This window comes from Mauremys reevesii, linkage group 7, assembly GCF_016161935.1.
Source record: "Mauremys reevesii isolate NIE-2019 linkage group 7, ASM1616193v1, whole genome shotgun sequence".
Classification (NCBI taxonomy): Eukaryota; Metazoa; Chordata; order Testudines; family Geoemydidae; genus Mauremys; species Mauremys reevesii.
Genome location: NC_052629.1, coordinates 47,333,180 through 47,621,537, shown reverse-complemented (window position 1 = coordinate 47,621,537; position 288,358 = coordinate 47,333,180). Strand labels below are relative to the sequence as shown.

At 42.1% G+C, this 288,358-nt stretch overlaps 2 protein-coding genes and 1 non-coding gene across 15 annotated transcripts; 2 read left to right on the top strand and 1 right to left on the bottom strand.

Moving 5' to 3' along the window:
* Positions 1 to 71,564: 71,564 nt before the first annotated feature.
* TMEM26 (transmembrane protein 26) lies at positions 71,565 to 104,894 on the bottom strand. Its single transcript, XM_039482566.1, has 6 exons — positions 104,704 to 104,894; positions 94,272 to 94,350; positions 76,518 to 76,634; positions 75,771 to 75,991; positions 74,588 to 74,664; positions 71,565 to 72,169 (listed from the first exon to the last, which is right to left on the bottom strand). Exons 1-6 carry the CDS (start codon positions 104,892 to 104,894, stop codon positions 71,754 to 71,756), a joined length of 1,101 nt encoding a protein of 366 aa, XP_039338500.1. The 3' UTR covers positions 71,565 to 71,753.
* A 27,877-nt stretch (positions 104,895 to 132,771) lies between these two features.
* CABCOCO1 (ciliary associated calcium binding coiled-coil 1) lies at positions 132,772 to 277,127 on the top strand. Of its 13 annotated transcripts, XM_039482825.1 has the most exons (10): positions 132,772 to 133,029; positions 145,748 to 145,824; positions 177,321 to 177,395; positions 213,308 to 213,417; positions 218,084 to 218,253; positions 222,498 to 222,642; positions 228,634 to 228,706; positions 270,706 to 270,831; positions 271,269 to 271,409; positions 276,293 to 277,127. In XM_039482825.1, the coding sequence occupies exons 3-10, from the start codon at positions 177,393 to 177,395 to the stop codon at positions 276,365 to 276,367; spliced, it is 843 nt and encodes a 280-aa protein (XP_039338759.1). In that variant the 5' UTR covers positions 132,772 to 133,029; positions 145,748 to 145,824; positions 177,321 to 177,392; the 3' UTR covers positions 276,368 to 277,127. The 13 variants fall into 13 exon arrangements, with proteins under 13 accessions (XP_039338759.1, XP_039338761.1, XP_039338762.1 ...); XM_039482821.1 differs by lacking the exons at positions 132,772 to 133,029; positions 145,748 to 145,824 and adding an exon at positions 169,018 to 169,098; XM_039482822.1 differs by lacking the exons at positions 132,772 to 133,029; positions 145,748 to 145,824 and adding an exon at positions 169,027 to 169,098 and having other exon boundaries at positions 270,709 to 270,831.
* On the top strand, positions 188,012 to 188,176 carry LOC120369600. The gene has a single exon (XR_005583272.1). It is a non-coding gene; the product is annotated as a U1 spliceosomal RNA (small nuclear RNA).
* Positions 277,128 to 288,358: the final 11,231 nt, after the last annotated feature.

Below are 288,358 nucleotides of genomic sequence, written 5' to 3'. Positions count from 1 at the left end.
GAGGAGCTATGCCTGCTCAGCTCCACTAATTAGGTGGGTGGCCCTTCATTCTCTTATGTGCAGCCATCCAGGAGTTGCACCCTAGAGAGAACTATCCATGGATCACCTGAATGGAGCTTGTGGACCACAGTTTGAGAGCCTCTGAATTAAAGACCATGCTCGTTTAAAGTTGCCCAGTGCTCCTGTATAGTGTTGTTTGATAGCTGCCTGCTTTGTCCGCTGCTTACAGAAAGAGCAGCCCATTGGAGCTAGCTGGTGGGGGCTTGGAACCAGGGTGGGCCGACAGCCCCCCTATCAGCTCCCCTAAGTTCCCTGTGCAGCTGCCGCCCAGCAGGCTATCAGTTGCTGAGCAGTTCAGGTATCCCTCCCACCCACTGCCGTGCGCCGCTCCTGCCCTCTGCCTTGGAGCTGCTCCAGGAGCCTCCTGCTTGCTGTGCAGGTAGGGTGACCAGATGTCCTGATTTTATAGGGACAGCCTGATTTTTGGGTCTTTTTCATATATAGGATCCTATTCCCCCCACCCCCACCCCTTGTCCTGATTTTTCACACTTGCTTTCTGGTCACCCTATATGCAGGGCGGGAACGGGAAGAGGGATGCTGTTGTTAGGGTGTCCCCCTCCCCTGTTCCTGCCCCCCATCTCCACAGAGCAGGGCTGGGTCATGGCAGGGCTCAGAATGGAGGGAGCTTGCTGGCAGCAGCTGCTGTCTCAAAGTCTCTCTCTGCCATGCTGTCTTCCTCCCGCCCCTCTCCATTCCTGCTGCCTTGTAGAGTGTGAGGCTGCATTAACAACAGTGTGTTAACCCTTGAGGGCTCAGCTGAGTGCTAGTTCATCATTTAGCAGTAAGGCATTCCCTGGGAAATATCCCACCTTCTGACTCCACCACCTCAACCAAGCTTCACAATCATCATTGCTGTATACAGTATTAAAATGTTTAAAACTTATACTGTGTATATATATATATATATAAAATACAGTCTTTTGTCTGGCAAAAAAAATAATTCCCTGGAACCTAACCCCACATTTACATTAATTCTTATGGGGAAATTGGATTCGCTTAACATCGTTTCGCTTAACATCGTTTCACTTAAAGTAGCATTTTTCAGGAACATAACTACAACATTAAGCGAGGAGTTACTGTATATTTTTTTAAAATAATATAAAAATGTGAGGGCTCTGATGTGGGGCTGGTGATGAGGGGTTTGGGGTGTGGGAGGGGCTCAGGCAGAGGGCTGGGGATGAGGGGTTTGGGATGTGGGAGGGGCTCAGGGCTGGGGCAGAGGGTTGAGGTGCAGGGGGTGTGGGCCCTGGGGTGGGGCAGGGCTGCGGATAAAAAGTTTGGGTTACAGACAGGCTACCCCGGGGTAAGGGCCAGAGAGGAGGATTCCCCCCAGCCCTCTCCCCACAGGCAGCAGCAAGCTCTGGGGGAGAGCCCCCCTATTTCCCCCTTGTACCACACTCACCTCACACCACTGTCACTGCATGTGCTCCTAGGGCCCGTCTCAGGTACAGGAAGCCCCTTTGTCTCCCCTGCAGTGGGTGCTGGGGTCGGGGGGGGGCTTCCATCACATGTGCTCCTCTTCCTCCCCTGCTGCTGCCCCTCACTGTAGCCTCACTGGGGGTGGGGGATGGGGCTGCCCCTTGTCCAGTGTGGGGCAGGAGCGGTGACTGCAGGTGGGGGGGGATATGCTGGTGGAGGGTCCCATTGGAAAATGAAAGGGTCTGAGGGGTTAGGGCAGGCTCAGGGTCAGTGGATGGAGGGCACTAGGACCCTGAGGCAGCAGTTGATGCAGGGAGGCAGCATGAAGCTGCTCTGCTCCAGGAACCTGGGAAGGCGAGTGGGGGCAGCAAACAGGGGCTGGGGACACTCGGAGGAGGCATGTGGAGGTGGCAGGCGGGGCCAGGGGAGAGACCGGGCCCCAAACATTGGTGGAGCTGGGCCCCCGGGCCCTGAATATTGCTGGAGCCCAGGCACCATGAGCCCATTTAACTCACCGCCTATGGGACCACAGTGAGGGTCACAAGTTTGGATTGGGACACTCAACAGAGATCCTTGGATATCAACCACTGCTCTGTGGAGGAGTCAGTGGACCCCACCCAGAAACATGTGATGTGTAGGAAAAGAAAGTAGGCTCCACATCACAGAGTACACCCCTGTCCTCTCCGCTGAGCCTTCTTTCTCCTGGATTAGCAGCCACATGGAGTTGGTTACTTGCACTGCTGCTAGTCAGAACACCCTGGGTGTCAGTGAAATTGTCTAGAGTCTCATTAATTTCACTCTACATTTGCAAAGCTATGAGCAGCAGCAGAGACACTGGGATTGCAGATTTAGGAAGATAACACTGAATTAGTTTACCAGCTATTCATGTTTGGATGTTTATCTTTACAACTGTGTGGAAGCTAGACAAAAAATAGCTGAAATTCTGAAAGTAGTGGTTTCCTCCCTCATTGAGGTAAGCTTCCCGTTCTCCAAGTGGATTTTTCAAGTCTTGGTGATAGCGCTGTTTGTTCATATCATATTCCATTATAAAAACACCTGAAACGTGTATAAATCATCCTTTTAGTCTAAAATCTGTTCTACAAGCTAGCAGACTAATGCAGTTTTAAAAACGAAATTGGTGAAAATGGATTAAAAAGACATTAAAAATCAATAGCATGGTCTACTTCAATGTATGGGATACACAATATACTGTGGGAGTGTGTACAGTTCCATAATTTGATATTGGAATAGTGAACAATACACATCAGAAATGAACACAGAAATCTCACACAGTACAGCCTAGAAGCCAAATCCTTCAGCCCTTCATATGACAAGGACATTATGCACCATAGACCCAATCCTGTGAGATGTAGAGAACTCCCCAAATCTATTGAAGTCAATGGGTTCTCAGCACCTTGCATGTTAGGTCCTGTGTGAAGAGATACTTATATTGTCCCTCCAAAGTGTACTCAGAATACAGTACAGTCTCACATGGAAGTTGACACATACTGATGAGATGATAGACCCTTTATAGTCTATTCTATTTGACTATAGAAATGAGCAATTGTTCATATTTATATTTAATAAATCCCTTGACAAGCAGTAAAAAAGGCCTACTCGGTTTAGCTGAAGTTTGGCATACATATACTTCCAAAGGTTCAGTGACCTTTTCAGAGGTGTTCTGTCATTAAACTAAAGAATATAAAGGCTGTTCAATGCTGATTAAAAATTAAATCAGCTGATCATTATCCTCAGGTGGTCTTGTTCTAAGAGCTGTAATTCAGAGACTCAGACAAGTAGTCTTTTTAATGTAGATGAATCTAGTACTGGGAGGAGTTTATTAATCCCTGAATTTTCAACTTCAAATGCAAAGGTGCCTGAAAATGTAAATTTTCACTTGTTTGCAGGGAAACTAGAGTTTTCTCAAATTTACAAAGACTCCATATAGCATTTTGCGATCTACCTGCAAATAGCTGTGATATTTCACAGATAGGGCAGAAATTACCCTACTGGGTACCATCAAATTAGTTGTAATAAACTGAGAAAGTAACATTGGGACAAGTTGTTTTAGGTATTTGATTTGATTAGGCTGCTTTAGGGCTGGAGGGTTTGGATAAATTTTAGAACCAGCTATGGATTGAAAAAAATCAGTGAATCATGGATGCTAAAATAATCAGGGGACAGTGTAAACAATTTAAGGTAACAAAACTTGATGCAAAATTTTACAGGAACAAAACCAATGAATAAATACAAAAACAAATAAACAAAAACTGGGACTATAAAGACAGTTTTTAGTTTGTTTTTGTTTTGTGTTTGTTTTTGTTTTTTTCCCCTGAGAGACACCCTCCCCCCTTGGCAGAACACCATTTTGAGGGCAGGGTTATTTATGAAATAATTTGCACACACATTTAGTTACATATCACATCAATCAGAAAATATACACATTTTCATTATACTGTAAGTGCAATTAGACTAAAAAGTAGATTCACTTGCACAGCCAAATTTATTCATGATCAAATTCAGAAAAGCCTGGTTTATCTTCTTGTAATGGATACTGTATATAACATGTGCTGTTGTTTCACATGCTGTACATGTGTGCTGCCCAATTGTGGTAGCTACGCAGGACAAGCCACATATACTCTGGGACAGAGTTATGTCAAGAGAGGGCTGACTGGCCATTACAGAGGCCAGCAGGAACAGCCTGGGATTCTCTTCTCCTCAGGGAAGCCTTCTTGCTGCTCTTCCTCTTTTTTCTAGGCGGGCTGCAGTTCTCAGGCCCCTAGACCTCCTTCCAACCCTACAAGAAATATCCTCTGCTGACCAGGGCTGTCAACTCCCTGCAGCCAGTTTCCTTTCTTCTCTCTTATATTCCCTTCTCAATTGTCCCCTCCAACTGTGATCCCCACCTTCCAGGCTTGATGCTTCTGACAGGTATTGCATTGAAGAACTGTAGCCCCTTTGGACAGGCTAGACTATCAACCCTTCGCCTGTATGTCTGCCCAGTGTGGGTTCTGTACACCCCATCTCATGCCCTTTTGCAAGAAAAGGAGACAGAGCAGCAGCATGGAGCCCTCAGCCTTCATATGCAGGAAAAACAGACTTTACTGACAAGAAAGTCCCGCACTCTCTCTTGCCTGGCCTAATTGAAACCTTCTCAGTCTTGTGGAGGGGAGAGGGCTGGTATTTGTTCACCTTCCTGTGGAAGCCAGCAATTTTTCTCCTTGTCCTCACACAGGCCCAGGTGTGTGGTGGTTATGGGGCTTTTTCTGCTCCTTCCTGTAGAGGACAAGGAAAAAAGAGTTGCCATGCTCCAGGAATCTTTGCTCAGCATTGCCCTGCTTGTTCAAGGTGAGGATTGATGCTGACCCTGGCCATCAGCCCAAAGGGTGATTTGTTGGCAGAGAGTTAGAGGAGTTGATCAGCACTCCTAGCTTGTCTCTACTGTATGGGTGAAGCAAATATCCATTCGCTGAATAGCTTTTGGATTCATATTCAGAAATTCCTGGATAGCAACTAGGACCAGTATTCCTGCTATTCAGTAGATGCATTGTTAGATTTGCCCATTATTAGCAAGCATTCCTGATAAGCACCAGAGCTGAATTTAGCCCAGATGTTTGATGAAAAGTCTGCCAGGATGAGACTCATCCCTACATGGGTGCTGAAAAGCTTCCTGAATGCTATGCAATTAACCAACATTCACTATAAATTTGCTTAAGTCCAAATCTGTTCATTGTTGTGTCTGGAAAAAAAATATTGAGAAGTCTGTCTCTTTAGCAAGTTTATGATGAACAAGAAGGAACAAAATGTGAAGTTCCAAAGCCATGTTTTCACAAAGATGAATGTGTAATTTCTTGGTAATTTGTATGGTCACACTCAAGTGCACACACCTTGTGACTTTATAATTGTGTTTTTGAAATTGGGCACATGACACTAGGGAATGCATGTCAATATACATGTGTCAGAGGTAACAAACATTCGTCCTTAAACAGTCTGAAGGGTTTTAGGGTTTGGCTTTTGAAGTATTCAGACTGTAGCTCATGAAAGCATTTTTTTTTAAATTAAAAAAGTGCTTACTCCTGTTGTTTGCATAGGAGAAGAATAATTATTACATTTGAATGCGAAATTCAGCTCTTTTGAGCCAAGTTTAAAGTGATTTTCTGTCCCAGAATTAATACAGATCAGATTGCAACATTGTTAAATTTGTAGTTAGCACTGGCATATACACTAGCAGTTTGGCAAATGCCCTATAGCTGTACTTGATTATTTTAGACAAGTAGAACAAAGTTGTGTTCTAGGATAATCCCTCAAAAAATCTACTGGTGTTTCTATCTAGGGAAAGGTGTCTACTACTTTCTGAGGGAGAAGAGTGTATGACTGTGTACATGACTGGAATATTGATAGAATATAGCTTCCTCGGGATGGACAGGCAGGGAAAAAAGGGAGGAGGTGTTGCCTTATATATCAAAAATATATACACTTGGACTGAGGTTGAGATGGAAATAGGAGACAGACTTGTTGAAAGACTGGGTAAGGATAAAAGGGTCAAGAAAACAAGGGTGATGTCACAGTAAGGGGTCAACCACAGACCACCTAACCAGAAAAAGAGGTGGATGAGGCTTTTTATAAACAACTAACAAATTCATCAAATTCATGGTGATGGGGGATTTCAGCTACCCAGACATCTGTTGGGAAAATGACACCACACAGATTATCCAACAACTTCTTGGAATGTATTGGAGACAATATTTTATTTCAGAAGGTTGAGAAAGCTACTAGGGGAGAGGCTGTTCTAGATTTGATTTTGGCAAACAGGGAGGACTGGTTGAGAATTTGAAAGTAGAAGGCAGCTTGGGTGAAAGTGATCATGAAATGACAGAGTTCATGGTTCTAAGGAATGGTAGGAGGGAAAACAGCACAATAAAGGCAATGGATTTCAAGAAGGCAGACTTTAGCAACTCAGGGAGTTGGTAGGTAAGATCCCAGGGGAAGCTAGTCTAGAGAGAAAAACAGTTCAAGAGAGTTAGCAGTTTTTCAAAAAGACATTATTAAGGGAACAAGAGCAAACTATCCCACTGCGTAGGAAATATAGGAAGTATGGCAAGAGACCACCCTGGCTTAACCAGGAGATCTTCAATTATCTGAAACTCAAAAAAGAGTCCTACAAAAAGTAGGTCAAATTACAAAAGATGAATATAAACAAATAACACAAGTATGTAGGGACAAAATAAAGGTCAAGGTACAACACAAGATTAAACTAGCTAGAGACATAAAGGGTAACAAGAAAATAGTCTACAAATACATTAGAAGCAAGAAGAGGACCAAGGACAGGGTCGGCCTGTTACTCGATGAGGTGGGCAAATAAATTACAGAAAATGTGGAAATGGCAGAAGTGCTAAATGACTTTTGTTTCAGTTTTCACCAAAAAGTTTAGTAGCAATTGGACATCTAACTTAATGTTTAACCTCTGAAGATAGTACAAGAAGCAATGGGCTTAAATTACAGCAAGGGAGGTTTAGGTTGGACATTAGGAGAAACTTTCTAACTGTCAGGGTAGTTAAGCACTGGAATAAATTGCCTAGCTCTGTTTAGTGATCCATTAACAGGAACCCACCACCTGGACTCAGGCAGGTTAGGCACCGAGAGAAGTTTCATGATGTAATGAGTTAGGCACCTACCTTGCTTCACACAAAATGGCCAGAGGAGGAGATGGTACCCAGATTTTGAACGGTACCTGATCCAGTAGGTGGCCTCTGAAAATGTGACTTAGGTGGCTTGAACACATCTTTCCCTGGTTCATGAATCACTCTGGGGTGGAGGCAGGAGATAGACATCCAGACACCTACAGGGAAGTAGAAGTGTGAATGCCTAGAGGCAGGAACATAGACGCCAAGGGAACTCTTACCCTAAAAACTTAGGTGCCAAATGAGTTAAGCACCTATATGATTTGGTGGGAATGTTGTGGGTTGCAGTGGAGCCAAACCTGGGATTTCAGTGCCTAAACCCTTGGTTTAAGTGCCTTCATGGATCCCACCCTTAAACACTAGAGGAGTAGGAAAGATTCAGAGCAAAATGTGAAAACTTTACACTGAAATTTTCACATTCTGAATTTTCAAAAATGGTGCTGATTTTTTTTCTCTCTCTCTCTCACACACACGTACATTTGTAGTTTTTAAGTCAAAGAGGATAATTTTGGAGTAATAATTTCAAGATGTCATTTCACAGAGCACAAAGAAATAGCCTATATTTCCCTTCAAATTATCCATCTGTTCTTGAAAAGGATTCATCATTTTCAAGGGGGAAAACTTCCATAAAAGCATGAGTCCCCTCAGCAGCGAGCTGGCAGGGCATTGGGGTTTGAATAGATTCACAGAGTAGTGGGAATTAGACAATATTATCACAGGGACTTTGTTTTACACAGTTATGCTTTGTACATGTTCAATCATAAGTTAAAGGCATAAATAGAATGTGCTTCTCTTCTGTTCAGCTGCTTCAGTGCATTTCCACAGTTGGAGGGCACTGTTGTTCTTGTTACTATCTTAGAAGTTCCAGTGCAGTGGAAAAGATTAAAATAAACTGCAACAAAAAAGTTCCCTGATGTGATGCTGCAGCAAATGAGTGGTGCAGTCAATGTTGTAGTCAAGTCTGGCTTACAGTTGCAATTCTTCTGTCTATGCATTCTGGTAAGTGAAAGACATTTCTTTGCACTAGTTTTAATGTTGAGTCTCTCTTGCAACAGAAATATTTGCTTGATTCATCCTATTCTGTAGCACCATTTCTCAGGATACATTTTATACTTAAAGAATGCTCTCTAAATAAGTGTTCTGGAAGCAGGTTTTCTTTCTTTCTTTCTCCTGGCTGATCAAATGTTCAACAGCAACATTTCCTACTATATGAAAATTATTACACCTGCCTTTCAGGTGTAATTATCATGAGACTCAGGGCAGTTCTACACTAGAAGTGCTACATTGACGCAGCTGCAGCACATCTGGTGAAGATGCTCTATGCCAACAGGAGAGTGCTGTCCCATCAGCATAATTACTCCACCTCCACGAGAGGCGGAAGCTATGTTGGCGAGAGAGCGTCTCCTGCCAACATAGTGCCGTTGTGGACAGCACTTAGGTTGCTGTAACTTGCATCGCTCGGGGGGGGTGTGTGTGTCTTTTTGCACCCCTGAGTGATGTAAGTGAGATCAACATAAATGATAGTGTACCCCTGTCCTCAGAGTAATTAGATAACCCAGCTGCCTAAAAGAGAGAGCACTGAGGCCTGATCTTATCCAGGCCTTCCATTTTGCATAGCACTCCTCTATGTAAGAAGCATTTCCTGGCTCAAGAGCATTTTCTGATGTCCTAATAAGCCCAAGCAATTTACATGTATGGTGTGAAATGGAGTTCAAGATTTACGTGGAATGTGGGTATCCATTAACATTACACAGAGAGCAATGAGTTACAGCAGCATGCTTATAAGAACTGAGGGGTGGGGGGGGGAATGCTGCAGATATGTTCACAATCAGGTCTCAGGAGAGTAAAATCCTTTAGGCAGAATTTAAGCTTATTTTATTTATCAAGGAAAATGTATATCAGAAAGAGGATTCTAATTTTGCTTTCTTTCATTCATTGATATATGGGCCTGAAATCCTCCAGGGAGTGGCACAAACCCATACAACATCTCCATGTACTTGAATTTGTATTTGCAGTGCCAATTTAGCTGAAAGATGTGTGAAATCCCATATAGCCACTCATCTTTGTTAACTGCATGTCTGCTGAGGCCACAGAGTGTAAATTAATTTTTACTTTGGAAAAATATGTAATCTCACTCAGGTATCTCCAGATTGGGTTTTTTCAGATTGTTGAATAGGAGTAATAGATTCATTTTGCCGCCACTATGTCTTCCTTGTTTCTGGAGATTTGTCATCACAAACATGGAGGGTAGATCAAGAGTTTAGGATGGAAGCTGCTGCCAGCCCTTTATGCAACTTGTTGCAATACTCAGAAAGCTGCAGCAATGATCTCATGAAAGTGAGGATGCACATGCCTGAGCCCCCAAAGATCTTAAAAATGCTATTTGAAAGAGTTATTTCAAGTTATTTACATAGTCGCATACAGAGAAATATAATGATTTTTGGTGAGAAACTTTAAAGAAACCATAGTTTTTAAAAAATGGAATGAATTGTTAGGCCCTTGAAGTAAACATGAAGACAAGCACAGACACTGAAAACAAAGAAAGATAGATAAGCATGCATGGAGCAGAGAGCTGCAGGTTTCAGGGTATATATGGGCATCAGAATAAGATAGTGTTGAGCAAGCTGAATGCTGGCTTTTTGATATCGTCTCCCAGTTCTATAGAAGCCCTTCCAAAAGTGCTTTGAGACTATACTGCCTTACATGGCACATTGCCTTTGGGGCTGAGGAGGATGACGCTGTTCAGAGTTGCCCTCTTCACTAGCTCAGCCTCTTTGGTGCACCCATTGAGTACTTCTGCAGGGTCAGAGGGAATGGGACAGAAGGGAAAGATACAGTGGAGCTGGTGCTTCCTTCACTTATGTTTGATACTTTTTCCCATTGAACATGGGGTAACAGAGGTGAAAAAAGACCTACTGGATCATTTGTTCATCCTTGCTCTTTCTGCCAATGTAGGAATGTTCCCTCCAGTACTTTGAGTGTTTTGTCCAGTCTAGTTTTACATGACACAACCGGTGGGGCTTCTAATGTGGTTCTTGGGACAGAGATTGCAAACCAAAGCTATTTAAATGGTGCACCTATGAGATGTAAACATTCAGCTCACCAACCAATCAGCAATTTTTTACAGCGATTCATAATACAGAACCTGTAGTTGCTTCTGGAAACCCTTGGGAATAATTCACTCAGTAACTGACCTATTTGCTGTCTTCATGTTCACTACTCAGTCAGTGTCAGTGTAAATTTTCAATATTGCCAGGGAAGAAATCTATAAACCGTCCTGTTAATGCAGAAGAATGAATCACTAAACAATATTTTTTCATCCATCAATCTACTGGTATGCTCAGAAGATGTACTGCTGGTATCTTAGGCATTGTCAGGATGTTGTTTTCATGAGAAAATCATTCCTGTCACATGTCAAATTCAAAAATACAGCACGTCAGTATAAATGTGATGTGGAGCATTGTTATGAGAAATTCAGAAAAATCATACAGTCCTTAGTAATTCATCATTTCAAGACTCTAATCATTTTGTTGCTCAGTCTAAACAAACCAGGTAAAAACATAGCTAATTAGACAGACTTGAATATGGCTCAGAGGTGGTTTATAGTCTACAGAAGGAAGGTGATGTAGAGTACTTGAGCTTGGAAAAAATATTTTGTATTCTTCTCCTTTTATCTGCTAATTGTCTTTAAGTTAATTGTTCCACTCAGTTCTCAGAGGCACCCAGTCATTTGACAGAATGTGTTTTTAGAGTATTTCTTGCCTACATTCATATTCCCAGATCAGTTGCTACAGGAATTGGAGTTTAGTCCAGCATTTTGACAACAATTGATATTTAATGATCGAATAAGGACAAAATCCATTGGCTGGATTCTCAGATGGTGTAAACTGGCTCTACAATAAAGCTATGCTGATTTAGCCTAGCTGAAAATCTGACCCAATATTCAGTGAACATTTTCTTCTTTTAAAAATAGCATTAGAAATTATGGGTTCTGTCCTTCTTATATGTGCCCATCATTCTACCAAGGATGGGGATTGCATGCACACTGTGCTAAGAGAATGAATTCCTGCAAATTACTTTTGTTCATTATTGGGTCAGTAGCCTCTGGCCTTCTCTGCTAAGCAGGACTATTCTGACTTTATCAAATCAAATTTTGCAAAAAGTCATAAGACTGTAAGAATGGCCATACTGGCTCAGAAAAATGGTCCATCTAGCCCAGTATCCTGTCTTTCGACAGTGGCCAATCTCAGATGCTTCAAAGAAAATGAACAGAACAGCAGGGGTGGCTCTAGCCATTTCGCCACCCCAAGCACGGTGGCATGCCGCGGGGGGCGCTCTGCTGGTCGCCGGTCCCGCGGCTCTGGTGGACCTCCCACAGACGTGCCTGCGGAGGGTCCGCTGGCCCCGCAGCTCTGATGGACCTCCCGCAGGCGTGCCTGCGGATGCTCCACTGAAGCCGCGGGACCAGTGGACCCTCCGCAGGCACTCCTACAGGAGGTCCACCGGAGCTGCCTGCCGCCCTCCCAGCGACCGGCAGAGCGCCCCCCGTGGCATGCTGCCCCAAGCACGCGCTTGGCGTGCTGGGGCCTGGAGCCACCCCTGCAGAACAGCGCAATTTTTTGTGATCCATCCCCTGCCATCCAGTCCCAGCTTCTGGCAGTTGGAGGTGTAGGGACACCCAAAGCATGGAATTACATCCCTGATCATCTTGGCTAACAGCCATTGATGGACTATCCTCCATGAACTTATCTAGTTCTTTTTTTGAACCCCATTATACTTTTGGCTTTCACAAAATCCCTGGGTAAAAAGTTCCATAGGTTGACTGTACATTGTGTGAAGAAGTGCTTCCTCTTCTTGTTTTTAAACCTGCAGCTGATTAATTTCATTGAGTGACCCCTAGTTCTTGTGTTATGGGAAGGGGTAAATAGCACTTCCCTATTCACTTTCTCCACACCATTCAAGATTTTATGGACCTCTACCATATCTCCCCTTAGTTATCTCTATCTTTTTCTTTAATTGGTATTTTTAATCTCTTCTCATACGGAAGCTGATCCATAGCCCTAAGTCATAGCACAATCATGTTGAAGAGGGCAAAAACCTATATATTAAGGAACAAAATCTAAGTCACGTGGTTTGTTTAACACCACAAATAACATATTTGCTGTATAAATACAAACAGCAGGTATACTATGTTAGCAGATTAGAACACAGAAATTGCCATGCCAGAGTTCACCTTCATAAATTCAATATGATACTGCAAATGCCAAAAAATAATTTAACATTTTTGGGAACCTGATGACCTCTTTGGGGATTATAACCCTCCTTGAGATTTCTCTTTTTTGGCTCTCTGTCTCAACAAAGAGTTGTCACTGAGTTCCTGCTACCCTTTAGCATCCCAAGCAACCCTTTGTTCAGCTTTATAGATCTCCAAGGTTCTATCCCATCTACTCACTTAGAACCTCAAATGTCATCTGTATGGAATCAGTGACTCTTGTGTGACATGGTGGCTTTTCCTTGTACATGAATCTTCTGGGTTTTCCTCCAACCCCTTTAAGTCTTTAAGATTTCAGGTGATTGGAGCACGGCTCTCATGTTGCAATTCTCATTTGAAAATAATATTTTTTGCCATCACTTTCCCTCTTTTTAAAGGGGTATTTTATCTGATGAGACAAAGGAGTCAATGTTATCCTCCCTAGCTTGTTCTAGAAAGATTCTGAACCTTTGTCAATAACTTGACATGAGCTGTCACTAGGCCTCAGCCCAGCCCAGCTATAGTTAAAAAACTTGAGGTCAGCAGTCAATAGCTAAGAGGAATGGAAGGAAAGAGGATTCTACTGCTATTTGAAACACTGGAAACAGTATCCTCTATGGTACTTCTGGGTTTACTTCTGCTTGGAGCTGAAGGGGTTCTGGCTTGGCTATGGAAAAATTCCTGCTTAGCCTTCGGAGGAGATTATCATAATCTGGCATTTTACCCCAGCCACCTGATCTAGTGACACAATGATAACTGAGCTAACTAAACAATGGTGTTGACAAATTTTTTAGTGTTCCAAATTTCCTTAAGGAAAGCGTGGCCAATACAGCTTGGTGGAAAACAGTTTTCCTGTCCTATAAAATGTTTTGAAATTTAAAGAAAAAAAATCCACTCTACACTGAAATAAAACTGAGACCTTTTGACTTTTTTGTGAAATTCCAGAAAAAAGAAAGTTATTCGCTCCCACCTCCTAATAGCCTGGGATGTGGAAGACCCAGATTCAAATCCCTGTTCTGGAGGAGGGGCTTGAACCTGGACCTCCCACATTCCAGGAGAGAACCCCAGGTACTGGGTATTCTGGGGTGAGGACATTTTTTGTATGTGACCAGGGGTTTCATCCTGAACTTGAGAAACCTTCTTGACAAAAGTTTTGTCAAAACCAAGTCTTTCCCATGAAAATGTTTGGTTTTGATGAATTGGTATTTTCCAATTATAAAACATTTTGTTGAAAAATTCCTGTCCAGCCGTAGTGACCAACCTTTGTGCCAACCTTTTATTTTAAATCTCTGCCTAACAATTTGGCTCAATAAAACTTAAATTTCTAGGTATGTCCTAGGGCTGTGTTTGCCTTTTGGATAGTTCTCCCCTTCATTTCACTGCTCCTCACCTTCTGAAGAGTTGCACCAGCTGATGAACAAGGTTGATAAAGACAATGGAAACATCTGCATCTCCCTTTTCACCCCACATATGGAGTTTCTCTTTGAATAGGCACTATTCCATGGGTTCCCCACCCACCTCACAGCCCACTCTGGGAGGCCACTGTGCCAAGCATATAATTCTCCAATATGCTTTGAACATTCACCTCAGCACTTTTGGTAGAGCATTCTCCACGTATAAGAAATTACAATACAGAGGAGAGGAATATGAGGTTGGCAAAAACTTCTGGAAACACGAGAGCCCTGCTAATGTTATGGAATTTAAAAGTAATTTAGAAAGTAGTTGTACACATATTTTGAATTAAATGTTTTAGCTGAGATTTATTACACCAGGTTTGTAACCTTTTCTACCTCTATAATTAGAAAGACAGAGTGTTAATGTTCCAATATTAAAAACATCTGCACCTAAGTTGTAGGAAAATAGCATTAGTATTATAACTTGGCTGCAGTCTCTTGAAAATCTGTAGAAACGCTGACAGTTCTCTGTTCTCTCTAAAAATAAATCCTCAGTTAGACCTGGTAGTTCAGTCAAAGAATTGTCAAGATGTGGTTTCACAGTGGTTTCCATCCCATCACTGAAATGCTGTGTGGTTATGTTACATCTCAACTAAGAATTCTTTTTATATATATATATATTTAAATGTATTCTCCTTTCCTTGTCCACCTGGATTACTGTCCAGAGTTAGAGGCACCTCTGAAGAGCTAGTCATGTTTTTTTTTTTTCCTCACTGACTGCCAGCATAAAGCGATGGAGAGATGACAAACATTTTGGCCACATGGTTTTTCGTCTACCTAGAATTTGAACTGAAATGTTTTACAAATTATAAAACTGGGTCCCTATAAATGGGAAGAAGCAGAAATCATGTATGTAACCTTGTCTTCAGCATGGGCAAGGCTCCAAGTCCCGTAATGCTTCCCCATGCCCTCCACCCCGTGTAACACTAAATCCTGCCATCTGCTCCGCTCGGTCAAGCAATTAACACATTACACATTTATCTTCTCATTTTCCAGATAAATTATTTAAACTACTACTCTGTATGAAAGTTTAAACCATTAATGTATTGTTGACATTAATATTTAATGTTCTAAAGGGGGAAAATCAATATTTGTTCAGCATTTTCCTCTCTCAAAAGAAAGCAATGAACTACAGACTCTCATCTCTGATCTGCATGTAGCTCTGACAATAATGGGAGCTAGGTGCATATGTTGGTGGAAAAATGGACCCTGAAATTATATTACTTGCTCATGCTGACTACCTTAAGGGGGCTCAGCGGCCTCCGATTTCCCTTTACCAAAAGGAAAGGCTCGGATTGTTATGTCATTTATAGAAAATGTCATGGGTGAGCAGAAAAAGAACTGATCCAATGACAGCTGAAATCAATAGAAGTCATTCCTTTGGACCTAAAATACATCAGAAGTCATAGTTATTTTGCACTAAATTTCTGAGTGAAGAGTCCCATTTCTACCTCTCTGTTGCACTAGCAATATGTTCTCCAGGGACATTAGGAAATCAATTTAAAATAAAGTGTGGGTTTTATTTTCAGTCAATTTTTCCCACTGAGGAAGAGCCTTGGTTTTAAATAGAGATGGCCAAGTCAGAGACCTAACTGGGGACAGGAGGAGAACAAGGAAGTTATTTGAAGGAAACTGAAGAAATATGTGGGACTCATTGGGTTGGGAGTTATGGTGTGTTGTACTTATTTGCTGAAATAAAAGGAATATAAAATGTAAATAAGCAGGGTTGTCACAAGGACAGTTTTTGCAGATGTGAGTTTTACACACACTCATTCAGTTCCTTTAAGCTATAAACAAAAAATGGATTTTTAATAGCAAAGTGTGCTAGTTCAGACTTGGATATCCACAGTTAGGACCTTTTGTGCCCCACTTTTCAGTTTGCTAATCTCCCTCCATGTATGCCTCTCTTCTTTGGGTTCTTTTCATGGCTCTAGTTCTGCATCTGAGACCCTGTTCCTACAACATTAAAGGCTTCAGGGTTTGGGAAGCTAAGTTAAGTCAGTTGGGTAACCCTCCTTCTAGACCTTAGCACCAGTATGACTAGAGTTGCATTACACCACAAAATGAGCCATTTTAAGGCCTGGTCTACACTGCGCGGGGGTGGGGGGTGGGGAAGGGAGAATCGATCTAAGATACGCAACTTCAGCTACGAGAATAGCGTAGCTGAAGTTGACGTATCTTAGATCGACTTACCTTCCGTCCTCACAGCGCGGGATCAACAGCCGCAGCTCCCCCGTCGACTCCGCTTCCACCTCTCGCCCTGGTGGACTTCCGGAGTCGACGGGGAGCGCGTTCAGGGATTGATTTACCACGTCTAGACGAGACGCAATAAATCGATCCCTGATAGATCGATCGCAATCGCCGATCCGGCGGGTAGTGTGGACGTATCCTAAGAGTGTAAGCCCTGATTCTGCAAATGACTCTGCCCACACAAAGCCCACTGAAGTTAGCAGGGCTCCACCAATGTGGTATCAGTTGCAGGGTTGGGGTCTTAAATGATATTGGTTTTATCATATAGTGTCCTTCTGCTTAGGGACAATGATGTGTCCAATTTCCCACATGAAAAAAGTTTAGGTAACATATTTGAATGCTATACAAGTAGTATATGTTTTATATACTGTATTATGAGATATGAAGCTAAAGGAAAATGTACCCTTTATGTGTGTTAGATGTTATTTTATACTCAAGATCATGTGATATTTGAAATCTACCAGATTACCTGTCAAAAATCTGTATGTTGACTCTTGAGACACCATCACAAGCTTCATATTTGCTGTAAGCTATAAATGTATTACAGTCACACATACATAACTTCTCCTACTGTCTCATACACTAGCCACTTAAGAGAACATGTTTTTCATTGACTGATTTTATGATAGGTGAAAATAAGTATTTCTGAAAGGGTTAAACCCAAGATATCAATATTCATTCTTTATAAAGTGGTTGTATATTTTAGCCAAGTCTGCTATAGTGTTTCTCCCCTTATAAAACAATAATTTTAATTTACCTTCAACCATTCCTCCCACAAAAAACTCTATAGAAACTGAAAACAATGTAAGTGATGCTAACATAAATATTGTTTTTTTATTATTTTATCATTATTTCAATAACCCATGGAGCCATTATACCATTAGGTTGCTAAATATTGGAGTGTGATTTAAAGTACTGCATAATACTGAATAACAACAATGCATTTGCTCAAATATAAAGAATTGCAAACCTCAGGCTTTGGATGTGCATAATGGGACTTAAATAAGCAAAACAGCAAATGATGTAGGAAAAACTTGCTTAAATCATGATAGCAAATTAATCAGGTAACAGACTTTGATTCTTAATTGTTGTGACAGTCATGCTGACAGTGACTGCAGACAACTAGCTACAGTGGAAGCAGGACAGACTGCAGTTAACAGACTTCTATGCCATCTAGTGGCTGCTTTTATTTTTAATATGTTTGTTTCACATTAGGGACTTCCACTTTTCCAGTTTATTTGTACTCTCCACCCCCTATTCCCTAGACAGTTCTTCACTAAGGCTTTTGGGCATATGGATTTAAAACCTAGATTTTTTTTATTTTATTTATTTTTTTGGTTTGTTTTTTGTTTGTGGAGGGAGGGATTGCCTTAAATTGAAGAAGAAAGAAGAGAATGAAGTTTTTTACCCCGAGTGTGTATTCCAGATTGTAATTGGGTAGCCTACTCCTTTCAGAGCCAGTCTGTCCAATTAGCCCTGCCTGACACACCTGAGAGGACATGTGGGGGACCTTAATAAACTGGGGCATGACTCCTTATAAAAAGAGCAGCAGGAGTGGGGAAGTGGGGAGAAGGACTGCAGAGTTCTCCAGGCAGTGGAGAAGCCTGTGGCCTTAGAGCAGAGCTGCTGCTGCTGCTAGAGGAAACAGAGCCAGTAAGACCACCAGGAAGGGCTGGGATGAAGCTGTGGAAGATAACTTCTAAAGAAGCTGCTCAGCTGGCCTCAGCTCCCTGGGGACTGATTTGACCAGACACAAAGGCATTTCTTTTGGGACTTTCAAGTTTTGTGTGGGCTTTGAGGTAAGAGCCTTTAACCCGTTATTCAAGTGCTCCTTTCAGAATGCTTTATTAAATGGAGATATACAGAAGTTAGAATTTGGGCTCTCCATAAGAATGACCATACTGGTTCCTCTAACCCATTCTCCTGTTTTCTGATAGTAGCCAATACCAGGTGCTTCAGAGGGAATGAACAGAACAGGCAATCACCAAGTGATCGATCCATCCACTATCATCCACTCCCAGCTTCTGGCAGTCAGAGGTTAGGGACACCCAGAGCATGGGGTTACATCCCATGAACTCATCTAATTCTTTTTTTAACACAGTTATACTTTTGGTCTTCACATCATCCCCTGGCAACAAGTTCCACAGGTTGATTGCGCATTGTGAGAAGTAATTCCTTTGGTTTGTTTTAAACCTGCTATTTATTTTGTTGGGTAACCCCACGTTCTTGTGTTATGGATAGGAGTAAATAACTCTTCCTTATTCACTTCCTCCATACCAGTCACAGTTTTTATAGACCTCTCTTCTGCTTGGAGAGATCCTAAAGCAAATGGAGTTTTGCTATGAAAGCCCCAAATTATAAAGCCAGATGAAGATGTTATTTACACCAATGTAAATCTGGAATAATTTGATTGAAGGTAATGGAGCTATTCTGTATTTACACTGGTGTAATGAGACCAAAATGAGTATTTCTTCACCTTATTTAGTGGTGGATAGGGTCAGCGTGTTTAGCTATGAATTGATTCCTTTTGCCAAGACAGGTTTTTATCCAAGCCTGTACCCTTGATCCTTGGTGCACTTATTATGGTGAAAGAAACGATTCAGTTTCCTAAAGATTGGGACAAACAGAAAGCTCACATTTTAGAAACTAGCTGTGTACATTACTGGGTTTACAATGGTGCCAATGGCACCAGGCCCACATTCAGAAGGGGGCCTGGTGATTGGTCTGTGGCTCCACCCATGCTCTGCCCCAAGCCCCTCCCCCACTTGGCCTCTTCTCCCCTGCCGCTCCCTCCTTTCTGCTCTCTTCCCCCTTCTCTCCCCTGTGAGAGCAGCAGGTGGGGCCTCGGGGAAGAGGTTGAGTGGGGGTGGGGCCTTGGCTCAGAGCATGGTCGGGGCCTCGGAGGGAAGAGGCTGAGGGGAGGTGGAGCCTCAGGGCAGAGTATGGGCAGAGCAGGGACTGGGGCCAGGGTCTAGGTGCCGGGGCCCACAAAAGATTAATCCGGTCCTGTCTGTGTGGTTATCTTTCCTGCTTCTGATTAACTAATAGTTGTTTTTCCTGGTTCCCTCTTAGCCTTTGTTTTCCAACACTCTTCTACCTCATTTTTTCATTTTCAGTGCCTGTATCAGATCTGAGATGGATATCAGTGGCCTTTTATACATGCCACAGCGTGTCTTTGACTCAAGGGTTATGGAACTAAGTACTGTTAATGTTTAAGTGCACTTATGAAAGGACAACCTTATGGCCTAGTAGTGGTGCTATGGACTACTGTGTAGGAGTGAAGAGTTGAATGCACGGTCACAATCTCTTGCTATTATTGGAGTAGTGCAGTTTATGGACCACCCTTTGCTCATGGCTGTCTCTGAAGTCAAAATCTAGCCCCTGGGAGTTTAAATTTACAGTAGTAACATTCATCTGATGGAACTGTCCTCCAGGTAAAAAGATGAAACTAAAGGAACAAAGCGTGCCAGAAAGAACAACCCATGAAGCAACTCTGCTGGGAATAAGGATTATTGCTCCAGCCCTGCCTGTCAGCTGATTATTTTAAAGGAGCAAATGGCTCAAGGTGCTCCAAATGTAAGAGAATTCCCCAAGAGGGCAATACATGTGGTGGGTTTTTTTGTTGTTGTTTTTTTTTGTAAAGGTTTATTGTGGATAAAGGCTACTAAGTGTCCTTGCACAGCTGTGCATTAGACAGAGGCTACTCAAGACAATCTGCTGCCCTAGGCAGAAGTTCTGTGTTGCCCCCATAGGCCTAGGGTGGCAGATTTCACCTGGTCACCCCTCTGTCATGGCAGAAATCTGGTGCTCTAGGCTGCTGCCCCATTGGCCTATAGCCAGAGTGGCCTCCGGCAATAGAGTTACTCCAGCCTAAGAAAATATTTACTGAGTCAGCTGCAGAAGGAAAACAGAATTCTGTGGAAATAGGAAGATATTTCCACCCCTGTGAGGACCTCTGCACCTTCAGGCATAACAATCCAAATGTAGAGGAGGGATAACTTTTCAGGAGGCCAGCTCTGGGAGATGCTTTTTTGCTAAAGTTAGGGTTCTTCTACTTCTAACGAATAGATCACAGCAGGTGACTGCAGCAGGAGTCTCTGGGATATGACTCCCTTGGGGGGAAAGAGAAAGTTGCATGCATTCATTTAACTTTGCTAGTTTCAGTCAAGTATGCTCCAGAAATTTCCCTTCAGATGGATCAATCTTCATGGTAAGACATATCATCTGAAAGCAAAAACTTGAAAAATGCTCTTCTCATTTTTCATGTAGTACACACTGATTTATTAAAAGAGAAATGGTGTGCTTTAGTCATTTTTTCTCTTCTGGGAAGGAAGTTTATTCTGTAGAGTGTAAATCACAGCAAAGGATGTGTTAGTTAGTGCCTTTTGCTGAGAATATTACAAGATATTATCAGTTTCAGATCTACAACTAACCTCTGCCCCTACTTATTTTCTTATGAAAAACTACAGTACATGAATTCAGAGATTAATACTAGCCATCTGAGTTTGCAGAGTTTGTTTTCATTATGAGTTAATGCACTTACTCTGTGCACTTAATTGTGCAAAGTGCCAGGTCATGCACTTTTGGGACTAACAATAAGAATTTTTGCTATAAGCTGGGAATTTATCAGTTGGAAGTGGCAGAGGAGGAGAAAGACCTGTGTGTATTGGTTGATCACAGGATGACTATGTGATGCAGCCGTGAAAAGGGCTAATGCAGACCTAGGATGCATCAGACGAGGTATTTCCAGTAGAGACAGGGAAGTGTTAGTACCATTATACAAGACACTGGTGAGACCTCATCTGGAATAATGTGTGGAGTTCTGGTCTCCCACATTTAAGAAAGATGAACTCTACTGGAACAGCAGAGAAGGGCTACTAGGATGATACGAAGAATGGAAAACCTGCCTTATGAGAGGACACCCAAAGAGTTTGGCTTGTTTAGCCTAACCAAAAGAAGGCTGAGGGGAGATATGATTGCTCTCTACAAATACATCAGAGGGATAAAAACCAGGGAGGGAGAGGAGTTATTTAAGGTAAGCGCCAATGTAGACACAAGAACAAACAGATATAAACTGGCCATTAACAAGTTATGCTTGAAATTAGACAAAGGTTTCTAACCATCAGAGGAGTGAAGTTCTGAAACAGCCTTCCAATGGGAGTAGTGGAGGCAAAAAACCTAACTTATTTAAAGACGCAATTTGATAAGTTTATGGAGCGGATGGTATGATGAGACTGCTCACAATGGCATGTAGCCGATCTGCGACTGCTACCAGCAAATATCTTCAATGGCTGGTGATGGGACACTAGTTGGGGAGGGCTCCGAGTTACTACAGAGCATTCTTTCCCTGGTATCTGCCTAGTGGGTCTTGCCCACGAGCTCAGGGTTTAACTGATCGCCATATTTGGGGTTGGGAAGGAATTTTTGCCTGGGTCAGATTGGCAAAAACCCTCTGGTTTTTCACCTTCCTCTGCAGCATGGGGCACAGGTGACTTGCAGGTTTAAACTAGTGTAAATGGTGGGTTTTCTGAAACTTGAAATCTATAAATCATGATTTTGAGGATGTAACTCAGCCAGAGGGTAGAGGTCTATTACAGGAGTGGGTGGGAGGGGTTCTGTGGCCTGCAATGTGCAGGAGGTCAGTCTAGATGATCATAATGGTCCCTTCTGTCCTTAGTCTATGAGTCTATGCGTATTCTCCTGTATGCATATATGTATCCCATTTATCTGATTGGAAGAGATGGCTTACAATTTGTTTTGATAAATAAATGGGTGCTCAAATAAGAGGGGAGGCTTTCACAGAGGTGATACTTTTGGGGAACTTAATAATGGATGGTGGTATTAACGCTATCTTTTGGTTTAAGCAAAAAAAATCACGATTCTAGAAGCAGAGAGGAAGAATATATTTCTCTAGATAGAAGTGGCAATGAAGATACATATTGTGTGATCCAAAACTGCCAAACTATTCTTGACTTATTACTTCCTGGCAGTTTTGCTTTTCCAGATCTCATACTGTAGTTTAAGACCATGAAGGAGCGGAGAACACTGGACAACACAATTAGAACTAGAAGTACAACTTCTAGTGTTGTTTTGTATGTGTCAAATATATCAATCTATTAAAAATTAGAGAACAAGGATGGCTTGCTGCTGTTTCAAATTCGGCCATTCGTGTTAGTGTTGCTCTGTTATTAATTTATTTCCTGTCTGCAACATAAGTAAGCAATAACGCTTGACAGGGTGTGGGTTAGAATTTGATAAACACGTGACTCAAGAGCATTGCGATAAATACTGCCAAAGTCTGAAACTGGAAACACATCCTAGAGCACATAAACAAAGAATCCTGGAATATGTTGGAAAGATTTTACTCTTACTTTTAGACTTTTTTGTTTTTGCATGAAACACTGGAGTTTTAAAAATGTATTCCCTTATATTGTATCACCTGTTTATTTTTTCCATTCGGTTCAGCTTATTTGATTGGAACCATATTTTAGCTGATTTGGGACTGTGTAGGAGTCTAAAATGTATAGCAGCTTTCCAGGAAACTGGATTTCACTTCAGCTGTGCTGACCTATGACCCAATCCCATTAAAGCATATGGCAAAATTCTCATGGACTTTACTTGCATTTGGCTCTGAGCCACTTTGTACTTTTCTGCGGAAAAGACACAAAAGGGGGACAAAAGACCCAGGATTTCTATGTGGCTAATCTAAGGGTTTCTACCTATAAAGCATGAGAATCCATGAGGACCTTTATTCCAAACCCATTACTCACATATCTGCCACACTGCTCTCCAGCCCTTCCACTCTCTCCTGCTCTCATGGTAGCATGACTCTCTTGACAATCTTCTCCCTTTGCGAGCAGCAATAGCCACAAAGGGACAAATAGGGGTTGATGCCACGTAGCAGGAATGATTAATGACCCCACAACCAGGGGGTGGCCTATATCTTTCTCAATATCTAATTACTTATGACACCCATCCCACTATCATACTTGACCACCCGACAGACAATAATGGGTTTATCGTCCAACTCTGTTGAGGTAAGGAACTTTTATCCCCATTGTACAAATGGGGAGAAGAGACACGGGGTGACTTTTTCCAAGGTCACGCAGAAAGACTATAGTGAATCCAGGAATTGAACCCGGATCATCTGAGTCATACCCACAAAATCATTCTTTCTCTCTACAAGGGATAATCCACGTAAAAAGTTGACTAGAGCATGCTGGTTATTGAACATCTATTTTCATGTTTCTACCAAGGACTCTATTTTCCCACTCCGTTGACTTCAAGGTTTAGCTAAGTAAGTCTGTGGTAAGCCAGTGTCACGCACACTCCTACAGCCGGCTCTGTGGCAGCGGTATGCAGTCCAGCTAAGAAGGGTGGGAGAGTATGGTTCTGCCACAAAGCAGAGCATTTGAATGCAGAGTCCCTCCATCTTTTTTATTGTACTCATAAAAATGCTCAAATGAAGGTGTGATAAAGAAGAGTGGCTCTATTAAAAGAGAAATAAGATTGCAGTGTTGTTCAAAGCCTCTGCCTGAGATTCATGAGATGAACTGAAGGCAGGGGGGCTAAAATAAATGTGAAAATAGCTCTCATTCAGAGTTAGTTTAAAAAAAAAATCGATCCCGGGAAAAATACATGTATATATGAATAGATTGAAATGCTCAGGTCAAATTCAATACAGTACAGGTACTGAGGGCTAGATTGTGACTCTAAGCACAGCCCTGAGCAAGGGGTAGTGCATAAGTTGCAGCTTCCCAGGAGGCATTGGCGGATGTGATTGCAGAGCCATTGGCCATTATCTTTGAAAACTCGTGGTGATCGGGTGAGGTCCTGGATGACTGGAAAAAGGTTAATGTTGTGCCCATCTTTAAAAAAGGGAAGGAGGAGGATCTGGGGAACTACAGGCCAGTCAGCCTCACCTCAGTCCCTGGAAAAATCATGGAGCAGGTCCTCAAGGAATCAATTCTGAAGCACTTAGAGGAGAGCAAAGTGATCAGGAACAGTCAGCATGGATTCACCAAGGGTAAGTCATGCCTGACTAACCTAATTGTCTTCTATGAGGAGATAACTGGGTCTTTGGATGAGGGGAAAGCAGTGGATGTGCTATTTCTGGACTTTAGCAAAGCTTTTGATACGGTCTCCCACAGTATTCTTGCCAGCAAGTTAAAGAAGTATGGGCTGGATGAATGGACTATAAGGTGGATAGAAAGCTGGCTAGATCGTTGGGCTCAACGGGTAGTGATCAACGGCTCCATGTCTAGTTGGCAGCCGGTTTCAGGCAGAGTGCCCCGAGGGTCGGTCCTGGGGCCGGTTTTGTTCAATATCTTCATTAATGATCTGGAGGATGGCATGGACTGCACTCTCAGTAAGTTTGCAGATGACACTAAACTGGGAGGAGTGGTAGATACGCTGGAGGGTAGGGATAGGATACAGAGGGACCTAGGCAAATTAGAGGATTGGGCCAAAAGAAACCTGATGAGGTTCAACAAGGACAAATGCAGAGTCCTGCACTTAAGATGGAAGAATCCCATTCACTGTTATAGACTAGGGACCAAATGGCTAGGAAGCAGTTCTGCAGAAAAGGACCTAGGGGTTACAGTGGAGGAAAAGCTGGATATGAGTCAACAGTGTGCCCTTGTTGCCAAGAAGGCTAATGGCATTTTGGCCTGTATAAGTAGGGGCATTGCCAGCAGATTGAGGGACGTGATCATTCCCCTCTATTCGACATTGGTGAGGCCTCATCTGGAGTACTGTGTCCAGTTTTGGGCCCCACACTTCAAGAAGGATGTGGAAAAATTGGAAGGAGTCCAGCGGAGGGCAACAAAAATTATTAGGGGGCTGGAGCACGTGACCTATGAGGAGAGGCTGAGGGAACTGGGATTGTTCAGTCCACAGAAGAATAGGGGGGATTTGATAGCTGCTTTCAACTACCTGAAAGGGGGTTCCAAAGAGGATGGATCTAAATTGTTCTCAGTGGTAGCAGATGACAGAACAAGGAGTAATGGTCTCAAGTTGCAGTGGGGGAGGTTTAGGTTGGATATTAGGAAAAACTTTTTCACTAGGAGGGTGGTGAAACACTGGAATGGGTTACCTAGGGAGGTGGTGGAATCTCCTTCCTTAGAGGTTTTTAAGGTCAGGCTTGACAAAGTCCTGGCTGGGATGATTTAGTTGGGAATTGGTCCTGCTTTGAGCAGGGGATTGGACTAGATGACCACCTGAGGTCCCTTCCAACCCTGATATTCTATGATTCTATGATTATGACAAAAGACACACTTCTGTGTCACAGTTCCTCCCCTGCTTACCTTTGGTGGGAGTGGTGGTGGTGTGGTAATTTACTCCTGGCCTACACTATACTGTATAATAAACCCCACCACCACCTAAATCCACCCACATCTACTGGCTCAGCTACTCTGGCCAATGAGCAGGGCAGTGGAGCCACGACTCTACCCATTCTCCATTCAACATGTTCCACGAATGGAACAAGTGACTGAGTAGCCCTGCTTACTGAGGGCTGACCTGGCCCAAGGTCTAAGTAGGTCAAACAGGTGTGTAAGGGGGGTTCCTACATCCCTGTGTGAATATGTAGTCCAAGTCCTAGTCGAGTTAGAAGAATGCCACATTTGTTAACTTGGGAATGTATGTCAGGACACAGACAGGATACAGAGTTGAAGATCTCCACAAAAGTGATTGGATTTGAGTGGAAAACTATAAACCATGCTCCTCGTCACAGCCAAAAACGTTCAGTCACATCAACAAGATGACCAGTAAAGGAGAGATGCTGATGGCACTGGAGGGCACGTGTGCAAGAAAATACAACAATGTCCAATACTCATTAGCTTTTGAGATTAGTACAAATCTATATAAACTTAAATTGCAAAGGAAAAGAGGGGGAATTGTTGAATTATCCAAAATTAAAGGGCACAGTGAAAATAGACAAAACCCTCTTCGTTGCCCTCTCGATATAAGAATTTGATATTGAATCAATAAAGGGAAATAGTACTATCCTTAGTATCTAGTAAACTTGTTTAATTCAGTTCCAAGAGACATTACCAAGATGAATACTGTGGCTGGATCTTTAGGGGCTGAATAATTTTACAGCCAATAACATTTTTAATTCTTTAAGGTAAGATAACAAATCTCATACTTCAAGGCATAAGCTGGTAGGAAATGCCTCTACCCTTTGCCAGATAGGACTACACCCCTGGCTAGGTGCATTATATTTGGGCTTCAGGGTGCCTTCTGCTGAAAAATATTGGCCAAAGTCACCAGTCTAGATGGATAAATGATCGAATGCAGTTTGGCAATTCCTATGTCCCTGTAGATGTGGTATGTGGTTTTTGGTTTAATAGCTTAGCAGGAGCATAATTAAAAAGGTTATGGCTTTTGTTCTCTAATAGGAAATAGTAACAAGAGACAGAGGTAGGTTGTTTTAATTATAGGCATTTTAACATTTGAGAAATTTAGAGCACAGCCTCAATAATGGGCCAAGCTCAAAAGGTTCAGTTCAAATAATCCTACCAAAATTCAGCCATACTCAAACCTTTCTTGGTCTGTGAATCAGGTGGATAGCTTCATTTGGTTAGGCTTTGTCACAATTGCAGCCAGAGAGGTTTAGGTTGGACATTAGGAAAAGTCAATGTAGGTCAATGTAAACAAACTGTCTCGCGGCCCGCCAGCGGATTACCCTGATGGGCTGCAGGTTACCCACCACTGGTCTAGATAATACTTAGTCCTGCTATGAGTGCAGGGGACTGGACTAGATGACCTCTCAAAGTCCCTTCCAGTCCTATGATTCTCAATTCTGCACTGCCTGATATGTGGTGGTCTGAGCAGATGTGATAATAGTGGGGTTTTATTGAAGTGCTTTTTTACTTCTATTTCCTGCTGAAACCAGGAAATTAAGAAATGAGTTTTTAAAAAAAAATATATTTTTTTGTGAACTTCCAAAAAGTTTTTGTTCAGTTTGAGTCTTTAGCAATGAGTCATTTCTTATTTAATCCACAGCAGGATTCCAAACTTCTTCCTGTAACTTTCAGTTGGATGTGATATTCTTCTGTGTCTTCTGAGCCAAATGTATTGCTTCTGTAAGTGTTTGCAACTCCACTGATGTCAAAGCATCTATGCCTGTATAAGACCACAGAAGAATAAGGCTAATTTCCAGTATTGGTGACATTCCTGTTGGAGTATGTTTCAGATTGCTATATAGTCTTTAATCAAGTATTTTGTTCAGAAGTGAGAGGTGTAATTCTAAATTGGACCATTAGGAAGAGTGTTCCCTTCTGAGACATGGGATAGTGGTTGGAGTCCTGGAAGACTGATGTGGGAAGAAAAGGAGTGAGATTCATAAGCTAGTGAGGGGGTGGTTAGCCCTAGTTGTCTTCCATCATGCCTGTTTCCCTCCCCCCTTGATTGGGTAAACTCTCAGACAGTCAGAGGTCTAGGCAAAATGTGGTTGAGGGAAAATCAAAGTGGTGAAGAGCCCTAGCCAGGGAAGTTTAATAGGCACCAGGAGCAGCTGCTCTTTGTGACTATTTTAGTCATATTGCAATATTACTTTGTCCAGCTTCTCCAAAGAGCATTTCTGTACCTGTATATCCCTTCTGTTCAGAGTGCAACACTCACTTGCACTAGGCCCCTTGCCTTGAGGCCCTATCTTACATTCCTTGTGTAACTCACTGCTTATGTCTGTTGAAGTGAGTGTGCAAAGAGTTTTGGGTGTGCAAGGAACTCTGCACTGATGTGTAATATTGTTGGTGCAGAATGACAGCATCAGATGCATCCCAGTGGTAGCTGCCTTTTTGGTGAAAGCAGGTAGAAGATTTATTTTTAAAAAAATGACAGATCTGCTTGTGATTCAGTTTTCTGTGATTCACAGGATCATTATTAGTGAGAATTCATATTCTTCCCCTGCATTCCCCAAAATGATCTGATTCCCGAAAGCCTCTCAAAATGTAGTAGTATGCATGATTATACCCCTGAAAATTGATAGTGGAATTGTATTAGTTGCTATTAATTACTCTTTGGTTAAAAATGTCAGCCAATCAGCAAGCAAACAAAAATATGATTTAGGTGGCCAAAAATACAAATTAAATAGCAAATAGTCAAAATTAACTGTTCCTAAAGTGCCCAAGGTATGAAAATTATTCATCCAAACAATTGGTGAAAACTTACTTTTAAGAAGTTCAGAATTGGTTTGTGATCAATGTGGTAACTGAAAAGGAGGCTACATTCACAATAATGATATTAATAATTAACAGCTCAACCAGCATTGATTTCCATGATGGGTGAAGTATTATACTGAGACTTCTAATAATCTATACAGGACTTTAATATATGGAGATATACCTATCTCATAGAGCTGGAAGGAACCTTGAAAGGTCATTGAGTCCAGTCCCCTGCCTTCACTAGCAGAACTAAGTACTGTCCCTGACAGTTCCCCCCCCCATCCCCATCCCTAAATGGCCCACTCAAAGATTGAGCTCACAACCCTGTGTTTAGCAGGCCAATGCTCAAACCACTGAGCTATCCCTCCTCCCACCTTTGAGATGCTGCTAGGTGAAAGAGGGAATCTAATTTTGTTACTATTATAATTACATAGGACATTTCATGAGCTTTGCTTTTGCCAAGAATAATTCAGATTTGACACTATATTACAAGATTCCTGTACCGTAGATATTTTAGATGTAGGGTTTGCACAAAGGAGCTAAGAAAATAAACCAGGAAACCACAAGAGTGCTATGGCAAAACAGTCTTTCTCTCTGTAAAGTTACACATGATATGCCAACAGACCACGTCATTTATCATTGTTGCAAATGTCTGATCTTGAAGATCCAAATTGTTGAGATGGGTGTGCCCATAAAATCCCACATTTGCATACAAAAAAGGCACTTGAGTGTGTAGTTTTGTTAATTGTATGTGTAAGTGATTAGTTAGGGTCAACATTTCACAACCTCTGTTGCAAATGAACACTTGTACACACAGAATGGGGATGCTTGGGAGCACAGAGGCTGCATGTGTCTTGGGGTGGGAGCTGCAATTTTGGCTCAGAATAGAAATTAGTTTTAGAAAGTAGAATTCTTTATATCACATTCTTAAAGGGACGACAGTGTTTGAAATAATAAAATGACAATGCGAAGAGTACAGGGGAGAGCTGTCACAGCCTAATTGAAAGTTCATTATACTGCTTATACCATTATCCTAAAACTTTTTATCGTCTGGCTGTAAATGTGCAAATTAAAAACCCAGAGGTAATTTTGTATTTTATCTGGATGTAAAAAGATTGTGAAATTAGCATCTCTTTCATAGTTAAATAACTTTAACCTGTACAGTGACCTTTTAATATGCAAATAGCAGAGCGTTGTTGGATGGAATACATTTTGTTAATTGTAAAATGATAAGTCGAGAAAATCTGAAAAAACAGTAATTCACTTTGAAGGTTTATGTGATAAGGAAAAAGGAAATGTTTTATATTTATGTGCAGGCTCAGAAGAGTGATTGTCTACTGCTGTTCAAATCTGTGACTCTGCAGCTGTAATCAAAACCAGCAGGCGAATTTCTAACTTACATCACCAGAAGCAAACTTGGTGAATACATAATGCATACCCAGAAAGATACAGAATTTCAATAGGCTCTTGGGTAACAATTTTTTGTTCTCTGCTTTTAAAATGTTCTGAAAAGACTTAAATGCTGTAACCGAAAAATCGAATAATAATTGAACTTTCTTCTTGAGATCAAAATTATCATTTAGATTCACACTCTTTTTTCCTTTAAAGAGTGCATATTACTTTAGGCATGATGAAAGCATGCACCACCCGAGCTTTCCCATTAATTTTTTGTCAATGAACCTCATCCTGACCTGAAAACCACTGCTGTCCCAGGCCTAGCCTTCTCCTAAGACTGCGTATTTGGAATTGTGTGGTGGTTTTGTGATACCTAGAATGAGACAAATTCATTTTCCATTTTCTGCCTGTAGACTAACATAGGACTTAAATTCACATCTGCAGAAGTGAATGGCTGGTGCAATAATCCACTGTATCACTCTGTGTTTAGAGTTATCTCCCAAGTACAGGCCCAATCCTGCATTGAGTCAAGTCTGCATAAACTTTACTATTTACTTCAGTGGGAAAAGGCTCAAACCCTAAATTAGTAATGCAGTGTTACGGGGCTACCTCCACAAATAAAGGGCCTAAATATAATCTGAGGTTTCTAATGAGTTACATAATGTTGGCTACAAAGTTCCAGGTTTTGGTCTTCACTACTCAAGGGAGAGACACTTGAAAGTGGAAACTACTGGCTAATGTAGATGAAGTCTCTGCTTTCTTTCAGTTCTTGGCCCAAATGCAGATGAATAGTAAGCAAATTGCAGAGTTAAGATTCATGAGCAGGCATAGTAAACGTCCCTAGTAATTGAAACTATGGTGCTTTTCAGGTAGTCTGAGCCTTGCAGGATCACATTGTAGGAGCTGATTATGATGTCCAGTTTGCTCTGTATATTCAAGCTGCATCTGTACACATCTACTAATGTGGTTTTTTTTAGGCATCCATTTCTTTTCATACTTTCTGTATAAACAAAAGTAAATTATTGGCAAGTCCTTCATCATTTTCTTACCAGAGAATAATTGGTCTCCATAGAACTGTGATGTTAGATTTAAATTTGTGGTGCTGAGGATGCATTGTTCCTGCAATTCTTCTCTAGAGCTTCAGAACATAAAAATATTTTTTTCCTCATTGGGTCCTGTAAAACACAGCTTCTCCTAGCCATAGATCTTTCTGATTACTGCTTGCTCTAAGTTTTGACAGTAAGACAGTTTCAGCATTAAGATTCCAAAGGGCTGTGAGCATGTTATGTTTTGACTACTGCATATGGATATATTTAAAGGCTGCAAAACATGTTGTCAGCTAAAAACAAATCATATGAGCAAACTGTTATTTCTCTGGCTAAAGTGTTCATGGTCCTATAGAGAGGTATTGGCTGATTTCAAAGAGGAAAGTCCCTAAAGACGTATTTGGGGTAAATGTCTCAAAAGAGCAGGCAATGATGTAAATATTTATGGAGGCTGTTTTGCCAGAGTGACTGTTATAACATTCATATGCTACAAGCCTCAAACAGTAACCATTTACGTACTGGGTTGCTATGCTCTGAGAAGTGCAATAATCTACAGACAGTAGAGAAAATGGAATTCTAATAAGCAGACAAGTTATAGAAATTAGTTGAAGTCATCAAACATCTTTTCCTGCTCTGACTCAGGTGGAGTAACTCAGGGAGCAAGTAACTCAGGGAGCAACAGGAATTTAAGTATTACCACAAAACAACATAAACCAGGGCTCAGCTCTCTATTGACTATCTTCCCATATAGTTTAATAACTTCCCCTCCTATTATGGGACCCTTCCCCCAGAACCAGATTTCCTTTCCTTATCTGTTCTGATAAGAGGCTAGACTACAACAATTATAATGATGGACCTGAGATAAAATTAACTATGGGCCAGATTTTGCTGCCTTTACTCACAATGAGGACTGTCTTAAGCCCAGATCCTCCAAGGCGATTAGGCATCTCAATCATTTGGAGCGAGGTGCCTAAATGTCTTGGAAGCTCTGGACTTACTTGATAAATAGCCCCATTAAAATCAATGGGACTGCTCAGGGACTACGGTAGTACTCAGTGTGGCAGAATCTGGTCCTGTGATAGCAGGGCTTAAATGCTCAGAGATTATGTCCCAGAAATCCTTCCCCCCCCACCCGCCCCCCACCCAGCCCCATTTGGGGCTCCTGCAGGTTAGAAGATATTTACTCAATGTCTGCACCTGATGGCTCCAGTTGAATTCAAGCCCTACATAATAATATTGTTGTTAGCACTCTGGCCGGTCATTGGCTTTCTGCCCTAGGTTACTGTGGTAGTGAATCTATGGCAGAACAACAAGGTAATGAAATTTTTCTTTTTGAAGAGTTTAGGTTCAGATTTCATTGGAAGTATGAAGGGCACTTAAGCAGCCATAATAGACCCACATTCATCCTAATCAAGTAGGAGGAAACAGCATTTTCTAACAAAAACCAAAAACAGGTGTAGTCTTCTATGGGCAACATTTGTCTATTGCTCTTGTATATGGATGAGGAAAAACACAAGTACCCTCCCCAACTTTTGGCATACCCTGTGCCAGGGATAGAGGGGTCACTGCAGTCCATGTGCTGATAAGAGCGCGCTCCTGGGGTGCAAACAGTATTGCCTGACAGAGAGCGACAGTTCCAATTCATGACTTCACTGAATTTTGGAAAAGGAGCCTGTAGAAAGGATACTGAGCTTGGTGGGGAGGACAGGTAATATTTTGTCTGTGGCAGCTCTTTCTTTGCTATGTTGCTGAAGGCTTTATCAGGTATGTTCCTCTTTGCTCTGCTGTTCCATATTCTTAAACCATTTTGGCAAAATTCACCTGTCTGCATGACTTACTCCTTGAGCTGTTTTCTTTGGTGTTGCTGTAATTGGAATGCTCTTTACAGAGAAGAAATCCTACATATAATTAATTTCCATTTTCCAGAGACACAAAACGATCACAGCAGTGGACAACAGCTTCATGCTGGAGCAGCGTGACAAGGCAGGTGAGTAACACCTATCCTTATAAGCTTATGTCACATTAACAACAACCAGGGCCGTCCTTAGGCATAGGCAGAATAGGCAGCCGCCTAGGGCACCACTAGGTCTGGGGGCACCGCTCTGCCGGGAGCCCAGGCCAGACAGATGGGAAGCAGTGGAGCATGTAAAAACAGGCTGCTGGGTCCTAGAGAGAGCCGAATGCAGCACAGTCTGAGGGAGGGGATTGGCTGCTGGGGTCTCTGGGAAGGGGAGGGGGTTGGGGTTGGGGAAGGAGCTCACCTGTGAGTGTTACTCTTTCTCCCTGGCTGAAGTGAGGTGAGGCAGGCTCTGGAACCAGTATCCTTGTCCCCCATAACATCCATTCTTCTCCCCCCCTGCCCCATGGAGCACCCCCTCCTTTCTCCCTCCTCCCCAGGAGCATCCCTCTCTCTCTCCTCCCTCCCCCCCTCCGTCAGGGCTGGGTTGGGTGAGGTGGGGGGGTAGGTGGGGGGAGGAGGCTGGCTGCGTGCCTGCTGAGGAATGAAAGTGAAAGTAACTCACTTCCTCGGCAGTGAGCCAGAATTAGAATGTCACACAGGGCTGGGCTGGGGATAGCCATATAGCCAGATGTGTGAAAAATCAGGACAGGGGGTTGGGGTAGGGTGAGCATATATCCCTATTTTATAGGGACAGTCCCAATTTTGGGGTCTTTTTCTTATATAGGCTCCTTTTACTCCCCACCCCCTGTCCTGATTTTTCACACTTGCTGTCTGGTCACTCTAGGTGGGGGCAATTGGTGCCTATATAAGACAAAGCCCCAAATATCAGGACTGGCTGTTTAAAATGAGGACATCTGGATCTGGTCACCCTAGCTCCGGGCTGGCAGCGATTCATCTCATCCGGGGGGAGCTGCACAGGGCAGGATGAGCTGCTGTGGCTCCATGGGTGCCCCGTCCCTGAGATCAGATGCTGTGCTAACTTCACCATGGTCCGTTGGGCTGGTGAGCAGAACCCCAGGCATGGTCACGTGCCCATTGGCATGTGATCGGACCTGAGGGTTTGCTGCTGCTGTTGCCACTCTGCACCCCAAGAGGTGGATTTTGGGGTCTACTGAAGCTGTTGGACCAGCAGGCTGGGGGGTGAGCCAAGCATGAAAGCAGTGCTGTGTTGCCATTTAGATTGTCATTTAACAACTTTGTTTGCCAAAAATGCTTGTGTTGAGTCTGAACTCTTTATGAACTGAAACTTAACTCAGACTACATGTCTGTGTCTGAAACTTTTAATCAAAAGCTTTGACCTGCGAACTACTCATGACTCTTCCCCTCCCAATAAGTAGCCATAAGTAGCCACCTCCTCTTGTCTTCTCCAATTTACATTTTAACCTGTTTTATCCTGTAGAATCTTGATTGATTATGCATGACCATTATGATCTGTTAATCACTTTGTTTACTTCTGTGTATAAACATTGATGCTCACCCCTAATAAACTTGCCACACTTACTCCAAAGCTTGGCTCTTAAGCTAAGGATGGTGTGAGCCCGTTGATCAACGAATTGTTGTCTGGTCTCTGACAGATCTCTGAGCCCTATACCAACTCCGCACAAACTCGGGTGCTGGAGAGGTGAGTAGGACTTGCTTTTTACCTAACAATTTGGGGGCTCGTCCGGGATTCCTTCTGGTGCGGTGCCTCTGTCCAGTGGTCAGACCACTCGAGATTTCTCCCAGCCAATTCAATATTGACAGCAGGATAAACGCCAGTTGGAGGGCTCCTGTCAGACACCATGGGTCAAGGGACTAGCGTGCCTCTTGAGAGTCCGCTGGGGATTGTAAATAAGTTATGGAATGAAGGGAAACTCCCAGTACAGACAGGAATGTCTAGGAGGAAGTTGTACACACTGTGTGTAAGGAATTGGACTGGGTATACAGATGAGGTGGTTCAAACAGGCTGCCTTAAGAGGAGTAAGGAGCCAGATCGAAAAGACCATCCGGGACAGTTATGTTACTGGTTTTGTTGGGACACAGCAGCAGAGCTGTGGAAATCTTTAAAAATTATGGCAGTCAGGTATTCTTCCCCTCCATGTTATTTCGATGAAGGGTGTAAACCACGGCGTGTTTTAACTTGTCAGTTGGTCCCCACTGCACCTGCCCTATTCCTCCGCAAGGGGACTCTCCAGAGTGCAGAGGAATCTGCAGGACTCAGATTGGAATCTCTGCAGAGGATAAGGAGGAAATGGAGGCACACCTCGGAAGAAGTAATTACTAGGCAAAAGATCAAGCAGCTGCAGCAGGATGCATACTACTCTTATTTCGTTTTTGTGAATCAGTCACTGGTTGGGAGGTGAGTCAGTCACTTCAGTGTTGGACGTAGCTGATTTTGCATGGGAGAAAGAAAGGAAAGTAGTAAAAGAAAGAAAAAGGAAGAATATAAGTTGATGGCTTTCGCTTGTGGTATTTGAGGCAGAAGCCGTGGCTGTGGCAGGGATTTCAGGGTGCTCGGGAGAGGGTCCTGGCAACCCAGCCATCAGGAAATTGTTTTCAGTGCGGACAGCCCGGTCACTTTAAACGTGAATGCCCTGGGGACGCCCAGAGGGTCCGGTCGCATCTGCAGATACTTACACCAGGGATTAATACACCCCTGCACACCAGCCCAGCCGTTCCTCAGGTCTGGATCAACTACGGGCAACAGCAGCAGCTGCAGCAAACTCAGCCTTCTCAATGAGGCAAACAATGTGATGGTCTTTTTCCTTAATGTCTTTAGCCGGCTCTTTCCTCACTTTCTCCTCCCAGCAAAGAGCCTCATCTAACCCTTTCAGTCCAGGGACTGCCTGTCTGTTTCCTCATTGATACTGGAGCTACTTTCTCTCTTTTAAATCATGCCCCCTCTCCTGGCTATCCTCTGAGGTTAAAACTGCAACTGGGGTGGAAGGCAATCCACAGTCTCTGGGACTCACTTTGCCTCTAAATGTTATTTATGCTGATAAATGTTTTCTCACCGTTTTCTTTTTCCCAGCTTGTCCGATCCCTTTGATGGGCGGGATTTACTCTGTAAGCTTGAGGCTACTTTAACCTGCACTCCTGAAGGGGTAGGATTATTGGTGACAGTGTTAGGAGATTCGGCCCCAACTCCCCTCTCTCCCCTGACCTCACTGACTTGCCTTCAACCCTCTGGGGAATTTCTGACACTGATGTTGGCCTGCTCCTTTCAGCAGAGCCAGTAAGGATTCAAGTGAAGCCCTCCTTAGCCCCCGTCAGTCCCCAATACCCCTGTCGCTGGAAGCTCGGAAGGCATCCACCCCATTGTCGAGGGATTCATTGCACAAAAGCTAGTCCGCCCTCAGCGCACTCCCTGTAATACCCTATACTGCCTGTCAAAAGCCTCCTAAAAGGACGGAGACCCTATTCGTTGGCGCTTTGTACAGGATCTACGGGTTATTAATCAGTATGTGGTCCCTCTTCATGCAGTAGTTCCTGATCCAGCTACTATCATCAGCCAAATCCCTGGGATGCTGAATGGTTCACTGTTATTGACTTAAAATCAGCCTTTTTCAGCATTCCTGTGCACCCAGACTCTCAATATCTCTTTGGTTTCACCTGGGAGGGACAAAGTTATGTCTGGCAACGACTTCCTCAAGGCTACAGAGACAGCCCCACGATTTTCAGCCAATGCCTCCGCCCGACTTGGAAGGCTTCACCAGTCCGCAGGGATCCACGTTAGTCCTATCGTAGATGACATCCTACTAGGTAAATCGATGGTAAGGCACTTTTATTATACCTACACACCAGAGGCCACAAGGTAGACCCTAACAAGATTCAGTGGGTCTCACAGAAGGTTCGATATCTGGGCTTCCTGTTAACCCCAGAGGGGAGACAAATGGACCCAGTCCGCATAAAGACTATCCAAAACTGCCCTCTGCCAAACACCAAGAAACAACAGGTTTCTTAGGATTCCACCGACTCACTGCTATCCTTGCTCCTGACCCTTTGCAGTGGTCCCCAGACACAATCCAAGCCTTTCAGTTACTCAAGGACAGTGTGGCCTCCTCCATGTCTCTCCGCCCCCCCAATTACAGCAAACCCTTTCACCTTTTTGTCCACGAGAGCTAGTGGCGTCCTTACCCAGCTGAGCGGGCCCCACCATTTCCGCTTGCTTTTACTCCCAGCAGATCAACCCTGTCGCTCAGGGAACCCCATCCTGCACCCGGACTCTGGCAGCAGCTGCCCTGCTGATCACAAAGGCAAAGAGCCTGACCCTGGGTCATTTTACCACGGTCTGGACCTCTCATGCCTTGTCAGCCCTTCTGCGTGCCCATCGTCAGCAGCAGCTAAAGGCCGAACTCTTAGAAGACACTAACCTAATTTTTAAAAGGTGTGGGCCCCTTAATCCAGCTACCTTGCTTCCTGACCTGCCAGTCCTCCAGGATCAGCACGACTGTGTGGAAGTAGTTCATAGCATCTTACAGATAAGGAACAACCTGTTTGACGTGCCACTGGACAACCCTGATTGCATCCTCTTCTCCTTCTATGTTGATGGCAAGCGTTTCACGGTTATGCAGTCACCTCTGAATGGGACATTCAAGAGGCCGCCTCACTGCCAGGCAACTGGGGAGCCCAAGCCGAACTCTATGCCCTGGCCCGAGCCTGCCAGTTGGCCGCTGGTAAGACCGTTACCATTTTTACTGATAGCAAGTATGCTTTTACGCTGCTGAACTACAGTCGTGGGAGAGCCTCGGAGCCACTCTGGTCAAAGGGACCTGGCTTATGCCGGATGGCCGAGCCTGCCTCCTCGCTCCACATACCCCGTGGCAGTTCACTGGCACCATGATATGCCCTTGTGGACACCATCGCCGCTTGGTATGCTCCAGGCATTCAACCCTACTGCCTGTCAATAGTGAAAGCATGCAGCACATGTCAGCGTAATAAACCTGCTCCGCCTCTTAACAAAATTAAGGGTAAAAGACCTCCGCCTGCTGCTCCATTTCAACATCTTCAAATTGACTTTGCAAATATGCCAAAGGCTTTTGGGAAAAAGCATCTCCTTGTTTTGGTTTGCCCTCTGACTTCATGGGTCGAAGCTTTTCCTACTGCTAATTGTACTGCTGCCACAGTGGCGAAGATCCTCCTTAGAGACATTGTACCCGTTTGGCATCCCTCTCATACTTGAGTCAGATCGCGGACCCCACTGTCCTGGTAATGTCCTTGGCTGTTTAGAACAAGGACTGGGCATTTCACACTCCTTTCCTCCACCCTACCACCCCAGTCTAGCGGGAAAGTTGAGCGTATGAATAGGGAGCTTAAGCTTACATTGGCTAAATACTGTCAGGAAACAGGGTTAAAGTGGCCTCAGGTACTTCCCTTGGTCCTGTTTCACCTTCGCACTCGCCCAACCCGTGTTGGGATTATCCCCTTTGAACTGCTCTATGGACATGCTGATGTTTCACTATTGGGAGGATCATATGACCGTGCCAGTTTCTCTCCTACAGGCTCGCCTCCGTACCTTGGAAAGCCTCGCCAGGCTCGCCTTTGGAAAGCCTCGCAGTTTTCCCAGACCGTGCCACTAGAAGAACAGATCCACCGTTCCAACCAGGGGACTTCGTCTGGGCCAAAAGTTCGCCAGACTGCAGTGTTCCTGGAGGGAGCACCTGGATTTGGGAAAATGTCCCAGCTGTGCCAGTTAGCTTTGCAAAACCGAATGACTTTAGACATAATGTTAGCAGCCCAAGGAGGGACTTGCGCCCTCATAAATGAAGAATGCTGTGTTTTTGTAAACGACACCTACCCTGACACTTTTCAACGTACCAAACATCTAAGGGAAATGGCTAAGAACTACTCCTCTGGCCAGCCACCTTATGATTGGTGGGGAGCCTTATGGAATTGGCTGCCTGGATTTGGGTGGGTTAAAAAAAAAAACTCTTGGTGGGTATTGTTGGGGCCATAGTAATCCTTATAATACTGTGTTGCTGTATTCAGTGTGTTCCCTCCCTCATAAACTCATGTGGGTCAGTTTATTCTTTTCTACTTCAGCCAAAGGCCTTACTCTCTTCGAGTTGGCCCAGGCTGAAATTGCCAACAGCCCTTGGCTCCTTAAAATGGGGTGTAGCTGTTGGTAAATAGTTATCCCAATAGCTACAAATGGAGGAATGTTGAGTCTGAACTCTTTATGAACTGAAACTTAACTCAGACTACATGTCTGTGTCTGAAACTTTTAATCAAAAGCTTTGACCTACTACTCATGACTCTTCCTCCCAATAAGTAGCCATAAGTAGCCACCTCCTCTTGTCTTCTCCAATTTACATTTTAACCTGTTTTATCCTGTAGAATCTTGATTGATTATGCATGACCATTATGATCTGTTAATCACTTTGTTTACTTCTGTGTATAAACATTGATGCTCACCCCTAATAAACTTGCCACACTTACTCCAAAGCTTGGCTCTTAAGCTAAGGATGGTGTGAGCCCGTTGATCAACGAATTGTTGTCTGGTCTCTGACAGATCTCTGAGCCCTATACCAACTCCGCACAAACTCGGGTGCTGGAGAGGTGAGTAGGACTTGCTTTTTACCTAACACTTGCTAACAATCTTGAATCCAATTTCAATATATTTTTTTAATCAATATCTTAGCCAAAAACAGAAAATTAAGTTGTTGACAATTATTAGTGACAGGTTTGGTTTGAGGCAGAGAGTGGACCAGTTTTCATCAGAGAAACAAAAAATGTTGACTGACTTTCCTATAGCCTGTTACTCCTGATAAGAGCCCTCCAACAACTGTAATATGCTCATCTCCTTATTAGTGTTTAGAGCAGGGTTTGGCAAAGGTGGCAGGTGAGCTGATTTTTGATGGTACGCAGCGGCAGGCTGAGCGGCTCAGCCCATCACTGCTCTGGGGTTCCGACTGCTGCCCTATGCCAGCTGGGATACCGGCCACCGGCTCCACTCAGCACCCGCTGCTGGCCTGGGGACCCCCAAGGAACCCCAGGCTGGCAGCGGGCTGAGCAGGCCGGCTGAACCACTCAACCTGCTGTCAGCCTGGGGTTCCATTCATTCAGCCGGCAGCGGGCTGAGTGGGCTGGTGGCGGGCTGAGCAGGGCCGGTGGGGAGCTGAGTGGCTCAGTCTGCTGCCAGTCTGGGGTGCCGGCAGCACTCAGCCTGCTGCCCCTTGCCAGTCAGGAGCCCAGCCGCCGGCCCCACTCTGCCTCCTGCCAGCCTGGGTGAGCAGAACCCCAGGCTGGTAGCAGGCTGAGGGGGCTTGGTGGCCGGGATCCTGGCTGGCAGGAGTTGGTGGTCAGAACTCCAGACCACCAGTGGGCTGAGCAGGGCCTGGGATCCTTGTCTCAGGTTCCAGCTACCAGCCCCGCTCAGCCCGCTTGCCGGTCTGGGGTTCCATTTACTCAGCTGGCAGCGGGCTGAGCAGGACCAGTGGCCGGGACCCCAGATAATAACAATAGTTTATTTATATAATATAGACATAGAGAGAGACCTTCTACAAATGTTAAAATATATTACTGGCATGAGAAACCTTAAATTACAGTGAACTTGGCACACCACTTCTGAAAGGTTGCTGACTCCTGGTATAGACTGACCATATGTTGTACTAAGATTCTCCTGCTTTTTTTTTTATCCTGTGAGTCAGTATAGCTTTTGCCAGCCCAGAAGTTGGGCAGCCAATGTTTTACGTTTTCACAATGTTTTGTCCAACTTTCATAAAGTAAATACATAGTTAATATGAGTTAAAAAGGCCAGGGAGACTTCCTTGTGAAGAATCTGTACAGCAGATCATGCTAGAGCTGTGAAAATGTCAGTTTTTGATGGAACTTTAGAGGCAGCGATTTATCATGTATTTTATCATGTGAATGTGCTGCTATTGCCAATGTCTTTCCAAACAAAAATAAGGCACAATAGGACTTCTGTAACATTTCTGTGCTACCTTAATCTAGATGAGATGATTCTGTGCTGACTTCATTTTGGTCACTTTGTGCTTTACCTAGCAGTAAAACTAGGGTTATATTTTCCCACTGTTTGGAAACCCAGCTTATTAAACTGATTTTGCAGCCAAAAAAGCCAGAAAGATTGCTTTTAATTAAAAACAAATCTTTGTTTCAATAACTCTTCATATAAATTTCCAATAAAATTTTGACAAATTAAAAAAATTATATTATTTGCATCATTCTGTCAAATCAGAATTTTTTCTATAGTGCTACTTCTTTAGTGCTAGTGCATCAGCATTACAGTGTGCTTAATTAAGTTAAACTGGTTTTAATAACGTGAATGTGGCAAGTTTTCCAATACTGTATGCTTATATTTGTGTTGCTAAGAGCAGATCGGGCACAGGGGCACCAGTTTAATAATCTCGCCTAGGGCACCATAAATCCTAAGGACGGCCCTGACAACAACAGACCTATCCCTGAATGAAAGTCACTGACTACAGAATTTTTAAGTTAAACCATTCATATTTGGTTGCATTAGTAGATGTTTCTTGTATCATCATAATGCAGACACTTGTAGAGGAAAAAGTCAGCTGGGTTACAGCCAGAGCCTTTCCTAGGGAAGTATGAATAGTTCAGTTACCTGTAGCATCCTCTTGATGGTGGTCTCTTCCTCAAGAGCCAAAGTGGTGGGCCAGGAGCCAGGGTAATAAAGTACATTTAAAATAGATGAACACAGAGAGCCTCGTAGAGAAGACTGGGGACTTCCTGATGAGGGAAGCATTGATGACATGGCTGGCTGCACCCAAGGTTATCTCCTTGCTCTAAAATTGTTACTCCACCTTGATCACAGATGACTTTCACCCACTGAAAAGAGCAGGAAAGTGTGTTTATGGGGAATAAAGCCTAGAACTCAAAATAATCCAAACTAACTCCATTCCAGAAGGGAGCCCAACTGCCTCCCTACAGTACTAAAGTTTATTATTAAAGTGGGTTTGAAATTGTAACTTTTTGCTATTATTAGCTGTAAAAGCAAAGACGTGCTAAGAGTTCATGTGGTAGGCTGACAAGGAAACACATTACTTTTGGCCAGGAGGGGGTCTATTAAAAATAGGAAGGGAGTATTTATAGGAATATAATAGGAAAAAATCCTTACCAGCACCATATGTTTGAGATATAACATGAGAGATTTTCCTGCCAAGATATCGCATAACAATGGCAGGCTGCCACTACCTCCTCTCTCCCTCATAAACAATCCAGCAAGAAATCTTTGGATAAATCAGGCTGCAGCTTCATTATGAATGGATGCATTCCACTGGTGCTCATTTCGTATGCTGGGCCTCTCTGAAGAGCAAATCTTTCACTGTATTTTACCTGGTAGGCTATTGGCCTGCTGTATAAGCCCTGAGGATCTTCCACTTCCTTCAATTTGCAAGCTTCCTTGAAAAGACAACAACTGTGCTGCTGCTCCACCCAGCCCTCATTACTACCTCCCTTTTGACCATCTTTGGCAGGATCTCAGCTCTGGGCAAAACAGAACCCATCCTAATTTAGTCTCCTCCCTTTGTGATCTTCATCCGTAAAAAGGCATCTTGAAGATGCGTAAGACCACTTTCCTCAGACACCTGGTAAGATCCAGCACTGCATCACAGCTAAATCTAGAAATCACTATACCAGTGTAAAGGATTTTTGATGGGATCTGGTCTTCCTTTTTGGCCCTACAGCACATGATTAATACATAAAGGGCTAAATTATACCTTCCCCTGTGGGTATGCTGTAGTGAGGGGGGAGTGTGGGAACCTTCTTTCCTACTCAACCTTTACTCCACCCACAGAGGGAAGGGAAATAATCATTTTCTTGCTGCTGTGGAACACAGAGAAGGAAGCAGTGGCTGCTAGTACTGCTGGCACTGTCATAGGGACATGTCTAGGTTAGGGATGGGTGGTGTGAAAGTAGAATGAATTATATTACAAAAATAGATAGGATTAAAGAAATGCTGTCTGTACCTTTAAGGAAAATCGCTGGAATGCTGGAGTCCAGGTGTCAGGAATACAGACATTAACATAGAACAATTGCACCATTTAAGGGCAATTGGTGAAGCATTAGCCTTAGATCGATAGGAGTTAGTAAGGAAGTAGGATATGCATGCTATGCCCCAGGTGAATTTTGCTGTTTTTCTCTCTTTGTCCCTTTGTTTGATTCCCGCTCTTTTATCTGTATAAATAAGACTGTTTGGGTCTTGCATGGCCATTCACATTATCTGAGTGTTATTGGCAGAGCGCTGCGCTAATAAAAACAGAGTGGTCTGACAAATTGTGAGTCTTGATTCTAACTTTGACAGTGGCATGCCCATGCTATTGGGAGCACTGTTTACCATTGCTCAAAGCCTATCTCCTCCTTCCAGAGATAGGCACATGCTCAAGAGGCATTATGCCTTGTAAACCATTAATGCTCTTTCCTGTCGGCAGTGCTCCACTGTTCTGCCTCTATCCCTAAGAACCATCTGTATTGCCTGAGCCTCACATGAAGCATAACTGAGTCCCTAATCCATATATTTCTGTACACTGGACAACATCCTCAGCTGGTGTAATTGGGCCTGGCTCTATACTGAAACCAATGATGCTGTGCTCATTTACATCATCTGGGAATCTGTCACAATATGCTTTGGTTTGGTATAATTGATGTGTGTCATGCTTTGTGCCACAATCACTCTAACTTCATATGTTGTTATGTAGGGATATTAAAGAAGGTACTAACAGTGATTCCCCCAAGTGACAGTGACCCCCCCCCCCAGTTTCACCAAATACAAAAATCTTTTAGTTCTGTTAAAACTTATAAACTCCTGTCTGCAGGAAACATTAATTGTATCTGTCCTGTGAAAGATACTATATTACTATGTAAAACTTACAAACAAGGTAATTGACTTTGTTCTTGAAGTGGACACTATGTTACCACCCCTGCTGTGAGCCTTAAGCCGGTAATTAACTCTGCCTAAAATATGGAATGTATGTTAATGAATGCTTAATGCATGTGAATGGTTAGGGAGGTGCCAGCCTAGAAAGGATCCATAGGCTGAAGAACGTGTCAAGTGGATGACCAGACAACCCCCGGAGGGTAAACTGGGATCCACCCCAAACACCTGGAAGGAATGTGCCACTTTAGACAGTGTGGAGCCACCAGGAATGTGACAGCTCCCATAGACTAACATAGGAATTAATTCTTATAAAAATGGACTCTAAAAACTGAGGACTTTGAGTCCCTGGTTCTGCTGCCAACCTCCAGGAGCATCAGGTGCATCTGACACAGACTCGGCTCCATCCTCATGACCAAGATACCTGGCCAGTAACTTGGCATGAGCAACTTCTAGGCTGGTAATTATAACACCTATACAGAATCTGAATGAATGGTTGTGTGAATGAATGTGTGTGTGTGTGTGTGTGTATAAGGAATAAGTAGTGATAGGAATAAATAGTAAAACAACTTTGTTTGCTGGCATCTTTGCCTTATCCCTCTTACTAAGATCGCTGGTTTTTATTATATTGGTATAACACTTTCCTAAAGCAGTATGTTAAAAAAGACACTATGATATTCTGCAGGCTTTCGTTTGACTTCTTACTGAGTCAGATTTAAACATGGGGTAGCTCTACTGAATTTCATGGAATTACATCACCTATGGATTTGGCCCCTCATTTCCAGTGTCCTACACCTGCATCTCTCTAGGTAGATAAAGTACCCTGCAACTGGGTGTAGTTACTTTGCAAACCACTATCACAACTGTCTTAGGAAGTCTTTGACTTGCTTGTTGTTCTCCCTGCCCTTATCCACTCCTTTCTCTCTTGAATATTTCCATGCTTTCTAAGGGCTGGTCCACACTAAGAAGCGGGGTCGAACTAGGGTACGCAAATTCAGCTACGTGAATAGCGTAGCTGAATTCGAAGTACCCTAGTTCGAACTACTCACCCATCCAGACACCGCGGAATCGAAGTTCGCGGCTCCAAGGTTGACCTCGCCACTGCCGTTTGCAGTGGTGGAGTACCAGAGTCGACCGCGGCGCTTCCGGAGTTCGAACTATCGCGTCCAGATTAGACGCGATAGTTCGAACTCCGAGAAGTCGAACTCACCGCGTCGACCCGGCTGGTAAGTGTAGACTAGCCCTAAGAGATTATCTCAGACCAAACCAATATTTTTTTTAGTAGGGGGGGGAAGAAACCAAATATTTGAAAAATATTAAATGGTCCCTGTCACAGGCTTGCCTGAACCAGTGGGCATCTTGTGAAGTGAGCTCACCTAATTTTGAGTAGTCCAACTGATGTCTAATTTAGGATGGTCCACCTGGGCCTTATACAAAAGAAATAAATAAAAAAATCTCACTGCTGTTTGATAGAAGCAGCCAGCTCCTCTTTATCTGGCCTGCTGTGTCCTGATTGGCCTTTGCCTACTCCAGCCCTTCTAGCCTCTGAAGCATGAAGTTTTGCTGGTTCCACCAGCAGCTGACTCGGGGAAGTCTTTCTCGGTAACTGCTGAAGGTCCAAACACACTTCCCTTTTCATCTTAAAGGACTGCTCCTGGGGGCGGCTCATACCAAGGAAATGGGGTCTCTGTCAGGGAGCAGTGAATGCCTGGTACACTGCATCATAGTCCCATTTTGAATAACCCTAAATTATTCTCTGCTAAATTTTTGGCCTAAGCACATCATGCAATTGTAAACTTTGCTGAGCCTGTAGTATTGTTGGTATGAATTGGTCCTAATTTCCGCCCCTCCACCCCTACTTCTCTCACATTTCCTAACCCAGCTAGAACTGGGTTCAATCGTGGTAGTTCCTCATAAAGCACTCAGTTCTTTGCTAAGAAAGTAAAATTTTATACTTCACTTGTCTGTACCACATACTGAAACATTGCCTGTATTTTTGCACTTTTTGTGGGTGGACTATAATCTATAACGAAACACTTCCTAATACTTTAGTGTACACTTTGCAATACCATATGAAAGTTGCATTATATTGCATAAATTTTACATATTCATGAATTCCACCCTGCTGGGTTTTTTTTGTCTGATGCTCTGAATATTCTTATCATGATGCTCTGAAACTAAGTCCATTGTAAAAATCAAAATGAGGAGCAATTTCCATGGATTAGTTAGAGTTGGCGGACTGGTACTTTATGCCTTCTGAGCAAATAACATTTCAAGGTGCCTTAGGAAAAGATGTATGGATCATCCTGTGTTCTGATGACTCTCTGCCTTCCTAATGCTAAGCCTCAAGAAATTACAACAAGGAGTCCTTGTGGCACCTTAGACTAACAAATTTATTTGGGCATAAGCTTTCCACTTCATCAGATGCATGGAGTGGAAACTACAGGAGCAGGTATAAATACATGAAAAGATGGGAGTTGCCTTACCAAGTGTGAGGTCAGTCTAATGAAACAATTAAATTAACAGCAGGATACCAAGGGAGGAAAAATAACTTCTGTAGTGGTAATGAGAGTGGCCCATTTCAAACAGTTGATAAGAAGGTGTGAGTAACAGTAGGGGAAAATTAGTATGGGGGAAATTAGGTTTAGGTTTTGTAATGACCCAACCACTCCCAGTCTCTATTCAGGCCTAATTTGATGGTGTCCAGTTTGCAAATTAATTCCAGTTCTGCAGTTTCTCATTGAAGTCTGTTTTTGAAGTTTTTTTGTTGAAGAATTGCCACTTTTAAGTCTGTTATTGAGTGTCCAGGGAGATTGAAGTGTTCTCCTACTGGTTTTTGAATGTTACAATTCTTGATGTCTGATTTGTGTCCATTTATTCTTTTGCGTAGAGACTGTCCGGTTAGGCCAATGTATATGGCAGAGGGGCATTGCTGGCACATGATGGCATATATCACATTGGTGGATGTGCAGGTGAACGAGCCCCTGATGGTGTGGCTGATGTGGTTATGTCCTGTGATGGTGTTCCTTGAATAGATATGTGGACAGAGTTGGCACTGGGGTTTGTTGCAAGGTTTGTTACCTGGGTTGGAGTTTTTATTGTGTGGTGTGTAGTTGTTGGTAAGTATTTGTTTCAGGTTGGGGGGTTGTCTGTAAGTGAGGACTGGTCTGTCTCCCAAGGTCTGTGAGAGCGAGTGATAGGATCATTCTTCAGGATAGGTTGTAGATCCTTGATGATGCGCTGAAGAGGTTTTAGTTGGGGGCTGTAGGTGACGGCTAATGGTGTCTGGGAGTGGTGTCCCATCTTTTCATGTATTTGTACCTGCTCCTGTATTTTCCACTGCATCAATCTGATGAAGTGGGTTCTAGCCCATGAAAGCTTATTCCCAAATACATTTGTTAGTCTCTAAGGCCTGGTCTAAACTGGGGGGGCGGGGATCGATCTAAGATACGCAACTTCAGCTATGAGAATAGCGAATCTTAGATCGACTTACTTCGCATTCTCATGGCGCGGGATTGATGGCCGCCGCTCCCCCGTTGACTCTGCTTCCGTCTCTCACCCTGGTGGAGTTCCGGAGTCAACGGGGAGCACATTCAGGGATTGATTTATCGCATTTAGACAAGACGCGATACATAGATCCCCGATAGATCGATCACTACCCACCGATCTGGCGGGTAGTGTAGACATACCCTAAGGTGCCACAAGGACTCCTCGTTGTTTTTGCTGATACAGACTAACACGGCTACCACTCTGAAACCTCAAGAAATTGTTTGTGGATGTTCTAAGAAGATACTTTGTCTAATTGACAGTGCTATTCTGAGGACCCCCATTTCTCTTGTCCCAAGAATCTGAAGAAAAGATTACCAGAATGTCTTCAAGAGCAGGCCTATTAATGTACCTTAAACCTCAGTTAATCCCTCTAATTTGATTTTCAAAATTCTAGGCTTTGTAAGGTTTAGTTGTTTTCTCCCCTAAATGTCCACTGTCCTACTTCTCATAAAAGGAGTCTTTGAAGTGGACCTATCCCAGCTGTTCATCAGAAGGGAATTTCTACTTTCCTAAACAGTTCCTTTAAAACACAACTGTATCTGAGCTGAAAAAGGTCCTTCGGTTCCAGAATTCTGTTTAGAAACCTCACAGCTGTTTCATCCCTGAAACCACCAGAACCCTTCTGTGCTGAGAGGCATCAGCTTTCTAATCAAACTTCATTCATGCTATGTGTGTGTGTGTCTTGGAGCCTTGTATGTAATGAGAAATTGAACTGTCACTTGTGGAACTAGATTTCCCCATGTCCCTCAGCATTTATAGAACCAGGAGTTAGAGCTAGGAAAGAACTCAATCTCAAGTGCTGTCATTCCAGCACTTCTCATGATGAGCATTAAAGAAGCCAGCCTACCCATCTGTTACATTGATAAGATTGTAGCTGTTTGCCTAAGTGATGTTATGCAATTGCAACAACTCAATGTGGATGGATTAAACTCAGTCCACAGACATAGATGGTTCTTTATTAACCACAGGTATTTAAAAAAAATACAGATAACTCATGGAACCCCATAGTAGTAGTGGACAGGAGGATCCAAGATAGTGACACTGGATAGGAAGATCATTTTAAAACCAGGCTCAATCTAAAACTGAACTGTTTGTGGCCACCAAGATCAACCAGGCATATGGGCCAACAAACAGCAGCACAGCACGCCATCTTTTAACTACTTTCATTAAAAAATGTACCATCAATCTTCAATTACACTGGTGTTTGAGCTGATGTAAGGGGACCCCTAATGTATGCTGTGTTGCACATGTATTGTTCGTATCTAGCCTCTTTCTATTGTCATCCATGGTTGTAAACCCATGGTTGTTGACCATGTGTAAGAACAATTAAGGGCTTGATAAACTGATAAGAGGAGAGAAATTCAGTGAAAAAGGATAAATATCAAGTTGAAGCTTACACGAAAATAAACAAAACCTGATAAAAATCAGTTTTTAATATTGCAAAAAGAAAAATTTACCAGATCTAACGAAGTTTACTAACTTTTGGGAAAACAAGAAAGCAGGTGAAAAGGCTTATTCTCAGAGAGTTGAGAGGACCAAAATCTGATAGTAGCCAGACAAATCAAATGAGAGCATTGTCTGTATTATCTATGGAACTGTGTTTCCTGAATAGGCTTCAAACAGTTGCAGCAAATCTGGTTTATAACACAGATTTCTTGGCCTGTCTGGGTAGCGTTAAATCTCTATGTAAGATTCACTTTTTTGAAAATGGGACTTCTAAGTCACGTAGGGTATGTCTACACTGCAGCTGGACAGGTGCCTCCCAGATCAGATAGACACACACACACACTAATTTGGTGCAAACTAGCACGCTAAAAATAGCAGTTTGGATGTTGCTATGCCAGAAATAGCCCCGAATCCCAGGGTTCAGACCACAAAGTGAACAGCTAAGTTTAAACTGTTCCTATGCAAGCAGCAGGCTACCTGGGGAGGCTTCTCCCTCAGCCAGTCCCCCTGCTCCCTGCTACAAGCTAGAGAGGTGCCCCTGCAGCCCCTGCTGAGTGGGAGGGTTGGGGAAACATGGAGCCTACCCACGTCGGGCAGCCTGGCCGGAGGAGGGAGGACAAGGAGAAAAATGTGACGGTGAGTTTTCAGTTTTTCAGGTTTATTCCAATAGTAAAGTTTTATTACAGACAGTACTGGTAGTAGTAATAGAAGCTTTATTTTCTATATCTAAATCATGCAATGGGAGGGATCCATGAAGTATGTAGGAGAGGTGGGTTGCTTGTGTTTGGACTGTGAGGGTAAGAAATGTAACTTACTTCCACCCCTGGCCCCGCCCCTTCCATCGGAGGCCCCACCCCTTCTGGGGGGGGGGGCAGGGGCAGACTGGGATCCATACTGTATTTTACTTTCACCCCTGCCTGCCAGTGAGGCTCCTAGGAATCTGGCAGCCAGGTAGGGTGACCAGATGTCTTGATTTTATAGGGAAGGTCCCCATTTTTGGGTCATTTTCTTATATAGGCTCCTATTACCCCTGCCCCCTGTCCTGATTTTTCACACTTGCTGTCTGGTCGCCCTATAGCCGGGGGAGGGGAAGAGGTTCAGAAGAACCTCTCAAGATATAGTTAAGAGGCTGACCCTCTGCTTCCTGCAGGCTGGAGGATAGGGTGGAGGAGGGAGAGGAACAAGCCTCACCTGCTGCCAATGTGACTGTCTAGAGGAGCACTCTGCAGAGGGCACAATCTGACCTTTTAGTTAATAAAACATCTCTTTCACTTAACAAAAGTGTTAAAACTGTTCTGCCATCATGACTACTCTAGCAAAGCCTCTCTCATGTGCCCATGTCCGGTTTTGTGTAATACATAGTATTCTCTTTGCTGCTTCCCAAACTTGTAATCTGCCACAATGCTTATAATATTGTAGCTGTTTTACTAGTCCTTCAGCATGCCGTTATGTTGTGCAGTCTATATGGTTTTATAAAAATTTAATAATAAGTAAATATAATGTAACTGGAATATGCTTCATGCAAAAGGTCTCTTGTAAGGTATCATTACAAAGCTTATAATCTAATGAGTGTAATCATCCTATTTGTATAAATGTACCACTCTTGTATCTGAAACTAGAAATATGAAATATAACTCTGAGGGCCTATTATAATTATGTAAAGTGGGGGCCATTAATGGTGGTTTGGAATCTTGATGACTCCCATTAACTCGGACCATTGTCTGCAGATGGGTGTGTTTTACTTGTAAGTCTTCCTGTATACGTGTGCTGGCAAGTGGGCAATGAAGTCTTGCAGTGACATGTGATCGTGTCACCTGAAATGGAATCCATCTTTAAACTGGTGTCTTTCCATTGAGAAGGAGGAGGTGGGAACTCAGAGAGGGGCAAAGGATTCCCGCCTTATGCAAAAGATATATAAAGGGGTGGAAGAGAACAAAGGGAGTGAAGATCCATCATGAAGAATCCTCTAGCTACCACCTAAGCTGGGACAAGAGCTGTACCAGGGGAAAGAATTGTTCCCAGGCCTGGAAGGTGTCCAGTCTGAGAAAAAACTTACTGAAACATCTCTGAGTGTGAGATTATCTGTATTCAGTTTGACTAGACATAGATTTGCGTGTTTTATTTTATTTTGCTTGGTGACTTACTTTGTTCTGTCTGTTACTACTTGAAACCACTTAAATCCTACTTTCTGTATTTAATAAAATCACTTTTTACTTATTAATGAACTCAGAGTATGTATTAATACCTGAGGGAGCAAACAACTGTGCATATCTCTCTACCAGTGTTATAGAGGGCGAACAATTTATGAGTTTACCCTGCATAAGCTTTATACAGGGTAAAACGGATTTATTTGAGTTTAGACCCCATTGGGAGTTGGGCATCTGAGTGCTAAAGACAAGCACACTTCTGTGAGCTGTTTTCAGGTAAACCTGCAGCTTTGGGGCAAGTAATTCAGATCCTGGGTCTGTGTTGGAGCAGATGGGAGTGTCTGGCTCAGCAAGACAGGGTGCTGGAGTCCTAAGCTGGCAGGGAAAACAGGAGCAGAGGTAGTCTTGGCACATCAGGTGGCAGCTCTCAGGGGGTTTCTGTGATCCAACCCGTCGCAGCCGTGAAGGGGATTTTTGAAATCTGAAGGCAAAGAAATGCATCCCAAGAAATCACCACTGATGACAATAGTTGGCAAGGAGGCTGAAGTCTGTAATTAGAAGGATGTTGACTTCTACCTCCACAATAAGACATTGATGATGTCAGGAAGTGTAACCTACTAAAAATAGGGTTAAAACCCCATCGGAGTTGTATAACTCTCACAAGTCATTTCAGGTTTTGTATATAAAAGACAATATGATCATGGAGATACAGGGATGATTGACAAGCTACAGTGCTTTTCTTTAGAGTCAAACAGTTCTTTGGTACAAACAATATTTTTCATTTCAAAGGCAACTGTCAGTACCAATAGGCTCTGATGGTCCTATGTCTGCAGCACAATAAGTACATTGCCTTTCCAAAAAAATATTGCTTTTCATGTGATATAAACAAGCTGTGCAATTGAAAACCCATTCATGGAGTGTATTGATAGTCAAGCCCTTTAAACTGTAGGATGTTAGTGAACTTCAGTGTATTACTAAAAACATTTCCACAGAAAAGACCCCTTGAAAAAATGATATATACATTATCAGTTCTCATTGTATTTGCATTACAGGCCATAATTTCTGATTTCCATTCTCTTATTTTCAGTACTTTTATAGACATTCTTAACTTGCTTTTGTTAAAGGGACAACTCAGATTTTCTATTTGAAGGACTTATGGATAGAATCCCTGTCCAGGAGTAATATGCACTCCAAACCACACTTTGGTGCAAACTAAAATTTGATAATATATACACTCTTTTGGTTGAGTTAAACATCCCAGGCTGGAGTTTTGAAAGACCTCATGAATGCATGTATGTGGAACATAAAACACAAGAATGGCCATATTGGGTCCAACCAATGTTCCATCTAGCCCAGTATCCTGTCTTCCGACAGTGGCCAGTGCCAGATGCTTCAGAGGGAATGAACAAAACAGAGCAATTATCAAATGATCCATCCTCTGTTGTCCAGGCCCAGCTTCTAGCTGTCAGAGGTTTAGGCACATCCAGAGTATGGGGTTGCATCCCTGACCATCTTAGCTAATAGCTGTTGATGGACCTATTCTCCATGAAGTTATCTAATTCTTTTTTGAACCCAGTTTTACTTTTGACTTTCAAAACATCCTCTGGCAATGAGTTCCACAAATTGGCAGTGCATTGTGTAAAGAAATACTTTTATGTTTGTTTTAAACCTGCTGCCTATTAAATTCATTGGGTGACCCTGGCTCTTGTGTTATGTGAAGGGGTAAATAGCACTTCCTTACCATTTGCCATACCATTCATGATTTTATAGACCTCTCATATCCCCTTTGTCTCTTTTCTAAGATGAACAGTTTGTCTTCTTAATCTCTCCTCATATGAAAGATCTTCTATACTCTTAATCATTTTTGTTACCCTTCTCTGTACCTTTTCCAATACAAATATATATATTTAGATGGGGCAACAAAAACTGCCTGCAGTATTCAAAGTGTGGTTATATCATGGATTTATATAGTGTCACTATGATATTTTCTGTTTTATTATTTATTCCTTTCCTAATAGTTCCTAATTTTCAACTGCCACTGTATATGGAGTACATGTTTTTATTCACAATGACTCCAAGATCTTTCTTGAGTGGTAAGAGCTAATTTGGACCCCATCGCTTTGTATGCATTGTTGGGACTATGTTTTCCATTATTTTGCACTTAAAACATTGAATTTCATCTTGCCCAGTCACCCAGTTTTGTGAGATCTCTTTGTAACTCTTTGACGTCAGCTCTGGATTTAACTATTCTGAGTAATTTTATATTATCTGCAAACTTTGCCACTTCACTGTTTACCCCCTTTTCCAAATAATTTATAAATATTGCCTGCTGGAACATCGCCTACAGGAGCACTTCCCAGGTATGAGCTGGACCTGGGTTGCAGACACCTGCAGAGCTTCAAGAGAACAACAAAAGAGCCCTGTGGGGAAACAACAAGCAACAAGACTTTCCTGCTTAAAGATAGCCTATTCTCTCTCCCTAGCAAAACTGCTATGTGTTAGGTGAGACAGCCTGTGTGTGTTGCTAATGGCATCGAATTGGGGTAGCTTGCTTCTGGTTTTTGTTGATTTTGGAGGGGGCAGGTTGGAAAAGGTCAGACAGTGCAGGAATAAATAGGAAATACACTTCAACGTTTTATGAACAGTGATATAATATCCATTTAATACATCTACTTGCCCCTCATTCATGTCTCTGATCACAGAGATTGTTCTCACCTTCTTGGGATGGAAGCCACGTGGCTTCCAGCGTGGTGCATGGGCCTGATGATGTCCCAGTGTTGGTGCATATGAAGAACAAGCACCAGGAACGCATCAGCAGATCCACAGGAACTAGCATATGGTAACAAGCTGTAAAACTGGAGAATTGCAAACACAATTTGAAAACAACTTTCTCAGGGTTTCTCAGGTGTTATTAGAAACAGGACTAATGCTAATATATATAATTAAAATTGTTTGTCTCTTTAACTGTTAATCCTGTGCCATACTATGCTGCTCCTCAGAACTGTAGCACAGAATCTAGGAGAGAATAACTAGTTGGATGCACCAAGTGAAAAGTATGGCTACAACAAGTAGAGCAAGACGTATTAAGGCAGGCTATCTAATCTAAGGAATAAACCTTTAATAGAATGGTGTATTACCCTAGAAATTCCCCAAGAATAATCAACAATCCTATTTAAAAAAAAAAAGTTGAAGAAATTCTCAGTCCTCTCCCCTTGTTTCTCTTCACTATCAACAGGATTAAAGAATATTCCTAATTTCAGAGTCACCAGTACCAGATTTACCATGGCGCCAATGGCTCCATAGCTTCGGGCCCAATCTCAGATGAGGCCCCATAAAACTCACTTCCTCCCCTCTCGCAGAACTGCAGAAGCAGAGGCTCGGGAGCAGCAGGGATCCAGCATGGGAGCTGAGAACCCAAGGGGCCCTGGGAGCTGTAGTTCGTTGGTCAGCTCTCTGCCTATAGAGCCAGCCCTGGAGCAGGGAAGGAACTACATTTCCCAGCGTTCCTTTGGCAGCTATCAACTGGAAAGGGAGTGGGAGGGAGTGGGGAAGCTGAGCCCCCATACACTGGTGCTTGCTGTGAATGGAGAGCTGACTGCTAGAAGGGGGTGGCACTCTATGAAAGTCTATGACACTGGGAATGGGGAACAAGTATGCCCAAGGAGCAGAAGGCTTTGGCCCAGATATCACCCTCAGAAGACTTCCCTAGACTGGATTAGGGATGCTGGTGTGACCTCGCCTGGCAGCCCCCAAAGAAGGAATTGGGTGGACTAAATGGACAGTGCACCTCTCTATCTGAAGCCTAGCAGGGGAGGTATGTGGATCCCACCAGAAGTTAAAATGATAAGTAAGGGAGGGAAGGCTCTACTAGAGGACCTGGGCAGCTTTAGATACAGTACCAGGCACGTAGGAGGATTTCCATGTCTGAGCCATGGAAGCAGAAATTGTCTTTTTCTTTCCAGATTTATCTAATATTCAGAAAGAGAATCAAACACCTGCCTTCAAGATTTGAACACACAAAATTCAGGAGTGCTCGCATATGCTGATCCACTGTAACTTGCTGTAGAAAAAGTAGGATAAAATTGAGCAACAAATGCTGGAATCTCCCCAGTGCTAACAAGGACTGGAATGGGTATTTTCAACGGCCATTACCTTTTTTTTTTTTTTTTTTTTAGTTTTGTTTGTTTAAAAGGAAGACAATAATATTGCATTGGCAGATTCCCCATAGAAACGAAGAGTGACACGAAAGAATAACAAAGGCACCTCAACTTTTCCTCATTGATGTAGGACAGTCTTGTAATATGGATCCAGATATCCTCCAATCACACAAGCTGAAAATTGTTCCACTTTACTGCAGTTCTGAAACCATGCGGGAACCAGTCCTGTTTGTGTTCTGTGCACATCTGAAATTCCTACTGAATTCAGAAGTGCCTTGCTTTTGTGACCATACTACCTGATATTTTCAGCTCTTCTAAGCAAAGCAGGTTTACATTTAGTAATTGGGTGGGAAGTCTCTCAGAAAAAGTTAGGTGGTGTAGGAGGTGTTGTTGTTCACTAGGTAATGTGAGACCTTCCTGTTACAATAGTTAACCAGTGCAGCATAGAATGCACTTTGCTCCTAGAGTCTAGAATGGGGTCCTTTGCTTCTATACACAGCCCATTAAAGATTATGAAAAGACTCCCACTCACTTCAACAGGCTTTGGACAGAATTGGTTATACACAGGGTAACTCCACTGTCTTCACAGGGTCCTGGTTCTACAGTGGAGGGGGGGGGGCATGTGAGCTTGTTGCAGAGCTGCTGCTCTGGGATGGGAACCTCCTGGCACCCCAGCCTCCAAAATCATTCAGGCTGCACTTTCTGCACAGCTGTGTACTAGCTGAGGGGTGCGTGGGTATTAGTGGCTTCTGCTGCAGGTGATGGGCATCTCAGGTACTTAAAGCCATGGCCTAGAGGAGGGAAGCACTTAACTGCAGAGTCTGCAGCTGCTTAGGGCAAGCACTGAGGATTTAGAGTCCCTAGTGCTGCTGTTGCAAGGTTCAAGCATGCTCAGCCTTGGATTTGCCACCCCTCCCTTTGACTAGTAGCTGCAGCTATCTAAGGTTGGCCTCTGGCAATTGGTCCCATGGCTATAGCCAGAGAAGCTGCAAGTGGCTCCTTAACTGTGGGGGACCTAGAGCTAGAACAGATAATGAAACTGGAATTAACTCCAGGGAACAGAGGTCACCAGTAGGAAAGGAATGTCAAGGGAATCAGGGAAAGAGGAAGCAGGTCAGGCTTGCAGCGGGAGAATAGCCCCAGCTGGTTGGGGTGTCCAAAGTAGAACGGAAACAAGCATGGGGAGAGGTGGTGGTGATCAGGTAGTAGTCTAGCATGTAGATGGGAGCCAAGGGAGAAAGGCAGGTATCTTCAGATTCCCAAGGGCTAAGTCCTCACTTTGGGGAAATGGTGTTTGCAGGTGGCTTGCTCAAATGGCAGGATGGGTGCTGAGGGAGGGATCTGTTACAATTGATCAGGTATCTGCTGGCTTTGGAACTTTAAGCTGAGACTAGGACCACATATTGTGACTGGTGAAATAGGGTGGTACTGGAGACATGGCTATAGAAGGTCTGAATGAGGAAGGAGATAAATCTGTGGGGAGTTTCCCTGATCACTATAAAAATTCTGCTCACTGTGGACACTGGTAAACCCGCATGGATGTACAGCTCAATGAGGAAAAACTGGGGGCTGAGGGAGCTGTGTATGGCAATGCATATAGTCATATAGAAGTGTTTGATCAAAATGAAAAATGTCTCTGAGATTCAGTACTGGGTATGAATCAGTACTATGGCACCAATGGCACTGCCACACCACGCCCACACTTGGAGCCTACAATGACTAAATAGGGGCCCACAAATATGTTTGGCGCCAGGTCCCATAAAAAGTTAATCCTGCCCTGAGTCACAAATAATATTCAATGTCTCGTGGTGGTGGATAACTGTGCTGACCCTGCTAATGTCTGAGGACTTGCTCTGTGCCAATAGGGACCCCAATCCACCTCCTCAGACACCTCTATCGGCTGAGACTGAAGCCTTTTCCAAGCCTTGTTTTATGACCTTGGGTACCTCTGGACCAGTTTACCCTTTGTGTTTTTTTCCCCCTTCAGTGGTTGAGATTCACTTGTCTCTTGGGATATTCAGTCAGGACAGGGAGCCAAAATCAAGAGTTCAATCCAAATATGGCACCTTTACGCAAATTGTTAATTAAGAAAATAGAGAAAAGAACCAAAGAAAACCATTTAATCTGTATTCTTGTCTAATGGTGGACTCTGACAAGTAGTACAGGTTATGAGTTTGAATTGCAGTAGATTAGGTACTGGTGGCAGCAGACTTACATGTCAGAAGCTGGCCCTTTGGTGTGTGAATTCATAGGACTCCCACATACGGCCTATTTTCTTCTCTAGAAATAACATAGCCCATCACATTCCATTAGCTCAAAACAGGGTGTCAGTAGCCTCTTTTGCCAGTGAGTCTCTCTGTTTCTAGAGTTCTTAGCTGTGGAGTTTTGTTAGTATGTTTAGACATTTCTTCTTTCTTCAGTTGAAGCATAATACATAATTACTGTTTTATTTCCCACTCTCCAAAAGATTTTGTCTAAATCCATCATACTTCCCCAGTTCTATGAGCGTTTCAAGGAGTTCTTTTCAACTGAAATATAATTTTTGTTTTTGTTACCTTTTCAAAGGCTATCCCCACCCTCTATGAGTTTTTGGGGTTAGACCTTTGCTAGACACCTGATCCTTTAGTATTTCAATGAATTCTCCGTTCCATGAAGCCTACTTTTCTAGGAAATCTGCAGCTTCTTTACAACATGACTTTTTAGAACAGATCTCTAAAATAAAACATACAGTCATCTATAGCACCTAACAGCTGCAATCTGTTACATTGAATCATGTTAAGTAGTACCTTATTCTTGGAGACGTGATTGAGTGTAGTATCTTATTTCTCACAATTGATCAATTTGGGTAAGAGCATCAAAATCTGGGCCTAAATTAGGTGCATTGATTTGTTGCACCTCTCTCTAATCTAATAATAGCTGAACACTGCTTGAAGTGTAATTACTATTTTTCATGGATTTATATTTTAATAGACATGTGTTGAGGATTTCCTCCTTGGTATTCAATGTATACACATGTTGTGCATATATTTCATAAAGACTATTAATTAAGCAGTGATTTTAAGACAGAAAAATGTTTCCAGTAGAAGCACAATGATGATATAAGTCTAAGGTCCATGGTCTATCCTCATTCTGCATGAGGAATTGCCAGTAATCCCACCAGGAGTTACAGTACATACATAGATTATGGGCCAGGATCTAATCTCAACCATACTAGGGTAAATCCAAACTATCGGTAATTCCATTGGACTCAATCCTGGGTGCTGAAGAAAGTATTGATTTCCATTGACATCTGTGAAGTTAGTCCGAATTTACTCTGGCATAGCAGAAACCAGACTCTGGCCCAGTCAGCATAAATTTTGAACTGTATATTTAAAGCAAATTTTCATACAATTATACTTTGTATTTAAGTAAAACGGACCTCCAAAACTACCACTTGATGTATGTTAACATTGTGGATCTGACTTGTGAATTATTATAACCTGACATCTATTAGCCATTAAGAATTCTAAAAACAGTTCAGTCTGCTCTTTGTAACCACAACTAATTTCTGACCCAGTTTATTCTTTCACCTTTCCTCAAGCCTACGTACTATACCGTAATTCTGCAAAAAGCACAAAAATTTACATGACAGAGTGAGTGTATCTTTCTTCCTAAGACATTGTACTGCAGCACAACTGTCTTCTAATATAGAAATTGCCATAGTAACTACTCATTTCTTATTGATTAGATGGATAAAAATTCTCATAATACACAAGCACATTAACTTGCTGGCACATGGCTTCAGGCTACCCCTGTGGCAGCCTTTACTTATGCATTCTCCACTTTTGCAATATGTAAAAGATATTTTTTTAATGAATGATTATTCAGTGAATTAGACCAGGAAATCACCTTCTCTGCTGCTTACACCACAATGTATCCTAATTTTAAATTAAGTTCATTATGTGACACATAAGCAAAAGTCCTTACTTTCTTATAGTGGTTTGTTATTGGACCAGGGCAAATGGACTGCACGCATGAAATGAAATCTGTAGGAAGAGAGATTGTTGCTGGCTTTGTAACAAGGCCAGCTATTTTGCACTGTTGGCTTCTAATTAAAAACAAGAAGAATCTTCTGGTTTAGTGGTGATGGCAGGGGTCTTGACGATCCCTGGATGAAACTCCCTCCTGTGCCAGGTTTTATTGGATGTATATTCAGGTTTTGCATTTCTCTCTAGTACAGTGGAGCCTGGTGTTCCAAACATTGGGCACTCAAAAGGTTCCCTTGACTTCAGAGGCGATTTGCTGGGTGCTCAGCATTCCTAGGCCTGTGGTGACTTATAGTCAATGACAGCTTACTTGGTTCATGGATCAGCCTTCTATTGCTTGCTCTCTCATACAAGTCGGAGAGATACTCCAACAAGCCTTTCTCTAAGATAATTTGGGGAGACAAGTTTTCTGAGAGTTTTGCCAGGGAACGGAAGTTGTCTTTACACATAGGCAGAATGCTGTATAAAATTAAGTATAGCACATCTCTGGAACAAGGAGCATCCATTTATTCAAAACAGCACAGAATGGAAAAGCCTGATTTTAAAGCTATCCCATTGGCTTCAGTGGGGACAGGATTTCATCCATTGTTTCTACTATTTTATCATCATACTATCCTGGCCAAGTATTGCAGAACACTATTGGACACTCGTGTAGAAGACTGAAGATTTTGGTCTGAGTCAATTTCAGTCAGACTTGCCTTCCACCCTTTTGTCACCTTTCTTCACTCTGAACCCTATGGCTGAAAAACGAAGAGTTCTGTTTAGAAAGATACCATATGCTGGGCATTGTGCCATTCACTTGTTCTCTTATTTAACCTGCAGCCTTCCAGCCTCATTCTGAAAGCTCATCAATCTTAAAAGTTGAGCCTGGTCAGTAATTGGAAGGGGAGATCACCAGTGATAATGCAGGGTCCTGCAGGAAGTGATGTGGATAATTCGGAAGGCCATTCTCCTATAGAGAGAAGTGGCATATAACTTTGTCTCAGGACAGATGACTGAAGAAGTTTCTTTGGCAGCTGGAGATACCTAAACACTTAGCTGGAGGAAATGGGCACAGCTCTTCTCTAAGGCCTGGTCTACACTAGGAGTTTATGTCGAATTTAGCAGCGTTAATTCAATTTAACCATGCAACCGTCCACACCAGGAAGCTAATTAGTTCGACCTAGAGGGCTCTTTAGTTTGAATTCGGTACTCCACCCCGACGAGGTGAGTAGCGCTAAATTCGACATGGCTATGTCGAGTTAGCCTATGTGTGGACGGAAATCGACCTTAGTAGCTCCGGGAGCTATCCCACAGTGCACCACTGTGTTGACGCTCTGGACAGCAGTCCAAGCTCAGATGTTCTGATCAGCCATACAGGAAAAGCCCTGGGAAAATTTGAATTCCTTTTCCTGTCTGGCCATTTTGAATCTCAATTCCTGGTTGGACATCGGGGCGAGCTCAGCAGCACCGGCAGCGATGCAGAGCTCTCCAGCAGAGGAGTCCATGCAATCTCAGAGTAGAAAGAGGGCCCCAGCATGGACTGACCGGGAAGTCTTGGATCTGATCGCTGTGTGGGGCGATGAGTCTGTGCTTTCGGAGCTGCGCTCCAAAAAACGGAATGCAAAGACCTATGAGAAGGTCTCCAAAGCCATGGCACTCAGAGGATACAGCCGGGATGCAACGCAGTGCTGCGTGAAAATCAAGGACCTGAGACAAGGCTACCAAAAAATCAAAGCGGCAAACGGACGCTCCGGAGCCCAGCCCCAGACATGCCGCTTCTACGAGGCACTGCATGCCATTCTCGATGGGTCTGCCACCACTGCCCCACCAGTGACCGTGGACTCTGAGGATGGGATAGTGTCGACGGGCAGTTTCTCGGCGATGTTCGCGGATGGGGAAGATGAGGAAGGGTTTGTGGAGGACGAGGCTGGCAACAGCGCTTACAATACTGCTTTCCCCGACAGCCAGGATCTCTTCATCACCCTCACAGAGATCCCCTACCAACCCTCCCCGGCCGTTAACCCGGACTCTGAATCAGGGGAAGGATCAGTCGGTAAGTGCTATAAACATGTAAACATTTATTTTTAAAAAAACAGGAATAAAAACTATATGAAAAGAAGGTCAATACATATAGGGATAGAACAGAAATCCTCTTGGAAGAGTTCCACGAAGCTCTCGTAGAGGTACTCGAAAAGCCTCCGCAGGAGGTTCCTGGGGAGAGGTGCCTTATTGGGTGCTCCGTGGAAGCACATTCTTCCGTGCCAGGCCATCCTCAGGTACAGTGGGAGCATTGCCTCGACCAGCATGGCAGCATAGGGCCCTGGTCTGTGCAGGGATTCACGCAGCATGGGCTCTCTGTCTCTCCTAGTGACCCGCCTCAGGGTGATCTCGCTCGGCGACTGCTGCATCTAATTAGGGGAATTACTGTAATGTTACTATTGTGAATGCTTGACTTTTCCTTTGCATAACAGTGACCGTCGTTTAACAGCCATGTGGTGGAGGCTGCAGAGGGAAAGCATACAGGGATCTTTCCCGGGGACAGCCGCGAGGGGCTGGAACAGGGTCAGACTTTATGCTTTCCAGATTGCCTGCAGCAGGAGGGCACTGCTATCCATTAACTGTTAAGCAGCCTAAAGTTTACGGCTTACCAGGCCTGGCTGCTACACGGATTCTGCTGTCCTGCCCCGCTTGTCCGATCTCCAGTGCAAGACCCCAGGCAATTAAAGCGAATGCCGAAAATTTGAACTTGTCCTGAGAGCACATGAGATAGGTGCCCTGTATGGTCTTGTTCACAGAAACAGAGTAGACTGTGTTCAGTGTTCGCAAACATGTATCTTTGCAAGGAAATCACTTCCTTTTTCCCATCACACAGCTGCGACTCTTTCCCGAACTGCCCTGGCATCCCCCTCACAGAGGCTGGCGCAGATTAGGCGGCGAAAGAAAAAGACTCGGGACGAGATGTTCGCGGAACTGATGGCCTGCTCCAGAGCCGAGGCGGCCCAGCAGAGCCAGTGGAGGGAGACCCTCTCTCAGCAGCAGCGCTCACACAGCGAACGGGAGGACAGGTGGCGGCAGGAAGACCAGCAGGCGGCTCAAACGCTGCTTGGACTAATGAGGGAGCAAACGGACACGCTCCGGCGCCTTGTGGATGTTCTGCAGGACCGCAGGCAGGAGCAGAGAGCCCCCCTGAACTGTATCTGCAACCGCCCTCCCCCGCCACAAAGTCCTGTCCCCCCCCTCATCCAAAATCACAAGAAGGAGGGGTGCTAGGGGCCGTGAAAACTGTCACTCCACCCCAGCAGAGCGCTCATGTACCAAACAGCTCTCATTCCCTAAAGTATGAGAATTGCTTCCCTTCCTGGCTCACCCAATCCAAAATCCCAGTTTCATCCCCCAACTGTGTAGTTGAGTATTAAAAATAGTTTGCTGTTCATTACTGTTTCCGTCATGTTTCTTTGCAGAAGATTTTTTGTGAAGGGGAGATAGGGGTTTGTTAATTGCATAGGATGGCCACCATTACCAGGGTACAGACATGGGGGCAGGATCAACAGCAGGTCACACACAGAGTGCAGTCACTAGGCACCCGGGTCACTCTGGGAGGCATCTGCTGCCCCAGGTCAGTCTGGGAGGTGTATGCTGCCCCAGGGTCCGAGCGCCTGGCATCCACAAATGGCAAGGCAGGCTGCCCTTACCATGCCCTTCCACCCTAGCCATGAACCTCTCCGATGCCCTGAGCCCCAGCCAGAGCCATCATCCCCCTACACCTACTCACCCTTCCCACACACCCCTCACCCCTTCCTGCAAACCCACCCCTTCCTGCACACCCTCCTGTAACCGTCCTCCCCCCAGAGACCGCTGTAGGAGCAGGAGCCTGTCAGTCCTCGAGTGTAGAAGCGGTCTGTACATCACTGCACACCGTACCCACCACAGTCTGCGTCCCTGTTTGAACCCTTTAACGCGAATTCGTTAGTAAAGAAAACTTTGTTAATTAAAAATGTTCCAATAACTTTATTTTTAAACGTCTGTTGGAAGGGGGGAAACCTGGTGAACGGGGTATGTAACCGCTGAAAAAAGTCAATAGTAACTGAAACAGGGGCAGGTTCAGCTTCTCTGTAAAGAGACTGGACAGTCATAGGTTACCCTGCTCTCTGAGGAACCTAGCTTTCAAAGCCTCCCAGATGCACAGCGCTTCCCGCTGGGCTCTTCTAATCGCATGGGTGTCTGGCTGAGCGTAATCGGCAGCCAGGCGATTTGCCTCAACCTCCCATCCCGCCATAAAGGTCTCCCCCTTGCTCTCACAGAGATTGTGGAGCACACAGCAAGCTGCAATAACAATGGGGATATTGGTTTCGCTGAGATCCGAGCGAGTCAGTAAGCTCCTCCATCTCCCCTTGAGACATCCGAAAGCACTCTCACCACCAATCTGCACTTGCTCAGCCGGTAGTTGAAGAGCTCCTTGTCACTGTCCAGGGCGCCTGTATAGGGCTTCATGAGCCAGGGCATTAGTGGGTAGGCTGGGTCCCCGAGGATCACGGTAGGCATCTCCACATCCCCAACACTTACTTTGTGGTCCGGGAAGAAAGTACCTTCCTGCAGGCGTCTAAACAGACCAGAGTTCCTGAAAACACGCGCGTCATGAACCTTGCCCGGCCACCCGATGTAGATGTTGGTAAAATGTCCCCTATGGTCCACCAGTGCTTGCAGCACCATTGAAAAGTAGCCCTTTCGGTTAATATACTGGCTGGCCTGGTGGGCCGGTCCCAGGATAGGGATGTGAGTCCCATCTATAGCCCCACCGCAGTTTGGGAATCCCATCGCGGCGAAGCCATCTATGATGACCTGGACGTTTCCCAGGGTCACTACCTTTGAGAGCAGTAGGTCAACGATTGCGTGGGCTACTTGCATCACAGCAACCCCCATGGTAGATTTGCCCACGCCAAAGTGGTTTGCTACTGACCGGTAGCTGTCTGGCGTTGCAAGTTTCCAGAGGGCTATGGCCACTCGCTTCTGCACACTCAGGGCTGCTCGCATCCGGGTGTCCTGGCGCTTCAGGGCAGGGGCCAGCAAGTCACACAGTTCAAGGAAAGTGCCCTTACGCATCCTGAAGTTTTGCAGCCACTGTGATTCATCCCAGACCTGCAGCACTATGCGGTCCCACCAGTCAGTGCTTGTTTCCCGGGCCCAGAATCGCCGTTCCACAGCATGAACGTGACCCATTGCCACCATGATCTCTGCGGCGCGGGATCCCGTGCTTTGTGAGAGGTCTGTGCCACTCTGACACTTCATGTCCTCACCGCGCTGCCGGAGCCTCCTCGCCCGATTTCTCAGCAGCTGACTGTGGAAGAGGTGGACGATAAGGTGCGAGGAGTTGACAACGGCCATAAGTGCAGCGATGATCGCAGCGGGCTCCATGCTCGCAGTGCTGTGGCGTCCGCGCTGTCACTGACCAGAAAAGTGCGCAAACAGAATTCCCGCCAGCGCTTTCAGGGAGGGAGGGCGGGAGTGACGGTTGAATGACGACAGTTACCCAAAACCACCCTTGACACATTTTTCCCCCAGCAGGCATTGGGGGCTCTGCCCAGCATTCCAATGGGAAGCGGGGACTGCGGGAACTGTGGGATAGCTGCCCAGAATGCACCGCTTCCAATGTCGACGCTTGCCCCGTTAGTGTGGACTCACAAAGTCGAATTAGTGTCCTTAGTGTGGATACACAAATTCGACTTCATAAGGTCGAATCCACAAATTCGACCTAAGTTAAATCGAACTACTCTTGTAGTGTAGACATACCCTAAGATTGGCCTGGGTTTGGGAGCGTGCCTTGAGACTCTTCACTACAGGGGAGAATCAGAGTTAAGGACTAATGAAGAGGAGGCCATACAAAGTGTCTTTTTAACCTGCCCGCTTGTACACCAAGAGGCCAGAAGAGAGTCTAAGTGAGTGGATATAGTTTCTTAAAACAGATCCAATAGAAGAAAGAGAGAGAGAAGGGGGAGCTGAGCCAGAATGAAGAGACATAGCCAGTTTAGTGGAAGGGGCCCAGTGAGTTGAGAGAAAGAGATTGATGTGTGTATTCATTCTTTAGGCTTCTGCTCTGGGATTACTACAGCCTGCAAGTTAGACTGGCAACACAGTGTGCTGGTCCTAAACTATCAGCTCACTGGGGCCTGGGTCTGGTGGGAACCTGCCAGCAAGAATCTTTCTTATGTAAGCTCTAAAGTATAATTGCATTCATGGTACCAGCAGAGGGAGGATGTTTGGTTGCCTTAGTCATTAATCCCCCACTCCTTTAGATAGGTGTCTGTATCTGCTTTATCTATCACCGTTACACTGACAAGTTTTGTGTCTTTTTTTACACTACAGCTCCCCGTCATGGCTGCTTTTTTATGATCTTTACTTATTATGCGTGTAAGTTGGTTCTTCCTCACCAGATAGTAAACTTTTTTGATCTCATTTGCTTGCACTAAATTATTCTTGGGTGGCTGAATGTTGCACAGGTCTAGGAGGGAAAATTAAGTCAAGGAGTGTCTTTCCCCAGATTCTCCAAACAAGGCCATCTTTTTCCCTCTGAAGGAATTACCTAGTACAGCGTTAAGATGATGTTGTGCTGTTGTTTTGATATCTGTAAGGTACTTTGGGATCCGTCTGCATGAAGGACACTATAAATGTAAGTTATTATGAAATTGGACAACAGTCACAGGACATACAAGCCTGCAAAAATGGGAGAAAATGGTAGAACCAGAAAAGAAAATCTCTGTCTAACCCATAGCTTTTGTATGTACGTCGCCATCAACAAAGTTCTAAGTGAGGCAGAAATAAAAGCATTATTGATTCCTGTACTTTCCATTAAAAGTTGCCTTAAAAGCATGCAGCAGTGGCTTATAAAATAGCCCTAAGAGAGACATCATGCAGTGTATAAGAACACAAGGTGCTTTCTTGCAAGTTGTGTTCAAGAAAAAGGCCACTTGTGATTTTTTCCCAAAGCAGGAGATTTCCAAAGTGTTAAATTTCATGGAAGTTAATTATCCTAGTGCTGTTACAAATACCTTCTCGAGGCTGTAAGCAGGAGCCTTTCCCACCCTGGTGAAAAGCAGTCTGCATACTGTCTAGAGCCTACACTCATTCCCTTCTGGCTTTTGGCTTTATGACAGTAATTATAAAGTTCAGTCTAAACTTTCTCCCCAGGCTTGGCTTCTCCTAGGGGTCCTACAGCAGGATTTCTTAGTCCATATCTGCACTCCCCTCTGTCTTGCATTCTAGATCCCTTCTGCCAGAGGACCACTCCCACCTCCCTTATATTCATGGTGGAGTTTAATATGCCACTCATTAAATTACACTTCTGTAACTGTGAGTTAGGAAGATTCACTTAGCATCACCCAATGGATTCAACAGCACATGTGAACAGGCTGGGGCCACAGGAGCCCACTATCAGCCCGCTTCAGATTTTACAAGGTTGCATCATGAACTTCTATCCAAAAAAGAAAAAAGCTATCTGGCAAGAGAGAGGTTCCTTTTTGTAGCCACCTTTAATTTGTAATTTATGCATATATTGAAATCTGAGTCTGTCGAGGGTAAATGATGGTGCATTTCCTACCCACATGTGGAGAATGTTCTCTCAAAGCTTGTGACAGGTTCCCGGAATTGTCATACTGGACCACACTAGTGAGCCGTTCCATTCAATATACTGTCTCTGAGAGTGGCCAGTACCAGCTGCTTCCAAGGAAGGTGCAAGAAACCCCTTAGTGGACATTTATGAAGTAACCTACCCACAGGGGACGTTTTCTTCCTAACCCGTCAGCAAGAAGTTGGTTCATGCACTGAGGCACAAGGTTTAAATCTCGTTTACATTTATTGATGCCATGTAATGTAACCGTGAATGGTCTCATCCATATAAATGCCTAGTCCTTTTGCATTAATATCAGTAGCTGGCATCTTTCTCCTTTCATGGCATCAGCTCTTCATGAAAAGAGAAACTGATCCTGATATTTCTCTCCTTTCCCATCTCAGGTGACATTTAGATTTTTTTTAGATCCTCCCCTAACCTCTGTCGCTGAAAACACTCCTGCATCCTCCAGGACCAGTTTCTCTAGTTCTCCACTGCTTTTATGTCTGCCTGGACTCCAGCACTGTGTATGCATAGTGCAGCCACTGCTCCGACATGCCCCAGAACGTGTTGCTCACTGGAGGGAGACGTTAGAAAATGCAATATCAAGATTGCAGTTTGCAGAATCAGATCTGAATAAAATGGAATCATGAACTGGAGCAGCTGGTGGTAGGGAGTTAGGGACCTTCCTGGAGGAACTAGGGCCTGATTTACACAGCTGGAAAGGAAAGCTGAGAGACAGGAAGGAAGGCTTTTAAATGGCTTTCTCAGCTGAATTAATGTGAGCCTCAGGATTTGTTCAGATAAAATGGGCTGGTGAAGAAGCCATCCAGTCTGGATAATTCCCAACAAGCCTGCTTATCTCTATTGCCATATTTGAAGTCCGTCGGTCAGATTTGGCAAAACACCTTTTATCTGCTAGCCTCTGGTCAAGTCATTCATGGTGCTGAAAGGGTCGCTTTTTTTTTATGTCGTACTGTTATGTAAACAGTGCTATGTAAATGTTCAGGTGAGATAAAAATAAACGTGTAAATGATGGCACAAAACTCCAAATACAGTCCTGTGTGTGGGAAAAAATCTGTCCCCCAATCACCTTACTTTGTATGTGCAAAGGGAGAGCTGCCTTCTGGAAGGTAAACAGAGCAACTCTTTTTTCATAATGTTAACTGACCAAACTTTTGTAAATTTAAAGTAAAGACAAAGACACCAGAGATGCAATAATCTTAGTAATTAGTTATTTCAAAAGGGCAGAGAAACAATTCAGGGGGAGTTTGTTTTGTTTTCGGGGAAAAAGCTGATTAAGAGGAGGTCTTGTTAAACTAAGCAAATCCACACGGAAGTGATGAATTCCAGAGAATTTACCAAACATTTGAGCATTTAATTGTTTAGGGGGAGTTACTACATAGAGTAGATTTGCATACAGTTTGCATAGTGTTTAAGGTTCTCATCTTAACATATTTGTGACCTCTAGGCTTTTCTGTAACTGTTCTGGAGAGATCTGGAGTTTTCAACAGCAAGTTCATATGTCATAGTAAAATGGAATAAAAGCCGTATCTTTAATACATTACTGTGTGTGCATGCACACATGTACACACATTTGCTTACACAGATATCTTGCTTAATAAATATTAAAGGCCAAATTCTCTTCAGATACACTGATGTAAACCTGGAATAACGTCAGTGACTTCACTTAGGTGCTCAGATCCTACAATGATGAGGGTGGTATAAGACCCTACACAGAACAGAATTCACTATTATTGCACATGATTTACACGGATATGATTGAGATCAGAATCTGGCCTAAATAATTAATTTAGCATGAGTGGAAAAGAAAAGCAGCACAGGGAAGATATAATTAATGGAAATACATATGTCATTGGCTCTCACATAATAAACTGGCAGCTCTCACTGAGGTAACTGCATTTTATTTGCAAAGTACACTTGGGAATTTTCTTTAAAGTAATTACACATTTTATTCCATTTCCACCGATTTCCAGAGAACAGTACTTTACAAATACCAACAGAAACAAGTAGAACCAGGTTTCAATACACTCTACAATCATGACTTTTTAAAGGCTCAGGAGCTACAAGCTTATTTGAGCCAGTGTCAAAAGAAAGAGGAATAAATTTCAGCAAAGGAAGAAGTAGCAGTAAAGATTAGTATTGTGAATAACTAACAAAGGACAGCACTGGCAACAACTAGATAAATAATTGTAAATGGTTAGATACATATTCTAAGAGGCAATGTAATAAAATGCTGCTGACTCAGGAAAGAACAGTAGCTAGGGAGAATTTTCTGAACCCTTGCCATTTTAAAAGGCTCATTTTCCAAGTATGAGAGGATATCTGTAGCTTTTCCTGAATAGAAAACATTACACCTACTGTTCTTCAGATATGCCACAGAGACTGGCTTATCTTCAAGAAAATATAGTCTACCGCTTCCATGATGCAAAAATCTGTGCAAGGCTGCAGTACGATGCAGTATTTCTCCCCACCCAGCTGGCAGATGCAGAGAGAGATCAGCTGACTCATAAAGACTGCTGGAAAAACCTCTCATTTGTCTAATAAGAAATCTGCAGAGGGAAATAGAGGATTCTTGCAAATGAGATCTATTGCCATGGCCAAATACTCAGACTAATATAAATTTTAAATCTCTCTCTCTCTCTCTCTCCATGGTCCCTTATTGAATTGTACAAGCCAATGTAACTATTCTGCTGCTAACCATATTCAACCGCAAATGGGGAGATAGACAGTTCATCTTTTAAGTGCCTTGTTTGTCTTTTTAGACTTTTTTTTTGCCTTGCCGAGAGGAGAGGCAGCATTAGAGGACACATCTCTACTATAGCCCGAAGCCAGTGTGAGAAATGGACCTGTGAGTCAGGTAAAGTCAACAGGGTTGGGATCAGGCCATAAGAGAGTAGCTCGAAAGGCCCAAAGCCTTTTTAAGTCAATGTGAGTTTTGCCAGGACTTGAAAGGAGACAACTGATGAGCAGAAAGATTAATACTGCCATAGAATAATCCTGATATTAACTAGGCTCTGTGTCTGATGATGCCTGGAGGCCCTTGGATCTGCTACAGGCCAGTAGCCCAGTAGATAATTTGTTGCTAACTGAGACTTTAAGTAGATCATGAGTTAAAAACACAAGTCATGCTGTTTGTCATTGCACTAATGAATCTGGGATGATGCCATTGTAAAATTTGTACATTACAGATTAATTAACAAATACATTTAACATTGATATTTTAATTCCTGTGTATAACAATGAACTGGAAAAAAATTCAAAAGGAATGTGCACAGTCAAGTCTCAAGTCAAAAGGGCAAAATACAGTCTAAGCAACTGATTCTAAATTCACCTCAGTGCTGAAGATTTTAGAGAGAACAGCTGGTTAGCAGCAAAGCTCTAGCATTTTACCATTAAACCTGAATTAAAATCCCAGAGCAAGCTGCAGCCTAGTCTCCATATGTCAACATCATGACAACATTGCAATCAATGATTGGCACTTTCTATTGAAAAGAGGCCCAAGATTAAAAGAGCATGAGGTGCTGCAGGTTATTACTGAAGTGCACTGTCCTGAATGGAAAAATTCCTGCTTGCAGTATGCCTGGGCACGCTCTTCTTTGATAACCTAAAGTCCTGATCCAGCACTGAGCAAATATCATTGTAACATCAGGTCCTCATTGTCCATGAGCACTACAAACCTCACAAATATAAACAAAGATATGTTTTGCGTTTTTTTAAAACAAACACATTATTCAAATCTTTTTTTCCTTTAAAAAGAATTAAAATAATGTCAGCACTCATAAGCGACCCTATAATAATAAGCTAGTGTAAGCCTGCTATGAAGGGGAAAATTTTGGTTTTTTTCCCTAAAATTTTCATGTATTCCTAACTTCTATAAACAGATTAATCTTTCAGACCACAAAAGATTAAATGAGAAGATTTAACTGGGAATTTTTAGTTGAAAAAACTACATCTGTTGGGTCATGTTAAATTTCATAGGTTTTGTTAATATTTTTAAATTTAATTAACTTTTCAAAACATGGAAAGTTGTAAAAGCACCTGATATTTGTGTGCAAATATAGTTATTTAGCCAGGTTTTTGGAATCACTGCTCTAATTCTCAAATCACATTACCCCTGTGTAAATCAGGAATAAATCCAATCAAATCAGTGGAGTTATATTGGTGTAATATATGTTTAGGTGAGAAGTGACCTCATGTTATTAACCATCGAACTTCTGCAGAAGCCCCTGCACTGGTGAACATATTTTTTTTTTCAAGACTTTTTTTAAACAATGCTCAGTTACTCAATAGACCAGACAGCCTCTGAATTGGATACATCAGAATGTACTTTATAAAATGCAAACTGATAGCCAAAGTCCTTTTGCTTGTTTTATACAAACAATCCCATTGCTTTCAATGGGACTACATGCTTGAGTAATTAAAAAATTGCAATTAAAAAAAGACATTTCATGAATTAGCTCACTTTCAAACACTGAAATGGATAAAAACTTCAAAGTATTTTGTGACATTTTTTCATTATTTTGACCATCTCTAATTGTAACAGAAAAATAAGCACCTCTGCAGAAGTATGCTTCACTACAGTGAACTGTAAGGCCAGATTAAAAATGTTTTAGATGTGGTAACAGGCAAGCCCCCCAAAAACACTGAGAAAGGACTTTCATGGTTCTGTGTGCTACACCATGTCACAGGTGCTTTCACTGAATTAAGTCAATAGTGAGGTAACTTCTAAAACAGTTGTTCTTGCATTCACTGAAAGGACTGTGTTTTGATGTCTTAGTGACAGCAGAAACACATTATCTCCATTCACTTACACTCCTATGCAATTGCCATTGCTGAAGTAATTCTGTGATAGGCAAATGTATCATTCACCACACTGTTTTTACAGCCTGTCAACTGAAGCAAAGTTACAGGTTCCCCAATTTCAGGTAACTGTCCTGATATGTCTGTCCTTCTGCACAAATACATCTGAGCACATTCTTAACATAATGCCTCCAAAGACAGTAACCAAGTATGTTAATGCATCACATACAATTTCAAACCCTGTAGTTCTATAAACTACACCTACCTAATCCCATTGGATAAATATAATATGGATGTAGTAGGAACACCCCCCCCCCAAAATAAAGTCAATAGGATCAAAAAGTTCTCTTTTCTGTGACATCGCTTCAAAATCTTCTCCTGGTTTTTAGAACAAAATTTCATTTTGTGGTGGAAGGGAGATGAGTAAGAACCATGATAATATAAAAAGGCCAAACCCTTCCAAAAGGCCACAGGAAACAGACCGTGTTGTAGTGAATAAACAGCTGAGTTCACTGATATTCTGATGGGACTGGCGAATCCTCCAGAGGAATAGCAGCGCATTCTCTCATATCAGTATCCCAGTTGCTGGGTGGGAGAGTGGTATCATTAGGCTCACATGGGCAGCAGCTGACTCCTCCTATCCGGCTGCTTGGTAGATACTGCAGGGAAGCACGGAAGTCTAACGATAGCACTATTAAACGGTACAGTTGTAACATCACAACTAAGATATTCTTCGCTGTGAAAAACACCAGCATCTGATTGATTACTTTAAAATAGCTCATCAGTATCAAACGTAAAACAAGGAAAGGGCCATCTTGTATGAAAAGGCTGATTCCAATGTTCCACAGGTCTGCGCTGTGTCTGTACAGCAGTAAAGTGGGGACTCTCGTAGATGACACAGATAGTTTACAACCAATATGTTGCACTGTAAATAAAAGACATTCTGTGTTAATGTAGCACTCTGAAACCTAGACATAAAAGTCTGAAAGGGCAGCTCTGAGGTAGAGTGGATTATTAGTGCATTAAACTATCAACACTGCAGGTCAAGGTTCAGAATTAAGTATGTCCAGTGCTTGATTCAGCAAAGCATGGACTTCACTCTTAAGAATGTGCTTATAGTTAAGTATATACTTATGTGCCTTGCTGAATAGGGCCTGAAAACAGTTTGGTCTCATTCCGTACATGTTGGACATCACACACCCACCATACACATTTGGTATGACCAGTAGCCTCCTTTCAGTGATGGTACATGGCTCATATGGCAGGCCTTGCAGGTTAAGGTTGGGATATACTGGATGGGAGGTATGTACAGTGCTTAGAAACAGTATGAATGATTCTAGTCATTGCTATCTATTTCCGGTTTTATGGATACTAAATCACGTGGAAATATAACTTGTATGCATGAGTCTCCCTTAACCTGATGAAAATGTCCCACTAGCTAACTTAAAATGCTTACAGTGATATTGCACCTGCAAGGTAATATCTAGGGTTCATTCATGATAAATATGGTAGTCTAACATAAAAAATTTACAACAGAAATGAGGTTACTTTGTTTAGAATTCATAATTTTTAGATTTAATTGGTAAAAAGAAGATGTAGATACTTGGATATAATCACAAGTTGTTTTTTTTTATCACAAATAATGACACATTCAGTAGAAGAACTGTATTGTTTATCTCTTTGGATTTAAATAATTCGGTCAAGAATGGAAAGCAAACTTCTTAGAACAGTGGAGCATTTCATTTGAATTCATTAGAGAAACAAAAGTTTCTGCATGCTGTTGCTGAATTTTCTATGCACTTGTGCATCATCTTGAAATACCCTGCCTTGATGCAGCTGAATGTCATGTGCAGCACTGACAGCCCTTTGTTACAAAGCACAGTGGTGCATCAGTAAAAGTAAAATGTTTGTGTCTCATGCAAACAGCTGCACAGAGGTGTGATGGTTACAAATTTATCTTAAATAGAATTGTCACATATGGTAAATATTTTAAAGATCATACATATACTCTTTCCTTTAATTTTCAACTGTGAAATGTAGGGGGAAAAATAGAATAGCAATGACAAGGAAAAACGTGGCATACACCTTGCTTCATTTAAATTAATGCTATGATCCTTTAAGGGTATTTGAATGTTTTCTTGAACTAGAGTGGTATGTATTTTTGAAATAATACATTGTTAGCAGTCCATATATCTGCAAATCTTAATGTGACACATCTTAAAAGCTCCTGCATCAATTTGTAGCATTGAGCTGTTAAAATTAAACATTAAAACATGGAAATATTTCCTCAACCTTAATATTTAAAAAAGCCTAATATCCTTTGTAAGAAAATGCCTCAAGAAAAAGTCCCAGAAGAAAAAACTGATTGAGCCGTTTTGTTAATTTTATATGAAAACTTGTTGAAAATAATTCTTGCTTGAGCTGATTGTATACATGAGATGCAGCTGAACTGTACACTCCCAGAAAAGAGGGGTCAGAATAATAGATGGTGATATAGGGAGATGTTCATTATGCCTTCCTATACCAGAAAAGCCCTCTCTGCAAGAGGATAAAATCACCTTGAGGTAGATGTTTCTACTAGAATCATAGATTATTAGGGTTGGAAGGGACCTCAAGAGATTATCTAGTCTAACCCTCTGCTCAAAGCAGGACTAATCCCCAAATGGCCTCCACAAGGATTGAATTCATAACCCTGGGTTTAGCAGGCCAATGCTCAAACCACTGAGCTATTCCTCCCCCCTACCTTTGTTCCTTGGGATTCAAGCCAAGGATGAACAGCTTAATACTTTTACGGTCTCCAGAGAAGCTCTATGGACCAGAGCTACTGAGTGGGGGAGCATCTGGCTACACCCTTTTCTCAGCCAGCCATATCCACTTTATGGGCTAGGCTGGACTCATGTTAAGGAGAGACATCCCAACTCAGGGGCTCTTTGCCATCGTCTACCCCAGTGGGAGCCAGCCTACTTCCAGGAGTGGCTCTAGCCCCATGGTTTATAGTTAAGGGTCTGTCAATTTTTCCATTATAATGACACAATCACAGCAGGTACTCCTATTTGACACGTCAGCAGTAATTCCAGTTTGCCTAGAAACAAACTGTATATTAAAGAGATCACAGTTCAGCTTGAAATAAATCTTCCTTCAAAAGAAAGCATGCTTATTTTTCTATGCTGATGCTGAGCTTCCTTTGAATAACACATCATTGTCTCTGTGATGTGAATTGCTGTCCAAAAGCCCTCAGCATAGTCTTTGGCGGTGGTATTTATTTTCATTCACATAGTGCTGTAAGTGTGCACAGCCCCTGAGACATGCTCATCTCTGAAAAACGTGTTTTGCTGATACTAACCTGCAAGATCAAGTGGAAACTGCAACATACTCCAAGTCCATACACAAAGAATTGCATAAACAAGAGCATGGTTATGCCTAAAAACAAACAAAAAGTGAGTAACTAATGAAATGAACCCCAAACTATTTAGAACACTGTCACTTTTAAAAGGATGTGGAGCCCAACAGTACATCTAGTGGGCTCATGTGTCATTCCAGCAGAATTCTGGAGAAATCTGGGGCAGCACCTGGTGGGAATCCCTACAGTTGGTCTGCATTTTCCACCTGCTTGAGCTGTGTGATTTAAACCAAACCGCAGAGTTAATAGTGTCAAGAGTGATCAGAGTATGAAAATAAGTTCTGAGGTTCAACGAGGAGAAGATGCCCTACCCTACCCTGATTTCACACCTTTGTTGAGCTTGAACCATCTTTGTTATGTAGGGAGAGCCTTCCCTGCTGTTAAATAAGTTCTGTTACAGGTACAGCTTAGTTGAATAGTGAAAAAATAATAATGTATGGACATTTTCAGGGACAAAAGTGCCAAGTTCAGTTTCCCATTATTTGTAAAGTCACATTCTTTATGACAATTGGATAACTGAGTATTTCTGAAGACGTTTCTAAATCACGCTAATGATTATTAATCTGAAAATTCACATTGGAAGCAGATTACTCTCTCCTCTCTTATTTTAAAACCTTGTCACCCACTCAGGGAGCAGAAACCATATCAGGTAACTGAACATGCAACTTGGATAATGAAAAGCCACAGTAAACTGTTTGCAAACAACACACAGTCTGAAAAGCATCTGATGTACAAGACAATCAAGATTAGCTTGTGAACAAATCACTAACCAAAGGAGAGGCTCTCTTTGTAATAAATAGTTGGAGTAGCTCTAATTGTCTATATTTTAAACACCGTGTGTTAGTTACTCCATTTTCCTGGTTCTTTGAGTCCTTTCCTTTTGATGAATGTGACATGTTTCATTATGAATAACCTCCTATGAAGAGGATGGGGGCTACTTGTGACCTCCATGGAGGCGCAGAAAAGGATAAAAAGAAGACCTAGACAGTAGCCATCTCTTGATATCTCTGAATAATACAGTTGCAGCAACCCCAAATTCACACAGATTACAAAACTTGAAATGGAACAAGAAAGTCTTCAGTATAACCTTGGATACAAAAGATGTACTTCAGGAAATATTACTTACCTTACATTTTCTACTTCCAAGGTCTCGCTAGTGAATTCAAGTATGTCTGCTGCAGTTCCCACAAACATAAGTAGCAGCTGTGACAACTGATCACGGGTGATTTCACCACCAATGGGAAGAAGCCATCTCCCTATTATTAGTAGCAGCAGAAAAGTCTGGTGGAGTCCTAGTGTCCATACAGTCTCGCACACTGTGGAGAGCTGGGAGACAAAAACTCTAGCCTATTGCAAAGACCAAAACAACAAGAAAAATACTGTAACTATAGGAAAATGAGATGGTCTAGCTATAAAAACTTATCTCCACTGAATGCACCTTCAATTCAACTGCTAGTTCTTTCTTCAAGCAGAATTAAAGCAAACCATCTCATGCTGCTGGTGTGACTCACTAAATGGACTGCCAGACCAAGTTGATTTATCTCTTGATTTATCTCTTTTTCTCCCCTTCTCTCATTGTTCACTTACTGTTATACTTTGCTCCACTGTAACTCCAAAATTGTTGAACTGAATTTTGTCATTCTTGGGGGAGGAAAGAAATCCCTTCAGACTCAGACCAATCCTAGAAACAACATTTAGAGCACAAGCACCATCTACACCAATGGCTTTTTATAAATGATGATTTCCATCACACCACTTTGCAAAACTGTCCTGTGCAAGGGAGGTTCACCACATAGACCCAAATAGTGATGTCTTATCTCTGTGCCCCTATTTATCATAAGGTCTATGCACTGAGTAGAGAAAGGTATCCCACCGACTCAATTATGTGATGATCTGCTCCCTCATTTTTGGGAGTGCTCTCTTTTGATTGATTGAAGTCTTCTCTGTTGCTGATATTCTCCCATGTTTGTTCAGTTTCATTACTGCAAAACTACAATAAACAAAAACATCATACACTCAGAAAACATCATGGAGCTGGAGAAGAATTCTTGAATTTTCACCCAACTACTTCATCCTAGGCCTGGTCTACACTAGGGTGGGGGGGGGATTCGAACTAAGGTACGCAAGTTCAGCTACGCGAATAGCATAGCTGAACTCGAAGTACCTTAGTTCGAAGTACTTACCCGTCCTCACGGCGCGGGATCGAAGTCCGCGGCTCCCCCGTCGACTCCGCCACCGCCATTCGCGGTGGTGGAGTTCTGGAGTCGACGGGAGCGCATTCGGAGTTCGATATATCGCGTCTAGATGAGACGTGATATATTGAACTCCGAGAAGTCGATCGCTACTAGCCGACCCGGGCGGGTAGTATGGACGTACCCTTAGACAGACATCTCCTTCCTTCCCTTCCAACATTTAATCCTCCAATTTCCCATTCCCGTTGCCTTAGCCGTACTTGCATTATGCTCTGGCAGCAAACTGTAATATGCCACTTGCTCACCCCCTTTGTAGAACTTGAGCCTCATGTGCATGTTGTGGATGTCCACAATGGATGTCACTCCTGAAGCCCAACCTCCTGTGAGGGTGTGCTGTGAATTCCAAGCCCACTAGCTCTGAGAGAGCCGGTGGTTCTACCTATCATGTATTAAAATACTATGTAATGCCAACATTGTACTGCACTTAGTTTTACTTCTGAAGTTTGACTCTGACTTGCTGGATTAGTAAATGCAGTATGAGTTGTGATAAACTCAGGACAGACAGTTGCCAGAGGGGGGGGAGGTCCCCAGAGAGGAAAAAGGCCCTCCTCTCTATCAATCAACTGAACCACAGGTCAAGCAGGTTCAGCTGAGCTGCGTTACCCAGGTAGCAAATTAGAATCAGCTGAGGAGCTACCCTGAGGGGGGAGGGATCAGCTAGCACAACTTGGCTGCCTGGGACTGAGAACTTTTCTTCCTCCTGAGAGGAGGAGGGGGGGGAAGGAAGAGAGAGAGAAGCCTGGCTACCAGGAGTATTAAAGCAGCAAGCCTTCCCAGGCAGAGCGGCAGGACACTCCTCTACAAGACTAAAAAAAAATACTAATACTAACTGGAAGAGAAGACAGACGAGGACTCCCTGAGTCTAGGGGGACTGCATTATATACTAGCCAGTCTCAGCTAAAAACAGCAGGCTGGGGGAGAAGAGGCTGGGGGAGACTGAGACGGTGTGAGGGTGGTGATGTGGAGAGAGTGAGTGGTGAGAGCAAAGGGGGGCCGGGCAGGGCACCCAAAAAAAAAAAAAAAAAAAAAAAAAATGGAAGAAAAAAAAGGCACTGCGCAGGCTACCAGCACTACCAGGGTGCAGATGGCTGCAGGCCAGGCAGCAGCCCAGCAGGCAGCAGACAAAGAGCAGTTAGATGAGCCAAAGCGGCTGAGAGCCAAGCCAGGCCACCGAGGAGCCACCAGGAGGTTGCCAAACCACTAACCAGGCCACCCCCCCCACTCCCCCGCCACTGCCCCCCAGGACCAGCCGCCCCTTACAGAGCATGACAGTGGATGATGATGTGGTTATGTTTGAGAGTTTGGCATATCTGAGGCGTGGAGAGAGGGCCCAAGACCAGTGGGCCAGCCCAAGACCAGTGAGGCTGCCAGGGAGGCACTTTGTTTTGGCGAGCAGACAGAAGCGCGTACAGATATATGGCGCAAAGCTTGAAAGGCAAGGTAGGGCAGGCGGAGGAGCGGCAAGGCTATAGAGGTTCCACATAGCAGTAAGGAGAGCTTCCCAAAGTGGAGCCCCCGAGCCATCAAAGCCCCCCCCTGTCCCCCCTGCGTTTGACCTGATCCATCCCGCCGGCCCGAGTCCGGAGCCCCCGACCCGCCGCCGGGGAAGCCAGAGGAGGACACAGGGACATGTGAGTACAGGAGAGTGAGAATGATACCACGAATGGGTCATCCTCTGAGATGCCCTCCTCCTCTGAGATGATTGGCGCCCCACTGGGGAAGAGACACCACTGGGGAAGGAGGAGGCAAGGAAGGGGGAAGGAGGGAAGGAGGCAGGGAGCAAGGCTATGTGGAGGGGGGGAAGGGGCCAAAGGAAGGAGGAGAGCGAACAGAAAAGGAGGAAAGAAGAGGAGAGAAAGAGCAGGAGAGACCTGGGGACTGGGAGAGAGAGAGACTGGGGAGGGGACTGGAGGTAAAAAATTAAGGGGCTGCCCCTGCCCGAGGCCCCGATGCTATGGCATGTGGAGGGAGATATTATATAACTGCCCCATGCCCAAACCTAGAAGAGCCCATGATAAGCCTAGTGGGAAATCTAGAAGAGTCATGTGACCTGATGGATAAGCCTAGGTAGAGATAGTCCTGGTCTATATAGATATACTAGGCAAGAATAAAAGTAAGGTCTAAAAAGACCACAGTAGACTCCAGGAAGTGCAGTCCAGTCGGTCTCGGGAAAGCTGGCAAGGGGGTATGATCAACTATCCCGGGCGCAATTACGTACAGGGGATCCCAGTGTCCATGGGGGTGTAAATTACCATCCGACGAAAAAATAGGTAGAGGTCCTCAAGGAACCCAGCATAGGTGGTCCGGGGTGGTGGTCCCAGTCCTCCCAGTCCTCATGGGAGTAGAGTAGATAACACTCCAGAGAGCTTCCTGAGTGGGGTTCAACAGATGAGTGAAGTAGAGCTTCGCCCTGAATTTGCACAGCCTTATTTCAGCAATTCTTGGAACCAGGAGATTCAGAACGCCAGAGAAACTCAGGAGAAGGGAGAGAAGGGAGGAGGGGAAGAAAGGGGGAGAGAGAAGAGGAGGAAAGAGGAGCATGGCCCCCCAGAGAGGGGAGAGTTGGACCCCAACAGGGGAGGGGGCCAGACGAGGGACCAGCTGCCCCTAGAGTAGCCCCAGGACCTCCAGCCCTCCCTTGGGAGAAAGGAGAAGACCAAAGAGAGAATTTCAGGTTGAGATGGGTGAATTGAGGGAGGAATGACTGATCCAGAACAGTAAGGCAGAACATAGCCAAAAGATGGAGTAGTGTAATGGGGAGAGATGGAAGGGTCCAAGGAAGGGAGAGCGTATATGATCAAGAAGGTCTCAAGAGCAAGTCAGGTGTACCAAGTGTGAAAAAGAGCAAAGTCAAGCTAGTACACAGAAAACATCAGAGGAAACAGAGGGCTCTAGGGGATGGGAAACCCGAGCCAGGGCAGAAGGAGATTTATTCGAATTCTACAGAGGTTTTTATTCTTTGGAGGGTGCAGCGGTTGGAGAGGTACCTGGCCCCGGCCTCCAGGCCTGACCTTGGTACCCTCCCCCGACCGGGCCCCGCCCTTGCCGGGTACCTCTGCCCTACGCCATTATTCCCGACCTATGCCCGGCCATTGAGCTCCTAGCACTAGCCCAGATTACACCACCTATACAGCATACCCCAAAGATTCATTGAAAACTACGTCCAAGACCAGTTCCGAAGAATTTCCCTACCCATAGACCATGACATGGAAAGATTAATCCAAATTTTTCGAAGAATAAGGAATCCAGTGAGATCAGAATATAAGGAGAGGTTCAAGAAACCTCTAAAATCCAGATCTATCTAGGCTCTCAAAGACATGATACCTCACTAAGGACATGAAGTCATCCATGGAGAACATGACAATCCCGGCTGAGAGGACTGGGACAGAACATCACCAGACCGATGGGGGCTACGAAGGGCTGGATGGGGGGAAGGTGAACAGGGACTGACTAAAGACTGTGGATCCACTGGGAACCTGGGACAAGGAGCCAGGATTGTTGGGAGGGTTTGGTCATTTACAGAGACTTCAGATGACAAATAGATTCCTTGCATGTGTTGCAGATGAAAAGTTAGATAAATAAGTAACCTAGGAAAGTGGTGCAGGATGATGTGTGATGAAGAGGAGATAGCAGGATCACCCATGAGGAGAGCGAGGATGAGAGAGCACCCAAGGAATTCAAAACATAGTCTTCACACCAGCAGAGAGCACAATTCCAGAGAGACAATCGGGGCCATCAGGCAGCATACACCTGAGAAGATGGCAGGGAGAAGAGGCAAGGTGGCAGAGGGAAGAAGCAAGCGGCAAAGCTGAGGAGGAATGATAAACCGAGGCAGCTGGACGAAGGTCACGCCCCAGGGCCTATGAAACCTGAGTTCGAACAGACCTGTGGGAAGCAGGAAACCTGAGATGGGACCTCCCGAGAGCAACCCGAGAAACCTGCTAGTCACAAGTACTGAGCCCCCCTGGTCTGCAGATGCCCAGTCTTGAGGTGAAGCACTGACACGAACTGAATCTGACCAACAGGCGGGGTGACTGCCTGAGACAGATTGACCCACCCAGACATCAGAAGAGATCAAGGAGGAAGGATCCTAAACAGCCATGGGTGAAGGTGAATGTAAGCCATACCGATCAAGTCAGAAGTCAGGAAAATGTTCAAGTCGGAAATCAGGTCATTGAAGAGTCAAATAAGCCAGTCATCAAATGAAGTGGTCTCTGTAAATGAGTCAATTGCAGTATGGGGTATTAAAACTTTGTGAGGTGTCGGAATGACTCGCACTTATTGCCGGATTCCAAACCCCTTATCCGATGAGCTGTTTGACGATTTGGACTACCACCGGCCCTGTTTACCTGCTATTGACTCATTCCTAGGGTGGGGCAAAAATCTTGGCACTGGGGCTCCTGGGACCTTATCAACCTGGCACCTGCTTCCAGTTGATCTGGAGGCTAGACAGACTTTTCAACTCCAGAGGACATGGCTGCACCACTTTCTGACCCTCGATGAGCATGGAATTGATCACGTTGTTACGGCCATCCTGACTGGGAGGCAGATGGGAGACGGGCAGCATGACCAAACGGATCCTCCAAATGGGAAGGTGGCTAGCAGGCAGCCTACATCAAAAGAGGAAGGGGAGCTGTCCATGGAAGCCAAATACCTCAAAGGTAGAGAGGCAGAGCAAAATGCTGGCTGGATAGAAGAGAGGCAGGCGGGCCCGCCCCAAGGGAATTGGGGAGGTACACAGGGCTCCCCCCACATGTCCGGAAGAAACAGAACAGAAAATCCTGGGGCCCCTGGTGGGCTACAGGGGCATTCGCGCCCCACTGCCCCACCAACGCTAGCAGCGATAGTGATCTGGGGTGCTGGCGTTGCCTAGAGGCGGACGAAGCTCCAGAGCGCTCAGAGGAACCTGCAGATGCTGCTAGCGGTTGCTGCGGACCAGAGGTGCACAGTACAGAGCGCTGGAAGCCAGAGCTTAAACTGCACCCGGATGGATTGAGTGTGAAGGAGAGCGTTACTTTCGGGTAGGAAACGAAGCTGAAGGAAGAAGTGGCCACGCCGTCAGGAAAAAAGTGCCACTGAAACTGAATAGGACGGAGTTGTCTGAAAATGCAAGGCCGCTGGAGTCTACTATGGAGTTGTCAGTCCAACCTAAAACCTAGTTTACCCGAAGTCAGGCTTTGTCATGCAAGAATGAAGTGTGAAAAAACTCAACAAATCAAAATGACTGAGGTGACAGAGTTCAACTGGCCACAGGGTGCACTGTTGGCAGTGGGATTCAATAGTAAAACCCTGCATGTTGGCAGCCAACCCTGTAAAGTTGGCAGGGTTTGTACGATATGGCCCAGCCCAGGCCAGCAGTGGGATTGGGAGTGGGGTCCTAGAGCTTAAAGGCCCTCCTCCAGGCCCTCCTCCTTATCAAGGGAAGCAGCCACAGGTCAGGAGAGGCGCTCAGGTGAGACAAAGCCAGGAGGTTGAGCTGAGAAAGCGGGCCCCAGGTTGGGAGCTGTGGGGTTCAAAGAAAGAGGAGTGGCTGGAGAAAATTGGCTGAGGGCAGAGAAGACCCAGAGAGGAGGAGAGAGACACTCTCTGGAGAGAAGGGGAGAAGCAAGCCTCAGCAGGAGGAGGAAGGAAGGCAGCTTCCAGAGGGAGAAGAGAGCTGCACAAGACAATTAGAACAGAGGCAAGAAACCAGGAAAGAAACAGCAGACACTGAGACTAGGGAGAGGACCTAGACAGGAGAGGACAGACTGGGAGTTAAAGGAGCAGAGTGTAGGATCCAGACACTGCAGCAGAGTTCTAGTTGTACAATAAACATTTTTCGTTCAGAATCTATTCAACTGCCTTTTTATTGACATATTTTAATAAGCACATATTAGAAATAAGAGAAAAATGACAGGTAACCAATTACCGCCACAACCACTGATAGCTTTCCCCCACCCCTTGCCTGACCATTTTCTCTTTCTGCATCAGAAAACTCCAGTGCAATATCATTTAGAAAGGGAAGGGGTTTCAGTACAACTGTCATTTTCCCTTTAGGGTTATGAGTTCTGTGGCTTTCTCTGTGATTATCAGTAGTGACACCCTATTAGTTCATTTATTTCATAATTCACATAAGTTTGCAGGGACTGGTTAGGGAGCCCCTAAATTACTACCCAGTTTTGTAAAACAGAATATTGTAGATTTTCTATATTGTGTGTGTGGTTGAATTTTCTAGTAACTGCCAGTATATTTTAGCAAAATCAAATATGTCTGATATAGGATTTGTATGATCTTAGTGGGTTTGTGTGCTTAAGGTTATTGGTTCAGTTCTGCTCATTTGCACCACTTTACATCTGTAGTAATGTAATTGATGTCAGTGGTATTACTCCAGATTTACATCAGTGTAAACAGAATTTGGCCCCATTCTCCATAGTTTCATTGTGCAGAAGAGCATTCAAATACTGCGAAAATGACACCTTACAACCTAGTTCGATACAACATATGGTCACCTTCCATGCATGGGTACAAAACCCAGCGTTATCTTAGAGGGATAGACGATTTCTGGTGTCTGCAGTGGGTAGAAAAAAGACTTTTTACTGAATTAGGAATTTTTTATTTACCCCAAAATCATTGGGTATGTAGAAAAATATCTGTTCACTAATGGTGAAATTCTCCCATTGTTCAGGGGGCTAACACAGCATTCCCCATTTTGAAGACTTAAGTGGTGCATGGGTCTAGTGCTGGGGTGAATTTCACTCTGGAACTGGACTCAACACCAATGGCTGATATGGTAGGGAAACTTTTGTAGAGTTTTGATTTCACTTCATAAATACAATATGCTGCAGCTCTCTCTAATATGCCACCAATAGTTCCAAAAATATCCCATCAGGCTCCCTTTGATTAAAAGGTAAATCAGGGTAAAGGCTGACAGCTGCATTCTAATCTGAAGACAGGTGTGGCCTATGCTTTTTAGGGGGGAGGGGACTGTTTTCAAGGCAACTTTCTCTTATCCAGAGGACCTGTCTGTAATTATTCTGGTTGTTTCATTTCTCCTTCCATTAGATCTCTCAGAGGAAGAAAAGATAGACCATTTTTTCTGGCAAGAGGCTATTTATTTCTATCTTTCAAGGAAACTCCTGGTGTGATTGCTGAAATGTCAGGATTAATTAAGAAAGAAAGGCATGTGCTGCTGTGTATCCCCTTAGAGCAAGAAAGCACCTATTTGCACTTTTTGAGTACATACAGCTCTGAGAGAATGTAATGAAGACCAAAAACCATGAAGTTACTGAACTTCAGTAAACAAATCCTCTTTGCATGGATCTGTGGTGACTAAAGAAACTACTATGGTGCAGGGAGCAGATATTCAGTGACTCTTGCAGATTGGATATGATTTAAAAATCTGTCTTCCTAACAATCCCTAAGCATCTCATTTCATTCTACTCAAAAACAAAGCTAATTAGAAAATCAAACTCCTCAGTTATTGAAGACTTTCATCCCATCCTATTTCTGCCAGACAGGCCTGGATGATTGTTTTCTAGCATGCTCATCGCATCAGTGTAGGAGTTAAGAGTGGGATTCACAAAGGTATGAACAGTAGGCACCTAACTCCAATTGATTTTAATGGAAGTTAGGTTCCTAAGTAAGAATCCCACCCTAACTTTTTCTGCACCAGACTGTTTTCCAGGGAGTGCTAGGGAGCTATATGCTAGTAGAAAGGCAACAGCTTCCAACAAATACCTGTATTTGAGATTCTACTTTTCCCCTTTACTTAGAATGGAGCATAAGTGAAGCACCTCAGGTACCACTGTGCAGTAATTGTGGACAAATGCTGTAAACAGAGCCCCTTCCCCAATAACCTGGAAATTTAGCAAAAAGCTCTTAGGTTAGCTGTTTGGGTTATTTGTGTGGGGGTTGGGATGGGGGAGGTTTTTTTTCACAGGGAGAGATGGAAAAGAACCATGGAGGTTTTGTATCTTATGAGAAGGAAGGTAGACAGAGGTATTACTGTGGACATGAAAACAATGAGACATGAGGTTAAATGAGGAGACTGCAATTTTATTTAAAGCTATTGTCTAATTGGGTTAATGACCCCAAAATACCCGGGAGGGTTGTTTCAGTTCACATCTCAATAGGCACCACTGGCCCGGGTGGGACTATAAACCTGAGGATGAGTGTGAGGGCTATGCCCTCTCTACACCCTCAAGCTTACCAAGGAACACTGGCTAGAAACCAGAGTCACAACACACTTCCTCCCTCCCACTCGGGGTAGGAGCCATAAACTATGCAAGAGATAGAGGCAAACCCCACTATGCATGACTGTGCTCAGGGCCAATGCCCAGGCAACCCACTGCGTGACAGGGAGCTCAAATTAGACTATTTTTAATTTATCTATGGCACTAGAACTGCCGAAGTTGCACCAAGTGTAATGTAACCCCCCAGCCTAGACCTCTTGGATGCCAGGTGGAGGGTGAAAAACCCACCCAGCACTTTGCCAATTTTGCCATGTGGGAAAAATCCTTGCCAGACTCCAAAACTGATAATCATCCCCCAGCATCACCAGAGATCCAGCACGTAGATTAAGGGCAGGGCTGAAACAGGGAGCCCACAATGGCTGCCCCATCTGGACAGAAAGCTGTATCAATCCCTTCACCCTGCATCGTCACCAAATGGGAGCCAATCACAGAGCCATAGCACCACCCTGAATTGTAGTGGAATACTGAACTATAGTACACTGTTCAGCCGCTAGGTGGCACAATGTGTAACATATCTTCTTTAAGCTAACCTCAGCCATACCTGGCAGAACATTAAAGGACCTTATTCATAGATTCTAGGACTGGAAGGGACCTCAAGAGGTCATCGGGTACAGTCCCCTGCCCTCATGTCAGGACCAAATACTGTCTAGACCATCCCTGATAGACATTTATCTAACCTACTCTTAAATATCTCCAGAGATGGAGATTCCACAACCTCCCGAGGCAATTTATTCCAGTGTTTAACCACCCTGACAGTTAGGAACTTTTTCCTAATGTCCAACCTAAACCTCCCTTGCTGCAGTTTAAGCCCATTGCTTCTTGTTCTATCCTTAGAGGCTAAGGTGAACAAGTTTTCTCCCTCCTCATTATGACACCCTTTTAGATACCTTTAAACTGCTATCATGTCCCCTCTCAGTCTTCTCTTTTCCAAACCAAACAAACCCAATTATTTCAGCCTTCCTTCATAGGTCATGTTCTCAAGAACTTTAATCATTCTTGTTGCTCTTCTCTGGACCCTCTCCAATTTCTCCACATCTTTCTTGAAATGCGGTGCCCAGAACTGGACACAATACTCCAGTTGAGGCCTAACCAGCGCAGAGTAGAGCGGAAGAATGACTTCTCGTGTCTTGCTCACAACACATCTGTTAATGCATCCCAGAATCACGTTTGCTTTTTTTGCAACAGCATCACACTGTTGACTCATATTTAGCTTGTGGTCCACTATAACCCCTAGATCCCTTTCTGCCGTACTCCTTCCTAGACAGTCTCTTCCCATTCTGTATGTGTGAAACTGATTTTTCCTTCCTAAGTGGAGCACTTTGCATTTGTCTTTGTTAAACTTCATCCTGTTTACCTCAGACCATTTCTCCAATTTGTCCAGATCATTTTGAATTATGAGCCTGTCCTCCAAAGCAGTTGCAATCCCTCCCAGTTTGGTATCATCTGCAAACTTAATAAGCATACTTTCTATGCCAATATCTAAGCTGTTGATGAAGATATTGAACAGAGCTGGTTCCAAAACAGACCCCTGCGGAACCCCATTTGTTATACCTGTCCAGCAGGATTGGGAACCTTTAATAACTACTCTCTGAGTACGGTTATCCAGCCAGTTATTCACCTTATACCTTATAGTATACCTTACTATACTACCTTATAGTAGTCCCATCTAAATTGTATTTGCCTAGTATATTGATAAGAATATCATGTGAGACTGTATCAAATGCCTTACTAAAGTCTAGGTTTACTCAATCCACCACTTCTCCCTTATCCATAAAACTCGTTATCCTATCAAAGAAAGCTATCAGATTGGTTTGACACGATTTGTTCTTTACAAATCCATGCTGGCTATTCCCTATCACCTTACCACCTTCCAAGTGTTTGCAGATGATTTCCTTAATTACTTGCTCCATTATCTTCCCTGGCACAGAAGTTAAACTAACTGGTCTGTAGTTTCCTGGGTTGTTTTTATTTCCCTTTTCATAGATGGGCACTTTATTTGCCCTTTTCCAGTTTTCTGGAATCTCTCCCGTCTCCCATGATTTTCCAAAGATAATAGCTAGAGGCTCAGATATCTCCACTATTAGCTCCTTGCGTATTCTAGGATGCATTTCATCAGGCCAAGGTGACTTGCAGGCATCTAACTTTTCTAAGTGATTTTTAACTTGTTCTTTTTTTATTTTCTCTTCTAAACCTACCCCCTTCCCATTAGCATTCAGTATGTTAGGCATTCCTTCAGACTTCTCGGTGAAGACCGAAACAAAGTCATTAAGCATCTCTGCCATTTCCAAGTTTCCTGTTACTGTTTCTCCCTCCTCACTGAGCAGTGGGCCTACCCTGTCCTTGGTCTTCCTCTTGCTTCTTGTTTCCCTTTATTCCCGTAGCTAGTTTGAGCTCATTTTGCGCCTTTGCCTTTCTAATCTTGCCCCAGCACTCCTGTGTTGTTTGCCTATATTCATCCTTTGTAATCTGTCCTAGTTTCCATTTTTTATGAGACTCCTTTTTATTTTTTAGATCATGCAAGATCTCATGGTTAAGCCAAGCTGGTCTTTTGCCACATTTTCTGTCTTTCCTACCCAGCGGAATAGCTTGCTTTTGTACTGAACACATCTGGTGTGTAGCTCTGAGAAGGAAGCTCAGTTCATATCTGGTACAGGAGCCTGGGCTGCTATTAGCAGCCCAGCAACCTGCTATGTACATGACATGCAGCACAGTAGGTGGGACAGGCCCAGAACCCAGGCTCAGATGCAGAAAGAGTAAGGAAGTGACAGGAGGATAAGCAGCAGCAGCAGCCCCAACACAGTGAAGGAAAGTGGGGAGGAAAAGGAGAGGGAACATGTGGAACACTGCCTCAGCTATTCCCACTTGAGAGAGCTCCTCTCCCTCCCCCCCACCCAAGAAAGTATCTCAGCTGCTCCTGGCACCATCAAAGCTGCAGCCTGGTGAGCAAGGTGAGGACTGTCATATTGGGGTAGGGGTCTGGAAACAGAGAACATACATGCAAAAGCAACTTACTCTGTCAGTATCTGAGTTCCTCTTTCTGTTTCTAAAGCTATTTGTGTTTTAATGTGAGCTTTTCTCCCTCAGTGCTAGGCTTCTCCTTCTGAAGAATTCTGCCCTCACTTGCACTCCTTAGGGTGGGGACTATATCTTATTCTGGACTAGATGTGAGCAAATAGTGGACAACTATATTTGTTAACATGTTCATTTAGTTTGAGTCCTGATTTGATCCCATTACATTCATGTCTTGTTCTGGTTCAGTTCTCTGTGAATATTTATGAAACTGGTGTTTGTTCACATGAAAGTTTGGGGAAGAGCTGTTCATTTTACAAAGTACGTACGAGCGGAAATGGGAGCATTGGTGCCAGAGCTATTCGCCCAGCCCATCTATCCACTATATACATGCAGTTATTTAGTGGGAATATAACAAGAGAAAATTGAATGTAAAGCCTGGCAGGCAATGAATAAATCTAGCTTACATCTTTCTTTCTCTGTCAGGAAGGAACTCAAATTATTTTTAAATATTGGGTCTATATATGTAGCTACATGTAATTCTCTTTATTGTGCAAAAAAGGATAGGAAGACATTTTAAAAATCCTCAAACTTCCTGGGCTACCTTATTTCCTACTTTTTTTCTTCCTAAAATGAGATTCAACATCCCTATGATTTCTTCACATGTTGTTCCTACAGTCGAACCTCAGAGTTACGAACACCTCGGGAAAGGAGGTTGTTCGTAACTCTGAACAAAACATTATGGTAGTTCTTTCAAAAGTTTACAAGTGAACATTGAATTAATACAGCTTTGAAACTTTACTATGCAGAAGAAAAATGCTTCTTTCTCTTTATTATTTTAGTAGTTTACATTTAACACAGTACTGTCCTATATTTGCTGCTGCTTCTTTTTTTGGTCTCTGCTGCTGCCCGATTGTGTATTTCCAGTTCCAAATGAGGTCAGTGGTTCACTGGTCTGTTCGTAACTCTGAGATTCTACTGTATTTATAAACATTAAGTGATCCAATCAAGGAACAGAAACCATATCAGTTATAGGCCAAATTCTAGATTCTGATACTGCAAAGAGCAATTGCTACAGCTTGTGAAAACCCTATAGACTAATTCAGAAAATTCCATTTGGGATTACCAACAGTTTTCAAATGGAATTTAAGGACCAATTAATAAACTTTTCACAAAGAGCGACCAACTCTATTCTGGACCCACTGCTACAAGGGGCAAAGCACCCTCAATTGCCATTGACTTCTGTGGGAGTTGAGAGTTTTGAAAACTCCATGGGAGTGCTCAGCACGTCGCAGTATTGTGCCCTCTGAAGCAACGGGCACACCTATGGTGCTATACTGCAAAGAATGAAGTTGATGCTGGAGACCTTCGTAGTCTGCTGCTATGGAAATACATGTTATGCTGCCAATTCTGCACTATGACTTTCCTGCAGGATTAAATGTGAAGAGAAGCTGATCCATGACTAGGACCCTACCAAACTCATGGTACATTTTGGTCAATTTCATGGTCATAGGATTTTGAAAATCATAAATTTCATGATTTCAGATATTTAAATCTGAAATTTCACGATGTTGTAACTGTAGGGGTCCTGACCCAAAAGAGGGTTGTGGTGGTGGTGGTGGGGGGGGTCACAAGGTTATTGTGTGTGTGTTGGGGGGGGTCGTGGTATTGCCACCATTACTTCTGTGCTGCCTTCAGAGTTGGGTGCCTGGCCAGCAGCCACCACTCTCCAGCCGCCCAGCGGTGAAGGCAGTGCACTAGTGCAGAAGTAAGGATGGCAATACCATGACCGCCCTGCAATAATCATGCAACTCCCCCTGTCCTCCCGCCCTGCAAACCCTTATGGGTCAGGACCCCAATTTGAGAAATCCTGATCTCCCCTGCCCCTGTGAAATCGTATAGTACAGGGTAAAAGTACACAAAAGACCAGATTTCATGGTCCATGATGCATTTTTCATGGCCGTGAATTTGATAGGGCCCTACCCATGACATAAGGAGAGAACACCTGTTTAAATATAGTCTTTTGTCTCTAGCAAAAATGTCAGGGCAAGTGACGAAAAATAAACATTAATTTATTAGTAGGATGATATATTACGTTGGATCTAGCATGAAAATCATACTTAAAACGGACAGAGTAAAGCTGAGCAAACAATGGTTTTCTTAGTTTGGTGGCCAAACTGAAAAATCCAAAATAAAAAATTCATTTCAGGTTAACTCAAAATGGAACTTTTAATTTTTTTTTCTTGCTACAACAACAAAAACCCTGAATTACTTTTTTCTTTTGTTTAGATTTGGGATGTTTTTTCCCCTTCTTAAAGATAAATCTAGTTAAACTTCTACTGAAATATCACTTCAAAATGAAAAGTGAAAATGTTTCATATCAAACAGGCTAAAACAAAATGTTTTGACACTCTCTTCATTTTTTTCAGCTGAAACTATTTTCCATATTCTACCCAAATTTGCAAACAGTTTGTCAACCCAAAGCTGTGTTTTGCAATAAACAAACTATTCATCCACAAAACTTTGCCAGATGAAGTACAAAGCACCAGTTCTGTCTATGGGATGGATTCTGGTTTCTTCTTAAGCTGTTTAAGGTTGTTTAAAATAAATATTTGGTTGGCACAACTTGTGATTTCTTTTGTACTGAATGGAAATTTATCTTTAACTGGGCTGTTGCTCTAGTACATGTGAGCTCTCTGTGAGCCTGATTCAAAGCATTTAAGCATGTGCATAAAGTTAAGCATATACTTAAGTCATTCTCTATTCAGCACCACACTTAAACACATTCTCATGTGGCTTGCTCAATTGGGACCTTAAGCTTTAGGAAGAAAACAGGAATGTCTCAAATCTGTGTTTTTACAGATTATAATATTTGTCATTTTTCTACCTTGCTATTTAATTCACTGATTTTACTGACAGTAATTTTTTTTACTCAACACAGTTCAATCTGACTTTATACCATAACCCTCTGTTAAAAAAGTGCATCCCAACATGCTTTAAATCAGAGGTTCTCAAACTGTGGTCCACGAGCTCCATTCAGGTGGTCCACGGATAGTTCCCTCTATGGAGCGCGCCTGGGCGGCTGCACACAAGAGAATGAAGGGCCACCCACCTAATTAGTGGAGTCGCGCAGGTGTGGCTCCACTAATTAGGTGCTGGACCCTGGGGAAGATGCACATGTGCGGTGAGGTGGTGGCCTTGGGGGGCTAGAGGGTAGGTGGGAGGGGGTAGTAGGGTGAGAAGAGGGGGTGGGGGGAATTTGGGATGTGCAGGGCTGCAGCGGCCAGAGAAAGAGGCAACTTTCACCAGCTCCAGGGCTGGGGCTGCGGGTGAGAGACCCCCTCTCCTTCCCAGTCCCTGCTCTGTGGCTGCCACAGTGGGGGAGAGAGGGCACATCCATCGCATTAGAAAGGTAGGACTACTGATATTAAAATATGAGTTGTGGGCTTTTCTTTATAGAACAAAAAAAGTTTATTATTATTAAGGTTTTTTTTATATAGCACTTTTATCCAAAGCGCTTTACAATAGTTAGCTAACAGTACAAACAACATTTGGAAAGATCATTAAGTGTCTTCCGAGATCATCAGCAATTTTCAAGTGGTCTGTGAAAAAAAAATGTTTGAGAATCACTGCTTTAAATAATACAAGGCACTCTCAATATTTCACATTTCTGATAGATAGATAGATAGATAGATAGATACACACACACACACACACACACACATATATCAGAAATGTGAAATATTGAAAATGCCTTGTATTTTATTGTATGTGTGTGTGTATGTTATTACTTGTGCCCATTCCTGTGATATTTATGGAAGCAAAACTTCCATGCTCTTCATTGGTAGGGGAGTACACATTACATTATGACCTAAATAATTACTATGTGGGGTGGGAGGGCTAATGTTTACTTTTAGGGATTCAATCTGAGAGCAAAATCTTTAATAGTATTTATTGCCTCAGTTACCACAAAACCTTTTTATTGTGTTTTCAATAAATGTTCTGTAGTTGTTGCACAATTGCCTGGTCTTGATCCTGTTATTAAGAAAGGCACAAGATATTTTATTATAAAGAGTAGCACTTGTAACTGAGTGCTACATTTTGGCCTAATTATTAACAGGACTGATGGCCTTCCCTGACGTCTTGGTTCGAATCCATTAGGTCATATGTACTTTCAGAATCCTCTATCCCTCTCCAGGAATAAGCTAAACTATTTACTTGATATAGTACTGCTTTAATTCTGAGGAGCAGTATATCAATAAAATACAAAGTATGCCATGTTGTAACATCATTCTGGGAAATAATCTACTGCCTTTGACTATAAAATTAGCCTGTTTCTTAGCCCAGAGTTAATCATTACAAATGTTCTCAATATCCACTTTACCTGTTCACAAATGTTTAGGAAGATGTGCCAAACATGAAGACAATAAATTCTTGCTCCTGTGTTTAGAAAGAGCCTCAGGCAATCTCAGTGCAAATGCAATTTTGAATATTTGATAACGCTTCTCTGTGATCTAACAATGTTTCAAAGGAGAAAATGAGGCTCTGTGTTTGATTAATCAAACTTATCCATTTTCTTTCTATTGCTTTCCGTTAACGATCCTCTCAGGCTCTTCTGAGGAAGTTCTAATGCAACTCTTGGGGCTAAATCCTGATCCATGCTAAACCCCTTTGTGCCACTCTGGCAGTGCTAAGGGGACTTAAAGATGTCCTAATTGGGGTGATGACAATCATCCAGCACTGAGGAATCATTAGCTGATTAAGAGCTGGCATATTTAGCCCTGTTCTATGCTCTATTGGTCCCCACCACCTGGCATATGGGGTGCATCAAAGATAGGAAGGAACCTTAATGCTGCTCTGAACTATATGGACTAGGGCTGGAACTGGCATAGAATTGGCTTAGTGATTGGAAAGCTGCAGCTGACTCATTTGCAGCTTCCCATACCCACTTACAACTACCCAAAGCTTTTCCTTGGTGCAGCTAAGGATTCCAATCTTGAAATGGAAAGTTGTCATAAGAGGACTTAGCCTTAACAGAACACCTTTAATCCAGGGATCTCAAAATGTTTCCCAAAAAGGAGTAAGTATAAGTATACTTTTTTTAAAAGAGAAAATAAGGCATAGATAAAAGCGGCTTTCCAAAAGTCACAGAGGGAATCAGCAGCAGAGCTAGGACTAGAATCCAGCTTTCTTGCGGGCAGGCCCCGTCCTTGCTTCATCACACGTGTAGTAGCTCTGGAGACTGGCTCTATTATTTAATCAGAGAGCATAGAAGTCAGTTCATCTCTGGTCAGAGGGCCAGCAGGAGGCCTATGCATCACTTAACTCTACTTAAACCCTCAAAATAGGGATAAAGTGGGACAGGGGGTAAATTTCATCCATCAGGAGTACAGGGTTGGCAGTGACTGTGTCTGTGTAATCTTCCTAACAATAGTGGGCAAATATGCCTCGACCTTGACCATGGTACATGTCTGCTAAGAACTGGACCTGAACCAGTATTGTATTTTACCTAAGCCACCAAGCAGCTGTCTGATGGTAATGCCATTGCCAGCCTAAGTTGGGTTCAGACCAGTAACCTAGAAGTGCAAGGCTGTATATCATTTATCTTGAGACTTCCAGTTCCACCCACATCAGCAGAATACCAAAGAGTTTGGTCTCAAATTTAATGAAGTGCTGCCAATCCAACATTATCAAAAGATGTTACTATTGGAGCTGTAGTTGTAGTGTCATCAGGGCTGGCTCCAGCCTTTTTGCCATCCCAAGCAGCGAAGCAGAAAAAAAAAAAAGATAAAGCCGATTGGCGGCACTTCGGCGGCAGCTCAATCGTGCCGCTTCATTCTTTGGTGGCTATTCGACAGCGGGTCCTCCGCTCCCTCTCCTCCTCTTTGGCAGCACTTCGGCGGCAGCTCAAAGAGAGAAAGCGAGACTGAGGGACCCGCCACCGAATTGCTGCCGAAGACCTGGAGGTGCCACCCCTTTCCATTGGGTGCCCCAAGCACCTGCTTCCTTCGCTGGTGCCTGGAGCCGGCCCTGAGTGTCACCAGAGAATGGAATGAAGAATAAAAATAAGACCTGACAGACTATGAATAATGGAATCAGTTTCCAGATGTTTCGTTCAAATACCACCAGAAATACCTGAGTTTCACGATGAGTTTCTAGTAGCCATAATGATGGTACTGTGCTAATCAGATATAAAAATATTGCTGGAGAAAACCTGTGAAGAAAAAGAAAAGATGGCTTCAACACTGTATGAGCACCACATATATCCTACCATTTTCTGAGTGGAACATTCAGAATGTTACTTTTCAGTGTGAACTGTATTTAATAAATGTTTTGTGACTTCTGCCATATGGAATATAAGGGAGAGGGGTAACTGCAACTAACACTTTAACAGCTGCCATTCTCACTGAATTCCTAATGCAATCAATACATGTATGTCTTAACACGGGTTTACTAGTCAACTTCTCAAAGATTAGGTTTGTTTAAAAACCTTTTTCAAAAACAAAATGAAGGTTTCTCTTTGAATTCATGTATTTTGCCCACTCAATTCTGTGTGGAAGTGGGTATATAAAAATCTCTTGCTGAAGGCCCTCTTTCTCATCTCACATTGGTGTAAATCAGGAATCACTCCACTGAGTTACACAGGTGTAAAAGGAGTTTGAGATCAGAGTCCATGTGTAAGCACAAAGGTATAAATACCCTGAACCAAAACAAATGTTTCCTCCCCAAAGAATCCTTCAACATGGACTAAAACTGTTTATAAAGATACTGGCCAGATATGCATGTCACTTACACTGGAAGTTCTGTAACCTTGTTTGTTGTGGATCTCTCTGCTTTCCCTTTCACTTTGTGTCACCTCTGCTTGCTTTGATCATCTTCATAGTGTCACTTTCTGACACCTGTGGCATTCAGCTTCTTGAGCTGGCCATGTTTTCCAAGGACGCTGAGGAATTTTATCATGCCGTCTATGCACGTTTCCCCCTTTTTTGGTTCTTGTGTTTGTTGCTCAGGTTTCCCAATAAAATGCAAGTCAACACTTTCTTCATCTTCATTTTTTGGACCAGGAGTCAGGTCCAATGTTGTTAGTATTCCATCTAATATCTTGTTTTGAATGAGCCTGATCCAGAGCCTCTTGAAGTGGTGGGAGTCTTTTCACTGACTTCCGTGGGCACTGGTTCAAACCCTAAGAATCTAATCCGACTCCCATTAAAATCAATGACAAAACTCCCCTTGACTTCACAGGTACAGGAGCAAGCCTGAGGAAACTTATTTGGTTGTCATTACTCCTGATCACTAAATCCTGAATTCACATGAAACAGCTTGAAACAGCCTTAACTAACTTTTCACCATGACAGTGTGACAGCAAAATTAAAGATGTTCACAGGTATAATAGGAAATATTAGCCCCTCTACTATACTTTTGTTGTTATTTCCCTAAAGCAGCCTTTTTCGCTCAAATTGATCTTGTGGTGACAGCCTCTGACCTTCTGTTGCTCTGCAATTTAGGTGGTCTTGCTGCAGCTGCTCAGTTTTTGGCTTGCAGTCAGTCCAGCTGCTCCACCCACAGTCTAAGCTCTACCCTCTTGTGACCCTCATCTCAAAATGAGATTCTGCAGATCTTCATAATATGACCAATTCCATTTTTTCTTTGTTAACTATTTCACTGCTGCCCAAAGCAGCAACATTCACACTTAAATTATCATTGTTAGATTTCATAGTTAACACTGACTGAGGTGAGCAGAGCTATTGTTTCAGGATTTCTGCAGACATCACTCCACTAATTTACATTTTGAAGGTTAGAAGGGTTATTTTTGCAGCTATAAAGGCTAAAGATTTTGGGGTAGGGGCTAAAATCAAGCTTATTTTCTGGAGAAAGAGATGATTGCTACCAGAGAAAAGTACCAGTTTGCTGAACTGCCATAAAATGGCTCAATCAAACTCCTGATGCTACTCCCCTCAAAACTACCCAGTTACTCCTCGGTTTTTTAAATTTATTTAATTTTTTACTTCATTTCAATGTCATTCAGCATGGATAAAAATCAATGATTTTTTTAAAAAAATCAGATTTTTTTAAATTTAAATTGGGGTTTTTTTATAAGCTTTTTGAGGGAAAAACCGATCTAAAGATTGTTTTAATTAAGATGCATTATAGCTCAAAGATACCTCATCATGCAACAGGGATTATAAATTCTAATTCTATAGTATGAGACAATATAGTCATGTAATATTTAAGAAAAGTTTTGTAAATGAGTTCCAATAGTTCATGGATTAGGGACCCAATCTTATGGGGTTCCAAGGGCTTCTGTATAGGTTATTTAGGTTAATCTTTCTATTTACCCAATGGGGCTCAGTGCTCAGTTTAGAAGATACCATCAGAGATGCTTAGTTTTGCAGTTCTCAAACTGTGGACTTGTGTCTCCAGAGATAACATGCTTGTTAACAGCAAAAAAGGTTTAAAATAAATAAATAATAGAGAGAGGTGAGAAATAACCGTCCTCAACCCTATTGTCCCTCTGCAAATTTGTGTACACATAGTCAATCCCTTACCTCTCTCTAAAAGTGCAAAGTTTCAAAAAGTTCAATGAATAGAAGATTGTTGGGGGTAGAATAGATCTGGACAAGGAGAAGAAGTCTGGAGATAAATGTGAGAAGGGAGGGACAGGCAGCAGAAAGAAAAGTGAAACTGTTTGAGCAGTATATTCCAGAAGTCTTGAGGGCTTTCTGAGTGTAGCCTTCATTGATTTGAGATCTACCATACCATTCTCTCACTAGAAGGGAAAATCTATCACTTTTAACAGCAATAGCTTCTTCTGCTAGTGTAGAAAGAATATTTTCTTCCTTTGGACTAGTTCATTCCAAATTGAGAAATCGTTTTGGACCTGAAAAAGCAGGAAAGGTTGTTTTTCTTTTCCAGATTATGTACAAACAGGAAAATGAAGGTGAAGATGACTGAGTTAGCTGCAGAAGCCAATATTTTAAGTTTCTCATGTTGACCCGGCTGACATAGTCAATTTAATTTTTGTTTTAAAAAAATTTTTATTTAACTATTTTAGTTAAAAACAATTTTAACAAAAACAAACCTGATTTTAAAAAATTTGAAAGTTTAACTAAATTAAAAAATTCATATGCATATTTTGTTAAAATACTATATGTTTGCTGTTGAAAAAAAAATCCAGAATACATAACGTTGTTGTTTTAGTTAAATAAAACCCTTTAAATGTCTGTCTGGTGATGTTCTCCTCCTAATACAGCCTGGCAAGAAAATCCTCCAAATATTAATGATGAACCTGTTGAATTGGAGATAGTTCACCTCCCAATAACTTCATAAATATCTGCTTCAATTACCTTTGGTAAATAAAATAACCAAACAAGCATTCGTTTTCTGATATAGCTGTAAAACTAATCTGAAAAGTTTTCAAAATAAATCACTTTAAAAATGTAGTGTGTACCTTCTAAAAATGAAACCTACATCTATCTCTGAGTTGTGAAGAATATGTATTAAGGTTATAACAACCAACAAGAATGCACTTTTATGTAGAAATCCATGATTAAATGGAGTCTTCCTGACTAGTGATTTAAATCATGATTTAAATCAAATCCATTCTGATGTCATTGATTCCATTTTTTTTTAACGTTCGATCATTTCAGAAGAGAACAAAATAAGGCCTGGTCTACGCTTAAAAATTAGATAAACATAGCTACGTCCCTCAGGGCTGTGAAAAATTTTGTGCCCCAAGCACTGTCATTAGGTCAACCTAATCCCTGGTACAGATGCAGCTAGAAGACTGATCGAAGTGTAGTCATATTTTGAGTGTGAAGTAATTCTAATTTCCACCCTAGAAACATGAAGCAGGTGTGAAATGGAAAACAACTAGTATGTTTGACAATCTTAGCTAGAAACATGATGGCTACCTATCTTTTCTGTAAGACAAGGTGGGTGAGGACCTGAGGTGATATCTTTTATTGGAAGAAATTTCTGTTTGGTGAGAGAAACAAGCTTTCGAGCCACATAGAGCTCTTCTTCAGATCTGGGAGAGGTGCTCCCTGTGACACAGGTGGAGCAGAATGTTTAGCATAGGCAGTTAGCAGATATTCGAAGGGGCCATTCAAGGTAGAGTGGTCCATTAACACCTCTGCAGTCATAGGACAAAAAGAGAGTGATAGTGGCATAAGCACCGACTCCCTGGGTGCTCCAGCCCTGGAGCACCCATGGAAAAAAATTAGTGGGTGCTTAGCACCTATCGGCAGCTAAGCGTCCCCTCTCCTGCAGTGCCTGCTGGTGGCCCCACTGATCAACTCTTCCCCATCCCTCGCAGCGCCTCCTGCCCACCACAATCAGTTGTTTCGCAGCGTGCAGGAGGCACTGGGAGGGGGCGGAGACAGGGCGCACTCATGGGAGGGGGTTGGAAGAGGCAGGGTGGGGGTGTGAAGGGGCAGGGGTGGGGTCTTGGGGGAAGGGGTGGAATGGGGACAGGGCCAGGGTGGGAAGAGGTGAGGTGGTGGTTGGGGCTTGGAGGAAGGGGTGGAGTGGGGCAGGCCTGGGGTGGAGGGTGGGGGGAGTCGAGCACCTCCCTGGTAGAAAGGAAGTTGGTGTCTATGGTTAGTGGGTTAGAGATTGTTGTAATAATCCATAAATCCAGTGTCTTTGTTCAGTCCATGATTTTTATTGTTGAGCAGATTCATAAATTTAAGCTCCCAGACTCATCTTTTGAAGCTGTTGTGCGGGTTTTCTTTGCGGATGAGTATTGATAGGTCAGACGTAGAGTGATTGCTTTGTGCTAATGATTTATGCTAAACAACCTGCTCCACCTTGCATTTAGCTGTGACTCTCGGAGCACCTTTCCCAGACCTGAAGAAGAGCTCTATGTGGCTCGAAAGCTTGTCTTTCTCATCAACAGAAGTTGGCTCAATAAAAGATGTTACCTCACCCACCTCATCTCTCTACTATCCTGGGACCAGCGTGGCTACCGCTACACTGCATATCTTTCCTGTAGGATTTTAGCACAGGAAATTTTTCTCTAGTTGGCAGGTTAAAATGCTGCTGATCTAATGATGCTGTCTCTACCCAGCTGAGCTCAGGGGTTTTAATCTTGCCTTTCTTTTTAGAAGGAGCAACCTAGAGGAAACGTTCCTTGGCCAGCTCCTTCATATTATTTAATCTCCATGTGTGCTGTTAAAATTGCCTGTGCTAGTGCAACAAGCAACTATGTTTAACCATAATTTGTGGACAGATATGATGCAAACCAGTGCTTAATTTGTGCCAGGGCTTGCCAGGCATGTTAGGCTTGGCAGTTCATAGCTCCAGCACCTCTGGGCTTGCTGTGTCAGTTATGAAAGTAAAAAAAAAATTGCTTGAGCCCTGGCACCTCTTTCATTACAAATTAAGCACTGATGCAAACTGTTCAGTCACACAAACCTCTGCCCAAATGTGCAGTGATCATATATGTATATACATAAATTTAAATCCTGATATCTAGATCTTATTTGTATACTTTTGACTACAGGTAAACCCAGTTATCTAAACTGATTGATCTGAAATTCATTTCTATCCCTCAAATCCAAATATAATTTATCTAAAACTCTAAGTATCCAAAGAGGTTCTGGATGTCCCCTGACTTACTTGAATAACTGGAGTTTACCTATATATGAACAGTCAGCCTTGAACTCCTCCTAAACAATGATTAAGCATTGTACCATACCTCTTAAATTTTTCCCAGATTTACAGGAAGATCACTAATCTATCCCATTGCCAGAAGGTCACAAGGTATTCGCGATCTCCTTACACAGAATAATCAGTGAGCATCAGTAAGAATGGAGTGTTTACCAACTGCTAAATCATGGTGACATATGAACTTGTTGGGTATTTTCCTTACCTTATAGGAAATAACTATAGGATAATGGGTGGCAATGTTGGTTTTTCTAGACTATTTTTGTAGGTTTGATTGAGTTGTATTAATCTAGAAGGATAAAGTCATGTAGCAGGACTCTCACTTTTGGGATGGAATATCCAGTCCAAGAGCCGACAATGTTGTGACATTTATGTAGCTGCTCAGCACAGTACAACTAGGGCTCTGTGCAGGCATAGGGGTTATCCTGTGTGCAGTGTATTGCAGAGTTGGGCCCCAATTCATCAAATTTTCCCTTTTCCTGTTTGCAGAATGTTCTTGATAGCAAAATTCTTGAATGTATTTATTGTTTAAACTAACTCAAAATTCTTTGTATCTGGTTTCCACCTCAGGAGCAGTTTGTGGTGATTTTACATACCCAAGCTTTGCAATTTGTACTGATTTCAGTGGGCCCAGAGTTCTTTCCATGTGCAATGCATTGTAGGATCAGCACCTAAACTTGTGCGTGAACTGTTTGCTCAACTCCATTATTCAATTGAGATTAGCAGCTGCCTGCTAGCTGACATGGAAATATCCATAAAGAATATGAATAGAGAGGCATCAGTAGGGTTTTTCTTATACCATTTTCACAATAAAGCTAATTCCATGAACCCAGTTAGGAGCGATCCTACAATGGCCAGGAGTTAGACTATATTTGCTGGTTATTGCTAGTTTATGGTACAGCTAGCACCAGCTGTTTTTTATTTTGATTTTTAAAGAAATGTTGGGGGTATCTAGAGGCTGGGATAGATCCTTCTTTACATTCTTAAAAATCCAAATAAATAAGCAAATATTCTTTTCCTCATCTAAGTTTTATGCTTGTGTGAAATACTATGAAGGAAAATATCCAGTGTAGTGGAATTTATTTACTTAGGCAGTATTAATGCCTCCTTCTCAAAACAATCATTACGACGCTGAACTTTTGTTTAATGAGACATTATAGAGGAATATAGCCACAAGATCTCTCTATTTAAGTGTTACCGTATTACACAGTGATCATTAATACCCATGGCATGTCATTTCTAATGCTTGTATTAAATTGTCTGAAATCTCTGACTACACATATTCAACAGACATGGCATGTCTATTAAATGTTATTGGACAGGAATGCTGGGGTTTTTTGGAAGTGAATATACTTTGTCTGACTATTGAATAAAAGGTAGCCAAATATCTATTTGTCCTCTGTCTATTTTGCTGGGTATATAATTGGTGTGTTAATTTTTTCAATAATAATCACCTCCCATATTTTTTTTTGAACCATCCCTCTATGGTTGGACTATATTTCTTTTTTCCAGTGAGACACTATCAGTAGGTGAGCAACTACTAGCAGATGAGAGAGATTAATTGTTCAGCTCCTTTTGTGTGACTATTTCTGCTAGGAAGGATCACCAAATGATCACTTGGTAATAAATATCCAGCAATTTGTGATATATGGTTATGGACTGCATCCCAATACTTTCTAATGAGTGGACATTCCACCATATTGCATAAGATCTCCTGTTTCACCAAACATTTCTCCAACATTCATTCCCATTCAATCTCTCTATTTTTTAACCTGACTGGTGTCAAGTAGCACTGAAACAGTATCTTAAAGACTGAAGCTACTGGTCCTCTTTTCCAAATCAAACCGCATTTCTCTGGGATCATTTGTCTATCCAGGTGCTTTTCACAGCGTGCTTTATATGAACCAGCTTTTTGTTAGGAAAAATGTCTGCAAAGATTGATATAAATGTTGTATATAGTTTCCTAATTGACCAAACACCATCACTTCTATTAGTGGAGCATTCTGAGGGAACTGGGGTTATTTAGTCTCCAGAAGAGAAGAGTGAGGGGGGATTTGATAGCAGCCTACAACTACCTGAAGAGGGGGTTCCATAGAAGATGGAGCTAGGCTGTTCTCATTGGTGGCAGATGACAGAACAAGAAGCAATGGTCTCAAGTTGCAGTGGCGGAGGTCTAGGTTGGATATTAGGAAACACTATTTCACTAGGAGGGTGGTGAAGCACAGGAACGGGTTACTTAGGGAGGTGGTGGAATCTCCATCCTTAGAGGTTTTTAAGGCCCAGCTTGACAAAGCCTTGGCTGGTATGATTTAGTTGGCGTTGGTCCTGCTTTGAGCAGGGGTTGGACTAGATGACCTCCTGAGGTCTCTTCTAACCCTAATATTCTACGATTCTATATAAAACAGCTTTTCTAGAAAGTTGAGAAAAACGCTTGCTTTAAATTTGCCAGACTGAAAAGTCATGCCTCCAGAAAACATTTGGATACAAATGGGCAACATTTTATAAGATATCTGGGAATTCAAATTTCAAAAAGAGATCTTAAAGATCTCTTTTTGTTTGAGCAAATGAAGAGGTCTGGAGTGTGGGGGGAAGTATAAAATTTTTTGGTTGGGAAAAAGAGCCACAGTCAAAATGAACATTTTGCCAAGGGTATCTTTCTTGGCAAAGACTTTCTGTGATCGTCCCAGAGGAAACTCTACCAAGAAGACAGAGGAGGATATTAGAATTTATATGGAATTAAAAAAAGACTGAGCAGATACTTTGTATATACCCATTAAACATGGTGGGCTAGTTGTTCCCAATATTCTATGGTAGTTGATTTAAAAAAAAAAGTATGCTGAATTGAGTGCCTTGTGGAAAGGTCTAAAAGATTGACAGCACTGGAGGCAAACGCCCCTTTTTTATTCGCTGACCAGATAGGGCATGACTAGTGGCAGTGCAAGCTTCCTCCAGTAAACTCTCTATTATGCCTTGACTTTCATCTGGAAGGATTCCTTCTAGTGGTGAGAGTAGTTCAGTGTCTGTGTCTATTCCATCCGTTCTCTGTTGAAAATGCCAGTGAAGGTATCAGTTTGTGTCATGTGGGATTTTAACAATAGCAAACTTGTAAACTTTTTTAAAAATGTTTTCCTTAAACTTCTTGCAGAATCATTAATCTATTTTAAGTAGCAGTTCAACTCCCTGTAGATATGCTTCAGACTAACATGTTGGGTAAAAAATTCAAAAGTGCCTTAGTGATATAGGAGTTTAGCCCATTTGCAAGTCACAAGGGAACTGAACATACAGGGAAAAACATCAGTGGGGCTTAGGCTTTGAGTTCACTTAGGTGCTCATACAAATTTTACCCATTATCCGCAAATGTCTAGACACCTTCTTGTTATCAGGCCTGATCTTACTCCCAGTGAAGTCACAGGGTGCAGGACTGAGTCCAGTTTTTTAAAAACATTTCTGCATGGTTGCTCTAGCTCCTGAGTCAATTTGTTTTCCTCAAGACTTTTCATTGATTTCTGTTGAATACAAACTTATTTGCACAGCTAATACTATTCTTAGAATTTTCTGAAAACAGGTGTGTGAAATATTCCTTTGCATAACTGCTGTTGACAAAAATGAGATGTTCCTATACTACTTCTATATAATAAACATGTATTTTGATCCCTATAATCACTAAACAGTTACTGCATTATTTAAAAAGTACATCCCTGGTATGGATTCAGGTAGAAGACTGATGGAAGTGCTATGAGGGTATTTGAGTTTAGACTGTGACAAGTGTGTGGCTTGCTTCACAATAATACTTTGGACTTTTATAACGTATTTCATTCACACAACGGTGTCAGCATTTATTATCATAAAACTATCTTTCATTTTTTTATCTGTTTATTTACTTTCAGGGACATGTGGCTTGAGTTTCTACAAATGGAAGATCCATAATAATATTGGCAGATGCAAACATTTACCTCTGCTTACACAGAGCTGTTGATTTGGCTCACTCTTAGAGTAATGAATCACATGGGATGTGGACAGAAGCAAAGTCATCCTGTTTGTATGAGCACTTTCTAGACATGTAAAATTCTTGTGCTAGGGAAAACTGTGGTATGTTTTTAAGGAATCTTTGTCTCTCACCCACATTCATTTATATTGAAACATTTTCAGTTTAGTGGCTCCCATATTTAACTTCAGGCAGATTAGAAACTGAAATACTGAGCAGAATCTACATCATACCATGCCAGTGGCTTGTACACATCTTTATTTGTTGATTGTCAGTTCAGGGTAATCATTGTTGCAGCCAGCACTGATGAGGAATAATATTCCAGGAAAACTGTGGATATCAGTGAGACTAGCAGAAGGAGGAGGTTGCTGGAATTATGGAATGGAGCAGCCTGCTTTCTCCAGGATTTTTGCCCTGGCACAGTTGCTACCTGACAAGCTGTTGCTCAAAGAGCCCAGATATTCTGTCTGTGCAGATTGTAGCAAAGGCAAAAAGGAGTTACGTAGTTTTTCTTCCTAGCTATTTCAGCATTCTAGATCAGCAGCACTAGAACAAAAATGCCTTGCATGAAACTCTCACAGTTTCCAATGCTTTCTCTGACAAAAGTTTGATTTCCAAAGAGCCTGATGCAAAACTACCCTTTTAAAAATTTCTTTTGGATTTTGCAGTGGCTTGTCCAGAACTCTACTGCCCCCCCCCCCCACAATCCCATCTGCAAACCTATTGTAGCAGTTGATGCAAAAATTCCTGAAATCTCGACAAAGACAAGGCAAGAGCAGCTTATGTAGCAGAGCTAAAGTGAGTCTCAGCTCTGAAATAATATAGCAATCCAGCTAGCGTGAGCCTCAGATCTGCAATAAGTGTGCATGCAAAGAGCCAAAAGACACCCTGAAGGAGCAAAGGGGATATGCTCACCATTTGTAGCCTTTGCCTTTCTTAAACTTGAGGGTGAGCCCAGTTTCCAGGCACAGGAGGAGATTGAGCAATGCCAGCAGCCAGTACTTGGGTTCCTTCTTCACTTCAGTCACTCTCCAAACCCCGATCAGAGAGTGTAGAACAAAGAGCAGCCGTGTAACCAGGGCATTGAGCAGCACTAGCAGCTCCATTCTCAGCTGGCCCCCCACCCCCTCTCCCAGTACTGCGGTGGCCCAGTGCCTTTTACAGGCAATGGGAAGTTTCCCTGGGAATAACTGATGTGTGTATGCACCACAAGCAGATAGACCTTTCCTCTTGTTCCATCTCAACAAAGGGGCCCAGTTTAACAAAAAAACTGCATTGCCCCTCCCCCAGACTTCCTGAAAACTCTTTAAAAAAATCAAAACCAGGCTTTTAAACTATAGTGGTGTCTAATGCATGACTCCGCACAGCACTGGCTGATCTCATTGAGTCACAGGCACATAAAGGATTCCTTCTCCCCCCCCACCCCCCCAATCCTCCAGTCAGTGATTAGAAAAGTTGGAGATTTGTGTCTGATGAGGTTTTTTCATCCCTTTGCTTTCATCCCTTTTCTCCATTTGCTGCTGTTGTTTCATTTATATCAAAGGGCAAAAGATGTTAGAAAAGTTACCAGTTGAATCAGCTTCTGTAGTTGGAGTTGTACAACCCCCCTTTCCTGATAAACGTTGCTTTAGCAAAATAATTTCAGCACTCAGTCTGACAAAGCAGCAAAAGGAAGAATATACAGAACTCAAGTGAAAATCTGGGCTGACTTTCTAGCCTTACCTCATGCCATTAGGGAGAAATAGAAAAATACACAAGAGTCTGAATGTTGTGCCAGTTAACTCTGAATTTCCTTGCTTTTGCATGTTCCTTGAACTTCCATGGAAACAGTATGTAAAGTGAAGTGGCTTTAATGTACACAGTACAATTTCTCAGTTATAGAGAATAATTTTATTTACACAGCATAACACGCAAGAAAAGTTTCCCAAATGAAAGCTAAACATTAGACTGAAACATTGTGGTGTTCCAGTTTTACACCCATGTGACGCCAGTGATTTCAACAGAGACACGTGGGCATAAAACTGCAGCATCAAAGCAGAGACTCAGGTCTATTGTGGTACGTTTTGACTCCCTAATGGTCTGACTCTTTAGCTTATCTAATGATTTTACATATCCTGTGTTCCTCTAGACGTAAGCAAACATTTTTGCAACAGTTTGTGACTCTTACCAGAGCAGTGATGGGTGTCTGTGTGTGTGTTTAATTCAGAGCACTGGATTCTTTCAGTGTAAGAAATCAGAGCATGCACTGATTACACCCCCCCTCCAAAAAAAAAAAAAACCCCACCCAAAACACATCTTTTCCATATGAATCACAAGGAGACAGCAAATAAGGACCCTGGAATTTGTAGCTCTGAAGGATACTTTTTCTCTTAGATTTTACTGTGGCAGAAAAAAAGTCTTTTATGGACTCTCCAGATGATCTGATTTTGAGAGGCAGAATGCAATTTGGTTAGAAACAGCTTTATAGCTTACAAAAGCTACTTGAAGTCTCTTAAAGGTTAATCCTGTTATTTTAGATAGTTGTATAGTGTGTGCCCATCCCAGTCGCTAGGTGCCCTTACAAAAATGTCAGATAGAAGGAGCAAATATCTAGAATTGGGGGAAGAGGGGGGAGGAAAGGTCAATAATACTAAAATTCTCCTGCCTAAAGAAAAACAAAGAAGCCACTTCCACCACTTAAAGCACCCGCTCAGGAAATGCCTGGGTAAATAGATGGGCCTTGCAAAGTGCCTTTGAGGTCAACAAAAACAACTGAGACTGAGAGGGAAATTAATTTCAATCAAGAGCCCACCACTGTAATGGTCTAGCATATAGCCCCACTCCCACTTTGAATCTGGAGGGTGTCAGTTCATGCACTCAAGCTGATGTTTAACAAGAACAGACCTAACCTCTAAAGTAGCCCAGGGTGAAGCCATACAAGGACACTGTATGAATGTAACAGGCTGGCAGTGTGTGCATGAAACCGTTAACAGGTGTTGATCCTGCTCAGAATTATTTAACTGGGTTCTGCAGACCCACTGAGGTAGATAGCATGTTACTTCATCTAGATATAAAAGAGGTAGGAGAGGATCTGTGGTGTAGGGTGAACAGTCCTGAAATAGGAACCCTGGAAACTACCAGGCCTGAGGAGAAGGTTTGAGCTAGAACTGTATCTTATTGTCAATTTCTTTCTTAACAAAAGCCCAGAAAGGGGCAAGTTTTGACTTTACACAGTATATGGACTTTGCTTTAGAGTGAGCTGGGAAAGAAGCCTGTTTATAATAGGATTCTAATTTTTAGCTGACATTTTTTCCTTTATCAGACAGATTTCAACTCTAGATTGACCTCACTAGCTTTGAATACCAACCAAAAGTTGCAGTCCATACTTGCATGCCTGTTCACCATGATGAGGCCATGCAGCCAACCAAACATCCCACAACACTTTCCAGAGCTAAGCTCACATATCGTTATACTTTTGTTTGTCTTGCACCCAAAGGTCATGTTGTCCAGTGTCTGTAGTATTATTAGTAGTTACCATATCGACTTTCAAGTTTTGCTTAACTGAATGTCTAGGTAGGTAGATCTTGGAGAAATGCTTTTTGTTAGTTGTGGTGCAATTTTGTTTTACAAGGTAAGAATATAACCAATAACATTGGTTCTCTCCATGCCCCTGTAACTGGAGTCAATGTTTTGCTGTGTACAGGGTACCCACACAGTCAAATACAAATATCACATGAAGTTGAAGCATTACAGTGCCTATTTTTCAAAAGCCCATTGATATTAGCATTTCATATGCCACTGTATTGAAATATCCTGAAAGAATATCACTGTAAGGCAATACTTCACTACAGTTATTTGGTATTAGCCCCATTCACGCTAAGGGATTTTGGTCAACTGCTACCTCAAAAACTCTTCCATATAACAGTAAGGCACACTTTCTCCACCATGACATAGGCTCTCTCTCAAGTCAGTACTTTCAGACTGATGTATAATGTAGGTTGTTCTTTCCCTTTTTCAGTCACCTTTCTGCCAAAGGACCCCATCAATACCCCATAATGAGGTAAATGGTGAACAGCTTCTTGTCTGGCCCCATATTGCCCAGTAAATTATCTGTCCTGGGCAATATGTAAATATCAGCAACTGTCACTTGATATACTATAGTCGATTTAAAAATGTGTTGATCCTTCTGATCTGGAATAAAGAGTACTGGAGAAGCCAATAGGCTTCCAGAAATTCTAATGACCCTTCCTGCATCATTGAATTAATTGCTGTTTATGATCTGACCAACATTCTTTAGCCATTCTGGAAGCTGTCTGTTTACATGAAGTCGGTGATTATTTTTTTCCCCCACGGAGATGCTTGAAGAGGAAATCAGCCTGTTTACCAAATATTTAGCTACAAACTGAACAATTATGACAGTCCTAATAAAATATCAAAACCAAACAAACCCAACATGTGATAGTTCAAGTATATCTTCAGATGAATGCAGAATTATTCAATTTTGTGTTAAAAAAACAATACTCAATCCAGTTTTCGAGTAAGAAAAATCTTGACTCTCACTGATCAAATATGAGTGTGGAAAAAGCCAAATCTCTATAAACATGGTATATGGTAGAATATACCTGCATAGTAGGAGAGTGAGGGAAATGGCTACAGGAGTGAAAAAACAGAGTATAAAAAGATTAGCTCTCCAGTAAAGAACCAATATGATTGCAGAAGCATTAAAATCCCTGTAGGAGATTTACTGAAGACTCTGCCCTGGATTAGAATTTGATATAAAATAACTTAACTGAAGTCATACAATTTCTGTGCCATTTGTAACTGAGTTAATAGCATATGTTCCTGGGGATTATAGTCAATGATTAAGGAAATTAGGTTTTGTTTGAATTTAATTTAGTTATATAAAGCTGCTACAATAATTTACAGCTTTGATATTTAATATTTAATAACACAGATCTTCAAAGAATCCTAGATGTAGCCGTGTCATTATACATTGAAATATTATCCCCATAAGTCATTTATATTTGCTAGTTGATAAGAATGTTCATCAACCAGATGGGCTCAACAGGAGCTTTCTGATAAAACCAATGCAGTTTGACAGACTAGAGGTGGAGGGGGGAGAAGCTTTCTATACCTGTTACTCTTAATTCACTTGAGAGGAATTCTTCATTCTCAGCAGCAGTAAACAGTTACTGCAATGAGGCACCTCTGATATATTGTTTTCCTTCCTTTAATTTCTGAGCAAGTGGCTGTTTCCTTCACCAGCATTAGAAATTCTCCCCATCTTTCTCATAGATCTTCTTCTCGCTTGTTCTTTCCTCTCCAATTCTCAAATTCACCATTCTTATCTATTCACCTTCCTGCCACTCACTTCCCTTTTTCTTTACCCTCCCCTCCCCTATATCTTCCCTCAGCTTCTCCTCCCCTTTCCATACCTTTGTCTCTGTGTTTCACGTCATCCTTTGCTGTCAACACTATGCCTTTTTCTCCCTCATGTCTGTATCTGTCACTTGCACTTTCCAGCACTGTTCCCCTCAAAATGGTGGGTGACTTTAGGAAACCATTGCCTCCCACTGGTCAGAGCTTCTTGAAATACAGACTAAGCTGAGAGGAGTGGGGTTGTCTTGGCCCTGGCTCTAAAACACACTGTAAAATTGTTTGCAGCTTTGGAGGGTAAAACTGCTTATCATAGAATGTTTTCAGTTATTAGTGGCCATGGGTCCGGTGCCAGCTATAGGCACCAAGCCAGATCCTTAGGTAGATTGGCATAGTTCCATTGGCTTCAAAGCCCATGCAGCCCTCAAACGTTGCATGTGAAGAAACATGTTCGATAACTTAGTGCTCAGCACCATGATTAAAGGCTCTGTCCTACTCTCAGCTGCAGATGCCCTGCCAGTGCTGTCTTCCCCTGGCGCAAATGTGATGGGCTCATTCCAAAGCCCCCTGGGAACGCGCATCCTCTGATGTTGCCAGGCGCATCTGCAGTATACTGTGACAATGTATCCAGTCGTAGCTGGGATCTCTGCCAAACCATCAAAGTTGCAACCTGGAATGTTGCAACTTTTTACAGGCGTGGTCATCAGGTTGCTGTCTCACACTAAATGGATTGTCTTGGCATATCAGTTGCTAGCCTAACAGAAGCAAGGTTGATAGATCATGGACACCACGAGGTGGAAGATTCATTACTTCTGTATACTGACGGTCGCAACCACTTTTATATGGGGTAGCATTATTACTGCAAGGCAAGGTCAAGTCCTCCTTGATAATTTGGATGACCATGTCTTCTTGACTACTTATTACACGTCTTATACAACAACATGGTCACCTCGCTTCATCGTAGACTATGCGCCAACAGAGGAATCAGCTGATTTAGTCAAAGATCATTTCTATGATCAATTGGAAACTCTAGTACGCAGGTCCGCTGACAGCAATTCTGGACCCTAAAGCAGAACAGTCAATGGGCCCCCACGTACACACAAGCCGTGCCTACATGGGCGCGGTCTGCCTGACATTTGGGCGGTGCTGTGACGGTGCTGGCTGGTGCCCAGCGAGCTGCCAACTGTGCTGCTGGGCGCACTTGTCCCACATGGGCAGAGCTTCCACATCCCCTTCTCTGAGGCCTCGCCTCCTGCTCACTCCACACACACCCCCGGTCACTCACTTTCGTCCAACCTCACTCACTTTCACCAGGCTGAGGCAAGAGATTAGGGTGCAGGAGGAGATGAGGGGTGCAGGCTCTGGGAGGGAGTTTGGGTGAAGGACGGGTGAAGGGTGCAGGCTCTGGGAGGGAGTTTGGGGTGGGGTGTGTGTGGGGTGCAGGATCTGGGAGTTTGGGTGCAGGCAGGGGTTCGGACTCTAGGAGGGAGTTTGGGTGTGGGCTCTGGGCTGGGGCAGGGGGTTGGGGTGAAGGAGGAGGTCAGAGGGTAGGCACTTACCTAGGGTGGCTCCCGAAAGCAACAGGCACACCCCTCTGGCAGCAGCTCCTGGGCGGGGAGGCCCAGGGGGTCTTTGTGTGCCACTGCCCTCACAGCCCCCATTGGCCGCAGTTCCCAGCCAAAGGGAGCTGCAGAGTCAGCGCTCAGGGCAGGGGCAGCACGCAGAGACCCCTTCCCCAGGGGCTGCAGGGACATGCCGGCTTCTTCTGGGAGCAGCGCAGAGCAAGGGTGGGCTGAAAGCCTGCCTTAGCCCTGGTGCTCTGCTGGCGGCAGCAGCAAGGGGCCCCTGGACCCTTTTAAATCACTCAGGCCCCTGGGCAATTGCCCCCTTTGGCCTTCCCTGTCAGCAGGCCTGCTGGTACGCACTGTTCCTCCACAGGATAATTTTGTGATCTTGGGCGCTTTAAATGCAGTTATTGGCTCACTGAGAATTGGCCATTATGTTTCAGGCAACGATAACTCCTGCCTCTTGCTCACGTTCTGCACCTCTCAGAATTTCTCCATTCTCAGGTCATGATTCAAGAGACGACACATACACCGGATGCTTTGGATCTCTCATGATGGCATCGCTCAGAAGGAACTGGACCACAAGTGTCTCTTCACCTCCTGCTGAGTATATTGTGGCACAGAATGCACCGCAAACACGGATCACCACGTAGTGGTTGCCCGCATGGCACTGATGTTTTGACAAGCAAGTAAGCCCTCTATGATGATGAAGTTTCACATCAATACACTTCTCTGAGCACTGGATTTTGTTAACAGGTTTTGTATCAACGACCGCAATAGATTCTCAGCTCTAGCCGACCTTCCATATGGTTTCGAGGTTATCTGGTCTCTGTTGACGTCCATCCTCTGTCAATTCCCTGTGCAGATGATTGTCTATAAGCACCCTGCATGTCGACCATGGCTATCAGAGAAGGCCTTCTAGACATTTAAATTGAAGGCCACAGCCTGCCAGCACAGTGATAAGCGCTCTCATAATCAGCTGAAGGAAAAGTTCAACATCCTGGTACTTCACGATCACAAGACATATTGTAACCAAGTGGCAGATGAAGTTGAACTCAGCTTAGCCAGGGAAGACTTAAAACTGGCATTCCGTGTGATCTGCAAGCTCAGCAGTCAAGTGGTAGTTGCTATGAATGGAATCTTGAACGACAGCGTCATCCATGTAAATCAGATGACGACATCCTCTCACACTGCGTGGGACATTATCACAGTATCCTGAAACACCCTCCAGCTGCTGCTTGCCCAAAGTAATTTGGCAGCCACTGTGGTTTCGGACCCAGATACTTGTACTGATGCAACAACACTGGATGAGTGAAACTGAAAAATGGACATGCAGCTTATACTGATACCATCCCCCCACAGCTGCAAAAATGCGCTTTTGACCCTGGAAACACTTCTGGACATTTTTCACATGGTTTGGAGAACTGGAACCTTGCCAACTGCATGGAAGGACAGTATTGTGATCTCACTTTATAAGGGCAAAGGACTGTGCAGCAAAAGTAAGAGCTACAGGCTGATCACCTTGTTGTCCATGCCAAGAAGGTATTTGCCCATGTTCTGCCAGGGCATTTGGAGCCCCTGCTGCATCAGAAGTGTTGCCCCCAATATTAAGGCTTTATGAGGAACAGCTCCACATTAAATGCCATTTTGGCCCTCTGCTGGTTGTCAGAGATACACTGTGAGTTCAAGAAACCCCTGCACATAGTGTATGTCAATCTTAAAGCTGCGTTTGATTCAGTTGACCAAGTTGCACTATGGAAGGCCTTAAAGGGTGAAGGTGTCCCCACCACTCTGCTGGGCTTGATTAGTGAGCTGCAGAATGGAACCACTGCCTGTGAACATCTGGGGAATCGGATGTCGACACCTTTCAAATCAGTATCTGGTGTTAGGCAGGCTGTGTCTTCACCCCTGCACTCTTTTGTCAGGCAATGGATCTCCTAATGCAGCATTCCATCAGGTCCATCAACATTAAGATTGGTGATCTCTCATTCTCAGACCTTGACTATGCTGATGACATTGCTCTTCTAATACAGAGCCCCGACAGTTTCGTGAGGCACTCCAGCAAATGGAGGAGGAGTCAGTAAGGTTGGCCTCCATGGTTCGTGGTGACAGACAAAACTGCAAAATCTAGGATCAGGTCCCCCTGCAACTCCATTTGTTTGAATAATGAAACTGTAAAATCAGTCTCCAGCTTTTGCTATTTGGGTTCTGTACTCATCTGTTTCTCCAATTCTGATGTGAGAGTTTTTCACCAGATTGGCATTGCAGCACCTGCCCAGGGATTGTTTACGACAAATATGGAATCAACATAATCTTGGCATGAGAACCAAGTTCAGGATCTATTCAAGCTGCATCTTCTCCATACTGCTTCCAACTGAGGGGTGGAGGCGGCTCAGAGGCAGACCCTCAATTACATGGGTGGATCAAGTCTGTTCCAACATTGGACTTTCAGCCTGTCAAGCCCTTTCAGCTGCAGGGGAATGGACTAAATGATGAACGATTGCTATGGCCAGCCGTTTGGCTAAACATTGAAGAAGAAGAAGAAAGTTGGTGGGAAGCTGTGATGCTGGCAGAACAAGGTCAGATCAGGGCCCCAGGCCAACTTACTTGTGTATTAGTGTAGATCAAAGTGAGTGTTGTTTAAGTGTGTATTCAGACGTTTAGACTTTATGAAAACTAGTGGAATGTTACTTTTGTTGTTTTCTCTTCTGTTCCTGTTACATTATAGCAGCAAACATTTACATTGTATATACCCTGTAATTAAATAACCCACCAAAGAAATCTTGTGAAATGCTAATGAAGGAATTAAGGACCTTAACAGAAAATTCTAATGTCAAAGCAAGTGGCCATTATGTAGGATGGTCAGAGGTCAAAAAACTAAGTGGATTCCTTACTCACCATCATCAAAAGAAAAGCCCACATCGGGAGATGCACTGTCAGCTTGCTTTCTGTGTGAAGAATGATCCTGAATCTCTGTTTGGACTCTTATAGGGAAGTGTACTAGATGCAAAGCCAAGATCCCCAGGGACAATCTGGGTTCCTTGAAAAGACTTTTGGGAGACTGGAAGTTTATTACATCACTGCCATTATTTGGAATTACAAATGGTGACTCGCCTGTTAGTATATTTTACCTGCTTTAACCTCTCAGTAACTCTCATTTCCTTTTCTTAGCTAATAAACCTATAGTTAGTTTACTATAAAATTTATTGGCAGTGTTGTCTTTGGTGTAAGATCTGGAGTACCAATTGATCTGGGGTAAGTGATTGGTCTCTTGGGACTAGGAGCAACCTGATATGGTGTGATTATTGGTTTAAGTGACTGTTACAGGGAGGCACAAGTTTCCTTCTCCTTGTCCCTGTGCCCTGTGCTTGGGCTGGTCAAAGAAACAGTCTCAAACGCCTCACACAGGTGCTTCACCCATGTTCTTTTATTTACAGTGGCAGTACAGTCCCAATTCCCCCAAACCCTTTCCCCGCTCTGACCCCTCACTGGGTCTTCTGTCCTTTGAGGCTTGTGTCAGCCAGCAGAGACAGAGCCTCAACCCTCCTATCTTCCTGTCTGGCTCCCTCCTCCTCCTCTGAGCTTTCCCCTGGGTTTATACACCTTCCCAGTCATCAACCCAGCTGGTTCCACTCGGTTCAGCAGATCACCCTGAGCCTGCCCTCATTAGGGCCTGCAGCTGGGCTCCCTGCTAAGGGTCTTGGCCCATATACCCGGCCGCCCTACAGGGAAATGGGGAAGCCAGCTCTTTAGCAGGGCACCCAAAGGTTTTATACCTCTGCCCTGCGACAGTGACCATTATCACTAAATACAGTTTGGCTGGGTGGCAAGACTGTCTGTGACTCCATGGTTAGACTGGTATAGTGATCCAGGAGTTCACTTTTCTTACTTGCTTGGTGAAATCTAATTATAGAACATGCCACCAATTTGGGCTCTCTGTCCTGTTTTCTGACAGTTTACCCTGAGGTAGGCACTCATGGTTGTGAGCCATTCCAGAAAGTGTGACAGAAGCATGTGGGTAGTTTAAACCTCTGTGACGAAACACATCCTTCCTCTTTCTGCTTTATATCTGTAACAGGAAAACCCTCTAGAGCCCAGAATTTTACCAAGATTTTGAGTCTCTCTCCCCTCCCCCACTTCATTTCAGAGCTAGAATAATACAAAATTGAATAATAATAATAATAATAGTAATCCTGGGGCAAACAGAGTTTCTATCATGGGTGGGAGCAGCCTGGGGTCATAACTCTGCTCCTGAACTCCCTGACCCCTTTTTTGGGCATTCCTGTAACCACTGACTGAGTAGAAGCTAAACTATGGCTACAACAACACATTAGTAAGTGTTAATTCCACAGCTCTTTAAAGATGAGGTTGAGCCATCTTAATGGGGTTTTGGTACACTCCCGGTAATACCAGTCTGGCCATCTTTTACATTCCCTTTGGTTAGGAATGCCATTTCATCTTTCTAAGTCATCAAAGGGTCATCTGGTCACTGATATATGTATCTTTCTTCATCCTATTTTATAAATCTCAAAGTCCTTTGGTTTGGTACATTGCATTGCTTCTAACTCAAAGTTTTGTTTGGTATTGTGTGGCGATAAAATAATAGGGGGGGTGAAAGTGTGAGTGTAGCACCTGAGAGGTGTAGCAACTATTCTGATTCAAAGGTTGGCTCTCCTAATATATCAGACACTGGATTCATATAGACAATTATCGATTATAATTAGCCACAAAAAGTTAGTAAACTAAAAACTAAGGGTCAATATTCTCATTTACACTAGAGCCCCTTTACATTACCAGAGCAGTTCAAAGAAGCCTTAGTGTAAAAGAGAATAAAGCCTTAACGAATATAATTCTCTCTCAATACTAAAGAATATCTGCCATTAATGTTACATGCACACACTGGGCTCTGTCCATGGCTGTGCCCAATATACACTGATTGCAGATCAGGCCAAAGGATCCATTTGTCTTCTAATACTGGGGCTGGTTCTATGCCATCCCCATCCCCAATATAGTTTTAGAGAATCCTCTGGGTTATTCTAAACCTGTGCTCCCAACAGGCCATGTTCCTGTCTGGGATCGCTGGAGTTCAGTGATGCTGTTTCTCAGGGGAAGCCTGTCCATATAGGCGAACTAGGTGGTCGCCTAGGGTGCCAAGTTAAATGGGGCAGCAAATTTGAGGAAAAAAATCAAATTAAAAAAAATGAAAAAGATGAAAAAAAATACAAATAAAATAATGACGATGTAATTATTTCAATTCCTGTGCACATATGGAGGGAATATGGATTATAATTCATTTCTCTACATTTCTGAAAATTTATTAATATGTCAAATCTTTTATTTGCTGCAAAAATAAATAATATTTTAGCAATTTTTTTTTCAATTTGTGACGTAGGGTCAAGATGACCCATTTTGCAATTTTGATAAGCAATAACTCAGCAACAATTAAACACATCCGCCAGTGGCAAGAGCTGCAATGCTAGTGGCACCTAACTCAAATATACATCAAGATCACATAGCCGAAAATTCACGTAGAGCAGCGATATCGCGAGTTTATACATGTCAAACGGTCATTTTAACACACGTCACAGGTAGATGGTTAAGAATCGAGCGAATACTATGGAAAATTGTATTTCTTAGTGCCAAAGAATAAAGAATAATGCCTTTCAGCATTATAAATCCAAAATGTGAGTATCTTTAAGCGTTATTAAACCTTAGCGTTATTATTGGGCTGTGTAATTATGAACTTTTCTTTTGTTATAACTGGTTCACATGTAATAAATAAATGTCCATAAAAGAAAAGTAACAGCGTTAACGCTTAATAGACTACGAAAGTGATGACATCACACTCTAAGCAGGTAACCATGAGGAAGGGGATTACTTTCCAAACAACTGGCGTCGGGTTATAACATCGAAAAAGGTCATTTTGTTTCCATGTAAATGCTGTAATTAACTGTTTTAATAGGTAAGCAAGTGTATGTTACTAATGATTGAACCTTTAAGCAGTGAAAACACATGTTGGGATGGCTGTAATGTGGTTTAAATCGCCAACTATGTGGTGTGTCAGCCATCCTTAACGCTATCATGCTTGCAATCAGGAGCACAGTACATAACAATACTCAAATGCCCCATGGCAGAAAGAGGAAAAAGAAAACCCTCAGGAGCTGAATATCATAAACGAAAGGCTGAGAGGAAAAAGACCAAGCAAAACAGCAGGGAACCTTCCTTAAATATCATCCCTGTAATCCAAATAAAGATGGAAGCAGTTTACAGCATCCAGATGAAGGAATTATACTTGGAGAGGAGGTTAGCTCACATCCACATGGAAGCAGTTTGGAACATCAAAATTAAGGTATATTACTTTGAGATCAGAATAGCTCACATCCACAAAAAAGCAGTTTGGAAACTCAAGATGTTGGAAACTTACTTCTAGAGGAAGGCGGCTCACAGCATCAAACTGATATGGAAGTGGAGAAAATGTATTCACCTTCAGAGAGACATGCAGAAATTGAAGTAAATGAAGTAGAAGGAAGAAAGGATGAGGAAGTTACAAACAAGTTACAGTTTGGGGACCCAGCTTCATGGCCCAGATGTGATGACAGTGTGCGGCAAATTATCGTGGAACATGGACCTGAACAAGTTCATGAATTTCCCTTCCCTAAGGATGGAAATAAAAGAAAATTCTCTGCTCAGCATTACAATAGGAAACTCATTAATGGGGAAGAAATTAATCGAAACTGGTTACAATATTCAGTGTCAAAGGACTCTGTGTTTCGCTTTTGCTGAAAATGGTTCAAAGGACTGGAAAAAACATATCTTCAATTCTCTCTTCACATGAAAGAAATACAGAACATTTGGAATGTTTTCAAAATTGGATTGAAAAAAGGAAAAACTATCGAAGAAAATGTATGTGTGATCAAGGAAAAAGAAGAATATTGGCAACAAATATTAGAGCATCTGATTGCTTTAGTGAGAGTTCTTGGTGGGCAATTTAGCATTCTGCAGCTGCAGTAGAAATGAAAAATTATACACTCCAGGTTATGGAAATGTTTTAAAATTTGTTGAATACCTAGCTTTGTTTGATCCAGACATGAAGGAGCATCAACGTAAAATAACTGATCATGAAACACGGGTTCATTACTTAGGAAAAAATATGCAGAATGAACTGATTCAAATCCTAGCAAATGCCATTAAAAAGAAAATTGTAGAAGCTGCCCATTCTGCAAAATACTTTTCAGTAATATTGGATTCTGTATTCTGCAAAATACTTGTCAATAATACTGTATACCAGATGTGAGTCATGTTGAACAAGTGACAATGATCATTCGTTTTGTGGATATGGAAAAGTCTGCAGATGAAGATAATGTTGAAATGCTCATAAAGGAACATTTTTGGGGTTTAGTACCACTGAAGGGGACGACTGGAGCATTTATGACAGAAACTATTCTATAAGAGCTTGAAACAATGTCCTCTGTTGAAAACTTATATTGCCAAGGCTATGATAATGAGATTAATATGAAGGGTAAAGACAATGGTGTGCAAAGGAGAATGATGGAAATCAATCCTAGAGCCTTTTTCATGCCTTGCAGTGCACTTTCTTTGAATTTGGTTGTCAATGATGCTGCTAGATACTGTTTGGAAACAAGCAGTTTCTTTGACCTGGTGCAACGTGGTTATGTGTTTTTCTCAGCTCAACAAGCTGTTGGGAGATTCTGACTCGCCATGTGAATTCTCTAACTGTGAAACCACTTAGTCAAACAAGATCGGAGAGTCGCATTGATGCTTTGAAGCCTCTTTGATATGAACTTGGAAACATTTATGATGTCCTAATTGAAATTTCTGATGATACACCTTTACTGGATCATCTGGCAATATGGCACATTAAGTGCAGAAGCTCTTGCAAATGGCCTTTCCAAGTTCAGATTTGTGACTTCACTCATTTTGTGGTATACTATCCTTTTCGAGATTAACCTCACTAGTAAGCAGCTTCAGGAAAAGAACTTGAACATACATTTGCTATTCAAAAACTAAAGCAAACTAAAAATATTTTAGAGGAAGTCAGAAGTGATGAAGGGTTTGAAAGAATACTGGTAGATTCTCTCTAGCTTGCTGAAGAAATAGACTTTCTGACAGAATTTGAACCAGAGCCAGTTTGTGTTGGGCAAAAGAAACAGTAGTTTTCATATGAAGGACAAGTCACACCCATTCAGAACCCAAAACAAAGGTTCAAAGTGAATTTCTACTTCACAGTCCTTGATACTGCTATTCACTCAGTTGACGAAAGATTTCAACAGATGCAGCAGCTAGAGTCAGTATTTGGCTTTCTATATGATATCTCCAGCTTGCAAAAGAAAACAGCAAAACAGATAAGAGAATTTTTTATAAAACTGGAGTCAGCATTGACTCATGAAAATTCAGAAGACATCGATGCTACAGATTTGTGTAGGGAGCTACAGGCTTTTTCAAGATGACTTAAGAAACATTCCACTCCTGAAGAAGTACTGAAGTTTGTTTGTGAAAATAAACTCACAGACAATTTTCCAAACATTTTTATAGCTCTACGCATTATTCTAACTTTGCCAGTTTCCGTAGCTAGTGGGGAACGTAGCTTCTCCAAGTTAAAATTGATAAAAACATATCCGCATTCAACAATGGTGCAAGAGAGTATTGTTGGACTTGCTACAATGTCAATGGAGCATGAAATAGCTGGAAAACTGGATCTAAAAGAACTAGTGACTGAATTTTCAAAACTTAAAGCAAGAAAAGTCATGTTTGAAGAGCACAGTGTGTTTTTTATTTGGAATGTTTTGTAAATACAGGTTAAAGTTCATTGAAAAGTTTTCTTATTTCTTTCTATATTGGATATGGTGGTAATGGCAGTTAAAGCAGGATAGTGTAACGGATGATTTTGGATTTGTAATAATAAAAATTAATAATTTTAATGCATTTTTATTTGAAATTGGACTGAAATATCATCTAGCTGTCGTGTACAAATCTATTCTGAAAAATTCATGTCTCTATTTTATCTGATCTCAGCAACATTGGTTGGACAGACGGACGGACAAACTGAATAATTAAGGCTCTGTTTGGAAAAAAAAAACACTTAAAAACATTAAAAGGAAAAAAGGGGCAAAATGTTTCCCAGTTTACCAAAAACCTCAACCTAGATCTGCCCTTGCGATTTGGGGGTGGAAAGGTGCCGGTTGCATGGTTTTCCTAGGCTGCCAGTAGCTGGCAGCTAGTCTAGGGCCACCCCTGCTCTTTCTCCCAGTTATGCCCTAGTGTGCATCTGTACATCAGGGGCTAGGGAGGAAAGTGTATAGCAGCTTCCTGTGTTCACTCTATGCCACTCAGGGATTTCCATACACTAAGTGCATCCACAGATGGAGAATTAAACTGGCTTTCTGGCCCCTTTTGTCTGGTGGAGTGGTGCACAGGGGCCAGAGAAGGATGGAAGATCTGGCCCCTTGAGAGGAAGATGTACTTCTAAAAATGCGTATCTTAAGTCCTTTCCCTCATTGCATGAATGCAGAATTTTAAAAACCCAAGAGTGAGTCTGCTAATGATATTCTTCATCATTTGCAGCAGAAATATAATATTAACATGGTATTATTGTCTGAAAGCCAGGCCTCTGTCAAGGTGCTTAATTACTTTCTCCGATTTAATTTTTGCTGCCACTGACCTGATAAATGGAAGAAAGAATATAGTTTGTCATATCCTCTTTGAATCTAAGCACACTAGTTTCTATTCTGCCTTCTTATAATGTTGTAAACTTTTCCAATAACAGATATTCCCATATCTTTGTTGGTTGCAAAATATATGCAATTTTGCAAAGAAGCTTTCTCCCGAAGGCTGTAATTTCTCAACAAACCATCTGCTATATCATTTTCTTTCCCAGAAAAAAGAGAGGCTGAGAGCCAGAAATAATTTCTGAATGCTCTATGCCCAAGTTATTAATACCTGATCTAACTAACATCCACAGAGATTTAGAACCATTTTTTTTAATCTTGCTGCATAAAATATTGTCCAGCTGTCTGGCAATACCAAAACCTGAGTGCTCGTTACAAATTCTGGGTTTGATAACTCCTTCCGAGTGGCTAATAATCATTTGTTTCTCCTCTTGAGTACTTTATCTCATTGCCTACAGTTGCCTGGTCCTTTATTTGAGTCATCTGTCTATGCTGTTCCTGGTTAGAAAATGACTGAAGAGATACTAATAAAGGAGACTGTATGGTGTAATAGGCCCCTACAATACCTTCCAGAGGTTGACTTGAAAATTTCACAGTGTGTTTCTAATGGTCTTTAAACGTCTTGAAATCAGATGTCAAGGATATGTGTTTCTGAAGAAAGAGTCACATTAAGGAAAAGTCAGTAAAAAATGGACTAATTATCCCAATGAATTGGCTATTAATTCTTATGGAATTTGCTGAGTCCAATAAACATTTGAATTGGACACTAAATTCTTATTTGGAAAAGGAAACCTCCAACACTTGAGCAAAAAATAATGGAATTCTATGACCCGAACTTGTGTAATTACTTGCTGACTTTTTCATTTGTAATATAAATGCCAGTGTCAAGACTATACAAATAGAGCGATGGGGAAGGCAAAAGATTCTGCTGCTATGGTATTGCATTATGATGAAGGCAGATTAGCACCTTTGCCCCTAAACTACTTAGGAAAGAAATTTTAGGATGACACTGGCTTTAGGATTATGCAAAATGACTAGGAGTGAATAAAACCACAATCTCTCCTCACCAAATAATTTTTTGTTTTGTTTTATTAACAAAGCTATTTCTTTTGACAAGTTCCATATGACTGCTCAGGAAGGGCTTCTGTTTACTTTTGGACAGTGAACAAAAAGCCTTATCATTTTCTTTAGCATCCTGAATGATTAGCACCCTCCAATACACCCACCGATGGGGAATCTTGTATGTCATCTCTGAGGACAGTTATTTCCTGTTTCAAATGTAGAATATAAAATGTATGGGTGGGATTTATGATTCAAGATGCTAAAGAGACATACAACATGTCAAAAGCTGTACTCTGGAAGGTGGTAGATGAACTGTCCATTGGCTCCTAGAAGGTTCAATAACTTTGAAGTCATCAGGTGAAACAAAAAAATCTTTGGAATAAAGGTACTAGGCTGCAGACTGTGTGAACATTAGAACATAAGAACGGCCATACTAGGTCAGACCAATGGCCCATCTAGCCCAGTATCCTGTCTTCCAACAGTGGCCAATGCCAGATGCCCCAGAGGGAATGAACAGAAGAAGTAATCATCAAGTGATCCATCCCCTGTTGCCCATTCCCAGCTTCTGGCAAACAGGCTAGGGACACCATCCTGGCTAATAGCCATTGATGGACCTATGCTCCATGAATTTATCTAGTTCTTTTATGAACTCTGTTATAGTCTTGGACTTCATAACATCCTCTGGCAAAGAGTTCCACGGGTTGACTGTGTGTTTTGTGAAGAAATACTTCCTTTGTTTGTTTTAAACCTGCTGCCTTTTAATTTCACTTAGTGACTCCTAATTCTTGTGTTATGAGAAGGAGTAAATAACTCTTCCTTATTTATTTTCTCCACACCAGTCATGATTTTATAGACCTCTATCATATCCTCCCTTAGTTATCTCATTTCTAAACTGAAAAATCCCAGTTTTATTAATCTCTCCTCAAATGGAAGCTGTTCCATACCACTAATCATTTTTGTTTCCCTTTTCTGTATCTTTTACAATTCCAATATCTCTTTTTTGAGATGGCAGGACCACATCTGCACATAGTATTCAACATATGGGCATACTATGGATATATACAGAGGCAATATGATATTTTCTGTCTTCTTATCTATCCCTTTCCTACTGATTCCCAACATTCTGTTAGCTTTTTTGACTGCTGCTGCACATTGAGTGGATGTTTTCAGAGAACTATCCAGACTGATTCTAAAATCTCTTTCTTGAGTAGTAACAGCTATTTAGACCCCCTCATTTTGTATGTATAGTTGGGATTATGTTTTCCAATGTGCTTTACTTTGCATTTATGAACACTGAATTTCATCTGTCATTTTGTTGCTCAGTCACCCAGTTTTCTGAGATCCCTTTGTAACTCTTCACAATCTGCTTTTGATGTAACTATCTTGAGTAGTTTTGTATCATCTACAAATTTTGCCACCTCGCTGTTTACCCCTTTTTCCAGATGGTTTATGAATATGTTGAACAGCATTGGTTCTAGTACAGACTCCTGGGGGAAACCACTATTTACCACTCTCCATTCTGAAAACTGACCATTTATTCCTACCCTTTGTTTCCTATCTTTTAAGCAGTTACTGACCCATGAAAGGACCTTCCCTCTTATCCCATGACAGCTTATTTTGCTTAAGAGCCTTTTGTGAGGGACCTTGTCAAAGGCTTTCTGAAAATCTAAGTACACTATATGCTAACCCACATGCTTGTTGACCCCCTCAAAAAAGTCTAGTAGATTGGTGAAGCATGATTTCCCTTTACAAAAAACATGTTGACTCTTCCCCAATAAATTATGTTCATCTATGTGTCTGATAATTCTGTTCTTTACTATAATTTCAACCAGTTTGCCTGGCACTGAAGTTAGGCTTACCAGCCTGCAATTGCTGGTAAGCCTAACATTGTTAATTTCAAGACAGTAGGTGCCACTTTCAGAAGTTTTGATAAATGCCCATTGAATTACTATTAAAACAGAGCTTAATTACAGTTATACTAGATAAAAGCATGGTCTTTGCTCCTAGGATATAAATAAAACTGCTATCTAAAAATAACATCAGCAAATCAATAGCAACAGCAATTGAGGAAAGAGGAAGGGTGAGGAAGGCCTCTTCTCTTTACTCCCAGTAGCCTTTGATGCATTCCCCCAACGTGACCCACAACATCAGCTACTGCCTCCACCAGCCTTTTGGGGACAGAGTTCCAAAGCTCCCAGATAAAATGGCTCACTGACTTAGAACTACCACCTTCCTCAGTGATTGAGGCCTACTTGAATGACATTAAAAAATGTTTGCTGTACAAAGACAGCATGGATAGTATGGAGGGATACCTAGGGCTGAGTTTCAGCCTAAAATGCTCAGAACCCTGGCCTTCAGATAAATACAGTACATCAAACTCTACAACTACAGTATTGCCAACTTTCCAAAACTTTATTGCAACTCCCACGATATTTGGTGTTTTTTCCCAGAGCAACAGCTGCTGGAGACAAATGTTTACGTGAGAATATCTGCTTTTTTTTTTTTAAAGAAAGTTTCTAGCCCTCATGACTGCAGAGAAAAGACTGAAAATGTAACCCAAGCATACCATAAAGGGTTGAAAACCAGAACGCATATAAAAATAACCCCAAATTTAAAAAAAAATCATGATTTTTAAGCGAGTCTGAGGATTTTTTGTGTCCTGACTCATGAATGATGTTTTTTAATTTTTGTGGTTGGCAATTCTGCAAAGACCTCAGAGAGTGATTGCAGCTTCAAGTACAGAGAGCTGTAAATGCCACGGAAGGTATGTCTACACTGCCACTGGGAGTGAGATTCACGCTAGTGGGACTCTAAAGATACTGTGTGGACATTGCAGCACCAGTGGAGTCTCAGACTAGCCATCTAGGCTCAGACCCAGGGGGTAGGGTGGGCTTGGGCTTGAGCTTGGATGGCTAACCCAAGCCAGTGCTGCAATGTCCACACTATTGTTAGCGTACTAGTGTGAGCCCTACTGACACAAGTCTGTCTACTCAGGCTGCGAGGCCCGCTTCCAGGTGCAGTGTAGATGTATATATAGACTACAGCAATAAAACTAAAAAGATAGCTATCTTTAAAATATATATTTAAAAACTGCCAAAACTCACAGGAAAGGTGTTTCCAAAGTCAGACTCATCCACAAGATGAAATCCTATCTGTTGGCGCTGATACAGTCTGTTCTGTTTCTGTAGCCTTTTCATGGTGTAACAGGGTGTTATGTGAGGTAAAGCACAGCGCACTGTACCACAGACTTTGTATACTAGGTTCGACATAGTTGCCATATTAGTGTCTCTTAAAATGAGAAAGACCTAAATGGAGACAGGCTGAAAAACTTGGCAAATGAAGAAATTACCATGCTGCCAGGGCATGTACCATATTTCCCCATTTATGGAGGTGATAAATTAGTGGTAGAAGGACAGGGGAGTAAGAGAAGGGAAAGAGGCCAAGTTTTTGCTGGATAATTTCCTCTTTGGATCTGTAGATTCCACAAAATAAGTGAGCTCTCATTTTTAAAAAGGAGACTATTGGTAAAACTAAGTGTAATTTGCCCACAGATGTAACTTTTGTCTAATAACCAAAGCAACTACTGTAGGATTTTTAAATCATGGCTTTCCATTATTCAATATAAAACCAATGCTGTTAAGGAACTGGAAATCTAAATCAGTACTTCAGACAAAGAATGGTTTACAGATATGAGAGAAATAGTAGTGCATGAATGTCTCGTACATAAACTGCAAGATGACATGGCAAAGGAAATATAATACATTTTAGAGACTATTAAATAAATGGATACTCACATTTTGAGGTAGAGATACTGCAGTATTACTGGATGGCATCATGGCAACAGAGTTGTGGACCACTCCAGTTTCTATATTACTTAATGTTTGGTCTTTCACTCATCTTTATTTCATGACTTCTTTCCTCTTAACTTAGTCTTCTGCATGTTTGATTGCAATAATTAGCAACAAGTCTGTGAAAGTTCATGTACAAGTGAAGTGGATAGTTACCCCATACATTTCTAGAAAGTGAAAAGATGGTAAGCTTTTGCAGTGGTTATCCTAATTATTCATTATTTATATTCTTAGTTATGTTGTTATATTTGACACTATAAGAAGTATACTGGTACTTCTGATAAATGTATCTCATGCTTTGTATATGAATGTATTTCTAATTTTATGAACTATAATTTCAGAGTAGCATATTAATGCATTATCCTCCCTCTCCGGAATATGATACCATTTTACCTTGCACTGTCATTAATATACATTGTATCAGAAAACATTTTACTCTTATCACCACATTTTGCAGAGTTAACTATCATCAGGAGAGAGAAATTGCTATCTGCTCTAGCTGTGATTTACAATATGATATTGAGTTGAAGGTTGGGAGATGTTGTTGCAGATTGCAGGAATTGAAGAGGAGAAAGCACCAACTATGGTAATTATATGGTGGCAGATTGCAAGAGAAGGCCAATGCTAGATGAACTGATAGGGGACTAGGTAAAGACAAGGCCCAAGAGAGGCTGTAGAGACACTGTGGAGGTATTTAAAAGTAGGGGTGGCATGGAGAGGGATGCCACTGGGAACTGGGCTCAGAAATGAATGAGGTACCAGTGCAGTTTTCTGAGATAGTCATTCATCAGGTTTCTTTGTATTGTGAGAGGGCAGACAGCAGCATTCAGCATATATTGAAGCCTGGGGTGCCAGGATTTAGGAAATCCACAGGGAACAGAGCTGCAGCAGTCAAGGCAAGAGGAGGTATGAAGGCAGGGATGAGGAGTTCAGTAGCAGCAGATTTAAAGCAACACTATATATGTTGGAGATGATGGCAGGCAATTTACAGACATAGCAGCTGTAAGGAGAAGAGAGCAGAGGCACGGACGACACCAAGGTTAATGTATTTATTAAATACATTAGAGATTGGGGCACTCAGATACTATAGTAGTGGGGGACATATAAATATCAGAGAGTGTGTCTATACAGGGGGTTTAATCTGAAGCTTTTTGAGGCATGTCAGGTAACTTGCAGTATGCAAGTCACATCAATAACATGCACACAGGGAATGCCTGTTCATTTTCAATTCACATTGTGTGAATGCACACTGGCTGTTTGCTGCGAACTGAAGGGTAACGTTCTTGGAAACTATCCCATGGTCCTTTGCTTCATTGCTGCGCAGTGTGCATCCTGGGAGGGTTTTCACTAAACTGTGGGAAGCTAGGTAGGTTAAAAAAATTTTGAACAAAATCCCATGTTTCTGCCCTCTACACCCTATATTTCCTTTTTGCTATGGTTCATGCCATTTTCAAATTGCTGTTGGCCAGCATTGACCCAACAATGCTCCGCACCATTATGGTGATGTGTGAATATACAGAGGTTGCTTGGGTTGTATTATAGCACTCAAAGCTGGATGAATGCAGAACTGGAATTTACGCATTGCACCACCAAGCAGATGAAGCAGGAGAATGTTCTAGAGCAACAGCAGCAGTTCCTCTGGCAGCAGGAGAACACTCTGAAGAGGTAGCAGCAGATGAGGAGGAAGAAGAGGACTATGCCAAGCTGTTGGAACTAGAGAACCAGTTCCTAGATCAGCTACATAGCTTTTTGTGCCATTTCTGGGCCTGGGAAATCAGCATGGATTAGTGAGAGGGGATTGTTTTGCAAAGCTGGGATGATCAGCAGTGGCAAGATAACTTCAGGATGGGGAGAGCCACCTCTTTTGAGACCTGTGTAGAACTGACCCCAGAGCTGAAGTCACAGTGTATGAACACGAGGTGTCCCATACTTTCTGGATGGATAGATTACCATTGCCATCTGAAAGCTGGCCATCCCAGAATGCTGCTGGTCTGTAGCCAACCAATTTAGCAAGGATTGTTGGGACAGTTCTCATGCAGATTGCTATGCCATTGATAAGGTGGTGTCTAACTAGTCATAATGCTGGGAAATGCTCAGGAAACTATCGATGGCTTTGCATAAATGGGTTCCCAAATGATATTCGTGCAATTAATGGAACTCATGTGCCTATCACTTTTTCATGCCCTCAGGTTGGCCAGCCTCTCAGCAGGAGATAGAGGCCCTGTCCTTGACAATCTGGCTATTGCAGGTGCTATGGCTGTGGGAATATGGCAAACAAAATCACTTATTTTTCATATACCAGACAGGCCATGATAGCATTGTTTTAAATATGAATGTGATTTTTACCACCCTCGGGTTCTTCCCAGTCCTGGGGAAACCTCAGAGAGAAGCAGTCTGCATGTCAGGAGGTACTGGGTTCACTGGGATTTGTCTGCACTTAGGAAAGTTGCGGGGACAGGTAGAGATGGAATTATGTTCCTGTTTTGGTCTTTCAATTTTTTGTGTGCACCGGAGGAGCTTCTGGAGTGTCAGAGGAGTTGGGAGTGGGAGTTAAAGTGACCTGGTGGATAATCCCCTCTACATCCTGTTCAGGCTGTCGTGACTTTCGATGATGTTCTGCTGATGCAGGTGGCTAGGAGCAGAGAACGGACTTATTCAAAAACGCAAAGGACAGACCAGTCAGATGCACAAGGAAGTTATTCACCAGGATGGTCCTCCCAGAAATGCTGCAGGACTGCAAGGGATTTGCAAGCTATGCTGAGGGGTATGGATATGCAGCTATTCCCTATAATGTGTGAAATGAAATACAGCAATTTCTCAGTCTCCAGTTCTGCTATATCTCCCTTGCAGAGAAAAATAGACAGGGTCCTGCAATGATTGCCAGCTACAATGCATGATACAAGGCATTTGTACCTCAGCAGGGAGCAGTACTATTTGTACCTTTACCAGCCATGCAAGTGTCCATGTATACCTCATGTAAACCATGAACACTAATCAAACTTCTTTTCTGGTAACCACTGGCTCAAAGGGCTGAATTTTGCACAAATGAATGCTTTTGTTCTTTGAATCTGCTGTGGGAGGGGAGGTGTGGTACAGCCTGCAGCTGTGCCATGCTGACAGCTGCCATTTTGAGACAGCAGAGTGGGTGGGGGAGGGTTCGCTGGTTAGGACAGATGAGAAGGGTGGGAAAGGAAAATGTGCTTCGTGGTGTGGTCCTGAAAACTGTAGACAAAACAGTTGCAGCACCCTGTCTCTGTTTCCCTCCTTGGTTGCTCAATAACACCACTACAGTCCACTATGTAATAAAAACATCCCCCTCCTGGAGTCCAATATTTATGTACCATTGTGGTCTGTGGTTGTAGGTAACCTGTCTAGTGGGGAGATGTGAAAGATATTGCAACCCCATGCAGTCTGGTTGGGGTACATTGATTTAAGTGAATGGTTTATGTAGGATTGTGTTCTCCTCCATGGGGGAGGGCTAACCACAATTCCTCCAGGAATTAAGAACAGTGTGGGGTAATTAGGCAAATTCAGGCAAGTTGTAACACCTCCAGAGAAATACTACCACCACCTGGAGAGTCTCATACTATTTCAAATTGGATTCTCCAGAGACCAATAGACAAAGAAAGGATTTTTGGATAAATAGCCTGAGTTTAAACTGAGTCAGGCCCAAATGGACAGGACCTTCAAGGGGGGCCCCCAATCATTCCAGAAGGGTTGAAAGGACTTGACCTCCTAGGGTGCCATAGACAGATGAGTGACCTTTGGTAAGCTTTTAGCATGTGAGTAGGTTCTTTTATTTTTATGTTTTCTGTGTAATGCTTCTGCATTAAGCATGCACATTTATTCTAAGAAGCTGTATAGTAACTTAGAACTGTGGGCAATACATGGGTCAGAGCTTTTGGAGACAAAGCAAAGTACAGATGCTGCCTGCTTAGGCAGTTTGGCTTGCTGGAGATATCACAGTATATTCCAGGGAGTGGGGAATCCTTAAAACCCCCAATCAGGAGGAGGAGGGATGCAGGTCTCTGCCCAAGAGGAGTGCCAGCTGGGAGCTGGAAACCTTTAAGTGGGTGCCATGAAGGGACTGCAGAAGGGTGGATATAAGTGCCATTACTCTGAAACTCTGATGTACTGCAGGAGCCTTTCATCACTCTTTGCCACAGCTACCTGAGCTTCTTGGCTTCTCTGCAGATTTCTGTTGCTCTTATAATGGAAATCACCTGGTTCCTCTCCAGAGTGGTTCCTCAGTAATCAGGGATGGCTGGACCCAGGCCTTCCAGCCCTTCGGGGCAAGCCACACTGCTATAGGCTGCTTGCTCTTTATCTGGTATTGCTTGGTGACCCCTTGCAGAAATCTGCTTTGAAATATCCACAAAAAGGTCTTTATTCTAGTGGCTGGTCACAAGAACTTCCTGAACCAACACTTCTCCCCAGACGGCAATAAGATCCAGGGTCCTAGTGGTTCCAAGTCGCCACTCGAGGCATGTTGTGGGGCTTCTGATGTGCTATTCACAGTTGTCTCACAAGAACAATTAACTGGGATCTAGGAGCAAATTGGTAAAAGCTAGCACAGTGCCATCTTTTAAAGGTCAGATATGTCATTCTGGGAACTTGACACCAGAGCAGAAGAGGTCAGTAATTGTTGACTCGCAAAGCACTGTGGGATAGTCCTTGGAAGCATGCAAGAACTGGTACACAGAATTGTGTCCACATGAATAATAGAACAAACTAATTCAATTTGAAGCCAAACTAGTCCACTTTGCAAGAGTTCTCCAGAGTTTGTGATAAATGTGACATTAGTGTGCAGTGATGGATTGTGTCATGTATATGCAACAATTTTTAAACCACATTAACTTGATTTGATCCAATTTAAAACTTCTGTGTAGAGAGGACCTTAAATAGGTTACAGATGGAGGCAGATAGGACAGAGTGGAGAAGATAGAAGCAGAGAGGTTTCTCTTAAGAAAATCTCTCTTTTTTTTTTTTTTGGTAGACATTCAGCTCAAGGAAGTCAATAGGAAGTGATAAGCTTACAGTTCAGTTTTCTGTTTCTTACTTGTCTGACATGCCTCAGATTTCCATCATCCCTCAAGTCTACCCTTTCCCACTACCCCACCTTGCCATGAAGAAGCATCTCTCCCTAAATTACTAGCATTTCTTTGATATTTTCCTCACTACCACACATGACATTTCCCTTCACCCATCTCTCACCAGTGGAACTAGGTGGGGAATCTTCTTCTATACCTGCTTGCACTACTCTTGGCTCTATTTAGCATATATATATTTATTTATATAAAATAAAATAAATGTTTATTATGTTTATTAAGAGTAGGGATGTTCCAGTAAAGCAGATTAAGTAAGGGACACTTTATGGAATATGGTTAATATCGTAATGCAAAATAATTAGATGTGAAAACTGGCAACTATTATTGCTATAAATATGGTTGTGCCAGAGAGGTTAGAAAAGATGTTTCAATGGAGGTGCTTAAAGGTATTTTAGTACTTCTTTCACTATTGAGTTTGCATACAGTGGATGCAGCTATAAAAGAGGGTTCATGTGCATATGGAAAAGAGCAAAATATGAAATACCTATTAGCTACAAAGACAAGCCGAGTATAGTTTGCATGTCTGTTTTTTTCTTTTGCCAAGAATTAATAGTATCAGAAAATGAACATTTCTTAATAAAGGCTGTGTTGCTGACACACCTATAGTGACTTCAGAACTGGTGTCTAACTTACTGTTCATTGACATCAAGGATCAAATTTTCAGTGGATCTTCAACATACTTTGCATTTGTGCATGCATGGCTCTGAGTGAACGCAACACTGGCATGCAGACTTTTTGAGCAGCATCCCAAGCTTGGACTGGTATAATCTTTACATCAACCAAATCTATTACTTGTTTGCACAAGTGATGGAGTCAGTCATCTGCATGTGTAGATGACAGTGCTAAAAAATGCTCAAACATTTGTATGTGCAAAGCTGCAAATGGAGGCCATGTTTTGAAACTCTGGCATTTCAAATATTGACATGCTGGTAAAACAAAACCTAGCATATTCAGTAGATTGAAACACAGGCATGAATGTTTAATATGACATGGTTTCAGAGCTGGTGCACAATCAAGGAAGGAAACTAAAGTTTATGCCAAACACAAATTGACGTACAAACCTCACAAACCACCATGAACAGCTGTAGGCCAGGAAATCCATCTAGCATGGGCAGAAAATGGCAGAAAAGTGTCCGGATACAGCTTTAACATCTGTTACCAGAACAGATGTTAGAGCAGCCCAGAACAATACTGTGCCACGGGCAGTTATCTTTTGGATATCAAAAGAGATATCTTTTCTGGTTTTGACATTGATATCCTGTTATGACATGACTTTTTATAGCAATGAGATCTCATGATAATGCAGCATAATGAATAATTATGTTGACATGATCATATGATCCACACTCACATGAGTAGTCCCAGAGAACTCAGCCTGAGCCTAGTGTTGTACCTCCCATTGCTGAGCAAGCTTATAGAGAAGCTAACTTGTGGCCATCTAACTGAGGCTAATATTCTAGACCTGGCCTGAATCCAGATTGTGCTGGGACATGGGACTGAAACTGCTTTGGTGGCACTGATAAATGATCTCCTGCAATCAATGGATAGATGACAGGCATCCAATCTCCTCCTGCTGCAACTTTGCAGCATTTGACACTATTCATCATGAGATCCTGCAGTCTCACTAGAGAGGTGGCAGGGGTCCAGGATAATGTGTTAAAATTGTTTGAGTCCTTTTTGGAGGGATGTACCCAATGACTAATAATGGGAAATTGCACCTGCACCACTAAACCCCTCAGTTGTGGAGTCCCGCAAAGATCAGTGCCCTCTCTGGTCTTTTTTAGCATCTACATGCAGCTACCAGGTGAACTGGCCAGATGACATGGACTTAAGTGCCAGAAATATGCAGAAAAGACACAGCTCTACTTCACCACATATGACTATACTACTGCCACCAACATGGCCCTGTGTTTGGGCAAAATCAGATCATGGATGAAGAATGGTGATGCTGGTGGGTAGAGAAAAGCTTTTTGAAGAGTTTGCAGCCATGATGGAGTCTCTTTTGGTTGAACGTGCACACCCATGATTACTCTATTCAGGCCACAGTTTAGGAGTGCTCCTGGATCTTGCTCTGGTGCCAAGCTCTCACATAGACGAATCTGTGAGTAAAGATTTCTACCACCTCTCTCTGGCTGACTAGGAAACTCCATCTGTCCTGGCGGACAGTGACCTGGTCTCAGTTATTCACACCTCCATCACCTCTCAGCTGTACTAGAGCAACATAATATACATAGACATGCAGCCTTCATTGCTTAGGAAACTGCAACTACAATAGAATGTTGCAGCAACTCTCCTCGGCAACATGGGCTACTGTGAGCACATCAAACTATCTTCTACTCTTTATGCTGTCTTTCCACAGAACACTGAATCAAGCTCAAGGTCTTTGTCCTTATTTGCTAAGCACTCACTGGCCTGGGCCCAGGATAAGTAAAAGATTGCTTAAAGCACTGGGATGAAGATCATGGTCAACATCTGAGGAACAGTGGAGCTTTCTACCTTAAGGATATAGCTAATCTATGCAGAAGACACAGCTGTCTGTGGGCCAGTCTGAAGCTGGGGAAAGAACTCCCCCAAGAACTAAAGACCATCCCAAACCTCACCACCTTCTGCTCCAAGTGTAAGGCACACTTCTTTGACCTGGTCTTCTCCACCAAACAAATCATAGCATATACATTTTTTAAAAAAAATCCCTACCAAAACAAAACATTCCACTGCATGTGTTTCTCCCCTTGGGGAGAGGTTGAAACCAGAGAACTAATACAGATGTTAGTCACATTGCATAATGTAGTACTGAACAGTGCTCAGATACTGCAGTGATATGTGTGGCATAAGAACCTACATAGAATAGAGCAATTGGACCTTAAATTAGTATTTTAAAAAAGTTCTCAACATTGTAGTCTCTGTGTAAAGGTTTATTGTGGTGATACAAGTCTGATGAGCTCCCTCTCCCCTGGACATTCACAAGGCTGCTGTTCCAGACCCAAACTTTGGGTCTGCGTGTGGTTGGCTTGCTGGGGCTGGGCAGTGTTTAGGCACGGTCTCTCTGGCTCCAAGCCTTTAGGCACACATTCCACATACAGACCCAGTGTCTGAGGGTCCCCACTGCTAAGAGGGGTGTCATAGTCCAATTGCTTAGGCCCTGAAGCTAGCACTGGCTTTCCTGAACCACCCTGGTAGCTGCTGCAGGCTCTCAGATTTCCATGGAAGCTGTGGACCCTCGGATTTAGTACTTCCCTTTGGGGGTGAGGGAGGGCTACAGGACTGTGTAAATAAGTAACACACTGACTCTGTAAAGGAAATTCTAAACACTCACATGCTTTACTCTGTGAAAGCACAAGAGATCTACAGATCTATCGAAAAATAAACACATGCATGCAAGATATTGCCTCAGTTTCCTCACCCTCCGGAGAGTCCTTTGGGTCTCTGTTTTGCAGGAAGTCAAGGATTCTTCTGCACCCCCTCTTCTCCTGCCTCATCTTGTTTTCTGGTTCTGGTCTCTTTCTGCTTGACCACACGCAGAAGCCTTCCTGCTTATAAGTATACTGGTTATGAGTTCCATTGTGAGCAGTCAGTGGCCATGCTGCATTCAGGTGCATAACCCCCTTTGTCTCAGAGCGGGGATGGAGCTGATAAGAGTCATTAGCAAATCATTAGTCCTTCCAGGGAGTCTTCAGTGCCCTGCTAAGGCAAGTTTCACCAATGATTGATGGTCAATATCTGTGCCAGTTCGCCTCCTCTTAACATAAGAGGTATGATGCAGTGAAGGATGACCATAAGGGTATAAATATACCGAAATGGAATACATAAAAATCGAAATGGAATACATAAGTTCACATAGTCAGATGTGACTGTCACACCTGGGCTTCGGATGAGTTTGTTGTATATCGCACTATGTAGTGTTGTGAGACTCACTGGCATGGGCCTCCTGCTGGTCATCTCGGGAATTAGCTCTTTCCAGCCTTTGGAGCACCCTTTGCCAGAAGGTGTCTCACCTGCCTCAGGCACCGTGTCCCTCCCAGACCCTAGTGCCCCTTACCCTGGGGTTCTGACCCATCAGGACCCCCACTCTCTGGGTCTCCCCTCCCAGGGGAATGCCCAACCCTCTAAGTCCACCTCACCTCAGTGGCTACTGCCAGTCATCATCTAGCCTCCCTTCACTGGGGCAGACTGCAGTGTAATGGCCACTCATCATTGGCAAGGGGGATTTGGACCTGCTGCCTTTCCCTGCAGCTCAGTACCTCCCTAGGCCTTCCTGTCAGGCCGCAGCCTGGGAGGTCGCCAGGCCTGAGCTCCCCAGCTCAGCCTGCACTGCTCTGTCCATGGTACCCTTTGCTCCTTCAGGCAGCTAGGTCCATCTCCCTCCAAAGCTAGAGAGAGACGCCTCTTGAGCTCCTTGCTCACAGCCCTTTTATAGGGCCAGCCGTGGCCTGATTGGGCATGGCCCCACTGTGGCTGCTTCCCCAGTCAGCCTAGCTTTTCCCCCACTGCAACCTTCTCCAGGGCTGCTTTTAACCCCTGTTCTGCTGGAGTGGGGCAGCATAGACAACTGCATCTCCTATTATCCCCAGATCAGCCCTTGCATGCACCTCAGAACCATCCTATGAACAAAGATCCTTCTTTGTTACAACTGGATAGGTTGTGATTACAGGCAGTTTAATTTACATCTTAACTGTTGGGGCTTCTTGAGTGATCTGTCCAGTCCCCAGGGAGCTCCAAAACAAACAGGATGCCATGTGGTTATGGACTGCCCTCTTTATTACATTGATGGGGATGGATGAGCTTGATGTCTCCAGATGAACATGCTGCGATTGTGGCTAGATCACTTACCCAACATATAATTAATGTTTCTTCTTTTAGAAGCCATGCACCAGAAGAAACAGAAGCAGAGAAGTGCAAAGTTGAAGGTCCCTCACCAAGAACTCCTTGATGGTGGCGGCTTCTCAATAAACTGAGGGAGTTCCAGCTCAGGTGTCTCCACTGATCACAACTGAGATGGTCTCTCACTCCTTATGAGCTAAGGATGAGAGATTAATCTTTGGTTCAGTTCTAATTCTACTTCTGGGTTATCTGACCAGCTAGGCCTCAGTTCTGGGGCTGGCAGCTGCATGGACAACTTTCACAGGGCTCAGGTCGCCAGCACTTCTTGCTGTCAATCTACAGCATGCAACCACAAAAAGTCTATGAAGGAACAGCAGTGACACCAGGAATTAGGAAGTGCAGAAAGAAAACATCTAAACATCTTTGACTTACTAACTGTTCAGACTCATCTTTCAGCAAGATAGGGCCTGATCCAATGCCCCTGGCAGTCAATAGAAAAATTTCCATTAATTTCAATGGGCATTGGATCAGGCATTTAATTGTCTTGTAGAAAATTCTCTCTTTTCCAGATGTAATGATATGATGTTGTTGTGGTTATTACTATTTGTTCTTTGTAATTAGGGCTACTTCCTTCCTTTAAAAATAAAATTAAAAGTCTGTTGTTGTTTGTGATAGCACCTGTAATGTGCTAGGCACTTTGTGTGGAAAGAGGAATAGTCTCTGCCCCACGAAGCTTATGACAAACTGACAACTAGACAGCGGTCAGGGAAAGGGTTCTATAAAAGGGATTTTCTGAGTAGATCAGCAAGCTTCACTATAGGCAGTTCCGCAGAAGTAGGATTTTAGGAGGCACTTGAAAGAGGACAGGGTATGGAACTTGCAGATGAGAAGGCATAAAGGCTACTGACAGGTGGACATGACAAATCTTACATACCTTCAACATTCATTTGGACATTTATGTGCACAAGGACTGCAGGATTGGGTCTTTGTTGGAGAATAAATATTTAAAATCCTCATATAAAATAATGGCCAGACCCAATGGCCAATTAAAGTTAGTAGAAGACTTTCTATTGACTTCAGTGGGCTTTGGATCAAGTTCTAATTGAGAAATATCTATGGAAACATTTAATACTAAGTATCCGGGGGTAGCTGTGTTAGTCTGTATGCACAGAAACAACAAGGAATCCGGTGGCACCTTAAAGACTAACAGATTTATTTGGGCATAAGCTTTCATGGGTAAAAAACCCACTTCTTCAGATGCATGGAGTGAAAATTATGGATGCAGGCATTATTATACATGACGAGAAGGGAGTTACCTTACAAGTGGAGAACCAGTGTTGACAGGGCCAATTCAGTCAGAGTGGATGTAGTCCGCTCCCAATGATTGATGAGGAGGTGTCAATACCAAGAGAAAGCTTATGCCCAAATAAATCTGTTACTCTTTAAGGTGCCACCGGACACCTTGTTGATTTAATATTAAGGAAATTGTCATTTCAGAAAATAGGAACAAAGGAATCCAAACTAAAGATGGATTTGGAAGTATATGAAAAGTATTTTATTTAACAACTTTTTTAAATGGAGCTCTACCATTGTAATCCAATTAACAGGATCTTTATAAAGAACCAATGCTTTTAATTGTCAACTGTGTTTTTAAGCATCATCTCTTTAATCTTGCATGTTAATCAGGCTAACAAATTTATAATTCACTGCATAGAAATAACTTGTCCTGCATACAAGTAACTAGTTAAAATTCTTAATTAGATTATGGTGACTGTAGGAAAAAGTAGCTTTAAAAGTAAAATCACAGATTGTTATGACTAATGCTGTACAAATTAGCATAGAGTAGTTCAGACAGAATTATCCCAGAGACTTTGCAATTAGGAGCACCTATTAGTGCACTTTCTAAACTTTTATCAATTAATCATTACTCTCTTGACTAGTAAGAACAAAATTGAATATTGTGAATATGGGGAGAGTGATTAATTGTAAGTGGCAAATTGCTGACTGGCTCCATTATTACCTTTACTTTAAAGATTTTTAGAGAAAGTGTCTTATCAATTTTATGAATACATAAATTACACTAATGTGCTCAGTATCAGATGGATTTTTCATCCTACTTATTCAGTAGCAATTGTTCTCAAAATTATACAAAAAGATTTACAGTGCATGGGATATCATTCTGGTCACAATTGTCAAAAATGGGACCCTACAGTTTAGGCTTCTGAGTCCTTATTTAAACGTTTATCTGGCTTAATTTTCAAAAGTGCTAAGCACCAGCAAATCCCTTTCACTATAGCAGTCTTTTAAAATCTTGGCCCTTTAAATTATTCAATATATTTAGCATTTATTATTCCTATATTCCTAAATATAGCCAACCACCTTTTTTATTACTGTGCCCATGAAACAAAATGTGTTTGCTTTATTCTGAAATGTGTGTTTTAATATGGGTTTTTTTTTGGTGGGGCGAGGGGGTGGCTATGCAGTCAATCTACAACTGCAATAAATGCTCAGACTACAGTTTTTAAAGCAGGCTACATTTCAATGGGGTTTAGGTTCTTTGAAAATTCCAGTCTTACAGAATGCTAACTAAGGGCCTGATCCACTACTCATTGAAGTCAGTGGAAGGGAATTTTTCCTTGACTTTAAAACAGGATTGGATTAGGCCCTAAATTCTGTTAATACCTAAGTATTCTTAGGTTTTCAAGCACTGTGTGATGAAGCCATTTCAGCTGAATTGTCTTAATAAAAGTTCAAATTAGAAAAATGTCTCTCTCAGCTAACTCAGTGAGATGATAGCAGAGCAGAAAGGTAGTATTTTCTATAATGCTTATTACCAGATTCACACAGGGATATAGGACAGCCCCTGAAAATCTGGAAACTATCAAGAAATGTGATTTTAAATGCCATGAAATTGCTAGAAGTGTTTATCTTGGCTAATCTGAGATGAAGTCATCACTGCACATGGAACAACTCTGAAATATAGCACATGAAAATCCCCATGGAATAGTTAAGATTTTACATAGCTGAAAGACAAAGGTCTAAATAACACAGGGAAAAAACTAAGGAAGGGTGTTTTAGCAATCAGAGGTGCCTCCCTTGTCCCCCACTGCCAAAATACCACTGCTATAATCGAGATCCCCTTTCTAGAGAATTTTGTTGAAAATCAGTGTCCCTGAGGTTCCCTCACCCAAACAGATTTCATATGAAGATATATCTTTGCCAACAATTTCTAATGCTCCCTATGCTCAATATCATGATGGTTAATCACTGTTGCTGAGCATACTACACTACTAAGAGTACCAGGTCCTTCTTAACAGTGATTACAACACAGCATCTGGGAGAACAACAGTGAATAACTTACTGCAATTAAAGAGACAAGGTGGGGGAGGTCATATCTTTTATTGGACCATCTTCTGTGGGTGAGAGAGACAAGCTTTTGAGCCGCACAGAGCTCTTCTTCAGGTCAACTACAACTACACTGCTTACTGCAATTAAGTAATATGTGTAGCATCATAAATATGTGCAATGCTGTACAAACATAATAGACTGAGACAATCCTTGTCCCAAAGTTATAACCAGAAGTCAGATCAATGGCCATTGAAGTCAATGGAAAGTTCCCTATTTCCAATTCTTGCTAACAAGCACAGTGCTAATTTACTGTGAATGGTTCCAGTGACTTCAAACACTATGCTTTGGTTTCACTCCTGCAAATACAGCTAAGTTAGATCAGATAAATACAAGACAGGTCATCAGCTGGGGTGAAGAATTAGATCAGAAAGTTAAATCACCAGGCCATTTTTAGCTAATAAATGAAATTTTGAAGTACACCTCTACCCCGATATAACGCGACCCGATATAACATGAATTTGAATATAAAGCGGTAAAGCAGTGCTCCGGGGGGGGGGAAGGAGGGGAAGGGGGGCTGTGCACTCCGGTGGATCAAAGCAAGTTCTATATAACACGGTTTCACCTATAATGCGGTAAGATTTTATGTTCATGGCATACAAACAAGGAAGTTAGATTTTAAAAAACAAAACAACATAAATGACTCTTTTGCTAAGGCCACAAGATAACACTACTGTTATTCTTAGAATCCAGAATGATAACACACAAGAATCAAAAACAGGGACACACAAAGCAGGCTGCTCCCTAAGGCAGAGAAGCACAACTCACTCCACTGTGTTCTAAGATGGCTCTTTGCAAGAGGCCCAGATCCCATGCTTCCCTACAGAGCCCCCTAGCCTGAAAACAGGATCAGGAATTCCTCCCCCCCCCCACTCTTACAGCAATGACTTGCGATTCTAACACAGTCCTCAATATACAACACTACCCTCTAGTTCATTCCCAGCTCTATTCACCTTCTACTGTATCACACACACACTCTCTCTCTCTCTCTCTCTCTCTCTCTCTCTCTCTCGTGCACACACATTGCTACTGGCTCCAATATCTTTCATGTCTGAAAGCATCTAGTAGAGCAGGTGCACTGGAATTAACTTTCTTTCATAATTAAATTCTTTAATGTATCTAGTGAATGTTTGAGTATTTATATGACTGTAGCATCCAATGTATACCATACATGCATGAATTTCAATTACATTTCATAACACAATTATAGAAATTAATCTAAATTAAATATTTTCCTCTAGAGCTTGGATTCAAGGCTTGGGAACCACACAAATGATACGTTATTTAGTGAGTGCTTGGAGCCAAAAGAGAGTTCTGAAATCGTTAAAGGTAGCCATATAATACATGGTCGTAAAGAGGGAGTCACTAATGGCATCCTCTAGTAACACATCAAGAAGAAAATATCTGCTTAATAAAATGTAATATCAATCTGAGAGCTCGCTTGAATCCCCCCTCTGCGATTGATAAAGTGACCAAATGTGTAGTTTCAACAAACTGCAATCAAAATTGCAGAGCATATAATGATCATTGTAGCCAAAGGTTTGCAGACTTTCACTGCCTCTTACTGGCTTTTCCTAACCTGCTCAATCCTTAAGGGCTAAGGATTTTAAACAGGTTAACCATCTTCCCCTGCTTTTTCTTTCTTCCCCCTATCAAATGCAAGACATCTTGAGTTAGCATTTTAAATTATTCATTTGCACAAAATGGTTACGCTTTTTCCCTCTCCTGCTTCAGATGCTTTCTAAAGACCCACCTGTTCCATGAGATGTGCACTAGTCCTTGTATTAACTGTACTGCACCTGTTATTCTCTAAGTGCTTAGGGACTGCGACTCCATTTTATACGTGATGCTGAGTGGTGACCCAAAGCTAGTTGAAGCCAATGAGAGGCTTTCTATTCTCTTCAGTGGGCTTTGCTCATATACATTATTAATAAATATGGCAATGATGACCGGGGCCCCTAAGCATATAGTGGTGCTCCAGTCCAGAGGGAGGAGTGGGCACAGTAATCCAAAGAGAATGAATCTGAAACAGTTTAGCTGAAATTCAAGAGCCAGATCCACAGCTGATGTAAATCAGCAAAACTCCACTGACTTTAGTGGGGCTACATCAATTTACAGCAGCTGAGGATATAATCCCAGAAATGAAAAATGCACCAGTTGTTTGAAGTTTCAAACATCCGTTATGTGCACTCTCCTTTTGGTTTCAGAGTAGCAGCTGTGTTAGTCTGTATCTGCAAAAAGAACTTGAGTACTTGTGGCACCTTAAAGACTAACAAATTTATTTTAGCATGAGCTTTCGTGAGCTGCAGCTCACTTCTTCGGATGCATAGAATGGAACACACAGACAGGAGATATTTATACATACAGAGAACATGAAAAGGTGGAAGTATGCATACCAACAGGCAGAGTCTAATCAATTGAGATGAGCTATCATCAGTAGGAGGAAAATGGGCCATATGGCCCATATGGGCCATCTTAATTATCACTTCAAAAAGTTTTTTTTCCTCCTACTGATGATAGCTCATCTCAATTGATTAGACTCTTCCTGTTGGTATGCATACTTCCACCTTTTCATGTTCTCTGTATGTATAAATATCTCCTGTCTGTGTGTTCTATTCTATGCATCCGAAGAAGTGAGCTGCAGCTCACGAAAGCTCATGCTAAAATAAATTTGTTAGTCTTTAAGGTGCCACAAGTACTCCTGTTCTTTCTCCTTTTGGTGCGCAATCTGTGTGAAAGAGAGAGTAACAGTAGTACAGACAGAGCAGGGAAAGACTACACTGTATAGCAGCTCTCTAAATCTGTCTACCTCTCTGTTGTAATGAGTGAACATCCAGTGATTAATTTTAGATGTTTATCCGGTCTGTATTCAGTGTAAACATAGGGCAGGAAATTTGCCAATAGGCTCTCGTGAGATTTGCAGCACTTCCCAATTTAGGCTTGGTTAGACATACTGCAAGAAAAGCAATATTTCAACTAATATTGCCAAAACCAGGAAGAGAAAGGCACCATAATAAAAAATATTTACCAAACTTTTTTCACACCTCACGGTAAATTCATTTTGAATTGTGGGCCAAAGTATGGGTCCATTCTTATTTTATCTGAACCAGTTCCTCTAGCCCCAATAGTGATGGACCTCTGTTTCTAAACCATGAGGCCAGATTCTGATCTGGGGTATGCCTGTATTAATGTAGAATAATTAAATTGCCATCAAAAGTGTTCAGTTTTACACACCTTTGTAGCTGAGTGCAGAGTCTGGCATTTTGTCTGTGTACTACAGGGGAAGAGCTCATCATGAACTTTGTTATGCACTTACACAAAAATTTGCTTTACGTGCAAGTGAGTTAAGACCCACATTTTCTGGCCCGACTCTACTCCCTTTGCACCGATCTCAGAGTGCAAAGGGAGCAGAAAGTCTCTGTATCTCCCCAGCATATCTAGAGCTGGTATAGTCAGCTTCTTCATCAGCTATTGGTGTACAAGGCTTGTAAGGAGTTTAGCCAGAATGCAGTGTGCTTTAGCAATCCTCTACTGTCATATAATCCCTTGGGGCTGGAGCTAATTGTCATAGGTTAGAGCAGCCTCTAGGCTGCTGTAACCTAATTAAGGGCTGGTGTAGGTTGGTCTAGAGATCAAGGAGCTGAAAGTGGTTCTTTGATCCAGCCTGCCTGTCTGGTTTGAGTGGATGTCAACATAGAGGAGAATCTGAGACAATGTGTGTAAATCATTTGTTGGTTAGATCCCATGCATGTGATTCCCTGTATACAATTACATAAATGCTAAAATTAATTTAGTCTGTGCTACACAATTCTTTCAAAATATTACAATGATATGTGGAATATTCTTTATAAATTAATCAGGCTCTGAGTTGTATAAAATATTATCATTTTTCTGACTTTCTATGCATGAGCTAAGATGTGTAATAAATTCTGTAATAAACTGTTTAAAGCATGTTTTCCCTGCACACAGAACAGCTTGAAGATAATGTTTGGTATAAGTCTGTTTAAAAGCTTGAGGAAAAAAGTTAATAATCAAATATTGTACTGCTTTCTAGACAACATTTTAGTTATTTATGATTGTGATGGGGCGTGACTCACCACTGCAGCACCTCCTGCTGGCCATTCTGGGAATTAGCTCTGGTTCACCAGTGCGCCCTCATCTAGTGGTGTCTCGCTGCCATTGCTTCTGTCATCAGGACCCATGTTGCTCTCAGGACCACAGTGTCCTCTTCTGGAGGCAGCCCTTCGGCTGTGCCCCACTTGGTTCCCCCCCACTTTCAGGGGGCCAGCAATCCTCTGCACAGCCACTTGCCTCAGTGGCATGCTGCAGTCCATGGTCTAGCCACCTGCATCAGTGGCAACTGGGGCCAATGAGTAGGGGAACCCAGGCCCACCCACTACTCCGGGTTCTGGCCCTCTAGCTAGCAGCCACATGCTGAGTCACCTCCAACTCCCACCATCTGTTTCCCTGGGCCACTTCCCTGCAGCCCAGCACCTTCTTCATCCTTATATCAGGGCCTCAGTCTGGCAGCAGTCAGCCAGGAGCTCACTCGTGCTCTCCTGTCCCCTCCCAGAACTGCTCTGACCATGGTACCTCCTTCAGGGCAGCCAGTCCTCCCTCCTCAAACTCCAGTGAGTGACTGAAGTGGCTCTATTCACTATTCACCAGCCCTTTTTATATGGCTCAGCCTGTCCCTGACTGGCTGTCTCTCTAAAACTTCTCCCAATTGGCTGTCTCTACAAGCCGTTTTTCTAATTGGCTGTTTCCTGTGTAGCCTCCGTGGGGCTGCTTTAAACTCTCTTCTGCCAATGTGGGGCAGATGTCCCATCACAATGATGCTATTCAGAACCTTCCCCAATGGTTGATTCAGCAGCGGATAAAGTGTATGACTCAGTGAATAAATTTAAACTACATTAATTATCTTCAAACTTTGGATTTAGCAGTATTGGCTTTTCTGTTTCCAAAAGGACACCTTCATGGTCATAAACTACTATCTTTGGATGTGGGGAATAACAGAAACCCAGTGATGTATGCCATGGTGATACATGCCTTGGAAATAACATAGAGAAATTAGATTAGATAGTCTGAACAAATACTACAGTATGTCATCAACTTTTTGGCAATGGCATACAGTGATGCCTTAACTGAACCTGCAGTAAAGCATAATTGCCTCATATAGTTTATTTTTCAATAAAACTTGGTGTTATCCAAATTGGCTAGTGAGTACTACTATGGTAAACAATTATAGAAAAGTATGTTGTTGTATGTAAGCAGGCAGCCTTAACATATCTACCCTCTTTAGTTATGGCAACATCATATAGATCCCAAACCAATATTAACAATTTGAAGAAGAAAAACCCTTAAAATGGTTAATTTCTTAATGACAAATAATGCCCAAATCAAACTCATACCAAGTAGGAAATGCAGAATCATCCTATTGGGGACAGAGTTAAGGTTATGTGTCACTGTGGTTACTTAAATGTTTATTTGCTTAGAGTAGGGATGATGTGTGTTTTGTGAGAAGTATAGATATGTATCTAAGAGAAAGTGATTTATGTAGTTGTGAAACTTTATTTTGAATGTCCTGGGTTTGAGTTGGGAATTATTTGCCCTTAGCAACCTTAACTGTTTTGAATTAAGTATTTTCAAAGACTGATAGTTATCTACCTTTAGGGTTGGTAAATATGAATCTGTCATCTTGGCCTGAAAGGGACCATAAATGGAGTGAGTGTAGCTTTCAGTATCTATAAACTGAAAACAGACTGAGGGACTTTGCCCTGAGCTATTTGGGAACATTGCTGTTAATGGGTGGTTTGGCCCATTACTCATTCTGCAGCATATAATATATATACTTATCTCATAGAACTGGAAGGTCATCAAGTCCAGCCCCCTGCCTTCACTAACAGGACCACATACTGATTTTGCCCCTGATCCCTAAGTGGCCCCCTCAAGGATTGAGCTCACAACTCTGGGTTTAGCAGGCCAATGCTCAAACCACTGAGCTATCCCTCATTTGCATAAATGGCTCAGTGGCTGTTCTGGTGAGAAGAGAAAAAATCCTTTCAGTTTAGCCAGTGAATATCAGTGAGGAATGTAGGGGTGAATATTCTTTGGACTGCTAACAAAACACAAAACTGAAAAATAAATTAACATTTTCACGTAAAGGAAAAATATCTCATATAGACCAGAAAGTTGTAAGGAAGTAATGGCGGGAGGGTAGAAGGAAGAGTAGAATTTTTGTGTAGCTAAGAGAAAAAGAAATTTGAAATGCAGAAACTTTCCCAGCAAGGGGTAGGATGGAAACTGAGGCCCCAATCTTGCAAATATTTACATGTATGCTTAACTTTCAGTATGTAAATAATCCCTTTGGCTTTACATTTAAACATGTATGTAAGTGTTTTCAGTATCAGGGCTAAAAGAGACATCAGGAAATAAAATAATTCTCAATAAATAAAGTGCTGAATGTTTATTGGGATAGCGCCATTTTAAAGGTAATATTGGTGTTAAAGTATCAAGAACCAACAATAGCACATTTTAAAAAAACCACACACACATACCTCACATAGTTGCAAAATCAAGATAATAAATCCCTGTCTCCAACAACTAAAATGTCTGTCTTAGAACTGTTTGAAACAATTTATGAAGACAACCTTGACAAATAAGTTGAAAATGCTGTCTAATATATATCTATTATATATAGATAGATGTATGTATGTATTAAGATTTAACTTTACTATTTCTCATGAACCATTGATATCAGTGAGATGTCCATTTAAAACAGCAGTACAGAAGTACCCCAGGGAACTCCAGCAGGGAAGGTCTTAAAAAATATTACATTTTAAAGAGGCAAGCACTCAAAAGAAACTTGCAAAGTTGTTATGATTAAAAAGAAATCCAAACCTTTCTATAAGCACAAAGCTCTTTCATCATAAAAATGAAAATGCATAAGAGCTGCTTGTGGTAAAGCCAATTGAAAGAATCAGCTTAGTATGAAATGCTTCCAGTATATTCATAAAGAAAGATGGACATTTCACTGGTGGAGAACAAATCCAGCCCTTGAAGCTTAAGATGGCAGCTTTGCCTAACAAATGTCACCTCTGCTTATGTTCCAGTGATTTCTGGTTTCCTGGTTTGCCTGAGAAGTCTCACTTCTAATAGTCTATACCAGAAGAATCCTCCAGCCAGAAGGGTAAAAAAAGAAGCTGATATTACATACCAAACAATCAGTGAGCAATTCACCTGGCTGTGATGCTAGCTAAATCATAGTACTGTACAGTGAAAGTTTCCATTTTTAATATTATACAGAAAGTCTGAAATATGAAAGTGAGCCCGAAATGAAAATATGTTGGTGGGAGTTGGGGATGCTTGGCATTTACAGATCTGGCTTAAAAAGAAGCATTTCAAATTTTTTGTTTCAAATTTCCCTTAGAATTCACATGCTCTGTTTTGTGTGTTCCTGTCTTCATTCTGTATGTGGAAGCAGGGGTGGCTCCAGGCACCAGCACGCCAAGCGCGTGCCTGGGGCGGCAAGCCATGGGGGGCACTCTGCCGGTCGCCGCAAGGGTGGCAGGAAGGTTGCCTTCGGCGGCCTGCCTGCAGGGGGTCCGCTGGTCCCGCGGCTTCGGCGGAACTCCTGCAGACTGCTGCCGAATTCATGGGACCGGGGACCTCCCGCAGGCAAGCCGCCGAAGGCAGCCTGCCTGCCGTGCTTAGGGCGGCAAAATACCTAGAGCCGCCCCTGTGTGGAAGGTAGTTACAAATGAGGCTACTCTACAGCTACATGTGCGTTTATTACTCTGTCATGGGAGAGCTGCTACCGTGATCACTTATTTTGAAAGAGAAATATTGCAATTCAGTGCTGGTGAAACTGTGGGCTAAGGACACTGTGCCAGTGCAGTCTGGGAACTGACCAGGGAAGCTCAGAGCAATCCAATCAAAAGTGAGCACAGTTTGTTTGTTCTCAGGCAGCAGGAATGGCCCCTCCTGGGGTCTCTGGGATTTGACACGGATCAGGTCAGTGGTATTTGAGGAAAGATCTCTGGCTCACTGGTGGAGAATGCAGGGCTGGGAAACCACAGAGAAAGGCTGAGTGCAGAGACTCTGAGTCAGAGGTGGTTGAGATAGTAAGGAACGTTGGGGTTCCCTGGAGACCTCTTCCATTCGGTTCTGGAAGAAGGCCTACAGGGAAGAAGGAAGCAAGGATTTGAGATCCTAGAATTGAAGTCACTGTAAAAGTGTGTAAAATGTTGTACTCTATATAAAGTTATTAACATGTGTATCTAACCATGTTAACTTGTAATAATACATTAGTAATACTAGTACACACTATACTGTATACAGTGCTATAATAAAAGAAATAATGTAAGCTATTTATTACAGTGTGTGTATGTGCATATATATAAAATTAAATACTTTGCGTTTTCATATTGCCTTCAATCCAAGGATCCGAAAACTCTTCACAGACAGTACACATAGTGAATTAAGCCTTACAGCGTTCCTTTGACAGTGGCAATTATTAGTATTCCTATTTTATGTCTGAGGAAACTGAGGCACTGAAAGGTTAAATGGCTTGGCTGAGGTCACTCTGCGAGTAATAATACAATCATGAAAACAGTTTTAATCATTAGGTTAATTAAAAACCCCTTTTCTGTACAAAACCTTATTATTGAGCTTAAAATTCAATCTCCGTTAACAATAAGAAGGATGAAATAATGGTTGGTTGTGACATCGGGAGGTGATCACTTTTCTGATGTTCATTAAGCCGGGGGGGATACCTAGCTATCCATACATAGATTTGTAAGAGAGGAAAAGAGCATACTTCAAACAGTGCTCAACCTTCAAAAATATATCTCAAAGTAAAGTGAATAAAAGTTAAATGAAGAAACAAACTATACATGAAAGCTGTAATGGAAGAAAATGTACACAATAGACATGGAATCCTCCCAAACATAGAGACAAATTCTGCTCTTGTTTATACTGGGGTGCATCTGGAATAACTCTGACATTAATGTAGTTACACTGGTGTAAATCCAGAGTAAGCGGGGTCAGAACTTGGCCCATTGGATATAGGACAAAACTAATATGTTTTGCATCATGCAAAATACTTCAAAAGATATGTTTGCAAAATATCACCCTGTAGAATCACGCCTGCTTAAATTAGATTTAAAAAAATCAGAGAAACTTTTTGTCTAGTTGACTGTGTCTGAGATGACCAAATTGTCTCCACACTTATGCCAGTGCCAGTCAGGAGTGATTCTAGCTCCACTGTAGTCAATGGTGTAAGACTAGTGTGCGATGAAAAACAAGTCTTTTGCCTCTCAATTGGAATTAGTGGTATCAATGTTCAGGTTTAACATTAAAGGCCAGATCCTACCCTGATTTTAAGCAACAAACCTCCACTGATTTCAACTATGCTATCCTAATGTACACCAGCTGACAATCTGGCCCAAGGATCAAATAAGTATAATATGAATATATTCCCTGTATTCTACATTCACTCCAAACTACTTTGTTGAGCAACTGGAATATAAACACAAATGCAAACATTTACAACATAGACATAAGAACATACGAACAGCCATACTGGGTCAGACCAAAGGTCCATCTAGCCCAGTATCCTGTCTTCCAACAGTGGCCAGTGCCAGGTGCCCAAGAGGGAATGAACAGAACAGGTAATCATCAAGTGATTCATCTCCTGTCACTCATTCCCAGCTTCTGGCAAACAGAGGCTAGGGACACTATTCCTGCCCATCCTGGCTAATAGCTATTGGTGGACCTATCCTCCATGAATTTATCTAGTTCTTTTTTGAACCCTGTTATAGTCTTGGCCTTCACAACATCCTCTGGCAAGGAGTTTCAAGGTTGACTGTGTGTTGTGTGAAGAAATACTTCCTTTTATTTGTTTTAAACCTGCTGCCTATTAATTTCATTTGGTGACCCCTAGTTCTTGTGTTATGAGAAGTAGTAAACAACCCTTCCTTATCTACTTTCTCTACATCAGTCATGATTTTATAGACCTCAATCATATCTCCCCTTAGCCGTCTCTTTTCCAAGCTGAAAAGTCCCAGTCTTATTAATCTCTCCTCACGTGGAAGCCGTTTCATACCCCTAATAATTTTTGTTGCCCTTTTCTGAACCTTTTCCAATTCCAATATATCTTTTCTGAGATGGGCAGTCACATCTGCATGCAGTATTCAAGATGTGGGCATACTATGGATTTATATAGAAGCAACATGATATTTTCTGTCCTATTATCTATCCCTTTCTTAATTATTCCCAGCATTCTGTTTGCTTTTTTGACTGCTGCTGCACACTGAGTGGATGTTTTCAGAGAACTATCCACAATGATTCCAAGATCTCTTTCTTGAGTGGTAACAGCTAATTTAGACTCCATCATTTTATATGTATAGTTGGGATTATGCTTTCCAATGTGCATTACTTTGCATTTATCAACATTAAATTTCATCTGCCATTTTGTTGTCCAGTCACCCAGTTTTGAGAGATCCTTTTATAGCTCTTTGCAGTCTGCCTGGGTCTTAACTATCTTTAGTAATTTTGTATCATCTGCAAATTTTGCCACCTCATTGTTTACCCCTTTTTCCAGATCATTTATGAATATGTTGAATAGGACTGGTCCCAGAACAGACCCCTGAGGGACACCACTATTTACCTCTCTCCATTCTGAAAACTGACCATTTATTCCTACCCTTTGTTTCCTATGTTTTAACCAGTTACCAATCCATGAGAGAACCTTCCCTCTTATCCTATGGCAGCTTACTTTGCATAAGAGCCTTTGGTGAGGGACCTTGTCAAAGGCTTTCTGAAAATCTAAGTACACTATAGCCACTGGATCCCCTTGGTCCATGTGTTTGTTGACCCTCACAAAGAATTCTAGTAGATTGGTGAGGCATGATTTCCCTTTACTAAAACCATGTTGACTCTACCTCAACAAATTATGTTCAGCTATATGTCTGACAATATTGTTCTTTATTATAGTTTGAACCAGATTTTCTGGTACTGAAATCAGGCTTACAGGCCTGTAATTGCCAGGATCACCTCTGGAGCCCAAGGTGGAATGCTGCAAAAGTCATATTACGGGGATGATTGTATAAGTCTTGTGTCAACCAGGGAAAAAGTTAGACCAAAATGAATGCCTTGAAACCTTAATCAGAGAGTTGGAATAAAAACACAAAACCTTAAGACTCAAAGGACTTGCTTGTGGGAGACAGTTAATATCTTATTTTCTAAAAAAAAAAGTATTATTTCTTATCAAACTGTTGGAGAGAATGTTTTTTGAAAAATGAAATAAGGCAAACACCATTACTATAGGTCCCAGTGATCTTCTTCCCATCCATGGAGTGAGGGTAGCCAAAGCAGGCACAAGGTAGTGAATATGGAAGGTAGGGACAACAGAGGTTCAGCTGCATGAGGCCAGGATCCTGTGAGATGTAATCTGAAGGTATAGGTAGGTAAGGTATGGGTATAAATTAAGGCAGTAATGCAATGAGCCTATAAGCCTCAAGGCCTATCAGGCAATAGATTAGCTAAATTCATCAAGGCCTATGGCCCAAAAACCTTAGCATAAGCAGGTAACCAGGAGTAACTCTGGATCATAAGATATGACAAGATAGAATGCTGTAATATGTATGATTAAACTGATGACAGGTAATGACAAAATGCCAGTTTATACCAGCATCAGTAGACATTCAACCATAAGAATGCCATGGTAGAAGGCCTAGTAACCTATGGGAAAAGGACACCCCATCATTAGTAGGGTGAGGAAATACAGATAAGGAAAAGGGGCTGAAGTCCCTATTGAATATGCATTAGGCATAGTAGGCATTATATGCATTAAGAATTAGTACCATAATACCACAAGCATCTGATGAAGAGGGTATTCACCCACGAAAGCTCATGCTCCAATACGTCTGTTAGTCTATAAGGTGCCACAGGACTCTTTGCTGCTTTTACCATATTATAAAAGCTGTATATGGCCTGTGTGCCTTGGGAGATGTCAGAATGACTTTCATTGGTGCTGGTGATGATGATGAGGATGATGACTAGCACTTTGGGTTATTCTGCAAGAGATGGTGTGATTATATAGATGCTCAGATGTGGGATTTTTTGACCATCTTATATTATATATATGCTCTGCTTGGCTGGAGTGTTTGGGATTTTTGCTAACTGTGCTAATAAAAATATTACAAAGGCAAAACACCTTTCCTAAGTGTAAGTGCCTCTCAAGTACACACTGAGTTCCTCATAATAACTAATACCTCTGGCTCTGGTCACAGGGCAGAACCCTGACAAACTACTGTGTTAATTTACTTTTCTTATTAATTATATAACTAATGCTCAATCAATATAGCAAGCAACAGAGAGCCCTTCGTTGCTAAATCCGTGTGCTCAAGGAATTAGGAAATGGAGCTAGGGTGCATGCACTCTCTGTACTTCACTTGTGACTACCTGGAAGTTAATGCCCCTAGAAGCAGCCTGCATGCCTGCTGCTCTCTGCAGAAGGTGATACAGCATAGATATGGAGGGGACAATCCAATAGTAGAAGGAGACCTTCCAACCATTGTGTAGGATTCTTGTTGTCCTCCACTTTAAATGTAAAACAGCAGACCTCAGCCTCTTGCAAGGGAAGGTGCAGAGGGCATTAATGGTGTCATGCCAGCATGGGAGAGAAAATCTGTATCTGGCCTTCAACAAACCAATGAAACTGATGATACCAAAGTGCAATGTACAGAGTGAACAAACTGGAAAAATTTCTCCTGAGAGGTGGGTGCCAATGCCATTACAGTGTGTTAACACCATTAAAGAAGATGGACTCCCTTACCCATACAGGAGTGTATGTTTTATATCTTGTACATTCCAGGATACAATGACCACATTTGTCTTCTGACTAGTTAGGGAACAAAAGATCAAAAGAATGTACAATGATTATCTCAGAAGAGTTTATTCTCCAAGGGCCTCATTGTGGGCCTGGTTCCCTGCTTCTTTGCATGCAATATGTTGATTGATACTTCTATGTAAAGATGGCCCTTTGAGATTTCTGAGGGGAACCCTAATGAACTAGATTTTCCTCATTCTAGATTATTAACAATACCTATGGACAGTAAACATTGTCACAGAGTGGAGAGGACTCAGGGGGCCTGGGCCAAAGCAATTTCAGGGGCCCCTTCCATAAAAAAAGTTGCAATACTATAGAATACTATATTCTTATGGGAGCCCCTGTGGGGCATGGGGCAAATTGCCCCACTTGCCCCGTCCTCCCTCCACCCCCCACCCCCATGTGGCCCTGGAGAGGACATGGTCTAGGATTTATAAAGAAGTCCATGCTGATGAGCAGTTTTAGAGTGAAAAGCAAGAGCCCTATGAGTCAATAGGGCTCAAAATCCCCTCTTTTTTCTATGGTGAATTATCCACCTAGATCTTGGTGGTTCCAGTTAGTCTCGGTCTCAATCTCTCTAGTTCTCTCTGGAAGTCTGGGAAATGTAGCCACCATGTCAGCTATGGTAGTAGATCTAGCTTCTGTTTAAAAATTCCAAAGATGTACCTTTTTTTTTTTTTTTGGCCTCTGACACTGTGCAAAGTGATTTAGCCAACAACTGTTAGAATTAGCAGAGCTCGAGCCAATTTATTAAGCATAAATTACTTCCAAGTTTAGCTAGAATAACTTAGACTCTTGACCCTCCTCAGATGTGTAGCCAATAGGACCTTTCTGGCGGCATCTTTAATGTCACTGGAGACATAAATACAAAATCTATCACTCAGGAGCATGGACATCATGTAGATTTGTGACAGTTTCTGAAGATCTTTAGGTCCATAAATTAATGACTGGATTACACTGTTGTTCTTCATTTACTACTCAAACCTAGTAACAGGATTATAGAAGTTAGAGTTGGAAAAGACCTCCTACTGCAATTTACTTCATCCACCACTGCTCTTCCAGTGCAAGATTGTCTCACTACATTAGAAACTAATATCAATTTTTAATATAGTGCCTGATCATCCTCTAATTTAAATTAGACCAGCAGGGAGTAGGGAAGGTTCATCATGTAGATTAAAAACTACTCTGTGTTCTGCTTAATCATTTCTTGTTGTTATGAGGAGCCAAGTCCTGCAATTCTTTCTCAGACAAGTTTCCTATTTACTGCAAAGGAGAGAGAATGGATACAAGAGAATGGAAACTGTTTATGCAGAAAATGGTGTACTGCATGTCAGCTGTGGTATAGCATTGCCTGACTTTTTAAATGTAACTCACAATTATGATACTAGACTTGGGGAAATTATCTTATACTATGTCTTTATCTTAGCTGAAGTAGTTGTCTGGACTCTATATGAGATTATTTGATTTAAACTATAAAGCTATGTACCTAAGGTGTGTTCATCAATCTAGTACCCGAACATCTCACAAACATTAATAATAGATTTTATCCTCACAATACTACCGCGAGGTAGGGAATTATTAAACCTTCTGGACAGATGGGGAAGTGAGGGTACAGGTGATTTGTCCAAGGCTCTACGGGAAGCCTGTGGCTAAGCAGGAAATTTAAACCAGCTCTCCTGAGTCACAGCAAGAGCCTTTTAAACTAGGGCAGTCTTTCTCCCCCTGAAATGTAAGGTGCTATAGTTTTCACATCCACCATCAGGTCTTTCCTGGCATTTGAATCCTGAACTTCTGACACTGTAGGTAAGATTTAGTCCTCAAAGCCACCAAGCAAGTATCATGCATTCTGGCTGCATGGCAATTATACAAAATACTCAAATGGACATTGGTAAGTGCTAAACCCTGATTGCTCTCAGCAAAAATGCAGACATGGGAACTGCACCCAAGGACACATCTGCAAAAATAATGTGTTCTGCAGTCCACTGAAATTTTCGGTTTCACTACTTTTGTCTTCAGCAGGGAAATGTTTGGCTGGCGGACTTTGATTCTAAGCAGCTCAATTCCAGATATGGCTCACTAACAGTAGCTTGTTCCACCTCGCTGCCAATGGACTGGAACAATTTGACATCGGATCCTTCACCCTTTCAATGATATCTTCTCTAAATAAGAGGTGTGATGAGTAGTAACACCAAATAACAGTGTTAGTCTCTGTACCCAGCTCTGCAGTGGTGCCAGTCAGACACCCAAAAGCCATGAGAAATGGCTAATACAATTTAAACAATTGTATTAACAACAATTTAATTCACTTTTTTTCTACAGATTTTTTTTCTACACACACAGCATTTGGCAGCTTAAAGATAGAATATTTAAGTAACTTCCCAACCTGCCTCTATCTATATCCCCAACTTAAAAGCTTTGCCAACTAAAAAGAAAATCAAATTAAAGTTAGCAGGCTACCTGTAAAGATAAAGTGGTTGGTGGGCTGACTTTCATTAGAGATATCACATTACAGCAACAATCTAAAGAATCTTGTTAAATGTCAGCCTTCTTAGCAAAGAAATTGTAGATGTTAAAATGGAATGCAATTTTGAGACAGAGATTTGGGTAAATTACTCAAATATGCAGAGTCATGTTTTCTAACATGCATTCATAATCTTTTACTTGCAAATAACTTTAAAAAAAATAAAAATAAACTAAGGAATCTCTGGCATAAAGAATATAATCCACACAACAGCCTGTGTTTTGTCTAACAACTGATGTACAGTACTGTATTCCTTTCAGCAGTTGGCATGATACCTGATGAGAAATGAGGTCTCATCATTGTCAAATGTCCTGTCAATTCACATGCCAGATCTTTACACCACTACAGGCTCAGGTCAATGCTGATCACTGACTGTTAGTTTGACTATACAACCTCCTCTTAAAATTACATTTCATGAATATAAGGCTTCTACCGAATAAGTTGGACTGTTGGGCCCCAATACTGCTGTCTGGTACTGACAGATGGACCCTTACACCCATGTGAAGCAACATTGACTCAGTGGGATTGTGGAAGGATCTCACTGGGCATAAAGTAGTGTGCACATGGATCAGATTGCAAGATTGGGGCCCAAATAATAAAGACGCTAGACAACAAAGAGGATGTATCAATAATGTGTATTTGTCCATACAATAGCACCATTCTGGAAGGAGTCCAGTAACTGGGAGGGATTGCAACTGCTTTGGAGGACAGGCTCATAATTCAAAATGATCTGGACAAATTGGAGAAATGGTCCGAGGTAAACAGGATGAAGTTTAACAAAGACAAATGCAAAGCGCTCCACTTAGGAAGGAAAAAATCAGTTTCACATATACAGAATGGGAAGAGACTGTCTAGGAAGGAGTACGGCAGAAAGGGATCTAGGGATTATAGTGGACCACAAGCTAAATATGAGTCAACAGTGTGATGCTGTTGCAAAAAAAGCAAACGTGATTTTGGGATGCATTAACAGGTGTGTTGTGAGGAAGACATGAGAAGTCATTCTTCCGCTCTACTCTGCGCTGGTTAGGCCTCAACTGGAGTATTGTGTCCAGTTCTGGGCACCGCATTTCAAGAAAGATGTGGAGAAATTGGAGAGGGTCCAGAGAAGAGCAACAAGAATGATTAAAGGTCTTGAGAACATGACCTATGAAGGAAGGCTGAAATAATTGGGTTTGTTTGGTTTGGAAAAGAGAAGACTGAGAGGGGACATGATAGCAGTTTTCAGGTATCTAAAAGGGTGTCATAATGAGGAGGGAGAAAACTTGTTCACCTTAGCCTCTAAGGATAGAACAAGAAGCAATGGGCTTAAACTGCAGCAAGGGAGGTTTAGGTTGGACATTAGGAAAAAGTTCCTAACTGTCAGGGTGGTTAAACACTGGAATAAATTGCCTCGGGAGGTTGTGGAATCTCCATCTCTGGAGATATTTAAGAGTAGGTTAGATAAATGTCTATCAGGGATGGGATAGACAGTATTTGGTCCTGCCATGAGGGCAGGGGACTGGATTCAATGACGTCTCGAGGTCCCTTCCAGTCGTAGAATCTATGAATCTATGAAAACTACACTGAATGCTGCGTTGGCTTTGAAATCCCCATTATGTTATATGTGATACTTATATTAAACCACAATGACCCAGGAGATTCCCTCAGGAAAAAAATAGTTGTTCAATTGCTATTAGTTGGCCTCAGCATTCCTTGTTTCAGAACAGGTGAAATCAAACATGGAATGTATTCAAAACAGAGAAACTATCATATATTTTGAAGACTCATTTGAATAAATTTTATTATGCTTGGTCTTTGACAATGACTGGTTTGGGGCTCACTTTGATCCAAATTATGCCCTGAGACATATGTAGAAAACGATACCTGGAATAGGATCTGGCCCACTGTTCCTACTTTCCCCCATGAATAAGATTATTTTTAATCTTACTAACACAAGGATGTAGCTGTACTGTGTGTCCGTGAGCAGCATAGGATTGGAGACTTTGTTGTTTACAAGATTTCATTTTACATCCTCTGCAGAAACATTTCCTTAAATGCAGAATCGTCTGTATTTTATCACATAAAATGAAACAAAGAAAAAAGTCCCCACAGACAGTACAGAATACATCAATTGTATCTTTCCTCAATATGAGCAGAATCTCTGAAAGAAAAGGATCAAGCAATTCTTTAAAGTTCAGATCTTGAAATCGATAAATTTTCATCTGCTTCCACCTCTCCTTCCCCAGTCCCACCCTGTGCTTAATTATCTCTAAATATCTCAATACAGAGAAATGCCCTGATGTATATTGGGCTGACCTGGTTTTAAAAAAGGGTGCTGTATAGAAGAAACAGGAAAAGAAAGTGAAAAGAACACAAAGGCGAACATTCAGGGTTGATCAGGCATGCTGTATTTGTGACAATACAGAATGCCAAGGTGAAATAGATTATGGAAGCATTAAGAGCCTGCCACATTGAAAGGAAAGTGAAGATGGCTTTTGATAGTAAAACACTGAAATCTTATTGAATGAGGATCAAGGTTGTAAATGAAAACAACATCTGGCTTTGATTGTTAAAACCTGATTGCAAAAGGGAAAACATGTTATGTTACACTGGTTAGCATTAGAAACTTGGAAAAATTGGCATTTTTAAAAAAAAAAGTCAGACAGACATAGCAAACAAGCAGCTGTTGGAGATGGGCAAGCTTCCCTCTGGAACATGTTACAATATATATATTTGCCCCCTCCACAAAGGAGACATTTTGGAGCATGGTTGGAGGGGCATGGCCAAAGCTGGCTGGCTCCAGCCATCCCCAGCTGGTGGTATGGCTCCTGGTGGAATTCCCAGCTGGCTGACAGGTCCTGCTGGTGCAAGGTTGATTTAACTCTCTTCATGGACTCAGCATACAGCAGCTTTATGACCAGGGGAGGTGGTTAGTCTCCCCACTCTTCTACCATGTTAAGTGTGAGCAACTGAGGTCTGAGCCCAAAGAGAAGGGGAAAAAAACCCAAACAGTAGTTTTGTCCTCAATCTCAAATCCATACTTGTAACTTCATAATGTACTGAAATAATTGAATCAAAGTAGAAGATGCTGATTACATTTTTTTTAACTCAACCTTTATTTTTTCAATGAAAACAAACAGCGTGACTTTCATTATTCCTAGAGCTGTGGTTCTTCTCCTCCTCTGGACTGTGATCCCATTTTGCAACAGAAGAAAGCAATCCCCTTCCTATTGATCATAAAAATAAGGAGGGTAGTCACGATCCTCATATCCCAGAAACGGTCAGTTAGCTAGCATATCATTGTTGAGTACTAGCTAGAAGATACAGATTTAGAAATAGTTGTGTGTGATTTGGCAGGTTAATAAAGACAATGGGCTGGAAGGGGAAATTGATAGAGGTGCTACAGAAATGATGAAAGACAAATTCAGTTTCAAAATGAAAACAGTTTTTCATTGTACATTTCTAAGATGCTGTTAACAATGAAAATATCTTAAAGTCGCAGTTCCCTTGTATAGTATGAAATCTAGAAGATCAAGTTTCCTTTTTTAAAATCCTAGTTTTTGTCCATCACTCAATTGTGTCAGAAACACTTCCTTTGACCCAGAGTCTGGGAGTTCAACATTATTTATTCAAGCTGACAGAGGAAGTTTCTCTATCCTTTGCTCTCTTGCCAGCTTAGAGTTATATGCAGAGAAGAAAAAGAAAAGGAAAAGGAGGAGACTTCAGTGCCCAACTATTCCCAAAGGGATGGGACAGGAATAGTCAAGACAAATTCCACTGAATTTTACCTCTTACCAAATGCAAGATTAAACTAGTCTATCACAGCCATCCTTTGGCTAACATAAAAAGGGATGTAATCTATTAGTTCTTTGCTCCTTTTTCACATCAGATATTTAATTGCTTGTTTCCTTTGCCCAATGTATGTACTTGCATCTTGCAGAAATTCCTTTAAACAGACAAATGTAGAAATAAAATGTCTCATTGATAAGGCCCTTTTTCACCCTTTTCTCATGAACTTCTTAAACTTTTCTGGCTTTGATTTATTTCTGAGTCACCTGCCCCTTGTCCAATGAGAAATTGGTTTTGAGTGGGTTGTGTATGGCAAAAGAATAAAATGCACATAATCTCATAATGAAAAGTCTTTTTCAGTAACTTAAAACAATCAAAGTAGGTTTGAGCACTTTGAATAGTATGGCCATGAAACAAAGCTTAATCTCCCTTAATTTTGAATAAATGAGTTCCATTTTTTTACAGACTTCTAATTGGTTATTATTCTCACACAATGGAGGTGATATGGCAGTTGCACCCAACAGCCTGTTGCTTATCACTTCCATTCATCAGGCTTTTAATTATTGAGATGACCCTTCTAAAATTCGGGAGTTAATATTGTGTTGCAGGATCATTCTTTAACTACTTAGTCACTTCCAATCCTGCCTTCTGCTATCTGATGTGCAGCATATGTAGCATCTTTCAGAAAATCAACTTCTGTATATGTTCACACAAGCAGAGCATGTTCACATTTTTTCCAAGACATATAGTGATGCACAACATGTAATCAATAGTAGGGCGTTACTTTTAGACTTATCTGGATTTAAATCCGCAGATGATAGGGTTCTCAATATAATGAGGAGCCTGGCTGAGATGTATACAGCAGGAGTAAATTTGGTCCAGAAATTCCAATTATGAAGAGCTGAATTATCAACAGCTGATGTTTAAAATAAATTGAACATTAAATTTCTGAATTTTGCACAATGACACCAAACCAGTCAAAAGAGAATTAAGAGGTAACACTAGGAAGAATTTGAAACCATAAACATAAGAGGGACAATCAAAAATCAAATACATAGACACGGAAGTGAACAGCAATTGAAAACAGAGACAATTCACACGTTTCAAGTGGAAAGTTGTTACATTATTTATTTTTTATATTATGGCAGCACCAAGTAGCCCCAACGTTGCTCAGAGCCACATTGTGATAAATGCTGTACGGAAACAGAGAGAGTCATGGTCCCTGCCACAAAGAATTTATAACCTAGGAATTAGAAAATTAAATAATAGCCCAGTTTTGTGTCTTTTAACAGCATGTGGTTAGACTATTCTGCCATTTCAATAATATTTCTAGACTTTGTCCCCTACTGTATTGGTCAAATGCCAACATGGTGATTTATGCTTTATTTGCTTCCAAACTATTAATGCAGTGCCTTCCTGGATGGACTATATGACTCAGTTCTACACCCATTAAAATTTCAGCAATCTCCAAACCAGGGAATTTATTTCATCTTATTTCCATGGCAACTGTTTGAAAAAAATTGTCATAGAAAATTGTGCTTTTTCAGTAAAAATAAAAAATCTAAACCAAAAATATTTTGACTGAAAAATGAAATAGTTTGCCCAACTAACAACGTTTCAGTTCAGAAATGCTCCTGTGGTGCCTCATGCTCCCATACTCCTCTATAGGTTGGGCTCCCTATTCAGGCCATGTTGTCCCCCATCATGCACCTGGTTTCCGCTCTCTGAACTGTAAAAGTGCATCATGGGATTTGCATGGCAAAAGTGCACTGAGCGAGAAGAAATCCAACTGGTGAAGAATGGTGATAGGAGGCAATGTGGTAGTATATCCAGATCAAAATATTTCAGATTTTGATCAAAAAGTGAAAACACTTTGGGTTTCCATGTGTTTGGTTTTTCAATGAAGTTTACATTTTCTATGGAAAGGAGACACTTTCCCTCCCCAAATTTTGCTTAATCAACGCCCCCAATTTGCCATCAAAAACAGAATAGACAAAAAATTGACCACCATTACTATCTGTGTTTCTTCAATGGCTTTCACTCTAAGTCTGGGATGTAGATTTAAATTCTAGGAAGCTGTAATTTTTTTTTATTCCCAGTTAGTGAGGTCTTCAATTTCAGGTAAATAGGCAAACACACTGTTCTTATACGGGGAGAATTGACTCAAACAATTTAAAATTAGGACAGATTTGGAATAGCATCATAAAGGGGATGAGGACATAACTAATCTTACTCTTGAGACTATCTGTAGTCATAAATGGAAGACAACCAATTTTGAATAAAGTACTAATCTAATTGATCTGCTGTAAGATCTTTAAAAGAAATGCAGAGGAAAGGAAGGTTTCTGGATATACTGTTTTTAAATCCATGTATCGCCTTTGACTTCAACATGGATATAGTGACAGTTTGATAGACATAACAGGAAAATGCATTAACTTGGAATACTTATGGAAATGCCTTGAATTCAGACATCTGGAAAATGAAAGCATTATATGTTGACCTAGCATAATTTGCCATGTTAGTGATTTCTTAATCATTTGCTTCAGTACTAGTCAAAAGAGTATTGTATTTTAAAACAGAATTGCTTGTACTATGATGTTTGGAATAATACACCAACAACACAAATTAATAAAGAGAAATACTATAGGTAATTTCCAACTCAGCCAGATACAGAAGAAATGTGTTGCCTGTAAATGAACAGGGTCATTTTTATTCATTTGCAGATGCAGCTTCACTTAGCGACCAATATCTGTGATAGAATGCAAAAGATCTCAATCTAGTGATATTAACTTTCCATTTCTACATAAGCTAACTACAAGAAATCAGAGTACTTCATATTATTCTTGTACAGTCTCTGAATTGATCTATTTGTACAGTTAATGACTGTTCCTGTCTACTGGCAAGATGTCAAAGATGCTTGTTAAAAATGAGAGGTAGAGGTGTAAGAAACTCGATGAAATAGCAATAGCGTCTGTTAGCTATCTATTACTAACAATCGAGCTGTACACTACTCATTTTTAAAGTCTCTGTTTGCACTACCTTTACTGGCTCAAAGCTGCACAGATTGGCTTGTACATATCACTGTTTGTAGAGCACAGAAACACGAATAAAGTCTGTCAGTCTTTTGATCTGCATGCCAAGTCAATGTAGTCACTATAAGTATTTATAAAAAGGGGAAAAAAACTGTGCATATTCTACCAGTGAAAACACACAGAACAATTTTGTTCCCTTTGCCTGTTTTTATCAATCTGCATACTATGCCTTTAAAAGTGACATTTTTTGTCAGCTGGACAAATAATCTTGTCAGATGTTAATTATAGATTGAGGTTTGTGAAGGCTTACGTATTATTTTTCATGTCTTGAATACATAATTATGCAGCAAAGAAACAGCATAAAGTAAATATTAGCACTAGCCTTGCATTTTTAAAGTTCTCTTATAGTTTGCAATTACTTTTTAAAACTCTTTCCACTAGTAAAGAATCAAACATAACATGAAATATTCTTCTCAGAAGAAAAATAGTGTGGTGCAGAGACATTCACTTCAACTCAATACTGTTAAATACAAACTACCCTAATATCTATCTATAGGTGAATATTAAAATGGCTTTGTCAGTTTAATTTAATCAAAAGGAATGACTATCTTCAGGGCCTTCTGTTAAAAAAATGTTGAAATTGTGTAATAAACCCCACACTGATCAGGTGGGGTTAACCACCCACTTTTGGCAGAGGAGGCCACACTCCTTCACCCCTGCTGCGCATGCTTCTGGGGGAGGGAACAGATAAAAGGCAACTAGTCAGTTCACTTGGGGTTGGAGGATGAATGGACACTGCCAGCTCCTGTGGAAGAAACATCAGCTCTCCAGACTGCACAGGTGGGTACCCCAGACTACACTATGGAGTATCCCCTGACTGCAGAGGCTGACAGAGACGCCAAGCCATTGCCCAAGGAGGATAAGCCCACAGGGGACTCAAGGGTAAGACATAACCCAGGGAAAGTGTTAGGAGCTGACACCTGAATCCTTAATAAGGAGATTACCCACTTCATATGGTCCTGGGTCAGAACCCAGGCTTGCCTATCCTGACCCTATGCTTGCCACTAGGCATTACCACTGGGAGTCACTGCTAGAGTGTTGTTTTGCTCTGCCCCACCCAGAAGATCAGGGCCCCAGTTTGCTATTGTTTGCCCCAGCCAGAAGGCTACGGGCTGTTTGTTTGCCCCGCCCTGTACAAAGGGCTAGAGCCAGGGGGTAGTACTACCCAGCAAGCAAGGGTGCGGCTGAGGACTTTTTGCGATGAGATTTGACAACTCTGCAAAAAGAGCAGATTCAGGGGGAGTGTCTGGTACGACATTGTGATGCTAAACGGGGGCAATCCCCCTTTACACACAACACCCCGGTGACACACGCATAATAGAGGAGACTGAAGACTAAAAATGGATTAAGACTAAATAAGAAAGTTAAATATCCACATTGTTTCAATTGGTTAATGTACTGTGGGCAGCAAGGTAAAACTATGGTACTATTCCTATAAAGGAAATGAGGAGGCCTTAGTTTCTATATTCAGTATTGTTACTCTGACACCTTTCATTACAATCACAAGCCTGATCCTGCACCCATTAAAGTCAATGGCCATGCTCATACCAACTTTAATGAATGTCAAATATTCTCTTTAAAAATTTATCAGCAATGACTCTCATAAGATGTATTTATTTATTACACATCAGCTATTAATCTTGGGAACAATGTTTAATTTATCTAGGTTCTTATAGAGTGCCTATTGTAGGGATATTAAAGAAGTTTTATATTAAACATGGTTTATATGAGAAATGATTTATTGATTTATTGTTAATTGATACTTTATAACTTAAGGTTTATGTTAGAAGTAAATTTGTGATTCCTAACATTTAGCCTCTAACCTGCAAGCCACCACCTGTGTCTGTGTGAAGCCTGCTCAAAGAGATACTTGGTATAAAACTTGTTAAGCTCAAATAAATACTTTGTATAAAACTTGCTAAACATTAATTAACTCTAAGTAAGCCAAAACAGTAGCTGTTATAGTGTATAGATAGAGACCCCCAACCTCTGTAAGTTTTCATCTCACTTTATCTTTGCTTGTTAAAAGACAGGGAGTCTCACCTAAATTGGTAACACCTCAAAAGGTAAAGAGACAGTGAACTAAATGTGATTAAGATAGAGAATGTATGTGAATGAATGGTTAGGGAGTTACCAGCCTGAAGAATTCAATGTCGGCTGAAGAAGGTGTCAAGTGGGATCAACCAGATGACCCCCACCCCCTCAAAGGAAGGAAAAACAAGCATCTGACAACATGGAGCCAGCCACCTGCTGATTGATTTAGCAACAGCAAAATGAAGCAACTCTCATGAACTGACATAGGAATAAATTCCTATAAAACTGGACTCTAAAGACTGAGGACTTTGAGTCTATGGTTCTGCTGCCAGCCTCCAGGAGCATCAGATGCATCTGACACAGGCTCGGCTCCATCCTCATGACCAAGATACCTGGCCAGTAACTTGGCATGAGCAACATCTAGGCTGGTAACTATAACATCTATACAGAACCTGAATGAATGATTGTGTGAATGAATATGTGTGTGGGTGTGTGTTTGTATATATAAGGAATAAGTAGTGATAGAAATAAGTAGTAAAACAACGTTGTTTGCTTTTGTCTTTTGCTGTCTTTTGTTTTGTTATGGTATTTACAATAAATGTGGCATCTTTGCCTTATCCCTCTTAATAAGATCCTGCTGGTTTTTATTATATTGGTATAACACTATTACTGTGATACCTAATAGCAGAGATATTGAATATTGTGATGATCCCAGCCCAAGAAATTAGTTTTTTCCCTTTTATATGAAAGTTAGCACAGAAGAAATGCTGCTGAATAATTTGCCTTAAATCTCTGTCTCTGGCTAGGTTCAATCACAAGAAAAACTGGGTCTTGCATTGTTTTATAATACTAAGATCTCTTGCAGTATTCCCTAACACTGCCAGCTAGCTCACTTTGCTTTCATCCCAGAGGTATTTTATTCTGGAAAGTTTCATAGTTAGATGGAAAAAAGTGTTCATTTTTTAAACTAAAAAAAGCAAAAGTGAGGAAGGAAATATACCTTAACAGATGCATTCGTATTCCTCTATCAGTGGTCTATGATTCATACTTGTGCTCTGGAATACAATACATAGATGAGTCACACAGAGAAACAGCCTCTGCACAGGAAAGTAAGTTGTCATTTTAGTCCAACATTTCTCTTCCAAAAGGTGAAACAAAGATGGATTATTAATAGCCATGGATGAAGCCTCAAGGAGCTGGAGGATTTGTTTTGGATAAATACCCCAACGTTCACATGCTTTACTATGTAGGCTTTTGGAGTTTGCAAAATTGGGGCCTTATTCTGAACACTACTATGGATCTGTAACTCCTATTGGTTTCAATTTTCAGAAGCAAATATATTTGCCCAGGTGAGGCCCCTTTAAAAAATTGTCTCTGAATATGAAAGCTAGCTATTTGTATCCAGTCAGGAAGCTGAACATCAGACAGTGTCCACATGAAGAGGTCCAAACACAGAAGCATTGAACGCCTTAGAGATATTCAGGGGGAAAAATACCTTTCTGATTTTATAATTCCCACAAATATTTACAGATGTAAACCCATTAGTGAAGCCAGTGACTCTAGTCTGTTAATATGTCCTAATAGGTTTCTTGTTTTCATTGCTGCAGGATAGGTGAGTGGATGATTTTGCCCTCTTCGCTCCTGTCCTCCAGAATACCTTTTGAAGAAGATAGTTGGCTTACTAGGTTGCTCAGGACCCTCTGAAAATTCTGAAATGATGGGGACTGTATGGAAGAAGTGTTTGCTGACTACTGAATAACTACCAACACACCTTCCCAAATAAACCCTCTTAAGATGCATTTTAAGGTCTACTGGAGGAGGAGTTGAATTCAGTCAGGTCCAGAGTTCAATATACAGGAGTCTCAATATCATCCAAATATGAAAACCTTAGAGTCTAAATATCATTAGAATCTGTACATTGGCCTTTTTCCCCAACCCAAATGATATTTTGAAAATCTCACATTGTACTCATTTTAAAGTAGTGAGTATATGTCACACGATCAGCATTTTCTGTGTGGGTAAATCTTGATGAGGGAATGCTGACATTAAAATTAGTGTGTATACATATATAGGTGATATTATATATACACATCTGAGACTTACATATAATTAAAGTCCAGAATCTGATCCATCTCCCATTAAAATCAGTGGGAGTTTTTCTAATAAAAACAACAAGGAACAGTATCTGGCCAAAAGAATTTAATCTACCCTCCTTCAGCTGCTGTTTTCACAGCAGGAGTATTGCCACTAAGAAGTTTATAAGGAAATAAACATTCACTTTAAACTCTAGGAAATTATCTATTTATTTAAAATTGCATTTATGATTTCAGAAAGAGCAGCACAGTGCATTCATGGCTACAGTTGCATTTTAATTACTATAAATTTTGATATAAACAGAAAAATAGTTTAAATATAGCTCATGATGTATAGTAAAACATGGAGCACATTTAGATGTCAAGGTCTGTTGGTTTTTTTTAATGCAGCTTCAAACCCCAAGCCATAAGGCTCAGTGGTTACAAAATAGATGAGGAACCCATAATTAGCCTCCAGGGTTCTTTCATCCATCCTACAATTCTGGATTCACTTTCCTCCAGATTTCTACTAAAATTATCACTGAAGATAATCAAGCATTGAGAAGTACAGTCTTGTACTTTTATTTACTTCCATCCCCTTTCTCTCCCAAAGTATTTTTAAATTAGGGTATCAGAAAATGTGTAGTGATTATCATTAAAAAGTGAACATTTGACAAAAGCATACAATTTCCACAACTATTTCCCATACTAGATAGCTTTAAGGAGAAGACTGACAAGATCTGTCATAACTTTCCCCTTCCCCCAGTTTCTTTCTTCCTCGCCTCACCTCACCTCCCATACTTTTCACCTGTTAATGACTGTGAGATCTCTCACTGACTTCCCACTTGTGATCCTTCCACCTGGCCTCCACCCTACTCCCTCTCAGCTATTAACCTCTCTTGTCCCAACCACAGCCCTCCTTCCTTTCCCTCACTGTGAACCTGTCCATCTCCTCTGGCTTCTTTCCCACTGCATACAAATATGTCCTTCCTTCTCCCATCCTTAAAAATCTATGGCCTGGTTTTCATTTATACCAAAGTGAAAGTTACATGGACCCATTGTAAGGCCACTTTACTACCAAAGCGAAGTCAATAAGAATCAGACCTCTATTCCTGACTCTACCAGTCTATCACTCTATCTCCCTCCTCTTAGCTCACTGATTGGGTGGTCCACAATCATTGTGTCATCTCCCTCACCTTAAGATCACTCTTGGACCCACTTTAGTCCAGTTTCTGCTTTCTCCATTCCTCTGAAACAGCTCTCACCAAATCTTAAACAACTTCCTCCTCACTGTGTCTCAAGGCCAGTACTCCATTCTTATCCTCCTTCCCATTTCTGCTTCATTTGATACTGTGGATCACTTCTGCCTCCTTCACATCCTGTTTTTCCTTTGGCTTCTGTGACCTGCTTTTGTGTCAAGCCATAAGAAACTACATGCTTTCAATGCAAAGTTATAAATTGGCTCAGGATCACTTAGAAGAACCTTACCAAGACTTTTGAATCTGGTTTCAAGGTTGTAGGGAAACCTGAAATCTGGAGTTTTGCATTTTATTGCAAACCTTCCTCTGAGATTTAAGTGGCTGGAGACCTCCAAGCGTCCCTTAGAGAATAGACCCCATTGTACAATGTTTCTAACATACAATTATTCTTTTTAAAACCTTGCTGTGATAACTGCAGAAGCTGTTACCCAGAAAACATCTGGATTATTTCACAGTTGACGTTGAATCATATTAGTGGGTAGTGAAGGTTGCAAGTTTCCTACTGTTTCCTAAAGATAGTGGACAAATTTTATGTGTTTCTGTGCAAAATCATTTAATTCAGCATACTGTATATCTGGTCATAAAGCTGATTGTACAATATATTTAGTTTATGAATGACTGAAATTCAATGCATTGAATTAAAATCATGAAGAGAAAATGAGATAGAGACATTCGTCCTGGATATATTGTTACGTTTTCTCTGAATGCACAATATTTTCAGTTTACATTTGGGTTAAATAATTCACTACAGATATTAAATATAAACATGACTCTGAAAATAAAACAGGATGCCTACATATATAGTTGGTAGATTTTTTTATTACCTACCCTATCAAAAGTACCTGTATTATACTACTTAACAGCCTGGGAAAAAATTACAACTGCACAGTAGCTTATTTATGGCTATATAAAGTTGAATTGTTTTTAATGAGACAGTTGCATACAATTATTGCAATCACACTGATACTGAGCAGCTACCTCAGCATATTTTTAAGACCAAATGTGGCACTCAAAGGAATTCCTTTAGTGGAAAAACTAGAGTTTGTCTGACCCATTACTGCAGCATGTGGCACATGTGCTACTACTGTCACAAAAAAGAGAGTTTTCAGAGTAGCAGCCGTGTTAGTCTGTATCCACAAAAAAAACAGGAGTACTTGTGGCACCTTAAAGACTAACAAATTTATTTAAGCATGAGCTTTCGTGAGCTACAGCTCACTTCTTCGGATGCATAGAATGGAACACACAGACAGGGGATATTTATACATACAGAGAACATGAAAATGTGGAAGTATGCACACCAACAGGCAGAGTCTAATCAATTGAGATGAGCTATCGTTAGCAGGAGGAAAAAAACTTTTTGAAGTGATAATTAAGATGGCCCATAGAAGGTGTGAGGAGAGCTTAACATAGGGAAATAGATTCAATTGGTGTAATGACCCAACCATTCCCAGTCTTTGTTTAGCAGTTTCTCTTTGGAGTCTGTTTTTGAAGTTTTTTTGTTGCAAAATTGCCACCTTCAAGTCTGTCACTGAGTGGTTAGAGAGGTTGAAGTGTTCTCCCACTGGTTTTTGAATGTTATGATTCCTGATGTCAGATTTGTGTCCATTTATTCTTTTGCGTAGAGACTGTCCGGTTTGGCCAATGTACATGGCAGAGGGGCATTGCTGGCATTTCCCTATGTTAAGTTCTCCTCACACTTTCTATGGGCCATCTTAATTATCACTTCAAAAAGTTTTTTTCCTCCTGCTAACGATAGCTCATCTCAATTGATTAGACTCTGCCTGTTGGTATGCATACTTCCACCTTTTCATGTTCTCTGTATGTATAAATATCCCCTGTCTGTGTGTTCCATTCTATGCATCCGAAGAAGTGAGCTGTAGCTCACGAAAGCTCATGCTTAAATAAATTTGTTAGTCTTTAAGGTGCCACAAGTACTCCTGTTTTTTTTACAAAAAAGAGAGGGTTTGGAGGTACCAAATTGAGCTGTGAATAGTGATTTCCAAGAGAAGTTAAATGCATTGAACACCAAATGTGAATTGCTGGTGTTTTCATGGATGCTAAGAAAATCTGTTTTCTATTTCAATTAATATTTTGCTTAAATCAGTGCAGCTCAACAAAATAAGCAATATCAGATTGAAAATAAAACAAAAGATCATTGTTTCAACAAGCCAATGTAACTGTAATTATGCCACATGTTTAGTAAAATGCTGAACAAACAATGGAAAAAATTACTTTTTGGTTATTAAACCAATTATAATCAACCCCATTCTGCCCACTCATCCATCTCTACATGGGAATCATACAGCTGTAGAAATCAGGAACAAATCCAGTCACTAAACTAAAAACAATGAACTAGGTGGTACAGCCATAAATGTTGGTATGAATGTACTACTCCCAACAGCCTTCTCAATTCAGACACCTTTTGGATCCCACAGGGACTCTAGAAAATTTTATAGAGAGAGAGAGAGAGAGAGACATATCCAGACCACTGGGGTACAGGAGTCTGGTAAAGGGCAAATATACTGGCCATTGGATGAACAGCTTTCTGTTCCCTGAGTGACCAGAGCAGGCACTGCCCTAGAGTAATCAAGAACCTGCTAGATCCAATTAAGACAGGCAAGCTAATCAAGACACCTGGAGCCAATTAAGAACGTTCTAGAATCAGTTATGGCAGGCAGGCTAATCATGACACTTGGTTTAAAAAGGACCTCCCATCAGTTAGTAAGGGGGGTGTGCAAGGAGCAGGGAGTGAGAAGGTATGAGAAGTGAAGAGTTCAAGTGTGATCATGCTTCAGGAGGAAGATCCTGCACAGAGGATAAAGAAGGTGCTGGGGGAAGGCCATGGGGAAGTAGCCCAGGGAGTTGTCACGCAGCTGATACAGGGAACATTGTAGACAGCTGCTATCCACAAGGCCCTGGGCTGGAACCCGGTGTAGAGGGTGGGCCCGGGTTCCCCCCATCCCCCCAACTCCTGATCGGACACAGGAGGAGTTGACCTGGTCTGTGAGAAACATCAGAAGGGAAGGTCTAAATTGGAAAGGGATCTGGCCTGTTCCCGACCCATGAGGTGGGACACAGAGACTGTGGGGATTGTACTCAGTTTCCCCCATGCTGGCCAGTGATGAGGTTAGCTGAGTGGATGGCAGGTTTGAGCCACTAGCAAAAGTGGCCAAACTGAGGGCTGCCATGAATCTCTGAGGCAAGCAAATCTGCCAATAAGCGCAGGACCCACCAAGGCAGAGGAGGAAGTTTGTCACAATATATATAGTTAAAAGAATCAGTCAGATCTAAGATTTCAGCTCTACAACTGTGAAGTCTTTTTTGGCTTTCTATGCCTGTTACAAAATATGGAATATAATAGATCCCAATGCACAATATATTCATCTCCTATACTGAGATGTAACCCCCTGTGCTCACATTGTTCAGCCTGTTAAAATTAACAAGGCTGTGACAACACCATGTAACAACGAGTTAGCTTGCACACTGTCAAACCAGGAAAGTGCCAGTGACTTCTGACACATGATTGTATGTGGGAAATGGACTCTTTGGTGGGAGGAATGCCACCAAAAAACCGGTCAGCAAACAAGATTCTGCTGCAGCAACTACTAAGACATGTATAAGACATGGTCCAGCCTCATAAAAACCACCAGCAACAGATCTGACAGAGAAAGAGACCATTTCCACCTAACTAAAGTCACAGAGAAGTTGCAAGGTGTTGGGCCATTACCTCATATAGCGGCAAGGTAGAAATTACATGCTAGTTAGCTACATCATTCATAACTGCAACTCATGGTAATAGAAAACCTGTCAGATAACTTTGAATTGTTCGTGTTTAACTAGCTGTCGTGCTGTGGTATGTCTCTGAATACTGCCAAGGAAAAGTGGTACAGATAACCATTACAACACAAAGAACAATGTGTGGCCATGTGGTGGAGATGGTGGTACAGCAGGTGGTTTTGGGGAGTTTGTGTTTGATTTGTTTAGTTAGTTTACCCTAAGGCCCCATTATACCTCTCTTCTCTGGAAGTGTAAAGTGGGAACAGGATTGGGCTTTAGGCTGGACTCCAAGGAAAGCCACAAACTTTTGGGCATGTGTAGACAAACATTAAAAATCATATTACCTGGCAAGCAGGATACTTGAATTAAAACAGAAGCAAAACAGTCTAGTTTAGACGTACTCTTTGATGCCTTCTACTGCTCCAGAGGTGGCTGAATTCTGCCAATACTGCATGTATGTAGTTTGTGAAGTGCTAGGGGATCCTTTGGGATGAAAGACAAAAAAGGAAAGGTGTATAATGCATTAATATTTTTATTAGCATATCATTGGTCAAGCCACTTAAAAAAAGCATAGTACAATTTAAAATTGAAGGTTCTGCCCTTTCTAGTCAATTAGTCATATTCCCTGAAGGATAGAAAAGTGGCTCAAAGACATGCAGGAAAACTTGTAAGGGAGAAAGAATCAGAGAATTGTAATTGCAAGGTCTGACTCTACCATGAGGTGAAAACTGGCCCCTTGGCACAGATGAGATTGTTCTTTACACCAGGATAAATCTGCATAGGTTTGATTATTTCCTAAATAATTCTTCATTAACCAATATTTCAGATTACCCAAGGTACTTCTTCCCAGATAATTTAGTACAGTACGTAAATCTGTATTGTATTTACTTTTCTGGCTTCCTATTGAGTATATATTATTAAACTTTGACTCTCCAACCAATAAATATATTTAACAATAAAATTGTGATACTTCACAGTTATATAGAGATTTACAGCTTCATAGTGCTTTATAAATATGAATGAAGCAGTCCTCAGATCCTTCTGGAGCTAAGTACATACTACTTATACCCATTTTACAGTTGGAGAAACAGAGACCTACAGAAGCTAAAAGGCAAAATTTTCAAAGGTATTTAGAAACCAAAATATACAAATAGGTGCTTTTGAAAATTCCTCTAGGTGCCTTTTTGCATGATTATGTGCCTAAATATCTTTACAGATCTGGCCCTAAATGACTTGGCCAAAGCCACAAATTAAGTAAGTGACAGAAGTGGGAATAGGAACCTTCATTCCCAGGCCCTTGCTCTAAGATTGTGTTGCCATGGCTGACCTATATTTGCCATAAGCAATTTTGTCCTGTTTCCTGGGAACACACTATTACCTGAGTTCAGTTCAGAGCTGCAAAACAGAGGTGTATATGTTACACTTTTGGAGTTGTTCAAATCAGTCTGACCAATCAAAATTGTGAGCTGCAAATTAAGCCGTGTGTTCAACTCAAGTGTTTCCAGAAAATCTGACAATGCAGACTGGACACTGAGAATGAAAACTTTCAGTTTCATGTGATGGTATTAGATGAGGTGATACTGATATCTATAGCCACAAGACTGCATTTAAGTGCTCTTGGACATTGGTTATTCAGTACTTAGGAGGTATTCAGATACTACAGTCAGGGGGACCATATAAGTAACTAGATAGAATATTTTTAAGTCTGTCTATAGTTTGGTAGAGTCTTTGGCTAAACTGGCCTTTTTGACTTTTCTGGACTGCACTGTTGATCCTGAATGGGAAGAGGACTAGAAAAGATGCCCTAAAACAGTGGTCCCCAAACTTTTGAGGGTCACGCCTCCCCAGCCCCTGTCAGCACTCCCACCCCCCTCCCCCGCAGAGCCAGGGCTGAGAGTGGGGCTCTGGCTTGCGGGGTACGGGAGGACCTGGACAGAGGTAAGGGGGCCAGGGCTGGGGCCGCAGCTGGGGATAGGGCTGGGGCCAGGAGAGGAGCCAGGGATCAAGGTGCAACCAGGGGCCAAGGCAGGGGGTAGGGCTGGGAGCAGAGCTGCACTGAGTCTGTGGACGGGGCCAGGCACAGGGCCAGGAGCTGGGAATGTGGCTGCGGGCAGGATCGGAGCAGAGCTGAGGATGGGGAGGGGCTAGGTGGAGCTCTCTCCCTGCCTCCTGTGGGGGCTGGCCCAGGCCATGCCACGCTCCCCCAAAGTGTCCTCTGTGCCCCCCCTTTGGGAGTGCACCCTATAGTTTGGGGACCTCTGCCTTAAAGTGTCATGGCAGGGTGGACAGACCACTAGGTGCTACTGCCCTCCATGGTAGACTACCCATCTACCCAAAAGACACCATGTAAAATAAATGTTATGTATTGATCCGTACAAAAGCTTATATGTGAAACACTAACAAGTGTCAATTTTAATTATGTGGTAGCAGCTACTAGATTTGGAGTGGTGTCGTTGGCTGGCAGAGAGCTGAAAACAGCAATACATATAGCCTACCTTTATATTCATAATGGCACAGCTCAAGAAGGGAATGTAAAGCTGTTTTAAAGTCATCACTGTGCTCCCTAGATCCTGGACCAGCCACACAGCAAGCAATTGAAGGCTACTCTACCTTATAGGATTGCCAATGGCCCAGAGGAACTCATACTGCAGTTAGGGATTGCTAGCATGCTAGGGAACCCCAACCATGCCCGATACTCTGGTCACAGGGAGAGGGTATGGCATTGGAGCCATTACATGGGCTCTATACCTTACACTGTAGCAAGTACTAATTCTTGCACACTTGAAAGCAAGTGGTCATTGTGTGTGATGATCGGAGATCAAAGACTCTAAATGCATTCCTCTCCACCCTCAAAGAAAGAGCCCATGTGGGTAGTGATGGTGTCAGATTGTTTTGCTGTGAAAAGAAGCTATAAGTATGGACACAAGGAAAAATTCTTCATCTCTGGACTGTTTGGATTCTAACAGGACAGAATGACTGAACAAGAAGACGAAGAGCTCCAGGGTTGTTATAGATAGCCCTGAGAGACTTTTGGGAAACTGACCGATTGCGAGTAGTATTATGGTATTACATTTCAGTATAGTGTATGTGTGAAATGAAATATACAATACCTATTAAAAGTACACACTGTGATGAAAGTTTGGCTCAAAATATTGTTCAGATTTTTTTAATTATAGTGTAGAGGAGATGGAGATTGGTTACATTGTTCCCAAATTAAATTTTAAAATTATAGTAACTATTTATATTTAATTTTATTAATTAATGAGTAGTAGAGAGAAGTTTGAACTTCTAAGAAATAAAAGAACTGACCTTTATTACTGTACTATTATACAAATTGATTAATGATATATTTATTAAAAAAAAAATTTGTAATTAATTATTAAATTATTTCCATTATAACCCCCAGACTACAGACACTGTTGAGAAGTTAGAGACATTTTAATGCCATTTTAGCCTATGGTGATGGCAAAAACTAAAAAAAATAAAAAAAATAAAATTTAAAAATAAAATTGGTAAAATAGCAAAAGGATGGAGATTGATGGAAGAACTAATTAGAAGTTACAGTTTTGTTAAGGGCAGTTCGGGATGGATAATAGGAGAATAATTTTAAATAATTATTTTAGGGAGAGCCCTTCCCCTATAGGAAAAGGAAGAACTACATTTCTTTTGCCTTTTATTTTTTAGATGCAGGAGGAGCTCTACCAGTTTTTTTGGTTTTGAATATGATATAAGTATCTCATGAAGCAAAATCTTCTTTAAGAACCTGATCCTGTTCCCATTGGCATCAAAGGGAATTTTGTAATTGACAACAGGAGCAGCATTGGGCCTGAAAAGAGCTATAGGTACAGAGTTATAGTGTAAAAAAACTGTAAGATTCTGCAACTTTAGAGTCTTTGTGATTTTTGGTGCATTCTACAAACTCTAAAAGATTCATGTAAAAAAAAAATTAAGGACTCAATACTTCAGTCCTTACACAGACAAAGCTCCTATATGCTTCTATGTGAACTAATATGCTGCTGCCCTATTTAACCTAGCTTTGCAGAAAACTAATATGATCATGTCTACTCAATCCAATGACAAGATGTAATACAAGAGCTTGCACAAACTGAAAGCGTCAGAGAAGAACTGCTGGAAGTACTACTACTAAAGAGGAATTAAAGTAACAAAGTCTCCTGATCGGAAGGACATGTTCTACTGCAAGGTCATCAAAGACTAAATTAGGGCATAGCCTGCACAAGTTACACAGATGGAAAAAACACTTTCATACAAAGATTCATGGTTTTTCATGGAAATGACATTGCCAAAATGAGGATAAACTTCTTAATCTGCCGTATTACCTCTGAGCATGCTTCCTTACATTCCTTCTCCATAAGTAATTTCTGACGAGAAGTGTTTTTTCCACAGACTGTTTTAAAAAAAATGATGGGAAGGGAAGACTAGAGAATCAATATGTTGTCTTTCTCAGATGAAACTACAAAATTATTGGAGTAGTGTAATCCAATCAGACGTAACTAAATTATACTTTGGCTGTTACAGTGTACCATAAACTGAATATCACAGAGTATATATATTCCCTATTTTAGGGGAGAAATTAGTGCTTGCTCATGATTTAAACTAAGTAAAGTGTACCTAGGTACCAGAGTACTGGGTGCCTTATTAATAATAAGAATAAGTGATAAATAATACCTGTTCCTAATGGGCATTATATGCAAAGACATGACAAAATACCATCCTCATATATACAGTACATGTTTTGGGTGCAGAGAAGAAGGGAAGTTATATCAGACACTGAAACCATGCTGATTTACGCTAATGTAACTCCATCAACATTTTGGATTTACTCTAGATTTACAATGGTTTAAGTGAGAGAAGAATCAGATCCCATTGTATTCAGAGAGTGCTCCTGGTTAAAGATCTCAGGATTTTCAAAAAACAAAAGTTTGTGTTCCATCAAAAGTATGTTGTAACTTGCATGGTGTATGTAAATCCTCTTATGAAATATATTAGCATAAAATAACTCCAGCATTTTCGCAATTCTGCCCATTACTGATCAGAAAATCCTTTGGTTATTTATATATATGATGTGTGAATTGGTGCCCAAACTGACTCTGGGTACACACACTTCTCACTGGTGCTATTATACAAAAGGGAAAACAGTGGATGGAAGGGGTGCCATCCCTCCCCTCTCCCTCCCCCATTTTGAACATGGATGTAGATATAGAGGCATGTATTTTTCAGAGAATACTAGAATTTGGGTGGACTGTAGTTTCCTCAAAGAGGTTAATGTCAACCCCTTCCTTGATTTTACAACATACAGATCTAAAGAAAAGATTTGACCTGCTTTTAGAATAAATCTATGAATGTTCCTTATAACATCACAGCCGAGTGTTTGTACAGTTAAAAAAAGGAGTGCTTATATTCTTTATATAAATATATGTACTGGCCTCAGGTCCCCTGCTCAATTAGTTTTATTTTTTACTAGCAGTGATATACTTAAGCTCTTCAGAGCTCTGCAAATTCATTTTTTACATGCAAGCACATAATCTTTTTTGAGTGAATATGGACATTAACTCCTCCTCGCAGCTCTTTATAAACATCTGCTTGCACGGCATATATTTCAAACTCAGAATCCAAGAAGGAAAGTGCTCCCAAGACTGATTACTGAGTTAGAAACCCTTTTACTTTAATGTACTCTGCCAAGATCTGTCCTTAACCTCAGATGAATCAGGGAAGAAAAGGGGAAGGGTGAGACTATACAGCCTTGTCATAATTCTAATCACATTGCCTGGTGATCACAGAATGACCTTTTATGTTTAGATATTAAAACCAACCATTGCACTCATTGTACCAGGAGTAGTCCCAATAACATCAGTGGGACTACTTGTGTGAGTAAGGATTATTCATGTGAATATGGGTTGTAGCATTCCTGCAATTACTGTAACAATCATTCAGATTTCTCAGCCTTTGCAGATTTTTAAGAGAGCATATTAGAAATAAGTAACTGAAATACTGAGTGTCAACCCAAGGAACTATGGGTCAGTCTCATCTAGTGCAAATCAGTGTATTCAGTTTACACCAGCTGAGGGTCTGGTCACAGCTATTTGTCTGACCTGGGATTTGGTGAAAAATTACAAATTGTAACAAGTGGGAGAAAATGTATAGCCTAAACTATTTTTGCACTTGGATATACAGTGGTAGAGAATGTTTTGCATATATTTATGTTCCCCTTTTCTCCACTCCCTTCCCCCATTCTTTTTTACCTTAATTTACTATAGTTTACCTATAGTTTAATTAATAAACTATAAGATGGACTAAAGTACTTTTTCTGTCAGGTCTGTATTGCATATTCTGTCAGGTCTGTATCGCATTACCTGTAGGATCCACTACCATTGCAAGTATTTGAGGGAGAACAACTCACAATACAGTAATGGGAGCAAGGAGGAAAACTAACTTATTTTGCAAAGTTTACTGATGTGTTCAGAGACCTTGTATGATAAAATTATTTCTTTGCCATGCCCTGCATGCTGGCTAGACTTCCTGGGAGTCTTGCAGCTGTTTCAAGGCTTGCCATTATGTCTGAGCAGTTTGCCACTTTTTGAAGGTTGTCATTATATGTTCTATAATATACAAAAATGCTCAGTACAAAACATGGGCCTTAGTTGGGTCACAACAAACTGGAAACTTCCCATTACCCACTAAGCTTGTGATTTATAGTTCGAGAAACAACATGTGTATAATTGCTTCTTGCTGCTCTGAAACTGACCTTCCCTGACATATGTATACCAATCACTGTCCAAAAAAAAATCAGAAATCTGTTTGAATTGGGTTCAGGGAGGTGGATCCCGTGGTGTTTTGTAGAATTATTCATAGTATTTTACAGAATTGGTTTGGCTCCATGTAGAGCACACACTGTGAATTCCTACAATTTGTGCAATGCTCTGTATCTGACAGTAGTATAGCTGCAATTGCTTCCTCTTTTACTCTGTATATTAATCCAACCACATAAAGACATTATTCAGAATTACAAACGCTGCATGAAATAATGTGTAAAGAAAATATATGGCATCAAATGTGACTTTTGGATGCAATATAACATTCTCCATATTCCTTATGATAATTTGGTAGGTAATGAGTAGATTTTGGGCCTGATCCTGCATTCCTTTTGCAACAAAAATGCCCATTGGCTTCAGTGAACATTTTCAATGTGCAAGAAATGGAGGTTCAAGCTCTTTAAGGTTAAGTAATTCCATTTTTCTTATTTAATATTAAGGGCCCAACACTGGATTCTTCCTCAAGCAAAACTCCTATTGGGTGGAAGACTGGAGTTCAATCTGCAGTTTCAATGGTGAGCACCATAGCCTCTGTTATTTTTAATTCAAGATAGTAAGTCAGTATCAAAATATATGTGTAGATATAAATGGATAGATTCTCAAAAGCAGGCAACGAAGATGCTCTTTCATAATTGTTGCATGGACTTCTTATGTTCACAAAATCCACATTTGTTCACACAAATGAGCATTTAAGTATATATATGGAGCCATTTACAATATACTGTAATTACCATACTGACTTTTGTAAATGCAGGATTTGCAGGTTCCACAGAGGTGGAAACAAATTTGACAGATCCAACTTAAACATGCCATAATTTCTTAGCTTGGCACTAAAAAATTGAGGGACTGATTTTCACAAGTTTTATTACAAAATGCAAATGTATTTGTCACTTCAAGTATATCCACACACAAACTACTATTGATAGAGTCCTTAAACAGATTTTTACTTACAAAAGCTTTTCCATTCACCTTTGGTTAAGCATCATAAATCATGTTTATAATCATAGGTATGTAAACTCAGGATGAAAAGCAGATAGAAATTCTTAATGGAATTCTGCTTGTTACAACCACATATGATGCACAGATCTCTTTTGCTGTCCACTCATGACAACAAATTGATTAAATCCTGGCCCTGTGGGTTAGGTTTCAGGAAACCCTGTATCAGGATTAGTAACTTGCACAACACTGCAGGTTTCATTCCCTCAATAACAAATCTGCCCTTTGTGACAGCAGGACTACATCAGTGCTTATGTGGCTTTTAATAACAGATCTTGTATCATCATACTTAAGAGTATTAACATAGCAATTAATCATTCTCCCCTGACTCCTACTTTTTAATGTACACCACAGTAAGTTGTCCTATCCAGAGACAATTATTTCCCCTCAGTTAAGTGGTCCAGTTTTATATTTCCCTTCTCTTCTATAAGCTTCACAAAGTCAATCCATGCTTATTTTTTAAGAAAAAGAAACACAAACTCCAGGTGGTCATTGTTGTTACAACATGCAAAGCGATGTCTGACCTTCTAGATAGAGCCAATCAATCACGCACAATTTTTTCCCCTCCACTCCAATCCTGTACACCAGAGGTAGGCAAACTACAGCCCACAGGCCACATCTGGCCCGCGGGACCCTCCTGCTCGATCCCTGAGCTCCTGGCCCGGGAGGTTAGCCCCCGGCCCCTCCCCTGCTGTTCCCCCTCCCCCACGGCCTTAGCTCGCTCTGCTGCCTGCACCATGCTCTGGACGGCGGGGCTGCAAGCTCCTGGGGAAGTGCAGCTGCAGAGCTGGGGCCTGACCCAGTGTTCTGTGCTGCGCAGTGGCGTGGCTGGCTCCAGCCAGGCAGCGCGGCTGCCTGTCCTGGTGCTCTGGGCAGCGCAGCTGTAGCACCACCAGCCACTAGTGCTCCAGGCAGTGCAGTAAGGGGGCAGGGAGTGCGGGGGAGGGGTGGAGAGAGGGCAGGGGAGTTCAGGGTGGTGGTTGGGGGCAGGGGTGTAGATAGGGGTCGGGGCGGTCAAAGGGCAGGGAACAGGGGGCTTGAAGGGGGCGGGGTCTCCAGGGGGCAGTCAGGAAGGAGAGTGGGGGTTGGATGGGGTGGCAGGGGGCAGTCAGGGTCAGTGGTTCGGGGGGCAGTCAGGGGACAGGGAGAAGGAGTGGTTGGATGGGGCAGGGGTCCTGTGGGGGCAGTCAGGAAGGAGAGGAGGGGTTGGATGGGGTGGCAGGGGGCTGTCAGGGGACAGGGAACAGGGGAGGTTGGATGGGGCAGAAGTCCCGGGGGCAGGCTGTCAGGGGGCGAGAAGCAGGAGGGGCCGGATAGGGGTTGGGGCCAGGCCACACCTGACTGTTTGGGGAGGCACAGCCTTCCCTAACCGGCCCTCCATACAATTTTGGAAACTCGATGCAGCCCTCAGGCCAACAAGTTTGCCGGCCCCTGCTGTACACCCAACCCTTGGCTGTCTCTTCTGTGCCGTGTCTTCAAGAAGCGCAACCCAGAATCTTCCCCTTAATTTTCACTCAGTACTTACTCAGGCAAAGCTTCCATTAATATCAATAGGGATTTTTTGGGAGTAGGAATATCAGGATTCCTAATTAATAATAAATATAATATAATTTATTACCTATCTGTTATAGTGCTTTTCATTAGTAGATATCAAAGTTCTTTACATAGGACATCCGTATCATTATTCCCATATTACAGATGGGGAAACTGAGGCACATATAGATAATGTGAGTCATCCAACATCATCCCGCAGGCCTGTGGCAGAGCTGGGGAGAGAACTCAGCCCTAGTCCAGTGCTCTATCTATGATGTGTTAATTTCACAAACTGTCAAGTATTAAAATAACATAGTTCACAGAAGTGAAAGAAGGAAAACAGGAGTTGTATCAGTGATTCCATCATCTTGTCCTTGCAAGGAGTAGTCCCTCAAGAAAATAGAATCAAATAATAAATTGATACTATTCTTGATCTCAGCCAAAAGATTTAAATAGTTAGTGCCAAGGATTGAATTTAGGATAATAGGATTTTTAGAAATTATATGGAAAAGACCATTAAGAACATGTAATCCATCTCCTGGGACCTGTTCTTTTTCCTGCCAACACAGAATTTATTTATTATCAATAGTTCATATTAGTCCCTGACCATGTAATAAATTTTAGGAGTAATGTAAATGTGCATGTAGTACTGCAGTGTGCCATCAACATGAACGAAGAGTTCTTAGGGTTCTGTCATCACTCAGTATAATTGATTTTAAGAGTCTAAACCTGGAGACCTGATGCACAAAATAAAGAAATGTGAATAACTTAGCTGACAGGTGTCTCAGAAGATCTACATACTAGATAGTGAAGAGTTGTATAAAAATAGTTCTAAGTGAATTTCCCGGACAACCTTTATAAAGGAATGCACTGTCAAGATTCACAAATTTGATACAGGGGAAAACAAGAATAATGTTAAGCGTTAAATAAGGCCGTAAGCTCCTCTGGACAGGAGTTGCCTTTTTTGTGTCCTGTGCAGCACTAAGTACATTGGTGGCACTGAATAATAATTTAACAAGGGTTGACTATGTCTTTGGGCATACTAGCAACAAGAGGTGAATTCTTGGCCCCAGTGAAGTCAATTGGAAAACTCCTATGGGATCAGGATTTCACCCAAGGTATTAAATACACAAGGGGACTTAGGGTCATCATTGCAATGCCTACTGTTAGGCACCCTGCCACCTAATGGAATCCACAGTCCCGAATTAGGCATCCAGGCTTCCTGTACGATGCTAGGGGAGTTAGGCACCTAAGAATGAGATCCACAAAAGCCAGCAAACTGAGCAGGGAGACTTTTAAGCTAGCTGGTAGGTAATGCCAAGAAAAGTGTGTGGCTGTGACCCTAACAACATCCCAGTGAAAGAGAGTCAGGGGCTCATTGGTACCTGGCAGTGAGTTTCATCAGGCCTGACCAGTTCAGCTACCTCAATTCATTAATGTCATAAACTATATCTGACATGTGTCTTGTAAGGTATAATTGGAAAATTAATAATGCACTGATCACACTGGTCTACAATTTTTGAGACGTCGTCTGCTTCAGAGATAAAATGTGCTATTTATTATGTATTTTGATGTGCTGAATTCAAATATGACAATTAAAACAACTGATTGGCTACTGTTTCTAAGTTATTTAAGTTTTGACATTTTATGTCTATGTATATTGTGTAGATAGTAGAGTTTTAATCATAAATTGTAAACCTAGGTCTTTTCATGTGTTTATGGTTGCTTTACATGATAATATTTCACCTGTCCTGTTTATGTAACACTTTAAAAATCAGCAAAAGGGTTATATAACTAAATTTTATCATGACACAAAAGGCAAAAAACTATTATGTACGTAGTTTAGTCCTATTCAGTGTCTACTCGGCGCTTCTTGGCTTGTCTCTTGTATTCATTAAATGGAGCATCTCTTGTCACTGTCCAGCAATAGTCTGCAAGCATTGATGGGCTCCATTTGCCCTGATAGCGTTTCTCCATTGTTGCAATGTCCTGGTGAAATCGCTCGCCATGCTTGTCGCTCACTGCTCCGCAGTTTGGTGGAAAAAAATCTAGATGAGAGTGCAAAAAATGTATCTTTAGTGACATGTTGCAACCAAGGCTTTTGTATGCCTTGAGGAGGTTTTCCACCAACAACGTGTAGTTGTCTGCCTTGTTGTTTCCGAGAAAATTTATTGCCACTAACTGGAAGGCTTTCCAGGCCGTCTTTTCCTTGCCACGCAGTGCATGGTCAAATGCATCATCTCGAAGAAGTTCACAAATCTGAGGACCAACAAAGACACCTTCCTTTATCTTAGCTTCACTTAACCTTGGAAATTTTCCATGGAGGTACTTGAAAGCTGCTTGTGTTTTGTCAATGGCCTTGACAAAGTTCTTCATCAGACCCAGCTTGATGTGTAAGAGTGGTAACAAAATCTTCCTTGATTCAACAAGTGGTGGATGCTGAACACTTTTCCTCCCAGGCTCCAATGACTGTCGGAGTGGCCAATCTTTCTTGATGTAGTGGGAATCTCTTGCACGACTATCCCGTTCGCAGAGAAAACAGCAGTACTTTGTGTATCCAGTCTGCAGACCAAGCAAGAGAGCAACAACCTTCAAATCGCCACAAAGCTGCCACTGATGTTGGTCATAGTTTATGCACCTCAAAAGTTGTTTCATGTTGTTATAGGTTTCCTTCATATGGACTGCATGACCAACTGGAATTGATGGCAAAACATTGCCATTATGCAGTAAAACAGCTTTAAGACTCGTCTTCGATGAATCAATGAACAGTCTCCACTCATCTGGATCATGAACGATGTTGAGGGCTGCCATCACACCATCAATGTTGTTGCAGGCTACAAGATCACCTTCCATGAAGAAGAATGGGACAAGATCCTTTTGACGGTCACGGAACATGGAAACCCTAACATCACCTGCCAGGAGATTCCACTGCTGTAGTCTGGAGCCCAACAGCTCTGCCTTACTCTTGGGTAGTTCCAAATCCCTGACAAGGTCATTCAGTTCACCTTGTGTTATGAGGTGTGCTTCAGAGCAGGAGGATGGGAGAAAATGTGGGTCCTGTGACATTGATGGTTCAGGACCAGAAGTTTCATCCTCTTCCTCTTCCTCGTCTGACTCAAGTGAGAATGATTCTGGTGCATCAGAAACCGGCAATCCTTCTCTGTGGGGTACTGGGCATATAGCTGATGGAATGTTTGGATAATACACAGTCCACTTTGACTTCTTTGACACACCTTTCCCAACTGGAGGCACCATGCAGAAGTAACAATTGCTGGTATGATCTGTTGGCTCTCTCCAAATCATTGGCACTGCAAAAGGCATAGATTTCCTTTTCCTGTTCAACCACTGGCAAAGATTAGTTGCACAAGTGTTGCAGCATATGTGTGGGGCCCACCTCTTGTCCTGATCTCCAATTTTGCAGCCAAAATAAAGGTGATAGGCTTTCTTAACCATAGTGGTTATACTGCGCTTTTGTGATGCAAAAGTCACTTCACCACAAACATAGCAGAAGTTATCTGCACTGTTCACACAAGTACGAGGCATCTCTGCTCACTTTGGCTAATCAGAAATGTGTCCCTTTGCAAAATCAAACACTGACAAATAAGAGAGCACGACACTGTATGATTTCTAGAGCTGATATAGGGCAATTTGTTCAGCAGAGTGATGTAAGCTTCATTATGATTGCACCATCCATGACTTCTAGGAATAACATGATGCAATTCATATCATGTATGACGCAATACCAGCTTCAGATTGCATCATTCATTGTTTTGCCTAAAAAGCAAGTACTGTCCAAACCCCGTCATAGATTTATTCATAGATCCAGTCAAAGATGTATTTTAGTCATTTCTGGTTTAAATTGAGATCCCTTCCCTTTATAACTCACGTATCCTCCGCTATTCCCAAGTCAAGGGTCGTATATACTGACCCAATAGCATACCTTGAAAACTAGAGCCAATCAACAATTTTAAGCATCATTTTCGTTCTCAGTGACCCAGAATTAGTAAAGTTTGACTACATTTATTTCAGAAGCATTTTGCCTGTAGAGCAGTGTCATTAATATTCTTGTGAGGTGTGTGCAGGGTAAACACCTAAGGGACCATACAAATATGTAGGAAATGTGGAACACAAATGTGTTTACCAGACAAGTCTGGGGTTTGGGTAAACAGGTTTCTCCCAGGCAACAGGCAAGCCAATGCCTCCAGCCAGGTGTCATCAGAATCGATTAGCAACCACGTGTCAAGAGGCCATTCATTTGCATTGGAGAGGGAGGAACAAATCAATTTGCATTTTAGCAAACACCAGCAGGGGAAGAAACCAGCATGGGACTTGTTTTACCGCCAGACTCCATGTCTCTTTCCTCACAGCTTGAATGAACTTCATTTTGGGGACGGGGAGTATCCTTCTTCACTGGGCTATAAAAGAGGGGGCAAAGAACCCTGAGTTATCTTTCACCTAGGAAGACAAAGGGGAACCAGCTCCTATACTTTTAGGGAAGGTCCTGACTAACAGACAGTCAGCTACACTGACCTAAAAGTGATTGGTGAGAGAAACCTTCTTAAACAAAGGCTGTACCTGGCTAGATCAATTTTTAGACTTTTAGAAGAGTGTTTTTCACTGTTATTAGCTTGTAACCATCTCCTACCTTTATTTTTTACTTGGCATTTCTTAATCTATGTTAGTAAATTTGTTCTGTTTTAGTCTAAACCAAACCAGTGCTGTATTTGAATTGAAGTGATTGTTAACTCCAGTTAATGTGGCAAGCTGCTAGGTATTTGTTGTGTTGCATGCGGGCCGGATAAAGCACAACAACCAATATGATTGCAAGCAGAATCATTTATTGTGTACAATGCATCATATTATATAGGCTTCTCCATATTAGCAAACGTCAGACACACCAACATTACATTGCTGCTGATTGGTTCTTTGTCCGATACACACGCTTTTCACATGCATGGCCCTTTGCTCACTGATTCCCCATTTCCCATGCAATCCATCTGATTATGGTCCTGTTTATCACCTTGAAACCGATCCCAGCTAGGCCACCTGGCGTCTACCTCCTCTGGGCTAGCTCCCAACTTTCTCACAACAACTTTATCTAATCCCTCTGTTCTTGATGTGCTGCTGTTGTAACTTTCCACCAAGGCAGCATAGGGATGATGCATCCCCACATCTCCCCCTCTTTTCTTAAAGAGACATCCAACAAACCTCTCCAAACTTCATTGCAAAAGGCATACAAAACAGGGCAAGCAAATAAAAAAACAAAAAACAACTCCCAACGCAATTATTTCCATATGGAGAAAAAAAAATAACCCAAGTGGGCTAGCCAAAGCCATTAAGCCAGTCCCACAAAGGATTATAATCATGCATAAGCTTATACATATTATCCTGCAATTATTAAAGCAACGCATATATAAAATGCAAATAATCAAATAAATTCATATAACACATACCTTCAAAATTCTTACAACCATGTCCTTGCTTTCCAAAACTATCGATATGCAAATTCAAATCACCATTCCAAATATCCTTCTGAGTATTTAAAATTCTCATGCTTGTGTTCACTTACTCCTTCTTTCCACTACACCCTCAAAAGTTTCCAACCTGTTTTCCAATCTCTCTGTCTGTTGCCTGCCCGCCTGGGCCTGATCCTTTTTCTCGCTGAATCGTCCCTATTTCCCACCGTGGGGGCTACATTCTCATGCATATAACTTTAATTACAGCATCTGCTTTCCGCCTATCTTATTTAGTATTGGCTACATCTAGTATCAAGCAGCCTGCAGCTGCCAGTAATCAGCACATAACACAAAAAATTACAAAAATCTAGTAAGGCTAACAAAAGCACTTTACATAAAGGTACTTTGGGTCACATAGGCCCAAAGCCATTCTCCCGAGTTACCTAGATTTATGCCTAGTAACACCAACAACTCCCCCCTTTGAGAATACTCAACAAACTTTTGGCTGAGTTTTCTCAAACTTTGAGGACAAAAAGCAATTAAGCTCTAGGGAGCTGGGGTTAGTAATGAAGGGGTAATTAGTTCCATATCCATCCTCCCCATGGACCCGGCAGGATTCGGTATGTGAGAGCCCTCACCCCCCTAACCGGTCCACATGCTGGGGAGGGGCACTGTAAATATTCACCCCTCCACCCAGACAGTGTCCAGGTATGTCTCTATAACCCCAGATCAGATGGTACTCCTGATGTATTAGTAAGGGCAGTGGGCCATCCTGGTGCTCAAGATCACTCCGAATGGCCATCAGCTGGTCATTCAGGATTTTAAACGTACTAGCTCCCACTGCAATGCCTTCCCAGCCTCAGTAATAGCCCATACCATCTCTGCCAGTAGCCTCTGGGTCATAAAACTAATGGCGGAAATGACATGTAACTCACCAACTCCAGCCTGTACTTGGATTAGCGGAGCTCCAACAATAAGAAACTGGATAAGGGCAATATCATTTACAATCCAATTAGGGAGGGCAATACATACTAAAGAATTTATCCAAAACACAGGGCGCAACCTGTAAAATAAACCCCAAAATCCAATCAATACCACATTTCTCAGCAGGAGTCCCAAATTTCTTCCTGCCAGTGTACAATTCTTTGTTTCTTCACCAGGGTCAGTTCTTAATGTCCTTTTAGTCAGGAATTCCTGGACTTTGGCAATGTCAATGATGTGAGTGTTTTTTCTTCTTTTCCACCACCGTCGTGGTTCAGCTTCTACGGGGGAGATTACCAGGACATCATCCTGTAGTGGTTTTGCTTCTTTCAAAAGAATCCAATGACACAATGGGGGCTGCCAGTGGACAAGGGAGAGGTTAACCAGCACGTCACCTTGTCCTTTTTTCCTGCTGTCCAGAAGCACATTAGAGCTAAAAAAGGAAATAGGCTAATCATCAGTAGAAGAATTCTTCTGATGTGAAGGGGTCTTTTTGCAGTGAGAATCATGGGGTCAAGCAGTCAGTCTCCTGGTTCCAAGGAGTGGCAGGGCTGCTAGGATCTTTGGGCAGCTCTTCCATACCTGTAAGAAGAGACAGCTAACACATTCCGTTAGTGCCTGGCAGGGTTTTGCAGCTCTCATAGCTTTTTGGGCTCCGTCAAGCCCCCCTTTTTCTTGGCTGTCCGCCAAGTCTTAGCTGTAAGTGGTGTCCTTGACCGGGGCCAGAAAGAATGAGCTTTCTTTGGTTAACTCATTCTGTTCTTTTTCCTTCCCTCCTTGGCTTCTTTTAATCTGTGCATCCTGTGTCAGGACACCCAGCTGTTGCAGCTCATACCGGAGAAGCATAACGGTTTTCCCGGCATTGTCCCAGGCTTAGACCAGCCAGCGTAGGATGCCTTCTCCAGGTTCCTGCCAAAACAACTTACTTGCTTGTAGGTCCGAACGACCTCCGGGGCCACGGCACGAGCCTCTGCCTGCGCCGTGCACTCCAACGTCTTCCCGTCCAGGGCTCGCTTCCAGCGGAGCACCTTCTCATCCTGGGCCCGAAGGGTGGTTAGGAGGAGCCTCCCCAGCTACCCCTCTTTTCTTAATAAGTGAGTCAGTGCATCAGGGGAGATTCTTTCCCCCTGTCGGTCCATAATGTGCAATAAAAACTTCTGTATTATCTTTTCTTCAGCTGATGCAGCGGTACTCATACTTAATTTACAGCCGCTCACCTGTGAGCTCAAACACGCCTCTCTCGGACGTCCAGGAGCTGCTTCTACCGCAGTACCTCCTGCCGCGGCTGTAACCCCCGCGTTTCTTTTCAAGCACCGACGAACGATCCGACTTGTTCGAATCGCATCACGTCGGGGTCACCATTTGTTGCGTTGCATGCGGGCCGGATAAAGCACAACAACCAATATGATTGCAAGCAGAATCATTTATTGTGTACAATGCATCATATTATATAGGCTTCTCCATATTAGCAAACGTCAGACACACCAACATTACATTGCTGCTGATTGGTTCTTTGTCCGATACACACGCTTTTCACATGCATGGCCCTTTGCTCACTGATTCCCCAATTCCCATGCAATCCATCTGATTATGGTCCTGTTTATCACCTTGAAACCGATCCCAGCTAGGCCACCTGGCGTCTGCCTCCTCCGGGCTAGCTCCCAACTTTCTCACAACAACTTTATCTAATCCCTCTGTTCTTGATGTGCTGCTGTTGTAACTTTCCACCAAGGCAGCATAGGGATGATGCATCCCCACAGGTATTGACTCTTTAAAGGAGCAAACAAAAATCATTATTCCTGTGAATGGTCCAGGAAGGGGCTGGACATTGCAGAGCACACAGTTTGGGGAAAATTCGGGACTGGATGAGCGTTGGAGTCACTTGGCTGGTAGTAACCAAGGCTGGTAGATAACCGAGTGTGGCTGGGGTGTGACAAGAATGCTGCTGGAATCAGAATGCTGAGTCAGAGCTGCTTAACTCACAGACACTCCATGCATGCTTGTCTGTTGGCTGTTGGTGTCCAGGCTTTGAGCTGCAGCAGAGCATTTAAGGTACCCAGGTTTAAAGGGCAGGTGGTGACACAACCCCTCAGTGGTATAGATTGCATCCCAGAATGTGACAATGGCCTAAGCACCATTTCTCAAAAGGAGTTAAGACCAGGTAGATGCCTATCATGGCAGGGGAGATACCATGATCATGAAGGTGGTTTTCCCAGGGTGAGGCTCATCCATTGCACTGCGGGTGTGCTGACCCCTGCGATTTCCCCAAATGCGGGAAACTCGACTGCATAATTTGTGGTAGTGGGGGACTGCGTTCGCGCTCTCCCCTGGAAAAAAAAAATGCTAGGAGTGTGTGGATATAGACAATTCAGATTCAATTCCCTCTGCTGGATGAGGATCAGAAGAGTGCCCTAATCACTGAACTATGGGCTATTCAGGGGTGGGTCGCTCTCAATCTCTCCTGTTGATACTGTTCGACTTTGTATAAATATTTGAATAGTCATTGCAACAGGGATTTGAAATTAGATCTCCTACATCCAAGGTGAGTGCTGCTGTTGTTATTTGTATTACCGTAGCACCTAGGAGCCCCAGTCATGGACTCATTGTGCTAGGAGTTGTACAAATACAGAACAAAACCACAGCCCCTACCCTAAGGAGCTTACAGGCTAAGCATGAGACAAGAGACAACAGATAGATACAGACAGACAGGACAGTACAAGGAAACAATGAGACAATAGTGGTGACAGGCAGTGATAACAGCATACCAGCAGCCTAACCATTCTCAAGTAAGGAGGGACTGAAGGAAAACAATGAGGTAGCTTTGTGATATTTACAGGAAGTGCCTCCCAAGTTGGAAGGGCAGCATCTGAGAAAGCACAAAGGTATTTGAGTGAAAATTTAACATGTGAGCAGAGGAGGCTTATATCATGGGCTGATCAGAGGTGAGCATCAACAACTGGAGAGTGAATGAGAGACGGTAGGTAGGGTGGGGATTGTAATCTCAAAGCTAGAGATAAACAAATGCTAAGTGTTATAAATATAGTTTTAAAAATATGTATTTAAAATATTACATTAAAAAAACCCTTACCCCTTGGTCTGAATACCCCATCTTCTATATGTCTACCTTTTAGATTTTAAACTCTTTAGGGAAAGGGCTATCATTTATTTTTGACAGCCTTGAACATGCTATAATAATTATGCTTCATGCTGAAGGTTAGACATTTTTGCTTTGAAAAAAGTATCTTAAAAGTATATTTAAATAGTCAAAACTAAGCTTTTCAGTTAACATTATTGTTTCATTTTGTGTGCAGACCAAAGAAGATAGCAATGCAGTGCTATACAAAGCAAAGATAAGAAACTATTATTATATCTTAAGAACATGTAAAGTCTGTGGGAAAAAATATAAATTCACTGATTTCATTGTCCCTGCCCTTTTGCCCTTGAATAGGTACACCACTTTTATAAGAGTCTTTATATTTTCTCTCTTTCATGTCTTTGTTGTGAAACTCTATGGATTTTTGCCACCTTCTCCATATGATCTTAACCAGCTTTTAGAACAACATAGAACAATTTAGTACAGGAAGTTAATAAAGTAATAGGTCCAGTTGAAATTACAGGGGGATCTTCAGTAGGGAGACTAATTACCTGAGATGGAAGGTGGTTTGGGTATTGGGGGTTTTCCAACTCATTTTTTAAGAAAAGTACAGTAGAACCTCAGAGTTATGAACACCTCGGGAATGGAGGTTGTCCGTAACTCTGAAATGTTCGTAACTCTGAACAAAATGTTGGTTGTTCTTTCACTGACTTAATACAGCTTTGAAACTTTACTATGCAGAAGAAAAATGCTGCTTTTAACCATCTTAATTTAAATGAAAGAAGTCCAGAAACAGTTTCTTAAACTTGTCAAATCTCTTTTTTTTAAACGTTCTCTTTACTTTTTCTGTAATTTACATTTAATGCAGTACTGTAGTGTACTTGGGTTTTTTTTGTTTGTTTGTTTTTTGTTTTTTGTTTTTGGTCTCTGTTGCTGCCTGATTGCATACTTCTGGTTCCAAATGAGGTGTGTGGTTGACTAGTCAGTTCGTAACTCTGGTGTTCATAATTCTGAGGTTCTACTGTACTTATGGGCCCCAATCAAACAAATCACTTACACATATATGTAACTTCAAGTACGTGAGTAGGCCCATTGGAGTCAATGCATTACTCGTGTGCCTGAAGTTACACACATGTTAAAATTTACTTTGCTTGTATAAATTTGTAAGTAGTTTGCTGTGCCAATTGCTTCCAAAGCTATTTGATATTTACTTGATTTTTTATTGTGGAATAGTAAATGCTGGGTCAATGAGTCAACGGGTGCTTAAAGTGGTTTGCTGGATTGAGACCATAGCCAAAATATTAATGAATTTATCCTCCCAATCTCTCCTATTTGGGGAAGTAGTATTACCCTAATTTTACAGCATGGGGACTGAGTCATAGAAGCTATGTCTACACTGCAACCTTCTTTCAGTGGTGTTTAGAACCCCTTTGCCTCCCCCCACAGCTAGCACAGGTATGAGTAGCAGTGTAGATAGACAGTGAGACACCACTTAGGCTAGTAAAGGCTCTCTGAACCCTGTGGATATATTCCCAATGTGGCTGGCTGCATGCCCAAGCAGTGCCTCCCATGTCTATACTGTTGTTTTTAGCAGTGCAGAGTCTCGCTGCCTCCTAGCTGCTGGAGACTCTGCACTGCTAAAAACAACAGTATAGACATGGGAGGCACTGCTTGGGCATGCAGCCAGCCACGTTGGGGATATATCCACAGGGTTCAGGGAGCCTTTACTAGCCTAAGTGGTGTCTCACTGTCTGTCTACACTGCTGCTCATATCTGTGCTAGCGGAAACTTTCACCATTGCAGAGAGCTGCCTGGGTCTTTCCCCGCCACAGGGAAAGACTCTAGCGACAGGGAAGTGTTATGGTGTGAGGGGAAGGGGTATGTTACATATTAGTGGATGGGGTGCTTTGGGTGTGGGGGTTGTCACACACTCAGGGATGGGGTGCTATGGGTGCGTGAGGGGGGAGTCACACATTCCTGGATGGGAGCGATGGGTGTTTGGGGATGTCACACCCTTGTGGATGGGGAGCTATGGGTGTATGGGGTCACAGATTCCTGGATAGGTGATATGGGGGTGGGTGGGGGTCACACAGGGGATGGGTGCTGTTAGGGTTCCCAGCTGTCTGGTTTTTTATCAGAACACCCGGTCGAAAGGGACCCTGGCGACTCTGGAAAGCACTGCTGACCGGGCTGTTAAAAGTCCAGTTGGCGTGGGGGTGGTAGACTCCCTACCTGGCTCCACACGGCTCCTGGGAAGCGTTGACATGTCTCTTGACTCCTAGGCAGAGAGATGGCCACGGGGGCTCTGTGCGCTGCCCCTGCCCTGAGGGCCGGCTCCACAGCTCCCATTGGCCAGGAACCATGGCCAATTGGAGCTGCAGGGGCAGCTTCTGCAGGCAGAGGCAGTGTGCAGAGCTGCCTGGCCATGCCTCCATCTAGGAGCCAGAGGGACACATCACTGCTTCTGGGGAGCTACCCGAGGTAAGTGCTGCCCAGAGCCTGCACCCAAAACTCCCTCCCACACGCCAACCCCTTGCCCCAGCCCTGAGCCCCGTCCCGCACCCAAACTCCCAGTCCCTCCTGAAGCCGGCACCGCACATCCCCTCCCGTGCCTCAATCCCCTGCCTCAGCCCTGAGCTCCCTCCCACACTCCGAGCCCCCTCCTGCACCCCTCATCCCTAGCCCCATCCCAGAGCCTGCACCCCCAGCTGGAGCCCTCACCCCGTCCCACACCCCAACCTCCTGCCTTAGTCTGGTGAAAATGAGTGAGTGAGAGTGCGGGGGTGAGCAAGCAACAGAGGGAGGGGGGGATGGATTGAGCCACGGGCGGGGCCTCAGAGCAGGCCTTGGGAAAGGGGTGGGGCAGGGGCGGGGCAAGGGTGTTCAGTTTTGTGCTATTAGAAAGTTGGCAACCTGATGGTGCTGTGGGTGTGTGTGGGGGGGGGAGGAGTTCACACAGGGGATGGGCACTATGGGGGTGGGTGGAGGTCATACTCCCAGGATGGGTCCAATGGAGGTGAGTGGGTCACACAGGAGATGGATGTTGTCACACTCCCAGGATGGGTGCTGTGAGAGTGTGAGAAGGGTCACACAGAGAATGGGTGCTATGGGAGTGGGGGGAGGGTCACCAAGGGGATGGATGCTGTGGGGGTGAGGTCACCCGGGGGTGGGTGCTATGGGGAGGATCACACTCCTGGGATGGGTGCTATGGTGGGTCACACAGGGGATGAGTGCTGGGGGGGGTCACACAGGGGATGGATGCTGTGTGGGGTTCACACGGGATGGGTGTTATGGGGTGGGGAGTGTCACACAGGGGATGGGTGCTGTGGCAGTGGTGGTGTCACACAGAGGATGGATACTGTGGGGGTCACACAGGGGATGGGTGCTGTGTGGGGCTCACACAAGGGATAGGTGTTATGGAGGCTGAGGGATTCACACAGAGGATGGGTGCGGTGGGGGTGAGGGAGTCACACAAGGATGGGTGCTGTGGGGGTGAGGGGGTCATACAGGGGATGGGTGCTGTGGGGTGGGGGTCACACAAGGGGTGGGTGTTATGGGTGAGGGGGTCACACAGGGGATGGGTGTTGTGGGGGTGAGGGGATCACACAGGGGATGGGTGTTGTGGGGGCGGGGGTCACACAGAGGATGGGTGCTGTGGGGGTGGGAGTCACACAAGGAATGGGTGTTATGGGGCAGGGCTCACACAGGGGTTGGGTGTTATGGGGGTCACACAGGGGATGGGTGCTGTGATGTCAGAGGGTCACACAGAGGATGGGTGCTGTGATGTCAGAGGGTCACACAGAGGATGGGTGCTGTATGGGTGAGGGGGTGTGTAGTGAGGCGGCCCCTGAGAGAGAGGAACCAGAACAGCCACCTCAGTGGGCGGAGCCTCCTCATGGGGCGGAGCCACCGCCGCCTGTTCCCGCCCCCCGGAAGTCAAGGGGCGGGACAGGAAGTATAAAAGCCCGGCCTCAACACTCAGTTGGAGCCCAGCGGCCGGAGAGGACGGACGCTCCTGTTCAGGCTCCAGCCAGACCGAGCCTGCCCAGAGCCAGGTACCCTGACGCGGACGGACCGAGCCTCCCTCGAGCAAGGTACCCGAACGTGGACCAACCAAGCCTCCCTCGAGCCAGGTACCCTGAGGTGGACTGGCCGAGCCTGCCCCGAGCCCGGTACCCCGAGGAGCTGCCCGAGCGTTCCCGTGACCCGAGTCCGGAGGAACAACCCGACCTAGAGAGCCCTCAGCACGACGAGGAGCCCATGGTGTGGGACCCCGCTGCAGAGCCCAGCGAGGAGCAGGTACCCATGGAGGGGGAGATGGAGTGTAGCCCGGGGGTAGCCGACCCCTGTCCGGCTGAGGGCACTGACGTGCCCATGTCAGTGTGTTTTGGCCAGGATCCCCACTGACTGCAGCGGATCCACGCCGCTGCTAGGGCCCCGGGCTGGGACACAGTGGAGTGGGTGGGCCTGTGTCCCCCCTGCCACCCCACTCACGGGTGGCAGACTCCCCCTCCTACCAGCGGTCAGGCAGAGAAGCCTGCACTTACCTGCTGTGGCTCAGTGCCTAACACAAGGACCTGAGCCCCGGTATTGTTGTGACTGCTCAGCTCCTGCTACAAGGACCTGAGCCTTGGACTATTGTTTATTGCCCCACCCTGGGGCTTACTGACTATTGTTGCTCAGCTCCTGAGACAAGGACCTGAGCCCTGAACTATTATTATTGCTCAGCTCCTGATGCAAGGACCTGAGCCCTGAACTGTTTTTGATACTCAGCTCCTGAGACAAGGACCTGAGCCCTGAACTATTATTATTGCCCCACCCTGGGGCTTACTGACTATTGTTGCTCAGCTCCTGAGACAAGGACCTGAGCCCCTGGGACTATTGTTTGTTGCCCCACCCTGGGGCTTACTGACTATTGTTGCTCAGCTCCTGAGACAAGGACCTGAGCCTTGGACTATTGTTTATTGCCCCACCCTGGGGCTTACTGACTATTGTTGCTCAGCTCCTGAGACAAGGACCTGAGCCCCTGGGACTATTATTATTGCTCAGCTCCTGATGCAAGGACCTGAGCCCTGAACTGTTTTTGATACTCAGCTCCTGAGACAAGGACCTGAGCCCTGAACTATTATTATTGCTCAGCTCCTGATGCAAGGACCTGAGCCCTGAACTGTTATTGATACTCAGCTCCTGATGCAAGGACCTGAGCCCTGAACTGTTATTATTACTCAGCTCCTGATGCAAGGACCTGAGCCCTGAACTGGTGTTGATACTCAGCTCCTGCTGTAAGGAGCTGAGCCTAGAACGGCTGTGTTTGGTGCCCCGCCCTGATTAAGGGCCGGGGCTTAGCTTGTTAACTTTGTGTTACTACTCAGCTTGCAGGGGGATCTGAGCTCCCTGGATTCGTGGGTGCTGCCCCGCCCTGAGCTAGGGCTTGGGGCTTACTGACTTTGTAACTGCTCAGCTCCGGCTGCCAGGACCGGAGCTTAGACCTAGTGTCTGCTGTCCCGCCCTGACTGAGGGCTGGGACTCATTGCAGTAACTGTGTGCCTTCTGTTCCGCCCCTGCTTGAGGGGCAGAACCCCAAAAACCTTCAGAACCCGGAGACTGATTGGGGCCGTGTAGTGAGGCAGCCTGGCTCCCAGCGGCCCCTGAGAGGGCACGGCCCAACCTCGGACTATTACACGTGGTGCCTTCTCTGAGGACCTTTTTGCCCAGAATGTGGGCACGAACTCTAGACACCGGGGAAAAGGGGGCGACGGGAGAGAGATCTCCCGCAAGAGAGATGGACCTATCCCAGCTCCTGACCCTCATCACTGAGAGCCAGGAACGACAGCAGGCGGCCCAGGCGCGACACCAACAGGAGCACCAGGCCGCCCACCAGCTACAGCAGCAGCAGCTCGTAGAGCAGCTGGGGGTCCAGCAACGGCAGCTGATTGCGGACCTGGTTACCCAACACCAGGACTTCCAGCAGAAATGTGTCCAGCAGCTTGCAGCGGCCCTAGCCCGACCAGGGGAACCCCTACCCGGGGGCACCGCAGGAGCCCCGCGACCCAGCCCCCCAATTCGGTTGACGAAGATGGGGCCCGAGGATGATCCGGAGGCTTTTCTCATCACCTTTGAGAGGGTGGCTGTCGTCGCGGGCTGGAACCAGGAACAGTGGGCCACCATCCTGGCCCCATATTTAACGGGGACTGCCCAGATGATCTACCGAGGTCTGTCAGTGGAAGCGGCCCAGGACTACAACGCAGTGAAGGCCGCTATTCTGGACGCACTGGACGTGAGCCCCGAGACCTACCGACAACGGTTTAGGAGCCTGTCCTATTCCCCGGGGGCCCGGCCGCGGATGGTGGCTCAGGAACTACGGGAGACCTGCAAAAAGTGGCTACAGCCCGAACGCCGGACACCAGAAGAGCTGATGGAACAAATTGTATTGGAACAATTTGCCCATGTACTTCCGCCGAGGGGAAGATCCTGGGTCCTACGCCACAGGCCGACGACGGTGTCCGCGGCCGTTGCCTTAATGGAGGACTTCCTCGCGGCTGAGGCCCCGTCGGGGTCAGCGGGCCGGGCGGTCCCGGTCCGGCCGGAGCGCCCCAACCCAGAGAAGAGGGGGCCGTCCCCCCGGGCAGCCGTAAGTGCTCCCTCCCGCAGTGTAGAGACCCAGGCCCGGATGGCCGCGCCCTCCGGGAGACCCCCACGGACCCCGATGCCCACAGTCAGAGGTCACAGCCGGAACCCCCCCGGTGGTGACCCCGGAGCTCCGTCGCGGACGGAGCGAGCCACCCTGGGACCCTGTTTCTCCTGCGGGAAGTACGGCCATTTGCAGCGAGCTTGCCCTGAACGGGAGTGTGCATTTGGCCAAGTCTACTCGGGGGAAGGCCGTGCCCGACGCCCGCAAGGGGCCAAGATCACCGTGCCCGTCGTCATTGAGGGACGCCAGGCGGTGGCCCTCCTCGACTCCGGCTGTGGCCAAACGCTGGTCTGCCAGGCCGTAGGCCCGCCAGCGGACGACCACCTTGAGAAGATCCCACTGCAGTGTATCCACGGGGATATACGACCCTACCCCAGCGCCCAGACCCAACTGACTATTGATGGGGTCACCCGACGGATGACGGTGGGGCTTGCACCCCGGCTGGCCTACCCGGTGATCCTGGGGCGGGATTGGCCCGATTTCACCACCGTCTTACGCCGCCACCTCGAGGGTAGCCCGCAGGCCATGCCGGCATGGGGAGGTGAGGCACCAGAGACCGGGGAGGACGAGAGGGAAACCCCCGTCCCTACCAGTCCCACGAGAGGACGGGAAGACCCTCCCCGAGAGGGACGAGAGGATCCCTCGGCACCCACAGAGTTTTGCCGGGACCAACGGGCTGATCCCACCCTCGCGCGGACCTATGAGCAGCTGGCCTCGGTGGATGGGACTATTCTCGACCCCCAGCGAGCGGCTCAGTGGCCACACTTTGAGCTGCGGCAAGAGCGCCTTTACCGCGTGGAGAAAGACCCCCGCACCGGGGACATCCGGACACAGCTCCTCGTGCCGCGATGTCACCGCCGGGCCGTCATGAAACTGGCCCATGACGTCCCAGCGGCGGGGCACCTCGGGCACGACAAAACGCTGGCCCGGATCCTGGGGCGCTTCTTCTGGCCCGGGGTGTACCAAGAAGTAAAGGACTATTGCAATTCGTGTCCAGGATGCCAGTTGGCCGCGCCCGCCCAGACTCCGAAGGCACCGTTGGTGCCGATGCCTATAATCGAAACCCCCTTTGAACGCGTGGCTGTGGACCTGGTGGGGCCCCTCCCGAAGAGCAGCGCGGGGTTCCAGTATATTTTAGTCATGATGGACTATGCCACCAGGTTCCCCGAAGCCATTCCTCTTCGGAACATCTCAGCCCGCACCATTGCCATGGAACTGGTGAAGGTCTTCGCCCGCGTCGGCCTACCCCGGGAGCTCCTCACGGACCAAGGGACCAATTTCACGTCCCGGCTGCTCAAGCAAGTTTGCGAAATCATGGGGGTCAAGCAACTCCGCACCTCCGTCTATCATCCCCAGACCGATGGATTAGTGGAGAGGTTTAACCGGACGCTGAAGGGGATGCTGCGTCGGTTTCCCCAAGAGGACCTTCGCCGGTGGGACCAGCTCCTTCCGCCCCTGCTCCTAGCCATACGAGAAGTCCCCCAGGCGTCGACGAAGTTCTCCCCCTTCGAATTATTGTATGGGCGGCGACCCCGGGGCCTCTTGGATCTCATGAGAGAAACCTGGGAACAGGCTCCCTCCCCGGCCCAGGGTCTCTTACAGTATGTGCTTCAGCTTCAGGAGCGCCTGAAGCAGGCGGGGGATCTGGCGCGGGAAAACTTGAAAGCCGCCCAGGACACGCAAGCCCAGACCTATAACCGAGGCGCCCAGACTCGGGACTTCCAACCCGGGGACCGGGTATTACTCCTCCTCCCGTCCAGTGAATCAAAAATCCTGGCCCGGTGGCAAGGGCCATATGAGGTGGTCAGAAAGGTGGGCCCGGTCACGTATGAAATCAATCAGCCGGACCGGAAGAAGAAGATCCAACGCTACCACGTCAACCTCCTCAAACCCTGGAAGGAGCGAGAAGGGCTGTTGATTAACCCCTACCCGCCAGAACCGGAACTGGGGCCCCAGGTTCCCCAACCCGGAGACGCCGAGGAACCCCAGCTCGGGGAGACCTTAACTGAGGAACAGCTCCGACAGACCCGGTGCCTCCTCCGAGCTTTTTCCCACACCTTTACGGACCAACCGGGACACACCTCCCTGGTATACCATCGGATCCAGACAGAGCCGGGGGTGGTGATCCTGGGGACGACCCGACCCCTGCCCTACCACAGGAAGCAGGTCGTAGAAAAGGAGGTACGAGCAATGTTGGATTTGGGGGTGATAGAGCCATCGCAGAGTGAGTGGCGCAGCCCGGTAGTGTTGGTACCCAAACCCGACGGCTCGCAGCGCTTCTGTATCGACTTCCGACGCGTTAACGCCATCTCCAAATTCGACGCCTATCCCATGCCCCGGATAGATGAGCTGTTGGCCCGCCTGGGGAGGGCCCACTACATCACCACCCTAGACCTAAGTAAGGGATATTGGCAGATCCCTCTGGAGCCCGCCTCCCGCGAGAAAACTGCCTTTGCCACTCCCTCCGGTCTCTACCACTTCACCAGGATGCCCTTCGGCCTCCACGGGGCCCCGGCCACCTTTCAGAGCCTAATGGACCGCCTCCTCCAGCCCCATCAGGACTATGCCGCCGCCTATCTCGACGACGTTGTGATCTACAGTCCACAGTGGGAGAACCACCTGGAGAGAGTCGCCGCTGTCCTGAGGTCCCTGAGGAAGGCCGGCTTAACCGCCAACCCGAAAAAATGTCGCATCGGTTGGCAAGAGACTAAGTACTTGGGGTATGCTATCGGGCATGGGCAGATAAAACCCCTGATCGGCAAGGTCCAGGCCATCGCAAACTGCCCCCCGCCGACCACGAAGCGCCAGGTGCGGCAGTTTCTAGGCTTGGCCGGTTATTATAGGCGGTTCATTCCCCAATTTGCGACGATTACAGCCCCCTTAACGGGGCTCCTAACAAAGGACAGCCCACGGCAGGTGGACTGGACTACTGAGTGCGACAAGGCCTTTTGAACTCTTAAGACGTGCCTCTGCAACGAGCCGGTCTTGTATAGCCCCGACTTTAACCAGCCGTTTATCTTACAGACCGACGCCTCAGAAGTGGGACTCGGGGCTGTCTTGTCCCAAGACGTAGGGGGTGAGGAGCATCCGGTTCTGTACATTAGCCGGAAGCTGTTTCCCCGCGAAAAAAACTATGCGGTGGTCGAAAAGGAAGCCCTCGCAGTGAAGTGGGCTTGTGAAGCGCTCCGATACTACATCCTGGGAGTCCCCTTCACCTTGGTCACCGACCACTCCGCCCTTCAGTGGTTGGCCCGGATGAAGGACCACAACATGCGGGTGCAGCGCTGGTACCTGGCCCTCCAGCCATTTGCCTTCACGGTCCACCATAGAGCCGGTAAGGAACATGCGAATGCGGACTTCCTCTCTAGACTGGGGGGTGTGGAGTGGGCTGGCCCCGCTGCACAGGACCCAGCCTTGAGGGGGGGGGGGCGTGTAGTGAGGCGGCCTGGCTCCCGACGGCCCCTGAGAGAGAGAGGAACCAGAACAGCTACCTCAGTGGGCGGAGCCACCTCAGGGGGCGGAGCCACCGCCGCCTGTTCCCGCCCCCCGGAAGTCAAGGGGCGGGACAGGAAGTATAAAAGCCCGGCCTCAACACTCAGTTGGAGCCCAGCGGCCGGAGAGGACGGATGCTCCTGTTCAGGCTCCTGCCAGACCGAGCCTGCCCAGAGCCAGGTACCCTGACGCGGACGGACCGAGCCTCCCTCGAGCAAGGTACCCGGACGTGGACCGACCAAGCCTCCCTCGAGCCAGGTACCCCGAGGTGGACTGGCCGAGCCTGCCCCGAGCCCGGTACCCCGAGGAGCTGCCCGAGCATTCCCGTGACCCGAGTCCGGAGGAACAACCCGACCTAGAGAGCCCTCAGCACGACGAGGAGCCCATGGTGTGGGACCCCGCTGCAGAGCCCCGCGAGGAGCAGGTACCCATGGAGGGGGAGATGGAGTGTAGCCCGGGGGTAGCCGACCCCTGTCCGGCTGAGGGCACTGACGTGCCCATGTCAGTGTGTTTCGGCCAGGATCCCCACTGACTGCAGCGGATCCACGCCGCTGCTAGGGTCCCGGGCTGGGACACAGTGGAGTGGGTGGGCCTGTGTCCCCCCTGCCACCCCACTCACGGGTGGCAGACTCCCCCTCCTACCAGCGGTCAGGCAGAGAAGCCTGCACTTACCTGCTGTGGCTCAGTGCCTAACACAAGGACCTGAGCCCCGGTATTGTTGTGACTGCTCAGCTCCTGCTACAAGGACCTGAGCCTTGGACTATTGTTTATTGCCCCACCCTGGGGCTTACTGACTATTGTTGCTCAGCTCCTGAGACAAGGACCTGAGCCCTGAACTATTATTATTGCTCAGCTCCTGATGCAAGGACCTGAGCCCTGAACTGTTATTATTACTCAGCTCCTGATGCAAGGACCTGAGCCCTGAACTGGTATTGATACTCAGCTCCTGCTGTAAGGAGCTGAGCCTAGAACGGCTGTGTTTGGTGCCCCGCCCTGATTAAGGGCCGGGGCTTAGCTTGTTAACTTTGTGTTACTACTCAGCTTGCAGGGGGATCTGAGCTCCCTGGATTCGTGGGTGCTGCCCCACCCTGAGCTAGGGCTTGGGGCTTACTGACTTTGTAACTGCTCAGCTCCGGCTGCCAGGACCGGAGCTTAGACCTAGTGTCTGCTGTCCCGCCCTGACTGAGGGCTGGGACTCATTGCAGTAACTGTGTGCCTTCTGTTCCGCCCCTGCTTGAGGGGCAGAACCCCAAAAACCTTCAGAACCCGGAGACTGATTGGGGCCGTGTAGTGAGGCGGCCTGGCTCCTGACGGCCCCTGAGAGGGCACGGCCCCAACCTCGGACTATTACAGGGTCACACAGGGGATGGGTGCTGTGGGGGCGGGGGGTCACACAGGGGGTGGGTGCTGTGATGTCAGAGGGTCACAGAGGGGATGGGTGCTGTATGGGTGAGGGGGTCACACAGGGGATGGGTGCTGTTGGGGTCACACAGGGAGTGGGTGCTGTGGGGGCAGGGGGTCACACAGGGATGGGTGCTGTGATGTCAGAGGGTCACACAGAGGATGGGTGCTCTATGGGTGAGGGAGTCACACAGGGGGTGGGTGCTGTGATGTCAGAGGGTCACACAGAGGATGGGTGCTGTGGGGGCAGGGGGTCACACAGGGGATGGGTGCTGTGATGTCAGAGGGTCACACAGAGGATGGGTGCTGTATGGGTGAGGGAGTCACACAGGGGGTGGGTGCTGTGATGTCAGAGGGTCACACAGGGATGGGTGCTGTGGGGGCAGGGGGTCACACAGGGGATGGGTGCTGTGATGTCAGAGGGTCACACAGGGGATGGGTGCTGTATGGGTGAGGGAGTCACACAGGGGGTGGGTGCTGTGATGTCAGAGGGTCACACAGGGATGGGTGCTGTGATGTCAGAGGGTCACACATAGGTGCTAAGGCGGATCGCACTCCCGAGAAGCGCACGGGTTGGAGAGGGGGCCGCTCCTCCCCGGCGCTAACGCCGCCTCCCAGGGCAACGCAGAGACGCGGGCCCGCCCGGCATGGCAGCCAAGACGAAGGGGAAGGAGAGCCGGCAGGTACCGGCCCCGCGCCCGCTCCCCGCCCCTTAGCGAGCGTCCCCTGCCCCCAGCTCCCTCCGCCTGCCCGGCGGCCCCGCGCTCGCGGGCGGCATGTGTCGGGGCGAGGGCTGGCCCCGTTACCCCGCCTGGAGGTAGCGCCTGGCCGGGGCGGCGTCGTCACGGCAGCCTCCCGCCCACCGGCCCCAGCTCCGCGCTGCTGCCCCCAGACCCGGCTCACAGGGCGGGTTTGCAGCGGCAAGTTTGCCCGAGGCGCAGAGAGCACCGCGCCGGGGCCGGGGCTGGGGGCCAGAGCTGGGACGGGAGGCGGTTCCAGGCTTGGGTCTGACACTGAATGCGCGAGGGCTTAGCCCCGCGTTCGGGTGGAGGGGAAGGGGTGCAGCCAGGCCTGGCTAGCTCAGCCGCCTCCTGCATGTGAGGAGCTTGGCCCAGCAGGCCTCTTGTTATGAGGTTGGCCAGCGGCGCTCACGCCTTTTGTTTAATAATTTGTTGACAAGTCACATCCTGTTTATTTAAACCCTTGAGCTGTTACTAGTTCTCCAGCTAGCTGCACAAAATGGAAAAAGGAGAGTGTACGTATTAAAAGCGTTGGTGAAAATGAAATGGGAGAGCTCAGTGGTTTGAGCATTGGCTTCCTAAACCCAGGGTGTGAGTTCAGTCCTTGAGGGGGCCAATTAGGGATCGGGGGCAAAAATCTGTCTGGGGATTGGCCCTGCTTTGAGCAGGGGGTTGGACTAGGTAACCTCCTGAGGTCTCTTCCAACCCTCATATTCTATGATAAAGGAAAGTATTATGCATGGTACAGTCTTGTAATATTTAAAATAAAGAGAGTTTAAGAAGAACACGCACACATACACAAGTTGAGAAATTCTCTTACCAAAAACTTTTCTAAAATCAGTTGGTGTTACTGACAACTCTGTTAATTTACCGATTGCCTCATTAAAAGCAAGGAAACGAACTAGCTAAGGTTATCAGCGTTAAAGTTGTGCTATGATAAAGTAACTTTACTTCATACTTAGTAGGAATAATTAGTTCATATTATGTGGACTGTAACATTTATGATGTCCTTAACTATAGTTGCTTTAAGTGCTTGTGAATTTGTAAGTTATGTGATTGGTAAGTCTATAATTGTTGCTCAGCTATCATTTGTTTTTAAACAAAGTTTTTGTAATATATATGTATTGTACCCAGGATCTGCTGTGTCATTTATAGACACCTTTCAATATACAGATTTTTCTTCATTTATTCATGCTGAGAGATGCATCTTAATTTTTAAAATTTTATTGTTGGTCTGCATGCAGTATTACTTTAAGTGACATGGAAAGTATGGGAACAAGATTAGATTGATCAGAGATGATATATTTTGGTCTCCATGTAATCCCTTCATTGTTTAATGCACCCAAAGCCTTTTAGGGAGTTTCACAAATCCTCACAACATTCCTCCTGAATACTCTTTTTTTTTCTAGGATCTCTGATTTGGCTGATAGATTTGTGATTTCACGGGTAGCCACACAACTCTCTATGGACTGCATTTCAGAGGAAGCTCAAGAGTACAAGTTATTCCTCTTTAGGTCAATGTCAGCTTAAGTTCAAATTTTTTACCTCCAAATACATGTATTTCAGATGGTATCATGAGATAGTGTTATTTTGCTAATTCTGTCCATTCGGGGGGGCTTATTTAACCCCAAATGCCTAAATATGCACATTCCATGTTCTTTTGTTTAGAGCATTAGGAAATAAACCTGCCCTTCATTTCAGTCAGAGGTGCTGGTTTCAGATGTTTAAATGCATGAATAAAGTTAAATTCCTCAAATTTGTGAAGTGAAGCAGACAGAAGATCTGGCCTGTAAAAACGTAAGTGCTGACAATAGTTTACAACGTGTCAGCTTGACCTATTTCACTGAGTTGTTGCTCCAGTCATCTGCACTTTCAGGAGTATTGGTGGTGTAGTGGTTATCATGGCTGTCTTTCAAGCAGTTGATCTGGGTTAACTTTCAGCGAGTGCAACATATCTACATCTTTAGGCACTCAGACACTGTGGTGATGGGTTGTTATACAAAACTCTAAGATTATTTCTCTCTTTGATAGTGGGAATTTAAAAAGCCCTTGTTGAAGAAAATCTTCTTCTGTAAAATGTATTACTAAATATTATAGTGTTTTATGAGAGATTTACATACTTTCCAAAATATTACTTTTATTTATATTAGTAGCTGTAAACAGCTTGGTCAGGAAAACAGCAAAAAATTGGTAGGGTTCAATCAAATTGTGGTTTAAAATAAGTATACTGTACAGAAGAAAGCAAGTTGTAGAAAATATATTGTATTTGAAATATACCACAGAAGTATTTTCTTTTTATACAACTTTATAACAATTCTTATAAAGAGTTTAGAGTAAATGTATTCACATAGTCTATTTTTTGTTAGGTTTATAATCTTTTACTCAAATTTCTTAGTTCATTTAATGTATTTTAGATTAAGTTTATAGTGTATACTATTGTCTCAAGAATTTGTTTGATTACAAATGTGGTGAAGTCATGTATTCTGCATTAAATTACATAAGTTTCAGGTTTTGGCAGAATCTAATGTTGTTATTCACGTGCACTACATAAAACAGGGTACACTGCTATTATTTTTGCTCTTTTATCATCTGCAGGATCTCAATACACAGTTTTGTTTTAGATTGATTAAACTGTCTTAATTGTTTGAGCTTATGAGAAACATACAATTATAGATTACTGTTAGCAGAAAACACAACATCTGAATCATAAACCGTGCAGCATACAGTATAAACAGTTAGGGTCTTATTTCTTCATTTGGTATTTTTATTACTGAGATGATATTAATTGTTTTCAGAGCTGCTGATTGTCTAGTAATAGTAAAAGTTTAATTTCAGAACAAATATACGCTGATCCAAAATCATCTTGCAATCTGAATTGTGGCATCTCAGAAAAATACAGTATTTTGTTATTAAAAGGACACAAGTGCTTCTGATGTTTTTTTGTTTTGTTTATTTCTACTTTTTATTGCTTTAAATGGACACCAACATATGAGAACAATCCTCCATTTCTTAGCTTATAGGCTTTGTCCTTTGTATGTGACACATCTATTTCTCTCTTTTGAATGGAATTGAAATTAACGTGGCTATTTTGTTTTCTTCCTTATTTATGTGACAGCAAGAAAAGTACAGTGGTTAAAAATAGTGGCTGTTGATTTTAATTTTCCAGTGATGGAAGGGACAACGGAGGCTCTCTTACAATTCCTAATTCTAAATAACAATTTGTTTATCTTAATCGTTTCATGTAGACAGATTTTGGATTTAAAATATTTGATAGTTAACTTAATAATAAAATGCCTTATAAGGTAGTAATAAGTGGGCTGCAACCTTTTATATGACAGTGGTTTGGCCTCCATTTTGTCCATAGTCGTAGCCCCCAGCCTTTCTGTGGCACTGTTTTGGAGGAGGAGCTCAGGTTTCTACACACTTGAGTTACTTGATTTGATCTGAGGTATTTGATGGGTCTGTTTATTTATTAGTGTATTTTTTTTTAAAAGATTTGTATGGGTGCCCAAAGCACTAGATGAGTACTTTATATTGTAATTTCATATAAATATGAATAAATAAATATCTTTGAGAAGTACATTCACTTTTCTCTGTCTCCTTTTCTCTGTCTCCTTTGAGGGACATAGTTCAGTTTTCTTCTAGGATATCATAGCAGCAGTAATTTTCAGATGTGCCTCATGGATACACCAGTCTGTCGAGAGACCCTCTCTGGTATTACTGATAGTATACTTTTTAAGCCACCATTAGCTTATTTGTTTTTCACTTAGAAGTTGGAGCTTTTCAATATTTGATGTTTGACCTTATGACTGTCCTGCAAACATTTTTCTTTGAGTACTTTGGAAGCTTTGCTTGAGGAATTCCAGAAATATAGGATTCCTGCATCTTTTGTGCAGTGTGATTGGTGTTTCCATCTGATGCTCTAATGACAAAATACACTAAGTGTTTCAGAATGCTGTATTCAATAGGCAGAAAGATGCAATATATATTCAACAAAGCTAGATAATTTCTTTCAAGGAAGACAAAACATTACATTACAAATACAGTAGTAATGTTTTAAATTATGCAAATGTTTATCTTAAAAATTTAGTATTCTAAATAATTTGCTCTATTCTCCATAATTAAATACTGACAGTCAGTTGTAGTCTTACTAGTTATTCACCAATGCTCTTCACTTGAAATGGGCAGTAGATGGTGCCAGGTATTCTTCTTTATCAGGAATACTGACCTGTTGCAATTTGTTGCGTATCTTGACTAGTTTCAGGCTACAAACTTGTACTGCTGCTGAAATTACAGCTAGAACACACTAAGTGGTGGCGTGAAATCTGTTACAAAGAGGGATTTGAAGCAATCAGATTTTTGAATTGCTCTGCTCTATCACCGCTCCGGCACCAATAGTGAGTGCTCCAGCTCTGCTCCGACTCTGCTCTGCACTCCGACTCAAATTAATTTTTAACTAAATAAAAAAGTGCACACTGTAATTTTGAAAAAACATTATTTTTATTCAGACTTTTAAAACAATTTAAATGTCACCAACAATGATACAAACTAGAATCAGTCATAATTAATTCTGTAAAAAATTATTGCAGCAATCAAGTTGTCTTTCATAGGCTGCTGCAAATAATTTAAAATGAACTTTAAAGCCGAAAATAGTCGCTCTACACTAACTTGAGTTGTTGGCATGCTCCAAGCAATTCTACAGGCAGCCTGAATGCGGTGTGGGTAGCTGTGAATAGCCTCAAAAACAGACTTACTTTTAGCCTACCAATAGACTCCATCGCCTTACAATCTTCCCGAAAGTTTCTCTTAAGTAATGCTTCTTTACAATTATGAATTGCAGAAATTCGCCAGCGTCTTACTTGTCTATTCAATTCCTTTTCAAAGACATCATCTTCTGAAGAATTGATGCTTGAATTATCTCCATTTCCCCATGATGGTTGAAGACATCTCGGGGATGGATGCTCGAAAAAGTTCAGAGTGGAGACGGAAGTTTCAGAAAAGCCTGCTATTTCTGAAGGATGTGAACGTTCCGAAACCGCAAATTCAATTGTTGATTACTCCTTTTGTTGTGTTTCGTTTTCTTCAACCTCTTTCGCAGAGTTCAAATGTAGTAATAGACTTTGTTTTTTGAGTCATCGAGAAATATCAAGGAGCCCTTCCTTTGCCTTTGGTATTTCCCTTGAGGTAAGAAGAATCCGATACCGTGGGTCAACAAACTCCAGCAAGGAAATGAATATTGTCAAAAAGCTTCTCTTCACGTTTCTGCATGGAGGATAGAATTCCTTCTGCAATTTGTCCACCATTTTCTTGCAAGAATTTTGACAGTTTTCACCATTCCTTCATTAAAACTCCCGGGGTTACATCGACAGCTTGAAGATTCATGGTGGTTTGGTTTGGTTTTGCCAAGAGGTCTCGCAGGTTCTTCACTTCGTCCCATTCAGCTTTTGTTAACTTGAGTTCTCTTGTTCCAGCAGCAGCCACTTGTTCACAGTAAGATTGAAAAACGAGAAGCCGATTAATCATCACAAATGTTGAACCCCAGCGAGTCACAATATCCAATGATTGAGTTACCCCATGTAGATCAAGCAGAACACTTCAATTACGTGGGGTTCGTAGTTTGACAATGACTTGTCAAATTTTTGCCAGTAATTTCTTCGCATGTTCTTTGTTCAGTCCATCCCAGTTTGCCAACTGAAGAGTGTGAATACCACACCTCATCAGTTGGACTTTTGAGTCGTCCTCATGAAGCCATGTTGGAAGTATCAGGCTAGGGCAATTAACCCATTGCGCAGCAGCATCCATGTTGAGTTCGATTTCATCCATTCCTTTAGTTCCTTCATCAGGCAAAGTAGCTTCAGTTCTGTCCACATCCCTGTTCTCAGAGGTAGAAATGGTTTCATTGTCTTCGCTGACATTTTTGACGGCACACATCATGCTTGCTGCATTGTCAATGCAGATGCTCAGCACTTGCATTTCACTGATCCCAATTTTTTCTAGCTTTTACTTGACTTTTCACATAGCTTTTACTTGACTTTTCACATACAAAGAATTGTGACGCCCTTCAGTGTCGATTATGTCCAAGGTTTTTACCACAGCTTTATCTTTTCCTTCTTTGTAGTACTGAGCATTGATTGCAAGGAAATTTCTGTTTCCCTGGGTTGCCGCATCCATTTTCAGATAGCACAATTTTGCTTCAAAGCTTTCTTGAGCTCTTCGCGACCAGACTCAGCTGTGCTGACAACTAAATGACAAACTGCATCGTGCCCCGTCAAAACGCCAAGCTGCCGACCCATTTCACCTGCAATTTTTTGGAATCCTTTGTTCTTTAGCCTGAAGGTAGTGAGTGGTGTTGAACTCAAGCAAACCATTTCCATCAGCCCTTCACTGAAAGTATTGGCATCCATGGTGACTGTAACCTTTGAAGACTTCAAGTATGAGTCAAGTTTTGTTTGCTCAATTTTGGGTTTCTTTTCAGATGAAGCTCCACAAAAAAGTCTTTTCTCCAGGAGTTTTCAAAGAGCCAGATGAACGTTGTTTAGCTGCGTCAGCTTTCTGTGTTGCTTATCTTCCTGATCCTTTTTTGTAACTAGAGCCGCATAGTTTTCAGGATGGTTACATTTTACATGCCACCAAAGGTTGAAACTTTTTCACAGCACTTGCTTCACTTGTCTTGAAGCTACATGGTTTGAGCTCACCATTCACTTCCTTTTCCACCTTGCACATTGCCGATTTATTCTTTGCTTTTCCCCAAATCCCAAATTTGGGCTTTTCAAATTCAAAAGTAAAGACGTCCTTGAGATCCTTTTCCATAAATCATCTGTCAATCATGGGGGGCAGATTTGATTTTGTTGTTGTTGTTGAAGCCATGGCCAAATCTTGTGCTGCTACTGCATCCAAATGTTTCTTGTTTTGATCTTCGAAAAGCAATTAACAAAAGCATTACTTTTTTTTTATAATGTACCTGCTTGTGATATCTTAACCACTTAAGGTACTTCGAATTTATTTTGGATTTTCTGGACAAAAATGATTGCATTTTCTTTTTACACAAAATTATTATCAAAGTATTTTTTAATATGTTAACATGTTTCTTGCAGTTTTAATGAAGTAAGAAGTATTTTTAATATACATAATTAACAAATTTTCATTTATAAATTGCAAGTTAGTTTTTCTTATGAAATTTTGTGGTAAAAATATTCAAAATATTTTCCAAGTTTTTAATTAATATCTCAAAAATGCTTTAATGTAGATATATCAATTAAATATGATATGTGCCATAACATTAGTACGTGCTATCGCTGTTCTACAACATTAATTGTTGGGAAGTAATGAGGCTACACGTTACAAGGTTGAAAATAAACTTTAACAGGAAAGCGGTTTCAAATTGTAAGCACAATCCTTTTAGTAAAGAGAGCAAATTTTCGGAAATATGTTTTGTTTCATCAGCCTGAATAGATTATACAAGATAGAACTTGTTATTTGCTCTATCTTGTATAATGTTTCCAGCATGATAAAAGAAAAACATATTATTGTCAGTAGCTACCGATGTGGTGCTCTGCTCTTGTTCGATGATGATAACAGTCGGCTGTGTGCATGTTCCCTCTGTGTGCTGCCCCGGCTCTGCGCAGATAGCTGACACAGCAGACCCTGAGAGAACCCCCAATGACCACAGACTCTAGTAAGGTACGAAGGAACCCAAGCCAGGTTTATTGTCAAATGAATCACAGTAATAGTTTCCTATAGACTCTACAGGACATACTATGAATATGTGCCCCCTGGCAATAGACACAGCTCAGTCAGTGGCGGGACACTCCACTGCTCCCTAGGCTGGACAAAGATGCGCACTCTGGTACCTACTTTTATACAGTTACAGGACAGATTACTCATCCCTACTGATGTATTGAGGTACAGCCCCTTGGCTCATTAGGGTGCTGTCTCCCCTTTGATCATGTTGTTCCAGACAAACAGATCTATCCATCATGCTGTCCTGTTTTTAAGATGCACTTGCCTGTTCCTTGTTATGTCTATGGAGCGTCCTTGTATCGGGCTATCCAGGTGCCATCTTGGCACAAGTTCCTCTTATAAGCTCTTATATGTGAATGCACCTGCTTCTAACAACCCTCTTCTCGCCAACTTCTGTAAGTGAGGCCTGCCTCTGGCTTACAGCCCACCTTTTGCTTAGTAGTGCCTTGAAGTACTTTGGTTCAGGCTTCAGGCCTCAGACTGGGCCTCTGACACAAGAGTTTGTTTCAGAGCCTCATCTTACTATACATATTTCCAAAAATTTGCTCTCTTTACTAAAAGGACTGTGCTTGTAATTTGAATCCACTTTCCCATTAAAGTTTATTTCCAATTATCTATCATACAACATCATTCAAATAAAATTATTTAAACTACAGGCATCGCAAACTGGGGGGACTGGGCCAATTTTATTTAATATTTTTTAAATCTTCAACTATTTAACAGATATAACCCTGGAATATCATTTAATGCTAATACATGTATTAAAATGGTACTCTTAATTTATTTTGTATAATTAACTGTTTCTGAGAACTGTTTAAAAATTGTAATCTGTTTAGAATTATATAAACAATTTTACTTATTACTTATTTTTCAAATTTGGAACCATAAATTTTAAACGTAATAATAAATAATAAGCAAAAATTATTAACTTATTATGGAACATAATATTACCCCTCCTTGCCAGGGGCAGTCAACGACAAGCCTTTCTTGAAATATGAAATAAAAATGACCAACCGCCAGTTTGGGACGCCTATGGTTTAAATAATTTTGGATAATGTAATATGGTAGAACATACTAATGCTAAGACACAGACATAACTTCATTACTCTATATTAAAGTGTTTTTGAAATATTAATCAGAAATTAACTTTTCATCACCTCCTTGAAGGGACTGTAGCTCCCTTAGGAAGAATTTTAGGACACGTGTTCACAGAAATGTTTTTTCTTAAAATGACCTAAGGATTGACCCCCAAAGTTGTATTGGACATTTGCCAATCACTCTGGATATATCACAGAAATCACTCCTAATTTATGCAAAAATGTTTATTATATATTTATATGCTTGCTGCATGCGACTTTTTCAGTAAATTTAAAATTACAAACAATGCTGCCAAAAGACCGTTGAACAGATGACATATAAAATAAGTCTGCCAGAGTGATACGGGAGCATGTACAAATGAACAAATGTACCGGTAATGGGAGCCCGTGTGAGAAATGAGTTTAAGTGGTTAATATCTCTTGCAATATCTTAATATATCAATAAATATAAACAATATTTTTTTGCAATATAGCTATTTGTGATATCTTAAATGTTGCGTCTTGTGTCACACTTTTCCATAATCGCAGCACTCAACGCGTCTTGTTGATCAACCCTTACAAAAGTATCAACACATACTAATCTATCTAACTAATCTACGTGAGTACGTACTCGCCTAACCTTGGCAGAAGGGTGGAAGCAGTCTGCAATGTTGCCGGATGTCTTATCTTATTCTTTAATAAAACATATCTCCAAAAAACGTTGTAATTTTGTATCTGTACATTAAATCTTGATTTCAGCCGAAGTGAGAATAACTGTGACATATTACGTAAAGTGGTAAAGTAGATGTTAATATCAATTGTTATACAATCTGAAACTTTTTGGCACTTTTAGGACTTTCTTGCTAAATATCATTCATTTTGGATTAAAAATGAAAAAAACAAAAAACGGAGCAGTGGAGCAGTCAAGATTTTCTCTCCGGCTCCGCTCCAGCACTGGGCAAAAAACCTGCAGCTCCATTGCTCTGCGCTCCAGCTCCGGGCTCCGCTCCAAAGCCCTGGTTACAAATGTAGCTTGCACTCTTTACACGTGTGCACACAGAATTTGAAGAGCCATTTTCAGACTTTGGAACCTAGTTGCCATGTTTAGTTAATTTATTTTAGGTTCACATTAGGTTTAGGCCACAGATGTCAGTTATAGTATATTATATGATTTAAATATTAAAGATGTAAAATCATATTTAAATGTTTACTTTATAAAAATTTTGTAAATTAACATATTAGAGTATCCTATGTGTTTGTTTCTCTGAGAGAGAGAAATGGTCCTATATTAAACTACATTTCTGAAATGTGGGTAGCAGCCATTCTTTCAGCCTTGCTATCATTGTTGCAAATGAATTGAAGGGTTATGCTGGCCTGTGACACTGGTAGTAACTTTATGAACTCTAGTATTGTTTCTAATGAAGCAAGAGGTTATTTTCAGTATTTGTAAAATGTTAGTATATTGAGCTACTTGTTTGTGGCTGAATGATAGGAAAATAGTCTCACAATATATTGTAATCTGTATAATAACGTTACTAACATAGTTTTTTCATAATAAATGCTTTATTACCATTAAAAATAGAAGCAATCACATTACTTGTGTCTGAGAGAAGTTTTTATTTTCTTCATTGCTTTCATACTGTTGAACTGTCTTGAAACACTGTACTTTAGGTCAATATTGTTAATAGTTGGAGACTATAAAATGAAAAGCTAAGAAGAGTGAGTATTATCAACTATAGTACATACGAAAATAGACTAATCCTTAACCAGCAAATATTAGTGTGTCCAGTAGATCTTTGATACTCATTGCTTCTTGCAGTCCTGTTTTCTGCAGCCATAATCAGCTGCCCAGTTACGCCATCTTCAAGGTTGTGGAAGTCATGCTACAACTCTGCTGCAGCAAAGTGGGTACTCTGCAGTGTCTCTCTCTCTCTCCTCTCTCTCTCTCTCTCTCTCTCTCTGGCTACAAGTAGAATTAGCAGAGCACCAGTCCAAAATTGTACTCCCACCTTACCGGTACTCTCACGGCCTTGAAGTGTGAATGTCAGTAATGCTAAAGCTGAGCCACCTTTGGAGGCTTTCTTCTATTTCTCTCTGTGTGTAACCGAGCACGAACCTTATTCCAAGAGCTTAGTCCCACCTCATTCAAGTCAATGAAAAAGTTATTATAGACTTCAGTGGTATATGATTGAATCCTAGGAGTATAAATACGTATACAATTCATGATATCTTAGTGCTACTAACACTTTCTTTTGCTTCAATAAAGAAATATCCAAAAACTATTAGTTGATAGATATTCATTTTTGCACAGCAATTCCATTTTAAAACTTTGTAATTATATAGCTTCCATTTTAAAGTGCTTTGAATCCTCACAGCAAGGCTGAATCACAGTTAGTGAAATGGTGCTGAACATAGTTTGATCTTGTCTAAGCTTGTGTATGAACTGTTCATCACAAGTTCATCTGTACCAATTGCTGGCATTCATCAGCAACAGGACATTTTAGTAGTGTAGACTAGCCAATAGATAAGTGTCAGTCACAGAGAGTGATTTCATAACTTTTCTTGACATCTTGTTTCATTACCTAACTATTCTAATAACAAATTTTTATTTGCCTACTGATTGACTTCCTAAATTTTCCCACTGAAGCCAATTATATAATCCAGTCAAGTATTTCCCTTGTAATATTTATAATATTTCTGAATGAGTATTTCTTATTTGCACTACAGGGGAACAATTACTCTCAGCATTATGAGTATTCATTTTCCTGGGAATGTAGTTATATAATTTAGATCACAGTATACATTTTCTAGTTTTTTTATTGTTAGATTATTAGAAAATCATGTATTTATTTTTAATTGTACAGAATTAAATTGTCAAAAATGGGTTTAGTGGTTAACACCCCACTGAGATGAATAGGGAAAAGTCAAGCATTTGTTTTTCTGGGTACAGAGCAAATAGAATGGTAGAGCCGTGTCTCTCTGTAGAAGTATAAGTTCCCCTTTAGTTTAAGGTGGGTGAATAAGTTATTTTTCATGTATCCACCTAACTTCACCTTCATCCCTAAACACTGTTACTGTCTTGTGTTCTTGGCAGAAAATTATTGCTGCATTTCTGTTTTGGTGTTGGATGAATTATCTTTGTATGTACATTCTGTAAAAGTCTTTGAGATCAAAAGTGTTATATAAATTAGATGATTTTTTTAATATAATCTACTGTTTTTGTATAGGAAGAAGGCCAAGAACAAGATCCTGTAGCTAGAGAGATTACGGCATGGACGTTTCTTTCTCTTCCCCAAATCAGTGCTTTGTCAGAACAAAATATAGAAGGGGTTCAAAAGTAAGTAACTATAATATATAACAAATATAGATAATGCTGGTGCTTGTGTCTTGGTGAAAGAGGATTTGTGTGATTTATCAGTCAACTGTTTTTGTTGAAGATATTAGGAGTGTTAACTGTGATATTGATCGTTTGGTGTTGTCTTGCCTTTATAAAAGACTTATGTTAAATCAAATTCTGGAGGTGGTGGAAAGTAGTGAACTTGTTACTACCTCGATCTTTCACTATGATACTAATTCATGACTTTATTGAAATTAAAAATCTCATTTGCAAAATAAATGAATAATACTAGTATTCTGTGCAAGAAAATTATTTCAATATAGCTGGTTAAACTAACTCCACCAGCACTGCAATATTTATTTATGTATATGGGCAAATGGCATTTTTGGAAGACTTGTATGCTAAGTGAATGATGATTTAATCCAATTTTTGGGACACTTGTGGACAATGGAAATAATAGAGTAAATAAGAAAATATGTTGGTCTCAGAATGTACTCTCCTCCTATATTCTCTCCATCTTTTCATTTTTCTTTCTCCTTTGCTCACTTCCTTTGTATGGATATTGCAAGTTGATATGTTTTTGGATATTTGAGATTTTTAAATATATACCAGGTGTGATTTGTTTCAAAAGTGTTAGTGTGTTGGGCTAACTACTCCCATTGTAGATAATGGTAAAGCTCCCATTGACTTCAACATGAGTAGAGTAGGGCAAAACTGTGCACTTTAAACTGCCTCCTCCTGTGTCTTAGACAACAATTTTAGGTTTTAGATTAATGTCTAAAGCTGAAAAAATAAAGGAATTTGGATATAATGAAAACTGACCCTTAGGAAAGTGGCAAAAAGCTTCATATGAAGGTATCGACGTTCTTAAGGATTTAGGAGTCAAACTTTAGGCATCCACAATTGAATGTGTTGGCCTTAAGTTTCAGGGGTGACATTTTCAAAAGTGCCTGTATGACTGAGGAACACACGTCCCACTGAAAAGTCACTTACTAGTATGTTCTTAGCACGCTGAAGTCAATGGAACTTATGCTCTAAAGTTACTTAGGTACTTTTGAAAATTCTGCCGTTAGTGGATAAATACAAATGTTTTAGGTAAGATTAAAAAGATATGATTCATTACCTTGAAATACTCTCTCTTTGTTAGAAAAAAGATCACTTATTGCTGACTTAGTGGGATTCCAGAGAGAAACTGGAAAGACATTTTTTTCCCCATCTAATATGAAAAAGATTTCTTTTCCCATTTACTCTTTTACCCTGCACAATAGATCTTCTACTTGTAGCATTAGAGAATGAAACATTCACGTCAATTGAGACCAAATTTCATTATCACCCTGTAACACAATTTCTTGTCAAAATCTCTCATCCAAGATTGGAAAGGAAAATACTGAGAGACCACACACATTCACAGATGGATCTTTAATTATGATGTACTGCATTTGACTGAAAAGAGGATGCTTCAAGGGCATTTTAGGTAGCACAAACAATTTAGTACCAGTATTGAAACATCTGTGTCTCACCGTAGGGCATCATTTTTATATACTGTAAAGTTTCCTGGCCACTGTTGTGCTAGATGGACTGTGTGTCTGGTGTGTTATAGCAATTTCCTTGTTTTATCTATTGAGCTAAAGATTTTATACTGCTGCCCACCACCATAGTACCTGAGCATCTTCCATGAAAAAATAGCAATAGTAATAATAGAAGATATATAAAGAATCTATCATTGTGTCAATCACATACATTGCAGAACACTGAAAAAATGAATATCAGAAAAAACGTAATTCCCTTGAAATACTGATTGTGAAAGCATAATGTCGGCAAAAGCTTACAAGACAGAGGTTATGGACTGTTTCAAACTTTGGAAAGTTCATAGTTGGCCACACTCCACTTCCATTTCAGTACATGACTAACTGTTTTTAATTGACTAGTATATGTGCAGCTACACAAATTCATCATGTAGAACAGAAGTAATGCTTTAAACAAAACTTAATGAATTATGTTCTTTATATTGTTCACTAGTGAGCCTTTGATTAATAAAACACATCTTCTTTTTTTTTTTGTATCCGTCAACAATTTAACTTTTCGGCTTTGTGAACACCGTGAACAAACAGTTAGTTGCCTATTTGTATATCTGATAGTACTTTGTTTTTTAGAAGGGAATAAGAAGCAGAGAAAAAATATTCAGATTTTTTTAGGGAAGTAAAAACAATTATCACAGTTGGCACCATTACTAGCCATCTTAATTGAGAGGCCAAGGACTGAGAGAACATGGAAGCTAACCTATTTTCTCTAAAACACAGTTGAGGTACATTGGCAGAATTGCAAACTGAAGTCCCCAACCCTGTCCCCTTCTAATCCATTACATTAATGTAGAAAAATAAAGAAAAGAAAAAAGGATAGTACTAATTCTGCATTTGAATACAATAGGCATAAATGAATATGGTCAAAAAAAAGCATGGCTTTTCTAAGGAGAAATTGCTCCTTTCTAAACATAGTTATTTAGAAAAGAATAAAGATTATGAAAATTTTTCAAAAGCACCTAAGTGACTTAGGAGTCTGAGCCCTATTGACTTTCAAGGAGACTTGGGCCCCCTAAGTGCCCAAATCACTTTTGAAAATGAAACTTATGCTACTAAATCACTTAGGCACTTTTGATAATTTTAGCCAATATTATTTAATTGGATTTTCAGATCTAATGTAAGGTTTGTTCATAAGGGAACTTTAAATAACATAAAGAGCCTGAGATAAGGAGCAAAGTCTTATTATCAATTAAAAACTTGTGTAGCAGTGAGAAATAAAGAGTCATAATGAGAGAGATAAATGGTAAGGAGGTCTCCAGCAATCAATAATAGGATGACCTGAGGAAGTGTACAGTGAGTTGATGAAAGTTGCTTATGGCACTATGCAGTTGACTAGTAAAGATTTGGAGGATTGTGGCAAACCCCAGATGGATTTAAACTTGTTGAATATTAGACAACTTCATTGCAGATTAAACTAAATTTTGAAAAAATGTAAGCATAGGTGAAGAAATTTTGTGCTGATGAATTTGCAGGAACCACTGAGAAAAGAGACTTAAGAGGAGTTAATTCAGTGATGATGCCTACTCAGTACAGCTCCAGTTAAAAGGCAAATAGGATGCTTGGTTATATTAAACATACTAAGAAAAAGAATACCGAAAATTACATTATATTGACAAAAAATACAGCCTAGAATGTTTTCTCTGTTCTATGTCATCTGATGGGCCGTGGGAGCTGTTGCAGTCAAGGGGAGGCCCTATGAGCAGACGCCATTGAAATTGCATTGTTGAGACATGGTAGGGGTCAGTGTTTAGAGTATGGGCCTGTGCATGAATGGCCGTGGCTTACCACAGATACCCTAGGAAATATCGCAACAATAAATGGTGGTATGAGAATTCTGCCATTTGATGCTGAAATTGCACAAAAATGACTTGTGGGATTTTGCAACCATCCATTCTGAGCCTAAACCCTAGCCCTGATTTAGCCTCAAACCCAATCCTCTAGCCTAAACCTAATTTACATCTTAACACTGTGTACATGACCCATTTGTGTTCGAGTATTCCAGACAGATTTCTTAGTACAACATAGTAAAATCAATTATCGTCACCAGTGAGTATTATGTTCATTATCGTTATAAAAGCAAGTGTCACGTTATCATGCTGTTTGAGTCATAGTGTTGTGACAGCAACCTCAACTTTGCTCCCAGATGGAGCTGCAGCTAGGACCTTTTTGTAGAAAGTGGAGTTGCAATGAAGCTTACTTTTATAAGTGTATGTGAAGACAGGGTTCATGGTATTTTTCCTTTCTAGTCTCATTTCACCCTAAAACTTCCCAAGAAAATAAAAGCTGATTTTCAGCTTCATTTCACTCAGTGATTTGTGAATTTTAGATCTTTATATCTGTTACATGTTTGTTACATAAAAGACTTTTGGCTTTGTGGTTCCACATCTCACCCTAAAGATACAAGACGGGATACCCTTGATCAGTAAAAACATGCCAAGTGCACCCATTGATATACAGATGAAGTCGTCATACCATTTTTTTCTTCATAACTTACACTTAAATGTGGTATCATCATAACTTGTATTTTAATATACTTAAACATTTCTTCGGGAAACATGAAGAATTCATCCATTCATTTATCCGATGAAGTGGGTATTCACCCACGAAAGTTCATGCTCCAATACATCTGTTAGTCTATAAGGTGCCACAGGACTCTTTGCTGCTTATGAAGAATTGGGTTCGTGTTGCTATTTACTGATTTGTCCTGTGAACAGCATTAATGTATTGCAGTGGTCCCCAACCTTTTTCGTCTAGCGGGCGCCACCAAAGGACCGTGGCGGTGGTCGAGCACCCGTTGAAATGCCGCCGAAGCCTCTGGATGACGTCACTTGTCGGTGGCAAGCGGCGTAATCCAGAGGCGTCGCCGCCGAAATGCTGCCGAATTTTGGCAGCATTTCGGCGGGTGCTCGGTGCCGGACAGGACACGGGCATATTTAGATGCCCCTGCGGGCGCCGCGTTGGGGATCCCTGATATATTGAATGATATAGCTGAATCAGATGCCAGGAGTACACACATGATTGCTGGAAGACTAAATCAAACTTGTGGAACCTCTCACTTGATTTTATACTTCACCTTTCTACCACAGAAAACTGGAAGAGTTTCTGAATTTCAGACAAATTAAGACATCTTTGAAGGAAGCTGTTTTACTAGATTATTATGTGTCGGGATTTTGGTGGGCTAAAGAGATGGACTTCACTCATCTACAGCTCTCAGGATTCATGGCCATCTTAGACTTTCTGTTGGAGAACCTCAGCAGTAAGTATAATTCTTAAAATATTCACTTGAACAGAAACTTAGCATGTTCTCAAATTAATTGTTTTTAATGTAAGTGGTAATATTTTTTATTAGAAATAAATATTAAATGATTTATTTTTTCTCTGGGTATCAGCATGCTGTGTACATTGTATTTTTGATATAACTCTTGGCTGCAGTTAAACTTTGATTCCTTCAGAACAGAATAGGTGAATTTTTTTAAAAATTAAACACATAACTTTTTGCCATATTATTACCTTGCAAAAGATCCTTGAATAGAATTAATTAGGAATTTTGCCAGAATGTACATATGCTTCACAGTTAGGAAAATTATTGTTAGGAATTTCAGTTGTCTTGCTGCAGAGTGTTCACTACACAAATACCTTAATATGAATTAACTGTAATAACAAAACTATGGAGAAGAATGGAAGCATGTCAGAAATGAGTTTTCCCGAGTGTATGTGTGTGTATATATAATACTGTAGGAAGGACTGGTAGTGCTGCCTGTTGTTAGGGTTTCCTGACATTTCCCATTATAAAACCCTATTTTCAGTTGCTTAAAACTTTGTCAAACTTTAGGCATTTGGGCTGAAATTTTCCATGCCAGGTGTCTTCCTCAGGGCGAATTTTTTTGGAAACACTTCAGTTGTTTCAGTGAGGATGTGGAAGAATACATTGTTTTGCTCATGCTAAAATATCCTGGAGACCTTTTTTTCCTCTTTTAAGTGATGTAGCATCTCATGCTTTGGAGCAGGGACTTGAAATTAGGAGGAGGGTGGCTTGTGTATCAGGGATGTGTTTTTCTCTGTCTTTGTGAAAATCTACCCAAATTTGGCCAAGTTATAAACTTTTTGGGGAAAAAATCACTATTTACACATGCTCAGTGAGATTTTTTTTTTTAGATTTTAGCAGCTAACTCAATGAAGATTTTGTCTCTACTGGGAGTGTTCCATCCTGGTGCTGAGCAGGATTTTCCCTGTTCTGCTATGAGCTATGCCGGGTTCAGACACCTCATCTGAGAACAAGGGAGTATGTCTCCTGTTATCTCAGTGACCCTCCACGTCCGCCCTTGGAATGAGTATGGAGAAGAAAGCTGCCTTTTCAAATGCAATGGGGACATGAGCTGGACCTGGGAGAGGAGATTGGGATTGGAAGACTGGAACTGGAAACTGATTGGAGGGGTAGGGAGACTAGAACCGGAAGTTGGGGTGCAGGGTGAGATTGAGACTGGTTAGCAAGGAGACAGGGGTTGGAAGCTAGGGGGAAGACTGGGACTCACTGTGCAAGGAAACTGGGACTGAGAACCAGTGTAGGGAGGTGGGAGGAGAGAACTGTGATTGATTGGACAAAGAGACCGGGGCAAAGAGGTGAGTGGAAAGGTGAACACTAAGACTGAATGAGAAGCTGGAGGAGGCAGATTGGCATGTGGGTTTAAGTTTAAGCATGTGCTGAATTCCCATTTAAGTCAATGAGCACTTTGTCATGTCTTTAATGTTCATCTTGTGCTAACATGGTTTGCTACATGTGGTTAGACTTAAAGTTAAGCACATGCTTAAATACAATGCTGAAACAGGGCCTGAGGCAGCATAAGTAATACTATTTTGGATTGGTGATCTGTTAATTGTGCCTCAGTTGGAAGAGTGCTAATTCAAAATAGTCTCAGACTGCAATCTAGCTTGAATGTTGAAGGCTGTAGAAAATATGACCATGGACAGTATTTGGTGCCCAGATTTGATCCCTTCAGATCCCTGAGCACCTTCAACTGCTACTGAAGTCAGTGGGAGTTTATGGTGCCCAGCACCTCACAGGAGTGCGCAGGGCCTCCAGTTCCATTTCAGGTGTGACTTCTGTCCCTTCTTCATGTGTTGCTGTAACCCCACAACTTCACTCTTTCTTGCTTTACTTCTAGGGGACTCCCCATTTGTTGGCATTCCCAATTCTCTCATTTAGTCTTTCCACTTCCTGTGGCTTCTCCCTTGTTCACACCCCATTTTGCGTATCTAGATTACTCTCCTCTTTTCCCCCCATGGCTATTCTCTGAGACCTCTGTGTTCAGCGCAGGAGGTGAACTTTACAAGGTTTTGATTTCTGAAACACCATAAGCTTCTTGTAAGTTTTTTTTTAATTTGTTTCCTGTACAAAGAACCAAAGGAGTAGATCCATAGGGAATTAAAGTAGTATGGTAAATAAACCTGCCATTACACCAGTGTTGTGTCCTTATCCACTTTGAAGTCTGGATTCATGATAGCATAAAGGAACAAGTAAACTGCTAAAAAGCTTCAAGTCCACAGTAGTCCTGGTGATGACACACAATAATGTTAAAGCCTCTTTCTCATCAAACCAAAGTTTCAGTGACTGCTATAAGAAATTATGAAACATTTGCAAATTTTCCTCTGTCAATCTAGTTTATAAAAAACAATGGTATCATCACAACCTTTTGAATTTTAGTCTCATGTTGGTAGGACTTTTTCAAAGTCAATGGTAGGAACATAAAGTAACCGTCTAGTTAAGAACTTTATATGGTGACAGAACAGCGGATGTTTTGGTAGCTGTATCTTTCATAGTTTTAGTGCCCAATATGATAGGTATAATTGTAGTCTGAGAGTAATGGCAATTTAGTGTAATGTCTTCAGTTAAGAAAAAAACCGTTGTGGAAATACACCTCTACCCCGATATAATGCCACCCGATATAACACGAATTCGGATATAACACGGTAAAGCAGTGTTCCGGGGAGGCGGGGCTGCACGCTCCGGCAGATCAAATCAAGTTCGATATAACGCAGGTTTCACCTATAACGCGGTAAGATGTTTTGGCTCCCGAGGACAGCCTTATATCAAGGTAGAGGTCTACAGACTACTTTTTTAGAAAGTACACTAAGCACCTAGTTCTAATATCACACCAGTTTTAGTCATCAAAATCCATGTCCTCAACAGAGTTGATCTGAATTTATGCTGATATGAATGAGAAGAAAATTAGACCCCAAAACTGATCATGGCAAGGATTATTTTGAAGAGCAGGTCATATGAAACACTTTTTTCTATACTCATATCCTTTATTAACTAGGTAGCCCCATATTAGTAAATAGCTTATCTATCTAATTCCATTGAGGAAACTTAGTCTTCTATATGCAGCCTATACTAAACATCATCAACAATTTAAAATAGCATAAAGAAATTATGTAATGCCCCATGTTTTCATTTGCTATCCTAATCTTCAACCAGTGCTTTCAAATCTCCTTTCCATTGTCGTGAGAATTGCATCTAATCTTTTACTAATATCTATCCAAACTGAAAAGAGAGATGCCTTTATCCCGGATAGGCATATCTTGTTACACAGAGTTTAGTGGACTAAGATTTGCTTTTTCACATTATTGCATTTCTTTCTTTTCAATTATAACCAAAACAAACAAATACTACCAGATATTTAAACTGGAAAGACTTAACTTGACTCCTCTGACCAAAGACTTTTTTGTTGTAACATTTATTCCCATTAGGAAATGCACATTAAGTTTTGACACCAAGGAGAAAGAAGTAGTATAAATGGAAGCCATGAAAACCTCACATTTTGGACTGTCTTAAATGGTTAAGAGAGAGATTTTTCGAAAGCACAAATGGGAGTTAGGTGCCCAACTCCCATTGACTTTTTATGAGAGTTGGCTGTTTGACTGTCCTTTATGCCTTTGAAAACCTGTCTCCCCAATTTGATATGAAAACTTTTAATTCTAATAAAAAGTTAATTTATTTACAAATTTAATCAATCCTGTGTGACTGGATTAAATTTTTCAAAAAATATTGAATACCCCAAGTGGCATCTGATTCTTCTATTTCTTCTTCATGTTGCAGTGGACAGCATCAAAAGTGCATGAGCAGTACCAGATATATTTTTAAAAAGATTCATAACTGTACAAACCATGCATCTGAAATAGAATCTGTCCCTGATTCTCTGTTAATGTAATTATGGTGACAATATCTGAGTAAATAAACTATCAACTAAGAAGTTTGTGTGTCATCTACTTTTGTCCCTACAGGACAAAGTGACCATCAATGATGTTGTGAAGGAATGTTAAGACTACTGTTATTTATAAGAATAATGGAAATAAGCAATAAAATTTGTCCAGTTTTTAAAAAAATATTCTACATGTCTTCAAATGCAACTATTCAAACATTAAAAAAGTCTCTCAGTACTGTGCCAAGAAAACATCTGTCACATCTATGTTTAGTTTTTGTTCTTCTGGATTGAATTGCAGCCAAACATATTACGCTAGAAGACAACATAAAAGAGCTTGGGAGAGCAATGGCTGGAATAGGGGAGTCTCATTCAGAAAAAAGTGGTGGCTTGGATTTCTTCAGTGTTGATCAAGCCAAGGCTATAATCAGTTACTTGAAGATCAGGTATTCTTTTTTCTCAATATCAGTTACGTTTATATTCTAATACAGGGGTTCTCAAACTTTTGTACTGGTGACGCCTTTCACAAAGCAAGCCTCTGAGTGCGACCCCCCCCCCTTATACATTAAAAACACTTTTTAATATATTTAACACCATTTTATAAATGCTGGAGGCAAAGAGGGTTTGGGGTGGAGGTTGACAGCTTGCGACCCCCCCCATGTAATAACCTTGCGACCCCCCCCTGAGGGGGTCTTGACCCCCAGTTTGAGAACCCCTGTTCTAATAGTTCAGCACTGTAAAGTATCTGCCAATAAAAAGAGAGAGTTATTTAGTTTAACATGATCAAACTTTGCCAAAAACTCCTGAACACTACACTAACACCCCCCCCAAAACAAAACAAAACCCCAACGACCCAAAACCATTTACTTAAGTAGCAAGTCTCTGACCTCAAATGATACAACCCAACGACTTCAAAGTTTAAACTAACACTCTATCCTATTTCATGGTCTTGATGGTGAAGATTCTCTGTTCTTCAAGCGGGCAGCAGCAAGTTATTCCCTTTTTTTTTTTTTTGGTGAGGAATGGAGAGGGGAGGGAAAGGATAGAGTGTTATCTTAATGATTCAGTTATAAATGGAATAGTTTTAGGCCTCAGTCCAGCAAAGCACTAGATCATGCATGTAACTTCAAACCAGTGAGTAGTCCAATTGATTTCAGTGGGATTACTCACATGGTTAAAGTTATGTACTTACTTAAGTACTGTACTGGCTCACGGCCATAATGAATAAATACTAATCATGAACATTATTTGAGAGACAAGGTGGGTGAGGTAATATCTTTTATTGGAGCAACTTCTGTTGGTGAAAGACAAGCTTCAAGCTACAAAGAGCTCTTCTTCAGGTGACTTTCATCTGTATGACCTTAAGAAGAGTTCTGTGTAACTTGAAAGCTTCTCTATCTCACCAGCAGAAGTTTGTCCAGTACAAAATATTGCCTCACCCATCTTGTGTCTCAGTATCCTGGGACCAGCACGACTATAACAACACTGCAAACATGACAATTATTTGACTATGTTCAAAGCCAAGCTGGGATGGTCTCATTAATGGATTAGGAAATCCAGTAGCATTTTATGTACAATGCTGTTCTAAAAATCATTAGTGTGTTGCTTTTCCTAGGCAGCCTGTACAACAGTACAAAAGAGGTCCATCACCAGCTTGTAAACTACTGCCGTTGTAAGCACAAGAAGAGATGTGGCTGCAAACAAACAGTAATATGTATTTTTTAAATGTAACAAATGAAAGGCCGGATAGTGGCTTATCCTGCATACCAGTGCAAGGGAGTAAGGGGACGTAAGACACCCTTTACCCCAATATTCCATACCATTTGTTTCCAGCACATGGCAGGTGGCATGCGCCACAGAGCCACTGTATCCCCTGCTTTTGCAAGTGGGCAAAAAGGGATGAGAGGTAGTGGAGAGTAATACCTCCAGCACACTGAGGAGCATACACCGTACTAGGTATACACCTGTGCAGCACACTCCCTGTCTTGAGCAGTGGGGAGACGAGGTGGGGGATTCTGAAAATCTCACTCCCAGAGTACTCCAGGCAAAGTGCAAAAATGAATGGCCCCAAAGTGCTTTGGACTAGATCAAAATGTCATGATCTAGCCCTAAAATAAAAGATGTCTTGGTATTTAGGAATGTCATCTTAACTTTTTACCTTTTTTTTTCCTTCTAAAACTTTCATATGTTTTTATGGAACAAAGGTTCTTTCATTGAAAGACCACAATGGCTCTTGGGTAACTATGTATTTAGACTGATCAGGTCCATGTAGTTCGTAGTGTTTTGACCTACGAGACCATAGAACTAGTCTTACTTCCATTGAAATCTTAACTTCAGTGAGTGTAGGATCAGGCCCTTTACCTTTACCAGTGGAGTATTAATCCGGCTAACAGCTAATCTGGGTGTTAATCAAGGGTGTGCATGAATATTAAAAATCCTTCCCAAATTTCTGGGCAAAATATATATACATACACTAAAGTACACCATTATTTCAGCCGCTTACATATTTTTTAAAAAATAAATTGGTAAATTTAAGCTTTGAAGTCGTTTTCAAATTATACAAACACAAAAATAACTAATTTTTGTTACGTTTTTACTTAATGTAGATTTTCATATCTTTCTTTTACTTGTTTAATTTTTAAATATAGGTCTGTAGCTCTTTTCTCCTCAAAGTGAATATGTTATGTTTCAATTCAGATCAAATTTTTACAGTTGATTTATGAACCCCTGAAATGTATAAAGGAAATAGGGACGAATGCTTAGCTATATTGGCACAAACTGTTCAGCAGCTTTCAGGTTTGGTGAAAGATGACTGTTATCCTCTTTTTCATTTTGTTTCCCTTTGCAAATACACATCAACTTATCTCTTGCCAGTTTCTTTCAGGAAACAGTTGATCTAGGAAAATATGCCAGTCTTAATCACCTTCACCTGCTTACATGACATCATAAAAGCTTATATCCTTTAAATAGTTACATGAGTAAAATTAATCATGTGTGCAATTGTTAGTAGCATTGGTCCCCCCCAAAAAATCACCATTGGTAACAACAGAAACAAAGACAAGTACATTAAATTTATATATCTTAGGGAATTTTTGTCCTCAACATAGGATTATGGGTGCTAGGTTAAAAACAGGAATGAATTCAGAACTTCCAAAATCATCATCATGATTATGACATTTTATTTATTATACATAAGAGACAATCCACTATAATATACCATTAAATATTTTGTGGGTAAAAAGAGAGGATTTGATTGTTCAGCACTGTCATTCTGGCTCCTTTCTGGGCACTTTCAGTAAATACATAAAATAAAAAGGTGTAAAACTAATGGCTAATAAGACAAACAAGGTATTTGACTTATTAGTCACATGTCTTTTCGCCAGGGTGAAAGTAACTTAAAGGACTTACTGGTACTCTGGAGTCTTTAGGAGGGGGCGGGGCCTCATCTGGAAGAGGTGTGGCCTCTGCCAGAAGAGGCGAGGCCTTTAAATCCCCAGGTGCTTTAAATCAGGATTTAAAGGGCCCAGAGCTGGGGCTGTGGTAGCAGCAGCTGGGAACCCTGGGCCCTTTAAATCACCCCCCTGAGCTACCAGCTACAGATGGGGCTGGGAGCACTGGGGGTGATTTAAAGGGCCCAGGGCTCCAGCTGCTGCTACCGCAGCAGGGTCCCGGGCACTTTAAATCACCATCGGAGGAGGCTCCTGGCTGCCCCCACTACCCCGGGGCCCCAGCCTCTGTTGGAGCTTTAATGGGACCGGGGCTCCACTGCAGTAGCAGCAGCCAGGAACCCCTGGCCCTTTAAATCACTGCCAGAGTCCCGCCGCCTCTACCCCAGGGCTCCAGCAGCAGGGCTCAGGTGACGATTTAAATGGCCCCGGAAGGTAGCAGCATTGGGAGCCCCAGGCCCTTTAAATCGCCACCTGAGTCCCACTGCTGGAGCCCTGGGGTGGCAGCGGCAGCCAGGGGCTCGGGTGGTGATTTAAAGGGCCTGAGGCTCCGGCTGCCGCTACCTCCCTGGGCCCTTTAAATCGTCCCCGGAACCCTGCTGCCAGAGCCCTGGGGTAGTGGTGACGGGGCTCCGGCGGTAAGTTAAAGGGCCTGGGGTAGTAGCAGTGGCCGAGCCCCTGGCCCTTTAAATAGCCACCAGAGCCCCGCCGCCGCTACCCCAGGGCTCTGGGGATGGTTTAAAGGGCCTGGGGCGGTAACTGCGGCAGGCGCTCCAGGCCCTTTAAATCGCCGCTTGAGCCCCGCTGCCTTTTCCCCAGGGCTCCAGCAGCAGGGCTCTAGCGGCAATTTAAAGGGCCCAGGGCTCCAGCCACTGCTGCTGGGAGCCCCAGGCCCTTTAAATTGTTGCCAGGGGAAGCCGATCTACCCCGGTATGGCGTACCGGGATGTACCCGCTTACTTTCACCTCTGCTTTTGGCATTTACAAATGATCCACACTAAAACGTTACCAAAAATGGCAAAAGAGGTGGGGAGGGTCAGAGTCATCTGAAAGTCAAAATTTTTAGAATTAGTTCCAGATAAATTATGAGGCCTGTGTAAACACAGGCATATATCTCACTACCAGAACATGGCAGGAATGAGAACTGAAGTATTGCAGACAAAATGTACTGTAAATGGAATGGCAGATACTGTAGATCAAATTAGTTGTGTGTGTAATCTGTGCCTGGTGAAGAGAATTTGTAGTTTGACGCAGCTGAATTTCTTGTTTATATTTTTGTTTTGTAATCCCAGTTTGTTTTGTTAAGAAATTAAACTGAGTGGCTGAAATAGTTATATTCTACAGTTACGTTTTGTAGGGCCTGCTCAGCAGATACAGTCAAGTGGCCAAACTTTCAAAGGAGGCACCATAAAGTTGCCCACAACATTTGAGAATTCATCTACTTACATGTACAAAACTGTTTGCGCACACACAAACATACATTTGAAAGTTTTGCAAATGCCTTTGTGCAAGTCTGTTGGAAAACTATTATTATTATCCAAAAGGCACAGGCAATACCACCTCTGTATCCCCCTGATTCTGGGCTGCTCCCAGGTCTGGAGAGGCCACCAGCATAACTTGGATTGCTCTGAGGTCTTATCTAATTACAGCAGGTGACCGGGGCTGCTCTCTGGGCTGCAGCACTGCTTAGAATCTTGTGATCCTCAGTGCTATGGCTCCACTCCTGACCTTCCTGTATGCCTGGACTCATGAGTGGGTCCTGGGGAGGCAGCTTTTATGGCTGTCCTGCTCAATTCCTGCAGTGGCAGAATATTGCAGATTAAATGGTAACTGTGTTTCTGGCATTTCCAATGCCTTACTATTGCATGCCTGTGTAGAGGAACAAGAATTCTCTGCTCTCTAGAATTCTGTGAAAGAATACTTAAGCAAGGTTAAACATTTTTCCTTCCAAACTAGTTACCCTAAATTCTTCCATATTGTTAAGAATTGTTTATAAAATTTTTGTGGTGTTAACACTAGGAATTACTGCTTTTCACCTCTGTCAGCCGTTTCTATATTGAGAGAGAGGATTGCTTCTGGTGATTTTTTTTTGAGGGGGCGGGGGGCTTTAACAATCTGGTCAAGAGAAATGTATTATTGAAATCAATGTATTTTTTCAGACACTTACTATACGATACATGTATATCTTGTATAACATAGGGGAGAAGATTGAGCCCTGTGGGTCTCAGCAGGTGAGTGTTTAGGAGGTGATGTGCCTTCTGTGAATAAAGACCCAGACATTTCAAGGTGTTTCTGATTACAACTGCAGTTTCATGGAGCCAGGACAGGAGTGTTTGGTGATCAGTGGTACCAAATGCTGCAGGTGTGATCCAACAGGATGAGTCTGGGTGTACACCCTTTGTCTATGGACAGGAGGGTGGCTATCCATCAGCACAAATGCTCTCTCAATACCATTGCCTTGGCCTAAAGCCTGAATGAGAGAAAACTAAGGTATTAACAATTGAAAGGTAGCCTTAAGAGACTGTCTTTGCTAACTTCTTCATTCCTGGCTTGGAAATGGAGTGGGAGGTTGAGATGCTGGGCAGTAATTTGTGTTCTACACAAAGTGAAAGTCCAGTTGGCTTCATTTCTATTCCCATATCATCACGAATAATAAAGATCCTGCAGGTCAAATTATGCCCTTGTAACAATTAACTTTTGAGTCATTTTTCAGAGCAGAATATTAAGCCCCAAAATTCAATTTCACAATGGTAGGGCTGATATCTCAAGTGTCATATTGAGTTTATTATAACTGATATGAATCTTGTAATACCTGAAATGGTTTACATATTGTAGCTAGAATTAGAGCTCAACAAGTGTCTCTTCTTATTAGTGCTCAGGTATCTGTCACCTTGACCTAGAGAATAACTCCTAGGGTAACAAATGTGTTTAGAATACTTCCTTTCCAAAGATTTGTGGTTGTGCTGGAGCTACTTTTTCTTTTCTTTTTCAGTTTATTTCAACACTATAAACTATATGAATATCTTTTCCACAAACCCAGGGAAGAACTTGTAATAGGCGATGAGGTAAGTAATTTATATGAATAGAACTGATTAAGCAGAATTATTTAATGCATGCCCTGTGACATCTGTTTTATAAAGCTCAAAGCAACTTTGTCAAAATTGCTCAGGTGCTAACAATACATAATAGCAGATTAAAGAATAAAAGTTAGATACGGTGATATAGGTCTCCAAAATGAGTTATGGGCTTAGAAAAATGTGGTTTTCTTGGTTATAATGTTAAGTCTGTTGAGTTAAAAATATTTTCATGTACAGTATTTATAATAATGATCTTCAGAATTTTAATTAGATAATGCATGACTCCACTTTAAAATTAGTACTCAAATCAGAAAAGATTACGTACAGTAACTCCATGATGACCACAGTTCTAGTATACCTAGGCCCATTATTTTTAATGGCAGCTATCAACAGATAATTATATTGATTGTATAGGAACATTTTAATTAGACATGCAAAACTTCTGAGGCACTCAGGAAACAACAAGTAATTGTGCTGATAAACTTTGTCACATATCTTAATTTTTATGCGTGTGCATGGACACATTTATCAAAAATGCATTGACTCAAGATTTAGCCTTTAATCAAATGTTCAGGTTCATCTGTTTATTTCTGCTTGACTCTACTAATTGAGGATATATTTCACAATAGATTGAAAAGGTTTTATGCTTTTATTTTATGAGAGGAGGCAATCAGTTGTTTTGCTAAAAAAGGTTGAATTTTAGCTTATAAATATTAATGGAAATAAAGGGAAAGAAATGTTCAGTATTTTTCCTTTATGCTTGAAGCTGGCAGTTTGTGTTTACAAATGGTACTACCCAATTTCTTCCATGTTTCTTCTGACTGGCTTAATAAAACATATGAAAGGTTTGTTTCTTGAAGCAGTCATTAGCATTTTAGAGAAACTACATTTTACCTGTAACAGTGCAACAGGGCATGTTATCATTCATTGATTAAGCTGAATCCTGGCTCCCCTGAAGTCACTAGCAAAACTCCCATTAACTTCAATGGAATCAGGATTTCCCTTTGTCTTTATGTTGTTTAATTTTCAGTGTTAGCTAATCAGGTGAATGGTTGGCTAACACTTGCATACTGGCAAAATTATTTTTAAAAAGTGAAGCTTCAGTTAAGAAATCGTTTCACCCATACATTTTTGTAATTTATGAGGTATATTACATTTTTAGTATATTATAAATTAATTGAAAATCTTTTAAAATTGTTTTTATGTAAAGCTCATTTCTGAATGGCTAAAATCAATTATCTGAGTCAGAATGCAGCTTTTCAGTAATGGAACAGTGAATAAATGTCAACTAAACCAATGTCTGCTAGCCAAAATGACACCATCTTCCTTATTAATCATTTGGTGCAGTAGGGATAAAAACACTGGAAAAGAGCACTGTCATGAATGAATGTCACCCAATTTGCCTTGGCATTTATCTAGCATCAGGACACAATTATCCTGTGATATTAAAATCCCTCCTTAAAATAAACTTATGGTGTGAAGCATTCCAGTGATGATCCTCCGTAGCAACAAATCTAACTTAAAAAAATTTCACCACAACAAAAATTTGCACCAGTTTTGAACTTGGAACTTCCTCCGATCATCTGGTGTATTATATGCCTGCCTGTCTGTCTCTTTTAGACTGTAAGGTCCTGTGGCAACACTTCTTTGTATTGTACAGCTCCGACCACACTTCAGTTCTTAATAAATATTGATAGTTATATATTGTTTTCTTTGCTTTCGTACACTCACTCTAATAAGCTATAATTTAAAGCTTTCCAGCTATTCAATAAAGTAATTTTCTCTAAATGCAAATATCTAAGTATTTGCGCAAACATGTCCTGTGATGGGAATCAGGCCCATTATATGACTGAAGGGCTCTGCTTTCAACATGATTTCATTTCCAGATTTTATCTGGAAAGCAATACATTACCTAGTGCCCCATGTTCCTGCAGTCCCTTAGACAACCAAGTAGGCTGTCTGCCTCCATTAATATTGCCTACAGGCACAGTCATGCTTCAAGCCTATTGGGCTATGGTACCTCTAACAACAAGAGCCCAACTCAAAGCTCATCGCCCATAGAAGGCGTATAAGCCCTCCTGGTGGAGGTGCCCCATGCCTGTGCTCAGTAATGAGCTCTGTTTCCAGCAATGCTAATACTGATATCTGCCCTAGATCTCTTTAGTGGCCAGTCTGAGCTTGAGTTTGGTATTTGGGGCTAAAACAATTTCCTTACTGAACAGTTGTGACAGATGCGGAAAAGGGCAAGTGGTCTAAAGCTCTCCCATCCACATAAGTGTTCTCTCCAAAATGGGGGAATCACTAAAACATATGCACCACTACCCTCAACTGGATAGAATCAGGTGGTCTCAGTTTTGTTTTATAAGCCCTCTGCTGCTAGCAGCTGATGGAAATCCTCTATTAGCTCAAGTGGGAAGGGCCTCTTATTTTCGAGCTAGAGGATCTAGGTTCTGTCCTTAGAGCTGATGCGAGGTTCTGAATGGTGATGGTGTGCACAATGCTCATGACTATGACACGGCTAGGGGGATATGGATTAGTTAACGTTATCCCCATTTTACAAATGTAGAAACTGAGATAAATCAGATAAGTGACTTGCTTCAGGTTACACAGCATGTCAGAGTTGGGAACAGTACCCTTATCACCTGACTAAAAGTCTAGAGTTATAACCCCAACACATGCTTCCTCAAAAGAGACATCATTACAACAAATCAGAACTGAGAGAATTTTATAACAGAGATCCTTTTAGGGAAATTGGAACATGTAATTCCCAGAAGAAACTTGGAGCAATGGATTATAGGACTACTAAAGTTTATTTTTCTCTAATGCAAACAATTGTACAGTATTCTCAGTCAGATTTCATTTCTGATCTTTCACTGCAGTTATTGCTAAGTGACCATATTACTTCTTGTGTAGAACCAATCAGGCTAGAAATGGAAAATGAATCAAGGAGGTTAAATTATTCATACATTATCACTGGTCATGCCAATTAACAAAATTTCAGTTACATAAATACAACTCATAATTAGTGGTCCTGCATGGTCTAACTAATATTATAATATACTATATTTTTATGAAAAAGCATAATAGAACCAACACTTTAACTCTTTAAAGGGAAGACTGCATTTGGTGGTTTATTTAAAAAACATTGATCATTATATGTTTTTGTTCTATATTTTCACTTCAGCTAAAGTATTTTGAATAATATTGGCTGAGGTGATTATGTTGATTAGGAATAAAAGGTCAAAACTGAAAGAGAGATGAATGGTATGACTGGTAAGGTGATAAAACACACAGCATGCATATTACCAACTTTGGTGACTTTAGACTTGCCTGTCCAATTGTCAACCCCATTACTACTTCTTCACTCCAGCTCTACAAAGACTGAAAAATTGGATATACGTGTATGTATTTTGAATGACAGAGAATGACAGAGGGGTGTAAATTTAGAGGATAGTTGCGTAAATGCCTTCAGTTTTTGTTTTTAACCAGTGTATGGATGTTCCCCTTATAAACAGTGTTGTTGTTATATGGTAGCTTCCCCCTTTGGGTATAGAAAGATGTTCTAATAAGAAAATGGATCAAATCCTTGGCTGAGGCAAATCAGCATAGCTCCATTGATGTCAATGAACTCAATGTCAAAATTGTAGCACTATGAATTTTCTGGACTTAATATTTAAAAGATTTTGGCATGTAAATATGAGTTTAATTTGGATGTACAGTTGTATACACAAAATGACATTTGTTCATGCAGATACTGGATTTGTACATGCAATTGCTGTATAAATTATTTACAAAGTAGTTTCCCAATTCTGCAGTGAAAACTTATGGGGCAGACTGTTGTGCCCTTTAGGGCTCATTGCAGTCTCAGAGTCTAGGTGTGCAAATACAAAACTTACACTAACCTACCACCTTTAACTTCAAGATTTTCGTTAAGGTGGTGTTTTCCCTGTACCAAGTCCAGAGATTTCACTGTCTAGTTTGTGATTTAATGTACTTATATTAGCCTGCAAATTCAGAGAGAGCAAGTGGGGTACCAGACTAAATCTTGATGTACAGGGATTCAGTGGAGCAGTTCCCATTAACACACGTCAGATCTCATAAAGATTTAAATTGTTAATACATGAATTGTGTAGAAGTTTTTATTATTTTCTATTTCTGTCTTCAGTTAATTTATTTTACTTCGATAGGATGATATATTATAGCATGTCTTGTAATATTTTTCTACAACATTTACAAATTGTACTTTACACAGTACATGTTTTTGCTGCTCTCCGTAGTGTATATTTGGATGGAATGAGTCTAAAGTATTTTGGGATGATGTCTGCTTTGAAACATTTCCTAATAAAAATAATGTGGTTGGTAAATCTAGTTTTATTCCTAGTTGCTCCAGCCAGCATGATGGAATAATCTGCTATTTTATGGTCCAGATGACTAGCTAAGTTTCACTTCTTGAAGTAGTACTATACGATGTCATTTTCTTTAAAGATGTCATAGTGGGTCAGGTTGCAATAACAATATTTAAGATTAAATTTAATGGCAGTGCACATTCAATATTATAGCAGTTGCTAGATATCACCCAGTACAGTTAGAGTTTCAGAACGATTCCCATTATAATGTCCTTTTTCTGTGTGCTCCTGGCTTTCAGAAACATTAAGCTTTTGGGGCTGAATTTATCTAAGGTTGCTCTCTACCCAAATGTTTTTTGTTTGTTTGTTTGTTTAAGTTTGAACAGTATCTTTTCTATGTTTGAGTTTGGGGGCGGGGAAGGGGAATATGCTTTTTATATTGTAAAAACTTCTACTACAACTTTTTTAGACAAGGCTACTCTAAAAGAGCTGAAGTTTGAAACTTGATATTGACATAGAACTAGTGCCCTTTGATTGGGGTGAGAAATGATTTTGATTAATGAATTCTGACATTTTTTAACTGAACATTTGCACACATTTACACACTAAACATGTATATTAGAAAATTTCCTTAAGCATATAGGACATGTCTGCACTGCCCCACAGTTTGGAGTACTGGAGTTTGAATAGCAGTGCACACCAAAGTGCTGCACTGTAACTCCCGTGCGTGGATGCTGTGGGCATGAATGAAAAGGTTCCTAGTTTGCATGAACGTAGTCCCCTTCAAACAGGACTACATCGGTGTGCAATAGGAACCTTTAAATTTGCACCAGCAGCATCCCCATAGGGGAGTTACAGCACAGCACTTGGAAGCACACTGTTATTCACACCTCCGTAGTCTGAACCTACCAGACAGCATTGACCTGCCCTTAAGTTCACACTTAGGGGCACAGTGATTAGCTAGTTAAATGCACACTTTTCAAAGCTTGCTGTCTTTCTTTAAATGTTCATGTCTTCACTTGGCTTTGTTTTGTACATATCACTTCAGCCAAAACATCAAAGCAAATTGAAGAAAGTACATTCAGTAGTTTTACTGTACTACTATGATTGTTAAGCTAGGAGGTTGCACACTTTGTAGCTTGTGTAAGCCGAGCTTCTTGTACGTTCTGCGTATCTTTGCATTCCTCCATTCTCCACCTCAGACACCCTGTTTGCCACGCCCTGTTTTTCAACTACGCCCTGCAACTCCTGCTAACCTCCTCTCTGCTAGGGTCTCTGTGTGCTCCCCATCCAGGGTCTCCCATATCAGAGTCTCCCCTTCTCCCCCATACCAGCAGCTCCTTACACACACTCATCCCACCTTCCCCCAGGCCCTCCATTTCCTTCCATGGCAGGATCTGTGTGTGCACCTTTACCCCTCTTCCCTCCCAGGTAGGGACTCTGTGTGCCCACTCCTTTTCTGTTGTCAGATCTCTCCAATCTCTCCTCATCAGGAGATTCTATGTTCCCCCTCCATCATGGCAGGGGATTTGTATGCATCTCATTCCCATTTTTCCCACCCTTCTCTCCTTCCCATATCAGGATATCCCAATCTCTCCCCGACCAGAGGTACTGTGCCCCACATTCCCTCCTTCCCTGCCATGCCAGGGGTTCTGTGTTCCCCCCTGCCTCCATTGCTGTGGTCCCCATTCTCTGTTTCCCGTACCAACGGTTCTTTGTGCCCCCTTTCTCCTATTCTAGGGTTTCCCATTCTCCCATGCTGGGGCTGTGTGCACACACTCCTTTTCCCCTTCTCACCATTTCCTCTTCTCTGTCCCATTTCCCCCTCCCCCCGATTATTATTTTTTCTGAGAGAAATCATTCAATGTGTCAGCATGTTAACCTCTATTGGAAGGAGAAGCAATGATTGTTATAAGGGTAGTATTATGCTGGAAGGTGTTAATGGCTGACATCAACTAGTTAATTGATCTGTATATAATTGCAGAGGTGCTTGAGGCTATGGCTGTGTTAAAGAGCTAGCAGGAGTTTCATGTGTCCACTGTTACCCTTCCAGTTTTCTAATTTTTCTCCAAATCAGTATGGGTTCTGGCCATTGATGCCTAAAATATTCCCTGAACTTTTGGAATTGATTAAATGCAGCATTTAAAAGTTATTGAGTTACTGACAGAGAAGTGCTTTTGGGTTTAGTGTAAGCCCTTCACAAGCTTGGCAGTACTTTATTGACCAGGAGACCTTTCTAATGGTGAAGCTAAGTAGCTCGGGGTAAAGTGATTGGGTATGAATTTTGTTTGCTTCTCTAGTGTTTCTGAATGGGTTACTTTGTCTGTGTCCTTTGGCATTCTTAATGGCTTTCTTGACTAGTTCTATAATTAAATAGAGCTGCACGGGGGACAGTAATGATCTTTTGTGGAAGTGCTCCACCCACCGCTAATTATTTTTCATACACTAGTCAAGTAAAACAACAAAAATGCCCCCAAAATACAGTAACCCATTCAGGAGGCAGTGGGAGATGTGGCTTCCAGGTTCTTGGCTCCCCACTAGCCTGCCTGCTGAAGAGGCAAACAGATGAGCTACAAGGAAACCAGACAGGTTTCAAAATCTGCCTGGTTTCGAGCAGAATGTCATGTAAATAGAATCATTTCTGTGAAACATTTCACTTTGGATGAATCAGCAAATTCTGACAAGAATGTTTTGTCAAAATTTTTCCAACCAGCTCTTAAAAAAAAAAATGGAAATAGTGAGGAATCTGTCAAAAAGACCAGAAACATCTTATTTAAATCTAGAATAAGACATCAGTATTCAGTTAAAATGCCTCAACAAGGACAGCGTGGATGTACAAATTGTTCAAGGGGATATAGTCTTTCACATTTAGGTCACTAGTTCAAATTCAGTCCAAGTTGTTTAGTGATTGACAGTTGATACCATCTGCTTGCTATTTGGCATCCAGTGTGATATCATTTGATGGTTACAGTCCAGTCTGCAAGGCCAAGTGTACACATTACAGATATCACCACCACAGTTGTTGCTAATTGGCAATTAGACCTAGGCAATTACTGCACACAAAGATTCATGAACATTTGTTGTAATGGAAGTCATGAATTTGTGTAACTGCTTTTGTGTCTCCCATTTACTCGCTTTTCATGCGAATTTGTGCAACAAAAATAGTGTTCACAAAAGTGTTTCTGGAACTGGAAAGTATTGTGGTTACTCATGCAAATACATCTTCACATGTGAATATCCATATGACATGTTTACACAGCCATCTTGAAATCTCATTGTGAATTTGTTGCGAATGGAGAGCTTGACCGTCTTCACTAAGACAATATTGTTTTTTTAACGATAAATGTTTTTTAGCCTGTGGATATATTTTCATCTCTAACAACCTTTACCTATTTAGCTATTAAGAAGAGTTAACAGATTCTTCATATTTAAAATAATAATAAGATCTCGGTAATAAAGATAGTTTTTGCTACCCTTTTAAAATGCTCCAGAAAGTTCAGTGTGTCCTCTAAATTTCACCTCAATATTTATGTGGTTAAATGTGGTCATATGTTACAATGGAGAGTTTCTCTACCTAACATTGGATCTACAATCTTTAAGCATTTAATTGATATAATGTTATTTTGATTGCCTATCTCTTGTTTGTAACCTCATCAAAACGAATAACATGATTTAAATAGTTATCATACTTGAATTTTGTACCGTATGTTCAGTTGATATGTGCAATAACTTGTATTTTATACATAAACCTTAGTAATGAAAATAGTTTATATTTCAATAAAAAGATAATAAATATAATGAGTAAATATATATAAAAATTATCTTAAAAATAAGAGCCTTCAAAGATAAACAGTTGTGGTCTGTTAACAATCTAGATTGTTGGCAAGTCTTTAAACTCATTAATCAAAACATAAAAAGACAAAGGAAACTTTTTTTTTTTACAATGCAAGAATCCTGAACAAATTTCAAATCCACTTCACCTAACCATGTTTAAAATGTTGCTTTAGAGGGATAAATTATTCTTTCTCTCACTGGGGAGATGAATTTTATAGATAGGGCAGTGAGCTCTGAATAGGGACCGACTTTTCCATCTTTGTTATAATTTATGTATTCTGTTTATGCAGAGGGCATTTTTGATGATATTCTAATGGTGAACTTTTCAAATTATTTCATGTAATTTTGTTTAAAGGGAAAAAACGTGGGTAGCTTCTTTCAACTTAATTGATATTTTAGCTAAGCTTGAAAATGGCAGTTCTTTATATTGGATTGCATTTTTTAATCAATGTATAGATATGTAGACTTTTTAAAGGTCTAGTTATGTTTATGGAAAATTAAGAAAGCAACCACTTTATCTGGAGCTTTGAACTTCAAATATTTTCACTTTTTATGTTAATTAAATTAATCAGCCTGCCAAAATATACCTGTGCAATGTTGTTTATACACCATTGGAGTCCCACTTAACCATTTAAACTAAATGGTTTAAAAATGGGACATAAATAGTGCATACTTTTTGTATGGACTGTCTGCATGAGAGGGACTTTCACCAATAGTGCTAAGTCACACGCCCCATATATCAAAAGATGGAAGCACATGAATCCAGATAGGCAGGCTGAATGCACTGTGCACCTGGTGTGCAAAGAGGAGGGAACCTGTACCATTAATACAACAGGGAGCTGCCAGTCTGCCCAAGGAGGAAACTTCATATACATGAGCTCTCTGCCCTATGCACCGGGAAGTGTTCCAACCTTAGAGCTGTAGTAACCTAAGAGCAGCTCTTTTGATGGGAGGGGAAGGGACTGGGTCCAGATTCTTATACTCTGTCATTGTTGAGAAAAAAATTATTTTTCAGGGAGGTGGTGATAGTAACTGTGGCTTTTGGACTCTCTATTCTTGCCCCAAACCTCTCCATCATTGCCATGGAGGTTGGGTTATTGGGCCGGGCTTGGTCTTAGCTGAAGTCCATTTCAGAATTGTCAGCAAACCTGCCTAATTTCTGGCTTTGGGCATTTCTCTTAGGTTTACAGGACTGTCTGCAAAATCTCAGAGCTTGTAGTGTGATCACAACTACTGCACTCATGAAAGTGGCATGTAATAGATTAAAGGAAGATGAAAGTTGGGTCTTTGAAGGCAGGCTGAAAAGAAGACAGCTCTTGGATCCTTGAACTCCAGTGTTGTCAGAATACACTTAAAGTAGCAAAGAGATTATTTTCCTGATTTACCCCTTTTCAGTTTCCTATAGTGCTCTGGGCATATACAGTTATTCAGCCGAGTAATCCTGTTCAGTCTGTCCTCAACTGACTTATAACTCACTAGGTAGGAATCTTCTTACCCACTGGAACGTCATTCAGTGTCTCCCCATACACCTGGTGCTTGATGCCCTTGTATACAGGAATGGGTAGAATCTTTTACTGTGACCCTGGGATGGGGAGGTGTTGAGTGGCTGTATAAGCATTATATGGCCTCCTTGAAGCTGCTTTTGCACTCAAGATCTGCTTTATTTGTGACTGCAGAGCCTAGATAGCCTGCACAGCTTCTGGAGGTTCCATGCCATGGATGGTGTTGGGCCAAAGATTGGACCACATCCTGTTCTGAATGTGCCCATTTAAATTCTAGTAACATTTATCCTGTAATATTCAGTATTGTGTTGCATGCTGATCCTGCTGACCTTTGTGGCAGATTCTGCACTAACCCCCGCATATAATACTGAGAAAATATGCCGTAGGAGATGATGTTGACACTTTTACAACACACATTTTAGGGCCCACATTTTTTACACTATTTATTTATATAAGAGTCCTATTTCCACCACTTCAGATATCCTGTAGGTGTCAAGACTTTCATTGTCTTTCTATTCTGCCCAAAGAGCAGTGCCTGCTGTATACCATGGTAGTGGGTCAGTGGTGTATTTGAGTGCGGGTTGCAAATACAGCATGGGAATTTCTTTTTGAACTACACAGTATAAGGTAATAGCATAATTCTTAAGCAATAGATGTGTAGATTACACAGTATTCTACTTCCACTGAGGTAAGACAATCCAAATGTGGTTTTAGGTTTTTGAAAGCATTTTATGCTGAGTTTTGGATTGGCAAAACTTCCAGCAGTTTTGGACACTGGGCAGTTGGAATTCATGACTGTGTCTCATAGACTCAGACTTTAAGCCATTTAATGCATTTTACGTGTTGCGCATACAGGCTTGGGGGATGTTGACATGTGCAACATTGAAAGTGTACTTAGGCTCCCTATTAATTAAGCTTTACCTCTTGTTTCATTAAAAAAACGGGGGAGCTGGGGTGAAAGGGTCACTTCTTAATTCTTCTTATAGTTCTTTGAATATCTGCTGAATACTCTCACTGATTTTTTCTCACATAGAATTCCTTTAGTATTCATGATGTCCATTTATCATTTTAATTTTTATCTGTTATACATTCAGGCCCCTTAATGATCCTTCTTTGTTCTAACAAAGAAATTTTGCTATCTTTTGTATTCTCCACGAGTTAGGAATTAGTTGAAGGTTTACCTTTGGAAAAATGCTAATATTACCTGTAATGATGTAACTTCAAAGGAAGTATTTAATGTAGTTCTACTCTGACCCATTCTTGTTATTGGAGATTATATATATGTATTTTTTTAGTATTACTATTGTCCCTGCTGACCCAGATTAAAAGGAACTGATGGCTGGAGGCAAGGTTGCTTTTTTTTTTTAACTCTCTTACCAGAGGTGCACTATAGTGCCCTCATGTGGGAATTCTAAAAACATAATTACATTCCAGTCTCTCTGAAAATGGGAACTCTGAGGCAAATCCTGTTCACACTACTCATGAGAATAGTTCCCAAAAGGATTTTACCTTTTGTCCTTTTCTGCTGCATTTGCGAACAAAACTGTCTGAATTACTACTAAAATATAAAATAATCCCCTTTTCATTGGAGTCCTAAAATAGCAAAATCCAATGAGGGAGGTTAAAAACAGAATCTTAGTCTTATCTCTGCATTTCCTAGCTTCTGCTGGTGTAACTCATATTCCTACTATTATTAATAGTATTTTTATTGCCCTATATTTAATAGGCTCTCCTTGTTTTTATCAAACCTAAATTAAATAGTAAGTAATAAAGGAAAAAGGGTACACCATCAAAGTACTAGAAGTAATTGGTCAGCCCAAGCATTGCTAGAGCTATGTAGTGAGTTGGGGGGACAAAACAGGGCTTTGGTGTCAGTCATAAAGTTCATAGCCTTTAAAACTGACAATGAAAACACATAGCTACTTTAGCATATTTTTCTGTGAATTTAAATGACAGATTATTGTATATATTGAATATCAGAGCAATAGAAAAATCATACACCATGGGTAGACTTTATTAATTTCAGATGCAGATGACAGACATTAGACAAGCTTAGAAGTCTGACAGACTGAGTTTTGGTGTTTGACTAGTGCAAGAGAAAATGAGAATTTGTCTTTTTGTAGATTATTTTTCTCCTTCATAGTACAGTGTACATTAAATAAACTAATACATATGAAACGTACACATTAGAATAAAATTTAAGTCTGGAATGATGCAACTTATTTGGAGAAAAGATTTCAGAAGGATCGTACAAGAAATACAGCCCCTAAGACATAGTATATCAAATATAATAAAATGGGGGAAACTGGATTGCTCAGGGAATTAATAATGAGATTATAGGGTCTTTGTCTTCTTAGTCACCATTTTGAATATGGAGTAATTGTTCAGCAGACTATGTGAAATGAGCTGCTTTCCACCTACTTTCTAATAAACAAAGGTCATTTTAAAAAAAAAACTGCTCTCACCAATTTGCTAACAAACAATGAAATTTGGAAACACGGGAATTGCTTGACCATGATGGTGCGTCCAAGATCATTCTGTACAGGACAAGTGAATTTTTTTCCCCCTAATTCCCCCTGTACTCTTCCCACATGTTGTGGGTGTGAGCACAGAAGGATTAGTGTGAATATTAACAAAACACATCATACGGTGTGACATTTACCCAGGTGCACAGAACCCACATAAGACTGTGCGGGGCGGAGGGGGAAAGAACTGCTGCACTTCCTGGGCACCAGTTAAGGGTGTCTCTGAGGCAGCTCCAGTAAGGGTTGCACAGTTTATGGTGGTGGGGAGGAACCAGACTCTGGAGGGTCTCTTGGAGACCCAGTGGGCCCAAACCCCTGCATGCTGTTCCTCATAGACTGGAAGGAAGAGTGGCTGTGCAGGGTTTGGGTTGCAGCCTCACAGCTTGTCTGTGGGTTGCGTGAATTTTATCTTCCTTTGTCTGGTTTAGCATGCTGCACAAAGCCCAGATTACACAGGATTTGTATGGGGAGGGATGAATTTCACCCACTATTGCAGCTGTTTGGGAAAACTGAGTATTCAACAAGGATCCAACTGTGCCACCATCATTCACGTTGACTAGTATCTTACCCCATGAGTAGTCCCAACCAGGGGCAGCTCCAGGCACCAGCGCAGCAAGTGCTTGCTTGGGGCAGCAAGCTGCGGGGGGCGGCCTGCCAGTTGCTGTGAGGGTGGCAGTCAGGTGGCCTTCTGCGGCATGCCTGTGGGAGGCCCACCAGTCCCGCGGCTTCAGTGGCAATTCGGTGGCGGGTATGCCGAATCCATGTGACCGGGGCGGATCTACCGCAGAAACGCCGCCGAAGGCCACCTGACTTCCAATGCTTGGGGCAGCAAAAAACATAGAGCCGCCCCTGGTCCCAACAATGTCAGTGGCTGTTTGCAGAGTAAATTACTGTACTAACATTGTAAGTAAAGGTAGCAAAATCAGGCCCCACGTTAGAATCCTTACAGATAACTTAAACACAAGGATGATCTCACAAGAATGCAAAGATCCCTAGTTTATAGTCTCTCAGTGCAGCTTTTTGCTCAGGATAGGAGAAAGTGGTGTAGTAGTTTCTTTATAGATCAGTCCTGAAGAAGACCTCATATTCCAAACATTTTTTTATTAATTTGTATTGTTTATTTCCAGCTGTAACAGAGTGGCTTGCCCCTTAAGTTTTGGAGGCCTGGGGCCAGCGAGCTCTGATTACTAAGGAGACATATCTGGGAGAGAGGAGACCATTTCCCCATAAATATCATCAGGAAGCTGCATGGAGAGGGGAAAGCATAGGATACTGTGGGGAGTGAGAGAGGCTCCTACAGGAAAACCCTGACAACCAAGGGGATTTGGGGGCCAGAGCTCAGTGAGCAGGAGGCTGCTGTGAGAAACCCTGACTGGGTTTGGGCCTGGAGGCCAGTGCTAGAAGGCTGAGCTCCAGCTAGGAAGAGCTGGGAGGATGGGCTGTGAGAACACACTGGCACAGAAGACGACACCGGAACTAAATATTGACTTTTTGGTTGTTACGGATTTTCTTGTGGGACCGTGAAGATTAAGTTCTGTTTCTGTTATTAAGCCAGCCACTGGCGGGTGTGGTAGTAACCCAGAGACAAGCCTTTCTGCAGTTCTTAAGGAAACCTGAAGGGGGGAGAAACAGAGGCAAGATGCCGCTGAGTGACCTCTGGCCATGAGGGGGTGCTCAGTAACAGTAACCCCATTAGATCAGCATTAAATTAAGGTAACTGTGATGTTTAGTTTTCAACATTAAAAGAATGTTGCAGTAGAAATTATATTTGTTAGTATACATGTGTAGCATTTAAATTCTTCTTGGATAGACTAAAGTAAATTTCAAGTAATGGCAAGTAAATTTAAATAACAGAGCCATAATTAAAGACTTTCATTCCTTTGAAAATATTTTAGCCCTGATTTTTTCTTTCCCTGCTCCCTGATTTTTACTGGCTTTAATTATCCATGATCAAGGAAGCAGAAGTATACTGCTATTGCAATATTTTCTAAAAGAGAACAGTGCCAGAATGAAATATTTGTCTGTGTACATTTGCCAACTTGTTTTTATTCTTTTCCGCCCCCACCACTCCTTATATTCTGGGAGGGACTGCTGATTGGTGCATTGGATCAAGGACAGTGCAAAATTAGTACAGCAGGAAACTTTGAGATGTTTAAATAACTTCTGCAATAGAAGTAGGCTTTTTAACTAATTTCAGAGTGAAGTTACTATATTTCCAGAGTGTTGTAAAACTGAGACAGGAGAGCTGGATGCCAGTGTTAACAAAAATAGAATTCACCAAATTCTTTATGGCTGTGTTTAACCTCTGTTCCTTTAATCATATGCACAGCAGGGGAAAGGGATGTGCTAAAACAATTTGTTATGTATAAAGCAGCAGACATTTTTAGCTACAAACCACACTGCCAGTTGGAAGCAAACAATAAGGCCAAATTTATTTAATTTTTTTAATGAATTGTGAGCTAAGTGGTCCTTTTAATTACATTAATCAGGCAGGCTTCCGCATTGCAAGCCTTAGGGCTAGAAGTGCAATTTAAATCCTTTGTACTAAATATGTCAGAACTTTTGAAATAGATGAAATGGTTTAACATTTGCTTGATTTATATTTCACTAACACACACAATTTTTATAATTCAACTTTTATCACTGCAATGTGGTGCCGTGACAAAATAAAGGGAACAGTAGTTTTGCATAAGTGTTTATATAATACATGAGATGTATATAAAACTGGACCAGCATAGGGGACTAGATTACTCAAGGGATTAATATTGATCTAGAGCCTTTCACCTCAAGTCACTGGTTCAAGCCCAGATGAGTAGTGATTGAAAGTTATTGAAGTCTGAAGTTGTTTGGTAACCTATGCAAAATGAATGTGTGGTGTCAGTCAAGATAGGAAAAAGATACAACCAATCTAGTAGCAGAAAAGAAGGTGGGTGCTGCAAGGGATTGAGAAGAGGTGGAACAGAGAGATGGAAGCCTAATATCTTTGTCTCTCTCCCCTGACCTTGGAATCCTAAGCGGCTATACCCTTTTTAGATATGGTCTCATTAGATTTCATAGCTAGGTAAGATTGAGTTGGGTTGATGCTTGGTTGGAAATTTTCCAAAAAAAACCCTTGGGTGTTGTAGTAAATGATTGGTGACAAAATAAATACTGAACCAATATTGTGATTTGGTGGTGGTAGGCATTGCATGGCAGGATCTGTCCGAGAAGATATAAAACTGATGTCCTGACCACCTATCATTAGCTCAAGGACATAAATCACAAAAGTAAGTGTTAACCACAATGTCATCCTGCTATATTCCAAATGAGTAATTCCAGCCTTCCTATAGTAATTCCTCTGTAAATACAACTGGTTGAGGTAGGTATTCATTCTCTCTTCATCTCTTTTAATAAAATTAACATGGCTCATATTAAATGGATTAAAAACTGGCTAACTGATAGGTCTCAAAATGTAATTAAACAGGGAATCCTCATTGAGCAGGTGTGCTTCTAGTCAGGTCCTGCAGAGATTGGTTCTTGACCCTACCCTATTTCAACATTTTTACCAATGAAGAAAGAAAAAATCATCACTGATAGTTTGAAGATGGTACAAAAATTTGGAAGAGTGGTAAATAATGAAGAGGACAGGTCACTGATACAGTGATTTGGATCATTTGGTAAACTAGGCTCCAGCAAACAAATATGCGTTTTAATATGGGTAAATACAAACATCTAGGAACAAAGACTATAGGTAAGGCTATGATTTTTTCACGGAAGTCACGGAATTCATGACTTCTAGCAACCTCTGTGAATTCAGCCCTGTAGGCCGGGAGCGGTAGGGTACCCTGCCACCAGGGGGACCCTACAGCTCCCCTTGGCCACAGGTAATGGGGGCCTCCCGGAGTTCTCAGCTGCCGCAGCTCCTGGCTGCCGTGGGTGGCGGCGCCACAGCTCCTGGTTGCTTTGGGTGGCAGGGGCTCCCCACAACTCCAAGCCGCCACAGGTGGCAGGAGCAAACTTCCTGGCCACCACAGGCGGCGGGGGGCCCCCACAACTCCCGGCCAATGTGGCAGCCGGGGACCTGGGAGCTCCGTGCCGACGCAGGCAGCAGGGCCCCCAGAATTCCAAGCTGCTGTGGGCACCAGGGGTCTTTGAGAATTGCCGTGGGTGGCGGGGGCACCGTGGAGCTCTGAGCCAGGGGACCCTGGAGCTCCAAGTCCCCACAGGCGGTGGGGGCCCCCAGAGCTCGTAGCAGCCCCCACAGCTGCAGGCTGTGTAGGGACCCCATTAATTTTTTTTATTGGCCATGACCTATCAGTGACTTTTACTAAAAATATCCGTGACAAAATCTTAACCTTAAATATAGGCCATAATTACAGAATTGGGAAGTATGTGACTCCTGGGAAGAAGTTACTCTGAAAAGGGGTTTTGGTGTCTGATGAATTATCAGCTGAACTCTTGGTGTGATGCTGTGGCTAACAGAGTTAATGCAATCCTTGGATTCATACACGAGAGTTTGAAGTCAGAGTAGAAAATCACTCGAAATTGCCCTGTTCTGTTCATTCCCTCTGACACATCTGGCACTGGCTACAGTCAGAGACTCGCTACTGGGTTATAAGGATCATTGGTTTGATACAGTATGGCCATTCTTATGTTCTTTAATTGAAACTAGACAAATTCAGACTGGAAATCAAGTACTTTTTTTACAGTGAGGGTAATTAATCATTGGAACAAATTACCAAGGTCATAGCGGATTCTCCATCACTGACCATTTATAAATCAAGGTTGAATATTTTTCTAAAAAGATATGCTCTAGGAATTATTTTTTGTGGAAGTTCTATGGCCTGTGTTATATAGGAGGTCAGACTAGATGATCACCTTGGAATCTATAAATATGAATCTGCTGTGTAGTGCTAACTGTGATTGGTGTTTAAAGGCATCCTTTCAAGAGGTGACTGCATTCTAGTGATGTGATTTCTTTTTGTAAAGCTTGTGATAGATTTAGGATCTCTGGATGAAAGGCACTATGTAACACGTCAGTTATTATTATTAGCCGCTTTATATTTAGCTGTCCAAAATATTTTTTTTCTGTACAATTTATTAACAATATCTTGTTTTTGCCCTTCTAACTATGAATGATTTAAATGAAAATAGCTATGGCTCCAAAGGCTGTATACTGTCCTTAAACTAGGTTGAGCATGGGACCCAGGGCTCCTTGGGTGAAATCTTGTCCCTAGTGATGTCAATGGTAAAATTTATGTTGACGTTCATAGAACCAGGATTTTACCCATTATAAAGATCCGCTAGCTCAGTTTCCTGACTGCAGTGTGGCCCCTTCCTGAGTGACCTCACTTGGGAACATTTAGTAAGATAAATATGAATGCAAAAGAAAATTAGCACAATTATACTGGTTAGAGAGCTATTAAGTTTTAAAAAACATTGAAGCAAATGGGGTTAGGTGAGGAGAAAATGGATGGGGAGAAAAGCAATGTGGGGGTGGGGGGATTTGTGCAAAAATACAGAAATGGAGGAGAGGCAGGGGACTTGTTTTATGTCCCGGGCCCTGTAACTCCTGAGTACAGTTCTTGTGACCAGATGAAATACTTCTGCAAGATAATGTTTATTAGAAGATAAATAATTACATTTTAATGTATCCACAAACTGAAAATATTTGGCTATATAGTCATATTTAAAGTGGGGTTTTCCTTTGGCTTTTGGTAATTATTGAGGGAAGAACAAACTTTGTGACAAATAGCTGTCTAGAGCTATTGAATACCCCTGAAGCATTAGATCACTTATAGATAATTTCATTGATTTATAATGGGGAAATTTTTAGCAGATCTTGCTATCAAATGCTGACATGTAGCTAAGTACACTAAGCCCAATATAAGTATCTGTTGAACTTTCTGAATTTTGGTGTAATGGCCCTATCCATGCTTGTTTTCATTAAGAAGGTATAGTTAAACGCCTTCTTTTGAGGAGACTAGATGGCATATGGGGTTAATATATTAACCTATTACTACATGAGAGTAGAGTTCCCGGTCTAGCTATTGTCTGTCACAAAAAGAAAATGAGTTTGGTCTATATAAGACCCCAACCCTATTTTGTGAACATGTCAGTACCTCTCAAATGCTTTCTTTATTGCGTTCTCTGCTTAAGACATGCCCTGGGCTGAAGCTGTGGAAGTGCTAGGGATCAAAACTAAGGGCTTGTCTACACGGTGGGGTAATGCACACTTATAGAGGCGTGATTGAGGAACCCTAATGGGTTGTGCATTAATTGCTCTGTATAGACCCTGCTGGTGTGCATTAAAAGTTGCTGCATGCGCTTTAATGAAGTATTGTTTCAAATAGTACTACACTAAAACACATTAAGGAGCTTTTAATGGATACTACTAGTAGTGTCTACACAGCACCAGTTAGCGCAACACATTAGTGCGCTTTAGAAATAATACCCCTGTAGTGTGCACTGCTGTTCCTTGGAGACAAGCCTTGAGATGCATTGGCAATAGCGTGCTTGCACAGCACCACATTATGCCTGGCTCAAATCACTACAATTAATCCTTCACTTTGCAGCATAAATTTTTTCACTTCCAAATTTTAATAATACAAAAATTCTTGTTGACATAAAAGGTACGTGTTGAAAATTGACTAGATTTTTAGTGTTGTTATGAAGAGAGAACAATAGATGGCCAACTTTAATTTACAAAAATTCAATGCAACTCACAGTGGTCTACAGTATTTGTGTTTTCTGGGTTTTTTAAAAAATATATGGGTCCAACAAAACTTTTACTTTTAAAAATATTAGTGCATCAGCTATATTGGAAAAGGCTGAAATTGTTCAAATGAGCTCAGTAAAACAATTTGGACTACAATTCCCGGAATGCTCATGAAACTGACATGCCTACATATTCTTAGTCATAATCCATCATTCTGATTTCAGATCGATGGGTTATGACTTTCTGATGTCAGATCTGTGAGTTAAGGCTTTTTTGAGTACAGCTTGCTATCCAGTTATTGCCTCTATCCATATATTATAAATCATTACTTCTTCACCATGCAGTCAGCAGTTTCTGTTTCCTAACATTCTAATGCATACTTGTTTAGTCTTTGTTATGTTCACAAATGCTGCACACTGAGAAATCAAAAATAGTGAGTGCTTACCTAGTAGAAAAATAAAACCTCTATCACAACAAAAAGTTTATGGAATATCCTGGGTTCCTATTTCTTGTTAAAATAGAGAGAATTAAATTTAGGTCAAAATAACTCTTCTCCAACCTGCACAAATAAAAACAATAATAAATTAGCACAACAGTTGTGGTAGATATCAGATTTATTTTAGTTCATACAGCTAACTTCTTGCAGGATGACACTTTTTCTCATAAGTGATCTTTATAAGGTAGATCTGCTTCTGATTAAATTTAGAGAGACAAGGTGGATGAGGTAAATCTATTGTTGGACCAACTTCTGTTGGTGAAAGAGAAAAGGTCTGTTGCACCTTCAAGAGCTGAAGAAGAGCTCAAAAGCTTATCTCCTTTACCAACAGATGTTGGTCCAATAAAAGATATATTACCTCATCTGCCTTGTTTCTCTAATATCCTGGGACCAACACAGCTACAACAGCATTGCAAACAACAATGGAAGATATCTGATTACATTTGACATTTGCTAGTGTGCTGGTTTAGGTCATACTGCATATGTATCAGTTGCTATTATATTGGAGTCCTGTTAGGTTAATTCCTTATAGAGTAATAAACTTACTTTCAGTGCACAAAATGGTAGAACACAATAGAAAACTGATCTCATAAAAGTACACATCAGTTACATTAATGTATTTTATATGTGCCAAATCAAAACACTGGCCTTGGAACACAGACCTTATTAAAAAGAATACATAGCAAAATAAAAGATCACCTGCAGTCCTTACATTAAGTGCAACTGAACCCTGTTGTGTTGTGACCTCAACAGGTTTCTCAAGGTAAGGAGAATTGGACCTGGTCTGTATTTGGATGGGAGAAGTCCAGATTCTACAGCAGCCTGAATTTTCTTTGGTGTTGGTGATTTTTCATTGTGCCGCTTTCCTCTGAATTGTTAGCATGAACACATGTCCAAATGTTGTGCTAGTGGTCACTGTGCTGCTTTTAGAGGAGACTAAAAATTAGAGAGGCAGTGTGGTCTGATGAATATAGCACCCAAGACTGGGGTTAGAGTTCTGGCTCCATCACTGACCTGCAGTGCTTTCTCTCCAGAGGCTATAAACAGCTGTAGGTACCAGCAGTTGTAAGTTGCAACACAACTCTTTCTGAGCAAGCACATTTATTCTTAAAGTGAAAGAATTGGAGAGAAGACATTTAAAAACAATAAAAGAACATACACATATGCTAAAAAGCTTCCCAGAGGTCACCCTAACTCCAGTCTTGGTGTCAGTCCTTCAAAACACACAAATGTGTTTTCCTCAGGGTTACAAGTTCATAACTGTCTCAGATTCAAAGCCAGACCAACCATGATTAGTTCATTTTTTCCCCTTATGCAGCTTAGCCTTTGATCTTGGCCTCAGGTAACAGGTGATCAGCCAGAAAAAGGCCCACTCCTCAGGGCATAGCTTCAAAAGGTTGGGGTTTTGCATAACCAGAACTTTGGAATTTGCACTCACATCCCTCTAGATATTTTCCAGGAAATCCACTTCACATATATTGTCCCAAAAAGTCCATTCTTGTGTGGCACGTTGTTCAGTGTAGTCCTTCGATCATCTAGGCCTTACGCCACATCTCCCCCCTACAGAGGTTGCATACGATTCTGGCCCACAGTCATATATAAACTTTGCATATAGTAAATGGACCCGGAGATACTTAATTCAATAAGATTTTCAAGGATATTGCAGGAAACTGCTGTATCTGTGACACACACACACATCATCCACAGAGTGTGCAGAGGTGTATACCACAGTTGGTCATTAACTACCTCTGTTAACACATCTCAGTTGCATCTGGGTAACTGGTGAGGATGTGCAAGCCATTAAAAACACAGGTTGCTTTTCAGATCCCAAGCTTACCTTGAAGTTGGGGCTCAGGGGGTGAGGGGGGGAACTTGTTACTTGTAAATGGAGTAAATTTGACCTGGAAATCATTGAGACAATAAACATAAAACGCTGCAAAGCCACTTTTCAGAGAAGAACCACTCTTTAAATATGGTCTTTCTCAGTACACACCTGCTAGCCAAAAGGTCAACCTATAATATGGTTACTTAACACACTTATGTATGGTACATGGGGCCTAAGTATCTATCTGTCTGCCTTTCTTGTTACCTACAGATTTCCAAAATGGTAAAAATTGTGTGCTAAATCCTGCTCACAGGATGTCAATGGCAAAAATCTCCTTGACTTCAAATTTCCTGCCAAATGCATTAGACCGCTAGATGGAGACATAACAGTTTATCCTGTACATTAGAGAGTTCATAGATGATCATCAAATCCACCAGCTGCTGCCTGCTCTTTCTGGGCAGCTTGCCAACTTTCTGGCAGTATGTTGACTGGGAAGCAAACAGTGACACACTTTGATCGAAAAACTTGTATGATGATTTTTTTGTTGTAATATTATTGTTTTTTAAAAATGATAAAAGAGATCAAGATGTGCATCATGATCAAAGCATGCTTCTGTCTGCTTCCCCATCAGCAACTTCTACTTTATAAAAAATCAGATTGTCTGGAAAGTAATCAGCAAAGGTTTGTGCTTTCTCTTCTCTCTCTGCCAGGAGATGCTGTAAATGAGAAAATTAAAAAGGGGGTGTGGGTGTATGAGGATGGGAGCTAGTAAAACACCAGTTGACATATGTATTTAAAGAAGACAAACACTTTAATAATTTAAAGAATGAGTTTAGTTGCAAAAAAAAATTGTTAAAACTTTTAAATCAGCTGCTGATTTCATTCCAATATGAGCTGAGAAGCTGCATATGATGTTCTTATGATATATGTAACCTCCTTCCATGGGAAGAGCTTCTACTAGGGTGGAGTCTTGAGACTAATTTACTGTAGATGGACAAAAACATGCACCTAGGATATTTCACATCATCAACAACTAATTTATTTGTGGTTTTGGAGCCTTATTTCCTAAATTGGGCCTCTTGTCAATCTGTAGTTTCCATATGGTGTTCTGCAGGAGATATAATTTATTAGCATGTATAAATGATATAATGAGCTCCTGGAAGCAATACTTGCATGTATAAAAGCTGCAAATGATACTATGTGTAAAATTAGAAGCCATGACCTAAAAGTTTGGCCATTATATTTGGCATAGTTGTTTCTTAGCTTGTGTTATTTAGTCAAGCTTAAAAATGCCTTAGTCTAATGTGATAAATAGCAGCTGCATAGGTGCACCCTGGGATGGATACATTCTGTGAGTTGGAGAAAGAGTATGTCTGTTGGTGCAGGAATGAATATTTCTAGCTGATGTAAAAGACAAGCCCAATGTCAATGATGGGAGTTAGCACAGTGGAATCCTGGCCCGTGGTTGGGCTCTTTGGGTATGTCCACACAGCAATTAGAAATCCACACCTGACCCATGCCAGCTGACTTAGGTTCATGGAGTCGGGCTAAGAGACTGTTTAATTGTGGTGTAGATGTTCAGGCTTGGGCTGGAGCCTGGGTTCTTGAACCCTGTGTGGCGGGAAGGTCCCAGAGCTCAGGCTGCAACCCAAACCCGAATGTCTACACCACAATTAACCAGCCCCTTAGGGCTTGTCTACACTTACAGTGCTGCAGCTGCACAGGTGCAGCTGTGCCACTGTCACACCCGTTCAAGATGCTACCTATGCCAACAGGAGAGCTTCTCCCATCGATGTAGGTACACCACCTCCCTGAGAGGCGGAAGCTATGCTGATGGGAGAAGCCCTCCCATCAGCATAGCACTGTCTACACTGGGAGTTTCCAAACCCCTGAATGATATAGTTATACTGACATATGTTTGTAGTGTAGGCTAAGCCCCATAAGCCTGAGTCAGCAGTCACGGGCCAGCTGTGGGTGTCTAATTGCAGTGCGGACATATCCCGTGGTGCTAGAATAATACAAATATATCAATAATTTCATACTCTGCCAATGTTAGGGAAAGGGCTAGAGGAGGAAAACCACATAAGGGAAGGCATTGACAGAGTTCTTCATAAAATTATTATTTTATGTAAATAAAATGTATGCTGGCCTGTCTCGGTTGATAGAGGATTATGTAAAAGGGTGGTTGGGTAACCAAGAGGAATATGATGCTTCTCAAAACACTTTTTTGATTGGAGTCATTGACATAGGGTTACGGGTCTATCATTTTGCCTCTGGAGAATTTAGTTTAAATTTTGACTTGGGTCACAACTGAAATGAATGTTGATGGTTTAGTTCAAGACACTTATCCACCTGACACAAATTGGCACTCTTGGTAGATAATGCTTAAGACAAATGCAGGACTCCAATAGCAGGGTGCTTCAGCTCAAGAATAAAGTATATTGGCGGAGCTGTAAAGAGGAATCTATTCACTTTCATTTACCCCCTGACCACTCCAGTAGCCATCCCACCTCTTCTTAGCTGCTTCCCGTTTCTCGCTCATTCATCTCACTGAGCCACCACACAAGCCCTTTTCCCTCCACAAGGCTGACTTACTATTGTGCTTTTCCCATCTTTCCTTTGCTGTCAGCCTCCCCCCCACCACTTTTGCCTGCCTCTAGCTCCACATATGTTCTCTCCCCAACTTCTCTGGCCTGCAGGCTTGACATGACTAGTGTTCCTGTTGTGGTTCCCATTTTGATGGTCAGGTTGAAACCCAGCAGATCTAGTGCTAGGCTTTGTCAGGGATACAGAGCTCTGATAAAGGGAGGATTTGCAGCTGTAGGGAGTAGTTCTGAGACCTACATTTCAACACATCCTGTAGCAGGACATTCTAGGTTGAGAGACCTGGTTTTAGCATTCAGTCCCCTTGGCTGTCCATCATAGCCATAGCCTAGTATCATTCAGGTAATGATGCGGTGCATTTCTTTTGATTTACATTTGATTAACTGTTTTTGTTTTATGTTTCATTTATCTGGAACTGAAGAGCATAGCTGCCATGGTAACAGGTGCTCTCAGAATGAGTAAATAATAAATTCTTTTGACATTTTTCCTCCAAAACTGACCATGATGGAGATACTGCCCTAACTGTAGACACAACTGTCTTCACAACCTTCATGGGTACCCCCAAGGAATACTGATGTGCATTTGATTATAGGCAGGGGCGGTTCTATGTTTTTTGCCACCCCAAGCACGTCAGTCAGGCAGCTGCTGCTGCCGCCAAATTGCCATGGAACCGGCGGAACTCCCGCAGGCATGCTGCCGAAGGCTGCCTGACTGCCGCCCTCACAGAGACCAGCATGCCGCCCCCCGCGGCTTGCCACCCCAGGCGCGTGCTTGCTGCGCTGGTGCCTGGAGCCACCCCTGATTATGGGGGGTGGGGAGGAATATCAAGATTCAGATTTAATCTTGTAACCGTATCCACTTTCATGATCTTATGAAAATATGTCTCACCTTTATATGGTTACTGGGTATATTAATTTATAAATCTAAAAAATACAAAGTCCTTTTAAAGTGTTAAACATGGATAGTAAAATATGCATCTAGAACAAGGTACAATTTGTATATATCAAGGGCTTTTTTTCCTTTTAGAGTACAACATTTACTCTATCCAGTCACTAATCTCAAGAGTCAAGGCTTCTGCCTCAGTGCTATGGTGATGCTTGGTTGAACCTTAAATCTTCATAATTTTTTACATCGAACTGAAACTGAAATGTTAATGCTTGAGATTACATGTAACGGGCCTACAGTGATAAATCAAATCATTTGAACATTTAGTTACAAACAAGGATGTCAATAACAAAATCTTTCACCGATAGTCACTTAGAAATCCAAAGAGGCCAACAAAAGCAAGTATCTACAAACGCAGCCATTTTAAATTCCACATTCTCTGCAGCTTCAAAAGATTAAACTTAGTATAATTTTAAAGCTCAAAATCTTTGCCGTGAGTCCCAGCTTGAGGTAAAATTCTACATGATTGTGGAGTTCTTGTGCAAACAAATTCAGCTGTTTTTTAAAGAATGAAGATTAAATTACAGTTGGTGAGGGATACAGACTTAAGTGAGTGTTATGATTAAACTCAGGGTACGTCTACACTACGGGATTATTCCGAATTTACATAAACCGGTTTTGCAAAACAGATTGTATAAAATCGAGTGCGCGCGGCCACACTAAACACATTAAATCAGTGGTGTGCATCCATGGTCCGAGGCTAGCGTCGATTTCTGGAGTGTTGCACTGTGGTTAGCTATCCCGTAGCTATCCCATAGTTCCCGCAGCCTCCACCGCCCCTTGGCATTTCCGGGTTGAGATCCCAGTGCCTGATGGGGCAAAAATCATTGTCGCAGGTGGTTCTGGGTACAGCCTCACCCCTCCCTCCCTGAAAGTAGCAGACAACCGTTTCGCGCCTTTTTTGCTTGGTGAACTGTGCAGACGCCATCGCACAGCAAGCATGGACCCTGCTCAGCTCAATACCGCAATCGTGAATGTTTTAAACACCTCGCGCACTCTCGTGCAGTATATGTTGAACCAGGAACTTCATACCGAGGCGAGGAGGAGGCGGATACGGCAGCGCGGCGATGACAGTGATGAGGACGTAGACACAGAATTCTCTCAAACCGCGGGCCCCTGCGCTTTGGAGATCCTGATGGTAATGGGGCAGATTCTATCCATTGAACGCCGATTTTGGGCCCGGGAAACAAGCACTGACTGGTGGGACCGCATTGTGTTGCAGGTGTGGGACGATTCCCAGTGGCTGCGAAACTTTCGCATGCGTAAGGGCACTTTCATGGAACTTTGTGACTTGCTTGCCCCTGCCCTGAAACGCCATAATACCAAGATGAGAGCAGCCCTCACAGTAGAGAAGCGAGTGGCGATAGCCCTGTGGAAGCTTGCAACGCCAGACAGCTACCGGTCAGTTGGGAATCAATTTGGAGTTGGAAAATCTACTGTGGGGGCTGCTGTGATGCAAGTAGCCAGAGCAATCACTAAGCTGCTGCTACGAAAGGTTGTGACTCTGGGAAACGTGCAGGCCATAGTGGATGGCTTTGCTGCACTGGGATTCCCTAACTGTGGGGGGGCGATAGATGGAACCCATATCCCTATCTTGGCACCGCAGCGCCAGGGCACCCAGTACGTAAACCGGAAGGGGTACTTTTCAATGGTGCTGCAAGCACTGGTAGATCACAAGGGACGTTTCACAAACATCCACGTGGGATGGCCAGGAGGGTTCATGGCGCCGCGTCTTCAGAAGCACTACTCTGTTTAAACGGCTGCAGCAAGGGAATTACTTCCCAGACCAGAAAATAACAGTTGGGGATGTTGAAATGCCTGTCGTTATCCTGGGGGACCCAGCCTACCCCTTGATGCCATGGCTCATGAAGCCATACACAGGCAGCCTGGACAGTGGTCAGGATCTGTTCAATTACAGGCTGAGCAAGTGCAGAATGGTGGTGGAATGTGCATTTGGCCGTTTAAAGGCGCGCTGGCGGACATTACTGACTCGCTCAGACCTCAGCCAAACCAATGTCCCCTATGTTATTGCTGCTTGCTGTATTCTCCACAATCTCTGTGAGAGTAAGAGGGAGACCTTTATGGCGGGGTGGGAGGCTGAGGCAAATCACCTGGCCGCTGATTACGCGCAGCCAGACACCAGGGAGATTAGAAGAGCACACCAGGAAGCGGTGCGCATCAGAGAAGCTTTGAAAACGAGCTTCATCAATGGCCAGGGTACAGTGTGACTGCTGTGTTTGTTGATGAACACCCAACCCCCTTGATTGACTCAGTCCCTGTAAGCAACTCCCCCTCCCCCTTCGAGTACAGCTTACTTATGCAGATAAAGTCACTCTCATTTAAAAAGCATGAATTCTTTATTAATTCATATAAAAAGAGGGAGAGAAGTAAGGGTGTGGTTTGGGAGGAGGATAGGAGGGATGGAGAAGGCCATTAAAAAAAATTCACAGTAACGACAGCCTTCTGGTTGGGCTGTCCACGGGGGTGGAGTGGGCGGGTGCACGGAGCCTCCCCCCACGCGTTCTTACACGTCTGGGTGAGGAGGATGTGGAACATGGTGAGGGTTGAGGGTGGTTATACAGGGGCTGCAGCGGCACTCTGTGATCCTGCTGCCGTTCCTGAAGCTCCACCAGACGCCGGAGCATGTCAGTTTGATCACGCAGCAGCCCCAGAGTTGCATCCCGCCACCGCTGATCTTCCTGCCGCCACCGCTGATTTTCCTGCCGGTCTTCCTGCCGCCACCTCTCATCTCAGTTGTCCCTCCTGTCCTCACGTTCATCCCTCCTGTCCTCACGTTCACTGGCCTCTTTCCTGTAATTTGATACCACGTCCTTCCACTCATTCAGATGAGCTCTTTCATTGCGTGTAACTTCCATAATATCCGAGAACATCTCATCTCGCGTCTTCTTTTTCCTCCGCCTTATCTGTGCTAGCCTTTGGGATGGAGGAGGGATGGTTGAAAAATTTGCAGCTGCATGAGGGAGATAAATATTTAGAAAGATACATTTTACAGAACAATGGTTATACTCTTTCACAGTGAACAGCACTATTCACCTAGCACATGTGATTTCCCTACAAGGTCGCATTTTTCATCTTAATAGTGAGTGCTTGCAGCTCTGGAGTTACAGATCTCACAGACACAGGTCCAGGCATCAGAATTCAGCTTGCATGCGGCCATGGTAAGCCACTGTCTTTCGGCTTCTGTAGTGATTTACCCCTCCCCCCCAATACATGGCTAATACCACGCTAGCTCCCTGCTAATCAACAACCTTCCCACCCCCCCACCCACTGCGTGGCTGGTAGCTTGGGGAAGATCGCCGGTGACCAAACACAGAAAAGATCATCGGCATTTCACTCCTCCCCTCCCCCCGCTTCGCTACGTGCAGGAAAGGTTTTTTTTTAAAGCTGCTGCAGTCCACGAACCCAGTAGAAAAATGGCCACCCCCCTTACTTAAATTCCTGATTTTTAACCAGGTTATCCTGAACGATATCACTTTGCTGAGGATAACAGAACAAGATAAAGAGCGGATGCTTCTTGAATGCCAGCAGTCACCGGGACCATACGCTGCTATGCTTTGCCACGCAATGATACCTGATTACTTGCTACATGCATGGCGTGGTAAAGTGTCCTACCATGGTGGGCGGAACAAGGCTGCCTTGCCCAGAAACCTTCTGCAAAGGCTTCTGGAGTACCTACAGGAGCGCTTCATCGAGATGTCCCTGGAGGATTTCCTCTCAATCCCCGGACATGTTAACAAACTTTTCTAAGTAACTATACTGTCTGCGAATGCATCCCAAGTCCTCAGGGCAAATCAATCATTAAAAAAGGCTTGCTTAAAAAACAATGTTTGCTATTTGCAAATGTACACTCACCAGAGGTCCCTTCCATGGCGTCATTGTCTGGGATAGTTGCTTGTGAGGGCTGGGAGGAGGGTAATTCCGTCAGGGTGATAAAAAGCTCCTGGCTGCTGGGGCTCACGGAGTGCTGTGTGCTCTCTGCTAGGTCTTCCTCCTCTTCTTCATCTTCATCTTCACCGTCTGCATAATCCTCAGCCATGGCAGAGATTACAACCCCCACCTCGGAATCCACGATCAGGGGTGGGGTACTTGTGGCGCAGCCCCCTAAAATTGCATGCAGCTCAGCATAGAAGCGGCATGTTTTTCGACCTGCCCCGGACCTTCCGTTTGCTTCTTTGGTTTTCTGGTGGGCTTGTCTGAGCTCCTTAACTTTCACTCTGCACTGCACTGAGTCCCTGCTGTGGCCTTTATCCATCATAGCCTTAGAAATTCTTTCAAATACTTTTTCATTTCGTCTTTTGGAACGCAGTTCTGTTAGCACTGAATCCTCTCCCCATATAGCGATCAGATCCAGTACCTCCCGTGCAGTCCATGCTGGGGCTCTTTTTCGATTCTCAGGAGACTGCATTGTTACCTGTGCTGATGAGCTGTGCGTGGTCACCTGTGCTGATGAGCTCTCCACGCTGGGGAAGCAGGAAATGAATTTCAAAAGTTCGCGGGGCTTTTCCTGTCTACTTGGCCAGTGCATCCGAGTTCAGAATGCTGTCCAGAGCGGTCACTGGTGCACTGTGGGATACCGCCCGGAGGCCAATACCGTCGATTTGCGGCCACACTAACGCTATTCCGATATGTTAATCCCGATATTAGCGCTGCTCCTCTCGTCGGGGAGGAGTACAGAAACCGATTTAAAGAGCCATTAAAATCGATATAAGGTGCCTCCTAGTGTGGACGGTTGTGGCGTTAAATCGGTTTTACGCTCCTAAAACCGATTTAAACGCCTAGTGTAGACCAGGCTTCAGTTCAGTGAAAAATTATTCTGTTGGAAATGGTTTCTTCCATCAGAAACCATTACAACCCAACAACTGGAAAATGTCTTCTCCAAAACTTTCCAGCTCTTGCTGAAGGGAAGAAAAACCTTCTCTTAGGAGATTCATACCACCTCAATAACAACCTCTGATCCAGCCAGACTCACAGCATCCAAGGTGCAGCTGGCTTTGGCAGCTAACCAAGAGGAAGTTTATTTCCAGTCATCCACCAGGACAGGTTTAAGCCAAATTTAAATTAGTTTTTATGTTGGTACAGTGGTCATACTACAAAAACATAACCCGGTCCACAACTGCAGTTCTATTCAGCATAAATTGTAGGAACATACAATACAGCTTAACCAACCCCCAAACACTCAACTTACTTTCTGACCCAACATAAATAAACTGATGAACATATACTATAAAAAGAGAGAACCAGTTAGTATTGGCTTGTTTATAGTGGGATGTAAAGTAGGTCAACTTTTTATATGGTATACTGAAGTATACTGTCTCTTTCAGATCAAAAAAAGATATGACAGGAGTTCTTGAGTTCGAATTTATACAGCAGCACAACTGTCATGCAATACTGATACCTTTAAAATCATTTTAACATTAGTATTTTTAAGCTATGTATTTTCTTTTGTTAAATTGATGAGTGCCGATCAAATATTGTAGTAAGAAGATGGAAACTGGTAATACCTCAAATTAGTGTCACATGCAGAGGTGCAATTTTAAATCTATAACTTAGAAATTTTAGAGGAAAACTGTTTCAGGGTATACATCCATGAATCCAGAAATGCATGTTAATAACTTAATTTTAATGATACAAACATGAAAATAAGTTACTAAAACAGTCTCTAGTCAATTTTCTGATAAAATAAACTTGTTTTTCCATTTGTGATTAAAATGACCCACAGTAAGATTTTGTTTGAACTAGGTGTTAATTAAAAATATGGAAATAGATTTAAAACACATTACAGTTCACAGAGGAAGAATAATAGCAACTGATCTCACGACCATGCCTGTTTTGAGATGTTTTTAAAATATTTAAGTTACGGGTTGTTTTTCTGCATGCTTATTTCCAAAGCAAAATGTGATTCCAATAAAAACAGAAACTGAATTTATAGTCCACAGGACAAATTGTTGTTTTAACAGAAACATACGCATTCGGAGGCAAAGATTTAAAGCCAATGCTCTTTGTATTTTATGTCTAATAGCACAGGATGCAACATTACTGTCTTTATATCACCCTACATCAGAACATTTTTATAGTGCAACATATTAAAAAGAAACACCATATTGCCCTTTTAAAATCATATGAGCAATTTGTACATCCTACTAGCTTAGAATCAATATTATGTTTAGGGTTGGGTTTTTTTAATGCCAACCTTTTAAAAATTAAACTATTTTACTTATATATCAGCTGAGAATTAATTAATGATACTGGATCCACCCATGGGCTGAGAGGAATTTAGACAATTTGTTTCCTGGACATTTGACAGTTGGAGGCTGCACACCATGCATAGTTTGTTTGGTTTGGGTGGTGGTTTTGTTTTGTTTAGTTTTGGGGCTGGGGGAGTTGTGTATGACCACTCTTGCATGCAGAGGGTGCTCTAATTAGAGGGATAAGATAAGAAAAGAAGGATGTACAATAAATTTGTATAACAAAGCCTTGACGTTTCACAGAATAGGTGAGCTGGTGGAATCTCTATCTAGCTCCAGGCAATAGCTAGCCACTAATCACAGAATCAAAAAGTCCCCCTTCTACAATTTGGTTTTATTAGCAGAAAAGCAATTCCAAAATAACTCTACGTGAAATCCATTCTGTGCCACTCAGGGTCCTTCCCTCACACTTTCAGCATGTTAGCTCTGGGTGAGGGTCGCTAATACCTCCCTTATATTCAGATGAAGTCTGAGAAGCTGCAACTGCCCTGGCGAACCAATAGTAATTAACCTGCAGCTCTGTGCAGGGTTCTAGTATCTGCTGCTATGGTAGGCCCACAGGAGACAAATGTTGTTCCACCACATTTTTTACATCTAAGTATTCAAAACATTGTAGACCATTATGCAGCTAAACTCAGCAGGTACTCATGCAAATCTGTTTGCCATCTTTCATTGCAAGAAGATAGACATGAAAGGAATCTTCACTAAATGTGTAAATCCCTCCTCTTACCTCACTGACTAATTTGTAAGATATAATCAAAGGTAATTGGCTAGGTATAGCTTAACATTTTTATGTTTATGTTATCCCCTACTGGTTTAACAATTCTGAGAATGAGACGTGGGTGGGAATCTAAAACTACAGCCCAAATTAGGATATGCTACAAGATATTAAGATGTAGCTACACATTCTTATTCTTATTCCCCTTTTTCCTCCCTAGCTAGGGTGAGCTCACTGGATCAGTCTTTTCCAGGCTTGCTGGCCCAGTGCTCACTCCATATCCACTCATCCCTACCAGACACAGCCTATCCGCCATTTTCTTGGCTCTCCTCTTGTTCTCCATCCACAAACTCTAGTCTCAAATGCCTCCCTAATAGGATTTCCTTCAACCATCCTTTATACATACCCATACAATATCAGCCTCCTCTCTGGCAGCTTCTCTCTAATACTGCAAACTTTGGTCTCACTCCTGATGGCATCATTCCACATGGGATCCAGTAGTGTCACCCCTCTCACTGCCCTCAAACATCTCATTTCAAGTCTTTTGAAATGCCTCTCTTTGGTCACTCTGTCACTGATCCATATAATATGTAACTATGAGAATCTAGTTAATGCAAACCCATTATATGTTACACTAAACCGGTGTCTCTGACCCATATAGAAGCTCTGATCTTACCATGGTTTTGTATAGTTGTCCCTTAAGTAGTCTGAGCATCCATATATCATAAATCCTGCACTTATCTTGCACCAGACTGCCGTGCGCTCAGGCACCTTGCTTGCAGTTCTCTGTTGTTTTCTCCATTTGCTATTAACCCATCCCCTAAGGTACTTAAACTCAGAAACCTGATGTAGGAGCAGGCCCTCAATGATGGTATTCATCTGTCTTGGTTCCTTATGAGTCACTCACAGGACTTCAGCCTTTTTTTTTTTTTTTACTTATTTTGAGACAAAATGTGTTAGTTCCATGTTCCAGGCATCAGTCACCTGGATGAAATCTTCCTCACTATTAGCCATAAGTGCAATATTGTTTGCATAAATCAACTTTGTCCCACCTTCTCTTTGAATTTGCTTACTTATGAAATCCACCAGTTATGAATAGTAATAAACTAAATGCTGATTCCTGGTGGAATCCAGCCTTCACCTTGAAATCTTCTACTATACTGAAGGCCAAAGGCATCTGCACTTTTGTCTTAGAACCATCATACAAACCCATCGCTGTCTGGACAAGATCCTCCAGTACCTCATAAAATCATAGCAAAGGCACCAGCCGTCAGCGTGGTAGTTTGTTGAATGCTTTCTCCAATTCAAGGAAAGCCCAACCATGCTCTTTTCCTTTCCAGCTTCTTTTCTACCAACTGTCTAACAGTGAACATAACATTTGTCTTCTTTTTTTCTTTTCTACAACCAAACTGCTCCTATCTTCAAATGGGCTCCACTATTCTGCAGATGTGACAATCACATCTGAGAGATTCCCTCTCAGACAGAAGTTGTCAAACTGTGGTCCATGGACCACCAGTGATCCACAAGCTCCATTCAGGTGGTCCATGGATAGTTCCCACTAAGGTGCGGGCCTGGGCGGCCGCACACAAGAGAATGAATAGTCACCCACCTAATTAGTGGAGCCGCGCAGGTAAGGTGAGGTGGTGGCCTTGGGGGGAATAGGAGGTAGGTGGGAGGGAGGCAGTGGGGTGAGAAGAGGGATTGGGGGGAATTTGGGACATGCAGGGCTGCAGCGGCCAGAGAAAGAGGTGACTTTCCTCCGCAGCAGGGCTGCGGCTGCCGGTGAGAGATCACCCTCCTTCCCAGCCCCAGCTCGGGGGCTGCCGTGGTGGGGGAGAGAGCACATCCATCACACTAGAAAGGTAGAACTACTGATATTAAAATATGAGTTGTGTGCTTTTATTTGTAGAACAAAAAAACTTATTATTATTATTAAGGGTTTTTTTTATATAGCGCTTCTATCCAAAGCACTTTATGATAGTTAGCTAATGGTACAAACAACATTTGGAAAGATCATTAAGTGGTCCGCCGAGACCCTCAGCAATTTTCAAGTGGTCCCTGAAAAAAAAAGTTTGAGAACTACTGCTCTAAGAGTTACATGCAGTGTGACCAACCTCTCTCAAGGCTTTGGTAATTTACACCATGATTTTGTCTGGACCTGCTGCTTTTCCAGGTGCCATCTTCGGCAGTGCATCTTTGACCACTGCCTCTGAGAGATCAGCAATATCCATAATTATCAATTCACACCAGTTTAGTGTAACGTATAAAGGGTTTGCATTAATTAGATTCTCACAGTTACATATTGTGTCTTTCATCACAAGCAGTCTGCCCTCTACTTCTTTACAAATGGTGTGTTCCTTCCATATTCCTTGCTTTTGTTTCTTGTCCATGCGATTGCCTATATTTTCTTTTTAGCAAGCTGAAGGCTGTTGTTCAATTCATACAACTCATCTAAGGCTGTTTTTTTCACCTTTCTGACTGCTTGCTTTGTGGCTCACCTGGAGGCTTTATAGGCAACACTTCTTCTGAAAGGTTATTTTCCATCACCTAGATGTAGCTATACATGCCGAGTACAAATTTAATATCTTCGAAGTTCTATCATATGACTGGTAAAATGTCTACGTTCTACAATGTTTGGATGACTAAGATGAACAGTTGGTGTCCAAATGTCCCTGGATTTTTATTTCAGATCTCTCTATCTCTATATATAACAACAACTCTGATTTCAAACCAAGAATGTCAGGGCTGGCCTGCAAGTTTGTAAAAGTTGTGCCAACCACGCATGCTCCATGAGCCTTCATCTTTAGGGAGCATGTGTTTCTATATTAACAAAATCCTGCAACTTTCATTGGAGCCAGCTTCTGTGCTTTGTTTGCTGGCAGAACTTCCATGAGAGAGAAGGGGAGGATGGCAGTAAGTAGTTTTCAGGGTTCAAATACACAGGAGCCATGCTTTCTGGTGTTTAAAAAAAAAAACACCCAAACTCCTACAATACTGTACATGACTTAAAGAGGTAATACTGTACCTCAGTGTTGCTAACTCCAAGCATTTGAAAATCATGAGTCAAGCCCCAAGAAATCATGGTATTGACTTAAAAATAATAAATTCTGGGTTTCTTTTATTTGCCTTCTAGTTTTTGAGCTGCAAGGATTTATATTTGCAATCTTTTCTTAGCAACCACAAGGGCTAGACACTAACTTTATTTTTTTAAATGAAAGCTGAGATTCTCATGTAATCCCATGACTCCATGAAGGTTAGCATTACTGTGAACACAATATGAATTTACAGCTACTATTCCAAGGTGAATCAGTACTGCATTGATGCCCTCTGTGTGGAAGCACACTGGTCATATTTTCATTGTCCCCTCCGTGATGTCTGTAATGTATTAACATCTCAGAATGGTACAGTATTAATTGAAAGCCTGGTTAAAAACAAAGAAAGCATGTTGCAATTCAGTAAAGTGGAGGCATTATTCCTTTTCTTTGGTCCCTGTAACTGTGGCAGCCCCTGAATGTGACATTAAGAGGTGTTTTCCACAGAGGGGCCTCTAGAAAGGAAGGGTTTGGTTGCTTCCTGTAGGAACACCCCTTTCTAGTTGTCCAAGCATTTAAATTGGCAGCAGTTGCTGGAGTAGCAAGAAAATCCTGCCTGTTGGCTAACAGGGGAGTGTCTTGTATAGCTACTGAAACAGTAAGACGAAATTTAGAAGATTAAACTCAGAGGGAAAATATTTATAACCATGACTCTGTTTCTCCTTACAATAATTTATGGGCAAAATGTAGGAGGAACACAACCGATAAATAATATCCCATATGTAAACATAAGGGCTACAGCAAATTCTTTTTATTTAAAAATTAATATTGATGTTCATTAATATAAATTACCACATTTCAGATGACACTGATGTCCTTGAGGCCAGATGTCACTGACTGATTTATGGCTTGGGGGTGGGGGAGGGAGATATCCTGTTTTGTGAATTTAGTTATAGCACTAAAGTATTTAAAATAGCAATTTTGGGCCAGATTCATTCCTGGTGAAGTTGAGTTTCACAGTTCAAGTATTTGCTTATTACTCAGTTCCTATAGCTGAGAAACCCATTTCTAAAATGGATTAACATAAATTCTAAGATAAATAAAAGGAACATAAAGGAGAAATGTGATTTATTGTTCTGTTTCTTTTATGTAATTGTCTTCAAGTGGTCCAAATTCTGCTCTTGAATATGCATACACAACTCTCATGCAAGTAAAGAAAGTTGAGGAAAAATTTAGCCCCTGATTACTGTAGAACTCAATTCTGACATCCTATTCAGACTGCATAGATCCGATAACAGCCTTCACTCTTTGGGCTTGCTTATGTCCTCAAATGTGGACACTACATTGCAGCAAAGTAATATAAGCAATGTATTTGAGGAGCGAGCCACAGCAGCCTCCCCATAAAATTGGTGCTCTTTTAGAATTTTGGTGTTCCGCTTAATGCCTATTAAGCCAGCTACAGTAGGCAAATTGTATGCATATGTGCTTGAAGATGGGGTTAAACTGGTGGTTTGGCCAAAAGTGTGAGTTTAGAGCTCTAGTCATCAGTTTATTTATTCCAAGTATTCTACCATATAAACCACAGGCTTTTATCCCAATGTCTGAAACTCAGAAGATTTGCAAATCTGGAATTAAGCACATTTAGACTAGCTGGTAAAATCCTGCAAATCCTGCATTAAGTGTTTTGGCTCACAAGAAATCTCACTTAAGTAACTTTTTAGATATAAGCCTGTGTGGCTCTGCAGGTATCATATGACCCTAAGGCATACCATGTAAAAATCTGCAAGTATGGCGTGTGTATTTATACAGAAGAAACAATAAGGAATAGTTTCTAATTTGGCTATCATTCATATATGGCCTGATCCAAAGCATATTGAAGTCAGTGGAAAGATTCACTGGTACATTACTGGGTTTTAGATCAGATCCATAAGGCAGAAATTTGGGAATACTTTTCATCTTTTATATAACATGCACTTTTGCCTTTTTGGTAAGATTTACTACACAGAAATAAAGTTTTAACCATGTGGAGTTGAGTACAGAACTGTAAATGGTTTGTAAGATGGGGAAAAGAGTTTAAAGTTTCTTTAGGATACGAAAAGCTTGAAGCAAATAGAGCTTTGGGCCAAAATATTACATTTTCTCATTCAAGAAGAAACAAACAAGTATCAAATGTAGATTCTGATTTTCTGCAAACATATTAGTAAATCCAAACTGACCTTAATATTAGCTTTTGCTGATTTTCAAACTCTGACATTTATTCCATGAATAGAGTGGTTCACTTCATACTGCATATGTAAATACTGCAAAGTTTTCCAATTACTTGAATTTCTGCATAAGTCAATAGCTGGTTTTAATCTCCATAATATTTTGAGTGGACATTTGTGCTATGACTATTAAGATATACCAAACAGTCATTTATAGAATATTAAAAACTGTTTACATACACTATTAAAAGTTATGTCATCAGTCATTGCTTGTTTTTATGCAATAGAAACTTAAATAATATAATACAGTGTTGGATAAAATGTATTATAATGGTAACTTAAGCAACATTAATTTAAGTAACAGATAACATCTGGGGGAAATGTAATTCTATATTCATATCTTATGCAAAGTTAATTTTATAACCACCACCACCACCACATCTGTAGAACTCATTTATTAGAATTTCTTACTAATCCTGCTGTTATTCTGTTTAGAAATATTCCTTTATACTATTTTATTGTCTGCTATGCCCACATTTCTAAAAAGGCAGTCTGCTAGTTCTCAACAAAAAATACAAATGACATACACAGGGAACAATATGACTACTTTTTAAGACTTGTCCATTTTTATGCAAACCTCCACTAGAAAGAATTAAATGAAAAGTAATTTTATACAGTTATAGGTTTAGAGTAACATTGAAACAGTAAGTGCAATCCTCAGCTGTACCAAGCTCATACTTGGTGCAGCTGAAGGGGGATCCAAAGCCGGCTCTAAACCACCTTCACCAAACTGACCTCCAGTGCAAGTTAGAGCAGCTGCTGGACAGCTGTAACTTGTCACAGTTAGCATGGTTCCCCAGGGAGCATTGCACCACCTGGAGACTGGCAAAGCATATTGTGATTTAGTTCCACTACCTCTGTCTCTATCACATTTCCCCTTGTCCCCAGCTGATCATGACACCCTCTGCACTGTGGGGGCTAGCCCAGGATTCCTCCAATATGGGGGAACCCTCATCAGCCACTTTAAGGGTGGTTTAAGGGTCCTTTGCACCACGGGCCTATAGCAGTCAGTGAGGATCTGACTCATTTCTGTGGCAAGTGCAACACCATATTAGCACAAATAGATTGCATAATCCATTTTGTCCGCTTTTCCCCCCATCAAACTGTTTCTCACAGCTCAAGAATTATAGTGATTTAAGAGGATATTTTGAACAACACAACTTTGTCATGAGTAAATAACTCTCCGAAAATTAAAAATCTTCAGAATTGTTCAGTAAGCAGCGCAAATATTTTAATATAGATCAGTGTAATTTGTCGTAAATCTGTTCACAGACTTCAGAAAGTTATAAGTTTATTTGAGGGAAATTGTAACTGTTTATAAGCAGGAGTATAATACTGACCCTGTCTCCTTCTGTGTTTGTAAATAGATTTTACTATAGAACCATTTCTGGTGTTAAACATAAGATTTTGTTCTAAGGAAATACAAAGACTTACTTGTAGTTTTTAAAGGAAAGTATTGCATTAGAAGGATTCATTTAAATACAGTTGTTGGCTCTGGGCTTTCACCACAATTCATTCATTCTAATTTTCCCCTGGACTTATTAAGAATGCAACATATAGGAAGGGACAATTCATAATGCCTCTTTCACTGCATTTTTGCTTCAAAGTATAGTACTGCTCATAAACCTGTTATTACTAAACAAGATATTTCATAGTCTGCTTGCCATGTCAGGCACTTTTAATATCTTTTGTTTGAATTTTGTGACTGTTATGGCTTATAAAAGAAACTAATTGTGTTGTAATTTAGTTATAATCTGACAATTCAAGGGTGGTTATAAGACTCAACAGAAAAGGAAGGAAGAGTCCCTGGAGTCAGGAAGGAATTTCCCCCCAGCTCAGACTGGCAGTGACCTTTGGGGGTTTTTGCCTTTATCTGCAGCATGTGGTTGCAGGTCATTTGCCAGGATTATCTGGGTATATCTCTCTTAATCATTTCTCTGCCATTGCACGGGCCGCAAGCACTGGTGCAATTCGGCCCCTCCTATGCTTTGTCTATACCACATAATAATTTAGTCTCCTGTGACTCTCATTTACTTTGGTCTCATTTTGGTTGTTGGGTTTAAATGGGCAGGTGCTGGTTGGTGTTGGTGGCCTGTGATATATAGGAGGTCATGAACTTGTGGTCCGTCCTGGCCTTTAACTATATGACTCTATTTAAAGGGAAACTGTAAGGTAAAACCCCCCTCTAGCGGGGTGGTTACCCTACTCCTGCCCTAAAGGGCTTAAAACAGCCCTGGGAGCGGGCTGTGGCAGGGGAAAGGCTAGGCTGATTGGAAAGCAGCCACAGCTGTGGCTGGCTTAATGAGGGCCCAGCTGGCCCTTATAAGAGGGCTGGGGCCAGCAGCCAACAGAGACTCTCTAGCTTTGAGAGGGAGGGACCTGGCTGCAGGGAGCTGAGAGAAGGTACCTGGAGTGGAGTAGGGCTGGGGGAAGGCCAAGGGAGCTGGGGAGCTCTGGCCTGGAAACCCCCCAGGCTGTGGCCTAGTGGAAGGCCAATTAGGTACTGGGGTTACGGAGGGTAGCCCATGGGTAGACAGAGACAGCAGGTCCAAACCCCCGTTGCCTATGATGTGTGGCTTTTATACTGCAGTCTGCCCCAGCGAACAGAGACTAGATGGTGACTGGCAGTAGCCCACGACTGAGACAAGGTGGGGATAGAGGGTTGGGGGTTCCCCTGGGTGGGGAGACCCTGAGACTGCGGGGGTATTGCCAGGGGCAGCACTCAAAAGACAAGGGGCACCGGGTCCTGGGAGGGACATGGGGGCCAGCGGCAGTGGGACATCAGCTGGCAGAGGGCGCTCTGGAGGCTGGAAATGCTAATTCCCTGGACGACCAGCAGGAGGCGCCGCAGCAGTGAGTCGTTGCACTGTTACATCGTGGTGGAGAATGTGGGCATAGCGGTCCACCCCAATATAAGGGGCAGGGCACAGACTCTGGGACTGTTGGCCAAACCCAAGCATTGAGGAACGGAAGGTGGAGAGAAATGAGAGACTATTATTGGAGAGTCTGTGTGGCCCGTCTCGCCAAGCAGCAAGCAAGGCTGCTACAGCTGTTGCGGGGAGAACATATAGGCCTCATCGGGGGCCAGGCACATGGGGCAGTAGGCTGGTGCCAAGGCAGAGGAACTGTTGGGTCTGTGGGGAACCAGGGCACATGAAGAGGGAGTGCCCCTATGGGACTCGCAGGGCCCAGGCGAGCCCTGAAGGAAGGGCTGCGCCAGAGACAGACTGTGGAAGGACCAGAGTGTGACGTTACCAGGGGGGACTCCAAAGTTGTTGGGCCTGCATGGACCCCAGGTACCTAATGAGGGAGTGCCCTCAGGAGACTTGCAGGGCCCAGGTTAGCCCTGGGGGAAGGGCTAAGCCTGCAAAGAACTGTGGGAGGGCCGTGGCAAGGGGAAGGCGCTGGAGATGCTTCCACTGCCACACTAAGGGCCACTTAAAAAGGCACTGCCCCTTTAGGATAAGGGGGAGCACCGAACAAGTGGCCCAGTCTGAGCCTGACTAGACGAGAGGGACAGGCAAGGCTGGGGCCCCAGACCAGGAACTGTCGGGGGCAAAGAGGCCTCAGATAGAACAGGGAACCCACATGGAAGCCAGGAGGGCTATGGTGGGGACCCAAGTGCGGGGGGGAACCCACACGGGAGCTGGGAGGGCTATGGTGGGGACCCAAACCCTTCAGGAAGGAAGCCGGCTGCTCCAGATGCTGGAGAGCCTGAGGCAGGAGAGAGACATCCTCAGGGCCCAGCTAAGAGAGATGCTAGGGCGATAGGGATCCCCCCCACCATGCATTGTTAAGGGGGAGGGTGTGTAGCGGGGTGATTACCCCGCTCCTGCCCTGAAGGGCTTAAAACAGCCCTGGGAGTGGGCTGTGGCAGGGGAAAGGCTAGGTGAGTGGCTTTTATACTGCAGTCTGCCCCAGTCTGCTAGATGGTGACTGGCAGTAGCCCACGACTGAGGCAAGATGGGAATAGAGGGTTGGGGGTTCCCCTGGGTGGGGAGACCCTGAGACTGAGGGGATATTGCCAGGGGCAGCACCACAAAGACAAGGAGCACCCAACAAACAAATGAACAAAAAAAAAACCCCAAAACCTTATCTATGTTTCAAAAAACACATTCGGTGATTAAATCTGAATTGATTTTAAAAATCTAATTTAGTTTTTATTGTTTATACTGGTTTCTTTTACTCTTTGATTTAGAAGCAATAGCTAGATGATCACTTATGAACAGTATTAAATTATAGTAATAAACTTGAAGATTATTACACCTCTACCTCGAAATAACGTGACCCGATATAACACGAATTCGGATTTAATGCGTAAAGCAGTGCTCCGGAGGGGCAGGGCTGCGCACTCCGGTGGATCAAAGCAAGTTCGATATAACGCAGTTTCACCTATAATGTGGTAAGATTTTTTGGCTCCAGAGGACAGCGTTATATCGAGGTAGAGGTGTACATCATATAATCTTGGGGCCTGACTTGGCACTGTGGAACCCCAGTATAAGTCCTTTGACATTAATAAAATAATGCAGTGATGAACTGGGACCTTTGACTCTAAGATACAACAAACATTCTTATTCAGGAGTGACAATTTTATATTTTATAATAACCTTTAAGATACGCCCAACACTTTAGTTTCCAAATTTCATTATCCAGATGGGTATGGAACTGAAGTGCTATGGAACCTATGGAAATCAAGAGCTCTTTCCAGATAAATTGTTCAGTTTTAATGAGAGACCCTGGAAGCCCATGTCAGAAAGCAAACAGTGGCCTGTAATAGTTGTCAGTAGGCTTTCCAATTTCAAGCACTTGGATGGTAACAAAAAGGTACTATGTTTGTTGTGAGCCAAGCATTTTATTTCCTTTCAAAAAGTCTTCACAAAGCTGTGAGCAAGAATTAAATCCAATATTACAATGCGGGTTTTTTTAATCCAAGCAGAATGTGGTTGAACTTGTCAAACCAATGGATACACTTTTCCCTGCTCCGCTAGAAGAAGGTATATCTTACGATATGTATTCATCATTTATTGCATTACCCCCAGAATCCGAGGTGGAAACTGAGGTAAGGGTTTCTTTTTTCATCTGTTCTACTATGAGCCACCTCACCCTCCCCACTTTTTCCCATAGGAGCACAGTGAAAGTCACCAGTTTGATTCCTCTGTCCATCTTATGCTACCAGGGTATAATGCGCACTCAGTTTTAAGACTGAATGAAGTTGTCATTGATGCATTAATTGGTCAGGAAGGGAGCATGTATGTCATGTATTCAGTCAGCTTCTCCCACCATTCCTTAGGAAACAATCACAATACCTCAGTAGTGTGCATTATCTGTATTGGACAGTGAAAAACACTCTGAAGATCTCTTCCCAAATTAGACTCTCACATGCCAGCACAGCACATTGTTGTTGTGCCTTTGGGCTGGCAACACATTGATATTGTATATAATAGTGGAATGTTCAAACTGAAACATTTATTGTGGCATTTACTTTTAATTTATTAGGAAATCAATCAAGAATGTCATCCAGAAGGGCTCCAACCAGAAACAGAATCCTTGGACATAGATCCTATGGCTGGGTTCACCATTGAAGATGTTAAGTCAGTATTGGGTCAGGTCACAACTGAAATTATTGGCAGCCTTCAGGTACTATTTTAGAAATATGTTCACTAATTCTAACTGTAGTTAATTAGCTAATTAATGACTGTAAACTGTACCCACACTATGCTGGCAAACAACACATTCATCTGCTGTAGGAATGTGATTTAACAGATATACATAACTTGCAAATTAGTCATCTCACATGTAATAAGAGCCAGAAATAGATTCAGTAACATAACAACACGTCTTCACAACTGTTGTGTTATTTAGAAAGTATGGGCTAAATCCTGCTCTCTTTCATATCAATGGAAAAATTCCTTTTCAGTAGTGTAGGATCTGATGCAGTGAGAGAACACGTGCCATATTGAATATGCTCAATATGAATTTTCAGAAACATGCAGCCTTTGAAACTTATACACACACTCAATTATTATGTAGGTTCTGTATTACAAACATATGTAAGCCTAGTCTATACTTTAGTTTCTTTGAATGTAGTTACATAAGAGTTGCCCCAGTGGAATAGACTATTTGACCATCTCATATTGCATCCTGCTCCATCAAACATCTGAACATACTGAAGAGAAACAGCCAAAACCTTGTTCAGTATCCATTATTATTGTCTTCACTGCACCTATCACTCTGTATTAGCTGTTGTAAACAGAACATACCATTATAATCTTATATGGTACACATTCGCTCACAGTGATATACATATTTGAATGAGAAACACTTTATTACTAATGATATTACATTATCTGAAAATAGTTTGATATTGAGAAACTGTAGTTGTATGGATTATGCATGAATGGGAAACATCAGCTGGAAAATTGACACCAGTGCAATGCCTTCCAGGTTTGACTCTGTATTCCCATTCAAATTGTCATTAGAAATAGGTGAAAAAGTCTGGGCTTATACATGCAAATAGAACCTGCATCTTTTCTAAGAAATTAAATATACATTTTTCTCTTGACCTTGCAGACCTTACCTTGGCAAAACTCCCAGTGAAGTCATTGAGAGTTTTGCATGAAAAAGAACTGCAGGATCCAGTGAGAGATGTATTTTTTTCCATCTATCAAGCTCTGGTTACCTACCCAGAGAATAATATCCTCTTTATTGTAGTAACTGTCCTCCACAGACTCTTCTCCTGCAACTGATTCCTCTGCTCTTTGACACCCCCCCACCCCCAGTTGCTCTTATCATTAGATTCTGTCGGATCCATGATCAAAATCCTTCCACTACATTCTTAGACATTGAACTACAATCTTAAGCCTGGTCTACACTACGCGTTTAAACCGGTTTTAGGAGCGTAAAACCGATTTAACGCCACAACCGTCCACACTAAGAGGCCCTTTATATCGGTATAAAGGGCTCTTTAAACCGGTTTCTGTACTCCTCCCTAACGAGAGGAGTAGTGCTAATATCGGTATTACCATATCGGATTGGGGTTAGTGTGGCCGCAGATCGACGGTATTGGCCTCCGGGCGGTATCCCACAGTGCACCACTGACCGCTCTGGACAGCAATCTGAACTCGGATGCAGTGGCCAGGTAGACAGGAAAAGCCCCGCGAACTTTTGAATATTTCCTGTTTGCCCAGCGTGGAGCTCTGATCAGCACGGGTGGTGATGCAGTTAAAAATCAAAATAAAGAAAGAGCTCCCGCATGGACCATGCGGATGTGATCGCTGTAAGGGCAGGCAAATCCGTTCTATCAGCGCTCCGTTACAGAAGACGAAATTCAAAATCATTTTTTAAATATCTCCAGACAGATGCCATAGCAGGGACTCAGCGCACTGCTGCGTGACAAGCGTAACGGAAAGCCAAAGAATCAAATGGACGCTCATGGACTGGAGGACTCAAGCTATCCCACAGTTCCTGCAGTCTCTGAAAAGCATTTGCATTCTTGGCTGAGCTCCAAATGCTTCTAGGGTCAAAAACAGTGTCCGCGATGGGTCAGGGCATAGCTCAGCAATTTACGCACCCCCCCCACACCCACCCCCAGAAGTGAAAGGGAAAACAATCCTCTCTTGACTCTTTTACATGTCACCCTATCTTTACTGAATGCTGCAGATAGACGCGATGGTGCAGCACTCAACACCAACATCCTTGCTCCCCCCACGCTATGGCTGGCTGATGGTACAATACGACTGGTATCCGTCCTCGTCATCAGCGTATTGGCACATGGGGCAGTGCAAAAGGACTGGTAACCATGCTGACTAGCATCTGTTAGGTCGATCAAGGGCGCCTGGTCCTAATTTTTCCTGGTAGATGGTACAGTATGGCTGATAACCATCGTCGTCATAGCAACAGGGGGCTGAGCTCCATCAGCCCCCACCCTTCATGTGTAAAGAAAAGATTCAAGTGCCCCTGAACTAGCAGAGGGATGCTGGGCTCCTCTCCTACACACTCCTTACTGTCCTGTCTGGACTATCATAGCAGCTGGAGGCTGCCTTCCACTCATATCTCACTAACAAGTCACTGTGTCTTATTCCTGCATTCTTTATTACTTCATCACACAAGTGGGGGGACAATGCTATGGTAGCCCAGGAAGGCTGGGGGAAGAACGGAATGAACAGGTGGGGTTGTTGCAGGAGCACCCCCTGTGAATAGCATACAGCTCATAATTTCTGCAGGATCTGACACAGAGCAGCTGTGCTCTCTGGTTCTCTGATACAGTGGTTCTCTAGTACACTTGCCCATATTCTAGGCAGGACTGATTCTATTTTTAGATACCAAAGAGGAGGGATTGACTCAGGGAGTCATTCCCAATTTTGGCTTTTGCGCCCCTGGCTAAGAGCAGCCAGGGGCACTTATGACAGCAGCAAATGGAACAGTGCAAAAGGACTGGTAGCCACGATCATCTTATTACCAATTTATGGTATGGTAGATGGTACAATATGGCTGATAACCATCTCTGCTATCATGCAAAAGCAAAAGCATGCTGCTGTGTAGCGCTGCTGAATTGCCTCTGTGAGCGGCATCTAGTACACATACGGTGACAGTCACAAAAGGCGAAACAGGCTCCATGATTGCCATGCTATGGCATCTTCCAGGGCAATCCAGGGAAAAAAAGCATGAAATGCTTGTCTGCCGTTGCTTTCCCAGCGGAAGGAGTGACTGACGACATTTACCCAGAACCACCCGCGACAATGATTTTTGCCGCATCAGGCACTGGGATCTCAACCCGGAAATTCAAAGGGGCGGGGGAGGCTGCGGGAACTATGGGATACTACGGAATAGCTACCCACAGTGCAATGCTCCAGAAATCGACGCTAGCCTCGGACCGTGGACGCACACCACCGATTTAATGTGTTTAGTGTGGCCGCGCACACTCGATTTTATACAATCTGTTTTGTTAAACCGGTTTATGTAAATTCGGAATAATCCCATAGTGTAGACGTACCCTTATACTCTGTATTGTTTCTCCAATGGATGTAATACATCCTCTGGTGCTGTTGAATCAAGGATATACCATTAAGAGTCGGATCACAGTGCTGGCTCAAAGTAGGTGTGACGATAACGATAGTGGACTGAAGCGGGAGCTGCCACAGGGACAGCTGATTTTCATTAAAGACATTTATCAGAGAAGGATGTAAGAATGGGAACAGAAGGGCAGCTAGGTTTTGAGTGAGAGAATTAACTTGGAGATTCAGTTCTCCTCAGGAAAGTGATTAAATATGTACTTAGAAGACATGGGTCAATGGGATATGGACTTGTTTGTTTATACTTGACAGTGGTCCAAACACAGTGAACAAGGTAGATAAGATAAGATCTGGGTAAAGTTCAAATAAGAATTCAGATTTTTTGGTGCTTTATCCAAGCTTTGCAGAATTTTTTGAGATTTGCCCATCACTGCTTGGTATGTTGGAGTATGGCAATATAGGGATTTTAAGGCTAAAGGCCTGAAGTTTAACTGAAAAGGTAACCTATTACAAACTTTCTTGGATGGAATTCAGCACTAGATTTTAAAGACCAATTTTTCTACTGGTATAAATTACATAGCTCTCTTGAAATTAATATGAAGTTAACAGAGAATTTGGCCCTAAATCTATGATTATTTTGTATGGAGTCAGTAAAGTATATTTTTACCCTCTCCAAACTTAACTTAAAACACTTGGAAGGACCTTATCTTGTGTTCTTTCCATTTCTGATCTATTTTTGTTATGAAACACCATCTGTTTCCATGGACATATACATCTATGCATACTGAAAAGGTTACATAAATTCCAAGGCCTCTGATATTCATGGAATTAGATCCAGTGTGCCCAGATTTCTACAGGCAACAGAATTGCAGACAGCTACATATTATCACTGCCAACGAATGTTGCTAAAATGTGTCACATCCCATGTACCTTCATTGCAAATATTACATTGAAATTTAAGAACTGAAATGCTTCAGAATTCTGGAGTTCCTATGTATAATATATATATTCATTATTATGTATATAATCAAGACAGACAAGCAACATCTCAGAAACCTTGTTTTTTATTGTTCATTTCTAATATGCTTTCTGAGTTCCAGTAGTGGGTCAGTAAAATGTATTACACTGGAGACCTAATATATGCTGCGAAAGAAAACACTGCAATAACCAAACCCCAGAGCAATTTTTCTGATTTGGTGTTTAGTGGTGAAATCTGTCTGAGAATACAGACAAATTAGCCTATCTCCTAATTTAAGGGTATATGAAAAATGGCTGTCCCAATGTCACTTCCTGTTCATGGCAGACATACTACATTGGGATTGTACACAGTAATATGATAAAGTGTTATCACATAAGTACAGGCTGGAACACCATAATGTCTGAAAAACAGGAAGGTGTGTGCAGGATAATGTCTGTCTTAAGGCACTATAATATGTCAAAACCACAAAGACAATGTGCAGCACAAAATAGCTCCATCGTAACCACTTTTTTTTCTGATTGTTTTCACAGACTGAGATAAACGAAAAACTGCAAATGCAGGAAGAGGCTTATACTGTGAGAATAGACAAATTAAAAAATACCTGAGTAGCTAGACAAGAAGTGGTGCCGAGCTTTAGAGAAATCTACGAAAACAAAAGAAGACAGTTGGCATTCATTTAATTTTTTTTTTACAAAGGAAACTATTGAGCTAATGTTTGAGAAAATATTCATCCAAATTTAACAACTTTACTGTCCTCATTAGCATTTATATTTACTCTATACTTAGTAAGATAAAAGGATTAGAAGGATATGTAGTTCAAAAATATAAAAGTGAAGTCTACTGCTAAATAGCAATTTCTGATAAAATTTTAAACTTCTCAGTAATTCCACTCCTTTGTGTTCCTCCTATTATAAAGTACTTTTAAATATGATTCTAGCATTCCACCTCCCACTCCCCCCCCAATCTACAATATTTTCATAAATTTTCGCTGATGGAGATGCATATTGTTGGTTTACAATAGAGAACACCATATGAAAACATTGCGGATATATTAAGGAGAGAATGTCATTAACATGTAATTATACACTTTTGATCTACGATTATTTTCTTAAGTTCATATTAATTTTTTTGCTGAACTTGCTAAAAACTCTAATATCATATAACACTTTTTTATGTCCACCATATCGAAATTACATAAACATAGGACTGGATCCTACAGTTCTTTCTCAGACATAGCTGCTTCTGACTTCAATAGGAGTTTTGTCTGAAAATTTGTAACACTTTAATTCTGACTGTATTTGTTACTTCAATATACATTAGCATTGTTCTGTATTTTGTCACATATTGTATAAATGTTGGTTAGCCCAAAATGAAGCCTAATTGTAATATGTTCTAGAACTGTGAAACCCATTCATTTTTACATTACACAGCTCTGACCCTTTGAAAGCACTTGGTTAAATATGAATCATGCTTCTAAGGTTAGGCTAAATATTAACTGGAATATTGGAAAACAACCTTTTAAGCAGTAAAATTACATATTTGTTTCTCATAACATGTTAAAGAAATGATTTCCATTCCATCCACATTTATGATGGTGAAAATAAATATTAATGAAAAACCTGTCTAAACCTGATTAAGCAAGAGAATGAGTTACCTAAAGAGTCTTGTTTGTCACTCTTTCACTTGTATGGGCATATACTTGGTGTGTACGGAAATGAGAATAAAACCAGAAGGGGGCAGTGGCTGCACATTATTCATCAAAAGTAATTTAAAAAATAAATAACATCCAGTAGCACCATCTGGGTGGGAATGGGCTGTGAATGTGTACTTGAGAGCATATTTCAAATGTGGACATCATGACCTTGTAAAGCAACTGTTTAGAATTTTGCATGGGCAGAATATTTTTAGTCAGGAAAAGGTTAGCTTTCTGACAACTCATTATGGCTGATTTATGCTAATGTTTCTGATTTTGTCACTTTTGGTCTCTGCTCATATAGCATTGGTCAGCAAACTCCTGAGGGCTCACATCCAGCTATAAAAGCCAACAGTTCCTAGTTTGAGCACACAAATAGCTCACAAGGAGTTGTGTATGAAAATTACCTCCCAAATAATACCTTCTGCTGGCCCAGGTTAGCTGACTCAGGCTCACAAGACTCAGCCTGCAGGGCTATAAAATTGCAGTGTATACGTTCAGGCTCAGGCTGGAGCCTGAACTCTGGGATCCAGTGAGGAGGGAGGGTCCCTGAGATCAGGCTTCTGCCCATAGTCCTGTGAGCCCGAGTCATCTGACACAGCCACAAGTGTTTGATTGCTGTGTAGCCATACTCTAGGAGATTTATAAAGCCCATGGTATATGAGTAGTACTATTTGAGTGCAAAGTATTGTTACTGATTTAACATGCAGACTTAGTACATATATAGAACAGCTGAGGAATCTACTAAAATTCCTAAACAAGTCCTACAGGCCAAACTTGTACAAACCGTCCAATTGAAGTAAATTAACACTGCCAACAGCAAAATTCCCATTGACTTAAGTAGGGCCAGGTTTTCACCCACGGGTTCTGTAAGGAGACACCAGGATGAGTGATCCGACATACCATATGATTCTCAAAATGTAAGAACTGATTTAAAATAGGGCTGTGGATTAATTGCAGTTAACTCACGCGATTAACTCAAAAAAATTAATTGCAATTAAAAAAATTAATTGTGATTAATCACAATGTTAAACAATAGAATACCAATTGAAATTTTTTAAATATTTTGGATATTTTTCTAAATTTTCAAATAAATTGATTTTAATTACAACACGGAATACAAAGTGTACAGTGCTCACTTTATATTATTGTTATTACAAATATTTGCACTGTAAAAATGATAAAAGAAATAGTGTTGTTCAATTCACCTCATAAAAGTACTGCAGTGCATTCTCTTTATCATGACAGTGCAACTTACAAATGCAGATTTCTTTTTTGTTACATAACTGAACTCAAAAACAAAACAATGTAAACCCTGGAGCATACAAGTCCATTCAGCCCAACTTCAATTGCTAAGACAAACCAGTTTGTTTACTTTTATGGGAGATACTGCCCACTTCTTATTTACAATGTCACCTGAAAGTGAGAATAGACATTCACATGGCACTTTTGTAGCCAGTGTTGCAAGGTATTTACGTGCTAGATACGTTTAACATTCGTATGCCCCTTCATGCTTCGGCCACCATTCCAGAGGATGTGCTTCCATGTTGACGACACTCGTTGAAAAAATAATGCATTAATTAAATTTGTGACTGAATTCCTTGGGGGAGAATAGTATGTCTCCTCTGTTTTACCCACATTATGCCATATATTTCATGTTATAGCAGTCTCAGATAATGACCCAGCACATGTTGTTCTAAGAATACTTTCAGTGCAGATTTAACAAAATGCAAATAAGTTACCAGTGTGAAATTTCTAAAGATACAGCACTCGACCCAAGGTTTAAGAGTCTGACCTGCCTTCCAAAATCTGAGAGGCATTAGGTGTGGAGAATGCTTTTAGAAGTCTTAAAAGAGCAACAGTCGGATGCAGAAACTACAGAACCCAAGCCACCAAAAAAGAAAATCAACCATCTGCTGTGGCATCTGACTCAGATGATGAAAATGAACGTATCAGTCTGTACTGCTTTGGATTGTTATCGAGCAGAACCTGTCATCAGCATGGATGCATGTCCCCTGGAATGGTAGTTGAAACATGAAGGGACATATGAATCTTTAGCGCATCTGGCACACAAATATCTTGTGACGCCAGCTACAACAGTACCATTCGAACACCTGTTCTGACTTTCAGGTGACATTGTAAACAAGAAGCAGGCAGCATTATCTCCCGCAAATGTGAACACACTTGCTTGTCTGAGCGATTGGCTGAACAAGAAGTAGGACTGAGTGGACTTGTAGGCTCTACAGTTTTACATTGTTTTGTTTTTTAATGCAGTTATTTTTGTACACAATTCTGCATTTGTAAGTTCAACTTTCATAATAAAGAGATTGCACTACAGTACTTGTAATGGGGGAATTGAAAAATGCTATTTCTTTTGTTTTTTACAGTGAAAATATTTGTAATAAATATAAAGTGAGTACTGTACACTTTGTATTCTGTGTTGTAATTGAAATCAATATATTTGAAAATGAAGAAAACATCCAAAATATTTAAATAAATGATGTTCTATTATTGTTTAACAGTTCGATCAATCACATGATTACTTTTTTTAATCACTTGACAGCCCTAATTTAAAAATGGAAAATCATTTTATGTTTTAAAATGCTAACATGAAATGCAACAGGTCATGCTTTGGATGTGGATGTACTGGTATTAATACAATATGTAGATACAATATGATGAATTAAGGATTCCTGGCTCTTATTGGTTAAAATCAGACTTACTGTTTTTAAGGTCCCTTATCATGTTGCATTCGTGTGTTAGGGTACGTCCAGACTACTCACCAAATCGGCGGGTAGCGATCGATCTATCGGGGATCGATATATTGCGTCTCGTCTAAACGCTATATAGCGATCCCCGAACGCGCTCCCATCGACTCCGGAACTCCACCAAGGCGAGCAGCGGAAGCGGAGTCGACGGGGGAGCCATGGCCATCGATCCCACGCTGTGAGGACGGGAGGTAAGTTGAAGTAAGATACGTCAACTTCAGCTACGCTAGTCCCATAGCTGAAGTTGCGCATCTTACATCGACCCCCACCCCCAGTGTAGACCAAGCCTTAGTGTCTGTCTAAAAGTAGCTTACATTGTTGTTTGTTGTGCAAACAAATGAGACTATTTTCAACTTTCAGTATACTTAGTCTTTATTACTTTTGTTATACTATAGATGTACACAGTACTTTCCAATGGACATAATTTAAATCGTTTAACCAGGTTCTTGCCCTGAAGAGCTTTTGATAGAAGTTGGAGAGACTCAGTATAAAGAAAGGAAAAGGTCGTTGACTTTGTCCTCACTGCCAAAAAAAAGGGTGTGTTTTTACTGCAGGATAACAAATGTGCCTTATATCAGAGGGGCAGCCGTGTTAGTCTGGATCTGTAAAAAGCCACAAAGGGTCCTGTGGCATCTTATAGACTAACACACATATTGGAGCATAAGCTTTTGTGGGTGAATACCCACTTCCTCAGATGAATGTGGTGGAAATTTCCAGAGGCAGGTATAAATATGCAGGCAAGAATCAGTCTAGATAAAACAGCAAAGAGTCCTGTGGCACCTTATAGACTAACAGACATATTGGAGCATGAGCTTTTGTGGGTGAATTCCCACTTCGTCAGATTCTAGAGATAACGAGATTAGTTCAATCAGGGAGGATGAGGCCCTCTTCTAGCAGTTGAGATGTGAACACCAAGGGAGGAGAAACTGCTTTTGTTGTTGGCTAGCCATTCACAGTCTTTGTTTAATCCTTAGCTACCCTGCTATAAAATCCTACTGGCAACAAGAAGGCACCTGGAGTTTTACTGCAAGGTAGTTAGGTGAGGTCAACCACAGGCAGAGGTGCAGTGTTGACCTTGCCTGGCTGCCCTGTGGTAAAAATAATTGCTTATCTCCAGTAGGATTTTACAGTAGGATAGCTCATATGCATTAGTTATCCTGCTGTTTAAAAAAACATCTGTTTTGCAGTGATGACATAGCCTTAGTGTGGGAAGACACCGAAGGTTAAGTAAACATGGAAGGTTAAGCAAGGAGCAATGTGAAGGAAAGGGAGACTGAGCTTAGAAAAGGTAGAGTGGGAGAAGGAGACAGAGAATGGTTTCTTTCATCTATTAATATCTTGATCAGCTTCTCTCATTGAATCATCCTTCTGTCCCTCTGCACCAAGACTGCACTTGAATTTGGAATGCATCAAATAATTAGGTTTCCTCTTTAAAATTGTTGGCTACATTTTCAGAATAGTTACTTATAAGCCACTTTTCACAGATGTGAAATTAAAATTTTCCCAAATGGACATAAGTGTACCTGCACAAAATCCACACACCCATTATGCCCACATAATCAGCATATGTTGATGCAGATCAGACAGATACGCACAGCTGTACAGTTGAGCCCCAAGTTGTGTGTGCTATGGCAGGTTTTTCCAAGTGCACCCACACTGCTGACTTTTACCCCAAGTGTAATATATTTTTTTCATTGCATAGGGCCTTGGGGTTTTTTGGTCACAGGTTGTACTAATTGTGTAATGGGGTTGCCTACAAACACTCCTAAATATATTAGCCATATGTGTTGCGATTTTCAGAAATTATTTATGCTCTTTTAGCTGTCTAGTCACACTTTCTCAATCTGAAAAATCAGCAGGATATGTAGAACTTTGAGTCTCTGTTTCTGCCTGTTTCCATTTAAAAGTTGCTTGGAATTACACCCCAGAGTGGCCTGTGTGATCCCTCACTTTCATTCCTGTGCGATTTGCAGAAACCACTGTTTCTGAACCCCAATCCTCCTGATGCCTCTATTGTTGTTCTACCCACTACGGCTGTGATCCTTAGCTGGAGCCCAGAAACACAAAGGGAATGTGAGGGTGATCCTTAGCTGGAGCCCAGAAACACAAAGGGAATGTGAGGGTGCAAAGATGGGTTTGGCTCATCTTTGCATTACCTTTGTTACTGCCCTGTTCCTGGTTCGGCTATGTGCCCAGCCTGTCCCCTGGAATAAATTTAGAGATACCTGAAGGGTTCTCATGTCAGTTAAGTGATCATCAACATTAGCAAGGAGTCCACAATTAGTCCAGAAAGGATACTGCAACCTGCACAGTCCCCTTGTACATGGGGCAGCTCAGGCAGCAATTCTCTTTGAAGTAAAATCCCTGTCTAAAACTTCCCTTGGGGCAGAGCAGCTCTCCCCTACTCCTTGCTTTGATTAAATGCCCAAATTTGCCCTGTTTTTGAGGAACGAGTGGAGCTCTAACAAAGAACATGAAACGTGCAAATGAAACACTTGATGTTTGTAAATGAGCAAAGTCAAAAATGAAAGTTATTTAGCTTCTGATTATTTGGTGATGTCTCTTCAGGTATTCATTGTATATAGCAAGCTTCAAATTATAGCAGCTGGGTAACCAGACAACACACACATGGCAGTTAAAATCAAACTATAGTCTCAGTGAATCATTTAATTTTCCCAATAAATTAATATAGTCCCACTTGAATTCAGAACAGAATGTGAAATATTTCCAGGGGGGCAAACAACTTTGAGGGTAGTATGCTCTTCACACTGTGGCCTGTTGTTTGAAAGCACTGGCCTGTTGTTTGAAAGTTTGCACAATAACTCCATGAAGAATATTTTTGTATTGACGTAAAGCTTTACACTTGCACTGTTGGCTATGCCAGCTGATAGTTGTATTTGTTTTACATATGTACACAGTCTATTTTAAAAATGTCAGTTGTAACAAACATCCTTTCAAGGTGGAGTGAACGGAGTGCTGAATAGTAAACAGTCAGATTGTTGGAGACTAGAAGGTAAAGTCCTTCCTCCCTGAAAGGAATGTGCATGTAATACTGGCATGAGCGTGGCAATGTTTTGTTTATTGTGGAATTTAATGTAAGCAGGAACAAATCTAAAACCCATGCTGAGGTGGCTTCAGAGCCAGAGTTACTATAACATTTCCTTTTGAACCACTTCTTGATATGTAACGTATAGTCTAGGGAAGACTTAAAAATACATGTAGGGTCAAACCCTCAGCCCAGGTAGTAGGGCAGATTGGAGGAAGAGGAGTTGGAAGGAGGACTCCCAGAGGAGCTATGGAGCTTCTCCTTATAAGTTACTACAGTTCAATGGTTGTAGTAGGCTACATGATTCCTTACATGCCCTTACCCTGTAAGGCCTCCTTGAATTCTGTCAATTCCAAAAGGCGTACACACTTTGTGCAGTAGAACCATGCCAGTTCCATTGTCCTGGGAGCCTCTGGGCTTGAGGAATACTGTTTTTATTTTCCCAGCAAGACAGAACCTACACGTTTTAAATTCTTCTTTGAGTGGAGAAGGTTTATCTTTTAATTCAATGAGCTTTCGTTTGGGTCACTTATAGTGTTGTGGGGCACCAATCCAAGCCTGCTCTGCCTTGTGCACACAAAGTAGACCCCATGAATTCTGAGCTTCCATGCATCCTTTCTGGAACCTTTAATTAAGCATTGGCAGGCTTAATTTCTCCTAAATTAAGCCATCTCCTGTTGTCCACTCCCAGCATCTGGCAGTTAAAGGCTTAGGACACCCGGGGCACGTCTACACTTAAAACGCTGCGTCGGCTGCACCACTGTAGCGCTTTAATGAGGAATCTTTATGCCAGTGATTCTCAAACTGGGTCAGGACCCCAAAGTGGGTCACAATCCCATTTTAATGGGGTTGCCAGAGCTGGCTTAGACTTGCTGGGGCTCAGGGCTGAAGCCCAAGTCCCACCGCCTGGGGCTGAAGCCGAAGCCCGAGCCCCATTGCCTGAGGCCGAAGCCAAAGCCCGAAGGCTTCAGCCCTGGGCAGTTGGACTCAGGCTGCAGGCCCCCTGTCAGGGGCTGAGCCCTTGGGCTTCAATTTTGGCATCCCCACCCGGGGGGCGGTGGGGCTCGAGCTTTGGCTTTGACTCCACCCCCACCCGGGGCAGTGGGGCTTGGGTGGGCTCAGGCTTCAGTCCCCCCACCCCCTCCTGGAGTCATGTAGTAATTTTTGTTGTCAGAAAGGGATCATGGGGCAATAAAGTTCAAGAACCCCTGCTCTATGCCAACTGGAGAGAGCTCTCCCATCAGCGTAGTAATCTACCTCCCTGAAAGGCGGTAGCTATGTCAGTGACAGAAGCTCTGCTGTTGACAGAGTGTTGTTTACATGGGTTAGGTTGGTATAACTGTCACTCAGGGGACTGGATTTTTCACACACCTGAGTGATGTCCTTATACCCATCTAGGTCTGTGGTGTAGACTAGACCCCCAGAGCATGGAGTTGCATCCCTGACCATCTTGGTTAATAGCCATTGATGGACCTATCCTCCGTGAACTTATCCATTTCTTTTTTGAACCCAGTTATATTTTTGGCCTTCACAACATCCCCTGGCAATGAGTTCCACAGGTTGACTGCATTGGATGAAATACTTCCTTGTATTTGTTTTTAATCTGCTGCCTATTAATTTCATTGGGTGACCCTTAGTTCTTGTGTTATGGGAAGGGGTAAATATCACTTTTTCTCCACACCATTAACAATTTTATAGGCCTCTATCATATCCCCTCTGAACAGGCCCAATCTTTTGACTTTCCCCTCGTATGGAAGCTCTTCCTTCCCCCAATCATTTTTGTTGCTCTTCTCTGTACCTTTTCCAATTCTAAAATACATTTTTTGAGATGGTGCACCAGAACTGCACACAGTATTCAAGGTGTGGATGTACCATGGATCTATCTATATATATATATGGCATTATGATATTTTCTATGCCTGTTCAAGGATGATGAAGGAAAAAATCCATCAAGTTATAGACCTACCTTCTGCATGAGATACATACCAACATGCAGGTAAGACAAATCCTTTCTTAGGCATCTCGGGTAAATTGAATCTGGTTTTTGGGTTTTTTTGTCTTTTTTACCAGCATTATACCCCTCCTCACAGCCCTGTCCTTATCTGTTGTCATTCCTTGTTGTTCTATATCTAATTTAAATTATAATCTTTGGGGCAAAGGTTGTTATTTTGTAATCACCTCTGAAGTGCCCTACATACCTGTGGTACTGTGTAAACAATAATACATTTCTACCGTCAATGGGAAAAAATCCTACTATCTGATCCATTAGGCAGACCTCAGCCCAGCTATTCCACTCTCCCTACTGTTCAGAGTTGCAGCCTTCCCCAGAGCACAGCATTAAATCAAGAATTACCAGGCAGCTCTGAGAAGAGAACTTTGCCCTTTGATTGCTTTCCAAAGAAATGTCCTCAATTCCTTTCTCTGACAGATAAACGTTGTGGATCATGCTAACAAATTTTCCCAAGCCTTTTGACCCCTCCCCCAGTAGTTAATGAATTTGTACTATTGATTGGGAGACCCATAGAGAATTAGTACATTTTCCAGATTTGGCAAGTGAGTGAACAAAACCAAAATAACCTAGGTACTGCATTAAAAGAAGCATTTTGTTCATTTACTAGGAAAAAATGGGACTTGGGATGTTTGTAATATTTCATAGTATGTTAGCTAATTGTCTGCACAATGTTTTACTGAAATAATGCAACCTAGCAGCATTGCTTTACTACCTCACCCGGGGCCCAATATTGATTTCAGTGGGAGTCGAGAGTACGAGGCATCTTGCAAGACCAGAGCCTCTGCTACTAAATCAGGGTCGATAGCTGAATGAGCCTGCCATGGCATTTGTCACAACTAGTGATTCTTTGAATTAGCAAAGTGAGAAACAGTGAGTCCACTGTAATGTTGTTACTACTCACAATTACACAAATGTATGCCAATTCCTACATTTTGTAACATCAGCTACAGCTGGTGGAAAAATAAGAATATTTTTCTTACACACACAAAGATCGTTTCATCAACATTTTTTTGACTTGATATTAAAAACAAAAATTCACCCTGTTATTTTTTTTAGTTGAGGTTTCAACAAAATATATTGCCAAAAATCTATATTCTGAAACATTTCAAGCAGCTCTAATGGCAATAGGTTGTTTCAATTTGCAGCAAAACATTACAAAAGCAAAGAGTATTAAAAATATATCTTGTGAGGAGAAAAGCCTCAGCTGGTATAAAGAGTCATAGTTCTACAAAACTCAATGGACATACGCCATTTCACATTAACAGGACCTGGCCCTGTGTAATTTCACTCTTCCAGTCAACTCCAGTTTTCCATGTATAATATAAATATAGGGCCAGATTTTCCATTGAAGTCAATGGATAACACTGATTTACCCTAACTGAGGATCTGGTCCTTTGGATAATGTTATATGAAGACATGGTCATGTTTTATATACGTTTTTGTTGACTGTCAATGACGTTTAAATTAAGGGGCCAGATTCTGAAAAGGGTTTTTTTTGTTGATTGGTGGGTGTTGGTTTTAAAAAAAATCTCTACTCAAGCAAAATCTCCATTGAATTCAATGAGTTTCATCTGAGTAAAAACAGAACTTCACGATTTGGTCCATCAATCTTAAATCAGAAATTCTAGTATACTATTTCCAAGTTTCTATTCTACACTCAGAATTAGAACTGTACATGTTTTTGTATCAGTGAGAAACATTCTGATATGAAAGAATTTACGTTATTCCTGTGCTTTGTGTCAACAATCAGGAGTGAACCTTTGGATTTATTAATTCCTAATCTTTCACCTATCTTACATCATTATAATATAATGAAATAGAACTCTGTATGGTGCATTGTCAATAAAATCTAATATTGAAAAGAGTACTGATCATCTAGTGCAAATGGAGAGCACAGTAAATGATTTAGAGAATGTGTCAAACATTAAAGCTATCTAATACCTTCTAAAGTAGATTGATACCCATAAATCTAAGATAAATGACCTGTAAAATTACTTAAGAAGAAATAATATTCATTTAATCAGGCTTCCAGAGAAAAGAGGGGAAAGGTTGGAGAGAAACTCATAAAGAATTATTAAATCCCTTCAAATTCAATACTTAGCAGATCACAGAGAGCAAATATCTCTCCAAGCCCAGACCAGATAAGCAGTTTTAAGTCAGCCCACCTGAACCTGTCTTTGTGAAACGACTAAATTACAAACACCATTGAAAAAAATCCCTGATTGCCCATCTCTACTGATTTTACAGCTCTGCTAAACAGTCTCTTTTCCAGATTCAGCACTGTGTGTATCAGAGCATGATGCAAGGTGCATTTATTTGATTTAGCATTTGGTTGAGTCCAGGGGTGGGATGTCAGCTTGATTTCTGGCTTTTTGACTGTAAATATTTTTCTACTGGTAGAAGTGATAGCTTAGTTTAATGCTTTCCATTGACCATTCCTGGAGGGAAGAGGGGCTAATTTTATACTGAAAGGAACACTTGTATGAAAATCAATTAAAAATTGTAATGGTGTTCTCTGCACTTTAGACTGACAATTCTGCTTCCCATTCTGTTGATGAGATTAACTTTACTTTTCAAATCCATTTTAGAGTTTGAGTAATGCGGATGACAGGAAAATTTGGCCATTTTTTTTCACTGCTAAGTAAAGGCCTAATTATTCAATTGCTGCCCACTCAAAACTGCCACTGATTTCAATGGGACTTTTGTTGGCTCATTGTTTGCAAGATGAAGGCAGTAAGTATTAAATATCAGAATTGCTGTTTTCAATAAATATAAATAGATTATTAGAGAGTAGATTATCTACTTTCTGTCTATCCTTTGCTTTTATTATTATCTTGAGCTCAACACTATTGATGGTGAAAGCCTCTATTAGAACTCAACACAGAACTTTTCATGAAGCAACACAGTTGTACGTTTATCGGTGGAGGAAACACTTTCTGTGATAAGGGTGGGTCAAACTCCATTCTGAATCATGTGGATCTGCAGTAACTATTGACCTTTGTGTAGTCAGTCGTCATTTGCATAGGGGCACGACGCCAGCATCTGGCACTTTTCATTTAATACTGTGTGTGTAACATG

Bases quoted from the DNA above. Each gene is read 5' to 3' on its own strand.
- TMEM26 (XM_039482566.1), bottom strand. From the start codon at position 104,894: ATGGAGCTGCTAGTGCTGCTCAATGCCCTGGTTACACGGCTGCTCTTT. The intron at 94,351-104,703 runs GTGAGCATATCC...TTTTCTTCACAG, and splicing joins AAAGGCAAAGGCTACAAATG to GTTTTCTCCAGCAATATTTT. The intron at 76,635-94,271 runs GTATTTCTGGTG...TGTTTATTGTAG, and splicing joins AAACTCATCGTGAAACTCAG to TTTTGCAGTAATGAAACTGA.
- CABCOCO1 (XM_039482821.1), top strand. From the start codon at position 169,060: ATGCTTCAGGAGGAAGATCCTGCACAGAGGATAAAGAAG. The intron at 213,418-218,083 runs GTAAGTAACTAT...TTTCTACCACAG, and splicing joins AATATAGAAGGGGTTCAAAA to AAAACTGGAAGAGTTTCTGA. The intron at 271,410-276,292 runs GTACTATTTTAG...TTGTTTTCACAG, and splicing joins AAATTATTGGCAGCCTTCAG to ACTGAGATAAACGAAAAACT.